This window comes from Amphiprion ocellaris, chromosome 8 (genome assembly GCF_022539595.1).
Source record: "Amphiprion ocellaris isolate individual 3 ecotype Okinawa chromosome 8, ASM2253959v1, whole genome shotgun sequence".
NCBI lineage: Eukaryota > Metazoa > Chordata > Actinopteri > Pomacentridae > Amphiprion > Amphiprion ocellaris.
The window spans coordinates 6,120,879-6,396,796 of record NC_072773.1 but is presented as its reverse complement, the minus strand read 5'-3'; the positions used below and the strand labels follow the sequence as shown (position 1 = coordinate 6,396,796).

Sequence of the window (275,918 nt, the reverse complement as noted above, 5' to 3'; positions counted from 1 at the left end):
TTTCTTTAATCTTTTTTTTCTGTCAAGATTTTAACCCCAACCTTTAAAATGAAACAAACCATTAAATCACAATGAAAATACTTCTGTTGTGACAATCATGAGTTAGTCAGTTATTCAGTTTATCAATTCAACTTTATTTGTTTAGCACCTTTCACACAGATGACAAAACTAAACAAGAGAAGAGAAAAAACTATGCTAAAACTATGATTAAAACTCAGAAACATATATATTTTTTAAAGATTTAACATGGTAATATGTTGTCCAGGGGATGGAGGGAGTTTATTGAAGTCTTCTTGGGCTCACATGGTAAATCATTTAAAATATAAACTTGATATTCAGTCTAAGGAAACTGGGAACAGAAGAACCAACAATATCTCCTGTTTTCTCCTTTAATGAGTCGACTCTTCTTGTGCTTTCAGACCAAAGAACTACAGACTCTTCACAACCTGCTCAAACTCTTGGTACAGGATCTCACCACACGGGTCAAGAAGGTTTCTGTCTCATTTCTACTCTGAAGCTCACCTTCTCCTGCTCAAACTACTGACAAATGTTTCTGCTGCTCTAAAGTCTGGTCTCCAGAACTTCCTAAAAACTCTCAAAGTCTCTTCTGCTGCAGGTTGCTTTGTAGAACTGTTCCAGAAAACCTCACTAAACCACATGGAGGGGCCTCAAGATAGTCGTCCAAATGAAACCGTACAAAAACCAAACTAGCACAACCCAAACCCTAAAGTCTCCTGCAGCCTACCAGAGAACCTCTGAGAACAGAGAATCAGGACAGGAACTCTTACCTTCTGGACAACCAACGCTGCTTCACAAACAAGAATACAGAATGTGTCTGACCAAAAACCTCTAAAGACTCACTACAGCCAAGATAAAGACACAACTCAGCTGTACCAAACCCACTAATCACTGCACACATTAGCACCATGTGCTAACTGTGGCTAAAGAACCACATTTACCAAGACAACTATCCAGTAGAAAAGCCCTAAAACACACCAAGAAACACATTAAAGACGATTTTACTGCTGGAAGCTGCAAGCCAACGCCTAAAGAACAAACTAAAGCAATGGAGCCAAACCCGGTTCAGTGGTGAAGAGAAGCAGAGGAAATGTTTGTCTGCAGCTAAATAAAGCAGGAAGACACTGAGCTGCTCAGGTGTTCCTGATAACACCAAGCAGCCACCTGGACAGCCAATAGGAACACAGCTTACTGGAAGTCCAGAGGGCTGGGTTAGTGAAGGAAATTTAGTTTAAAGTTGAAGCAGAAAGTTAACAAAGAAAGTTGAAAACCACCTTCTGATACCTGAAATCTCTGAGTTTTTACACAAAGAACACCTGAACATGTCAAACTGGTTTCATAGTAGAACCATCATTGTAAAAACGTCATAGTATGGTGTGTTGCTCAAAAAACATTAGGACCCGGCTGTCTAGGGTCGCCGAGGAGCAACACAAAAACAGGACAAACACTGGTTTCCAGGGGGTTAGGAGGATATTTATTTGAAAGAGTAAGTTTACAACAACACAACATGTGAGCAGAAAAATCACAAAGTCTGTCTTTAATTCAGCTGAAAATATTAGTTTTTGTCTTTTTTATTGACCAAACTTTTCAGAAAGTAGATGAAGAATAATTAAAGCTCTCATGTAGAAGTCCAACTTATTTTGGATCCTTGTGGAGAGTTTAATCTTAGAGTTTGTAAAGCTGTTGAGTTTTTAGAGTCACATGGATTGTATTGACATTTAATAACCAAGTCCTGAAATAAAATTACAGTTGTGGATTTCTGTTATTTAGTCTGGACTAAACAAATAACAGCAGCATAAATCTCAAACATCATTATGAGGAGTCTGGATTGAGGTTTCTCACTTGATAATGATCAAAACATGAAATTTAGGTTGGTTTAAAGGAATATTCCACCTTAAATCTTTGAATGTTGACCTAAAAGGTTGGTTTCAGGAAGTATTCCACCTACAAGGTCCTCACACATCCACCTTAAAGGAACATTCCACCAAAAATCCTTGGACATGCACCTAAAATGTTGGTTTAACCGAGTATTCCATCCAAAATCTTCAAAGAGACCTGAGGGGCTGGTTAAAAGGAATATTTCACCTAAAACCCCAAATATAGACCCGAAAGGGTGGTTTAGAAAAAATCCTTCAATGTAGACCAAAAAAGTTAGTATGGAGGAATATTCCACCTGAAATGTAGCCCTGAGAAGTTGGTTTGGAAGAATATACCATCCTAAACATCCTTAAATGTAGACTAAAAGACGATTTGGAAGAAAATTCCACCTAAAATCCTCCAATGTAGACCTAAAAGGTGAGTTTAATGGTATATTCCACCTAAAATTCACTACTGTAGACCCTGGAGGTTGGTCTGATGGTATATTCCACCCAACATCCTTGAACTTAACCTTTAAAAGTTCGTTCAAAGGAATATTCCACATAAAATCCTTCAATGTAGACCAAAAAATCTTGGTGTAAAGGAGTATTCCACCTTAAATGTAGACCTAAAGGATGGTTTGGAGTAATATTCTACTCTAAAATCTTCCAATGTAGACCTAAAAGGTTGATCTGATGGTATATTGTACCAAACATCCTGTAACATTTACCTAAAAGGTTGGTTTAATGGTGTATTCCCAGAAGAACCCTTGAACATTGGGCTTAATGGTATATTCCACCCAAAATACTTGTACATATACCAAGAAGTCAGTGTAAAGGAAATGTAGACCTAAAAGGATTGTTTAAAGGAATATTTAAATGATTATTTTCATTATTTAATAATCTGTTATCAGTCAGAACCCTGGCAAACTTGTTTTCATCAGTTTTTTTAGTGGAAGTCACAAATAAAGGAGCTCTTGGTTTTTCCCGGCGTTACTGAGTCCAAAGCTGCTGTTTCAACACAGAACGTTCACATGCATCCACAAACCTCTCAGCACTCAAACACCCACAGACAGGAGGCCGGCTGGGCCGAGGCTCGGCGGCGTCCTCAGACCCACGAGTCGGGGAGTCGCTGAACTTGTTGGTCCGGTTTGAAGGCCTCCGTGTGGTCCAGTAGAAGTCCACGTAGTCGCTGTTGGCTTTGAACCGCAGTGACTGGCCACCATCAGGTGGACCGGCTCGTCCTCGTAGGGCTCCTCCTGTAGCCTTGAGGGAACCACAGGAACATTCAGTAGCTGTTGGAGTTCTTCCTGTCAGGCTCATGGTAGAACGGCTCTGAACAATCTTGTACTTGTCTGGAACAATCTAACAGCCTAAACTGTTAACAGCGGTGTAAAGAAGCAAACACACAGGCATAGATTAGGACTCAAACTTCCTGGCTCATCTTGGAAGAGTACGTGCATCATTGACAAGGATGCAGCAACTCAGTTTTGAGTTTCAGTATTTTCATGAAAATTTACACTTTTACTGTTTCTTTCAAGACGACCCACTGTGACCCAATGCACACTTATTATTCACCCTACTTGTGTTTGTATCTAAACAAATAATACTTATCTGCTTGTATCCCTGCTTTCATGCTATTAGCATCTATATGCTCATTATATGTCAATTGTGTGTATGTCTAAGTATTTTAAATTACTTTTGTCATGCTTAATGATTCAGTTCAATGTACCTGTTTCTTGTAAATGGCAGTAAACTGTATTCTGTTCTATTCTATCTCCATGTTATATGTATATAACAGCCTATAGCTGTAGAGAGAGAGATAAATAAATATAAATTATTATTTGATTACCTTTGCAATTAAATCTTTTGATCTAAAAACATATTTTCTATATATGTATTTTTTTTATCTTTCTCTTTTTTGTTCATATAGCTATATATCTAATTATTTACAATGTAAATTTTACATTTATATATGTAATGGCTGAATGTTTTTTGAGATTGTTGCGGCCTAAAATGTGTGAATTCGTGGCAGCTTTTCTAAAAAATTGCGATGTAAGTTGTGATGTTTTAAGCGTATTTGTTGCAATGAAATTGCGGGAAACAGTGACAACTGCTAAAAAGATGCATTTTCAGCTTTTAGAACATGTTTCAACATATTGACCATATTTATTCCGAAACTAATTCTTTAAGACGTCTGTGGTCTGGTCTGTGGTCCGCTCATTTCAGCCATTCTCCTAAGATGTTTCACGGTAGAGAAGTGTTTGTCAATCGATTTTTTTTAAATTTTTTTATTTTTTTATTCCACCACAATATTGCACGGGTGCAAAACAGTTTACCTCTGCTTTCGTGAAGAACATCACGGAATTATTTTGCAGTCTTTGGCAGTAATTTTTGTTGGTAAATGAGAGAGAATCGCACGTCTGGATGTTCAAACCATAAACAAGGAAGTGAATTCGGTGATGTACGTGCATTACGTTTGAGCTGGGGAACGCTATGATTGGTGGAACTCATGGGAGGCTGGCCAAAATTGTTAAAAAGTTGCGGTGATTGGACAGAATTGCAAGGTCGTGCAGAATTCGCGGAGATTGGTTGAATTCGCGTGAATTGGTGCCATCGCAACATCGCGGATTCCTGGAGGGACTGTCTATTTGAATCATATTTGAATCATATATTTATTATTTGATCATTGCAGATATCTTCTATAATTCGAGTACATATTTAATGTTTTTTTTATTTGTCATTTGTCTAGTTTGGAGGACTTTTTGAGAGTAGTACAGCAAATAAATGTATGCACTCAGAATTCAAACAAACAATGTCAGGCTTTACATCTTTTCACTCACCTTTTTACTTTCTTTTTCTTCTTCTTTGATAAAAACTATACTGCCAGTATAATCTCTATAAAACAAATGTTCTATCCTCTGATCATTTTGCCACCAAGTGGATTCATAAACTGAAATATAATTACTTTTATTAAATTAAATCATTTTAAGTCACTGGGCCTTGAAATGTGTAAATACTGTATATTGACTTTTAATATATTTAATATTTCTGTAGAATTAGAAGTGTTTTGTTTATAGTATTGTACAGCTAATTTTTTAAAAGTGTATACTAGCATTTAATGTTAATGTTTATCTGAGTACTAACTTGCCTGTGTTGCCTTTTTGTTGTATGTAAGTTGCTAAATACTTGAATTTCCCTCGGGCTTAATAAAGTATCTATCTATCTATCTATCTATCTGTCTGTCTGTCTGTCTGTCTGTCTGTCTGTCTGTCTGTCTGTCCGTCCGTCCGTCCGTCCGTCCGTCCGTCCGTCCGTCCGTCCGTCCGTCCATCCATCCATCCATCTAATAACTGAGTATTTTTGTGACTGGATGCAACACTGAGTTCAGCCACTAGAGGTCAGTCTTTTACAGTTTTAAAATAAAGTTGCCATACTAAACAGGAAGTGCAGCTCCTCCTCTCAGTCAGGAAGTCTGTGCACTTTTGCTTGTATTTTTCAAACATTTTTTAGCTCTTTTGTTTAAAAAGTGTTTGTTTTCATACCAAAATATTCTCCTTTGCTACATTTTACCATCTTTTGTAGACAGTGACAGTAATTCTAATATGATATTTAAGATGTACTTTAGAGGTATTTCATTTCTTACAGTAAGAATAATCCTCTTGTATCCTCTTGCATTATAGAATTGATTCTATTATATACTTCAAGCAACTAAAAACTTCAATTAAAGAAAACAAAATTACAATAAGCACTTTAATTCAGAGGTTACATACAACTTTGTCAGCCTTCATATGTCAGCTTTAATTATGTTTCTTCTTAAATCTTTCCTTTTAGATTTATTATACATGAACCAATCTCAGAGTTTTGCACACAGATTTGGAACGTAAAAGACAGGGAAGTGAAAAAATTTCAAAAAATACTTTGATACTGACTTGATCTGCATGCTGATAACATTCTGCAGCCACATCAAATTTTAACCCAGAATCAGAATGATGCATCAGATGACCTGCCTGCCACAAAGCCCTGAGTCCAACCAAGGTGGTCTGGAAGAAGTCGGAGCGTAGAGCGAAGGAACAGTAGGCAACAAGTGGCATACAGGAAGTTGTCTGTCCTTGTTTTTTGGTGGTTTTGTCGATCTAAAACAAGTTGTGGAAAGAATTCGAGCGGCGAAGTTGCCAGATGCAGTATTTGAGGAAACCTCCCGCTCCTGTTGGTGCATCATTGTGGTGAGTTCAGGATCAACAGGCTCTTTACTGGTTTATTAATCAGTGTTTATCTGTATGATTTTACTTGCTACAGCTGCAGTTCCTGTGTTTAACCGTCCATGTTGGGTTTCGGTTATTATGTTTGGTCTCCTGAGAGGTTTCCAGCTTGACAACAGGTGAGGCTGTTAAAAACAGATGGACAGATGGATGGCAAACATCCCATCATGATTCTATTTGAAAAGAGCTTCGCTGGCACTAAGGTACTTACCGGTTACCTGGAGACTGAGTGAACACACACTGAGCATTTCTAATTTTAGTGCTACTAAGACCTGTTCTGACTCTGTTTTCTTTCAGTGAGGTAAGGTAGTGAGGTTTCACTTTTATTTTTGGTGTCTTCTAAGAAAGGTTAGTCATAACAAAAAGGTTCTTCTTCTGGTTGTATTTATCTCTGATTTAAAAAGCACATATATGCGTTTTTTTTCTCTTGCAGTTTGCCTCAACTGGCTTTGGTTTTTCTCAACTATCTCTATTTTACCAAAAAGCATCTGGTTTGGCTTCCTTGGATTTCTTTTACGCCATTAAGCTAGTTCATAACATGCATCATTCAAAGGCACCATGGACTGTCACTAATAATCACATCAATAACTAAAGCTAATTATTATATATTACCAGTATTTGGAACAATAACTTGTGAAAAAACAGGGTTGAAAAGCTCAATAGGCTTTGCCAGATAGATATGTCATTTATTTAATGACATATTTTTTTTTTAGTTGTCTTTTAGTCATTGTGTTTTCTTCTTTTTTTTTTACCTTTCTAACTCCTGTTGCTTTTAAATGTGCTTTATAAACAAATGTGACTGACTTGAAATACATTTATACTGAAGAAGACTGATGTCCTTCTTCTGTGATGTATCTAGTTCTGTTTGATTCAGAGAATAGAGTCCTCGCTCTCTGATTGGTTGTCAGATCTTTTGCATTCAATGAACACTTGCAACTTACATTCCATAAATATAAGCAGACATTTGGAATCTTTCTGTAGCTGGCTTCATTTCTTGTTAGTTTCGGTCTTTTCACTGTCATCTGGGTCTTCAATTAGTCAAAAACATCCATACAAGTCCTTCTCCACCTAACCAATGTGTGCAAACAAGTATAATTCAATTCAGTGTTATTGATATAGAGCTAATTTATAACATATGTCATCTTAAAGCACGACAAATAATAATGTGAAGATCTTTAAAAAATACATAAGGAGAAAACAAACAAATCCAAACAACTGTCTTTGTCAGCAGCGGGAAGAAAAACTCACCATGAATAGGAAGAAACCTCCAACCTAACCAGGCTGAGAAAAAGAACTGGTTGGGTTGAAGGTAAAAAGGAAAGGAAAAATGAAAGCACATAGAAATTAGAGATAAACTGATAACAATAAACACTGTTGAGGGTTGGTGAGGTCAGTGACTGCACATCAGAAATGTGTAGCTGCAGATTCAGAGATAACAGCAGAGAACAAACCCTAAACTACTGTAGAGAAATAAGACAAAGTTAGTCACATGCACCCACAGCATTACCAGTGCAGCAACATCTTTTAAGATAAGATAAGATAAGATAAGATAAGATAAGATAAGATAAGATAAGATAAGATAAGATAAGATAAGATAAGATAAGATAAGATAAGATAAGATAAGATAAGATAAGATAAGATAAGATAAGACAATCCTTTATTGCTTCCCACGCCAGGAGGAATTTACATTGTTAGAGCAACAACATTTTTGCAGCAGCAATAAACATACACTACCCTTCAAAAGTTTGGGGTCACCCAGAAAATTTCATGTTCTCCATGAAAACTCACACTTTTATTCAGGTGCTAACATAACTGCACAAGGGTTTTTAATCATCTATTAGCCTTTCAACACCATTAGCTAACACAGTGTAGCATTAGAACACAGGAGTGATGGTTGCTGGAAATGTTCCTCTGTACCTCTATGGAGATATTCCATTAAAAATCAGCTGTTTCCAGCTAAAATAGTCATTTACCACATTAACAATGTCTAGACTGTATTTCTGACTAATTTAATATTATCTTTATTTCAAAAATAAGGACATTTCTAAGTGACCCCAAACTTTTGTATGATATATGATATATGTAAAATAATAATAATAATAATAATAATAATAATAATAATAATAATAATAATAATAATAATAATAATAATAATAATAATAATATGTACAATATGTCCGTGGATGACAAATGAAAATGCAAAAATACAATATTAGTACACTGTAGACAGCAGCAATATGAAGTGGTTTGTAAAATAAATGGAAGATGCAGCAGTGCAAAAATATCATTTCAAATCATTACAAATTCCATGTAACACTATTTTTCTTCAGGTTTGAAAGCATCATGCCACGTTCTTCATTTCCATACAGTTCTCCCAGTGCAACAAGAAAATGTAACAAGGCCTTTTCTCTTTATAACTCTTCTAGCTCAATGACCAAATATAGCAGGATAACTACAGATGTTTCAGGGTTTCTCCAAGTAGCTCTAACTGTAAACTCTGTCAAACAGGAAAGAGGAAGTCTAAAGTTAGAAGCAGAGCAGGGTTCTGCCTTTTCAACCCAAACTGGGAGCTTATGAATGAAGAATCTGCCCCTGCGAACCTCTGCGAACCACGACTAAGCCTGCAGTTTATGAGCGAAGTTCTCTATCGGGATAATATGGCACAATAGCACAATGAGGTCTTTAAGATAAAATAGAGCTTGGTCATGAAGGCCTGTGTATATTAGCTGCAGTATATTGGATCAGGTTTTTCAGAATTGTTGGGACATTCTGTTTACAAAAGAAAGTTAGCAATGGCTAATATTACTGCATCATCCTTGTTTTAACTCACTAAAGGCAAACATTTGCATAGGCTTTGGTTATGTAAATAACATGAAGGAACTTTAAACTTAAACAGAAGTTAGAGCCACTGTATGTGATCTCAGTGAGAATGAATGTTGTGTGCAGCTGCTATAATAGTGAAGGTGACTGGCTGGTTACTGTTCTCAGCAGCTGACTGAGAGATTGTTGCAAAGCGAGACACTCCTGCCAGGATTTGAACCTGGTTCTTCCATCACACAGGACAGACGTGTTAACATCCACCACAGGAGTTCATGAACAGCTTCACCACAACACTCAGCCAAGTCAGAGAAACTCCCAAAGGATCTACTGACTTCTGCCAGATGTGGACTGCAACAGATCCTGACTGCGTAGGTTTAATTTTAATCGTTCCAATATGAAAGCTTACAGCCTTCATGTGAAGAGTAGCAATGTTTGAGTCGGATCTTCTCGTAGCCTATTTAGTGTCATTTTTCAGTGAGTCTGCAAAAGCTGGATGTTAAACCCAACATATTGACAAAAAAAATGCAGAAGAACTTTTCTTCACATCAGTTTAGCAGAAAAAAATGCAGTCTCAGAGGCAAAGTTAAGGTTCATACCTCAGTTGCTAAGTGTTGCTCAATTTCCCTATAAATGCAGCACGATGATACCATTGATGTAGATGCAGTGATACCTTCAGAAATTCCTCATTACACTGAACATCAGATCTGGGGAGGTCATTTAGTGAGCAGTCACAAACTCCTGGACTACAAGGAGCAACTGTGTTTGCAAAAGAAAACTCATTTTGGGAAACTTATCTTGTCATTCTGAGTAAATATTTGAAAATTATGACAGCTTCAGGCTATTATTCCTAAAACAGAAGTGAAGAAAAAGTGAAATTAAGTCACCATTATTTATGTAACCCATTTAAAGCAACAGATGAACCAAAGTTAAGGTGGTTATCGGCCAAGACTATTTTAGAAGCCAGATACATAATGTTGCTGCCTGATTCATTTTATGTTCTACATTCAATTTACAAAGATCCAAAAGATAACACAAGTAATGTAACTCAGAGATTACTACAGTATTGCAAGGTCAGGTAGGCTGTCTAGTAAGGAATATGAGCCTCAATATGAATATAAGAGGAAAGTATACTATAGTGCAAAAAGTATTGGGACATCTGCCTTTAGATGCACATAAACTTTAATCACATACCATTCTTAATATGGCTTATTACATTAGTTTAATATGGAGTTGTTCCACCCTTTGCAGCTGTAACAGCCTCAACTCTTATGGGGTGGCTTTCCACAAGGCATAGGAGTGTTTCCAGGAATTTCTGACCATTTTTCCAGAAGCGCATTTGCGAGGTCAGGCACTGATGTTGGATATAAGGCCTGGCTCTCAGTCTCAGCTCTGATTCATCCCAAAGGTGTCTATCGGGTTGAGGTCAGGACTCTGTGCAGGCCAGTCACGTTCCTCCACATCAAACTCACTCATTCATGTCTTTATTGACCTTCCTTTGTGCACTGGTGTACAGTCATGCTGGAAAAGGAAGGGGTCTTCCCCAAACTGTTCTGACAAAGTTGGGAGCACGAAATTGTCCAAAACATCTTGGTTTGCTGTGGGGCTGGACCCAAATATCCAAATATTTGGTCATTGTTTTGGTATCCGAATATTAATTTTGAGATCCGAATACTCAGATTTATTACTATATAATTACCGCCTGCATTCAATTATCTGGGGGGGGTGTCCTAATACTTTTCTCGATTTAGTGTATTTTGAAAAATGTCACATAGAAAGACCTTGTGTGTAAACTGATTGATATTGTTCCAAGAAATTGGTCTAGATTGTGGTCATTTCACATAATTATGAAGGAAGCAAGCTAAAACTACAGGAAAATGGCTCATAGTGTTATTTATGGTCAATACAATGAGCTTTCATTCTATTACATTGCTGAGAATGGATGTAGATCCAGAACATTTCAATAAAATGTGACTCGGTTTCAACACCCAAACATGCTTTCATTTACATTATCAGTGAGGAGTGGTGCTTCCTGAGGTCAGAGGTTTGTTATCTGGAGTCATACAGAAACAAAAACTGTTAACTGACCCACCCTGCACCTGATACAGAGTCCTGACAACAACTATCGAACAGACCCAAAGCTTCAAACTGAAATCATCCACACCTTCCATCCTCACATTCTCATTTTGTCCTGTTCTTGAGGGGATAAGTTGAAGGAGTTTGAGTTGCTCAGCAAAAAATGGATTTCATAAAGTTGAAAACTGTTCAAATATGTAGATAAAAAGACCGCTTCAGATTGAGGGTTTGGAAATTTTGTTGTTCTAAAAATTCAAGCATTTATTGTGTATTGTTGGAACAGTTCTGCACTCAGTTATCAACTTATTAGGTGCAACTACTGAAAACTAGCAGTCTAAATAATAGAACTAAGGAGGCGGTGGCACGGTGGAGAAGTGGTTAGGACTGTCGGTTCTGGGTTGGAAACTGTTGGTTGGCTGAAATTCTTCCAGTTTAGAGTTTGTATATTCTTCCTGAGATCATGTCGGTTTTCTCTGGATGCTGTGGTTTAATCCAACACTCCACATAAATGCATTGTAACTGGTGATTCCTAAACTGGCCATGGACAGCTTTAGCTTCAGCTAATGTAGCTAATGATACATAATAATACACGGTATGGTAAGTAACTCTGACGAAACAACACAAACAATAACAATCAAATAAATAATCAGTGAAAAGAAAAGCCAATCTCTTAAAAACCATGTAAATTCGGCATTGAGCCAATACAGCTGTGTTCTTTGTGGAGCCTTAGTGGTTAAAGTTTGGTTTTATCACTCAATGCAAGACAATGTAAGCACATTTTAAAATAAAACAGATTAGGAGCCTTTAAAACATCAGTAAAACTAAAGGAGATGTGGGACAAACCTGTAATTTTGCACAACTGAACAAGACATGACAGTAATTTAAGTGTAATCGTGCTGCTGAATAACAGGATTATTTTACATCCATTTATCTAATTTACTTCTTTGTGACTCTCTAAATGATGAGGGGAAACAGTGATTCTTCACAGGTTATAATGACATAAATCTTCCTCCTGTGTACTAATGGCGATACTTTCACTTGTTGCACCATTTGGAAACTGAAACTCCAATAATAACATTTACATTGCTGTGGAAAATGTCCCTTACATGTGTTTGTGTTTCCAGATACATATAAATCTGTAATCATATATTCATGAGTTTAGAAGTTGCTGTTTGTTCTTGGTGAATTTATTCATATAATCATCTACAGTTATCCATGTAGTCGTGTTTCTTTATAGATATGTGTTACATAATCACACACATGACCTCGTTACATAATGCTTTATCCTCAAGTGTTTTTTTCCCTGCTCATGGAAAGTACCAAAATTTCCCCAGCGCCTGACTGACCTGAGGTTTTGGTAGTTTGACAGGGGCAGGCGGAACAGAGATGGATTGTAATTTGTAGACGTATGCAGAGAGGGAGAACTTTGAAAGAGAAATGACACATTTTCAACACTATATAAAGTTATGTGCGCAATAAAAATTCCATTTTCTCTCTGCAGAGAAGGATATTTAGTGTAATAAAAGGTCTTATTCTTGGAACCTCTTCCTTCAATTCAACTCAATTAAATTTTATCTATATAGCGCAGATTCACAACATATGAATACAAAGTGCTTAGCATTGTGACGTACAGACCTTACGAATTACAAACAGAGAACAGAGAAAAGCCAACAATCCGAAGTTGCCTTAGGCAGCAGAGGGATGGGAGGGGAAATAAAACCTCTGACACAAACAGGCTCAAGGAAGGGAGCCATCTGTTTCAACTGGTTGGGTGACAGTGAGGATGAGGAGGGTGGGGATAGCAGGAGGTTTTGGGGTGAGGTTTTACTACAATATGTTACATACACCAAGAAAAGAGTGTCATCTTTACAGTAATTCACAGGAAAATGCAGTAAACATTATTTATTTATTTCTGTGCCCCAGAAACAAGGAAGTTTATGGATCTCAGGATCTTGTTTATGAGTGACAATGAAAGTAAAAAGTGAGTAAAATGGAAGAAGGTTTGGTGCAATGTCAGCAGTAATGCAGATGTTGTATCAGACTTTGTTGGTGAAGAAGGAGTCAGCCAGAAAGAGAAGCTCTTCATTCCAACCCTCACCTATGGCCATGAGCTCTGAGTGGTGACAGAAAGAAAAAGGCTGCAGGTGCAATCGGCTGAAATAAGCTTCCTCCAATGAGGTGGCTGGGCTCAGCTTTAGAGAAAGGATGAGGAGTGGTGGGTAGATTAGCTGCTCCTTCATGTCAAAAGGAGTCAGTTGAGGTGCCTCAGACCTCCTGGGTGTCTTACTTTGGAGGTTTTCTTGGCATGTCCAACTGGTGGTAGAACCCGGAGTGAACCCGGACCTCACTCTAGGTATGACATACTCCGATCAGGCACAACATTATGACCACCTGCCTAATGCTGTGTTGATCCCTTTTATGCTGCTAAAACTCCTCAGACCCAGTGGGGCAAGGACACAGGACCTCTGGAGATGTCCTGTGGCACCTGGATGGTGGCAGTGAACACTGTGGGTCCTGTGGGTTGCAGGGTGGGACCTACCTAGATCAGGCTTATTCTGGCACATCCCACAGATGCTCAGATTTGGATCTGAGGAGTGTGGAACCCAGGTGAACATCTTAGCTCTGTCATGTTCCCCAGACTGCTGCTGAACAGTCTTTTGCTGTGTGTCGGGGTCCATTGACCTGCTGAGGGTGGCAAGTGGCATCAAGGACTGCTGTTGCCATGGGGGAGCGGGGAGGTGAGGGGTTGCTTGACCTGCAATGTTTCGGTGGGTGGTACATGTCAAACATCCACATGAATGTCAGGACTCAAGGTTTCCCAGCAGAACGTTGCATCAGAACAAGATGATTGATGTTATTTACGTCTCCTATCAGTGGTCATAATGTTGGGTTGATCGCTGGACATCATCTAGCCTGGGAACATCTCAGGATACCCCAGAAACAGTTGGAGTAGAGGAACATCTGGAATGACCTGCTAATCTGCTAGCACTATGACCGGACCACAGATTAGCAGATGAAAATGGATGGAAGGATGGACAAAGTTCATTTAAGAGAGGAGGACTGATATAGTTTATCCAGTAATTACTCGATAATAAATACTGTATTTATCAGCTGAAATGCTCTTTGGCATCAATTCGACTCGCTGTGTTTGGAGAGAGAAGAATGCTTACAATAATCCCAATAACACCATCCCCACGGTCAAGCATGGAGGTGGAACCATGATGCTTTGGGGGTGTTTTTCTGCCACGGGTACAGAATGACTGCAATGAATGGGGCCATGAATAGAGAAATCTGAAGCAAGAACCTCCTTCCCTCAACCAGGGCACTTAAAATGGGTCTTGGGAGGATCTTCCAGCAAGATAATGACCCAAAGCATGTCGTCACAGCAACAAAGGAGAGGTTGAAGAAGAAGCACATTAAGGTGTGGTCACATGGAGAGGTCTAGCCAGCCTCCAGACCTTAACCTATCGAAAATTGATGGAGGGAGCTGAAGCTTTGTATTTCTATGCATTAACCTCAGGACCTTAAGTGTCTGGAGAGAATTCACAAAGAACAGAGGTTTAAAATACCTCCTGAGATGTGTGCAAACCTGGTGACCGACTACAAGAAACATCTGTGGTTGTGAACAAAGGTTACTCCACCAAATACGAAGTCATGTTTATCTCACAGCATTTCTTCCTTGATCAACTGGAAATTAATTTATAACTGTTTAACGGTGTGTTTTTCTGGATTTTTTGTGGACATTCTGTCTCTCACAGTTAAAATAAACCGACTATTAAAATCAGATTGATCGTTGTTTTTGAGGATTTTTTGTATGTGGCCAAAATCCTGAAATGTGCAAGGGTTCAAATACTTATTTCCCTCACTGCAGCTGCAATCCTCTGTACAGTCTTTGTGTCAAACCTACCAAAAATTCCAAAAACGGTTGAGACATGCTTGGGTTCTCAGAGTTGCCTGGTTTGCAGATTAATAGATCAGGCCACACCAGGGCGGCGTCTAATCAGCCTAAATTTATCCTGCAGCAGGACAACAGGCCCAGACACGCAACCAGAAACAAAAACTATCTGCAGAAAGCCCTGATCTCAGTATCAGGAAGAATATGGGACCTTTTACATTATTAACGTTGCATTCATGTAATCAAAAGATGCAATCAAAAATCAAAACACACTCAAAAAATGCAAAACTGCATAAATGTATTTTTACACTACTGGAAACTTGTCTAAAAATGTCATGGTTTGTCGGGATAGAATCATGTATATTTACTAAAACTGACTCAACATATATATTTTTTTAAAGTCGTTTTGTTAAAGTTCTGACTTATGTCCAATGCTTTATTACATGGCTAAAAGTGTCTTAGAGTGACAAAAAATTAGGAAAGCCTTCATCTTGTAACAAGGGAAAACCCACACTGCAGAGACAAAAGATTAGTTGCAGAAGTGTGTAACTGAACTATAAAACCAAGTAAATACATTAAATAAATGTACAAGTTGTACTTACTTAGTTGTTATTCTCTCCTTGCCTAATATTCAAAATAAGGGAGATATTTACATAAGACTGATCTTTAGTAGGCTGCTGTCATGCAATGTTAAATTATTTAAGCAAATTAGTCAGTGATGCAGAACAGGCACTAACCTTTTGTCGGCATCCCAGCAAATGTTAGTGAGAAAAGCATAAAAAAAAAAGAGGTAGAAACTGCCACAGACAGTGTTGTTGTTCAGGCTTCATTCGTTGAACTTCACTTTCGTTTGAGAGCATCTGTGGAGAAGAAAAGTGAAAGACTTCTTTGTTACAGAATTCCAGCAGAAACTCATTTGAGTAAAACACAGAAAGAAAGATCACACTGATGTCAAAATTATTCAAAATAAATGTACGTGGGAAATAAATCTAGGTTTTAAAATAAGTAGCAGGACCACAGAGGACATCGAATTTTGCAAGTTAAGCTGGTGCTAGTGTTATGAAAATGGCTGTAATTTTCACAAATAAATTAGTGTTATTTTGAGAAGAGAGTGGTATAGTTTTACAAGGGAAAGTCTTAATTTTCCAAAAATAAGCCATATTTATTTCAAGAGCAGTCATGTGACCTTATAAAGCAATAAAAAGAAGAAAAGTAAATAAACTAACTGATATTTGTTACTATATTTCAACATTACAGGTTAGACTTAAAGATTAGATTGGGTATCCTGGATGAGATCTGCAACTTTCACCTGATTGTATAAATATTAACAACTAAACCCCAAAGCACAATGTTTCCACCCCCATGCTCAACAACTTGCAAGGCATGTTTTTTTTTTCCACACACATGCTGCACCTGCTGTTTTTCTCCAAACACACTAAACATAATCTGAATCTAATCTGCCCACATCACGTTTCCAAAACCACAGTTTTTACGTGGGTGTTCAAATGCAGACGTCTGTCATGCGGTTGAAGTTAAAGGTTTTGACATTATGACACGTCAATGTGATCCAGTTTGTGCATCAGAGCTGCACAGTAAAAAGGTGAAACCACCACGAGTGTGCAAGCTAAACCTTCCTGCTGCTCGACTGCAATAACTCTGGGGTTTTGCTTTGACTCCTATCAGCAGACATGCAGTTTTATTTGTTTTGTTGATCTTCCAGACCTTGTCCTGACTGCCAACGATGCAATTACCTCACGTCGATTAAATCTCAGATCCGGGAGAATTTTAAAGCTGGAAATGTTTCTTTTTGTAGCCTTCCCTGCTTTGTAGTTTCACTTCTCTTCACATCTCACTCAGAGACCAGAGTTATTGAGTTATAACAAAAGTTTTACAGATTCAAGGGATTAATCAGCTGACAGACCAAACAAGTAATGAAGTTTTGAGACTTTACAAGTAAAAAAGTGCTGAAACTTTTGCATATGCAGGAATTACTTTGTGTTTTTTAAAGGCTAAATAAAAACAAATTGTACAGTAGCATTTGTATGCATCATAAAAGTGCAAACAGTACAGTTAACATCTAAAAGACTTGTGCTTGGACTGTAAACATTAGTCTTTGCTGTGCCAGTATCTAGCTGTCAACTCTGAATGTGACATTAACATGACACCAGCAGTTTTCAGATTCAGTCCACTGAGCTTTCTAACTTCACTGATGCCAGAAAAATCTATTATAATCACTTTGGCTCAAATATTATCTGGACACCAGACTGAAACACCATTTATGTAGCTGGTTTAATGACAATATCCTACAGTCTATGATAACACAATATATTTTGTTTGAATTTAACAAACTGCTCTCATTCTGTTAAATATAAAAATATTTTGACCACATTCTTGAAATACTTACATTTTATTTTCTACATACTACAATTTTCTTCTTCTCTTACATTTTACAACTTTTCAACTTCATTAATTTAAAGGTGAACTGAAGCTGTTGACTCTTTAATTTTGTCATGTTTGGTGATCTGAAGGCCTAAGAGGCCCTCAGTGGAGGGAAACAGACTAAACCTCACACGAACAATCCATCATTTACTGACTCAGAAAAAAATGTTTTTCTTATGTGGTTCTTTTCGGCTATGACCAGGCACACGGTGTGAATGTTTCTATGCCGAACTACATCCTCTATCATCTGACAAACTTTAGCAGAAACATCCGTTTAAAACATCACAAACTTAATGTACAGTTCTGCTCAGCAAAGAGACCTGGACTAAAAATAACATACTGTTGTCATTATTTTGAATTTAATCATAGACTTCTTTGTTAAATATAGGAATATGACAAAACATCTAACTGTACCTGAGTCACATGAAGTTCGGAGGAAGCATTTTTTCAGGCCACTGGTTAGTTGGTGAAAGTCCCCTTTCACAGGGGCTGCACCGACTCTGGTGTCTCTTTAAACAGCTTTACCTGTTCAACACAGCAGAACATTTAAGTCAATAACACCCAGATATCACCCCGTAATGCTAATGCTAATTGGTGAGGTCATCCAGTCATCTTCTTGGACAAATCATCACAAAACTCGCTCACCACTAACTTATCATTTTCTGAAATGTCAATAACAGCTGCATCTGAAGTTGATTTAATTCGCAGCAGATTCCTGACAGCACTGATGCTTTTACACTCGTATTCAGTCCTTACAGTTAGGATTAGCATGACCTTGTTACCACTGTAGCATGAATGATTTTCTTTCTTAATTAATTAATCTGCAGATTATCTTTTATTGAACCATTTTGACTCCAACACCTGCTGACTGGTGGGTTTGAAAGGCATGTTTTATGTTTTAAAAAATCCCCCAAATTACACCATTTACAATGTTAAGAAACTGTAAAAACTTGGAGAATGCTTCATGAATCATGCGTGACTTGAGTTCTGTCGGGCAAAATAACCAGTTCTAAGCTTAAAATCACTTTATTCTACATGTCTTATTTCAAATTTTCCTCAAATATAAACTGTTTGAACTCACCATATTCTGTAAAAAATAAAAATTTGACGCTCTTCAGAACAACCATGAAGTCACTGGTTACTCAGTGACAACAATTCTGGGAATTTTGAGCTGAACTGTAAGCTGTTTTTATACAGAGCAGATAGAAGACAAGTATGGAAACAAGTTAAAATGTAAAACATCCACAACAGGCTTCATTTTTTGCCAGTATTGGTGGCACCTGTGGGTATTTGGGAAAATGTTGAACATGTTGATGATGTTGCATGTTTGTTTTTATTATGAAAGCGTGGCATTATATCTATGCCATACTGCACATGAGACATTTCTGAGTTCTCTCTTCTTCTAGCCATGGTTGTTCTGTTTCCATAGAGGTACAGGACTTTAGATTTTAGTGAAAAGTGAGCACACGGTGACTAAAAATGTGACAGTAGCCAAAAAACAACGCTGAGAAACTGCTTGAGGTTCAGAAGGGGTAACTGAAGAATATTTTGTTTATAAAATAACAATATATTTAGAAAAATATCCGGTATAAGTTCTCAAACGGTGAGGTGACATTTTCAGATGTTCTGTCTGACCTACTTCCAAACAACTTGAATGCAGTTTCAGTCAACATTGAATCATCCTGTGGTTTTTGGTCTGTAATAGCCAAAATGAGAGTCTTTTGTTCTTGGTACTGCAGGGTGCAGATTGCATGATGAGTTAGTTTACGTTTCGCAAAGCAGAGGAATGGTAAGTACTGAATTTTTCTTCTTTGATTCCTTCTAATTTGAAATAGATTTTCACCATGTAGACCCATATCTACTAGGATACCAGAAGAGCAGCATGTAAAGTGGCAGCCTTTATTGGCAGGGAAAAGAAACGGACGTATGTTTACTTTTTAAAACTGAATTACAGCATCAGTCTTCTTATTTATTGCTACATCTGTACACAAACAGCACTTTATGTATTCCAGTGGTGTTAATCTGCAGACGATCTGTGTCAGCAGAGTTAACCACTGCTGCAGCGTCAGTCTGACGCACATTTAGTATGAAAAACCCACAACTTCACATGTTCGCCGAGTCATCAAATACATATAAATGAATCAATCTGCAGATGCAAAGGTAATTCTAGTGATCTATGATGAGTTTTGGAGTGGAATGCAGAGGAAATTTCTCAATCTATTACAAAACAAAGAGTTTCACATCAGTTCAGTGAGGATATTTTACTGACTGATACTACGATGATGTAAATTCAACGTGCTCCTCCTTTATTTTTTTATATATATATTTGTTTTGTCATGTCCGCTATTTGACGCTACTTCCACCAGGAACTATTAGCGCTCGGAACACATGGACATGCCACACGTGCTAGATGATTACCTAGCAACAAAGTGTTTGTTTAATATTTAATATGATTTAACCGTGGTTTCAGTATGGTTTTAACTCGAAGTGGATACTGTACAGTAAGGTAAGGAACTACAAGGTGTGTGTCTTTGAATGTGTTCGCCCACAGCTTTTGTGTGTGGTTTCTTTGCCGAGTAGGAGTTTAAATGTGGTTTGAAAATGCTATTTAAATTGATTTTGTGGACTCATGTTTGTTATTCCTTTGATTTATTTTGCTTTTGATGTTTCCCAGCTTCAATGAGTGCTTTGATTCAAACTGTAGCTCATGGTTTACTTGACTGTTATAGAAAAAAAACAGGTTGTCCTCCTCACTGCAGTTAATACAGAAAAGATAATGACTTATTAACAGTCCTTACATTAATCCTGATAGCGTTTTGAATCACCGAAACAGGTGATATCTTAAAATGTGATATGATATTAAACAGGAAGATTTCAGAAAGTTTGCCTCAGTAATCCCAACTTTATCAGAACTAAATGACAATGAAAAGCAACAGATGCTGTTTGGAGATGGACACCTAAATAAAACACAACTGAACATGACAATTATCTTGATTTGAATTGAATTGACTTGAACTTAATAGACACATGGCACAAGGACACACGGGGGAAACAGATTTAATGTTTTTCCTATTTTTTTATATTGTTTTGTTCTTCTTACCTTATTTAATATCTATGTTCCATGGAATGAATTGTATTTTTTTTCATCTGCTAGATCTTTAAAAAAAAATAAATAAAAATTTGATTAAGTGTAAAATGCTTTCAAGAACCTGAAAGAGAACTTGAGTTTATTTTTACTGGAGCCCAAAGATTTTATTTTATTTATTTATTTATTTATTTATTTACTTATTTTATTTATTTTATTTTTTTTTAAATCTTTTTAAATTTTTCCACCTGATTCCCTAAAAATTGGATCATCCTGGATGCTGTGGCAGTGCTATTAACCGGATAACCAAGCCAATAAAGCTCACTGAACACGACAGCTGCTACCGAAAGTAAAGCTTGGAATTCCGACAGCACTGAAACGCAACACAAGTTTTCTGACACGTAGACATCAAATTGCGCAGATATTTTAACGAGCCCGAAAAAAAGGAGAACTAAGGTCTCCTGTGCTTTTTTATGACATATTCGTCAACCAAGAAGCATTCATTGCTACCAGAACTGTCTGCCTGCATATGTAGTTTGTTTCCAGCAGGCATATTTGTGTTTCATAACGGCTTTCATTTCAAACATGAAGGGAGTGGCTTGTCAAAAAAACAACAAGATGTTCGGTGACAAAATGGAGGCGGGGGCGGTAGTTTTGTTTTTGCTCTGTTCAGTTTTGTTCGTACCTTCTGGGCACATCGGGCAGCACTGTCCGTCAGGTGTGGTACGGTACTCTTTTACCCGACGACACAGCCCCGGTACGGTGAAGGCAGTGACGCACCCCGCTGAAATAAATACAACAGTTCCAGTGTTTAGACGGCTCCCACAGCACACGGAGCAGAGCTAACGTTAGCTTAGCAGTAAAAGTTACGTTAGAACTGTGGTAGCTTCTATATGGAACTTACCGTAGAGGAGCCGTGTAAAAATCACAACAACACCGCCTAATACGGTGTCTGAGGGAGGTTTAAAGACGTTAGATCAGAATTTTTAAATACAAACTGAAAGAAAATAGAGACAGGAAATGACGTCACAGGTAACTGCAGTAAGTCTCACCACTTTTTCAGTTCTCTATTTTCCCAAACAATACAAGAACACTGTCTATAAAATAACTTTATATTTGAGAATAGATACTAATTTAAAATACAAATTTGTAATTGCATATTATTCACTGTCTATGAAATATTTTTCTAATTTATTTTCTATAAAATGCCATTTTAAAATACATAGTCATAATGTATATTATAAACCACACACTGCATATAAAATCATTTTCTACTTTATTTTCAATTTAAAAAAAAAAAAAAATATATAAAATTGTACATTACACTGTCTATGAAATAATTTTATATATTCTTTTCTATTAAATAATTTTTTATATGCATATTCATAATGTGTATTATACACCATGAGCTGGATATAAAATCATTGTTTTCTAATAAATACAATTCTAAAATACAAATTTATCATTGTATATTATATACCATTCACTGTCAGTAAAATGTTTTTATATTTTATTTTCAATTTTAAAGTAAACATTTATAATTGTACATTACACTGTCTAATAAATAATTTCCTATTTTATTTTCTATTATTACCATTTTAAAATACTAATTTATAATTATATATTACATACCATACACTGTCTAAAAATAATTTTTCTATTGTAATTTGTTAAATACAATTTTAAAACACAAATTTATAATCATATATTGCACCACACACTGTATGTAAACTACTTTTCAACTATTTTAATACAATTTTAATCTACAAATATGTAATTGTACATTATATATAATACATTGCCTATGTAATATTTTTTTATTTTACTTTTTGTTAAATACCATTTTAAAATACTAATTTATAATAGTGTGTGTATTCATTTTGTTAGGTATATTTGAATAAATATTATTTAAAATGTTTATTAGGCCTTTTTTTTTAAGTGTACCACAGCAATGGAATTAAAGATGTTGGTAAACAAATACAAAACTTGGACAACAATAACAATATAAAAGGCAAAGTTAGTAAAACAGTTACAAAAACACATGAACCAACTAAACAAGAGCAGCAAAACAAGAAATGAAATTAAAACTCTGACTGGCTGTAACCACAATGATGCTGCAGAAGCTTTAGAAGCTTTGCATCTTATTCTAATCGTTGGTGCACAGTGAGTAGAACTGGATCTACCAGACTCAGTAAAAACAGCCACCGCCTGCAATGTGATCCAAACATTAGAACATGTTAGGGAGGGGCCCTCATCACTATTTATTTCCTCTGGTCTAGTTAACATAGGTGTTGCTCACAAGGTTCAAGTTCCATCTCAAGCCTTCAGCAGCCTGTGATGCTAAAACGAAAGCAACAACAGCAGAAAAAACATACCAGAGAGTAAAAACCAAACCACAAAGTTCACTGCAGCAGAACTGAGAATCACAGGAAAGTAAACCTCCCACAGTCTGCCTGAAGTAGGGCTGAATAATGTTGAAGCTACACTGACTGCAGAGGCTCCAAACCAAATAAAGCGTCTCTCATGTTTCTACTTTTATTTGAAGCTGGATCTGAGCTGTGAAGTTCACTGTGGACGTCAGATATTACAGGAGAAATTCACGTTAGAGCAGCTGGACACAAATGAGGCAATAAATGCAAATGTAAATTAAAGCTAAAAATAAGGATCATACACAGGCTGCTTTCACTTTGACATGTACAGATGTGGAATGATAGATAAGACACTCAGCTGAAGGAAACACAGGTTGAAGATTCACTCTCAAACTTGTAGTTTTCTAGTTTTACTACAGATAAAGTCAAAGGAATGTGAGCATGAACCAGAAAACTCTGAATATTACACTGAGAAATGGTGACTATCTGGATGATTAGATAAAAGGTTATTAACTAATACTAGGCTACCTGCTGTCATATCTTTGTAGCTAATTTAATGATAAAATACGTCACGTTCTACATATAAGTATGTAAAAACATCCAGTTACACAAAAATAGCACTAAAATACATTTACAACTTCAGTATACAGATTAGACCTTTTTCTAACAGTAAAACTAAAATATCCAGACAGTTGTGTGATCTTGGGATGTCTGTGTTCACCACCAACAGCCAAAGATACACAAACTGTATTTTGTGTTTTCTGTGATGTTCATGGATCGATGTTGGTGCTGAAATGTGGGAAAATCCAGACGTTCAGACTTGGTCCCCTATGCAGGGGAAAACTTCTTCAACCTTTTTTTTGTGTTTTTCATAAAGGAGGAGCTTTGGTGCTTCTTCTTACTGGAATCATTTTCAGCAGATTGAGACTGAAGGAAGTTTTTCATTCCAAAACCATGAGACTCCAGTCTGGCTGGTCTTGATCTTTCCTTTCAGTTGATTTTTGGGAAGTGAAACATCGTCTCCAGGATGTTTACCAGAACCAATCATCATTAGCTGTAGCTTCACAGCAGAATTACTCTCCTCTATGGATAAATAGAGATTTTCTAAATCTGGCATCAGCAGGTTTCCTCCTCAGTTGGAAGCAGAGCAGTAAATGCAGGACAACACCAGTTTCCTGACATCTTTCTGCCTCCATCCTCCAAGTGTTGTCTTCTATGCTGCGTTAGTTTCTTATTTGTGAACTCCTCTTACAAAAAACTGAGATGATCCATGACTGTCCTCATAATGGTCCACAGTTGATCCATTACTGCATTTAGCTGCAGAGCTTCCAGAAAATCATCCTCACATAAGTAAGCAAACCGGCATTCATGGATGAAAATGCAAGAATCCAAGGACAGAAATCCTTATTTGAGTTTTTAAAATGTAGCTCCAAGCAGCAAATTTATGTTTCCTTTCAATCTGACAAAAAAATCTAATAAAACATAAAATGATTCAAATAAAAAACAAGTGTATAAAAGTAGATTGGTTCATGTAAATCTGTATAATATTTACAGAAAAAAGCAAACAGAATGTACACTCAACTGGAAAGAGACAAAATCTCACAGCATGAAACTGAGAAGAGTTTATAAAAAAGCATCATATGAAAATGATAAGTGGTTTATAAAATCTTCCACCTCATGGCAGCCATTAGTCCAACATGCTGCAGAAAAGGACACATTATCTTCTGTTCCAGCAGTTTGTCCTCATTTAAAGTCCAGTTTCAGTCTGAAGTTGCTCCAACTATTCAATTAAATTTTATCTATATAGCGCCAATTACAGTCAAATTGTCTCGAGACGCTTTACAGAACCCATATGCCTGAACCCCAGAGCAGCCCTAAGGCGACAGTGGCAAGGAAAACAACCTTTTAACAGGGAAAAAAACCTTGAGCAGAACCCGGCTCTTTATATGAGCAGAAGATCAATGGAGTCAGTGAGTCTTTAAATTTATCTTCCATCTGTTATATTCCAGAGCAACTTTGTTTTCTGTACAGTCAGATAAAGATCCAGCAGGAAACAGGAAACTGTTGTTTTACTTCAGTCCACTGCAAAGATGATGTGTCAGCATCCAGATGGATTAAAACTGGACTCTGAAGCACATTTACTCTGCAGGACACTGAGTCCTACCTGTTGTCCTGCAGGTGGTTTTAGTCTGAGGCGAGAAAAACTTTCATTTAAAGTAGAAACTTCATTGACCTCATGAACATTTCAGTGACCAACACACTGCTGTCCTACCTGATGATATTCTCATAGGAATTGCCTCCTCTGATGATTCTGTTCCATTTTCTAACGAAGGCTGAAAAAAAAAGATTAACAACATGAAAAACCAGATGTTGTCAACAGTGAACACACAAGACAGAAACAAACTTACTTGACTGAGAACGACTGAACTTCTGTTTTTTTCTGCTATGAAACAAAACCAAGAAAAACATCTTTAATCAGCAGAGTCATGACTTGGCAGAAATATTATCATCCAGCAAAACCATGTTAACATTTTTATTGTTCTGTCATCCTCACCTGGTCTGAAAGGCATTTTCTTCCTTCTGAAGTAAAAGAAAGAAACTAATCCAGCAGATATTAATAAAAAAAGTACAACAGAGATGATCACAGCTACTGTGACATTTGAACTCTTTTCTCCACATTCAGCATCAGTAGAAACAGTTCCTGCTTTTATCAGTTGAAGGTTTACTGATTCACATCTGTAAAGACAGAAGGACATTTTTAGAGGAAAATGTTCAGATACAACAGATTCTCTGCTGTTGTTAGAACTCAGGTGTCTCCATGTGTGATTTAAAGCTTCACTTACTGAAAATGTGGCTGACAAGATGTAAATGTTCCATCTGAAAATGTTCCAGTGCTGCAGTCAGAGCACACAGTGTCTGTAGAGGCTGTTCCTGCACAAACACAATCATAGATCTGTAGAAACCACTTCAGAATCACATTATGAAGGACTCAAAGTGTTACATGATGAATGATGAGCAGACAGAACAACAATCCAACATATTTAATCAGTTAATTATTCTGCTGAGGAGAAGATCAGACTGGAATCAGCAGAAGAAAAATGTTAAAGGACAAATCAGCAAACATTCATTAATAAAGTCTAGTTTTAGCTGCAAGAACCACAAAGAATCTTTGGTAAAACTGCGTTTTGTGGTTAATGTGAAGACATGGTTGAAGCTGGTTCAAGACAAAAAGACAAAGAAAAGATCAGGTGTGTAGATGATGTAGTTTTATACAGCTGTTGGTCAGATCAGAGATTATTTCATCTTCCTTTTATCTAATTCTGGTGCTTCGTTGCTCAAATCACTTCTTAATGAAACGATAATAAAGTCAGACTCCCTGAATTCTTGCTGTTCTCATTTAAAACTTTACCAGAAATACCAACCTTTTTGGTTGATGTATTGTCCTGGATGACAAATTCTGTGTTTCTGTGCTGCTACACAGTTGTTCCCTCTTGGGTCAATACAGTAGAATCCATCCAGTGGTTCACAAACTGCATCTGATGTTGTTGTACATGATGTCTTTACCTTTAGACCCAAACCTGTCAGGAAAGATTGAAGATGCATAGAGAACTTGAGAAAATGGATCATTTGGATTTGATTTAAAGCAACTTTACAAATCACCAAGAGGACATTTGATTTTCAGAAGAGGGAAGGAAAGGTTGGTCAGTTGTTACTGCAACTAACACAGCAGCTCATCATTGCTTCATATAAATACTTAAAGAATCTGAATCTGGTCCTACAGTCTTTTCATGGCTTTGTTTTTGCAGTCTGTCATTTTTGTCAATCATGTGTAATAAACTAATCAAAAGTCTCTGCACCTCTGCAATGACTCTATTGGATCAATATTCAGCAGCTACCTCAGTTATTATAGAGCAATAACAGTGGAACAAGCAGTAACCAGCCAGGTTTTCCACCAGAATATCTCTAACATATCAACAAACCTTCTGCATCACAGTTAGTGCAGTCGAAACATTTTTTCTGCCCAGTGGGTTTATCCACGAAGGTTCCATCGAGGCAGGGCAGACATGATGTCGATCTGAACTCTGTACAATCAGTTTTAACTCGACTTCCTGAATGAAAACAAAACTAACAAGTTAGATTAACACAGTCCTGCTTCCTTTTAACTAAACTGTGGTACAGTTAATGTTGCCTGCTACACTGTTATCCCAAATAGATGAAGCCACACTGTAGTAAAATCCAAATTTTACAGAAAATAACTCTTTTCTGACACTTGCAGCAGTTTTCATTGTTTGTAACTGTACTTTCGTATTTCAACTCTGTAATTCTATTTTCAAAATAAACAAACTTTGTTTTTATTATGTTGAATGCATTGGTTGATATTGTACATTTAATCGGAATAAACTGAAATAAAGTGTTTTAATTCATTCGCATACTTTGTCTTTCAAAATAAGACAGTTTTGAGCATCTGTTAACATTTAGTTAAAGATGTTTGATGGTGATAATTTTGGCCAAAACTGTGAAATTAAAATTGTTTTACTGCAGATTTTAATTACATTTATTGAATGTGTTTGATTGTAATATTTGAGGGGAAAAATGTAAAATAATAGTGTTTTTTTGCAAAATATATAATAAAAATGTCTATAAATGTAGTGGCTTTGCACTTAATTTAAATTAATATATTTTACTGTTTTGTTAACTGTCATTTGACTGTTTTTAATGTGTTGCTTTTTTTACAATGCAAAGTTCACAAAATAAACATTAAAAAATAAATAGTCTGTTTACTTTTGTTTAATCGTTTTTTATTTTTCAGATGCATGTTCTAGGACAAGACGTCACATGTGATGACCAAAACATCCAGTTGGATCTTACCTGCAGGACACATTGGACAGCATTCATTCCCTATCTGATATTCTGCTGGATGACATGTTAGAGTTTGACCAGTGAAGACATTCATCACGATGATCTGTGGAGATAAGAAAAGGTTTTTCTGTCTCAGTGAAGTCTCAGTTAAAATTGGGACAGAGAAGAAGAGCTGAGGTGAGGTGATGATGCTACAGGAAGTTACCTGATATCTGACAGAAATGCCAACTTGTTACAATCTTTTTTCCATTTTTCTTCACTTTAACTGATTTACGCAGGAGGGAGGATTTAATTTTCCCTCGATGATACCTCTGGACCAACATATTCGCCTGAATGAAACTACATTTTAAAGGATGAATCCAGTATTTTTTAAACCTTGGCTTCATTTCTCCATCTTCCCAAGTGTAAAATGATTAAAGGGGAAAAAAATGTTTGCGACTGGTCAAGTATAAAGAAAGAACATTTTGTCAGACAGCTGCCAAACAGCTGCAATGTAATCTCATGGGTCATTATGTTGGTGTCAAAGTTGAAGAGCTTGTTTTTGCCATCGACAGGCTCAGATTGTGATTATAAGAACATTACAGATTTGTTTTTCTACACAGACAAATGTGCATCTAATATGTGACAGAAGAAGACAGAGTTGGATTGATCCAGAGTCCAGAAAGTGCAGCATGATGTCTCCTAAAACATGAAAAAAAATCAACTAACTGTCTGTACCCTTTTAAAATTGGGGCAATAAAATGACTTTGCAAAGCTTTCACAGACTACATTCGGGGTGGAAACACTGAAACTGTGGTTAGTTGTTCTACAAACACATGAAAACTCTCTGTTCATACAGAGACTGTCATGTTTACAGAGACCTGCTGCAGAGAGAATGACTGTAATGGTGTCAGAAAGTTGTTCTGGTTTCAGTCCACATTAAAACATGGCAGGAAAACGGCAGAAACAATCACTGTGAGCCAGTAATGTTTAAAAATGTCCCAGATTGGATTGCAAGTGTTTGGCTTTTATCTGTCCATTTATTTCTACTCTCATGAATCATTTACATCTAAAAACATGATCCACCAGAGGACAAGTTAGGAAACACTGGTGTTATCCTTTAAGTCAACACAGACACACAGCAAGGCCAACATAGTGGTTTTACTGAGGTGAAATCAAATGATATTTAGAATACATGTTGTCTTCAGTCAGTCTGGTGGACTCAGCTGTCTGGACCTGAAAACTCCTCCTTGGTTCAATCACAACAGCTTGACAACATCATTAATCCTCCAGTGGTACAGATTAAATAAACAGCATTCGTCTTGCAGCACTAACTGAAGCTTTGGATGAACCCAAAGGTCTGAAAATAAATGTTTCATTTCCGTTTCACAAGTTTTAAGTTTGATAATTGCTCTGTCTGACAGCAGCTCTTCTCTACTATACAGCAAAGTTGTAATTATAGTTGTGTATAAACCAGCTGCAAATACACAGTGCAACAAGTCTACCATATTATACATACATGTTTATTTAAAAAAGTATAGATTCATGTTAAAAGAAAGATTATACATATATTGCACATTGCAGAGTTAGTGCAAACTGAAACTCCCCCCAGTGTGGATTTTGAGGTGTTGCAACGATACTGAGCCTTCCAGAATACAGAACAAACATAAACCACCTAAAGTATTGAAATAACATCTGTATGTGAGAAACAGAGTCTCTGCAACACATCTGTACTGCTGTCTTCCTGTTAAACCCACAAAGATACGTGATGATGCTCGATAACTAAAGCTGAATTATGCAGGTTTTAAACATGCAATAACTGCTCACACACAAGTTATACTTCATAGGAGGAGTTATAGAATGAAACTGTACAAATCAATATGTACATTTAATTGTTTGCAATAACATTGTTGAAATTCATGAACTATTTCTAGAATGTTTAGAGGAGTTTACTATAAAGTGTATAGCATGAACCAATACCACATTCACACCACATTTAATGATGACTTATTGAAACACCAGCAACAAGTGACACAGTCTGATTCATTCAGTCATATAGTTAAATCATCTGTATATGTTTTTTCTGCAACTTTTGCACTGTTTCTTTTTCTTATCTATTCCTGCACTGCCTTTATACTTTTCCTTTGGAGCTGCTGTAACGGTGAACTTTCCCCACTGTGGGATCAATAAAGTTTATCCTTATCCTTATATGAGAGTTGTTAAGGTCAAATTTGTGTGACAGTTGTCAGTGTAGCTCTGTTAGGGTGGAGTGATACCTAAGTTTACAATAACTGAACTCATCTGAACCTCAAAGGTCCAACAGGTTAAAGTCAGACGTCCTCCTACTTTACTGCTCTACCAGAGATATTTCTGGACCTCAGTCTAACATCACCTTCACCAAACTGTCTCCTCCCACCTCATATGATGAACACAACAGCTTCAGTTTCTTATTTTATTCATGTAGGTGGAAAATCAGAAAGAACAAGTCAGAAAATGAAGTAAGTTTACAGAAACGTTGGAGAGGAGATGAAACCTGATCAATAAATGACTGATTGTCAAATACAAAACTTGTTTTACCAAAAACGTTGCAGGCGTCAAAAGTTTTCTTCTCCAAATCATTTCGTAAGGCTGAAAGTTGTAGTTGTTCTTGATCTGAAGACACCACCTCACTGAGAATTGGAATTTGTTGAGTTGTAGCTGCAGGAAAATATCTGAAAGCAGAAAGAAACCAGATCAAAACTGTTCCAACCAGCAGTGAAACCTGGTTACTGTGGGGAACAGAATCATTCTACAGCTGCTTAGTACCAGATTTGTACAGGAAAAGAGTTTAAAGTGTCAACATGCAGCTGCAGAGTTGTTTAGAAGCAGCTTCATGTTTACTTCTCTTTAGTGAGAAATAATAACAGATCATTGAACCAAGACGAGTTGCTCAAAGTTCACTTTATTTCAGCTTCATCTGTTTGTTTCCTTTCAAAGTTCCTTTTATAACTGACAGATGTTCAAATGAGCCTGATTCAGGAATAAATCTGAATGTTTCTGGTCACAGAGCAGCATGTGATTATTAGACTGATCAGCTCAGACTTCTGATCTTATGATGGCAGGTTTTACAACTCTGAAGGATCAGAGGTCACAAGAGAAGTTAATCTGATTACAGTTTAACAGAATGTGAACTTCTTTCCAGTCTTCCTCCTCAACTGAACAAACCTGTTTTCCAGCATTAACAGTCTTTCTATTGTTTAGAAACAACTGGTGCCAGTGTTCAAGGTTACCAGTGTGATACATTCACTGAATCCCTGCTGTTACTAGAAGAATCTCAGAATTGTTCTGCTTCATTCCTGCAGCGTGTTACAGGCCTCAGCCGAGTTACATGTCGATAAAAGATGTGTCCTTCTTTTATGGATGAGAAAAGGGAGACAGAGACGTCAGGCGTCATTATTCAGCAGACTGCAGCCTCCAGGTCTGCAGATACACACTATTGCTGCCATAACACAACCTGTGCTCTCCTCAGTAGACTCCCCCCTTGTGGTGAAACTAGGAAACTGCACCCTAGTGACTGGTAAAACTGTGGCAACTTTATATTAAAATGTAGCCTTTCTCAAGGAAAAAATACATAAAATACTTACACAGTTATGACAATACTTTTGTAGGTGTCAGAGGCACAAGAGTTACTGGATCAGTTTTCACTCACAGTTGTGCAGCTGTTTCTCACTGAATCTGATGTTTTTCAGGTTCTAAACTAATCTTGGACATAAGGAGTTAATCAAACCAGTATAGTGTGTATATAATAATGCAATAAACATCTAAACTGGAACCAAACAGTCGGAGTCTCAGATCAGGGTGTGGTTTCTCTGTCTACCATCATTCACTGTTTATTCCTAGATAAAGATTCTTTTCTTGGTTCTTTGCTGCATTAAAATCAGTTCCACTCTGCAGGTTACAGAGTAAAACAGTCACATGCTGCAGTTTTCTCCAGTTTTTCTACAGAAACACGTTAACAGCTGCTGCGTTTCAGGAAATCATTTCTGCACTAAAGTCTGAACACAGGAAATAAATAAAACCACATTCTGCTGCAGTTTTCTGCACAAACGGAAACACTGAGAAATTCTACCGACATTATAACAATATACAGAATATACAATATACTGATTATAGATACTCTAACAAATAACATTCAGACATAAATTCAGGACTCTTACCGTCGATGTGATAAAACATTTCCGTCACGGCGCTGTGAGTAGTTCAAGGACCATTGGAAATATGACAACAATCCATCCATTATCTACACCACTTAATCCTCATTAGGGTCGTGGGGGGCTGCAGTCTATCCCAAACATTATATTCGTTTTAAAATAATAAAAATATGATGAAAGCAACACAACACGTTCAGACAGGACAAAGTGCTGAACTGAAGTGTTGAAATCCTCAACCCCTCTGCAGATCCTCCCACAAGTCTGTAAGAAACCAACCATAAGGACTGTTTCAGTTTTACCAAGTTCAATGAAGCTTTAAGCACAAATAATCCAAACCATAAAACACTTCATTTGTATCTGTTAAGACCTTTTATTTATTTATTTATTTTAATGACCTTTGACAGTTGTATTCAAAATTACAATAGTTTGCCTCAGTCTCTTTGAGATTTAACGACTTCTAATGAAATTATGTTCAACAAGGAAACTACATTAAGTTACAGGAATTAACTTTACTGCTACAATCAAATGTATTTTCTGTTTCCTGTCTGAACCACCTGAATCTGTCCAGGTTTGTTCAGATAAAGGCGGAAACTTGAGATCCTGAAGTCAAAGAGAAATGAAGTTTTGGAGACAGTTTCATTAAGTTACTACAACTGGAATTAAGTTTGAAATCAGCAGCAGTTTGAACTCATAAATCTGTGAACTACTTTTTGTTAATCTCACCACCATGTATTTAAGTAGGTTGCAGGATGAGATGTGCTTTTATTACTGTTACAGGCTGTAGTTAAAGATTCATTATCAGTTCTTGGCCTGATTCCAGAGGAATTCTGAGCTGCTCTTTTACTTTCACTTCCTCACTACAAAACTCTAAAAGCTTCAGTCTTCAGTTGATCTCAGTCTTCTCTGACTAACAGCTCAAAGTGTCTGCTGTTAATTACAGAACAAATTCAGACAACAAGAATTCAGAACTTTCACAGTTTGCTGTTAAATGGAGATAAAAATTTTAGTAGAGTATCAGGAGCAGGACCACATCTCAGTCACCTTCCTGTCCAGACAACCCACAAACCCCACATAACACCAACACTAACAGTCTAATAATGATCTAACTAATATTCATACATCTATATAAGTTAGAAAAAACATAAAAAGTTAAAAAAATATTTGCACAGCATATACCTCATAAGTTACAATATTACTGAGAATTGAAAAGCCTGATTACAGCTGGTAGGAGTGACTTTCTGCTGCAATCATACCAACACCAAGGGGGAATTTGTCTGAGGATGAAGGTTCTCTCCCCAAATACCTCCAGACTGTGTAGTGGGTGAGAAACATTGTTCTCACCTGTTGGACTAATTCCAGCTCAACACCAGTTATGGAGCTCAGCTTCTTAATCAGCTTCTTCAGTCGGTTTCTGTCCCTGGAATGAGCCCCTTCCTCTCAACACACAACCACAAAGAACTAAGCACTGGCCACCACAGTCTGGTAAAATGAGACACATGAGTACATAGAAGAGGCCTGCTGATGGTAAAAGACCTTCACCTTCACAGGAAGTAAAGTCTGCTTTGGCTCTTCTTGTAGACTGCCTCCATGTATCTGCATCAGTCCAGCTTATCATCCAGCTGCACTCCCAGGTACCTACAGCTGGAGACAACCTCCACCTCTGTGCCAACAATGGTGACCGTTCTGGTGTGGACTTCTTCCTCCTGAAGTCAATCATCATTTCCTTGGTTTTAGAGGTGTTCAGTAGAAGGTGGTTGAGGCTGCACCAGTCAGTAAAGTCCTTGATCATGTCTCTGTTCTCCTCCTCACGTCCTCCTCTGATACAGTCAACAACCACAGAGTCATCAGAATATTTCTGAAGAAAGCAGCCGTCTGAGTTGTACCTGAGGTCAGATGTATATAATGTGAAGAGGAAAGAGGACAGGAACATTCCTTGTGGGGCTCCTGTGCTGCAGAGGATTTTGTTGGACACACAGTTGTGTAGTTGAACATCCTGTGGTCTGCAGGTCAGATAGTTCATGAACCAGGAGACCAGTGCTGACTCCACCTGCATCATCCTCATCTTCTCACCAAGCAGCTCCAGCTTGATAGTATTGAAGGCACTTGGAAAATAAAAAAAACATGATGCTCACAGTCGCATCTACAGTGTCATTTTATTGCACTAAATAATTCTGGTGGACATTTGAATTTTGTGAATTTAACATGAGTAGAATTTCCACAACAGTTAATGCATGATCTAGATTGAATTGGGGGCAAAAATGTCTTATTACGCTTATTTACTCTTTTAAAAAATCCAAAAGTTTATGCATTATGTTGAAATTAAGGAAAGCAGTTAAGTTTTAATTAAAAATACACTTAAATATAAAATTTAAAAAATTTACTTTTAAATTATAAGGAAAAAGTTTTAAATTGATGTTATGGACGGAGATCTTTATATAAAGAGCTACATTTTAAATTACAGATAATTATTGCCATTTTACCTAAATTTGTCTGGAAGTTAAGAAAGCAGGAAAAAAAAATACTGTGTAAATAAAGCTGCATATAAAATAAATGAATACATTTTTTTTTTTTAAAAACAGAGAGAAATAAATGTAGTTTGGGATTATTGTAATGATACAAAAATTATTTGTTGGGTTGTTAATTTATAGATAATGTCTGTAATTTCACAGACATTTCTTTGCAACTTTAAAAACAACAGAAAACAGATGTAAAATTCAGAATAATTTTTCAGAAAAGTATAAATATATTTATCATAATGACGTATGCCGTGCTTTTCCAAATCATGCAAACATCTCTGTGATCTTCTTTTGTCCATATGAAGTTTATAATAGTACTGATTGTTTTCATGTAGTTGTAGCACATATAGACGAAATATTGTTTTGTATATCATCTGTTCAAAATCCAATAAAATACCTGCACTACTTGTTCTGTTAGCGTGAACATCTTAATAACGTTTATCAGTGATACATTAAAATAATGTTTGTATGGGAAAATTGGTGACTTTTGGTTGATTCAGTCAATGTATGTGAATAAATCAGTTCACTACACATAAAGAAATATTTACACATCAATCAAATTCTGACAGATTTTTTTTAAAGCTGCTCTGTACGAGTATGTGGGTTTCTTCGTTCTTTACTTTGACATAAATGACCAAATTATATTTAATTTCCTTATTTTTCTGTACTAACTAATGTTAAAACGTGCACCAAGCTGTGCACAATGATCAAATCCAAAATGATGTTTACAGTTAATGACAACAGATGATGCAAACTGATGCGGTTTTGGTTGCTATGGCAACTGTGCATTGATGAAGCTTAAAATAAATGTAGATGGCATCAGAAGTAACCAGTCACTTATCTGTCATGTTGACATCATTTACTTATAATACATTAGTAGTGGTAAAGGAAAGAGGAGTTATTTCCATGTTTCCTTATTATTTCTATTTTTTCTTTCGTTATTTCTGACTGTGGATGATCACATCCCCTTTAACTCTGATAGACTCCGAGAACTTGGGGAACTGCTGCCTACAAGACGGAACATGGGATCTGTTTCTGTTCATAAACATTAAAAAAAGTAAAGAGAAGTTGGTGACAACACATTGCAACATGTGACTTTAAACCAAACCACATTAGTTTAGCATTGTAACCCTGCAACATGTGTTTTTATTGTATGAAGTCTTCTGGTCAAACTCGTCCTCTACATCACCCACAATGCACTGCAACTGCCAATACTTCAGTTGGAGGTTTAGCTGTGTTTACTAGAAGCAGCCGATGGAGCCATGAAAGGAAAATTAACGTCAAGTGGCTTGACTTCAGTTTTCCACCTGCAGTATGTAAAACTGGAGAAGTTTCCCTTTGATATAAATCGCGTTCTTACTCTTTGTATGACCTTTCATTATATCAACAAAACAACACTAACCACTGTGTGCTGAGTTTTCGACATTCACCATCATGTGAGAACTGAGGAACTGAAAATTGCAAAACAGAACTTTACATCAGCTCTCATTTCTTCATTCCACCAGCTCCCTGAAACTAGCTGCTGTTTCTGGAATCTCAAAATGAATCAAGTTCTTCACTGCATTCTGAGATCCAGACTAACAACATGTGGATGACAGTGTGTTCTTCTGCACATCTGTATCCTGGTTATGATCACATTTTACTGCATCAACTGCTGCTAAAACAGATGACTTCTGTGTTTCTCTGTTGTACTGTAAAGTCTTGAGATTACTGTAGAAAGTCCCTGAGATAATTGATGTTATGGTTTGGCTCTATATAAATACACTTTAACTGAATGTCACTGAGCTTGTATACAGGGATATGGATAACCAGGTTTCACATGTTGCATGTTTTTACCATGTTATGAATGCGATTAAAGCCACGTTACTGCATGTGCATGTGATGGCACTAATATGGCTTCAATAGAATGTATTTTCATGTAGCATGGGAGAAGGTCAGAACAACTGGTGTTCTCAGAGAAGGACCTTCAGAGTTCTTCTCTATTATTGTGGTTCATTGTGTAAACAGGATGAGGGGAAACAGCAGCTGATGACCTACAGTTTAACAGAAGTCTGGAAATTTGGTTCCAACTAGCTGCCAAACACACGTACAGTGATTATAAAAAAGGATTCACCCCTTTCAGAAGTCATAGTGAAAACAGATTTCTACAAAGTAATATCAACTAATTCAAAATAAAAAATGAAGAATAACGAAATGCAGTAGTATTTATTTCCTTCAAAGTGACTTATCTGATTGAACACAGGTGCAGCCAATCAGTTCTGAAAGTCAAACAATTAATGAAACTCGTATGTCTCAGTGATTGTAGTATAAGGACAGCTGTATCTGTACGATCAAGCCACTAGTGAGTTAGTACTCCTGGATAGAACTCCACCAAGAAGACAAAAGAACACTTGAAGCACTAAGGACTAAACAATCACATATGAAGAAATGCAAAATGACTAAATGAACTAAAAACAATACAACAAATGACTGCAAAGAGCCACAAAATGACCAAAAAATAATGACAAATCATAGCAAAATTACCATAAAAACACAAAATGAACAATATTAGAGTCAAAATAGGTCCAAGGATGACCTCAAAGAGCCACAAAAGATGATGTGTCACTATATTGGATTGTGTAGAAACTAGAAAACTACTCAAATTTCAGCCCTCCCCAAGGGAGAATGTACCAGACTCCCCCCTATCTAATGACATGCAAAAGTCCTCTTTAAAAGACCACAACTGAAAGCACCACTTGGAGTCATCTTTACTAAGAGCCATCTTTCCTCAGAGTCATGTTTCCACAGTCATCTCTCCTCAGAGTCATCTTTACTCAGAGCCATCTTTCCTCAGAGTCATCTTTCCCCAGAGTCCGACCTAAATCCCTCTTAAATTCTTCAACACTGATTTGGAGACTCCACTCTGTCCATTGCATCCACAGTTCGCCCGGACCACCCATCAACAGAAGCTCCATCACGGCATCACGATGTGCATGTAAGTGACTTTCAGTCACTGAAACTTGGTGTAATTGTCTCAAATTCTTTTTTATCGCAAAGATACATTTTTACGGGTTATCAAATTGGCCCAATATTACATTGAAATGTTGTGTTCTCTTGCTTCCCTTTTCCTTCAGTCATATTCACTGCATTGTTTGCTTTGTGTTGTTGTTGTTTGTCTTAATGTATGTTATTGTTGTGTCATAGTTAGTTGTTTTTGTTGTGTTGTTAGTTTAATAAAAGTACTTAAATATAAGTTAATTGTTTTGTTGCTCATATTTCGGTCCCTAACTTGTATAGATTCCAGTTATACTGCTTTAATAAACAACCCCTGTGCTTTCTTAACAGTTTGTTGTATATGTTCTATTTAGTGTTCTATCATGTGTCTATTTATGTTTTTCTCTTGTAGATGTATTTTACTGCTTTTTTACATCATGGCCAGGGGACTACAGATGAAAACTAGCCTTTTGGCTAATTCTGGCTTTTTTAACCACGTGGGATCATGTGTTTTATGAAATTGTACCGTCCCCTTTCAAATAAACTAAATTGAAATTGAAAAAAAACCTTCAATTTAAATAATTTCACTACAGTTCTTGAAGTTCATTTTGACAGCACAATAAGAGGTGTTCCATACGCTGCATTATTATATTGATCTGTTCTAAATGTTTCACTAGTCAAATATTAGATAGGTTGTGTAATAATTCTCCATCACTATTCAAAACCCATTTGAGCAGAAACATTCACCCGACATCCATCATTTATTTTATGTTTTCAATTTTTAATCAATTGAGATTACTTTGTAGAAATATAAGAAAGGTTAGGAGAATACTTTTTTATAGGTAATATACATTATAGTTATCCTTTACTGCTCATGTTGGACTGCAAAGCTTCCCCTGTGCAAGAAAGCCTCAGCCGACTGACTCCTATTCAGACACAGCAACACCAACTTTCAAATAAATTTTCTTGATAGGTTTCCTCATCATTGTGTCTGGCAGGTGAGCAGTGGCAGCTGCAATGACCCAACTCCAGGAAGAAGTCAGCTGCAGCAAATGAATTACAATCATCTGGTGTGATTCCATCAAACTGCACAATAGAGCTTCTGTTTTCCAATGTATGAATGAGTGAATGACGAATGAACTGAGAACAAATGAACAAAGACGACAAACATCCTGCTATGTCATGTGGGAAGTCAGTTAGTCATGGGATTTTTATGGTGTGGGAGTCTGTAGGCGCCACCGAGTATGGAAATGTTTGTCAGAAAAAAAGCATGTTACGGCTTGTAAGTGCTGCTGAGATGGAAAAACTAAAGGAAGTGATGGGCGGGAAATGAGTAGAACACCTTGGTTAACAAGGACAGGATAAAATCATGAAGGAGGGCTGTTTCCTTCATGAGATTCAAAATGTTGTTTTAAAATCGAAACATCTTAATATGGGTTCAGCTTCACACTTTGTGACTCCGTTACAAAAAAAAAACGTTCCAATGTGTGAACAATGTCAGAGAAAGAACACCTCCCACATGCTATCACCTACCAGGTGAGACATTCAGTTTCATTATGCCTTAGGGCTTGCTCTGGGGTTCAGGCATATGGGTTCTGTAAAACGTCTTGAGACAATTTGACTGTAATTGGCGCCATATAAATAAAATTGAATTGAATTGAATTAAAAACTGTTTTACGCTTAGTCGAACGTGGTGGATTTCTCAGCAGCACACATCTCTTCCTCTGCCTCAGAACGGCACTATTGTTGACTTCAGTCTTTATTAGGTCTGATCTATTCATATATTATTATGTCTTCTCCACTTATGCCTACAGAGTAAACTACCCAACAGAAACACTTCATTGTGTTCTTAAACTAACAGGAGAGTAATAAAGTTACAATATCAAAACACACTTTATAAAGCTCATTCAGGTGGTTTGAAGGCTTTTATTTATGACAAACCATGAGGTTAAGGGTTATAAGTAAAAAGTACTAAACCACACTGTGGAAGTTGAATATGAGTAAAAGTCCTGTATTAAAAAACTTTACTTAAGTAAAAGTACTATCAGCTACAGATACTGAAAATAAAAGTAAAGTACTTTTTTTAAAAGGTTTTTTTTTTGCCTTTTATTGATAGGTGCAGTGGACAGACAGTAAAGGAGGGAGAAGAGTAGGGGGAAGACATGTAGCAAAGGGCTGTGAGCGGGAATCGAACCCGGGCTGCTGCGTCGGGGAAGCCTCTCTACATGGGTCGCCCACTCAACAGTACAATTACTCTTGTGAGTCTTTTACGACTATATATAATGTTTTTGGATTCCTGGATAATATCACTTCTGCACTGATGTGCAAGTTCTACTTTACAGCTGCAGATGTTTAATGTTAAGATAATTAATAAACTTTTAGGAAATTGAATCTACAGCAGTGTTTAATCAACTCACAATGAATGTTCTTACAACACTGGTGAACAATATTTGCAAGTTACAGAAAAAGGTAAATCCATTGTGTAAAGAATGTTTATAATTTTAAATAATGTTCCTATAAGGTTAAAAGTTGACTAACGTGCTATTTTAGTTTAAACATTGAGAGGATGTTTGGAGGATGTTGTCAGATATGTTACATAATAACAAAGAGGAAATAATCGCAAACCAACATTTAAAAAAATCTTTTAAGATGTTATCGAGGCCTCGCATGACAGAGGGTTCTTTTTAAAAGTTTCCTGTAATGTGATGTGTTAACAAACGTAGCACATTTTACTTGAAATGTTCTGACGATGCTGTTGAGGGAACACATTATATCTTGTACAAAACATTCCCACAATGTTGCATGATAACAAAGAAAGGTAATATTGGTCTAACAGTGTTATTGCTAAACATTTTTCAAGTCTTCAAAAGACGTTATTCTACCTTTAACATTCTTGGAACTAAAAAAAATCCAGCTGATGAAAACAGAAATTTCTCAGAATGGTTGTAGAACAAAGCCTCATTGTAGCATCTCTGTGCTGAAAAAAAAATTCAAAAATTAACTTATCACGAGATTAGAAAAACAGCCTGTTTTCACCTTTGGGACATTCATGCAATGTCCAGCTGATCCAAGAAGGTTGTTAGATCGTTCATTTTGACTAAGAAGTAGGAGAATCTTCTCAAACATTAAAAATCCCCACATGCCCAGATAAAATAAGGCCGTAAAACATGTAATGTGAGGAGTAATGAGCAATTAGACAAATATAGTGGAGTAAAAACTACAAAACCTTTCTCATGCAGTGGAGCAGAAGTATAAAGTTGCATAAAATGGAAATACTAAAGTAAAAGACAAATACTGCAAATTTATACTTAAGTCTAGTCCTTGAGTAAATGTACTCAGTTACATTCCATCACTGACAGCAAGTTTGATTCAGGGTGAAAACAGTCAAATGCTTTATCTGCTGGGAACTTCTGCAGAAAATGGTAATAATGAGACTTTATCAGTAGAACACATGATTCAGTCAAACAATGTCTTATCTGTTCTAGAAAAACAGAGATCTAAATGTCGACACCGAAACATCACATTAACTTTATAGGAACATTAATGGAAATGGAAAATATCTTTTAACATTCTTTGAAGTTTCTTTAAAAAAATGATGATTATATTCTAAGAGCTTCATCTTGTTACCTGAAGAACCTGAGATGACTTATGTTACGAACTAGTAAAAAATAAAAACTACATGCTGTCTATGGTATGCAGAAAATTAACCCACATGAGGGAAAAGTACATGACAGACAAGTTTATGGAACATGTGACATGTCCTGCTTCCACCACACCGGAGGGGTTTTTGGCTGTATTTGAAGCCTCAGAGGTGATTCAAAAGGTGCTTTTCCACTAGCACCTACTCGACTCAACTCGGTTTAGGTTGTTTTCCATTATAGTTGAGCACCACCTCATCGTGGGTGGACTCGTCATAACACGGCAGCCTGGAAGTCCCTTAACGTTATTTGTGTGTGACACAAACGCAACACAACAATGGAGGACATCGAGGTGATGGTATACCTGCTGCCCACGGTACAGGTCTCGCTGCCATATTCAAATTTTAAGTTTCATGAAGAGCAATGCGCACCATCGCTGTTGCCATTTTTTTTTTTTTTTTTTTAAATTAAATTGGCGGGTTTGGTTTACGTGTAGGAGTTGTTAGTACAGAAGGTAACTCCACGTTTAGTACAGGAAAAATTGATTTTGCCTCTAGCATGTTCAACTAACTCCTGACTACCTACTGCAACATCGTCACTCACTGGAACATGCGCCACAGGAGTAATAGAGCCCCTAGTGGAATGGCATACAACATGTGCATACAACAAAAGAGTAACAGGAGTCACTCTCGTGTGTCGTCACTCCCTGTCCAATCAGTGGCCTGCACTCTGTAGACGTCACATTATCGGCTCGACCCAGTTCCCTTGGTAGGTACTAAAATAGTACCAGGTACTATGTCCTAATGGAAAACCTCACAAACCGAGTAGAGTCGAGCCGAGTAGGTGCTAATGGAAAAGCACCAAAGACTTGTGTTTTTCCTACATGTTTCTACATGTTGATACTTATCATTAACGACATTCACATTACATGTTAAACCGGCTAAACCCAGTTTGATTCTCATCCAAGATTCTCAGGGTTTTTTTTTTTTTTTTGTTACTGTGAAGCATAACTAAACCATAGTTTTTCAAATACTCATTTATGGTTCTAGACCTGACTCATCCTGGATGTCTGGTAGCTGCTGCTGTAAGAAGGGAATTCGTGTGATTTTTTAAACCTCATTTCTCTTTCTGTTATTTAGTCTTGTCCTTTCACAGCCCAGTAAGAATAAAATTGAAAAAGAGCAGCAACAGTGATGAGAAAGTTTCTGGTTTGCTAGTTATTAGTGGAGAAACTTCTATTGAAAATACCCTAGAAACAACCAAATGCAGTTTCTAAGAAATAAATAAAACAAATGTGATTGAATTAAGAAGCCACAACTTTTATATGAACCACAGTAGAACACTGTGATAGTGAACACATCATTGAGTACACATTTCATTCCATAAGAAAGAATTATTTTTATTATATTTACACACAGAACAATAAAAGTTAAGATAAAATAAACTTCATCTGGGAAACGTACATGTTACAGCAGCTGGATACAGACGAAGCATGAAAGAAGTGAAATAAGAAAATAAAGGTACAATAAGGCTAAAAATAAAGACATAATAAAGACAATGTACAAGGTATGACTTTCTAAATTAAAATTTTAAATGATCAAACTTTGTGTCGGTTTTATTGTCTGATGTTCTGTTTGTTCTTGTCCTGTTCTTTGTTGATGCTGCTCTTTGTGCCTTTTAATTGCCCCTCGGGGATAAATAAAGTGTTTGAATTGAATTAGAATAAAATTATGTTCAACCAACAAACTGTACTGAGTTCGAGGAATTGGCTTTTCCCATGATTGGTACCAAAAATACGTAAAGTTTTTAAGTTGATTATTCATAAAAATGAAGTCGTTCTTGTTTTTAAGTTGACAAAGTTAAAAAAAAAAAAAGTTGATCTAGTTAAGTAAGTTGACTTTAGAGATGATGAAAAACTGAACTAAAAAGCCAATTTCATTAAGTTACTTCAACTTGAATTTAGTTTATGTAGGAGCAAAATTGAGATTTATTTGATCTTTACACATTCTTTTTTATTAGTATGTGGATGTAAATGGGAGAGAGAGAGAGTATGTGTGCCTCTGGGAAAATGTATGGCCATAGGTGGGTTAATCCTCACCTAGAGGAGACCAGAGAGTCTTGCTCCACCTGGCTCAGGAAGTTGTAAGTGGAGCCCAAGGGGAGGGCTAAAAAAAACAGCTGCCACAGCATCTGGATGTGGCTGAGGAAGGCAAAAAGTTTTTTGACCATGTGGCTGCATCAAGGAACTAGGCCTTCTTAAAAAAAAAAAAAAAAAAAAAAAAACTCTTTAGTTTAAAGCTTTTTTGTTTTGTTTCAACTTATCTGTAATTCATTCAACAACAATAAATGCAATAAATGGTCATTGGGACCGACTGGATTCACTTCTACTCCTCTTTATTTGCATGTGTCAAGACTAAATCCAACTCAGGCATCAGTAGTAGTCAAGCAGCAGATTAAATGGGTTTGATGAAATTGCTGCTACAGTTTATAATCAAGTAATGTGGAAATTTGAGTTTAAATTACCAACAATATTAAGCGAATGCAACATTATTATGTCAAGTCAATCCATTAAAATGTTTGCAACTTTAAAAAAATTATCTAGATCATTAGATTGGATTTTTTTTTTATCTTGCAGCCACATATTTCTTTAAGTGGTGGGAACAAGTTAATTGAAATGTTAGAGTATAGATTTATCAGCACACTAATGTTGAAAACTGTGTCAATATGAGAGTTCATAATTTTTAAACTGATATGGTTGAGGGTGCTTTCACACCTACGTCTTTTAGTCCGCTTAAAGCGGACTGGAGTCCGCAACACCTGCAAGCATGGTTCGTTTGGGCTGATGTGAAAGTATACCAGATTTTTTTGGTTCGGACTAACGAACCGCACCGAGACCACTTTCGGGAGGTGGTCTCGGTCCGCTTCTATGTGAACTCCAGTTCGGTTCGCTCCTGGTGAGAACACAAACCTGTCTCCATTCGGACCGGCTTGATGGCGCAGCAGACTTTTTGGTCTATGGGAGCTTCCGTAGCAACCTGCACAGGGAATTTTGGGAGGCGCAAAAAAAATCGCGCTAGCTAAACCACATTCTCCGCACGAGTTTGATCGAGAGCCTGCGTTTACAATGAACAGGGGCCAAAAACGACTGTATAATGTTCTCGTACCGAATGCGAGCTTCGTGCTGAAACAACAGCAGTATTTGTGCTTGCTGCATAAAGCAATAACACAAATATATGGCAACAAGAACGAACAGGAGAGCATAGTTCATTGTCTACGAATAACCCGCGGTCCATGAAATAAACACAGCCTGTTGTTTTCTTCCGGGATTTTTCCCTCTTCACATGCTGCGCCAATCAGCGTACACCTACGTCATCGTAAACGCCTTGTTTTGTAAACGGCGCCGCCAAACGACTGGGGGGAGATATAACATTAATTGGAGTAGGTTCAACTACGAAAACACTGGTGTGAATGCGAACCGACCCAGTTGAAAATAGCAACATTGTAACAAATTTTGGGTCCAAACGAACCACTCTAGCGGACTAACAGGTGTGAAAACACCCTTAGTGAAGGTCACTAATGATCTGATTAATTGAGGTTCAGTTCAAAATGTTTTGGTTATCAGGGTGAAAACAGTTAAAAATAGTCCAGGAGAAGAGATGCTGCAGAGAATCTGAGGAGAGAAAGTTCACCTACAGACAAAACACTTCTGCTTTATGTATTAAACATTAAAGTTATGTCAATGTGTGAAAATAATCTAACTACAGCAACTAATGTCACAATAAAATGTGTTTTCGTTGCTCCTTTAATTGCTACATTTTGGTAGTTACTTAAATAATTAGGTCTTTAATGCAGCTGTATGCACATTCATGTAACTGTTGTAAATATCCTGTAGTGGATAAAACAATAATAAAGAGATAAATATGCTGTTACAGAGACATTTAATTTTAGTAAACAGCTGAAACTGGACTCCTACAAACAGCTGGAAACACCAGACTAGATTTCAGTTCCTGTTAACAGTTTTTTAGATCTGTGTTTGTCAACTAAAAGGACTTTTTGAATCTGATTCGGTCACGTGGTCACTACAGCTGCATTCACTGAACCCTGGATATCAGAGTTTCACTTTACGCGTTCACTGGAGACACCTGCTGGTAAAAAACACTGACTGCAGCTTGTGTTGAGTAAATATCAGCACTTTGACCTGAACCCACAGACTCCTATTTGTTGATGCTTTTCCAGAAACTGCATCTTGAGATGTTCCTCAGCTGTCTGACAGTTTACATTTGCTTCACTCCAGCTGCCTTCATCTGCAGTTTTGACCTTCTGCCTGTTTATCAGGAAACTTTCTATTTTCCTGCCTGATTCCTGAGTCATGATTCTGTTTCAGTTTAAACTGAGTGATTATTAAAGTTACACAAACACCTCAGTTATTTACAGCTCAGTCAAAACATTTTAATCCTTCAAAAACGTGAAATAAAGGTTTGAACACAGACTTTAATATTCAGTGTGACTCTGTTTCCCTTCAGGCACAGCTGAGCAGCAAAATCTTGTTTGTTCTGGATCTGGAGCATTAAATCCTCCAATGTGACATTTGAACATGTGACTCAGTAATCTGGGATTCAAGCGTGTGATTTTTTCCAAAATAAAATGCGACATTGTTGTTGAAGAAGAAGCAGAATATGAAATAACAGAACCACTGCATTTTAAATATTCATTTTCTCTGTGAGGTAAGATTCATTATAAACCTCTGACAATAAATAAATGCAGTTATTTTCACTCCAGTTATGAAAATTGAAAGTAAGAATTACTTCACAAAGAAATGATGACAGTGAACTAAACTGTGGACAAACTGAGAAAACTGTTAAATCAGGCTTTAACCAACTCAGGAATATTAAACAAAATAACACACAAGTATATTTTCAAGATACAAAACTGGAGAATTGAAATTACAAAGTCACTGTAGTTAAATAACTAGTTAATATATTCAATATTTATCAGAAACATTAGCACAATTAGAGTTTTAAAAATCATTTATGTCCACCAGGGAGTGTCTTCCTTCAAATATAATTTTCTGACATTTTCACATATTACAGAAAAAAATGTTTTTGTTATTTTTTGTTCAAACTAATGGATAATCTCCACATGACTCTCATGTTTACAGTAAAGAATAGTTTGCATTTGTACGTTCTATTTTAAAAAAAACACAGGACTGATGTTGCTCTGTAAGAATATTACATGTAAATATCTTGAAACACTTATTTTGATTTTCTCAGTTCAGTTAAATGACTCCAGCTCTATTTTAACACTAGAAAAGGTCACTATCATCCAGGAAAAGATGTGAAATTAAAACTGACTGCGTCTGCTGGTCAGGAAGGGATATATTTTGTGCCATTTTAAACAAACAGTGCATAATTTTCACAACCATTTCAAACCTATTGTCATATTTCTGATGGTCCTTGAACTACTCCGAGTCTTGTGACGGAGATTTAGGACTTGAAAGAACAAAGAACAAAAACAAATTTCTCATGCTTTTCACATTTATGAGTTCATTACAGATTTAATTAATGATGTCATTACAATAACTGAGTGCAGAGTAAAAAACACAAGAGATACACAAACTATGCATTTATGTTCAGACAATCAGATTTAAACACTGTATGCATCGCGTTGCCACGGAAACCTACCTGCATTCAGCCGGTGATGCAGAAAAAAACGCATACATATGTTTTTATGTTTGGTCCTGAAGTCCGTTTCCAGTGCTGGTACAGCAGCTGAAAGAACACAGATCAGAAAATTCATTGTTCTGCTGGTATTTATTACAGAGAACATTCAATTTTAGTTTGAACTGGCCAAAAGTTTAGGTGATTTCCTGCATTATTGGACAGTGTCAGACCTAAATGCACTTCAATACAATATCATGTTTAAATATATAAAGTTTAACAGCTCTACATGCAGCTGTCACGTAGAAAATAGCACAATCTGCACCACTTGTTAGGTACAAGTTTGCAGTTTACAAGTTTTTCTCTCCAGATGCACCTTATTGCAGTTTATATTCATTATTTCATAGGTTCCACTGAGATTTTCTACAACTAAAACATGTAATTTTGTACTAATTACTAAGATAGATAGATAGATAGATAGATAGATATTCCATTGGGAACATGCAATTGGCGTGCAAATTGTGCTGGTTGAAGAAATAGCAATAAGGTGGCTAAAATGCTGCTATTTACAGAAAGGTGCAAATTGGTGGTTTTTACAATCATATAGTGTTATGAGAGTGCAGAATACAATAAAATAGAGTATTATAAAGTATAAATATATATTATCTATTACCACAAGTTTAACAGTTTTCTACCAGTATTTCTGTCTTGCTTTTTATCATCATAAATGTTTATATTCCTCATTGTTCTCCATGAAAACGGCCCGCAGGCTGAAGAAGAGTCACGTGACTTGCTGAATGTCCCTTTAGGTTGAAGCAGAAAGTCTGGGTTATAAAACAGAAAGTTGAAACCCACCTTCATGATATCTGCTATTTCTGACTGGGGTTTAGCTTTTGTCCAGTCGACTCACGTAAACAAACAAAAGAAGACGTTGAAGTGTCAAACTGGTGTCACTCTGCGGATCAAAACAAACATGGCGGCGAAAACGCGGACCTTTCTCCTCACTCACCACTTATCCGTCTGCCAGGAACTCTAAACTACATTTTCATTAGACTTTACCGTGCTATCATTGCTGGTGTTGGCTACACAGACTTGTGAAACTACGGTGCTTCGTGATGTTCCTTTAAACATCCGCTGTCGACATAATCTACACAAATCACTGCCGTCTCGGGACAATATTAAACGATTCACGATGCGTTGATATTCCTTTAAGACCTCAAAACGATACAAACGGCTTTTATCATACCTGTGGGGCTATTAATGAATGCTTCTTGGTAGACGAACAGGTCATAAAAAAACACAGGAAACCTCGGTTCTGTCTTGTTTCGGGCTCGTTGAAATGTCTGCGTGGGTAAAACCTGTGCTGCGTTTAAGTGCTGTCAGACTTCCCAACTGTCATCTGATCAGTGAGCTTTACTGGTTTGAATATCCGGTTAACAGTGCTGCTAGAGGTCTTCCCTCCTCCTTGGGGCTTCAGTAAACAGCAACTAAAGTTCTAGTAAAGTAAAGTGGCGTCATCTGATGTCATTAACTGTAAACATCATTTTGGATTTAATCATTGTGCACAACTTGGTGCACGTTTTAACATTAATCAGTATAGGAAAATAAGGAAACAAAATATAATTTGGTCATTTATGTCAAAATAAAGAACAAAGAAACCAACATACTCGTTCACAGCGGCTTTAAAAAATGTTTTTTTTGTCAGAATTTTATTGCTGTGTAAATATTTCTTTATATGTAGTGAACTGATTTATTCACATACATTGACTGAATTAACCAAAAGTCAGCAATTATCTCACACAAAGATTATTTTGATGTATCATTGATAAATGTTATTACGATGTTCATGCTAACAGAACAAGTAGTGCAGGTATTTTATTGGATTTTGAAAAAACAATAAAATAGTATTTCGTCTATATGTGCTACAACGACACGAAAACAATCAGTACTATTATAAACCTAATATGGACAGAATAAAATCACAGAGATGTTTGCATGATGTGGAATATATGAAATATATGCAACAGACACACACACACACACACACACACACACACACACACACACACACACACACACACACACACACACCCACACCCACACACACACACACACACACACATATAGATACAGATATTGTTTTCTGAAAAGTTATTCTGAATTTTACAGTTGTTTTCTGTTATTTTTAAAGTTGCATAGAAAAGTCTGTGAAATTACAGACATTATCTAGAAATTAACGACCCAACAAACAATTTTTGTATTATTACAATAATCCCAATCTACAACTTTTCTTTCTTTCTTTTTCTTTCTGTCTTTCTTTCTTTTGTTCTTTCTTGATAGAAATATACTACTGTATGTACACAGTAGTTTTTCTACTTTCTTACATTAAATGCAAGTTTACATAAGATTAACTGTAATTTTAAATGTAGCTCTCTATATAACAGTCTATGTCCATAATATTCACAAAAAGTAATTCACAGATTTCAACAAATCATTCTAGGTTGAAACATTATTCTGATGAACTGGATTCACATAGTCAAGCTGGTGATTGTATTAGCTTAATACAAACTAAAAACGCAGCGGCTGTTTTCTGTAGAAAAACTTGAGAAAACTGCAGCATGTGACTGTTTTACTCTGTAACCTGCAGAGTGGAACTGATTTTAATGCAGCAAAGAACCAAGAAAAGAGTCTTTAACCAGAAATAAACAGTGAATGATGGTAGACAGAGAAACTTCACCCTGATCTGAGACTCCAACTGTGTGGCTGTAGCTGAGATGTATGTTGTGTTAATATATACACATACCCAGGCACATGCGGGGGGAATGAGGGCTAAGATAAGATCTACTTTATTCATCCTGGAGGAAATTATTTTGCCAGAGTACAATACACAATAAACAGAGGTTAGTAGTAAAATAGAAATAACAAAGAATACAAAGTAAATGGGTATTGTTTCCGGTATAGTAAAGCGCTATATAAATACAGACCATTTACCATAGATCAGCAGGGCCTCCTGGCCTAGGAGAAGACAAGACGGGCGTATATTGAGGAAGGGTTGGATATTGCAGGAATGCAAATTACAGTGTTTTTATGTTGACTGAGGTGTGGTCCTGCTCCTGATACTCAGCTAAAATTTTATCTCTATTTAACAGCAAACTATGAAAGTTCTCAATTCAACATCATCAAAGTGTATAAATGTGTTCTGTAATTAACAGCAGACACTTTGAGGTGTTAGTCAGAGAAGACTGAGATCAACTGAAGACTGAAGCTTTTTGTAGTGAGAGAGTGAAAGTAAAAGAGCAGCTCAGAATTCCACTGGAATCAGGCCAAGAACTGATAATGAATCTTTAACTACAGCCTGTAACAGTAATAAAAGCACATCTTATCCTGCAACCTACTTAAATACATGGTGGTGAGATTAACAAAAAGTAGTTCACAGATTTATGAGTTCAAACTGCTGCTGATTTCAAACTTAATTCCAGTTGTAGTAACTTAATGAAACTGTCTCCAAAACTTCATTTCTCTTTGACTTCAGGATTTCAAGTTTCCTCCTTTATCTGAACAAACCTGGACAGTTTCAGGCATTTAAGACAGGAAACAGAAAATACATTTGATTGTAGCAGTAAAGTTAATTCCTGTAACTTAATGTAGTTTCCTTGTTAAACATAATTTCATTAGAAGTCGTTAAATCTCAAAGAGACTGAGGCAAACTATTGTAATTTTGAATACAACTGTCAAAGGTCATTAAAATAAATAAATAAATAAAAGGTCTTAACAGATACAAATGAAGTGTTTTATGGTTTGGATTATTTGTGCTTAAAGCTTCATTGAACTTGGTAAAACTGAAACAGTCCTTATGGTTGGTTTCTTACAGACTTGTGGGAGGATCTGCAGAGGGGTTGAGGATTTCAACACTTCAGTTCAGCACTTTGTCCTGTCTGAACGTATTGTGTTGCTGTCATCATGCTTTTATTATTTTAAAACGAATATAATGTTTGGGATAGACTGCAGCCCCCCACGACCCTAATGAGGATTAAGTGGTGTAGATAATGGATGGATTGTTGTCATATTTCCAATGGTCCTTGAACTACTCACAGCGCGGTGACGGAAATGTTTTATCACATCGACGGTAAGAGTCCTGAATTTATGTCTGAATGTTATTTGTTAATTTATCTATAATCAGTATATTGTATATTCTGTATATTGTTATAATGTCGGTAGAACTTCTCAGTGTTTCCGTTTGTGCAGAAAACTGCAGCAGAATGTGGTTTTATTTATTTCTGTGTTCAGACTTTAGTGTAGAAATGATTTCCTGAAACGCAGCAGCTGTTAACGTGTTTCTGTAGAAAAACTGGAGAAAACTGCAGCATGTGACTGTTTTACTCTGTAACCTGCAGAGTGGAGCTGATTTTAATGCAGCAAAGAACCAAGAAAAGAATCTTTATCCAGAAATAAACAGGGAAAGATGGTAGACAGAGAAACGTCACCCTGATCTGAGACTCCAACTGTTTGGTTCCAGTTTAGATGTCTGTTGTATTAATATATACACACTATACTGGTTTGATTAATCCCTTATGTCCAAGATTAGTTTAGATCTTGAAAAACATCAGATTCAGTGAGAAACAGCTGCACAAGTGTGAGAGAAAACTGATCCAATAACTCTTGTGCCTCTGACGCCTACAAATGTATTGTCATAACTGTGTAAGTATTTTATGTATTTTTTCCTTGAGAAAGGCTACATTTTAATATAAAGTTGCCACAGTTTTACCAGTCACTAGGGTGCAGTTTCCTAGTTTCACCACAAGGGGGGAGTCTACTGAGGGGAGCACAGGTTGTGTTATGGCAGCAATAGTGTGTATCTGCAGACCTGGAGGCTGCAGTCTGCTGAATAATGACGCCTGACGTCTCTGTCTCCCTTTTCTCATCCATAAAAGAAGGACACATCTTTTATCGACATGTTTCTCGGCTGAAGCCTGTAACACGCTGCAGGAATGAAACAGAACAATTCTGAGATTCTTCTAGTAACAGCAGGGATTCAGTGAATGTATCAGACTGGTAACCTTGAACACTGGCACCAGTTGTTTCTAAGCAATAGAAAGACTGTTAATGCTGGAAAACAGGTTTGTTCAGTTGAGGAGGAAGACTGGAAAGAAGTTCACATTCTGTTAAACTGTGATCAGATTAACTTCTCTTGTGACCTCTGATCCTTCAGAGTTGTAAAACCTGCCATCATAAGATCAGAAGTCTGAGCTGATCAGTCTAATAATCACATGCTGCTCTGTGACCAGAAACATTCAGATTTATTCCTGAATCAGGCTCATCTGAACATCTGTCAGTTATAAAAGGAACTTTGAAAGGAAACAAACAGATGAAGCTGAAATAAAGTGAACTTTGAGCAACTCGTCTTGGTTCAATGATCTGTTATTATTTCTCACTAAAGAGAAGTAAACATGAAGCTGCTTCTAAACAACTCTGCAGCTGCATGTTGATACTTTAAACTGTCTTTTCCTGTACAAATCTGGTACTAAGCAGCTGAAGAATGATTCTGTTCCCCACAGTAACCAGGTTTCACTGCTGGTTGGAACAGTTTTGATCTGGTTTCTTTCTGCTTTCAGATATTTTCCTGCATCTACAACTCAACAAATCCCAATTCTCAGTGAGGTGGTGTCTTCAGATCAAGAACAACTACAACTTTCAGCCTTACGAAATGATTTGGAGAAGAAAACTTTTGACGCCTGCAACGTTTTTGGTAAAACAAGTTTGTATTTGACAATCAGTCATTTATTCATTAGGTTTCATCTCCTCTCCAACGTTTCTGTAAACTTACTTCATTTTCTGACTTGTTCTTTCTGATTTTCCACATACATGAATAAAATAAGAAACTGAAGCTGTTGTGTTCATCATATGAGCTGGGAGGAGACAGTTTGGTGAAGGTGATGCTAGACTGAGGTCCAGAAATATCTCTGGTAGAGCAGTAAAGTAGGAGGACGTCTGACTTTAACCTGTTGGACCTTTGAGGTTCAGATGAGTTCAGTTATTGTAAACTTAGGTATCACTCCACCAGTCTGTCACACTGACAACTGTCAACATTTATTCATGCAGAAACTTCACTCTTTTCATTTTGATAACTATTATATCATTATATACTTATAATTACAACTTTGTTGTATAGTTGAGCAGAGCTGGTGTCAGATGGAGCAATTATCAAACTTAAAAATTCATAAAATGGTTAAAAAAAAAACATTTCTTAATTTTCTGACTGTTGAGTTCATCCACTCCACTGAGCTGATTAGTCTCTAATTGTGACAAGAAATAGCAGTTTCTGAATTAAAAAAAAGGGGCCAAATGAGTGCTGCTAGACGAGTACCGTTTTTTTGATCAACACTATTGGTGGATTAATGATGATGTCAAGCTGTTGTGATTGAACCAAGGAGGAGTTTTCAGGTCCAGACAGCTGAGTCCACCAGACTGACTGAAGACAACATGTATTCTAAATATCATTTGATTTCACCTCAGTAAAACCACTATGTTGGCCTTGCTGTGTGTCTGTGTTGACTTAAAGGATAACACCAGTGTTTCCTAACTTGTCCTCTGGTGGATCATGTTTTTAGATGAAAATGATTCATGAGAGTAGAAATAAATGGACAGATAAAAGCCAAACAGCTGCAATCCAATCTGGGACATTTTTAAACATTACTGGCTCACAGTGATTGTTTCTGTCGTTTTCCTGCCATGTTTTATGTGGACTGAAACCAGAACAACTTTCTGACACCATTACAGTCATTCTCTCTGCAGCAGGTCTCTGTAAACATGACAGTCTCTGTACGAACAGAAGAGTTTTCATGTTTTTGTAGAACAACTAACCACAGTTTCAGTGTTTCCACCCCAGAAGGAGTCTGTGAAAGCTTTGCAAAGTCATTTTATTGCCCCAATTATAAAAGGGCACAAACAGTTAGATGATTTTTTTTTATGTTTTAGGAGACATCATGTTACACTTTCTGGACTCTGGATCAATCCAACTCTCTCTTCCCATGAGATTTTAGAATGAGACTTCTGTCACATATTAGAGGCACATTTGTCTGTGAAGAAAACCTTCACTTTTTCTTTCTGTCACTTTGATGCAGTAGCTTCATTTTCCACATACATGAATAAAATAAGAAACTGAAGCTGTTGTGTTCATCATATGAGGTGGGAGGAGACAGTTTGGTGAAGGTGATGTTAGACTGAGGTCCAGAAATATCTCTGGTAGAGCAGTAAAGTAGGAGGACGTCTGACTTTAACCTGTTGGACCTTTGAGGTTCAGATGAGTTCAGTATATTGTAAACTTTGGTATCACTCCACCCTAACAGAGCCACACTGACAACTGTCAACATTTATTAATGTAATAATTTAAACTGAAGTAAAATAGAGAAGACGTGTAACAAGTTGACATTTCTGTCTGATATCAGGTAACTTTCTGTAGCATCATCTCCTCACATCAGACCTCTTTCTGTCTTACTGCCTCCATCATTATCCTCCAGTCACATTTCCTGCTCCTCTGGTTGCTGTGGTTGGACATTTTATTCCTGTGTTTCTTCTTTTGAAGATTTTAACTGAGGCTTCACTGAGACAGAACCTTTTCTTACCCCCACAGATCTTTATGATGAACATCTTCAGTGGTCAAACCCTCACATGTCATCCAACAGAATATCAGACAGAGAATGAATGCTGTCCACTGTGTCTTCCTGGTAGGATACAACTGCATTTTAAAGGGTTATTTCTCTTTAGTTGTTCTTCTATGATTCTGAAAACATCAATGATAATTACTGCACAACTTCACTTCTCTCTCTTAAGGCTGCTGCTGATTATGTTCACAAATACAAACTGGTCAAGAACCTGCATCTAACTGGAGTTTTATTTCATAGAAATAAAAATAATGTGTATTAATAGGTAGTAAAAGGAATGACAGCAGCACATGTCACCTGGCTGAGCTCACATCACGTACTTTACTGTCCAAATAATGCTACATTTGAATTTGATATAAACAAGATCACATGAAAGTATATTGTTGGTTTTCTTTCCAACAGGACGGCATGTTCAAAGAGACTGCTTCAAAGAAAGGGTTACTTCCTGCCGGCGTTGCAGAAATGGAACCTTCATGGATAAACCAACTGGACATAAAGAGTGCTATCCCTGTACAAACTGTGATGCAGGTAGATTTCTGTTAATATTTCTGCAGCTTTAGTAGAAATGTCTCTCTGTGTATAGATTTATAGTTGTAATGAGACTTGTTACTGCATGTCCAACTGATAAGGAGCCAATATGCTGCTTTTTGGGTTTTCCTGTCTCTTAGTGCATGATATGGCTTTGCTAGTCTAATAACTTACAAAGCCTTAACTCTACATCATGATTCTTTCTTCTCTCTCAAAGAAAACACAGCTCCTTACCTGCCTGAAATGATTGACTTTCCATGTGCCAAAGTGTAATAATGTGTTCTGTTTAATGCTGTAAAACAACTGAGACAGATGTTCTCACAGAGTCTTTGCATAAGAGTAGTACATAAACAGAAGATAAGTATCTTGTACATATGTGTTCACAGGTTTGGTTCTAAAGGTAAAGACATCATGTACAACAACATCAGATGCAGTTTGTGAACCATTGGATGGATTCTACTGTATTGATGTTACAGAGAACAACTGTGTAGCAGCACAGAAACACAGAATTTGTCATCCAGGACAATACATCAAACAAGCAGGTTTGTATTTTTACTAAAGTTTTAAATGAGAACAACCAAAATTGAGGGAGTCTGGCCTTATTATAGTTTCATTAAGTTGTTGATTTGAGTAAAGAAGCACCAGAATTAGATAAAAGGAAGATAAAATAATCATCTGATCTGACCACCAGTTGTATAAAACTGCATCATCTACACACCTGATCTTTTCTTTCTCTTTTTGTCTTGAACCACCTTCAACCATGTCTTCACATTACCCACAAAATACCGTTTTACCAAAGATTCTTTGTGGTTCTTGCAGCTAAAACTAGACTTTATTAATGAATGTTTGCTGATTTGTCCTTTAATATTTTTCTTCTGCTGATTCCAGTCTGATCTTCTCCTCAGCAGAATAATTAACTGATTAAATATGTTGGATTGTTGTTCTGTCTGCTCATCATTCATCATGTAACACTTTGAGTTCTTCATAATGTGATTCTGAAGTGGTTTCTACAGATCTATGATTTGTGTTTGTGCAGGAACAGCCTCCACAGACACTGTGTGCTCTGACTGCAGTGCTGGAACATTTTCAAATGGAACATTTACATCTTGTCAGCCACATTTTCAGTAAGTGAAGCTTTAAATCACACATGGAGACACCTGAGTTCTAACAACAGCAGAGAATCTGTTGTATCTGAACATTTTCCTCTAAAAATGTCCTTCTGTCTTTACAGATGTGAATCAGTAAACCTTCAGCTGATAAAAGCAGGAAATGCTTCTACTGATGCTGAATGTGGAGAAAAAAGTTCAAATGTCACAGTAGCTGTGATCATCATCTGTGTTTTACTTTTAGTTTTTTTATTCATAACTGCTGGATTAGTTTATTGGTTTTACTTCAGAAAGAAGAAAATGTGTTTAAGATCAGGTGAGGATGACAGAACAATAAAAATGTTAACATGGTTTTGATGGATGATAATATTTCTGCCAAATCATGATTCTGCTGATTAAGTTTTTCTTGGTTTTGTTTCATTGCAGAAAAAAACACAAGTTCAGTCGTTCTCAGTCAAGTAAGTTTGTTTCTGTCTTGTGTGTTCACTGTTGAAAACACTTGGTTTGTCAATGAAGTTGAACTATGTTGTTAAATTTGTTTCATATCTTAAAACAGGAAAATGCAGATGAAGAAGAATCATCAGAGCCACTGAAAACAATACCATAAGGTAGAACAGCAGTTTGTTGTTCACTGAAATGTTCATGAGGTCAATGAAGTTTCTGCTCTAAATGAAAGTTTTTCTCGCCTCAGACTAAAACCACCTGCAGGACAACAGGTAGGACTCAGTGTCCTGCAGAGTAAATGTGCTTCAGAGTCCAGTTTTAATCCATCTGGATGCTGACACATCATCTTTGCAGTGGACTGAAGTAAAACAACAGTTTCCTGTTTCCTGCTGGATCTTTATCTGACTGAACAGAAAACAAAGTTTCTCTGGAATACAACAGATGGAAGATAAATTTAAAGACTCACTGACTCCATTGATCTTCTGCTCACAGTTGGAGCAACTTCAGACTGAAACTGGACTTTAAATGAGGACAAACTGCTGGAACAGAAGATAATGTGTCCTTTTCTGCAGCATGATGGACTAATGGCTGCCATGAAGTGGAAGATTTTATAAACCACTGACCGTTTTATGAAGCTGCACAGGTGGTAAATCTAAACTGATGCAGTCCTGAATTTGACATTTTTCTTTGGAAAATTAATATGAAAAGACAATTACATACTTTCAGCTTTATTTGTCTCGGGCTGCTGTGGATCTTCAACCTGTGTTTCCTTCAGCTGAGTGTCTTATCTATCATTCCACATCTGTACACGTCAAAGTGAAAGCAGCCTGTATAGGATCTTTATTTTTTAGCTTTAATGTACATTTGCATTTATTGCCTCATTTGTGTCCAGCTGCTCTAACGTGAATTTCTCCTGTAATATCTGACGTTCATAGTGGAACTTCACAGCTCAGATCCAGCTTCAAATAAAAGTAGAAACATGAGAGACGCTTTATTTGGTTTGGAGCCTCTGCAGTCAGTGTAGCTTCAACATTATTCAGCCCTACTTCAGGCAGACTGTGGGAGGTTTACTTTCCTGTGATTCTCAGTTCTGCTGCAATGAACTTTGTGGTTTGGTTTTTACTCTCTAGTCTGCTTGTTGTTTTTTCTGCTGTTGTTGCTTTCGTTTCAGCATCACAGGCTGCTGAAGGCTTGAGATGGAACTTGAACCTTGTGAGCAACTGTTGGGTATGTAACACAAGCAGTCCTTACTTGATTTCTTTACTTTATTTCAAGCCAACGAATAGCATGGAACAAACCTGCTAGCAGGGTCCTCATTCCAGCAGCGCTCTTACCCTGCTCTCCTTCCTGCTCACTCTGTCCTCGAGCGCCCTCAGGTGGTTAGGCGAGACACCACATATCCCCCTTAATTAAGCCACCATTATATCTATATGAACATTTTAGCTGTGAAGGTGAATGAATTACAAATGTTATTCGTAACTGGCATTAGTATTTAGAAATGAACTTAACTCATGCTCTAATGTTCATAAAATCAGTGAACCCTTCTTAAAGTCTGCATAAAGAACATGAATAAAGTAACAGTAACTTTGCAGTCTATAAGTTTCTAACATTATCCTGAGCAGTTAACTATTCGTTTTGTTCAACGCACAAAGTCTTTAGTCCACTCAGGCAATCGTCTGAGCCTGACTGGTCTGGTCGAGGGTGTAGGTGTCACTGGTGGTGTTGGTGGTGTGTTCACAAAGTCCAGTGGCGGTAGTTGACCATTACTACCCTTCTCCGGACATGAAGCAGGCGCAAGGTAAGATGCGTTCCAGGATCTTCCGTCTGACAGCAGGTAAGTATACTGTCCTTTTTGCTCCATTACTCTGAGTGGTTTGGAAAACTTGCTCTGGGTTTTAGGAATAATGCCAGGTTTTCTGACCCGGACATATGATCCACATTTGAAAGCCACTGCTGTTGCTCCTCGCTTTCTATCCGTGTACTCTTTGCTCTTCTTTTGCATTTCACTCACTCTGCGAGCCACCTGTTCTGATGACTGTGTTTTATTGGTGGTCAGTGGACGTCCAGCCACGTTCAGTTTTGTGCGCATGGGTCGACCATGTAACAGTTCAGCAGGCGAACATTGGGTTGTAGAGTGAGGAGTTGCACGATAGACATGTAGAAATTCCCTCATAAACTCCTTCCAGGGTCTTCCTTCGAGCACGGCTGTCTGCAGAGTGTCTTTAAGGCTGCGATTGAAGCGCTCAATCTCACCATTAGCTCTCGGATAATAAACTAAAGATTTCCTGTGTATGATGCCTCTGTCACAGAGAAATGATTCAAACTCTTGGGACACGAACTGGGAACCATTGTCCGAGACTAGCTCCTTGGGGTCACCTTCCCTGCTGAAGACTGCAGATAAAAACTGGATAACAGTTCTTGAGGTAACCTGTGGGACAAAGGTTAGTTCTGGCCACTTACTGTAGTAGTCAATAAGTGTTATTGCAAAACGACAGTCTATAGGTGCTCTATCAAAAGGCCCCACCACATCAATGGCTACCTTTTCCCAAGCTCCATCTGGATATGGCACAGGTTGTAGAGGAGTATTGTGTGTGACTGCGGACTTGTCGTGTGACTGGCATGTAATACATGCTTTGATGGCTGCTTCGACTTGTACATCCATTTTTGGCCACCAATATGCTTCTCTGAGTCTCTGCTTAGTTCTCACAATACCCTGATGAGTGTCATGTGCCAGTGAAATCATTTTTGGTTGAAGACTGTCAGGTACCACTAGTCTGTGCGTGCCACGCACGATTAAGTCATTTTGTAGGGAAAGTTCATGTCGCAACTTGTGAAATGGTTGGATATCAGGCGTTAAGTTTTTTCCTGACTTTGGCCATTTGGAAGTAAGCAGTTCACGCAGTTTTGTCTGTACAGGACATGCAATACAAGCAGCTTTAAAAGCAGAGTCAGAAATGGCCGTCAATGTAGAGGTAAGTGCAACCTCTGTGTCCTCCTCTGAAGTTGGTTCTGAGCTTGGCAGTGGGAGTCGAGACAAACAGTCTGCAGTCACGTTTTCTCGTCCCGGTTTATACTGAATATCATAGTTGAATGATAACAGTCTAGAGGACCATCTGGCTATCCGCATACCTGCTCGTCCTTGTCCTTTTGATGCGAGAAGTGTGGTGAGAGGGCTGTGATCAGTACGTAATGTGAAATGTCTCCCCCACAAATACGTTCTCCATCTTTCCGTTGCCCACACACACCCCAGGGCCTCCTTTTCAACAGTAGAGTATTTCCTCTCCGCCTGGGTGAGTGTACGGGATGCAAAAGCAACTGATTTTTCTGATCCATCTTTATGAATCTGGGTGAGTACTGCTCCAAGTCCGTAATCTGATGCATCTGTAGTGACCAAAGTAGGTAGTTCTGGGTTAAACAGAGAAAGTGCAGGACTGTTCACTATGAGCTTTTTTACAGTCTCAAAACTCTCTTGGGCTTCTGGTGTCCATGTGAATGTGTCTGCTCCCCGTAACAGCGCTCGAAGTGGCTCGACAACAGCGGCATATCCTGGTATGAATTTAGAATACCAGGATGTGAGTCCAAGAAACGACCTCAACTTGGGCAGGTCTGTAGGAGGAGGAGCTTGAGAGACTGCAGTCACATGTGAGGCATCAGGCTGTAATCCTTTACCTGATACTGTGTGCCCTAAGAAAGATAGTTCTGTTTGCCTGAAGTTGCATTTTCTGTGATTTAGTTTAAGTCCAGCTTCATGTATACGACGAAGTACAACTGAGAGTCTTTTGTCATGCTCCTCAGTCGTTGTTCCCGAGACGATAATGTCATCAAGGTAGCATTGGACACCTGGTAAACCTTTGAGGATGGTGGACATCATCCGTTGAAAGCAGCTGGGCGCAGATGCCAGTCCGAATGGCACCCGCTTAAAACGGAATAAACCGTCATGTGTGATGAAAGTTGTTAAACTACGGCTGTCCTCGTGTAGTGGCATTTGATGGTACGCACTCTGAAGGTCCAATGTGGAAAACAGTGTTGCACTTCTCAGCTCTGCAAACATTTCCTCCATATGAGGTAATGGAAAGCCATCAATGACAACAGACTTATTTGGTTCTCTTAAGTCTACACAAAGTCTTGGCTCAGGTCTGTCTTTTCTTGTAGTGACTACTATGGGTGAAATCCATTCTGATGAGTCCACTGGTTCTATAACATCCTGGTCCACAAGTTTCTTTAGTTCTTTAGACACTGCTTCTCTCACAGAGAAAGGTAATCTGCGTAGTTTTTGTTGTACTGGTGGTACATCTGGTCGAACTTTAACTTTATGGACAAAAGCTTTGGCACATCCTATTTCTTCAGCTTTCACATTTGCTACTGTAGTTTTATTGGTATCAGTAGTGACTTTTCCTCCAGCGACTTGCATCTTTAGTACATTGAACAGGTTTCTGCCTAGGACTGCTGAACCTTTCTTAACAATGTAGAGTACAGTGTTTGCACTTAGGTCACCAAATGTCACATTAGCTTGTAGACAACCCTTCACAGGAATAGAATTTCCACCATAATCCTTCAATCTTAGTTTTGGTTCTGTGAGGGAGGATGCAGGGAAGTACTCAGTGACTATAGATTCTGGTAGGATGGATACTGCTGAGCCTGTGTCTAGTATTAGCTCAATATCCTGACTCTCAGATTCTGCAGTACTTACTTTAACTGTACACATTATGACATTAGAGCCTACACTATTCACATTCAAAATAGTCACTTCTGGGACAGCGTCAACCTCACTCACATGCTTGTTTCCTCGGCAAACTTTGGCGAAGTGCCCCTTCTTTTTGCAGGAATTGCAGTGTGCCTCTTTTGCAGCACATCCTTTGAAATTTGCAGTGTGTTGGGTTGAGCCACATCTGTAGCATGATTTCTGTAGTCCCGTTTGTGATATTTGTGGTGTAGGTTTTCCTCTTTTAAACTTTCTGTTTTGTTGTGGTCCTTGATGAACAGCTTGGACAGCGTTGTCTGTTGCTCCAGTGCACACAGTCATAGCTTTAGCTTCTGCCACCGCAGTTTCAATTTGGCGCGCAATGGTCAAAGCTTTGGCGAGTGTAAGGGGAACTTCCAGTAGTAGCCGCTCCCTGAGGCGGGCTGAATTAGTCTTTTCAATGATTTGGTCCCTTATCATCTCTTCTTCCATGTTCCCGAACTGACATGTTGTGACCAGTTCTTTCAAAGCGGCAACAAACTGATCCGTAGTTTCCCCCGGGCGCTGGCTACGTTGCCTGAAACGGTAGCGCTCCGCAACCACATTCACAGTTGGGGTGAAAAAGTCTGTGAGGGCCTGCAGTGCTGTGTCATATTTATCATCAGCTACTGTCAATGTATAAAAGAGTCTTTGTCCTTCTGCCCCCAGACAATGTATTAGTAGAGCTCTCTTACGTGCCTCCTTCAGATCAGCGTCTGACAGTGCTAGTAGGTAGTTTTCAAAAGTACGAATCCATGCTTTGAATGGGACCGGCGGTTCCCCGACATTTTGTAGAAAAGGGGCCGGCTGGCTCAGGTTCAGGGCCGTCATCCTCGTCGCCAATATGTTGGGTATGTAACACAAGCAGTCCTTACTTGATTTCTTTACTTTATTTCAAGCCAACGAATAGCATGGAACAAACCTGCTAGCAGGGTCCTCATTCCAGCAGCGCTCTTACCCTGCTCTCCTTCCTGCTCACTCTGTCCTCGAGCGCCCTCAGGTGGTTAGGCGAGACACCACAGCAACACCTATGTTAACTAGACCAGAGGAAATAAATAGTGGGCGCTGCTCGTGTAGCAACGTCAGTGTGCTTGTTGTGTGAGTCTCTTTGATCAGGTAATCGTCCTGATCTTGGTTGCGCCACTAGTTTGTCACCTGTCTTGGACAATCTCTGGACATACACACTGAAGGATAACTGGAAATGGAGCTGTTATTCGCATTCATTTGGTGGACTACAATCTCCATTTCACTGGCCGTCAATGACTTCTGTCACCACCTGCACCCTGATGTCTCCTCCAATCTACTATACACCAAGAGCATGTTGCTGCATTTGAACAAACCTCAACCTCTGTCAGATTCGCTTGTTCTGCACCTGAAAAATAACTCCATTTATAGACTCAATGAAAGTTTTAAGCACGCTAAAACACGGAAGCGGGGTAAGAGGGTGGGTGTCCCCCTGAGGCTGAGGCGTCAAAAACTGAACCGCATCCTGCTTCCAACAATGATCCTGGCTAATGTGCAGTCCCTCCGTAACACAACGGACGAGCTCCAGGCCAACGTGCACCATCTCCACCAGTACAGGAACGTGTGTGTGCTGGCCCTGACTGAAACCTGGCTCTATAACAGCGATCCTGACTCGGACCTACTCCTTGATGGCTTCGGGACTCCCTTCCGCACGGATAGAGACAGTGACGTCACGGGGAAATCCCATGGAGGCGGGGTCTGCCGCTATGTCAATCAAAGGTGGTGCAACAATATCACTATTAGGGATTGGTTGTTTTTACTAAAACTGGAACATCCAGTTCTACTCACTGTGCACCAACGATTAGAATAAGAGCAAAGCAGCCTAAAGCTTCTGTGTTGTGGCTTTATGCTTTATACTGCTACACTATACTCGTGGGTTACCAATAAGTAGCGATACACTTATATAAAGAGGCTGAGACGAGGCAGTTGGGGTCCGGTGGTAGTTTACTGTTGAGCAGCTCATTCAACAACGGTTTCCATAGCAACAGCACCAACTAGTGGTCACAGACAATTACAACATGGGTTGCTGCTGATAGCACAACACACCACATTCTGCAGTGTCATTGTGGTTACAGCCAGTCAGTTTTAATTTCATTTCTTGTTTGCTGCTCTCGTTTAGTTGGTTCATTTGTTTTTGTAACTGTTTTACTAACTTTGTCTTTTATATTGTTATTGTTGTCCAAGTTTTGTATTTGTTTGCCTGCATCTTATATTTTATTACTGTGATACACTGTAAAAAAAAAAGGCCTAATAAACATTGTAAACAATATTTATTCAATTATACCTAACAAAATGAACACACTCACTATTATAAATTAGTATTTTAAAATGGTATTTAATAGAAAATAAAATAATAAATATATAGACAATGTATGATATATAATGTACAATTAAAATTGTATAAATAGAAAATGAAATACAAATTTAGTTTACATAAAGTGTATGGTACAATATATAATATACAAGTATGAATTTGTGTTTTAAAATTCAATTTAACAGAAATTAAATAGAAAAATATTTTATAGACAGTGTATGGTTCATAATATATAAATTAATAAATGAGTTAAAGTCATCCTTGGCTGTCAGGACAAGGACTGGAGGATCATAATAACAGATAAAACTACATGTCTGCTGATAGGAGTCACAGCAAAACCCCCAAGTTATTATACCAAGTTATTATAGTGAAGCAGCAGCTGATACACTAGAGGTGGTTTCACCTTTTTACTGTGCAGCTCTGATGGACAATCTGGATCATTGACACGTCATAAATTAATGCTGAAAACAGTAACCAGCCAGTCATATTCACTGATATAGCAGCTGGACACAACATTCACTCTCACTGGGATCACAGATAGTGACTGTAGCTGAAGTTTGACCTTTGATATATTCCACATCACAAAAATCTTATATTGTAACTCCATATTATCAGGATGTCCCAATAACTTTATGAAAAATCTTGAGCTGATACAAAATGCTGCAGCCAGACTTCTGACAGGAACCTGTAACACAGATTATATTTCTCTCATATTAGCTTCCTGTGAAATCCAGGATAGAATTTAAAATCCTGCTTCTAACATACAAAACTCTTAATGACCAAACTCCATCGTATCTGAAAGACTTTATTGTATCATATCATCCTAACAGAGAACTTCACTCTCAGACTATGGTGAGGACAAATGAGGACAAAAAACTCCCTGTAATCCACTTGTTATCTGCTGTTCCTTCACTCTCAAAATAATTCTATTTTATTCAGCTTCCTTGTTCTGTTGTTTTCAAAATTGTGTGCAAACCTCTGAGAAGTGACGTATGAAGGCTGACAAACCTCTGAACTTAAGTGCTTATTGTAATTTTGTTTTCTTTTGATTAATTAATTCTTAAATAAAACTAAAATATATAATAGAATCCATTCTACAGTGCAGGAGGATACAAGAGGATTATTCTAATTGTAAGAAATTAAATACCTCTAAGCAGCATATTAAATATTATATTAGAATAACTGTTACTGTCTACAAAAGACGGTAAAACGTAGCAAAGGAGGGTATTTTGGTATGAAAACCAACACTTTCTAAAAGTTTGATACAGTGATCTTGTACCAGTGCTACACATCTGGCATTTGTAACAAGCAAAACAGCTGAACAATCTGTGAAAAATTAAAATTACAGTGTACAGACTTCCTGCTTCTCCTGTTTGTGGCACCTTTATTTTAAAACTGTATAAGACTGACCTCTAGTGGATAAACTCAGTGTTGCACCCAGTCGCAAAAATACTCAGTTATTACATTAATATCAGTTTACGAATCCACTTCGTGGCAAAATGATCAGACGAGAAAAAAAATTGCACATAGATTAACTTGATAGTACAGAATAAGTTAAGAATGAGATTAAACATGTGACTAACAAAAGAAAATGCTAAATATATCTACTGTAAATAAAGCAAATACCTACAATGATCAATTAAAACAGAGATCCACAACACAGGTGAAAACAACATATCAGGGTGGAATTTATTGTTGGTTTGTTTCTCTGCAGTATATCTGGTCATAAGAAAAGTCTAGCAAACCTATTTTCAACCATTAATGTCTCCATGATGTGATATTTGTAGGACAGATGACATCAGTTATTGGTGTGGATGATGAGTTCTTACCTCCAGTAATGCTGCAAAGGCTGCTGGGTAGCAGACATTCAGTGTAAAATGATCCAAACATCAGCAGATCAGTGTCAGACTCATAATGCATCACTGACTACTGGAGACTTTCCTGCTGCTCAGATGGAAAAGAAGCTGCTACAGAAAAGCACGAGACAAACATACAAATCTACATGAATAATGTTCTCAAAATAGCATATCTCACCAAAAAAATTCTGGAATGTGTGAATTGTTTCTCCATTCTTTGCGTATCTTGACAGACATCCATCAGCTTATCCAGTGTCTGGTCATGGTGGCAGCAGGCTGAGGAAGTCATTCCCAAAATCCTTCTTCACAATGTTTTCCAGTTCCTCCTGGTGGATTCCAAGGTCAGATGAGATATGTACTACCTCCAGCAAGTTATGGGTCCATCCTGGTGTCTACTTTCAGTTGGAGTTGCAGGTAAAACCTCCAGAGGAACCTAAATCAGAATCCCAAACCACCTCAGCTAGTTCCTATTAAAACAAAGGAGCAGCAACTTTACTCTGAGCCTCCTCTAAGATAATTAAGCTCATTTGCTGGGGGAAAACAAAAAAACATTACTTATCAGCTAAAAATATTTATCAGTTTGAGTCCAATCGATGGACCATTGAAAAAAAGATTATAGCTTTGTTTATGTAGCACCTCTTCAAAAAAGAACAGAAGGTTGATCAGGCCAAACAGAAAGAAAAGAGACCAGAGAAGCAAAAGTGAAGAAACAAGAGTTAAACATGGTAAAAGATTTACAAAATTAATCAGTACAGTAACACAAGATACAATTCCAAATAGCATCAAAACTAAAATGAAAATCAAAGAAAATGGAAGGTCAAAGAATTAAATCAAGGATACTAATGGTAACAATAAATAAGAAAATGAAAACGATAAATATATTATGTGTTGTGTTGAAGGAGACCTGAACTCACGATTGATACCATAAACTCATTTGTAAAACGTTTACTGAGGAAACAGATCACAATATAAACAGTTATTTTATAACAGATACAAGATGCAGATACTTCAAGTCCTGGAAGTTGTGAGTTGACGCCTCCATAGACTAGACTTGTTTTTCCAGAACGTCACATAGACGATAACTCGGAGGTCAAGCCAACATCTTGAACTCATCATCACGTTCCTCAAATCATTCCTGAACAAAGTGTGACAGGGTTCATGATCCTGCTGAAAGAGGTCACTGCCATCAGAGTGTATTTGTTCTGCGACAGTGTTTAGTAGTGATGATCCGCACTGATGATTGGTTTGGCCAGAGTCACTGCTTTGGTACCTGTTCGGTGGTTAATCAGGAAGTGAATCATTGGTGGGATTTGTGGTGTGTTTTGGTGGTGATTTCATGCTAGAGAACCAGTAAGCGACATCTGACAGCCAGCGAGAAAGAGAAGATGTTGTTTGCTTTTGTGTATGTGTGTTTATTTTATCTAAAAACTGTCTACATAATATTACACACACACCGATCAGGCAGAACATTATGACCACCTGCCTCGTATTGTGTTGGTCCTCCTCATGTGGTCAAAAATGCTCTAAACTATTAAGCATAAGAGGACCTCTTGGGAAGCATGTGATCTTCCTTCTCTTGGCCTTATGAGGGTCCTGCTCTTTGTAAAGAAAATAAAGAGCATGCAACTGATACAGATACAGGGCCGCTAAGCACTCTATGACTAATTGAAGTTGGTCTGGGAAATGTTACAACCAGTTAGAACCTGTTAGAACATGTTAGAACCTGTTAGAACATGTTAGAACCTGTTAGAACATATTGGAACATGTTAGAACATGTTAGAATATGTTGTTTATACAATTAGTAACAGCTGTGTTGACTTGCCTTGAAGCTGTTGTTAGATATTTCCTGCTGACGGACCACATGATAACATTACAGATTGCTGATGGAGGCAGCCATGTTTGTAGTCCTTCTTTCTCAGTCCAGACTCAATCACCTGTCAGTCACTGGTTGCTATGGTGATTCCCGCCTTGTCAGCGGAAGAGGACGGAAGGGGAGAAGACACAGAGAGCAGCAGACAGGCAGATGAAGGATTAGACCCTGGAACAAACCATCACAGCTCCAAAACTGTAAGTCATATTGAAAACATTCTTTCACCGTGTGATGTATAATCTTGTTTTGAACATTCTGATGTATTTTCATGTCCGTACTGTGTAGTATACAGATTTGGTAGAAGGTAAGAGATATCCTCAGTTTCTGCTTTTCACCTGACATGTAACAAGCGCAGATAAAATGGGAGTCACTGAGAATTTTGGTAGAAAGGCTGTGTGTTCTGAGGTGATTTCTGAAAAAACCCTAAATCCTGAAACAATGAGACTCACACTGTGTGAAAGAGGACAAAAATATCTGCATTCTCATGTAAAAATTGTTTATGTAAAGTAAAAATTGTGAAAGCAAGACAAGGTTAACTGCACGTTAAAAAAAATGTTCTGCTGAAAATTTAGAGCATATGAACTGACCAAAAAATTAGTATTTCCAAAAAATTCATCAGATTTTACCCTTTAGAACCCAGCGTAGCACCAGCGTGATGATTTGCACTGATTTTTGGTGGTAGATTTGAAACCAGACAAGATAGATCGATCATTCCTTTTGCATATAAAATCTGGGGCGTTACACTAATATTTCATACATTCACCAGGTCTCTGTCCACTGTTTGCACAGAATACGTCCCCTGTACCACAACTTACATGTGGCTTGTAAAGCTGTGTACCACCCCTGGCAGGAGCTTTCTGTCGATGAGTGAATGGTTGCCACAAAAGCAAGAATTGCTCTGAAGCAGTACATTAAGAACAAGCCACCAAAGTAGGGGATCAAACTGTTTGTGTTGTCAGACACCACAGGCTACAGAGTGGATTTAACATTTACACGGGGAGGTCCACTATGGCGACGGTGGGTAAGGGGCTTTCTTTTGATGCAGTTATGTCACTCATCAATAACAGCTACATGGAGTCTGGTTATCACATCTATTGGGATAATTTTCATTTTTAAAGCCCAGCGCTGTTCATGCACCTACACCGCCTGGGGTTTGGAGCCTGTGGGACATACTGGGATGCTGGAACTGGCATCCAGAAAACAAAAGTCAATGATCTCACACAGAAATCTCCACGGGGGGCGATCAGGTGGATCAGACAGGGGCCCCTTCTCCTCAGCAAGTGGATGGACATGAGGAAGGTGAGTGTGTTCCACTCTTCACACTGCTTTCTCTGGGGACACTGTAAAGAGGATGTGCAAGGTCAGATCACTGTAAGAATTCGTTGTGTATCCTGAGTGTTCATGTTTGTGATTATTGAGATAAAGCTTTCTTACTTGCAACAGGTTGCTGGTATGGTGTCATAATGGCAACCAGGCGCTGCAGGTATCTCCATCACCCAACAGAAAGTACCCAGCTGGGGGATACAGTGCTTCCTGGTACATGGGGGATCTACGCAGGACAAGGGCATCATGTGCACATCAATAAATCTCCCTTTGGCATCAAAAATACCCAACAATACAGTAGAGTCAAAAAATGTTCGGTTGAATTTGTGAAAAATAAAAACAGAATAACTTAAAACACAAAAACATGAATTGTATATAATGTCAATAACTATAACATATTTTAAATTACTTTCTGACCTCCTCCTCCTCCTGATTCTCCTTCTCATCACCCTCCTGCTCAGCCCTATTCCCATAAATGTGCATTTGCAGCTTCACTTTCCGCTTTCGCCAGATGCTGAGCCGCATCATAAACTATGAGTCCTCATCAACATCTGGTGGGGGTTGCATGTCAGTTTGTGATGGTGGAGTCTCCTCAATGGCACACATGTGCTGCCGTTCAAAATAAGTCATCTGTGGATCCTTGGGCTTTTCATTTTGTGCTGTCCTTCCTCTGGGGGGACAAGACCATGTATGAAGCTGCTGGAGGGAAGGGTGGAGGTAGAGGGAAAGGTGGAGGGAAGAGTGGAGGGAAGAGTGGAGGTAGAGGGAAAGGTGGAGGGAAGGGTGGAGGTAGAGGGAAAGGTGGAGGGAAGGGTGGAGGGAAGGTTGGAGGTAGAGGGAAAGGTTGGAGGTAGAGGGAAGGGTGGAGGGAAGAGTGGAGGGAAGGTTGGAGGTAGAGGGAAGGGTGGAGGGAAGAGTGGAGGGAAGGTTGGAGGTAGAGGGAAGGGTGGAGGGAAGGGTGGAGGGAAGGTTGGAGGTAGAGGGAAGGGTGGAGGGAAGGGTGGAGGGAAGGGTGGAGGTAGAGGGAAGGGTGGAGGGAAGGGTGGAGGTAGAGGGAAGGGTGGAGGGAAGGGTGGAGGGAAGGGTGGAGGTTTTGAATACAGGTCTTGTAATGAAATATCCAATCCAACCCAACTTTATTTATATAGCACTTTAAACAACCACAGATTGAACCAAAGTGCTGTACATCCAGAACAAGACAAATAAAATTAGAGATACACAATAGAGCACTAAAAACAAATAAAATACCAAAAACTAACAACAAATAACAAACCAGAAAAACACAATAAAAGCACTAAAACAATTAAAAATCACACAATAAAGGCACTAAGAAGAAATAAAATCCAGAAATGCACAATAAGGGCACTAAATACAAATAAAATCAGTGTCTCGTGCGGGATGGAAAGCCAGGCAATAAAAGTGTGTTTTAAGATGAGTTTTAAAAATGGACAGTGAAGGGGCCTGTCTATGGTGCAACAGGAATTTATTCCATAAAACTGGGGCAACCACAGACAACCTCTGAGCTTCCCCTTAGAGTTTGGTGTGTATAGGAGCAGCTGATCAGCTGACTTAAGAGACCTGGCAGGAGTATAACGGTGAAGCAGCTCAGAGACGTACTGCAGGGCAAGACCATTTAAAGATTGAAAAACAAATAAAGAATGTTAAAATGGACTCTAAAATGTACAGGCAGCCAGTGGAGAGAGGCCAGAAGACAAATATTGCTGCTGCTTTTCTGAGGTTTCATAAGGTGTTGTTTCATAGCTTGTTAGCTTACTCAGACCACTGCTGCTTGGATTTGATGTTCATATTTACCAATTTGAAAACACTAACACTAAACATTACTACTACTACTATCACTACTCACTGACCTGTTTAAAAATGGTGCTTCTGTGTTTTCACCGTTGATCTTTGGTCACTATAACTCTGCCCTCAGCCCACGATGTACTCGGTTCTTAACTTTGGCCCAGCAAAGAATTGGTGCCTGAAAAGCACCAGTTTTTGGAGCCTGGAGGCGGTGTGTAGGTGGTGGAAACACAAAGAACTGATGCTAAGTCAGGCACTGGCTCTGAACTCGCACTGGAACCAGCTTGGTCAAAAAGGTGCCAGTGACTCGACTATAGGGGGGAATAACACAGTAACGGGGTTGCAAATCCATGCAACCTTATTGTAGCATTGGTATTTTTATTAGCAACCCTGTTACTGTGATTAGAGTAGGGTTAGCAAACAACAAAAAAAACATGGAATAAAAATTACACCATTTATGTTTAAGCTGAGCCAGTCAAGCCTTTGATCCCAGAGCAGCTTTGAGGCTCTCCAGTCTCTGCCTTGTCCATCTCATCCCAACCTACAGGCAGAAACTGAAAACTGAGCACAACCATCTCCTAGGAGCTGAAATCAGAGACCCATATAGACTCTGTGGTGAAAAAGGTCCAGCAGAGGCTGTACTTCCTCCACCAGCTGAGGAAGTTCAACCTGCCACAGGAGCTGCTGATCTGGTTCTACTCAGCTGTCACTGAGTCGGTCCTGTGCTCATCTTTAACCATCTGGTTCAGTTCTGCCACCAAATCAGAGAATCATGGTGCCCCCCTGCCCTCCCTTCAGGACCTGTACTCTTTCAGGAGAAATTGGTGAAAAATTTTATGGTTTTTTTGTTAAAAGTATTATGTTGATTTAAAAAAAATCCCAGTTACAAGAGACAACAATGAAAAAATAATACCAGAAAAAGAAGATTCAAATTTCATTTTAATCTCATTTAGTTATATTTGAGATTCAATTTGGTCATCATTGGGGTGCGACAAGAGAAAAATGGCATTTTAGGGGGAACTCCAGACTTTATTTCTAAAAATGTTTTCAAATATTCTTCTCTCCTAGTATTTGGTCTCAGGACAAGTAAATTTACACAATAACTGCATTGTAACTGTCCAAAAGACTGTAATTTTGGAAGTTCTGGTTTGAAGTTGGTTGTTGTTTTTTGTTGCCATTTCATGAAAGTTTGAGTTCATAAGGTTAATTAAAACTAATTCAAAATGCAATAAATGGAATGTTAGGGAAGGTAACTTTGATGATGTATACCTTTAAAAACTGATGTTTGGCTGAATATGAAACAAATCACATGACTGTGGTTTGGTGTGGGGTCAAATGTGGGTCAGGTGCAGTACGGCTACAGAGGGAAATGCCATCATTTGTACAGAGAAAAAAACTAACTACTCTGCATATCTGAGAGATGTACACAGTAACCGTGACTTATGAGTTTTATTTGTTTCATATTTGTTGCCATTATTTGTTGAGTTGCGTTGCATAGATGGTTATTGCAGCAGTGTCACAAGCTAGCATGTGGGACCTGTCTAAAGACAGATAACTAGCTTGAAAGACCTTTTGGAATCTGTCTAATTAGCGGCATTTTTTTTTTTACTTTGTGTATTCCTGAAATGTTTGTCATTTATTTTCATAGTTGTCACGGTGTCGGCTGACTGGAGAGAGAAATAAACGTTATAAGACATCTGTATGATGCGTGGCCTTCTATACATCAGACCAGAGTAGTTACATGCATGTTTTACTATTTTGTACTTGGGTTATTGGAAATTTGGTGGGCGGGACAGAAAATGTCCTCCAATTCTGGAATGATCCATTGAAATTAAAATTAAAGATATATTTTGACTCCATTAAGACTTTAAAAAGTGTTAAAGCTGCAAAGATTGTGCTTTAACTTACAATGTTTTTTTTAAATGCTTCTAATGTCTATTTATGTTAATTTTATTTAGTTATTCTGCTCCATTATGTCTTGCTCTACTGGAACTATTTATTTGCCCAATGACAATTTTTCTCAATATTATTCAATTAGAATTTTTATTTTAAAAAATATATTCTCTCACCTTATGTGATCGCATTTAAAGCACCCGCCAAATAAATAAACAAATAAATAAACAAATAAATAAACATCCCCCACGTCTGACCGCAGAGCAGCTCCGTTCAGGAACTAGTGCGCTGACTGGCGGAAGGATACCGCCCTGATTTCTGTTGATAAGACGGAGGTGTTTAATGTCGCTGCGCCTCCTGTTACCTGGACGAGACTCAGGTGATGAAACAGTGAAAAGCAGCAGGTCGGTGCTCAGGTGAGTGAAGAAAACACCGAAGAATAACCCAGACAGAAAAGCAGCAGCTTACTGCGAAGTTAAAAGCAAACTGTGAGTCTGTGTTTACCTGAGTTCACCTGTCCGCAGGTAGCTCAGTCTGTCATGAAGCTAGCTCACTGCAGCTACAGCATATTATTAACTATGTGCCGGCGGTCATTTTGCATCTCTTCATGGATAGTTTGTCCCTTTTACGTCACTTTGCTTCTATTTATGGATATTTAATATACATTTTAGGTAGTTTTTGGCCATATTGTGGCTCTTTGTGATCATCTTTTGGGCTATTCTGACTTTAATATTGTTGATTTTGTGTTTGTGGTAATTTTGCCTCGTTTTGTGCTCGTTTTTGGTCATTTTGTGTCCGTTTTGCATGTATTTGTGTATATTTAACATTAATTTATGGTGGTCTTTGCTCATTTTGTGGCTCTCTGTGGGCATCTTTGGTGCTATTTTGCCTCTAATATTGTTAATTTTGTGTTTATGGTAATTTTGATTTGATTTTTTGTGGTTATTTTGGGTCATTTGTGGCTCTTTGCAGCTATTTGTTGTATTTTGGGGGGCATTTACCATTTCTTCATATTTGTTTATTTAATCCTGTGCATATTAATAAATTTTGTGTGTTTTGTCATTTTGCATCTCACTGTGTAATTTTTTGGTCAGTTTATGTCCATTTGTGGTAATTATTGACCTGTTTTGGTCATTTTGCATCCCTTATTGTTATAGTGTCTGTGGCCATTTTACATCTCTTTATGGTTGTAGATTTTCTAGTCATTTTGTGTCCATTTTGCATCTATTTATGGATATTTTGCATTAATTTATGGTAGTTTTTGGTCATTTTGTGGATTTTTGTTGTCATCTTTCATCCTATTCTGCCTTTTAGTTTTGTGGATTTTGTGATTTTGGGTAATTTTGCTTCATTTTGTGGTGATCTTTGGACCTATTTTGACTCTAATATTGTTGATCTTGCGTTTCTGGTAATTTTGCTTTCATTTGTGGTTAAATTTGGTCATTTTGTGGCTCTATACAGCAATTTGTTGTATTTTTTAAGTTCATTTAGTCATTTTGCATTTCTTTATATGTGTTTAGTTAGACTTGTTATTATTCTGTGTCATTTTGAACATTTTGCTTCCCTGTTTTATCACATTTTGGTCTTTTAAAAAGAATTGTGGCTGTATTGTGTCACACTTTGGTAATGTTGCATCAGTTTCTGGTTATTTTCGGTAATTTTGTGGCTCTTTGTAGTCACTTTTCACCAGTTTTTTGTCCATTTTTACCTTTGATTTCAGATGTGACATTTTTTGACGCTGTTTTATGTTGAACTTTGGTCTTCTTGCATCTCTTTATGGCATTGTTTTACTAATTTTGCATCAATTTATTGTTATTTTACGTCCCATTTTGGTAATTTTGGGTCTCATATTGTTACTGTTTTTTGTGTCCGTGATCGTTGCGCAGCTGTTCGTGGTTGTAGTTTTTGCCCTAATTTGTTCATTATGTGTCTCATTTTGGTCTCATTGCACCTATTTATGATATTTTTGGGGTAGTTTTGTAGCTTTGTGGTCATTTGTTGTAATTTTTTGTCCATTTTTCTGTCTCACATTGTTATTGTTGTGTATGGTCATTTTGCATGTCTTTATGGGTTTTTTTTAACCTTGTTTATGTTTATTTTTTGTGATTTTGTCTCATTTTTACACCTGTTTTATCACATTTTGGCCATTTCATATTTTTTGTGGGGCTGTTTTTTGTCAGATTTTCATAATTTTTGCATAGTCACCTATTTTGTGTCTCATTTTGGTTGTTTTGGGTCTGTTTTGTGTCACATTTGACCATGTCGCTGTTTCGTAGCTGTCTTGTGTCACATCATGGTTATTTTACATCTCGTTGTAACCATTCTCTGTCTCTTTATCGGGATTTACATTTCTTTTTCTGTCTCATTTTGGTTGTTTCACATCTCTCTCCAGCATAGAAGTTATAGTTCTTGGATAAAACCGGTTGCTCCCTGAATCCTGGAGCCTCTGGGTCTGTTCCATGATCTGTTTCCTGATCATTATGATGACAAATAAATTGATTTCGATGTGTAAAATCCGGAGACTCCCTCTAAGTCATATGCTGACTGTAGATATTACAACATGGACAAGGTGTTTCATAAATCTATGAATATGAGCAAAGTTTGGCTGAGAGTCTGTTTGTGTCTTCTTCTGTCTAAACTGGTTCATCTTCAGCAGTAGATTTTACTGAAGCAGAAGGAAGCTGTTTGATAAGAGATAAGAATCAGAATAAACCAAGAGAAGCAGGTTGATAAATCACGTACGTCTGTGTGTGTCGATGTCGGAAGTCTGATTCAAAGTAACTAAACCAGTTTCTGTGCTTGAGGAGACAACTGCAGTGTTTATGAATATAGCAGGACTCATCCTTTCTCCTAACGATGCTGAGTCACAACTGATCTAAGCTGATGATCTCATATTTCAGTCTGATGATTTTATCTGGAGGCTGAATGACGATGCAAAGGGATTTATGTACTGTGAGTCACAGTGGGAGATTTACAGCCACTGTATTATTTCCAATATTTATTAATCTGCAGATTGTTTTATCAGGAAATGAAATAAAACTGAAAAATCTCACATGGGAGAAGGTGGAACCAAACTATGTCCTTCCTGCAGAAACATCTCGTGTTCTTATTAAAGAAAAATGTTGTGTTGCAATAGAAGAGAATTCATTATTCATTTGTACAACAAAATTAAGCAGTAATCTTATCAGTCAGACAACATTTGTAAAAAGTACAATAAGAAAATGTGCAAATATAAAATTTAGTAGAAAGTCTATTACGAAAACATTGATATAGCTTATTGATATTATTTAAGTATTTCATGACAAATCTCAGATATTTTTCCAAGCAAAACTGCCAAATATTTGATATTTTCAACAGCTGTCATTTATTCAACTTTGATTATAATATAGTAGATTGAGTCTTTTGGTTTTGGACTGATAGTGAGAGAAAATAAGACGACACAACATCACGTTTGACTCATTTTGTTAATTTTTGAAGTTTTAAAAACCAAATGCAAAAACATCTCGTGTTCTTATTTTATTTTATTCATGAGCTAAGATAAGGCTTTATTAACCCTTTAAAACCTATTATTGTACAAGTCCACCAGGACATATTCTTACATTTTTACATACTGTAGTGCAATTTTTTGGAATATTTTTATTTGCTTTACATCAATATAACCCTTATATGTTTTAACAGTATGCATTGACTTATGTCTTAACTACTACAATAAATTGCTTAAAAGTGCAAAAAAACTAAAAAAAAAAAAAAGAAAATCATTTTTGGTTGTTTTTTTTCTCATATTTCAAAACAAAGAAATTGCATAGCTGTATCCCTCAAATTTGTAAAAAAAAAAAAAAAAGTTGCGCAACATCCCATAGTCTCATTTATAAAGATTTTTATGTGCGCTTTATTGTGTATTTTTACACACCCATCATTGCAACAAAAAAAGCACTGAGAGATATGGTGACTGTGTGAAATGTTGGTCTAACTCCCCAGATTATGTGCAAAAAGAATGATCAGTCTCTGTGATCTGGATTCAAATCTACCCTCAATTAAAAATGAATATGCAGTCGTAGTGCTGTGCAACGCTGGGCTCTATAACGTTAATCTGGAATTAAATTCTTTTGCCAGAAATTGCTCAGAAAAGCAATTACATGATGGAAGAAATGCAGTGACTGAAAAGTAGAAAAGTAATCAGATATACAGTGGGTACGGAAAGTATTCAGACCCCTTTAAATTTTTCACTCTTTGTTTCATTGCAGCCATTTGCTAAAATCAAAAAAGTTCATTTTATTTCTCATTAATGTACACTCAGCACCCTATCTTGACAGAAAAAAACAGAAATGTAGAAATTTTTGCAAATTTATTAAAAAAGAAAAACTGAAATATCACACGGTCATAAGTATTCAGACCCTTTGCTCAGTATTGAGTAGAAGCAACCTTTTGAGCTAGTACAGCCATGAGTCTTCTTGGGAATGATGCAACAAGTTTTTCACACCTGGATTTGGGGATCCTCTGCCATTCTTCCTTGCAGATCCTCTCCAGTTCTGGCAGGTTGGATGGTGAACGTTGGTGGACAGCCATTTTCAGATCTCTCCAGAGATGCTCAATTGGGTTTAGGTCAGGGCTCTGGCTGGGCCAGTCAAGAATGGTCACAGAGTTGTTCCGAAGCCACTCCTTTGTTATTTTAGCTGTGTGCTTAGGGTCATTGTCTTGTTGGAAGGTGAACCTTCGGCCCAGTCTGAGGTCCAGAGCACTCTGGAAGAGGTTTTCTTCCAGGATATCTCTGTACTTGACCGCATTCATCTTTCCTTCAATTGCAACCAGTCGTCCTGTCCCTGCAGCTGAAAAACACCCCCATAGCATGATGCTGCCACCACCATGTTTCACTGTTGGGATGGTATTGGGCAGGTGATGAGCAGTGCCTGGTTTTCTCCACACATACCGCTTAGAATTAACGCCAAAAAGTTCAATCTTGGTCTCATCAGACCAGAGAATCTTATTTCTCATAGTCTGGGAGTCCTTCATGTGTTTTTTGGCAAACTCTATGCGGGCTTTCATATGTCTTGCACTGAGGAGAGGCTTCCGTCGGGCCACTCTGCCATAAAGGCCCGACTGGTAGAGGGCTGCAGTGATAGTTGACTTTATGGAACTTTCTCCCATCTCCCTGCTGCATCTCTGGAGCTCAGCCACGGTGATCTTTGGGTTCTTCTTTACCTCTCTCACCAAGGCTCTTCTCCCACGATTGCTCAGTTTGGCTGGACGGCCAGGTCTAGGAAGAGTTCTGCTTGTCCCAAACTTCTTCCATTTAAGGATTATGGAGGCCACTGTGCTCTTAGGAACCTTGAGTGCTGCAGAAATTCTTTTGTAACCATGGCCAGATCTGTGCCTTGCCACAATTCTGTCTCTGAGCTCCTTGGGCAGTTCCTTCGACCTCGTGATTCTCATTTGCTCTGACATGCACTGTGAGCTGTAAGGTCTTATATAGACAGGTGTGTGCCTTTCCTAATCAAGTCCAATCAGTTTAATTAAACACAGCTGGACTCCAATGAAGAAGTAGAACCATCTCAAGGAGGATCAGAAGAAATGGACTGCAGGTGAGTTAAATATGAGTGTCACAGTAAAGGGTCTGAATACTTATGACTGTGTGATATTTCAGTTTTTCTTTTTTAATAAATTTGCAAAAATTTCTACATTTCTGTTTGTTTCTGTCAAGATAGGGTGCTGAGTGTACATTAATGAGAAATAAAATGAACTTTTTTGATTTTAGCAAATGGCTGCAATGAAACAAAGAGTGAAAAATTTAAAGGAGTCTGAATACTTTCCGTACCCACTGTAAAGTACAATACGTTGCTAAAAATAAAACTAAATGTACTAAAAGATGGGAATAGAAACATTACAACTGATACTGGCAATGATACTGAAATAGTAAAGTAATATCACACATGATACTGAAATATTTCACCCAAAAAATGAAATATTGCACAATAATTTGAAACTTCCCCTGGAAAAATGAAATGTTGTGCATTAAATTGAACTATTGCCCCATAACAATGAATTATTGCACATGAAATTGAAATATTTCACCTGAAAAATGTAGTATTGCATGTCAAATTGAAATATTGCACCAAAAAGGAAATCTTGCACATTAATATTGGAATATTGCACCAAAAAATTAATTATTACACATTGTTACAATATTGCACCTGGAAAAAGGAAATATTACACATTGAATTGAAATATTGTACCCAAAAAATTAAATATTGTACATTAAATGCGTTGTGTGAGGTCACCAAAGTGGAATGACATACAAATGGACAGACTTGTCACCTTTCTCCAATTGTACAACTGAGAAAACACAAATTTCCATATAAATGTAACTATTTCTTGACAGTTTTCATTCTTAAAAATGGTGCAAAAAATGGGGGAAAAAATCATTTGTGGAGCTTCAAGTCATCCTGTTAAGAAATCAGCAGATAAGTTTGAATTGGCAGCATCAGTGTTGATGTCCGTTAGAAAATACTAACCAGAGCAGTGTTGTACTATTACAGTTACTGTAGTATGGGGGATGAAGTATTCAGATTCAGTTCTTAAATCTGTTCTTCTCTTATGAAAGTGCTGCTGTTTGAGAGCAAAAGTGAAAGAAAAATGACACCAGGTCAAGTTTAGGTTGTTATTATGTCTACAGAGGAATAGTAGGTGAAAATGAAAGTAACTTTACTGTGAAATTCTCAGGAATCCTCTGTGAAGGAGTTGTCTGGGATTTCTAAAGTGAGATGAGGCGAACCAAAGAATCTCAGCCATCATGTGTTTGGGATTAAGACTCGCCGTTAAAGATGTGACACTGATGGAACTGAAAGTCTTTAAGGTCGCTCAGAGCTGCAGTTTATTCATCCTGGAGAGCCTTGATGTGATGTTCAAACCTCCAACATGGTGGTGAAAAGAGCAGAAAATTAAAAGAAATCTGTTGTTTAGAATAGAATTTGTCATTGCACAGTGGACAGTGAAATTAAGCAGGAATCTTGTCAGCGTGTTCACAAAATCCGACAAAAGCAAAGTAAGAAATGTGCAAATATAAAGTAGAAGAATCATTTGTACAAGTGTATCCACAAAAACAGTGATAAACTTACTGATTATGTTATTACTAATGGAATAATGAGGTACTGGTTAAGTATTGTGTTGTGTGAAGTGGATTTGGATTGGTAGTCACACAAAATAGGACAAGATAATGCTACTTTTGACTCATGTTGTGCTAATTTTTGAAGCTTTAGAGACCAAGTGACATCATGAATGGTGAAAATAATCAACTATGAATAGCTAATAGTTGCTAATATATTGTACATATCTGCATAATGGATCATGCAGTGTGCATAGTAGGTGCTTTTACTTCCAGACATTTCTAGTTGAATGCATAAATCTGATCTTTATGTTCATTTAAAGCAGCTTTGATCAATGTTTTAACGCTAACTATTGATCCAATAAATTTTACGCCCTCAGAATGTTGAATTTCTTTGAACTGATTGTTACCCCACCAAGGAATGGTGGAGTTATGAGACAGTCAGTGTACGTTTGTCTGTCTGTTCGCAGCATTACTCAAAAAGCGACTAATGGATTTGGATGAAATTTTCAGGGAAGGTCAGAAATGAAACAAAGACCAAGTGATTCGATTTTAGTAGTAATGCAGCTTATCGTCTGGATTCACGGATTTGTTAAAGACTTCTATATCATTGCGAGATAGCGGCCCAGCGTCACTGCAACTATGACAACAAATAAACACTACTGACGATCACGATTGCGATCCTACTGCAAATCCACTATTGTGGACTTATCCGTTGGAAATGATACAAGGAACAACTGATTAAATTGTGAGGGTGTTTCTGAGTCCCATCAATTCCTGCCGCCTGCTATATATTTAGGATTTAGGGTACATCTGTATTAAATGGCCATGTTCTACAGTGCCGTGATTTTTGCCACAAATTTTTTCAAGACTTCATCCGTTGGAAATGATACGACTGAGCAGCCTTGCCAGAGTACTGCACTCTCTAAGGGCTTTTCTTGTAGTTTAACGGCTGTTTTTTTTTTCACACTCACTGTTTCCATTATCAATGTTAAACTCAGCTAAAACCAGCTGTATTCTACCTGCTTGGCACCAAACAGAAGACGCAGTCAGACCATTCTTCTTCTGAAGAATTATCTGACTGCACCTCATTAACATTCTGCTGTTGGGGAAAAAGTGACCTGTTTAGTGTTTGTTATTAGCCCAAGATACAGTGATGGTGCCCTCTGCAGAACAGTGACATGGAAACTATTGTTTTGCTGAAGATTTGCATGCAGGAAGGTTAAACACAACAATTAAATCTTTGGCCATTTTTTAGTACGCAGGTTGCTGCTCAGAGGTTTTTGCTGCTGTTGTTTCTCATAGTAAATGAGTTTTTGAAATTGGTGGTGGAAATTGGAAGAGAAAATGGTGCAAAAATGCACAGCAGAGTCTACACCTGTTGACTCAAACTGCATCGTTGCTAACTAGCTTGTGAAAGTGGAAAAATTAGCAGCATACAGCATTTCATTTTGTGTGGTGGAGACCCAAAACTGAGCTAAAAATAGCATGAATATAAGAATTTCCATTCACCAAGTGGACACAAACACAACTGTGTAATTAAACATCTGTTTAAAAGGTGATGATATATGCAAGTTGTGTTTGCAGATTATTATAGCTTTAAAAACATGGTGAAAACTGATGTTGACAAGTGTTTTTCTGGTCCAAAAAGAAGCATTTCATCACACTGGAGCAACTGGAATAAGAGAATGTTTAGTGATTCTGCTTGAGAAAGGATTCAAACAATTTACTGATTATCAAATTAAATTAAATATTGCACCTGAAAAGTGCAAATGAAGTTAAAGTTTTTAATCCTTTCAGCTTTAATCGTGGTAAAGGGCAAAAAGCTCATAAAAAGTCACTGGAAATGAAATTTTTCCTCCGTTTTCACGTCATTTTCCATATTTCTCCTTTAAAACATTATTGTTTATTATTGTTTTTGAGTAGCTTCCCTTTGTTCTGTCCCACCGCCTCTTTTCACTGCAGTCAGCTGGTGCTGTGAGTGAGTCACATCCTCTGAAGTCTTGACCTTGTGATAAAGTGGGCAGCCAGGAGTCACTTCCAGGAATCCACTGTGGGATTCCCCCCAACCTCCCCCACCATCCTCCCTCATTAACCTCCCTCCTCTGGGCTCAGACCTCCAGGCTGGTTTCTTCTCTGCTGCCATTGGATCCCACGGAGCTGCTGCCGGTTTGTTGGTCGAAGCTCCTACCTGCCAGGTGGAGGTAGAAGCTGCTTCCTCATTGGCTGAGAGGAGTTGAATGGGAGTGGTGTGGCTCCTCCCACTTCCTGTCTGCTCTAAAAGCTCTGGTGGAAGCAGCTGAGGAGTGAAACGAGAAGGAAAATACAGAAGTAGAGTGATTCTGAAACAGAGTGAGACAGTCGCAGGTAGGTGGAGATTTAAACAAACAGAAGCTCCAGTTTGCTGATTTTTAAGTTATTCTTTATTTATTCTTGGAAAAGCAGCAGATTTCACAGGTGTGTGTCTTTAAAAGTTTAAAATCAAGCATATGTGTGTTTTAATTCATCTGTAAACTTTCTAATTTAGGCGTCCAGAGCTGCTGTTTTTGAACTTTGTGATACTTTATCTTTAAACGTAGATGGTTTTTTGGGTTTTTTTTTTTTTAGTTTTAGTCTTCCAGACAGAACTTGGAAACTTTGCATGAGCTTTACATGCTGCTTTGTTTGTTATCTCCTGCCAACTCCAGTGGCCTGAGTTGTTCTGGACTCTTTGTAATCCTTCATTTGCGTTTCACCTTTGATCACATGAGGTGACTGCAGAATATGACTGCAGGAGGACTTGATTGGAGGTTAAATATTTGATGCTTGGAGCCTCTCAGATGTGAGAGTTTGCTGAGTTTTTAAATAACTTTGAATTTTGACACACAATCAGTCTATTTGTACTATTTTATCATTAAAATGATGACCAGATGAGGTGATAATGGCCGACATTTGGCTTTGACGCATCAGATCAGACGGTTCTCATGATTGTGGAAATGAATGAATTAGTCCTAAGTTCCCAATAGATGATTATTCTTAAGCTTTTCAATAATGGTGCTTTTTTTAGTTGTTTTTATTTAATATTTTGAGTTTGTGATTCACTAAGACCTTTAAAAATAGAATAAGAATAATTTGGACTCAGTGTTTTTTTCTGTTAAGTCAAAAAATAATCAATGAATGAAGTGATAATACCCTACATTTGGTCTTCAATCATCAGATGGGAAAGTTCTTAGATTCTCACAGGTGTAGAAATTAACAAGCTGATCCCATTTTACCAACAGGTGAATATTTATTGTTCAGTTCAGGGATTTTTTGATAATAGTTCCAAACATTTGATGATTTTACCTTGTCAAATGTCACAATTTCCTGCTTTTTTAAATTGGTTTTGTCCTCATTATTTAGAGTTTTTGACTCACTAAGACCTTTAAAAATGAATTACACTCCGTGATCAGTATTTGCAGTATTTAGTCAAAAATAATCAATAGATGAAGTGATAACATCCTACATTTGGTCTTGAATCATCGGATAGGACAGTTCTCACTTTCTCATGGTTGTAGAAATTAATAAATTGGTTCTAATTTCCCTACAGGTGATGAGCAGTTTGTCATTTAAGGCAATTTTTTGGATAATAGTCAAACGTGATGGTTTTAGCTTGTTAAATGTGACGGTTTTCTGTTTCTCTGCTTTTTTGGTTGTTTTTTACTCAGTATTTTAACTTTTTGACTGATTAAGACCTTGGGAAATGATTAAAGTAGACTGTATGGTGGCTTTTTTGCTGCTCAGTCAAAAATATCAGCAGGTAAAATGATAATGCCATCATCAGATAGGAAATGGTTCTCAGTTTCTCATAGCTGTAGAAATCATAACGACTCGTCCTAATTCTCCAGCAGTTGACCATCAATTAATTATTTAAGGCATTTTCCAAAATTAATGTCAAACATTTGGTGGTTGTGGATCATCAAATGTGACAATTTCCAGTCATTCTTGCTCTTTTGTTTATCTTTTTACTTAATATTTAGAGTTTTTGACACAGTAAGACTTTTAAAACCAAATAATTTGGAGTCTGTTATGGGTGTTTTCAGTACTCAGTCATAAAAATAATCAACAGATGAAGCGATGATACGCTACATTTGTCATCAGACAATTCTGACATTCTCATGGCTGCAGAAATTAATAAGCTGGTCCCAATTCCCATCAAAGTGTCAAACATTTGATGGTTTCTGTTTGTTGCGTGTGACAGTTGAGTTGAGGGCATTTTTACAATTTAGTCAGATTTGAAACGGATGAATTGGTAATGCCCTACAGTAGACATTTCTCACATTTCCCTGGTTGTAGAAATGCGTTTTCAATAATGCAAAATATATGATGATTTTAGCTTGTTAAATGTGACATTTTCTCACATTTTTCTGCTTTTTTGTTTGTTGTTTCATCAATATTATGGTTTTTGACTCACTAAGACCTTTAAAACCAACTGAATTGGACTCTGTGAAAGGGAATTTTTTACTATGCTGTGCAGTAAAAAACAAAGTTGAGCTGATAATGCCCTGTATTTGTCATTAGACATTTCTCATATTCTCGTAGTTGGAGACATAGATCACCCAGTTGTGATTAAGCAACATCCTGCAGTATGTGATCATCACTTAGTCACTGAAGGTATTGTGCAATAATAATTCAAAGCTTCTCACATGTGAGAATTTGTGTTTTCTGTTAAGTTTTTGTGAATTGCTAAATTCCCAATAATTTAATAGAAAAAGTAATTCTCGTGTTAGAAATGCTTTTTCTATTAAATTATTGTGAATTTACTATGCAAAACATGGTAAATTCACAATAATTTAATAGAAAAAGTAAATTATCATGTGAAAATCTATCTTCATACATCATGTTTTGTCTGAACAACCATCCAAACATGCTTTTTCTATTAAATTATTGTGAACTTAATATATTTTGGATGGTTATTCTGACAACACATGACATATAAAGATGATTTTTCGCTATTTTCTGGCATTTTATAGACGAGGATAATAATCAGTACATTAATAAATAGTGAAAATAATCATCTGAACTCTACAGAAGAGGGTTTAATGCAGTTTTTCACATATCTTGACTTTCCTGGAATGCTGTTTCAGCAGCAGCACACAAAGGAGACAGTGTTGTCGTAATTAATGAATCGGTCCTAATTAGGAAACGTCCCACATCGTTCCACCTGCTGGGTGACGTGGAGCCGCTGCAGGCCTCATTGTTTAATCCATCCGGAGCATGAATAACTCAGAGATGACAGTTATGCAGTGATGCTGCTGCTGCTGCATGCGGCTGCATGTCTGCCGCCTCCAAGCTGCAGAATCAGCCAGCAGGTAGAAGTGTGTGAACAGGAGGGGTTTTGTGTGATGCCGACGTATCAGTTGTCTAGTTGCTGGTTTTCGCCCTCGGGGCTCCGTCAGAGAAACAGGGAACAGATGGTCAATGGCTGCGTGACGCTCTATTGACTTTCTGACTCAGTGAAATGTGTCGTGTCACTGAAAGTATTGACTCCTCAGTGAGGTTCTGTACTGACATGAAGAGCTGACTGGCTCCTGTGATGTTTAGCCACAGAGGAAAACATGTGAGTATGACTTTTATTCAGCTGTGAGGATGTTTTTGAAGTTCAAACGCCCAGGAAGAATGATTTATTTATGAAAGAAATGGCATTGGGTTCTTATTTGAGTAGAGAAGAACAGAAAAGGAATCTTCTTTTTGTTTAGTTTTGTTTGTCTGAGTCTTTGAGGCGACTTCATTGTTGGTTTAAATGTTAACTAAACTGCCTGCAGTATGAGGTTTAAATGCAAACACGGCTGATCATGTCTATTATCTGTTGCTAGAATTGCCTTTTCTATTAAATTCTTGTGAGTTTAACATGTTTTGGATGGTTGTTCAGACAAAACATGTTAAATTCCCACATTTTCCCCACATATTTTCACACAAAAAGACCAGTGCTATGATTAAAAATGATGGTTTGGTGGTTGTTCTGACCCAACATGATGTATGAAGAGAATCTTTTAAAATGTCTATTATCTGTTGCTAGCTGCTGCTGCTGCTCAATAAAGTCTGGATCAACCGATTATTGGTCATCAAGAAAGGCAGATGTTTGTAGCTGACACACATTAAATGTAATGTTTTAATGGCAGGTGATAGCAGAGAACCTGTCATTCATAATGAGGTTTCTCATTAATAAGGGCGACTATAACTATTTTCTTAATATTTCTCTGTTTTATCACTTTAATTGTCCACTCAGGTCCAGATTTTAAGTTAAATATTGTTTTCCAGACTCTGTTTCAGGTTAATCTGTGGCTGCGTTCTAACTTAGCTGCTAGCTGTTAGCATAGCGTTAACTACATTGAAAGAAGCTAATTTCCTGTTTGTGTTTCTTGTTCAGACATTTCTGAGACCACAGAGTGACAACAGACAGAGTAGAGCATTTAATTTACCCATTATTGGTCAATAACAACACAGATACTGATAATTGGTGAATGTCAAATAATCGGTCTATCCAAAGATCTAGATTTTGTGCAGATATTTAATGTTTTCATCTTAAAATCCTGATTCATGGATTTTTTTTTTTTAAGTTTATTAGCAGGAACTTGTTCAGTTACACTCCATGTTTAGCAAAAAAAAAGATGTAATGTATCTTATTTTTATTGCTTTAAATGCGCTCGATAAATAGCACACATTTAAAATAATACTAAATTGACCAAAGTGCTGCACAATCCTGGAGAAAATCGGAGATACATGAAATAATAAAACGTAATATTAAACTGTAAATCAGTAAAATTGGTTTTCTTTGATTTTCTTGAGTCAAAGATGTTTTAAAGTTCAGTAGTATTATTATTTTGATGCATCTTTCTTGTTGGCTTAAATGTTAACTACATCGTCTGCAGTATGTGGCGTGAATGTAGACATGTTTTGTGTATTTTCTTTAAATATCACCAATAAAAATCCTTAAAGAACACAGCTGTAGTTTCACATTCCTCTGATTTTGTGCAGATATTTAGTGTTTTTCTCTTCTCCCAGAGTGTGTTCCTGGAAATCCTGCATCAGAATAATCGATCAGACGTCCAACATGGCCTCCGTCGCCCCGTTCACCCGCCGTCAGTGGGCATCTCAGTCGCTGAGGGTCACCGCCAAGGAGCTGTCCATCGTCTCCACCCGGGGGAAAAACAATGCCATCGCCGAGCGCTTCTCCAAGTGAGTCGAGTTAAATAATTCACCTCACCTGCACTGGGATCTGAACTCAGGTCACCAGGTTTCCTCGCAGCTTCTTTCTCGCCACTCAGCTGTTTCCAGTTTCCAGTTTTTCTATAAGAACTATCTCAGCACCAGCCAGAGAACCAGTTAAACCAGTTTATCTGGAGCCTTTTTATCTGGTTTACAGACTTTACTGAGCTGAAATGGATTCTTTACCACACGGAGCTTGTTCCCCTTTACCACAGATCAAGTTACTCAGTTGTGAAATGAGGAAGTGGCTGAATGGAAGATTGTTTCCTGTATTTACTGCATCCGACCAGCAGGAGTGGATTTAGTCTTTATTGACATTATTCACCAACATGACTGTTGAGAAGCAGCTGGATTGTTAATATTATCACACAGAAAGACCAGTGCTATGGTAAAAGTGATAATTATATACAACCACAGATGCTTTTTATGCTTTTATAGCTTCAAAATAACCCAAAAAGTTTTTAAAGAAACAGAGAAAGACATTATTCTTGAAGACTGCTCTGCAAATTAAATAGGTAAAATAGGTTTTCTATGATTTTTATTTTTTCTTATTTTTTAGATAACATGTCTTTGTGGCAACTATTGTTTGATTAAATGTTATTGAATGGTCTTTTATGTGTATTTTGGATGGTTATTTGGATAAAACATGCTAAATTCCAAATAATTTAATAGAAAAAGCAAATTCTCACGTGTTTGGATGGTTGTTCAAACAAAGCATAATGCATGAAGATGGTTTTTCACATGTGAAAATTGCTTTTTCTATTAAATTATTGGGAATTTAACACATTTTGGATGGTTGTTCAGATAAAACATGTTAAATTCCGACACTTTTTTCTACATATTTTCACACAAAAGGACAAGTTCCATGACAAAAATGACAATTATATACAACCATATCTCACTGGAACAGCTGCTTTTTATGCTTTATAGCTTCAAAATAGCCAAAGAAGTTTTAAAGAAACAGTGAAAGATGTTACTCTTGATGACTGTTCTGCAAATTAAATCAGTAAAATAGGTTTTTTCTATGATTTTCTTGACCAAAAGATGTCTAAAAGATTATTATTATTTTAGATTAACATGTCTTTGTGTGAAACTTTATAGTTTGATTAAATGTTGTTAAAGTGCAAATACGGTATTTTATGTGTATTTTCTTTAAATATGGACAATAAACATCCTTGTAGAATGCAAATATGAATTCCTGTTAAGACTTTTGTGCATATATTAAGTCTTTTTCATGCTACAAACGTTTGATTTTAAGTCAGTTAAACTGATGCATGCACTTTAACATGAAGGTGTTCCATTGTCCTCACATTTAGCTTTAAAATAAAGAGAAAATTACTCTCAAACTAAATAGCAAAATGTGTTATTTAAGAGGCACATTTAAAACAATGTAAAAATGACTGAAGTGCTTCACAATCCTAGAGAAAATAAATCACCAGAGATGGATTAAATAATAAAATGTGATATTACAATATAAGTAAGGCAAAAAAATAAATAAGAGAAATGCAAATAGTAATTTGGATTGAATGTTTCTAAACAAGTTCAGAGAAGTGCTCTAATAAATTGATGAAATTTGAAAAAAAAAAATTTAAAATGTCTAACGAATGTTAGAATAACTGAAGCCGTCCTTCAGTTTTCTAGTATTTCTTTAAGAAAAAATCACCAACGATCATTGGTTGATTTTACTAATCACCATCTGATTGATAGACAAGAAAGAAAAAATAAAATAAGTGTGTGTGTGTGTGTGTGTGTGTGTGTGTGTGTGTGTGTGTGTGTGTGTGTGTGTGTGTGTGTGTGTGTGTGTGTGTGTGTGTGTGTGTGTGTGTGTGTGTGTGTGTGTGTGTGTGTGTGTGTGTGTGTGTGTGTGTGTGTGTGTGTGTGTGTGTGTGTGTGTGTGTGTGTGTGTGCGTGTAATAAAAAATATTTAAATTTTCATAAATCCAGGGTTACATATTATTAAATTTTATTAAATTATGTATTTTTTTTTACTCACTTTATGTACTTAGTTTTAAATATAAGATTAGAGTTTAAATTGATCAATCAATAGACAATCAAACTACAACTGCCAGTTTTTCTCAAGCAAAAATGATGAACATTTATTTTTATTGTCACATGAAAGGAAGCTGAATGTTTTCATAATAATTTGTCTGTGCTCTGATCAATAATAATGTGCTTTTTGATAAGTTTTTGTGACCATATAGGCGTAAATCAGCAAATTTACAAAACAATTGGCCAATTCAAGTCTTTAAGTTGTTTTTAATTTGATGATTTCTTTAAAATGGTGTCCAAACCCACTGAATTTTAATCTGAAAATAATAAATCGGGCTGGATTTTGGGGAGAAGTGCACAGTTATAGAAACACAAAGAATTTGCGTTAAAGTTGGGACAATGGGGGAAATAAATACTTTATAATCAGTCCATCTGCAGGAGTTTTAGCTGCTGTTTCACACAGAACTTTACTCTTTTGAGTCAACCATTTGACCTTCGTGGGCTGAAGATTTTCCATCCAGACTCACAGTATCTCATGAAATCATCTGCTGTTTTGGGACGTTTCGTATTAATTTCCTGGGTGTGTTCAGAAGGAGCAGCTGCTTCAGTGTCTTTCTTTGTTTGTCGTTATTTTCCATCCTCTAATTCTCGCTCTTCCTCGTCAGGTACCAGCTGGCAGCAGAGGAGGGAAACACAGAGAGGAAGAAAATGGTACGTTTCCTGTTGAATATGGATCATTCACACACAGAATCAGTCATTTTCAGTGTTTTCATACTTTAATGCAATTAAATAACCTCCTACAGTTAAAAGAGAAAAAAATATTTAACCCCAGAGACCAGATTGTGTCTTATTATTAGCAGCTGTAGCACATTGAATAAAAAAGCCTCCTGTTACTACTAAGACTAAAATAGATGCAGTGTGAAGGTGAAGTGTGGAGGCTTTATTTTTATTATGCATTAAATATGGAGGAGTTTAGTAGTTGAGTTTTTTAGGACAGTTTGAGCAACATCAAAGTTTAAAGACTCATTGCTAGAAGGTTGGGAATAACTCAAGTAGAAGTAAAAATTTGAATTCTTGGAGTTTTTCAGATCTTAAACTGGCCTCATGATGGCGACAAAGAGACTTGTGTTTTAAATTTTCCCAACGTTCTCTGATCCAGGTTTTCTATTTAAATGAGGATATTTGATTATATATATACAGTTATTAACAAATTTATTAGATCTCCTATCATTAAAGCAAGAAAACACAAATATTTTAGAAATCTGTCAATAACTAGTTTCAAAATAAAAAATGTATTGTCATTTATTAGGCAAATAATAAACTGGAACAACTAAATAGTCCTTATTCACATATATTAACCAGAAATCTTAATATTTTGTATGACCTCCTTTGGCTCTGTTAACAGCTTGTATTCCTGCTGCTGTTGTTTTTATGGACTTTTCGACGGTCTCTTTTGTTGAGTTCTAAATAGTTTCTAGCTGTTCCCAGAGACTTGCATTGGATGAAACCTTTGTGCAATCTATTTTTTAATTCAATAAATCTCAATAAATCCCAGCTCTGTTCAATAGGATTTGAATCTGGACTTTGACTTGGTCAGTGCATCACTTCCAGTTCTCCAGATTCCTTTTTCTTGGTCCAGTCATCTTTGCTAAGCTTTGAAGTTTGCTTGGAGTCATTGTCTTCTTGCTATATGAGCCCACGACCAATCAGGTTCAATCCAGAACGGATTCCATGATGCACCAAGATGTTGTGGTAGACCTTCTTGTTCATGTTACCATTGATTTGAACTAATTTGTCCATGTCGTTTCCACAAATGGAACCCCATACCATACTGGCATCTCCATCGTGTTTCACTGTGATGAATCTAGCATCAAAACATTCTCCAGCTTTTCTGCAGACATGAACACGACGATGCTGGTCAAAGAGTTCCAACTTGGACTCGTTCATTCTGAGAATCATCTTCCAGTCATCTACAGTCCAGTGTTTATGGCACATTTTAGGTGTTTTTGGATGTTTGCAGGCCTCAGTAATGGCTTCTTAGCAGCTATTTAAGCCTGTAAGCCTTGTTCCTTCAGTTGCCTGCTTCTGGTCATTCTGGAGACTTTCTCAGATTCTCATCTAGAATCATTAATCTCTGCCTGATGTTCAGCAGTGGTCTTCCTTCTGTCTGTAGTACTTCAAATCTGGAAACATCTGCTTCAGTAAGCTTTCGTTTTCGGCCTCTTCCATCGTGCATTTTCTAAGTACCAGTCTCTGCAATCGAGTACAAGGCATACTAGACCACACTGGGAGATCACTTTGTCTCAAAGACCATCCAGTATCATGAAGTGCTTTAATTCAGACTCTGCCTTTCTCATTAAGCTCCCCATTCTTCACCATGTTGAACAGGAATGGGTAATTCAAAACTGCATTCATGTTTTTAGACCTAAATTTGAGCCAGAAGTCAGAGATTAATCAAGAATAGCATACAACCACTAAAACACAGTTTTCTGTTCTGGAATGCAAGTATATGTACTTAACCGTTCAAAAGTTTGGGGTCACTCAGACAATTTCATGTTTTCCATGAAAACTCACACTTTTATCCATGTGCTAACATAATTGCACAAGGGTTTTCTAATCATCAATTAACCTTTCAACACCATTAGCTAACACAATGTAGCATTAGAACACAGGAGTGATGGTTGCTGGAAATGTTCCTCTGTACCTCTATGGAGATATTCCATTAAAAATCAGCTGTTTCCAGCTACAATAGTCATTTCAGCTGGAAACGACAAACAACAACGTCTAGACTGTATTTCTGATCAATTTAATGTTATCTTCATCTGAAAAAAATGCTATTCTTTCAAAAATAAGGACATTTCTATGAATCCAAACTTATACACACACAAATTTGCCTCAGAGCAGCTTTATATTCTGTGCAATGACACCTCCTTTATCTTTAGACCCTCGGTTCAGATAAGAATAAAGAAGAAAGCAGCATCAAAGGGGATTTCCTGTGTTAATGTTCCCGGAGGCTCAGACAGTAAAAGTCATGTGTGCAGAACAGAACAGAACATCAACGGTGTGAAGAAGCAGCATGACGGAGCAGACAGATTATTAACATACGATCCTCTCAGACCTCATTATCACAGTTTCACGTCTTGGTTTCTGTCGATCTTGTGACTCCTTTGTTTGAATAACAGCCAATGGCCTCTTATGTTTTCCATAGTGTGTTCAGCCTCTATAGCATCGACAAAATACGTTTCAAATGGAGCTTCAACAGCAGTCAGTGATTTCAGCTTAAGCAATTCATTTTTATTTATGTCAGATTGTTTCGACTGCATTCCACATTTCATCCTCTGCCTTTTTACTTTACTAGTACATAAAGTCTGCATACATCTGGGACTTTGTTGTAAAGTTACACTTTAATATTCGATTGTCATTTACAGTTGTGAACTAAAGTTTACATCCCCTTGTAATGTTTATCATGACAGTCTTCACTTTCCAGTGACTCCTAGACCTCCTAATTTTCCATAATTCAAAGAACAAGCCTGTTTTTTTGTCATTTTGGACATTTTGAGTCAATCTGAACGTATTTTGAAGTCATTTAGGACAAAATTTGATTCATTTTGGACAAATTATTGGTCTTTTAGGACGGTTTTTATGTTATTTTTGGACTTTTTTGAGTCGTTTTGGAATAGAATTTGATATTTTCAACAAATGTCAAATTATTTTGGACAGACCTTCTCTCACTTTGGACACCTGAGTATTTTTTTCCAGTTTCAAGACATTTTGAATGATTTTCTGTCATTTTGGACATTTCAAGTCATTATGAACACATTTTGAGTTACTTTGGGCAAAATATTAAACTATTTTACATGGATTATGGGTGATTTATGGGAATTTTAGGCTATTTTTGACATTATTTGTATCTATTTTTGACATGTTTTGAGTCATTTTGGAAAAGAATTTGAAAAGTTTGAATCACTTTCGCATATATTGATTCCTTTGGAAAAAAACTTGATTTATTTTGGACAAATTATGGGTCTTTTCGGACAGTTTTGAGTAATCTATTTCAGTTTTCAAGACATTTTGAATGATTTTCTGTTATGTTGGACATTTCAAGCCATTATGAACATATTTTTAAGTCATTTTGGGTCTTTTTTTTTTTTTTTAAAGATTATGTGTCATTTAGGGCAATTGTAGGTTATTTGTTTGACATTTTTTGAGTTGTTTTAGACAATATTTTGAAAAGTTTGAATCAGTTTAGACATATATTGACTCCTTTGGACAAAATTTGATTTATTTTGGACAAATTATGAGTCTTTCAGGACAATTTTTATCTTATGTTTCACATTTTTTTTGTCATTTTGGAAAAGATTTAGATATTTTCAACAAATTTTAAAACATTTTAGACGGATCTTCTGTCAGTTTGGACACTTGAGTAATTATTTTTAGAATTTTCAAGTCCTTTTGAATGATTTTCTGTCATTTTAGATAGTTCAAGTTATGAATATATTTTGAGGTCATTAAGGACAAAATTTGATTCATTTTGGACAAACTATGGGTCTTTTAGGACAATTTATCGTATTTTTGGATGTTTATGAGTCGTTTTGGAAAAGGTTTGATATTTTCAACAAATTTCATTTTAGTTAGGTCTTCTCTCACTTTTGAGTAATTTTCTTTTAGAGTTTTGAAGACATTTAGATATTTCTGTCATTTTGGACATTTTGAGTCATTATGAACATTTTTTTAAATCATTTTGAGCAGCATTTTAAACATTTTAGATGGATTATGGGTCATTTAGGACAATTTTATCTTATTTTTGACCTTTTTTGAATCATTTTGGAAAATATTTTGATATTTTACACGAATTTAAAATCATTTTGGACAGTTGGAGTCATTGTGAACATGTTTTGGGCAACATTTGAGCCATTTTAGACGGATAATGGCTCATTTAGGACAATTTTATGTCGTCTTTGACATTTTAACTGAATGTTCTGCAGCATTTTTCATTTAGATAAAGATGTTCCATCACTAAAATAAACTTTTATATGTAGATACCAGTGAAGGTTTATCGGAAGTTTCTCATTTCTGCAGGTTTAGTCCGTGTTCAGCTCTTTGGGTTAGTTTTTCGCTTCCCTCTCGCTCTCTGCTTTTACCTTTTTCTCATTTCCTGGACTTATTTTCCTTCCTTTCCCTCACTGAGCGGCTCTGTTTCTGATTTTCTGTCCTCTCCGCCCCTCACCCTTCACTCGGTTTCCTCCCCTCGCTGCTGTAGGGGGTTGAGCTGCTGCTGCTTCATTCTGATCATTTCTTCACATCTGGTTGCAGCTCATAGCGTTTCGACACACATTTAAAACCCGGACGGCGGCTCGTCTGATCTCAGGTTTTTAACTCTCGGCTTTGTTTTTCCAGGTTTTTCCACATATGCACGATGATTCGCTGACGCAGCTTCATTGTCTTTTGTTTCAGAAGTTTCCTTCCTTGTGTCTTTTCTCTTCTTACTCAGCTGAGACTTTTACCTCCAGAGCTGCTACTTTAACTTGTCTGGACTCGTGTTCACATTCAGTTTTAGCTTCATTCAGCAGTTTGAGAATCAGTCGGCATGAGTCCAACATTGATGGAATTTATTGAGCAAACTGAGAGCAGATTGAGAAACAGCCAGCATCCTTCAGTCTTTACTGCCAACGTCTTAGAAACTGTGAGTCATCGCAGTTTGTTGTGATTGTTTGTGTGGCTGGCAGTGGAAAAGAGTGTTATCTGCTCGTATGTTTTAGATCTGCACGAGAGACTTCACAGTTTGGTGGACACAAGACGAGAGAATATTGGATGAATAAGTGATTAATCAGCAAAATGTTTTACCTTGAATTCTTCTACTTTTGCTTCTACAGTTTGATTTGGACAAAACTAGTCCAACAGCAGTATTGAAATGTACATTTTCTAGTTTTTGTGATGTTTTACAGACCGACAATGGGTAAATTAATTGACTTTTGTGCCAACTTAATGTTTTTCTTCGAATCTGAAACCAAAACCGAACACTGATTCGAAAACGGTTAAAGTTTGATTTGGACAAAACGGGTCTGGCAGGGATGGACATTTTCTAGTTTTTATGACATTTAATCGACAAATAGTTAGTAAATTGATATGCCTTTGTGCTTTTTTTACTTAAGCTAATGTTTTATTCAATGCTAAAACCCCCCAAAATGACCCTGACAGACAAAATTAGTTAAAGTTACTTGAAGTTTCTTGTCTTCTTTTACTTCTCCAGTTTGATTTGGATAAAACAAGTCCAGCAGCAATATTCGAATTTACATTTTCTATTTTTTGTGTTGTTTTTTAGACAGACAATGGGTAAATTAATTTACTTTTGTGCCTAAGTTAATGTTTTTATTCAAATCTGAAACCAAAACTTAACACACTGTTTCAAAAATGGTTAGACTCTACAGCTCGATTTGGACAAACAGTCTGGCAGGGATGTTGTAAAGGACATTTTCTACTTTTTGTGACATTTTATAGATAAATAATTACTAAATTAATAGACCTTCGTACTTTTTTTACTTAAGTTGTACTTAAGCTAATGTTTTATTCAATGCTAAAACCCCCATAATGACCTCGACTGACACAAAATTAGTTAGTTGAAGTTTCTTGTCTTCTTTTACTTCTGCAGTTTGATTTTGACAAAACAAGTCCAGCAGGGATGTTGTAAATAACATTTTCTAGTTTTTGTGACATTTTTAATTACATTTTTTTTTGCATGATTATCTGTCATTTTGGACACTTCGAGTCATTATAAGCATATTTTCTGTCATTTTGGACATTTTGAGTCATCATGAGCATACTTTGAAGTCATTTAGGACAAAATTAGATTTCTTTTGGACAAATTATGGGTCTTTTAGGATAATTTTATCTTATCTTTGGACTTTTTTGTCATTTTGGAAAAGATTTTATTTTCAACAAATTTCAAATAATTTTGGAGAGATCTTACCTCACTTTAGATACTTTTGAGTGATTTATTTATTTATTTATTTTTACAGTTTTCAAGACATTGGTATGATTATCTGTCATTTTGGACACTTTGAGTCATTATAAGCATATTTTGGTTCATTTTGGACAATTTTATGTCATTTTTTGTCATTTTAAAATCAGATTAATAAAATTAAAATATCTGTGAGTTGGCTTCAGTTTAACATATTGTTTAGCCAACATCTGAACCAATCAGCTGTTTGATCAGGTGAGCGCTGTGTGTTTCCCATCATGCAACTGGGTGGTGCAGTCACTGGAGGGCAACTCCAAAAACCGCAGCCATATTGATCTCACAATTTTTGTTATTAACACATTTGCATGACGTCATAGCAAGTCTGAATCAAGTCAAACAGAAATTATGAATGAATGTTGTCTCCAGCCGACCAATCAGAGCAGAGCTTTTCAGGAGGGGCGTGTCTTAAAGAGAGATAAAACAGAATCTGCAGCGAAGTAGTAAAGTAGAGGAAAAGCATGTAAATGTATTCTAATAGGTCTCTTAACTATCATTATAAACCTGAAAATGTGCAGAATATCGACTAAGTTCAATTCAGTGTCAGTTGAGGAGTTTCATACAAACATCCAGTTGAACTTAACAAAAAACGGATCATATTTAGTTGGTTAAAGGTCACCGTTGCCTCATAAAACACATTTTTCATTGTAACTCAATAATCTGATTGTGACAAAAATTCCCACAAATGTCTAACAGGAAACACAGTTCAGAAGTTTATGTGTCATTGTTGAGTCCTGGTAAAGATTTGTTTGATCATATGATAAAGTGATGAGATTTAATATCCACAATCTCAAAAGTCAGGTTCACATAATGTTCAGCAGAAACACTTTTCTGGCTGTTATTCAACAATATAAGTCAGGAACAGATGGATGTAAACTTGACAGTATTTTAGTCTCTCTATAATGTGAGAATTTGCTGTTTTTCTTTGTCCTCTATGACTTTGATTTCATCCCCTGGTCAGACTAAACCAGACACCTGATGTTTCACTATATTTTAGAAAATGTCTGCTTCTAAGACATAATAATGTGCAACAGTAAAGGTGTTCTTTGGGTTTCTTAAAAAGTATTTTATAGCAGAATTTATCTCTACCTTGGTGTATCCGGTGCAGTAGTTTGGTTTTGACTGAACTCTGCTTTATCTTCATTATTTCGGCTGCAAACTTCATGTTATCTTCATGAGAAAAGCTCAGACTTTAACATATGAAGGACAAATGCTTCAATAAATAGTTTTGTCTTCTTTAATTCCTGGTCAGACCAGCATTTGTCCACTTTAGTATCCTTTATTTTAGTTTAATACAAATATTGTTGAACCTTGGTTGCTTTATTATGGCTCATCAACAGTAAGATATGAGATGTACAGACTGGTAGGAGTTAATATGCTGGACTTCATCCTACTTGTTTTCAGATGTTAGTTTAAGGTTTTGGTTTTCTTTTCATTTTGTGTGATCTCTTTTTTTCTTCTCTTTTTGCCTTTGTGGTATTGTGACATGTCTGAAATAAAAAACATAAAATATAAATTAAAACAACAATAATTTAAACTAGAATTTAAATTCAATAAAAATGAAATGACAATAAAATTAACCTACAATAAAATAAACAAATAAGTATGCAAAAAATATCATCCTACTTGTTTTCACATTTATTTAATGTTTATTTTATTTTCACATTTATTCAGTTTTACCTCAGAATTCAAGAAGAGTCCAAAGATCACATCCATATTTTGGAAATCAATTTATTGTCACCTATTTTAAGTTATCTGTGTGTCAGGAACATTGTGTAGCTTCTTCCTTTGGGTTTTACTGCAGCAATGATGTGTTTTTTAATAGTAAATCAAAGCTTTATTAATCTGCCTCTTAAAATCTCCACAACAAATGTCTTGCTTGTACCTTTTTGAGTAACTATTGCTAAAAACTGCAGTGAGCAGCTGTTTTATGGAATTTATTAGCATTTTCACTCCTCTGTATGTATATTTCTGAGCTGTTTTAAAAGATTTTTGTCTTCAGTTGGATCCAGTGTAACTTCATGAGACGTATTTGAATTAACAAAGCTGTAGAATGTAGAAAGTTTTAACCAGTTTTATGTATTTTATCTGTCTTTTCTCTGCAGGTTGTGGATCCTTTGCCTTCGTCGCTACGCAGCGGAAACCTGAGCGTTTTAAAGAAACGCTGGGAGCAACAACAACAATCATCCAGCTTCAGGACTGAACCTCAGGCTTCATCCTGCAGCTCCAACAACCTTCAGAGCCACATCGATCCGTCAGCAGGAGCCAAACCTACGCCAGCATCACAGATCAAGAACATATCTGATCCCACCACACAGTCGGAGAACCAGATTCACTGTGAAACCAGCCGGTCGGCTCAGGATCTGTCGGATATGGAGGCGAAGCCCAGCAGAGAGTCGGAGGTTCAGGAGGGAACCGGATCAGCTGAAGTTCCTGAATGTGAGAAGCCCAGCGTTCCTCTGAACAGCCTCAAGATGATGTTTGAGAGAGGAGAGAACCTGGAGAACCAGGTGAGTCCTGCTAATCTTCTTCCCTGTGATGGCGAAGCAGCTTTTTCCCTGATATTTTACTGTGCACATGAAATCAAACGCTGCATTCACAAACCAAAAAACAACATCTGTCCATGTTCCTTTTCAGATTAAGTTTTTAAATTCATAAACTTTTGCTTTGTTATTGGTTTTTGTGTCCAACGGCATTTAAAGCCGTTAAATTTAGCTCCACCAGCTGCAAGATTGAAGAACCCTGCTGTAAAAATCCATTTTTTTTACCTTGTCAACATGTTTTTGTATGCTAGAAGACACATCATGAGTGAAATAAGAAGTCAGCATCAAGGACAAAGACATGAAGGAACTGGAGTATCTTTAAAAATACAGATAAATACAGTAAACTTTAAAAAAAAAAAAAAAACATGCTATAGAGTTAGCTAAGATAGAAGCAATTTTTATATTGGTTTTTATATAGTTTGTTATGGGTTTTTATTAGTTTTTATCCAATCCAACTTTATTTATATAGCACTTTAAACAACCACAGTTGAAACAAAGTGCTGTACATCCAAAACAAGGCAATACAATACAATAAAAACAGTAAAACAAATAAAATCAGAAATACACAATAAAGGCACTGAAAACAAATAAAATCAGAAATACACAATAAAGGCACTAAAAACAAAATGAAAATCTCATGCTGGATGGAAAACCAAGAAATAAAAGTGTGTTTTAAGACAAGTTTTAAAAATGGACAGTGAAGGGGTCAAAGGTAAGTTATTCCATAAAATTGGAGCAACCACAGAGAAGACTATATAGATTTTTATGAGCTTTTATTTAGGTTTCTATTAGTATTTATAAATTTTTTATTAACTTTTAGATTTTTTTATTGGTTTCTATATAGTTTTTTTTAAATTAGTTTTTATATAATTTTTTATTATTTTTTATCTAGGTTTTTATTAGTTTGTACATAGGTTTTTTATTAGCTTTTTTTAAAAATGTCTTTCTAGGTTTTTTGAGTTTTTATGTAATCTTTTATTAGTCTCCCCATCTGTTTATTTTCCTGCACAATTTATGCCCTATTTTTTCTTATTTTTCTTAAAATGCAACCTGTATTAGCTGCTGGATACCTTTAATTATATCTGTCTATCCATCCAGCTAACCAACTTGTGTGCACGATTTCTGCTGATCAGCGCTTCTTGACTCATTTTAAAATCGGTGTAGTGAAAGTTTAGTGTGTCTTTAGTTTAAACTCCAACAAGACGGCTTCAAGACTCTCACTAGTTCGAGCAAAAGACAATAAAAAAGTGTCTTGTTCTCAAAGAGGTTGAATCCCTGCAGTGCTGTCATGCTGAGAGTCACATGGTGCAACACACACACACACACACACACACACACACACACACACTCACTCAGCTGACTTGCAGGAAACATCTCTGAGTTCTGCTTCACGCTCCTCAGGCAGCTAATTGTTATTTGCGGAGCATAAAAGTGGAGGAATTTAACTTCCTGTCATGCATCAGCTGGAGGCAAATGAAACTGCAGAAGTGCTGGAGGTGCAGCGATATCCGCTGAGTTTCCTCGACACAGGGAAGCTTTTAGAACGGCAGGAGAACGTTACGAGTCATTATGAGGCTCTAAGAAGCAGTTTTAACCCCCAGAATCAGCAGAAACTCAACCTTTAAAACGAAAGTCTATTTTAAACAAAGTTAAAATGTGCACCTTTAAAGTGCTAGAAAATGTCTTTCAAACAGTGAAGGATGAAATACAGTAAGCTTTTATTGATCCCACAGTGGGGAAATTTGCAAGGGATAGTGTAAATATTCATAAATATTAGTAGAAAAATAAACAATAAAATAAAAAACATGCATGTAAGTACTGGTTCTTCCATATGTGGATCATAAATATGACAGAAATGAATTAAAAACACCATAAAACAGAAAAGCACTCAGTGCAGTATTTGGCCAAAGCTGTTCATTTCCTCATATAGCGTTGTCAGAAACGCAGCGCTTTTCCTGTTAAATGTGTGCTTATTTACAAAAATGTCAGATGGAGGCAATTAAGCAACATGTAAATGTGCATTTCTGATGTTTCTTTCTATTTAAAAATCTGAAAGAAGACGTTTTGTGAAATAGCATAAAAGTACAACATTATTCCCTTATGAAGGATTTTGAGCAACAATAATGAATCTGGCATCACATTCACAGATAATACTGGTGGTTTTGGTCTTTTACAGAAAAGAATGTTTTTTGACCATTAAAGTGAGAAAACTTGCTGCACACCAACCTCCAGTTTGTGGTTTTTACCAGTGAGATGAAGCAGCTCTGTGGGGGAGTCGGGGGTCGAGTCTTTCATTACATATTTTTCCTACCAAAGCAGGGATTGTTTGGGGGAAATCCTGGAGCAGTAATAGCAGATCTATGGAGCCCAGCAGACACAGTGTCGGGCCTCGTACAATAACCTCCACTGTAGAGACGAGGACGACCTCCTGCCTCTTTGTTGGCTTCAGATGATGTCACAGTTCAGCCTCTTGGGCTCATCGCTGCAGACAGCTGATCTGAAACTCCCTCAGGCCCTCCTCCCCCTCCTCACCTCATCAATCATCCCTGTTGTCCTCCATCTGCTCCTCACCCCTTCAGTCCATCCACCATGTTTTCTCTCACATATCAGAAAAACGCCTCCCTTCATCCTCCCTCCTCCCTCCCATCTTCCCTTCATCCTCCCTCCTTCCTCCCATCTTCCCTCCATCCTCCCTCCTTCCATCTTCCCTTCATCCTCCCTCCTTCCTCCCTCCGTCCTCCTTCCATCCTCCCTCCTTACTCCCTCCGTCTTCCCTTCCCCCTCCATCCGTCCTCCCTCCATCTTCCCTCCTTCCATCCACCCTACATCCTCCCTCCTTCCCTACATCCTCCCTCCATCTTTCCTTCATCCTCCTTCCATACTCCCTTCATCCTCCCTCCGTCCTCCCTTCCTCCTTTCATCCTCCCTTACTGCCTCCTTCCTCCCTTCATCCTCCCTCCGTCCTCCCTTCCTCCTTTCATCCTCCCTTACTGCCTCCTTCCTCCCTTCATCCTCCCTCCTTTCTCCCTCCTTCCTTCCTCCATTGCCTTCCATCCTCCCTCTTTCCTCCCTCCTTCCTCCTGTCACGTTCCTCCCTTCTTCCTTCCATCCTCCTTCCATCTTTCCTCCCTCCCTCTATCTTTCCTTCATCCTCCCTCCGTCCTCCATTCTTCCTTTCATCTTCCCTCACTGCCTCCTTCCTCCGTCTTTCCTCCCTTTATCCTCCCTCCTTCCTTCCTCCATTGCCTTACATCCTCCCTCTTTCCTCCCTCCTTCCTCCCGTCATGTTCCTCCCTCCCTCCCTCCCTCCCTCCATCCTCCCTCCATCACCCTCCCTAAACCAGCTGCTCCTCCTCCCCCTCCATCACTCCCTGTTCTCCTACAGCTTTATTCTGAAGCTTGGTGGCTCCATGACACAGTAAAAAATCTGAAACCCCTCCCCTAATATCCTCCCCCTTCCCCGTCTGTAGCGCCCCGGCACACTTTACCCCCCCAGGACCACCTGCTCCCTGTCGCTGCCCCCGGTTGTCCCTCCTCCTCCCTAAAACCACCTCCGGAGGCTCTAAGCCGCCTCAGTCTGTCCTCCGGAGCTGCTTCCAGACATCAAACTGAAGCTGCTCTTCATCCACTGTGGCTTTTTATTTCTTTCACACTCCGGTCTTCTTCACCCAGAGGTAGATATGACGTTTAATTCTCAGTGTTTCTACTTTCTCTGCCTGGTCTTGTTGTCTGAATGAAGCCTTTTTTAACTGGGAAAAAAAACAAGTACCTGCAGCGAAAACAGCTTCTCAAAGGCCACTTTCTAGACTTCATCAGAGGCTCTTTGTGATTGTGTCGGCCCACTTTAAAGGGCGGTGTTGTGAGGGTGTGTTAACGTTTGTAGAGGTGCTTTTTTCCCCTCTTTGTTGAGTTAATGTAAAAACAGGGTGTTGTCTTAGACTGTAAAGTGTCTGTTTTGTCTGTGCGGGAGCTTTAACAGAATCAGGATTAGAAGCAGATTCTTTGTCTGGCTGCTCCACTGATCCAGTCTCCGGAGACTCAGCCGGGCCTCATGTGCTTGTTTACATCCTGCCGACCGCCTCCCCCAAAATGTTTACACCCCCTCCTCGTGTACACTCCTGCAGACCGGCCTCCACCCGACAAAGCTGCTCCCTGGAGGATAATCCACCCTTCTGGGAATAGAGCCGCTCTTTCTTTTGTTGGGATTCGTCTCCTCGTTCTTTAAAACCACTTACAACCGGAGTTTCTTTTCCTGCCCGCTGCTGATGAACAGATGATGATTCAGGATGTTGTGTATAATTAATGATCACTGTCCCCGTATGCTTGGCACAATTACATCACCTATTATAGTCTGGTTCCTGCCTGATTGAAGGATGGAAGTTTAAGTATTCAGTGGCAACATGCTGGGTTTTTAAGCTGCTATGATCTTTATTTTTATATTAACAAAGAACCTTGTGACTGTTTACATGTTAGAAATGTCATTGGTTTGGTTTTACAGCCTTTAACCATGTTGGTTCACTCTCACCACTTCTAGTATGTTGTTTGCAGCTACAGAAGTGAGTGAAATGCTCTAAAAGCCAACTGTACTCAACCCGCTTGGCATCAAACTGCAAAAAGACACGTTTAGCAATGAGCTGGTGAACATAATAGAGCATTTAACAGCTAAATAATCAGATATCCTAAAGAAAGTGTTAGAAAAACAGGCCTAATAAAAGTCAAATTAGACTTGTTTATATGGTGGCCATGAATTCAGTTAGTATTAATGTTCAGCACATTGGTGTTGATTAAAGCTGCAACATAAAAATGATAAAAGCAACTATTTTGATCAACGTTCAGTTCGTGATTATTGTTTATTTTTACAGAAATATTTTGTTTGCAAATCTGTGCATCAAAATGAGACTTTAAAAAGCTTATTGTTTGAATTCAGTGTATCTTGTAGAGGGAAAATGATAGAATATTCTAAATAACCACAGAAATACATCATATTTATTATAGTTATACCCCAGAACTGCTCACTTTCTGAACATCTGCCTATTGATAGACGCTAAAAAATGAGTTGGAAACTTTTTTAATTGGTGCACCGCTGACAAAGGCATTGAAAATATTTGCTTTCTTTTGCGTGTCATACAGATGTTTGTGGTGCAGATTTTAATGGTCAAACTAATTAGTTGGGTTTCCTGTTATGGTGGTAACACTTAGTTTTGGTCAACATTATTCTTTCTGTAGCTGAATTATTTCTCTACAGCTGATTTTGCGTTCCTTTTTGTAACTAAATCTTGTAGAAGAAAATTAGATGAGTATGAGTTTTAATTTGAGGTTGATGAGTTTGAGTTAATTTGTGTCACTTCATATTGTGTTTTATGTAATGAGACTCTTGTGTATGTAAACTTTGCAATGTTCAAGCTGAAACAGCATATGGTGTGGTCGTACTGTAGACCTAGTGGTACCATTAATAACCTGCCTCATAATAACTGTTGAACTTGTTGAAAGACAGCTAGGTACATCATCAATCTCATCATTTTTTGAGATTTCACCCATATTATGGGTTTGTTCTTTCTGGAACTGGTCTAAATGCTGTGTAGCGACACGAGAGTCCCGAATTTGCACCCAAAATGTTTCTCAAACCTCCTTTTGTAGTCGGCAATGCAGCCTCCATAATTCTTCTCTAGCGTCAGCTGGGTGCAACCCAGAAAAACTTAGGTTATTGGTTTGGTTTAGCAGTTTATTGCTTACAAAAGAACAGTGACAGTACGAAGAAAGCAGGGCTGGTGGATGCTGCTAAATCAAATAACCAAATAAAAACAAATGAAGGCTAACAGAGTTATAAAAGCTAGCTAAACGGAAACAAAACAGCTAACTCCTTAGCCAAATTTAAACACCAGCAACATCCACAGCCAACAAAAGAACTAAACAAACAAGTGCCTCAAAACACACGTTAACAAACAGGACAACAAGGAACTCCTAACCTGAGTTGAGAAGCTGCCAACTGAACTTACAACTTCGTAATACAAAGTTTATCATTTACACATTACAACTTACAGATCACAGTTTGTCTACAAAGCCACAAAACATTTAGCTGCAGGTATCTGGAACTGAGCAATGTAATATTTTACTTTTACAAAAGTCAGACAAAAAAAATGACAAAAAGCAACAAAAACAAGACAAAATATTACAAAAACGAGACATAAAATGACAAAAAAATGGACAAACGTCACAAATGAGACATAAAAAGACACGACAAACACGAGAATGACAAAAATAAGACAAACAAGTGAGACAAAAAGGAAACGCAAAACGACAAAAACATGAGACAAATGACAAAAGTCAGACAAAAAACAAGATAAAAAACAACAAAAGCAAGACAAAATATTACAAAAACGAGACACAAAATGACAAAAGAACAATGAGCCATATAGTATTTTGCTTTATGATCAAAACTTGTCAACGTCTAGAAATGATTTTAAATTTATAATTTTATAAATTTGCCATCTGCAGTTAATGTCATCTATAAATTTTACACTTTACAAAGTCGTCCTGTGGGCCAGATTGGACCCTCTAGTGGGCAGGTTTTGGCCCCGGGCCACATGTTTGCCACCCCTGGTGCAGATGAAACAAAAAAAACTGTAAATAATAAAACCTAAAGTCATCACCAGACCTCTGTGTTTGTCAAAACATGTGAGGTAATTTGTGTTTCGTTTACAGAAATATGGCAGATTGGCAGAGGATTAGGATCACAGATGATCTGTGGAATTATTAAATTACTAGAAGTAATCAACAGAGGCTCCAGGTTTTATAGATCCAGTGCACAGAGGGATTAAGTAGTGTGTTGGTTGTGGTTCAGAGGATAAGACATTTGGCCTTAACCCTGTTTTTCTTAATGTCAACAAACATCAGATTACCAATTAATTACCAACATCTTAGTCCATCTCTCAGTACTTTCCCACGTCACTAACTCGTCTTTTGTTTTATTCTTATTTCAATCTTTAAAATGTATCCCAAATACCTTATACTTTTTTTTAACTCATAAAATGGCTGCAGTTTCTAGCAAAAACTGTTTATAGAGATGAAAACTATGTCAGTAAAAGAGATGCCATTTTGGGTTTTAATGGAAAAAATCCACCCATAAAGTCCACAAATACAATAATACCTCAAATAAACAACAATAATCAGCCTGACTGTGTAGCTGACAACAACATTTAACTATTTTAATACTTCCTAAATATTAAAAATATTCATATGTACAGCAACATAAATATAACTCAGCTTCCTGTTGCCATATTTTGGTTGTTACTTCAATGATTATACTAATTAAAACATCTATAGTCACAGTAATCTCACTGCTTTGAGACTGTGAAATGGAAATATCTATAATAAAACAGACAATATTTTGACCTCTTACAGTAAAATAATATCCAGACATGAATTATTTAACTGAAGCCGTTACCTGATCAATCCTGTCTCCATGTCCGGAATAATTTATATATAAAAACAAAGTAATTCAGAAAGTTACTGCTGTTGTTCCACATGTGTAAGTACATTAAACTCCTTCATTTTGGAAATGCTCATGGATCTAAATGCTGCTGGTTTTTTAAAAATTTTGTCTGATAATTATTGAAGAAACCTCGTAAAACATCTGATACTTGCAAGTAACTACAGTCTAGAGTTATTTGGATGTAACAGTAACATATTTTAGTTATTGTTTGAACTATTAAAACCAAAAGTTGTTAGTATTCTAGTGAGGCTGACCACACTAAAGATTTAATTTGCCGAGGCTAAGCTTTATTTAACCTCTGTAAATAAGGTGAGTCAGGCTTTGGATACACATATAATGCTTGTTAATCAGATCAGTTCTCTGCTGGTTTTTCTCCTTTGATGGGATTTGATAACCATACTGAAAATATCACAACTCTTGTCATTTTAAATCACAAAAGAGAGCGAGAGGAATGTTATGTTTTGCTTGAGACTCTTCCCAGAGCTGAAGTGCAGAAGCATGATTCACAGATGAGCTTTAACTTGTCCGAGCTGTACTTTCACACCGTGTTTCAGTAAATCAGACCTTCGTTCACCTCGGCTTTGTTTTCTGTTGTGAAATCTCTCCCGGCTCGACTTGCTGAAGCCTGCAGACGCTCTGAGCCTGTCAGGACTCAGCGGGAAGCTCGACCGAAGCCAAAATCCTCGTCAGGTGTACGAGCCAGAAAGGGCTCAGTCTGAAGCGATTACAAGAAATACAGCGGCTATAAAAAGTTTTCACCCCCATTGAAAGACTTTTCTTGTAATCATGGTTAGAGGTTGACCGATATGGGATTTTCAAAGGCCGATGCCAATACCGATTTTAAAAAAAATTTTCAGCCGATTGTAGAAGCACAAATCGGCTTTTTATTTGTAAATATCGGCCATCGGCCGATATTGAAAAAAGTCCATATATCGGCCCAAAATATCGGCCGGCCGATATATCGGTCTACCTCTAATCATGGTCAGTCATGGTCGCTGACAAGAATTTTTAAAAGAAGACTCTTTCATGTTAAAGTGAAAACAGATTTCTACACAGTAATGTCAATTCATTAAAAATGTAAAATAAGTGATTGCATTTACTCCTTTTAAAGTGACTCAGGTAATTTAACACAGATGCTGAGAGCTGGTGTTAGAAGTCTCACAGTTAGTAAAATAAAGATCATCTGAGTGCAGTGAATGTGTCTCAGTGATTGTGGCATAAAGACATCAGTACTCCTGATCACTGTTGAAAATGTTCGCCAGAAGGCATTTGGGAGACTGAAGTAAACTGGAAGAAGGTTGTTTGGTTGGATTACACCAAAATCGAGTTTTTTTGGACATCACTGCCATCCCCACTGCGAGGCACGGTGGTGGCAGCATCATGATGTGAAGCATGGTGGTAGCAGCGTCATGACGTGAAGCATGGTGGTGGCAGCATCATGATGTGAAGCATGGTGGTGACAGCGTCATGATGTGAAGCATGGTGGTGGCAGTATCATGATGTGAAGCATGGTGGTGGCAGTATCATGATGTGAAGCATGGTGGTGGCAGTATCATGATGTGAAGCATGGTGGTGGCAGCATCATGATGTGAAGCATGGTGTTGGCAGCATCATGATGTGAAGCACGGTGGTGGCAGCATCATGATGTGAAGCACGGTGGTGACAGCGTCATGATGTGAAGCACGGTGGTGGCAGCGTCATGACGTGAAGCACGGTGGTGGCAGCGTCATGACGTGAAGCACGGTGGTGGCAGCGTCATGACGTGAAGCACGGTGGTGGCAGCGTCATGACGTGAAGCACGGTGGTGGCAGCGTCATGACGTGAAGCACGGTGGTGGCAGCGTCATGACGTGAAGCACGGTGTTGGCAGCGTCATGACGTGAAGCACGGTGTTGGCAGCGTCATGACGTGAAGCACGGTGTTGGCAGCGTCATGACGTGAAGCACGGTGGTGGCAGCGTCATGACGTGAAGCACGGTGGTGGCAGCGTCATGATGTGAAGCACGGTGGTGGCAGCGTCATGATGTGAAGCACGGTGGTGGCAGCGTCATGATGTGAAGCACGGTGGTGGCAGCATCATGATGTGAAGCACGGTGGTGGCAGCATCATGATGTGAAGCACGATGGTGGCAGCATCATGATGTGAAGCACGGTGGTGGCAGCATCATGATGTGAAGCCTGATTCAACATAGAAAAGCAATAAAAGGACAAAACCTCCAGGAGGGTGAATACCTGTAGAGGTAAATCTACTGAGCACGTGCAGACCGAAGGCTAAATGTGGATGCTGTTTGACCTGTTGTGTAATCTGTACATTAAGTGTTCTCATGTTGTAAAGAAGCTGGCAGGAATGTAGTAGGAGTGGTTTAACTGAGAATCCACGTCTCGTTTCTCTGGGCTGGTGCTCTCTTCCTGCAGGATTAAACCTCTGGTTATCTGTTTCGGCCATGTCAGGTTTGACTTTAATGAACGGATCCTGTTTGAATTATCCTTGTTTTGCAGTTTTCACGTCTGCAAATTGAAGATTTTAGCGTTGGTCTACGGTGTTTTAGCGATTTATTTTCTGGCAGATGCTGACAGTCTGTCTCCATCTCTGAGCTCATTAGTGGATTAAATGGTTTTCGCAGGACAAACACTCGCACACTTCACCTCCCGTATCTTCCGCTCATTGCTTTACGCTTTGATTTCCGTCATGGATGCTGTAACTTCCAGCCTGTTTGCTCTGAAACATGTGAGCATCAAATAACTGCAAACTACAAATTCATACATGTTTGTTTTCTACATTTCTAACCGTGTTTTTTTCCCTTGCAGGCGACGAATAACAGCGGGAACAACATGGAGCAGATACTAGGAGGTATGTCCATATTTTTTCTTTTTTTAGAGCAAAGGGATCTTGATAAAATTCTCATATTCTCAATTTCAGGCTCATATTCTGTTTAATTTCTGCTGGAAAATATTACATCACATGACTGTTTACCACTCACGAATTCTCGATTGTGCTGAGGTATGAAGAATTTCTAGTTTTTTGAGGGATCTGGTGTAAATGGTTTATTTTTGGCAATTTTTTTAAAATGAGAAGTACAATTTTAGGCTTATTTTTGACCAATTTTCCTCATAGCACTAACACAAGACATTCTAGGATGATAGGAAAGCTTAAAACCCAAAGATCCTTTCTGTTTTTGTAGTTTCTGGCTCTGATAAATGGTGGCAATTTTTTTTAAACACGACACGCTTTTTGAACCCGCTTGTCGGTTTTGGAGTTCAAAGGGGAAACGGTAAAGAATTCAATAAAAAGTACATGCTATGAAGTGCATCTGTTCATTTATTTGGTACCTTTAAACCTAATTCATACTATTTTATTGGCCACTTGAGGGCAGCAGAAACAAGCTGCAGATTCATTAATAAATCACCATCGTATTAATGTTACATTAACTTTCATTTGGTGTCTGTTTCTGGTCACTTGGTGAAGAGAAGTCCGGTATTGAGTCATTTTTTAGCTTTGTTGTGCCTGCTCCTGAGGGAACTATCTGGCATCTAGCTGACATATCTGCACTTTTTTAAGACCTTTTCTTTAAAAGTGAACCAACATCTGCAACATTATGAGAGATGAAGAAAATAACATGAGTTGATAACATGAAAAAATGGATTATAGCCACTGTAAAACCAAATAGAAAGACAAAAACACGTCACATTTACAGAGTCTTTGTTCCAGTCGGTTTATCTGCACCTCCAGCCTCGTTCTCTGATACTTCTCACAAACAAAACTCATGTCCTGCCTTCCCCTGGATGGATTACATCCTTCCCAGAAGCGAGAAGCTCAGAAGTGACGCCACCGGCTGCTCAGTAAACGTTTAGTCAGCACAACACAGGAAGAGACCGACTCACAACTCCTGACCTCGAGTTCCCGTCAGCAGCCTTCATGACCGACCAGCCGCTCTGCACTCAGAGTGAACTGGCACGGAAAAAAAAAAAAAACAGCTTGTCTCGTCATGCAGCGAACTTTCCCAACATTTAATGAACTGTACAAAAACATGAACTGAATCGATGATGCAATTGTGAGTTTTCAAGCTACGGCAAGCAGAAGAACTTTTAGTGACTCATTTAAAACTCTTCTTCAAACAAGATAAACTGTTGGGTTGCGGTTAAGACTCCTTAAAATGAATCTTTACATCTATTAGATGCCAACTTCTCTGTTTATTTTGTGTTTTTCCAGATGGAAGTCTTGCAGAGTCGACTCCTCTGCGAGACAGGATGGCCCTCTACCAAGCCGCCATCTCTAAACAGGAAGTCCCGCCCACCTCTGTGAGTATCTTCAGTGGCGTTTTTATACCTTTTTTTTCCGAAACTGCAGGAAACGCTGCTGTTCATGGTCAGTGCATGAAATCCTTCATGTTTGATCTACTAAGATGCTAAAGAAGAATCGGCCTGTGAAAACAACATGATTAAGTCGCTTTTTATACCTTAACAAGGTGCGATCAAGAAGTTCCAGGGCTGCGCCGATAAAAGTAAAAATCTGAATTATAGTTTTGTGCAGTGATGTTCGGCTCCTAGTGCTCCTGCAACGTTTGATCTACGAAGGTGTAAAAGGGACAACTGGCCTGTGAAAACATTTTCTCAGCGTGACTCTAGGTAATTTGCATTTTGCGCCTTAACAAGGTATGATCAAGAAGTTCCAGGACTGCCGATTAAACGTAAAAACCTGATTTAAATTTGTCCACCAGTCCTTCCAAAGTAGTCTTCTGATGCAGTAATGCTCTGCTCCCAGTGCTCCTACCATGCTGGGAACACTCTCTGACCATCTGCAGCTGTAATTTGAGGAATGAATTACTTGAAAACGTAGCGCATTGTTTTTCTCCAGTGATTGTCTGCACGATTTAAAATGGAGCGACACTTCCTGGATCTTGTTTTTTCTATTTCTAACTGTCTTGTCTTTGTAAGCTATTTGCTATTCAGGCCACAAGACTCTAAATTCTTAACACTAAAACTGACTACAGATGGTGCTATCATGTTGCACGATGGGAATTGTAGGACTATGCATTGCTATTTAGATCTAAGTTATTACCATCTCACCCTTGGCTGCGTCAATTTTTATTACTTATTTTAAAATCTGAATTTAAGTTTCATACTAAGTTCACATAAGTCACCTTTTTCTCCCAAAACCTAACTTTGTCTGGGCAGAGTAGGACTTTATTTTTCACCGCAGCCCAAGAAATTAAACATATAAAACTTCTAACTCATAGAATAAAAGTAGAAGAAAGAAACCAATGAGACAAAAACACAAATACTTAACGACTTCTGAAATTCAGCAGCACTCTAGAAGTTTCTTTAAATTTATGCATTACTTCTGTCACAATCAAAATAAAAATAATTGTGATTAACAATTTAATTACCTTTCTCTGATTATTTTTTGCCTCCATTAGTTTTAGATTAATGACATTACCGTCATTGAAAGCCTCTTTCTGCTGCTCTCCAAGTTAGTTTGCTCTCCTTCATTTGTGTTTAACTCTGCAACTAAATCCACAAGGTTAATGTCAGTAGATGCTCGCTGAGATTCAGATGAATATTAGAAGTTCAGGATCCCAGTGTGGGAACAGGGATCGAGGCATTTCTGTTGGTTTTACTGAGCTGATTTCATGAAGGTGGATGGAAACTATTCGAACTATTCTCCACAATGACCAATAGTATAATCAATAATTGTTGCAGCTGACATCTGTCTGGTTCCAAAGTGTTCAGAAGTGACTGTTTTGCGCAGTAGTGAAATGCAGTTACACAAAAATAACCTTACATAGAATGAAAGTATAAATTACATGTCTTGTTTCTTGTGTGTCACTCAGACTGATCAGCTGGACAGTTTCTGTGGGAAGCAGAAGGAGAATGTTCCTCCGTTTAACCTGGACATGGTGAGGTTTTCACTAAAAACACTTCCTCATATTAACACAGCGTCAGTTTCTGTTCGTCTGTGAGGTCATACATTACTCACATGATGGATGTTTTGCTGCACGGTTCGTTTGTGATGTAATGACCTCATCGTTTCAGAGTCCAGAGTCTGAGCAGAACGGCAGGAGAGTTTTTACCTCGGAGAGCAACGGTAAATATACTTCCATGTCTTCAAATTACTTACAATTAGAGTTCTTTATCCTGTAATGAGAAACTGACAAGTGGAGTTCACACTATAACAACAGCTGAAGTTCTTTAGTTTAAATAAAATATAAGGTATTTATTCTGTGCTAATAGTTATTTGAAAAAAGTAGGAGTTTCTTTTTCATTTCTAACCTCTATTCACTTCTCTATTTTGGATTCCTGAGTATCTTCATTAAAGTGAAACTCTGCTTTTGTTAAATGTGAGAATGGGTCCCTCTAGTGTTCACTTAGCATCATTGCATTTTCTAACACTTTTTTTTTTTTTTTAACCACAGGCTCTGGTCCTGGTGCTGCTGCTTCCTCCACACAGAAAGACTCTCCTCAGGCCAAGACTCCCAGAGTGAGTATCAAACAGTGCACTTTGGAGATGCACCATGGTGGATTGTTGCCAGTTTAAACTCTGATTTCGGTTTTTCTTCTCTCCTGTGGTATATTTAACACATTAATATACCTCCTCTTATTGTGACAGCTGGCATCTGCAGCTAAGCTTTTCAAATGTACACATACACTGGAGAAAGTGCTTCAACTTACATATACGAGATGTCTTATTTAGATTTATTTAACATGATGCTGCCACCACCATGCTTCATGATGGGGATGTTGTGTTTGTAGTGTTGAATCGGAATCTGAAGGTCAAAAAAAATAAAATTCAGTCTAAACAGACCAAAGAGGTTTCTTCCAGTTGACTTCAGAGTCTCCCACGTCATTTTATTTTTCATTGGAAACATAATTGTGGTGATACTGGCATCTCTAATGAATTTACTGTGGTTTGCTTGCAGAGCTTCCGCCTGCCGGTGAGGGAAACTTGTGTGTCGTGTCTGAAGACGGTTTATCCTCTGGAGAGGCTGGTGGCCAACCAGCATGTTTACCACACCTCCTGCTTCCGCTGTTCGCACTGCAACACCAAACTCAGGTGAGGAATTTGAGGCATCCCAGAAATGCCTGTTAAAAAAAACCACACATTGTTTCAACTTTGGAAGCTTTCAAGGTGGTTTAACTTCAGTCATACCAGGCAAACTGACTGGAAATCAGGGCTCTGGATTGGGACCATTTTGGCCATTTAAACACCCTATTTCAGTCTTTAAATTGTTTTTTGTTTTTTTTTGCTTCACATCTGTCTGAGTTGTGATGCAGTAACTGAATGGGGACTAGAGGCTTGTCTGTGCACAGCCTTTGGGTTTAGCCTCACTGCTAACCTCAACATCACACCACATAAACTGCCTGGAACTCATTTTTGAGACTTATTTTACTCTTTTTAAACAAATTTTGGCCACACATCTGTCAGAGTTGTGATGTTGTAACTAAGTGGGGACTGGAGCCTTCACATGCACTGGATAAAATACATTAACCTGCATATTTACATAATGTTTCCAAACAAAATTGTTAACTACAATACAATTATTTTCAATTTGGAAGCATTACACATTATTTCAAGGTGGTTTAGCCTCAATGCTAACCTCATAGCCTTACCAGATAAACTGCCTTAACTCGGGACTCTGGATTATGACCATTTTTGGTCAATAAAATGCCTTACTTCACTCTTTTCCAACAATTCTTTCCTTGCATATCTGTCTGAGTTTTGATGCAGTAACTCAGTGGGGACTTCTTCTGCTTCTTTGTGCAGCTAGCTTCAGCCGATGCATGTGATGTGTTATGGAGACATCTGTAAATTATATAAGTCTCTGTATATCCAGCATCACAAGTAAAATATCAACCTTTGAAAAACACTGAAAGATGGTAATACAGCCAAGATTATGCATTGGTTTTAGTGCAAACAGTGCAAAACGCTTTTGCCTTCAAAATGTTGAATCGAAACGTGGCAAAAAGCTAAAAAAAAAAATGCATCAGAAGCTTAGTGGAAAAGTTTTAAGAAAAGATTTAAAGGACGTCACTGACTTAGCCAACCTGATTTCTCGAGGCAACGTCTCCTCTTTTAATCAGCCTCTGCAGTAAATACAAGAAGACATCTGCCCCGAGGATCTTAAACTACCTGCAGGCTCAGATGGTACTAAAAGGTCAGAAATATAATCAGCAGAGAGGCCAAGAAGAAAAACCTCCATTAACCTTTGAAAAAAACTATAAAAATTACATTTATGCCTTTTCCTTCTGCCTCTAACAAGTTAATTTATTTTAGCTGCTGAACACGTCTGTCCTCCTGTGTCCTTCGTGCAGCTGAAAAAGTTAGAATATCCCAAATACATGTTGTTTTTCCCCCATAGTTTCATTCAAAAAGGTGAACTTTCATGCAGACTGATCACCTCCAAGCCACGTTGCAATAATTTGTATGACCAAGTACAGCATTTAAATGGACACCTTTTGTTAGAAGTTGGACATTTCTCTATTGTAAATTCTTCTTTTTGATTCATTTTAGTAAATTTTCTGATCATTTGAGATATTGGATTTCTGATTTTCAGAAGCTATAAGACAGAGTTATTAAAATTATAACAAAAATAAAAGGCTTGAAATATTTTACTTTATGTATAATCAACATAGAGTATATGAAAGTTGACCTTTTTGAATGATGTCTTTTAATGCTAGTCTAAGTTTTTGAGCTGCACCTCAATGTAGACGTGTGAAACTAAGACTGAAGGTAAAAAGAGTCGTCAGAAGTTTTCAACATCATTCTGCAAAGTGAAAATCCCTAAAGAGAAGACACAAGAGAAGGAGGTTTTATCGTCTGATTGCATGAATCTCTGTGTGTCAGTTTTCTAATAATCTGTTTTCTCGTCCAGTTTGGCGAACTACGCCTCGCTGCACAACAACGTCTACTGCAAGCCGCACTTCTGCCAGCTCTTCAAGGCCAAAGGAAACTACGACGAGGGCTTCGGCCACCGGCCTCACAAAGAGCTGTGGGAGGGTAAAGGCGAAAGCGGTGAGACTTCGCCTTCATCCAATCCCCCGACCAAACCAAAGATCCAGAGCCCAGCCTCAGACCTGGAGAGCCCCAGTGTGGAGGACTCTCCTCTGGCTAAAGTCAATGTCCTGATGGCCACCATGGAGGCTCTGGGTCAAGGATCACCAGAGAAGGCCGACAGACCTCCAGAGACCCGCCGGCTGAAGATCTCCTGGCCTCCACGGACGGAGCCGGAGGAAACATCCAGCAGTGGAGCTACACCAACCACAGATGGAGGCTCTGCAGGGAAGCCCATCAGAGCCAAGTGGCCACCAGAGGACGACTCTCCATCTTCACCTCCAGAGCAGACCAGAGGCTCCCCCTGCCTCCGCCGGAGCTCCTCCCTGAAGGAGCGCAGCCTGGCCTTCACCCTGGCAGCTCAGCCCAGCGGCCCTCCTGCTGAGGCCAGAAAACAGAGTCCTCCTCCTTCACCTCCTGCTGTGGTCGACCAGCAGCTCAGTCCTGAACCCTCCAGCATGGAGCTGCAGGACAGCGAGCCGTCGTCCAGCAGCCAAACCCCCACCGAGGACAGCTGTGTGGATGTTCACACCAGCTCAGGGGAGGAGGAGATGAAGAGCGAGGAGGCGGCAGAAGATCATCTCACCACGGAGGAAGATGATGCTGCAGGAGGAGCAGCTGAGGAGGAGCAGATGGAGGAGGAAGATCTGCTTGAGGAGGAGATGAAACTTCATGAGCCGACGGCTGTCTCCTCCCCAGAGGAGGAGGTGGAGGCCAGCCGGGCGTCTCAGGACGTCGGCTTCTGGGACAGCGAGGAGGTGGACGATAAAGAGGAGGAGCAGGAGGCGCTGACGGTGGAGGAGATGATCAAACGGAACCGACACTACGATGACGAAGAGGAGGAAGAGGACGTTTAAACTGAATTCTTGGCCAACTAGTCGGCAGCCATGGATGTTTCACTGAACTATTTCTTGCCATTCCTTCTTTTTTAGATGCTTTCTTCTTCTTTTTCTTAAAAGAAAGTTGCTGCCGTGTTTAGTGTGAACTCTACTGAACTCTTGATTCGTGCCTCTTCAGTCTGAAACACTTAAAGCCATTTCTGCAAAAATAATTTTTACAAGCCGTTTGAAAAAAATGACAGGATTTTGTTTTTTAAATGTACAGTAATTAAAATGAAACCCCGTTGGAAATATTTTTTAAAACTAAAGTCCAAAGGTTATGACTCACAGAATAGACGTTTTATTTTTGTGCACATGCCTTTTGTAATTTTCTATTTCCATTGGATGCCTCCTGATCTGAAACCAACTGTGTGGAAAGAAACTAAATCCAGCACTTCACTGTTGCATGTTTAAATAATGGGTTCAGTTAGTTTTGTGCTGTAGGATGGCAATCCTACATTTGCAAACTGAAATCATACACTTCTGATTTTTATTTTTTAATTTTGAAAAGTTAAAACTGGACATGAATACTGTTGTACTGTTTTTAAACCAGGGGACCAAATATCCTCAACTGCTACTGTTTAAATAAATTCTTATACACAAACCTTCTTGTCTGAGTAGCTCATCCAGAGTTTAACATTTGAGTATTTTAGGAGCTTATGAAAACTGTGACTTACTATATTGAACACTGATTTTTGCTTGACGCTAGGTGTCCATATTTGTTTAGGTCTGTATGATACTAATAATGATCCCAGTTTATATTGTTCTTAAAGCTACAAGTCCTTTGCAGAAATAAAAATTGAAAAGAATCAATAAAGATTAGTGCAGGATAGCATAAAAACACCAAAAAAGGTAAATCCGAGGAAAGAAACGCATGTTAAGAACAGTGATATTCAGTGCCTGTAAAAAGTAGTCAATTTAATGTGGCTTTTTTGACCAGGATTTACTACAAGACTTACATGTCAAAGTGACAGCAACCATAAAAACTCTGAACAAATCTAGTTTCACTTTGATATGAATTACATAAATATAAAATAAGTCATAGAACACCTAATTCAACACAGGTGCCGCTAATTAGTGCTCACACAATGTAGATTATCTGAGTACAGTGACTGTAGTATAAAGACACCTGTATCTCAAACGTTCAGTTAGTGGTGGATCAGTAGTCCTGGCTACTGCTAAAAGATTTGGACTAGATTCCAACAGAAGGCATGTGGGAGACTCTAAAGTCAGCTGGAAGAAGGTTCTTTGGTCTCATGAGACTAAACTTGAGTTTTTAGGACATTACCAAGCAGGGTGGTGGCAGTATCATGATGTGGGGATGTTTCTCAGCAGCAGGTCCAGGTAGGCTTAAAAAGGTAGAGGGTAAAATCAATGCAGCAAAATTTAGAGAAATCCTGGAGGACAACCTGATGCAATCTGAAGAGAACTGAGACTTGGAGAAGATTTGTTTTTCAGTAAACCGCCAAAACAACACAGAAATGGTTAAATGACAACAAGGTGAATGTTGTGGAGTGGCCAGGTCAGAGCCCAGACCGCAATCCAACGGAGAATTTGTAGCTGGACAATTCCTTCACAACCCCCACACCATCCCCACTGTGAAGCATGGTGGTGGCAGCATCATGATGTGAAGCATGGTAGTGGCAGCATCATTATGTGAAGCATGGTGGTGGCAGCATCATAATGTGAAGCATGGTAGTGGCAGCATCGTGTGAAGCATGGTAGTGGCAGCATCATGATGTGAAGCATGGTGGTGGCAGCATCATGATGTGAAGCATGGTGGTGGCAGCATCATGATGTGAAGCATGGTGGTGGCAGCATCATGATGTGAAGCATGGTAGTGGCAGCATCATTATGTGAAGCATGGTAGTGGCAGCATCATTATGTGAAGCATGGTAGTGGCAGCATCATTATGTGAAGCATGGTGGTGGCAGCATCATGATGTGAAGCATGGTAGTGGCAGCATCATTATGTGAAGCATGGTGGTGGCAGCATCATAATGTGAAGCATGGTGGTGGCAGCATCGTGTGAAGCATGGTAGTGGCAGCATCATGATGTGAAGCATGGTAGTGGCAGCATCATTATGTGAAGCAAGGTGATGGCAGCATCATGATGTGAAGCATGGTGGTAGTGGCACCATCATTATGTGAAGCATGGTGGTAGTGGCACCATCATTATGTGAAGCATGGTGGTAGTGGCAGCATCATTATGTGAAGCATGGTGGTAGTGGCAGCATCATGTGAAGCATGGTGGTGGCAGCATCATAATGTGAAGCATGGTAGTGGCAGCATCATTATGTGAAGCATGGTGGTAGTGGCAGCATCATGTGAAGCATGGTGGTGGCAGCATCATGATGTGAAGCATGGTGGTGGCAGCATATAATGTGAAGCATGGTGGTAGTGGCAGCATCATGTGAAGCATGGTAGTGGCAGCATCATGATGTGAAGCATGGTAGTGGCAGCATCATTATGTGAAGCATGGTGGTGGCAGCATCATTATGTGAAGCATGGTGGTGGCAGCATCATAATGTGAAGCATGGTGGTAGTGGCAGCATATAATGTGAAGCATGGTGGTAGTGGCAGCATCATAATGTGAAGCATGGTAGTGGCAGTGTCATGTGAAGCATGGTGGTGGTGGCAGCATCATAATGTGAAGCATGGTGGTGGCAGCATCATGATGTGAAGCATGGTAGTGGCAACATCATTATGTGAAGCATGGTGGTGGCAGCATCATAATGTGAAGCATGGTAGTGGCAGCATCGTGTGAAGCATGGTAGTGGCAGCATCATGATGTGAAGCATGGTGGTGGCAGCATCATGATGTGAAGCATGGTAGTGGCAGCATCATGATGTGAAGCATGGTGGTGGCAGCATCATGATGTGAAGCATGGTGGTGGCAGCATCATGATGTGAAGCATGGTAGTGGCAGCATCATGATGTGAAGCAAGGTGATGGCAGCATCATGATGTGAAGCATGGTGGTAGTGGCACCATCATTATGTGAAGCATGGTGGTAGTGGCACCATCATTATGTGAAGCATGGTGGTAGTGGCAGCATCATGTGAAGCATGGTGGTGGCAGCATCATAATGTGAAGCATGGTAGTGGCAGCATCATTATGTGAAGCATGGTGATGGCAGCATCATGATGTGAAGCATGGTGGTAGTGGCAGCATCATTATGTGAAGCATGGTGGTGGCAGCATCATGTGAAGCATGGTGGTGGTGGCAGCATCATAATATGAAGCATGGTAGTGGCAGCATCATGTGAAGCATGGTAGTGGCAGCATCATTATGTGAAGCATGGTGGTGGCAGCATCATGATGTGAAGCATGGTAGTGGCAGCATCATGTGAAGCATGGTGGTGGCAGCATCATGATGTGAAGCATGGTGGTGGCAGCATCATGTGAAGCATGGTAGTGGCAGCATCATGATGTGAAGCATGGTAGTGGCAGCATATAATGTGAAGCATGGTGGTAGTGGCAGCATCATGTGAAGCATGGTGGTGGCAGCATCATTATGTGAAGCAAGGTGGTCTTGCTGGAAAACAAACGTGCAAACTCAGTTCTCTCGCATTTCTCTGTACTTTGCTGCATAGTTAGATTGACACAGAGAGACAAAAATGACACAAAACGTTGCAAAAAAATCACATTAGAAGATACAAAAATTATGCTAAAAGACCCAAAATGAGTTGGGCTGCACAGTGGCGTAGTGGTTAGCACTTTCGCCTTGCAGCAAGAAGGTCCCTGGTTCGTGTCCCGGCTTTCCCGGGATCTTTCTGCATGGAGTTTGCATGTTCTCCCTGTGCATGCGTGGGTTTTCTCCGGGTACTCCGGCTTCCTCCCAGTCCAAAAATATGCTGAGGTTAATTGATCATTCTAAATTGCCCGTAGGCATGAATGTGAGAGTGATTGTTTGTCTTTGTATGTGGCCCTGCGACAGACTGGCGACCTGTCTAGGGTGTCCCCTGCCTTCACCTGAGTCAGCTGGGATAGGCTCCAGCGACCCTAGTGAGGATTAAGCGGTGTATAGATAATGGATGGATGGATGGATGGACCCAAAATGACACAAAAAGACAGAAAAATAACATTAAAAGGTGGAAAAATGACCCAAAAAGATGTAAAAGATGTAAACGACAGAAACTTGCAAAAATGCCACTAAGACATAGAAATGACACTAAAATATGCACAATTGACACTAAAACAGAGGTTCCACATACTTGTTGTGTCTATTTTCACTTTGACATGAGTCATGAAAGTACTAACTGATTACCGACACTTCTGAAAATACAACATAAGTGACAAACACCAAACCTCCCAAGCCAAACTTGTTTTACTTAAAAGACTTTAAAGAGTTTAGCTAAAAAAGCATTAGCCATTAATAAACGGTAACTAGTAAAAGATGAATAAAGGATGACTTACCAGAAAAAGGCACCAAATCCAAAATGTTGTTCCGTAAGTACAAACCAAAACAATCCATGAGTGTATCCCATTACTGAAACCTTTATTTATGATAATACATGTACTGAACAAGGCCATTATAGTGCAATTCAACAAGGCAAAGAATTATCATTATCATTATTACAGGAGTTCTTGGTGAGAACATTTGGAGACGCTACAAAACTTTAAACTGCATTTAGCTCTAATTTGGTTGAACTCTGGAACGTTTTGTAAACTGAGATTCTGAGTAAACTTTAAAACAAGCGACTTTAATACCCTGAACTGAGATGCGGCTCGTTTATTTCCACATCGGCGTCTCGTTTTGTATCTTTACGCTGTCTAGCGTTACGGTTCAGGCTGTCAAAACCTGGACTTAAGTCTCTATCCAGCCCTGCAGGAGAAGAAAAACTGATTCACATAATACATGTTTTTTGTTGGTTTTTTTACATCATTGGCTCTAAAAAGGAAACACATGACAACAGCGAAAAAAATCCCAAAAATACACTCTCCAGCAGATGTGATTTCAAAGTTCACCCTGTGTAGTAGTTTTACATCACATTCTAAGTGTAGCGTTACCGTCTCACAGACTCCTGCTGTCTGGAAGGTGCACAGGAATGTACATTATAGTTTATTTTACAGGATGTTCTAATGGGCAGATACACATGAAGGAAGGTGAAGATGTGGGTTAACTGATTTAGCCGGTACAGTATAATGACGGTTATTTGACTCCCTTTAATCGTAAATTTGGATAATTTGTGTGGAAACCAGCTCCGACTGACAAAATATTTCTTATCCGTCTGCACAGATTGTTTTAGCTCTGAAGTCTGCATCACAAAGACAATCTTAACTCAGTTCTGGTTCTCTCTGGGTCGCTGACAGCAGTGATTCTTGAAGTTTAATAAAGAAACCAAATGTAAATGTCTGTTTACGAGCTGTTGGATATCAAACTTGTGGCTCTGGAGTTGCATGAAATTTTATAAACTCCTAAAAGTTTGTTAGTCTGAAGACTTCCAATGTGAAAATGAAACTAAATTTGAGTTTAATTTGTGGCTACCTTCAAACTAAGCTGCTAGCCGTTAGCATAGCTTTAGCCCCTGTGAGAGAAGCTAATTTCCTGTTTTGTGTTTCTTGGTCAGTTTTTGCAGGTTGTGCCTCTACTAAAGAGATGCCTGTCAGAGCAGACTGTTACAGTTAATCTTACTTTAGGAAGATGTTACGAAGCTCCAGACAGGCTTACAGGAACAGGAAACCTGTTAGCGATAGCTTTAGCCTAGGCTTAAATAGCAATAATCGGAAAAAAAAAGTCAAATATCAACCTCGTGGCTGCTGTTCTTCACTGTTTTATTACTTTCATCGTTCACTGAGATTCAGATCTTAAATTAATTGTTTTCCAGACTCTGTTTCAGGTTAATCTGTGGCTGCCTTCTAATTTAGCCACTAGTCTTTAGCAACCATTAGCATAGTTTTAGCCACTGTGAGAGAAGGTTGTGCCTCTACTAAAGAGACGTGTTTGTCAGTTAGAGCAGATTGTGAAAGTTAATCGTACTTCAGGACGATGTTACGATGCTCCAGACTGGCTAAGAGGAACAGGAAACCTGTTAACGATAGCGTTAGCTGAGGTTTCAATAGCAAAAATCAAAAAAAAAAAAAAAAAAAAGTCAAATATCCGCCTCGATTCCTACTTAAAACCACAAATATCAACCTCGTGGCTGCTGTTCTTCACTTTTATTGCCCACTATGGTCCAGATGTTGAATTAAGAGTTGGTCTGAAGACTGCAAATGTGAAAATGAAACAAAATTTGGGCTTAAAATGTTAGAAAAGGTCTGATCTGACCAGACATCTAAAGCACTAAATTTTACTTAAACCTCCATTAGCGTAACGAATCTGTGGCCGAATCCATGTCTTTATGCAACTGTCAAGTAAATTTGAAGCAAGCTTTTGAAATCTTGCCAAAAATAAACAGAGCAAAATGTAAATTAGGCTTGTTTTCCATTAGCATCAGTAGGTGGCGCTGTAGGAGTTGTTCCACATAGGTAACTAAACAAAAACTAGTTGCTTGCCAACCAATAAAAAAAAAAAAAACCTTGAACAACAAAAAACTAATGAAACTTTGTCCATCTACCAGAGAAAAATGGAAAGAAGTCTTCAGGAATTGTTTTCAAAGTGGGAAATGTGAAATTATTCTTAAATGTCAGCTGATAACCACGTTTGTGTGAAAAATTTTGAGTTGTCTGTTCACAAAAGCTGCAATCAGCTTCAATGAAACAAATACAAAACAGCCTCAAGCGAGTGTAAAAATGTGTTTTTTTTGCCATTTCAAAGAACTTTTGCTTCAAAACGAAAATAAAAACATCCTATGGAAACACAGCTATTGCAGAACAATATGTGAAAAATTAGTAAAATTTGAAAAAAAAGACAGAATCTCTGGTTGTGCTGCACTAATTTGGATCTTCTTATAAAATCTGTCCTCGCATGTACAGGGTGTCCCTAAGGTCTGGACACATAGGAAATCTCTTGAACTATCATTTTTTTTTTGCCTCCACAGATTAAATATGGCTTTGTCGAAAAAAGAAAGAGTTGAACTGTTTCTTCTCAGTGGACGTGAAGGATGGACATATGGAAAGCTAGGGTTAGGGAAGTGATTTTTTGGGGCTAGCATGAATTTTAGCTATGACCAATTCTTTAGTTTCGGCTGATACATTTGGTCGTCCAGAATGGGTTTTGTCCATGACACTGCCCGTTTATTTCAACTTTTTAACCACCTTCACCACCGTAGAAAAGTGGAATCCTCCGTGAATAACATGCATTAATTTCATCTATCTTTCGATACGTCCTATGTGTCCAGACTTTAGGGACATGCTGTAGTACAAGGTTTAAGGACTGTGATGCTAATTAATGAATTCAGCTCCTGTAACAGCACAACCAAAGATGTACATTTTTAATTAATGCTGGTGATCAGGAAAAATGCTAAATATCGATATTCGATAATCAGTCGACAACAATACTGCAGCACAGAAAAATGTACAAAAAATATTTGTCCCTAATTGTGACAAATAATCGAAATCTCACTATTAATCTAAATAATTGTGGGTTTTACTTTGGCAGCCGTATTTGTAACTCCATTGATGCAGATTTCAGCGATCTCATTGGTCAATAGTCAAATTTCGGACTTGAAAATTCGCAGCTGGAAAACTCAAAAACTGATGTGACTTTGTGATGCAGACTTCAGGCTCTGCTGCTGTTTGCTGCACACAGAGCTTTTTAAATGCATCTTAAAACACAGAAACTAAACTTCATTGTCTTAATCTTAAAGAAAACATCCAGCAGTTAATTCTACATCACAGATAAAGTTACCGTTCGACTAGAAAACCGAGAAATAAAGCTGAGCGTTTCACCCACTTTTAAACTATTCAATCTTTAAGGTTAGAAATGGTGAGAAATAAACCTTCAAACGTGCACTAATATCACATTACAGTTCAGTATAAGGCAATCCGATCTAGATGTGAGGTTTGTAAAGTTTAACTTCAGATGATGGAACTCTGTGGTTTTTGTTGTGGCTGTAGTCTGTTGTATCGGACTGCGTTATACTGGAAGGTATTTCTGCTATTTTGTCCACCCACGTGTTCCTTAAAACCGGACTCTTCACGAAAATTCCTCGAGTTTTCAAAGTGCAAAAACAAAAACACGTTCCCTGAACTTCCTGACGCAGAAAGATAAGTTTCATTTCACAGATTGCTCGAAGAAAATATACCTGATGTTTGGAATCCGGCTATGAAATACTCACAAATCTGTTCGCACTCTCTTAGGAAAGGTCTGAAGTGAAGCCGCCTCCAGTTTGGTTGTTTACTGATGCGTTTCTGAAATATCGATCCACTGCTGACTTTCCAGGAGGGCAGCGACGGAGGCGGAGCGACGGCAGAACCCTGATCGGTCAGAGGAGGGCGCCATCACCCAGAGAGAGGACGAGGAGGGAAGCTAGATGGAGAAAGGGGGGAGTCTGTTCCCTGAAACTTAAACCAGCTCTGACTCCACACAACTGTTGGCCTCTTTGCTCTGCTTTGCTTGGGGTTGTGACAAATGAAATAAACCGAGCGTGCCAGACCTCATAAGAGGGATTCACAGCTCGGAGCTCCAGAGCCACGCTGCATGCAGGAGGAGGTTAGACGGGACGACGGTGCAGATTGCATAGAATTAACGGTTTAAACGTCTCCCAGGAGCCTTTTAGCAGCTTTGTAGCCTTCAGGAGCCTCCGTCTGCTCGACAACCAGACAGATGAACTGTGATATGTACAGAGTCTCATAAATAAAAAGCTGTGAGGAGGGAAGACAACGTGCACGGCCGGGAGTGAGCGTGTTCTGGTGAGTGTTAGCAGCATGCTAGGCTACCGTGGGCGAGCTCTACAGCGCAGCCAGCTGGTCGCAGGGCGTCGCGGCTCCGGTCCGGCCTCAGGTCATCCACTCAGAGGATGCAGGTCCACCTTCACCTTCTCGCCGCTGCTCAGCATCCCCACGGTGGGGTAGAGGCCTCCGGGGGGGACGGCCATCTCCCTGCGGCCCATCAGCTTCCCATTCCTGGTGAAAAACACCTGCAGGACCACAGGGGGGCGACAGTGAGTTCAAACCTGGGATGTGAGTTTCTTTAGGGCCGATAAGGATTACTGGTAATTAATAGAGGCAGATAACTGATATTTGTAGCCGATATGCACTGCTCAAAAAAATTAAAGGAACACTTTGAAAATACATCATATTTTATTGGGAAAAATAACAGGCTGGATATCTACATTGATATGGACTGGATAATGTGTTATGAATGAAAACATGCCACATCGCTTGATGGAAATGAAAATTAGCAACCTACAGAGGGCTGAATTCAAGACACCCCAAAACTCAAAGTGAAAAAATGATGTGGCAGGCTGGTCCATCTTACTGAAATTCCTTGGCAGCGACTCAAAATACTACTCAGTAGTTTGTATGGCCTCCATGTGCTTGTACTTGTATGCAGCCTGACAATGTCGGGGCGTGCTCTTAATGAGACAATGGATGGTGTCCTGAGGTATCTCCTCCCAGAACTGGACCAGGGCATCACTGAGCTCCTGGACAGTCTGAGGGGCAACCTGGTGGTGTTGGATGGACCAAAACATTTCAAAGGTGTTCTACTGGATTCAGGTCAGGCGAGCGTGGGGGCCAGTTAATGGTATCAATTCCTTCATCCTCCAGGAACTGCCTGCATACTCTTGCCACATAAGACCAGGCATTGTCATGCACCAGAAGGAACCCAGGACCACTGTACCAGCGTGGGGTCTGACAGTGGGTCCAAGGATTTCATCCTGATACCTTATGGTAGTCAGAGTGCCATTGTCCAGCCTGTAGAGGTCTGTGCATCCCTCAATGGATCTGCCTCCCCAGACCATCACTGACCCACCACCAACCCGGTCATGCTAAACCATGTTACAGGCAACATAACGTTCTCCGCGGCTTCTCCAGACCCTTTCATGTCTGTCACATGTGCTCACGATGAACCTGCTCTCATCTGTGAAAAGCACAGGGTGGCAGTGATGGACCTGCTAATTCCTGTGTTCTATGGCAAATGCCAACCGAGCTCCACAGTGTTGGACAGTGAGTACAGGGTCCACTAGAGGACATCGGGCCCTCAGACCTTCCTCATGAAGTCCGTTTCTGATTGTTTGGTCAGAGACATTCACACCAGTGGCCTGCTGGAGGTCATTTTGTTGGGCTCTGGCAGTGCTTATCCAGTTCCTCCTTGCATAAAGTAGCAGATACCTGTCCTGCTGATGGGTTGAGGACCTCCTACAGCCATGTCCAGCTCTCTTAGAGTAACTGCCTGTCTCCTGGAACCTCCTCCATGCTCTTGAGACTGTGCTCGGAGACACAGCAAACCTTCTGGCAATGGCACGTATTGATGTGGAGGAACTGGACTGCCTATGCAACCTCTGTAGGGTCCAGGCATCGCCTCATGCTACCACTAGTGACACTGACCCTAGCCAAATGCAAAACTAGTGAAAAACAGTCAGAAAACACGAGGAGGGAAAAAATGTCAGTGGCCTTCATGTGTAAATCCATTCCTGTTTTGAGGGGTGTCTCAATGTTACCCCTCTAGTGCACCTGTTTCTAATTTCATTAACACCAAAGCAGCTGAAACTGATTAAAAACCACCTCTTTTACTTACTTGACCAGATCAGTATCCCAGAAGTTTACCTGTCTTGATGCAATACTTAGATTAAAAAGTGTTCCTTTAATTTTTTTTGAGCAGTGTATATACAACCATTTAAAAGTTTGGGTCCACTTAGAAATGTTCTTATTTTTGAAAAAAAAAAAGCATTTTATTCAATGAAGATAACATTAAATTAATCAGAAATCCAGTCTACGGGTGCCTGTATGGCTCAACGTGTTGAGCGGGCGACCCATGTACAGGGGCTAGTCCCCAATGCAGCTGGCCTGGGTTCGATTCCCGCTCGCGGCCCTTTCCTGCATGTCTTCCCCCAACTCTTCTCCCCTGTTTCCTGTCTCTCTCTCACTGTGCCTATCTAATAAAGCTGACAAAAAAAATAACTTTAGAAATCCAGTCTACACATTGTTAATATGGTAAATGACTATTCTAGCTGGAATCATAATTTTTAATGGACTATCTACATAGGTGTACAGAGGAACATTTCCAGCAACCATCACTCCTGTGTTCTAATGCTACATTGTGTTAGCTAATGATGTTGAAAGGCTAATTGGTGATTAGAAAACCCTTGTGCAGTTATGTTAGCACATGAATAAAAGTGGGAGTTTTCATGGAAAACATGAAATTGTCTGCGTGACCCCAAACTTTTGAACAGTAGTGTACATTAGATGCAATGTTTTAACAGCAATTCATAACTAGCCTTCTTCATTAATAAATGTGACTATAACTAAATATGTAAATGATTAAATGATCTCCTCTGTTTATGTCTGATCAACTGATATTGATCAGTTTGTCTCCTGCTGTTCTTCTCAATTTTCTTAATATTTCTTTGTTATATCACTTTTATTTTCCATTAAGGTTCATTTCATAATTGATTATTAATTACTGTTTTCCAGACTTTGTTTCAGGTTAATCTGTGGCTGCCTTCTAACTTAGCCGCTGGCTGTTAGCTTAGCTTTAGCCACAGTTTGTGTGTCTTGGTCAGTCTTTGCAGGTTGTGGTTCTACTAAAGAGACGTGTCTGTCAGTTAGAGCAGATTGTTGAAGTCAATCGTATTTTAGGAAGATGTTATAATCCTCCAGACAGGCTAAGAGGAACAGGAAATTAATGATAGCGTTAGACTGGGCTAAAATAGCAATAATCCAAAAAAAGTCAAATATCAGCCTCAATCTATACTTAAAACCACAAATATCAACCTCATGGCTGCTGTTCTGTCACTTTTACTGCCCACTCAGGTCCAGATCTTAAATTAATTTTTGTTTTCCAGACTCTGTTTCAGGTCAATCTGTGGCTGCCTTCCAACTTAGCCGTTAGCTGTTAGCCTAGCATTAGCGACAGACTGAAAGAGGAGGCTGATTAGACCTGAAACAGAGCATTCAATTGAGCTAAGTTCAATAAAATTCAACAAAAATTATTTGGCAACACGACAAAACATGAAAACAAAACTTCTTGAGCAACGAGCCTCTGGTGTGATTTCCAGTTGAGGACAATTATTCACCGACTCTCTCTCCACCACCACTATGAAAAATGGCAAAGAAGCCCAAAAATCTAATGTTAAGAAGAAAAAAAAACAAGCATTAAGGCAACAAGAAATGCAGTAATGTGCCAAAAAAGAAGAACATCGGTAAAATCAATGCAGGTTTCAAATTGAAAAATTTAAAAAAGGCTCCGCGAATGTTTTAGGAGGAAGAAAATACATGTTTATTTGGTCTCATGTATAAAAACAGAATGTTTTTCTTAGCAAACCGAATGTCAAAAGAAATTTCCATTGTTTGCAAGAAATCTGGCACTTTTTGTTTAGGTAAACCTGTGAAATCTACTGCAATACAATCAGAATCAGATTTTTCACCAAATAGATTTTCACGTGACTTGGAGTTTGGGTGCACAATATTCAATGCAGAGGATAAAAAAATTTAAAAAGCAAATGTTGCACCACAACAGATAGTTAGTGTTGCAAGATTGGCAATAGTCAAACAATAAAAACACAGACACTGACAATCTAAAAAATGCCAAATACCAGCCATGATAATGAGTCTATCCCTAGATCTGACAGTTACTTAATTCAATTATTTGCATTTTAAAACATGAGAAACGCATTAAATATTCATTTAAATATAATTAAAGAGCCCATATTTGTTTTTTGGGTTTCTTTTTTTTTTTATAAAAGATGCAAACTTCCAAAGTTCAAAGTCGACACTAAAGGAAATGATTCTCTTCCACAGAATATTCTGCTCTTTACCCACCTGAAATGCCTCGTTTAAAGTCAAGGCTTTTCTTCCTTCACTTATCTACATCATCATGTTACACATTTGCATATCACCGATCTAGCGACTAATTTGGTCCTCAAACAAAGAATTATTTCTCTGCAAGAGGCATCTCTGCCAAAGCTACATTCTATAATCAGAGATGTGGAGTTCAGGTACGTAAACAACATGACTTCGCTTTTGTCAAAACAACAGACCAATCAGAGTAGACTGGGTATTTAAACACTGTTACTGAAGCTAATGTACTGCCTTCTAACGTAGCCGCTACCTGTTAGCAAAGCCTTAGCCACTGTGAGAGAAGCTAATCTCCTGGTTTGTGCTTCTTGTCCACACATTTCTGAAACCACAGAGTGACGACAGACAGAGAGAGGAGGCTGTTTAGACCTGAAGTAGAGGATTTAATTCGTCAATAATTGCTCATCAATTTTTTACAGGAAAAAAGACAAATATCGGCCCCGATAATCAATCTATCGCTGGTTAAACACCCACAGAGGAGCCTCTAAATGACGAAGCATCAGAGCGATCAGCTGTGAAAGGAAAGTCTTCTCGTAAAGACTGATACAAACTTCATCGGCGAGCCAGAAATTATGTGCAGTTAGGAAATATTGTTAAACAAATGGGCGACGGTGCAGCGTCTGTGTTCTGCAGGGGGAAGAAAGTCAATGTTTACAGTACATGTCTCTACTAAATCAGCCAGTGATCAAACATTATCCAGCTGTTCTCAAAAGAACATCAACAAGCTTTTCAATGCTAATACCGAGGGCTTCGTTCCAAGTCTGAGAGCAAATACCGACACACTAAAACAACAAGTCGAGTACTGTTGAGTGTGCATCTTCAATAAATCAGGCTGAGTCACATATCAAACATTTACCGTACCACCCACTCCAGAAAGAAAGACTTAACCTATTTAATTACACGAGTGCTGAGTGGCCGAGCGCTGGAACGTCGAGGAGCGGCGCGTTGAGACTAATGCATCCTGCTGAGTAAATACTGACAAATCCCCGGATTCTGTCCCGGCCGGTTTCTATTCTCACCCACTTGGGTTTCGCTCGCTCACACCCGCTCAGTGACCCTTCGGACAGCAAAACCCCAGAAGTCAAGTTAACCCTGCAGGTCAGGACAGAGTGGAAACCAGCAGCAATTAAAACAATGACAGAAAAAACAAGAAAAACACTCAGAGAGCGCAGTACTCCACCAAGGCTGCTAAGTCAACCATATGGTAACAGCTTGTCTTTAGTGCAAGAGCTCTGACCATAAGAGATTAAATGTCACAGAAGTCTTGGTGTCCCTTGTTCCCAACAACACTCTGGACTGCCCATAGTCCATTGCCTCCTCGAGTCAGTACAATAACTAGCAAAGCACTCAGAGAGCGCAATACCCCGCCAAGGCTGTTAATTTCCCCCATATGGCATTGTCAGAAATGCAGCATTTTTTTTAAAGAAATGCAGCGTTTGTTTATTAGTTACTGATGGTCAGCAATCACAGCAACATAGAATGTGGCCATTTAATATAGATGTACCCACAAAAAAAAATTACCTTCTGAGCACAGCCGTGTGTTATGTATGTGTACGTTATGTACGGATACCGAATCACGTGACCTAAATATGTAGTGGGCGGTGGGAATTGATGGGACTTGTAAACACCCTCACAATTTAATCAATTGTTCCTTGTATCATTTCCAACGGATAAGTCTCGATAAGTCTGCAGCGGTCGATCTGTACTAGGATCGCAATCATGCGATCGACAACAGGCAGCTGACGTAGTGTTCACTTGTCATAGTTGCAGTGACGCCATGACGCTATCTCGCATACAGGAACCTTTAACAAATCTGTGGATCCAGACTATAAGCCGCATCACTGCCAAAATCTAATCACTTGGTCCTTGTGTCATTTCTGAACTTCCCTGAAAAGTTCACTCAAATCCGTAAGTTTGTTTTGAGTAAAGTTGCAAACAGACAAACAGACAGATAGACCAACAGACGGGAAAAAGTACGCAAATCGTCACATAACTTTGCTGCATTCCATGCCAGAGTAGTAACCAGCATGAAGTTAAACACAACAAATGAGTTAATACACAGCTCCAATACATAGGAACCTGAGATAGCCGTAAAGTTAGCTAACAGTCCAAATACTCAACATTCAAAGTTGTTGACTGTTTTAATGCTGAACTTTGACATAGCTCCAAATGTCTACCTTTAATAATGTACCTGCCCATGTTCACATGTACAGCCGATGCAAACATTTAAAAAGCACAGCAAGGACGTTTCCAGAAGTAGAGCCAAGAAATGTTATTTATTAGTTTACGTCACACAAAATGCAGCAAACTACAGGAATCAACGAATTATCAGCCGAAGCGATTATTGAGGCTGATAGTGGGCAACTTTCAGATCGTCTGTATTGTTATTATTATTAACTATCATTAATTATCAATAAAATGAATTAAATACACTACTCTGATGCAGAATCCTCTCTCTTTGTGGTCTCTAGTAAAATCCTGCCCACAACTCCATCTGATTGGTTACTTGTAACAAGTAACAGCCAATCACTGAAAGCCATTGTTTACACAGAGAGACAGATGAGCACATTTACAGACTGTAGCAGAGCTGTGTTTGGAAGATCAGGTAGCAGATATTGCTCAAGGTATAATAAACACCATAATCTTCCACAAACGTGCCACATTTTCTTGTCACACTGAAAAGACCCCAATAATTCACTCATTTTGCTGATGGTGCTAGGCTAAGGCTATCAGAGTTATGCTGTTTTTTTTCGCCGGTAGCTAACACTATCTGGACATCTTTCTACAGTCGGATTAACTTTAACAATCTGCTCTAACTGACAGACACATCTCTTTAAACAGACACACAACATGCAAAAACTGAACAATAATGCTAAAACCATGCTAACGGCTACCATCTAGTTAGCAAGCAGACATATCACCCTGAAAAGGTGTCTGGAAAACAAAACCAAATAACTCTTTAAGATCTGGGCCTCAATAGACAATAAAATGGGCAATGAAAAAAATAGAGAAAAGCAGCGGACATAAACTGCAGGAGACAAACTTATTGACCTCAATCGCTCGAGTGTTGTAGAGTCACATGACATTAATATCATCATTTCTGTCTCTATTGCACATATTCAGTTGTAGTTATCCTTATTAAGAATTATAGTTATGAATGACCGCTATGACATGCTGTTAATATATAACATTTAATGTATACATTGAAATGTGGGTTATCGGCCTTTCATAAATACCAATAATCGATATCGGCTAGAAACTACACCTATAAACTCATCATGAAACACAACGATAGAGTTAGGATTAGTGTATTTGTCGACACTCTTGACATTCTTTCTGACAAGTTGTAAAAATTTCGTAGCATTGATATTTCTGGGTAGAAGTGCGACTGGCTGCTCAGGAAATCACAGGAACAATGATACACTTTAACACTGAAGCTCATCTGTCATCTTCATTTAGTGTTTCAAGCAGCTAAAAAAGTTCTAACAGACACACTGTATGTACAGCACCTGCCCAGCATCAAATGGCACAGAGATGAAGAAGTTTGTTATCATAATGAAGTGCGAAAGAATCTTTAGATGTCCGTCGAGGCTAAAAACGGAGCTCAAATTTACTTGCTATTCTATATGTGAGTGAAATACCTGCTGTTTGTTAACAAAACATCCTCCATAAGGTGACAAATAGTCTTGACAAACTGTTTTGGTGCCTCCAAGTGGCCAAAATTAAAATCAAAGCAGATTTAAGTCATGACATGCGGATTGATCTATAGGTCTACATACAGTTGAAACTAGAAGTTTACGTACACTGTAAAAAGACACATAACCTTTTTTTTCTCATTGTGTGACATTAAATCAGACTAACCTTTTGCTGTTTTACGCCAGTTAGGATTACCCAATGATTTCTGAATGAGAGACAGTGCTTTTTTTTTGAGAATTTTAAGATTGAACCAGTCTTGCGGAGGTTTGATTTCTTCCAATTTTTCCACGTCTGCTCAAAGGGAAACAGTGCTTATTTATTTTATAACTTTTTATGAAAGATCTTTGTATTCAATGTGTAATTTCAGTGAGAATGAAACAAAAAAAAGTACGTGGGCTATATTTGTCCATTAATTTATTGTTGTAGTTACATGTTTTACTTGTCGTTTCCCTTGATTTCAAGTGTGAAATTTTTTCTCAGTTTTGTGGCACAATTTCCTTTCAACAACAGGGAAACATATGTATTAGTGCTGACCTGTGTGTGATATACAGTACATGACAGTCTGCTGTATTTATAATTAAGTCTATCTCATGTAATGCGGCTTTGTAACACAAAAAACAAACTGGAATTACCAAGTACAACAGTTTTCCAAGTGCCCACAAGTGTTACCAATGTTGGGAGGGAAATGAAGGCTCCAAATATTTAAAATATTTACCTATTTTCATTTTTACAATCTGTACAAGCTACACATTTTTAACTCTAGAAAGATGTTTCACCATGCTCAATGTATCTTCCTGCAAGTTGCTCCTCTGTTTACCATTTATGAGCCATGCTGCATTTAAATCACACAACGTCACACAATGGAAGCAGTGTGTCTCCGGTGTGCCTCCAGTTAACTCAGATGTTATCGATTAACCTATCAAAAGCTTTCAAAGCCATGATATCATCGTCTGGGCTTTCCCAAATCGTTTGAAGGCACAGTAATCTTAGTGTATGCAAACTTCTGACTTTAAAGAAAGTAACAAAAATAAATCTCTGTCCGTATTCTGGCATATAGCAAATAGAAATAACTTTGGTAATCCTAACCAACCTAAAACAGGAAAAGTTTAGTCTGATTTAATGTCAGACAGTGGGAAAAAAAAGATTATGTGTCTTTTTATACAGTCTATGTGGGTCATTCCAGAACTAGAGGACATTTTATGCCCCACCCATCAAATTTCAAATAATTCATGTACAAAATACAAAAACATGCAATTGTTGTGTAAATGTACTTCTCCTGAGACCAAATCTAGAAAAACTAGGAGAAAAGAAAGTTTGAAAATATGTTTAAAAAATACTAAATAAGGAGTTCCCTCTAAAATGTCATTTTTCTCCTTTTCCCACCCCCTGAAGACCAAATTGACTCTCAAATAAAACAGTTAAAATTAAAATTAAATTTCCCTTTTTTTTGGTATTAGGGTCATTCCAGAATTGGAGGACATTTGGGCTTCAAAATTTTTAAAAACTAAACCTCTTTTACAATTTTCTGCTACATATTCATCAATAATATGTAATAAACTATCAAAGGCTTGATTGGCTCAGCTTACACATCAATGGTACCATTTTTATTCCATGTTTTCTGTGTTGTTTGCTAACTCTACTCTAATCACAGTAACAGGGTTGCTAATCCATGCTAATGTGATCTTTTTCTCAGCAGTAGAAGCTAGATATTTAGCTGCTGTTACTGCTGACCAAGAGGACAAACTGACTGATGGAAAACAGTCCAAAGAATTAGTCTGATCCTGATAATATGAGGTAGAGGGAGACATTCAATCAAGGCTGACAATGTTATGAAAATATGAAAAACAGAAGAGAGGACATAGCTTTGCTCTACACATTCTTTAGGAAAACTGTTTGATGATATTAATTCCAGCGTTTCATGTGATTCACTGTTTTCTTCTTTTTCTACCAGCTACAGAGGTTTTGCTAACAGGGCTGTTGTGGGACACACGTTCCATACATGATAATTATTATTTAAAATATTATGTTGACCAAAAAAAAAAAAAAAAACTCACACAATTGCAAGAGACAGCAATGAAAAATATAATACCAAAGAAAGGAGGTTTAAATTTGGTCTTCAGAGGGGTGGGACAAGAGAAAAATGGCATTTTAGGGGAAACTCCAGACTTATTTGGTATTTTAAAAAATATTTTCAAACATTCGTTTTCCTAATTTTTTTTAGATTTGGTCTCAGGACAAGTACATTTACACAACAACTGCATGTTTTAGTGTTTTGTACACGGATTATTTGAAATTTGATGAGTGGGATATAAAATTCTGGAATGACCCACATAAACTTCTGGTTTCAAACGTATGTTCTGTGTTTGAAAGTCTTCCTCACCGTGACCTTCCTGCCCTCCTGTTCCTGCTCTACCTCTTCCGCGTCCTCCTCTTCCTCCTCCTCCTCCTCTTCGTCGTTGAGGTACAGAACATTCTGGATGGCTGCGTGAGCCGGGCGGACCTCCAGCCGGTCCCAGTCGTCCACGTCGCCTGAGGACAAAGCACAGCACGGCGGTGCTGAGGAAGGGCTTTTACCTGAAAGAGCAGACTGTGCTGGAGTTGTCGCTGTGCCACGCGACTGCTCGCTGATAAAATGTCAGATCAGGTAACGCAGCAAGACGCCAAACATGTTCATTAATACCACAACCGGAGATGTTTTGTTTGTTGGCGGCCTCTTCTAAGGTTAGATAACATTCGCTCCTGTCTGAGGCCATCTGCAAACACGTCAATGCCCCAAATGTTGACTGTTTTCAACCACAAAAAGCAGGTTTAAGAGCGAAATTAATCCATTTAATGAGGCCTCACCTTCCCTGTCCAGGATGTAGTCTCGTGGGAACATGATGCCGCAGCCCATGATGTCACCTTTGAAGCAGCGAGGACCGAAAGCATCTCCAACCCCACTGCCATGAAAGATCTTCCCGTCGTCTGTTGGAGAGAAAGAGCAAGAAATGAAACCCAAGCATGAACTAAAAAAATGTCTTTTATGCAGTAGGAACAGCTAGAATTCCATAAGTCAAAGTAAAATGAAAAACGAAACCTGAATTTTTGTATTTACATTACAAAAATTTAAATAAACTGGATTTAGTCAGTACAACAGTTTTCCAAGTGGTCACAGGTGTGACCAGTGTTGGGAGGAAAATGAAGGCTCCAAATACTTCAAATATTTACCTGTTTCCATTTTTACAATCTGTGCAAACTAAACATTTTTAACTCAAGAAGGATGTTTCACCATGCTTGATGTATCGTCAAGTTGCTCCTCTGTTTACCATTTTTGAGCCATGCCACATTTAAAACACGCTTATTTGTTAGGTCAAATATGTGTTATTTTCCCCTCAGTTATAAATCATAAAAAGAAAAATTATATCCATCCATCCATTATCTATACACTGCTTAATCTTCATTAGGACTGAAGGAGGAAGCCGCAGTACCCAGAAAAAAACCCATGCATGCACAGGGAGACCATGCAAACTCCATGCAGAAAGATCCCGGGAAAACCATGACGTGAACCGGGGATCTTCTAGCTGCAAGGCTAAAGTGCTAACCCAACGCCACTGTGCAGCCCCGAAAAGTTATATATCTTTGAATATTTATCTTACAAAAAAGGAAAACAAACAAACTGAGATCAACAGATGCAACATTTTATTCAAGTGCCCCCAGATGTTTCCAATATTGGGGATAAAAATAAATCTCAAAATTACCTATTTGCATTTTTACAACCTCTATAAGCTACACATTTTTATTCTAGAAAGATGCTTCACCATGATGAATGTATCTTCCAACAACTTGTTCCTCTGTTTACTGTTTTTGAGCCTTGCCACATTTAAAACATATTTGATGCTTTGATCAAATAGGTTTTATTTCCCTCTCAGTGTCTCTAATTCGTTTCCATACTTGTTACCTCTCTGCTCTATGTATACACTGCCTGCAGTTCAGCTGAATGGTCACAGAAATTTTGTCAGCTGATTAAATCATGATCTTTTGGTTGCATTAAATAGAGCATAATCATGGCTAATAAACAAAAGTTACATTTCTTTGAGTATTTATTTTCTACAAATAATGAAAAAAAAAGAATCACCATGTATAACATTTTTCCAACACTGTAAACGTTCTACTAATTTTCCAACCTCAAACTACCCTGAACATTAACTCTGTAATGATGTTTCACTGTGTTGAATGTATCTTCCAACAGTTTGTTCCTCTGTGCTATTTTTAAACCAAACAAAAATTATTCTGTTGATCAATTTTGCTTTATTTTGCTCTAAATTGTCTTGTTTTAAACACTATCTGGCGCAAACTGCTTATTTCTGACTCATTTTTGAAACTAAACATGTAGAATAAAGTGTTTTTTGAATTAAATAACACAAAATTTTAAGCTTGGATTATTTCAAGCGTGATGCATTCAAGGACTGTCAGAAAGATGAAAATTTGACTATTCTTTGTCTTTACACTTTCCAGCTCTGATAAATGGTGGAATTTTTGGGGTTCAGACGGTCAAGGATGTACTTTTAAAATGTAAATAGGATTTCTACAGCGTTCTAAAGAACTTTTTAATTCCTAAATCACGCCAGCCAAAGTATGAAAATATGATGGAAAAGCAGCGTGGACATTAGGGCCTACAATAATTTTTTATATTTGTGTTTTGTCAGTTTTCCCAGCAGTATTTAACAAAGTAACATGACCTGAAATTGCACAGCTGACATTCAACAAATAAAAAAATACTAATTTATTTTAGTTTTTGCTGGAAAAAAAAACCACACACACATTTGCACTTGAGTTTCCTTGCAGTAGCAGTCTCTTCGACTCCACAACATACAAGCATCATGTGTCAGTAATCACGAAGACTGCAGGAATCTCAAAGTTTCCTGAAATTTGCAGGTGATTATTGTGAAACAGGAATCTCACATTTAAGAAAGATCACTGACTGAACCTGCCATAAAATAAAAGTTAAACAACTCCCTGCAGCACAGTCAGGATTCAAAATTGAAGATGCCTATTTATAGTGTCAAATAATAAAATTCAAGTTCACTGCCTAAAAACACGAAAAGAAACCACCATCTATCATACACCCTAACTCGAAACATGTTCACATAGTTTCCAACATATGTTTAAAGAAATAGCACTTGTTAAAGATACTGAACTTGTGTTAAAACTGTGCAATAAATAAATGAATAAAGATGTTGACACATTAGTGATTATAGTTCAGTTCAGTGCAATAATGAATTTTAGGATAAAAACTGTTCACGATCATAAATAATATCTCTTTTTTGGTAAGACGCGTGTATTTAGGAAGTACTTTTTATACATAAAGTCAACGGAAAGTGCTTCATAGAGAAAACAGGCATAAATTGATGGACACAAATGATAAAACAATAAAAACAGATATAAGCACAGAATGAGAAAACAAAAAAACTAATTTAACATATAAATTAGATTCATAGGTAGCAAGAAAAGCACTCAGAGTGCAGCACTCCGCCAAGGCTGTTCATTCCCCATGTAGCATTGCCAGGAATGCAGCATTTTTTAATTTTATTTTTAGAAATGCACCTTTTGAGCACAGGCGTGTGTTATGCATGTGTACATTATGGACGGATACTGAATTGCGTGACCTAAATATGTAGCGGGCGGCGGGAATTGATGGGACTCGGAAACACCCCCACAATTTAATCAATTGTTCCTTGTATCATTTCCGACAGACAAGGCCCAATAGGTTTTGTAGTAGTATCACAATCACGTGATCGTTAGCAGGCAGCTGACATAGTGTTCACTTGTTGTCATAGTTACAGTGACGCCGTGCCGCGATCTCGCAATGATACAGAAATCTTTAACAAATCCGTGGATCCAGACTATAAGCTGCATCACTGCCAAAATCTAATCACTTAGTCCTTGTGTCATTTCTGACCTTCCCCGAAAATTTCATCAGAATCTGTTAGTCCATTTTTGAGTAATGTTGCTAACAGACAAACCAATGCCAATGCTGATCATCACATAACTCTGCCATGGTCCTTGGCAGGGTAATAACCGGCATCAAGTTAAACACAACAGATGAGTTAATGCACAGCTCCAACACACAGGAAGCTGAGATAACTGTAACAGTCCAAATGCTCAATATTCAAAGTTGCTGACTGTTTTAATGCTGCACTTTGACATAGCTCCAAATGCCTACCTTTAATAATGTACCTGTTGATATACAGAAATCTTTAAGAAATCCGTAGATCCAGACTATAAGCCACATCACTCCCATACTCTAAACACTTGGTCCTTGTGTCATTTCTGACCTTCCCTGAAAATTTCATCCAAATCCATTAGTTCGTTTTTGAGTAATGTTGCTAACCGACAGACAGACAGACAGACAGACAGACAGACAGACAGACAGACAGACAGACAGACAGACAGACAGACAGACAGACAGACAGACAGACAGACAGACAGACAGACAGACAGACAGACAGACAGACAGACAGACGTACGCTGATTGTCACATAACTCTGCTGTGTTCCTTGGCGGAGTAATTAATTAAAAACAACGATGAAAAAAGTACATCTTGAGCTTCGATTTGAAAGTTTGAAGCTAAAAACTGCTTCACTGCGTTTCCTTTTACCTCTAGAAACACTAAAATATCCTTCATCAAACAACCTGAGAGGTCAGAAGAGACAGAAGAGGAGTCTATCGAGTGATTTAGGGACAACGAAGAGAATTTTGTTTCTGAGGATTGGGTAGCAGAGTTTAGATCTTTGTTGAAACCGAGGCTGCAGCATTCTGGATCAACTTAAACTCTGACCTGAGATCAGTCCACTGCAGGAGTTCAGGCTGCCAGAGATAAAAGCACATTCTAAAATTCTCAAAAAAATGTTTTGACATCAAGTCTCTGATCCTCGCACTGTTTTTAAAGTGGTGGGAGGGTGATTTTGGCATTTATTTGATGTGAAGTGGATGTTTAACGCCTGCAATCATACACAAAAACATTACTGTGCACAAGAACAAACATTTGAGATTTATGTAAATTAGATGTAAAACCACACGGCTTTCTTCTTTCTCCAGTTTTTACGGTCGAGCCTCAACTTCTGAGACGGCGGCCTGTTTTAAGGTGTTTACCGCTGAGGGCGACATGTGTATGAAGCACTAACATACAGCACATCCTGACATTCCAGGCCAAGGATGACGTGTAAAGCAGTGCCAGTAAAAACACTTGTCTCCTGAAAAAACGGCATCAACAATATCCAAAAGAAATCATCAAAACAACACGGAGACAACAATGGAAAATAAAAAAAAAGAAAAACATTGCAGAGGTAGCCTGCAGACGAGCTCTCCTGAAGCGGAGCGGCGTGGCTGCTGCCGGTAAATATTTATGGAGTTGTCATGGGACCCGTCCCCGGCTCAGGATACTGTTTAAACAATCTCTATCTGAGCACCGGGAGGCAGACACTCACACTGTATCATTACGGCTCCCATGCGGGCCCTTGTCACAACACCACACACCAGGCAAACAGTGCAGCCACGCCGGCACAGGCGGCTAAAAATAGACGTCTGTGGAGAGTGACAGGGACTGGCGCTGGAGGTTCTGGAGGTCCAGCAGCTCCGGGCCTGAAGGATGGAGCTCGCTGACTGGGACAGGAAAGGTAGGAAGAGCCTGGCGGAGCATCAAGGGACTGTGGCTGGAGGGATGTTTGCTACAGCAAATTACAGATCCGCGTACAGCTTACTGGCAGTTTGTAGATTTAGTACTACACTTCCTTAAAAGTCACAAGAAATAGAAAATAACAAAAAAAAAAAAAAAAGCTGCGGCACAGCATGCCAACACGTCCTAACTTGGAAAAATCACGGATGAGGAAAAGCCCATGTTGGGATCGGAGTGTGGATGTCCTCGCAAAACACAGCAACCAGAAATAAGAAACCAAATTCTGTCTCATCCTGCAAATTTAAAGGCTTCACTCTGACTTTAGCCACACAAATCCATCCCAGAATAACACATTTACATAAAAACTGCTGTCTTTAAAGCAAATTTCAGGTTTAAGTTAGCACCAAAATGATAACAACTGAGAATAAAAATGTCACTGTTTAACTAGGACAAGGAAAAGCCCATGTTGGGATTAAATTCTGTCTCATCCTGCAAGCTTCACTCTGACTTTAGCCACACAAATAACGCACTTCCATAAAAAATACTGCCTTTCTACCATGTTTCAGTTGTAAGCTAACACCAAAATGATAAAAACTGAGAACAAAAATGTCAATATTTTAATCAGGGCAAGGAAAAGCCCATGTTGGGATCAAATTGTCTCATCCTGCAAGTTCAGAGGCTTCACTGTGGCTTTAGCCACACAAATAACACACTTTCATAAAAAATATTGAAGACTGTAAACAACTGTTAGAAGTTTTTACGGATTGAGCAGTACCCCTAAATGTATAACATAGACAATTACTTGACTGATAATGAAAGTAAACTGCAGCTGTAACTTTACAAATGTTTGAAAAAGTCATAATTTCATTATTGTGATTAAAAAAAAAAGACATTTTTTCTATAGTACAACAAAGTTGTACAGGTTTTTTTTGTAATTTTTGAGCATAAAATAGTATGTTCTGCTCTTTCTTAGCTCCAGCAAGCTACGGTGCTGAAAAGGTTTGGAAATCAATACACAGGAAGCAGACACTGGCAGGAGGCTGAGGGGGAAAATGTTAAAATTTGCATCGGAGACAAGAGAAGCTAAAATTAGCACAGAGGTGTTGACAAAGGAGAGAGTGCAGAGCCGGCGTTAAAGTTAAAGCCAGGATGAGAGACTTTGGCTAACGGTAGCTGTCGTTGCCACCAGGTGCTGTATTTATGGAGGGCAGAAGCTGGATCCGGGCTCAGGGTTTGGACTCGGGCCCACAGGAGGAGAGGGCAGCTCTGTTAGCAAAACCTGGCCGAGGACCGACACCAGCTGGAAACAGGAAAGCAGGCTTTCTCGTAACATGAGAGTTCGTCTGGAAAAGACTGGGCTTCCCTGCCCAGGCAATAGTGACTTCACAGACTCCTAAAACATGAAAAATTTAAACTAAATATTTATACACTTAACATGATTCCACACGCAGAGGTTTGCACATACTGCTAATAACTTACGACAAATTCTGTTTGCAGAGACGCCGTGTGAGTTCATCATTAACCAAGTGTTAAAATGGTGATGTATAATCTCCAGCTGAAACATACACTACCGCTCAAAAGTTTGGGGTCACTTAGAAATGCCCTTATTTTTGAAAGAAAAGCATTTTTTTCAATGACGATAACAATAAATGAATCAGAAATACAGTCAGACATTGTTAATGTGGTAAATGACTATTGTAGCTGGAAACGGCTGATTTTTAATGGAATATCTCCATAGAGGTACAGAGGAACATTTCCAGCAACCATCACTCCTGTGTTTTAATGCTACATTGTGTTAGCTAATGCTGTTGAAAGGCTAATTGATGATTAGAAAACCTTCATGCATTTATGTTAGCACATGAATAAAAGTGTGAGTTTTCATGGAAAAACAGAGGAGATCATTTAATGACTCCTGTTTCTATTTCACATATTCAGTTAAAGTCGTGTCTTTTAATGAAGAAGTCTAGTTATGAATGACAGGCTCTCTGCTATCACACACTGTTAAAACATCACATCTATTGTATACCGGCTCTCCAATAATCCGTATCGGCCCTGAAAACCCATATTGGTCGATCCCTAGTGAGATCATTTGATGGTGTAAATAACTTCAAATAAATTCCTTCATGTGATGAAATCCAGCTTTGATCCAGATAAAGTGTGTTGACAAGACTCTCTTTGTGCCTCCAAGTGTCACTGAGGCGACGTCATCCGAATCAGATAAGAAGATGATATGATCCCCTCCATCCTACATGACATGTTGCTATTGGATAATTGTTTTTGCAGAACCTGAGCTGAGATCAGATTAGACCCTGTCGCTGATACACAAGTTAGACCAAAGCTCGAAAAAGACATGTTAATAAAAACTACTAGCGTGTTCTGGGTGTAAGTTCACACCAAAATGATAAAAACTTGAGAATAAAAATGTCAATGTTTTAACCAGGATGGGAAAAAACAAGTTGGGATCAGAGTGTGTCCACATTTGAAGATGCTCAAAAACAGTGCAACAAGAAATAAGAAATAGAATTCTGTCTCATCCTGCAAGTTTAAAGGTTTCACTATGGCTTTAGTCACACAAACTCATTCTAAAATGACACATTTTTATAAAACTTGTTGTCTTTCTAGCATGTTTCAGGTGTAAACTAGCACCAAAATGATAAAAAACTGAGAATAGAAATTTCAGTTATTTAACTAGGACGAGGAAAAACCCATGTTGGGATCAAATGCTGTCTCATCCTGCAACTTCACCTTCAAAACTGAAAGAAAAAAGGCTTTACTCTGGGTTCCTCCACATAAATGCATGCCCAAAGATCACACTTTTATAAAAACTGCTGTCTTTTGAGCATGTTTTGGGTGCAAGCTAGCACCAAAATGCTAAAAATTGAGAATATAAATCATTTTTTTTTAACCAGGACAAGGAAAAGCCATGTCGGAATCAGAGTGTGACCACATTTGGAGATGCTCACAAAACAGTGCAACAAGAAATGAGTAAAAGTAATCTGCTCTGCAAGTTAAAAGGTCAAATAACTCATCCTGCAAATTCCCCTTCAAAACTGGAAGAAAAACACACATCAGTGCTTCACTCTGGCTTTCTCCACACAGATTCATCCCAAAAATAACACACTTTTATAAAAACTTTCTATATTTCACTTAAGTTAGCACCAAAATGATAATAATTGAGAATAATAATGTCAGTGTTTTAACCAGGAAGATGAAAAAGCCATGTTGGAATCAGACTGTGACCACATTTGGAGATGCTCAAAAACAGTCCAGCAAGAAACAGGAAACCAAACTCTGTCTCATCCTGCAAGTCTAAAGGATTCACTATCTCTTTAGCCACACAAACTCATCCTGAAATGACACATTTTTATAAAACTGCAGTCTTTCTAGCATGTATCAGGTGTAAGCTAGTACCAAAATGATAAAAATTGAGAATAGATTTTTTTTTTTTTTAAACCAGGACAAGGAAAAGCCCATGTTGGGATCAAAATCTGTCTCATCCTGCAAGTCCACCTTCAAAACTGGAAGAAAAAAAGGCTTTACTCTGGGTTTCTCCACACAATTTCATCCCAGAATAACACACTTTCATAAAAAAACGCTGTCTCTCTACCATGTTTCAGGTGTAAGCTAGCACCAAAATGATACACACAGAGTAAAAATTAGATTTTTTTTAACCAGAATAAGGAAAAGTAATGTTGAGATCAGAATGTGACCACGTTTGGAGGTCATCGCAAAACAGTACAACAAGAACTAAGAAACCAAATTCTCTCACCCTGCTAATTTAAAGGCTTTACTCTGGTTTTAGCCACACAAACTCATCCTAAAATGACACATTTTTATAAAAACTGCTGTCTTTCTATGCATATTTCAGTTGTACGCTAGTTTCAAAATGCCAAAATTGAGAATAGAAATTTCATTTTTTTTAACCAAGACAAGGTAAAGCCCAAGGTGGGATCAAATTCTGTCTCATCCTACAAGTTCACCTTCAAAATTAGAAGGAAAAAGGCTTATATGCAAATAACTTCAAATAAACTCCTTCCCGTGATGAAATCCAGATGCACAGCTTTGATCCAGATAAAGTGTGTTGACAAGACTCTCTTTGTGCCTCCAAGTGTCACAGAGGCGACGTCATCCGAATCAGGTAAGAAGATGATATGATCCCCTCCATCCTACATGACATGTTGCTATTGGATAATTGTTTTTGCAGAACCTGAGCTGAGATCAGATTAGATCCCATTGCTGACACACAAGTTAGACCGAAGCCCGATAATCTGGTGGCGGGACGCAACCTCCATCTGCGGGTGTTGAGTCATAGCACGTGTGAGTCACTGATGGGGGGTTTTTAGGGGGGTGACAGGGTTAATGATGCCTGCTGAGGAGCACTAACTGGTTGGATGGCTGGTTGCTCCTGATAGGACCCCCAAGGGCCCACAGAGCCCCATGGCCCATTAACTTGCAGAGCCAACGCACAGGATGGAGGTCCACGCTGGGCTGGCTCCCAATACAAACACTCGGCCGGCCAAAGAAGTCTCAACTTATACAAGCCATACAAAGGAGCAGCGACATGGTTGGAAGGCGTTTGTGTGTGTAACTGGAATGTAGCTGGACTAAAATAACAACATAGAAAGTCAATAATGCACATCACATGTGATCCAGGTCAACACTGGTCGCGTGCCCAATACAATGCACCATCAAACACTGGGACTGAAATAGAACTCAGGAGTCAAACTGCATGTGCAAAGTATAAATAAAAGGAAGAATGCCGCCCTGAGCGATTATGTAATTTATGCATTAGCCTGCAGGCTGTACGAAATTGCTGAAAACCCATCCACTGTGCTACTGTTTTCTGGAAAGTTAATGACATTCACCCAGAGCCCAGCGATAAAAATATAACAATGAGTCTATATGAAGCCAAGACCTGCCAAGAATATCCTGGCAGATATTTGCCCTTTCAGAGATTAAATGCAAAAACTAACCATAAAAGTTAATAAACAGAGGTACCACGTGTCATAGAAACACCTCTTTACAGCTTTCTTGGCTCACACCGAGCAGGAAAACCAAGAAACAAAGTTAAAGTCAGTCCTTATTTAAGCAATTCCGCTGTGGTTATGTGACCTAGTGTATATAATACTGCGTTTACATTAAGTATTTTGTCACGCTGCCAGAGTGTGTCTGCATGCAGTGCTTGAGGCTCCCGGTGAAAATATGGGATGCGTGGAGAGACACGAAGAAGAGGCCCTGACTGTTGATTTTAAGGAGCTGGATCAGAGCCTACACCTTAACCCAAGCATGGGAAGGCAAACCTCACATGCACAGCGTGGAAAACCACATACATCATTTTAGTCTCTAACAAATAAGATTAATGGGAGCTCTGCTGGGGCGTGCACATTTCTGTGGTGTCCGAAGCACAGCAGCCAAACCAGACGGACCGCAGCGCAAGACCTCTGGGGCTGGCATGGCGAGCCTCCGTGAATGACTGGCCTCGTCTGTCACTCAGCAATGAGGCGTCATCCGCAGGACGCACAGCATCAACCGTTATTATTATCATTAATGTATTCTAAGTATAAATGGAATCTGCAAAGGGATACGGGGGATTTAGGACTGTAAACATTAACTCCAAACATGAGTGGAATGTGCGGCGTGAACAAGAAAATGTGTTTTGATAGCTGATTTGGAGGTCAAATGGAAGAGAGTGTATAAACATTCCCCCTAAAAATAAAAATTACACACATCCCGGTGGAAAAACCAGACAAAGTGGCATTTATGGCGTGTTTTGGTCGATCATTGGGAGTGAGAGCGGCTATGAGAAACAAAAAGAACAAAATGAAGCAGACAAAAGGCAGCTAGCTCGTAACTGCTTCGATCAGATAACGACTAACAAGATCTTGGCTGTGACATCGGATTGCCAGATAAAGCTGCCCACAGTAGCTTCCACAAAGTAGTAACAGCCACCTACCTAGCTGCTGCCGCTACTCTCGTATCACGGCAGCAGCGTTTGATAGCTAATCTCTTAGCGCTGATAGTGAGGGGTGCTGTGGCCATTTTGTGCAGATGCCGGTGCAGATAATGTTCACGGGCCTGTCGTCGCAAACAACCAAGACTGTGTGTGGGAGTGCAGGGAGATAGAGATAACTTTGACTAAATCTCAGAGGCCTTTTTTTCTGTCTTCTTTCACTGGTTCATCACTTTGAGAGAGAACCAAACTAGAAGAAAAGAGAGATTTCTGATGCCATCTGTTTGATCTCTGTTTGTGTTCGGCACTGGAATGAGGCTGAAGGGGGAATTGCACGAGCACGAATAAAATAACTTTCTTTCCCAGAAAACCCAAGAGACAAGAATTAAGAGAAAAGCGGGAAATCTCACCTGCATGGTAGGCCACTGACCCTCGGCTCCATCCTGGGTGTCTGTTCTTGGGGTAATCCTGCATGAAAACAAACAAAACATTAGAAAATCTACACCAGAGTTCAACATATCCAGACTTCCTCAGTAATAGTTAACAGGTATGTCGAAGGTGGTTTTCAACTTTCTTTGTCAACTCAGACTTTCTGCTTCAAACTCTGTTCACATAAAAGAGGGCGTTTAACGCATTGTGTGACTCTTCTTTGGCACAAATTAAAATGATCGTGTTCAGCTGCTTCAGTCAACAGGTTGTTTAAATAGAGAATAATGAGGAAAATAAAATGTATGATGGGGAAAAGCTGCGACTGCAAATGATGTAAGACAGGAATGGTGGTAGAAAACTGTTAAACGTGTGTAATGTATTTATTTTACAGATCAATGCAGCTGATTATTGATAACTAACAGCTGCACATTAAATATATGAAGTTTAATAACTTTAAACATGATATTGTATTGAAATGCATGTAGTTAATTAATGGTCAGATCAAGGGGAAATTAATGTTACTGATTGAATATTCTCTGTAATAAAACCAGTAGAATAATCAATGGTCTAATCAGTGTTCTATCAGCTGCAGTGTAAATGGTCTTGGCAGCAAATCAGGATCAAACTTAACATATTTACACAATTTCAGCATCACCAGGTGAACACATGTAGGTTCCCATGGCAACGTGATGCATACAGTGTGTGATACTGTAACTACACGGCTTCACTCAGTGGTTATAGTAACGTGCAGATCAACATGTTTGCAGATAAAACATTTTTCATCAGCTGAGAATCTGAGTCACTCATAAATAATAATCAGGAAACGATTTGGTTAAAGTGAGATGCTTTTTACAGCCGATTTAAATCTGAAACTCTGAACAAAATCCAACCAGGTTAGCTCCTCAGCATCAGTTACCATGGAGATCTAGCACCACAGCATCAGTTACCATGGAGGCCTAGCACCACAGCATAAGTTACCATGGAGATCTACCACCACAGCATCAGTTACCATGGAGATCTACCACCACAGCATCAGTTACCATGGAGATCTAGCTCAACAGCATCAGTTATCAAGAAGATATAGTACCACAGCATCAGTTACCATGGAGACCTAGCACCACAGCATAAGTTACCATGGAGATCTACGACCACAGCATCAGTTATCGTGGAGATATAGCACCACAGCATAAGTTACCATGGACACCTAGCACCACAGCATAAGTTACCATGGAGACCTAGCACCACAGCATCAGTTACCATGGAGGCCTAGCACCACAGCATAAGTTACCATGGAGATCTACCACCACAGCATCAGTTACCATGGAGATCTAGCTCAACAGCATCGGTTAACATGGAGATCTAGCACCACAGCATCAGTTACCATGGAGACCTAGCACCACAGCATAAGTTACCATGGAGATCTACGACCACAGCATCAGTTATCGTGGAGATATAGCACCACAGCATAAGTTACCATGGAGACCTAGCACCACAGCATCAGCTACCATAGAGATCTAGCACCACAGCATCAGTTTCTATGGACATCTAGCTCCACAGCATCAGTTACCATGATGATCTAGCTCCACAGCATCGGTTACCATGGAGATCTAGCCAGGTAAAAAGAGAGCCACTTTTGTGATACTAAAAAGTTTGACTTTTGGTTCAACACGCCTGCTAGTCCACCAATCTCACTTCGTAGTTCAGCTCTCTGGTAACGTCACCAGATACCAGAGAAGAGGAGCTAATCTTTAACACACCTTTAAAATCCTTCTCTGTTTGTTGATTAAATCCCTAAAAATCATCTAAGTTTGTCAAATTTGCATATTTAGAAGCGGTTTATATGTGATTACCTGTGATTCTGCTCAAACTACTCTGGTAAGATGTAATATTCGAGTAATTCAGGTGTAATTGTTTAAACCAGAAACTGATTCTGAAGAGGAACAATTATGAAGGTCCATCCTGTAAGTTCATGGAATTGGTTTCTTATTGTACGTGTACACAAGATTCATGCATTTATTCTTTTAATTACAAGACAGGCCAAACATTTGGAAGCAACTTCAAGTTTCTGTTCACGATGCCTTCCTTAAAAACCGGTATGAATTCTGTGGATTCTAGGATGCATTTACTGCATGATCAGACTTTGCTTTCATTGATATGCACCATTTTCTTCAATTTACTTTTGGGTATACACTATTAAAAAAGTTTGAGGTGTGATGCTCTGATTTTACCGGTCAGGCCCACTTCAGATCAAATTGGACTGCGTGTGGCCCCTGAACTAAAATGAGTTTGACACCCCAGGCCTACATGATATGTTGCATATTTGCATTTCTAAATGTACTGTTAAAAAATTTCTAATTTATTAATCGTAGGAGCTTCAGTAGAAATCAACTGGACTTCTCTTGTAGGTTCATGAAGACGTTTCAGCTGAAACATCGAACCTACAAGAGAAGCAAATGGCATTTTAGGCTAACAACTAGCATTCCTAGGCTAGTCAAAGCATTCCAAGGCTAGTCCATTGCCAGCAAGTAGCATTAACGGGATAACAACTGTCATTTTCACCTGAAACGTCTTCAAGAACCTGGTTGATTTTTTTACTGAAGCTCCTACGATTTCACCCAACTGTGAATCTACACAGACAGATTTAGTTAATGTACAATTATTGTCCTGTGTTCAATTATCAATGATATGTGTATTTTTTTTTATGTACCTGACAGTGCCTGTGACAACAAATATCCCCTTGGGGACAATATCGTCTATAAGTAAGTAAGTATGTAAGTCTGTATGTAAGTCTGTATGTATGTAAGTCTGTATGTATGTAAGTCTGTATGTCTGTATGTCTGTATGTCTGTATGTCTGTATGTATGTATGTATGTATCTATCTATCTATCTATCTATCTATGACAGGATTGCTGATTAATTTCATTGCAAAATGTGCAATGACAACAAAATGGATTCTGTTTAATTCTATGCGTCGCTTCAATGATTCCATTCATTGTCTATGTGAGCCCCTCTGCAATGCATTCTGGTAGCACTGCGTTGCATTTCCTGCTTCTCATTTGCACTAAGTTGAGGTCTTTTGGCTATTTTATGCAAATGAGGAGCATTAAGCATGATCGGGCCTCTCGCAAAACTTCTGAAAACTCTTAAAAATAACTGTTATTACACAAAGACCGATTCATCAGAAATTTTCATAAGAAGGAACCAAACAAACAACTTGAGCTAAAGTGAATCCACACAAAACTCTGCCAATACTATAATAATACCTTACGGAATTCATGAAATATCCACAAACAACAGTAGTGTTTCACAAATTCTGCTTGGAAAATGTCCCAGATAAACATAAATGTAAATAATCTCATCAGACCCACACAGCTGAATAAAATCAGCTCTTTCTTTGTTGTGGCATGATGCCTCGGCAGTGAGTGAGCAGATAAAACGTTAACTGCACCAAAATGAAAGTGAAGGTTGACATCTGAGATGCCAGAGATAACAGAGTCCATGTTTATGGTGATGAAGGAATAACTGAACCCAGAGAAACAATGAAGGTCTTTGATGCATCTGTAATAGTTCTGGGGCTCTTTGGCAGACGCACCAAACAACTGAGGTCTTGCTTTTATTAATGTGCCTCACCATATGGAAGAACCAAAAGCCTAATGTGTTAACTGTTGCTAAGCCAAGATTGGACCCAGCAAGGACTGGACAACAGCAGGTATGTTACTGCAATATTTGGCACTACCTAAAGCAAAATTACCAGCAACAAAATAATAATTTAAAGAAATATTTTTGTTGAAATCCACCTTTGTTTATCAATGTTCAATGTACTTAAGCAAAACAAACATTTTTGCGTGTCAAGTGGTGGGAAATAACAATAAAATGCATAAAGTTCTGTCAAATAAGATAAAATCTCCAATTAATGCAAGACACGAATGTAAAAAAACCAAAACTGCAATGATTAATTGATTATTTGTCAGTTTTGTAAATTAATTGCCCAAAATGTTAATAATCAAGTACTTTTTATTCATACATTTAACTTTATAACTCACAATTTTGACTTTTAATCCAATACTTTTCACTTTTAACTCACAGACTTTTTATATTTATGTCATCAAACTTAAGAATTAGAAAAGTTGAAATTATTATTTGTGAAGATACAAAGTGAGATTTTAGTTAATAACACAACTCTGAATCGTAACTCAGATTTAATTTGGACTTTTGGCATCACCCAAAGAAAATCACCAGTGCCCAAATGACAGGAATTGAGAATATTTTTAAGAATCGTGATTTTTTCAATCCAGCTCTGCTAATTTGAGTTCTTTTTACTCAAGTAAAACAGACATTTTTGATGGTCAAGTGGTCAGAAATAACATTAAAATGCATAAATTTCTGTCTAATGAGATAATACAGACTCTTTGGCTTTATTGTCTGTGCAACGATCGCACTTTTGTAGTGAGTCACACCTCCAAAGACCCGTTCTGAGCCAGGAAAAACTTACAAGAAGTCAGTCAGTTGCATCAGTAACTCGATTTAACACGACCGACTGTGTTGCATAGTGTTTCCAGTGCTGTAAGCATTGCTTTTTTTAAAATTCCTGAACCCACGTTAACACGTTAATGAGGAGGCCTTTCCGAGTCGCCGTCTGTTTTGGATACCTGTCAGTCTGCTGCTGCTCTCGGAGCTGTGGATGTGTTGTCTCTCCATCTGTCTGCATGTACAGTATGAGCGCCTCTCTCCAGGTTTCACCATGCCAACAGAAATAACCATCGGGCCAACTTTCGGATAAGATCAGAGCATGACTCAGAGGTAATTACCAGAGATTTTCATCTGTCTTTCTGGGCTGCACCTCCATTATTGTAGAGACACACTACTGAGCAAGAGAAAAGAAGAAGAGGGCAATGACATTATGGTCTACTTTTGTCTCTCAGGGGGCTACATCTTCCCACCCTGTGCCTTTTAGCTAATATTAACAGTCACAAAAGCCAACCAAGTCAAAGAAATATGACCAGGAAGAAGTCCAAAAAGCCAGTCACTGCTTTTATCCAAACAGCCGCTGATGACTGATGCAGGCAAAAGAGCGAAACAGCGCAGATGAAATTATCACCATCAGCACCTGTGTGGAGGAACAGGACAGTCTGCCGGGCAGCGTCTGAGGCCACGACATCAGGGAAACATCAGCGATCCTGTCTGCCAACCCTGCTGGGAGTTGGAGGAACAGGAAATGGAGATGGATGGGGGGGAAAGTGAGAGCAGGACAGAGTGAGACATCAGCGGAAGAAGATGAGGAGACATGGAGGAATGCAGCTACCGCTCCAAAGCCTGAAAACCCTCCTGATCCGCCAAGTCTGCTCCTCTTCCCCCCTTCGTCTCGACCACAAGCCCGAGGATTCCTCCGGCTGACTGGCATGTGGGCTGCATCTCCACCAGGAGGGGAGGAAAAGTCTGATTGATGAGCCTCAGACACTGACCTGATCAGCGATTTGGACAAACGCTCTAAAATAAGACGACATGAGGAACGGCTAAACAAATAACGGGGGTGGATTTATGGCGCTTTAATGTAAACCGCAGACTTGTGTCTGATAAATGGATCAACTGTTAAACGCCTGTTTTCATAGCTGTCTTCTTGGTAATTGTTGCATCCATCATCTCTAATTCAAAACATCTCCTCGGCGTGCTAGATCCATCAAATAAATATGTTTAGATATGTGTAGTGAGAAAACCTGAAGCAGCCTTCTCTTTTCCACACACCAAGAATACAACTTTATAACAACGCAGTAATTACATGAGCTCCTATCTTGTAAGAAACAATGGCTGGATTAGACTTCATGCTCCCCAGGGGATGAACAACTTTGGTGATAAATCCTATTGCGCCACCCAGAGAAGTGTCAGAATAAAATTTCTCTACATTCTTTGGGTCAAAATTGCAATTTGTCCAATACTTTGGTTTAGGACCAAAAACCTCCAACATTTGGGCTAATTTACGCCCACACACAAACACACATGCAGCAACCGCAACTAATGCAACCCAGGATAGTGTTCTCATCCTGGAGGGCTTTTCTCATGTAATATCAAAACATACCATTAGAACTATAAACAACTACTTTTAAAATTGTCTAAAATTAGTCGCTAAATGAACAAAGCTGTTCAGTTGTTTCTCATTTATTCAAGAATGTTCATGGTTTGTTGAGGGCATCCAAATTCAGCCTTATTTTTAATGATGGTGTCACGCATGTAGATATCAAATGCAAATTTAAACCTGCAGAAAGTTTGTCTCCCCCATCTGGAAATGACAGTATTTACACAAACACTGTCGATGTGTCCTCATAACACAGAGCTTCTTTTTCTTTACCTCGATCATCAGAAACTTCATATGGAGTGGTGCCAACTCCTCAGTAAGGAAAGTAGCTACTGGCTGTCCTAAAAGTCGCTAAATGACATCATCGCCTAATTTGCATATTTCCCGTTTGCATGTAATTGTAATCAATGCTGTAGGAGAGAGGAATAACATTGTGGGAGAGACAAAAAGTGAGTATAAAACACCCAAAATATGTTTTTGAACTAGAGGCTAAATGCAGTGATTTATTTTAGTATGACAGTAAAGAAACATTTTGATTTATATCCCGCTCTGCAAGCCAGGACGGGATCTGCAGCGACCTTGTGCATACGCGATTCATCTGCCGTCTGGCCACGGAGTGATGTGGGTCTCCTCTAATCAGACAGTGGGATGTTGTGGGGTTAAGAGACTGACCGCCTGTGCTTTGTGAAGGGGAGGATCTCACAGAAGCACCTGCTTCTTGTTGAGGACAGTAACTGCAGACCGATCCGAGCTTTCATGTCAGTCTCCAAAACACCAGAAAAAGTCACTAGATTTGTCGCTAGTCGCTTTTGACAAAAAAAAGTCGCTAGGAGGCTTTGGAAAGTCGCCAGATTTAGCGAGAAAGTCGCTAAGTGGGCAACACTGCATACAGATGCGACCTCAGCTTTTCCTCCTTTGACTTCACTAAACTCCCGCTAAAGTTCTTCAAAAAGTTCTCTGCCTCACAAGAAAATGTCACAGAAAAAAAGATTGTTCTTGTATTATTATTTTTTTTGCAAACATAGTCTCCTTTAACTTCACTGGACTTGGTTTCACTGATGTTCACGCTTCACTATTCTGGCAGAAGAAGGTCAAATCTTGAGCGTCCAGACACTCCTTAACAGCATGCACGACCTCATCATTAGTCTAAAAAAGGTGCCGATGCAGGTAAGATCATAGTTTAGGAAACAGAAGTCAGACTGTGAAGTTTTCCTTTTCTTTTTTATTTGATTGCTTCAAACATTAGAGTTTTGGTAGACAGTGATATCAGGCTTTATAGTAAACAGTTACGCATCATAATGGGAGTCACGTCGCTTGTTTCCAGTTAAGGCCGAGAAATTTTTAAAGCACCCTTGTAGTTTTCGCCATTGCAGCTGCACTTTAGCTTTGACAAACCATTTTTACATTGTTTAATGTAAAATTCATACTAGACTAGTGTAGGGATGTTCCTTCAGACTTCAGATTTAAAACTCTTGTTTACTGCAGGTACAAATAAAGAGAGATTTACTTAATCAACTTATTCGGCATCGTGTCAACTCTTTAGGGGTAAAACCATCTCAATCACAGCACACAAGACACATTTCTGCTGTCTGCCTCAGCTTACAGACAGAAATACGACAGACGTTGAATGTTTTCTTCTCCGTTCATATGAAATATTGGTCCTTTCCAGGTCGACTGGTCAGTCAAACTGTACACATCCGTCCAAATTTTCATTGATCAGGATGTCACTTTCATAAGGAGAAAAGAGCCACATGAACAGACTTCCAGCATTAATCCATTACTTTTTCTGACAAATTTCCTGTGAACATCCCACATTTTCACAACTTTAAACTTCCCCAGCTTAATGGAGACTGCAGAGTTCAACTTATTTTATGTTTCCTGAATGTTTACTCTGATTTGGGTCCAAACTCACGGACCTCATGTCATCCATGTAGCAGCTCAACAACCAACATGGCAGATCATCTAAAAACGGCTGGCAAACTTGTCTGTTTCATTCTTTAGTAGCTTTTGTGCTGGAATCACCAGTTAATGTAGTTCCAGTGTCAGAAAAAGTACACAACCATTCAAAAGTTTAGGGTCACCCAGACAAATTCTTTTGAATCCTGCAGCAGATGGTGTGACCTAAAAAGAGGTTCGATCTCAAGATCATGGAGTCAGTCTGGGTCAATCTGTGCACAAACTAACCTAAGAGAACTGGTCCTATGGTACCTCATTTTGTATGAAGCTAACTAATAAGGCAATATTTTTGAAAAAAACATCCTCATGTTACTTACGCACAGTAATCTTAGAAGTCAAAACCATGTTTTTTTCAGCAAATACTCAGTAATCTACAAAAACTATAGCAGTTAATCTGCAAACACTGTTGTTCAGTAAGTGATGATGCTACTGAATCACACCTACACTGCATCTCTATCAACAATTTGAAGAGATAACACCATGTCAAACAGCCGTCACACACTCTAAACTGTCCAAACAGGGTCGCTGCCCCTGTTTACCTACAGAAGCGCAAAGAAATGCGAGCTGCTTCTTCAAAGAACAACAAACACTGGGGTTGTGTCCGCAGCACGCCGCAGCAAAGACCTGAAATATCAGATCCACAGCTGCTGTACACCGGTGTCATTGGAGCAGCCTGCATTTCCACACTGTGGCAGAGTAAACAAGGCAGTGGGAAGGTGCGGGCAGAGAGGAAAACCATGTGGAAGCAGATACCCATCATCTAGCGCGGCTATCAAACCGACATATCGCGGAGCCGTCTAAAAATATAACTAAAGCCATGAATTACCATAGAGGTGCCTGTATGGGTGTGCGTGTGTGTGTTGAAGGTACAGTTTGCAGGGAGGGAATATTGTGTGTTTCTGTTTGTACGTGCCTCACTTATAGGGGTTGGGCAAAGACTGTGTAGGAACTAATGCAGGTCTGTTTGTTTAACCCCATGTCATCGGGCTAAAACCTCGAGCTCCCCACACGATAACAGCAACTGACATTAGCTGATGATTTGTCTGGGGATGGGAGAACAAACTATCTGTGTGCATTTGTTTGGGCATGTTCAAGAGTTTTTATGGATGCAAGTGTACATGCAAGATCCAGACAGACGGCAGCAGGAAGAGTTTGTAGGACAGAGTGCATGCAAGGCGTTTATAGCTTAGCAGTGTCATTATTTTATGAACAAACAAAACTTCACTTCGTTGTCTGTGTAGTTTCTCATTCATCCAGGTCATGGTTATCCAAAGACAACAACAACCCCCTTTGTCACTCCCTGGCTCCCAACGACCATCGTTGAGGAGCCAGATGGGCCTTGGCAATGGTCGTCGGAATGTGAATAGCACTGACCACACCTCACAGAGGTTATAAGCTGAGGCAACATCAACCACCACCAGAACTGAAGAAGCCTCTTGGATGAGAGGTGAAACGTCTTCAAGGAACTTTCTTAAAGTCCAGTTGGACTGATTTACACAACTTCGGAAAACTTCACTTCACAAAATCATTAACTTTATCTATTTGTGGAAATCTTTTAGCATAGAGCATAAAATAGCATGTGCATCTTAACTGCAAGAATTTTGGTCTAATTCTAGGGATGAGTTTACCTGTCACAAACAGAGTGCAGAATTAAGATTGTAACAATATAATACTGCAGCTAACAATCATTTTCATTGTCTAGTAATGTACTAATCACTTGTCCCACTCATTAATCAGTCGTTTTGTCTATGAAATGTCAGAAAATAGCCAAAAATGCTTGGTGTGGAATTTCCTACAACCCAAGTCCACATCTTAAAATTATCTTTTGTCATCTGACAACAATCCAAAACCCAGACAATAAAATACATCATTTATGACAAGAAAGCATTAAAAAGTTACATTTTAGCAGCTGGAAAAAGCAATTGTTTTCATAACCCCTAACCCTATCATATAAGATCTTAGACAGTTATTTTTCTGTAATTAATTAATTGAAATGAATGCGCAAAAGTCCCAATCCTAATGGAAACAATTTAAAAATATGGATAGTAAATTATCTATAGTATGTAGAGCCTCCATCTTTAGCAATAGTTCCAGTATTGCTAACATCTGTGGGCACTTTGAAAACTGTTGTACATTGTGCACATATTGTGTTTTTTATTACTCCGCCAAGAAAGTTATGTGACGATCAGTGTAGGTTTGTCCGTCTGTTTGTCTGTTAGCCACATTACTCAGAAATGGACTAACGGATTTGAATGAAATTTCCAGGGAAGGTCAGAAATCACACAAAGACCAAGAGGTTAGATTTTGGCAGTGATGTGGCTTTTAGTCTGGATCCACGGATTTGTTAGAGATTTCTGTATCATTGCGAGATAGCGGCACGGCGTCACTGTAACTATGACAACAAGTGAATGCTACGTCAGCTGCCTGCTAACGATCACATGATTGTGATGCTACTACAAATCGACCGCTGCGGACTTATCGGGACTTATCCATCGGCAATCACACAATGACTGAGCAGCCTTGGCAGAGTACTGCGCTCTCTGAGTGCTTTTCTTGTTATTTATTGCGTCATACTGCAGAGAAGACTTTTTTGAGTTGTCTCTACTTATAGCCTTGGTTGTAACTTTAAAAGATGTGGCAGGAACTATATGTTGCTTTAAAAAGAATAAACCCACAGTTAATACAAATACAACAGAAGCAAAATGGGCTGCTCGGGGTTCAGAGGGTTAAACCTCACGATACACCTCGGAGCACCTCGTACAGTGTTGTTGTACTGCTGGTGCCGTGTGTTTGCCATGGCACAGTACCTGCACCTTGTTTTATCCTAAATCAACCCCTTAGAATAAACACATTGAGAGCAGCAGCCCAGTTAGTAGGACTGCTGCATCACAGGAGGAAGAGGAAGAGCTCTGTTCCCAGGACCTGGTCCCGGGGCAAACCAGGACAGAGGAAACAAGGCCATTCCAGTCTCCTGAGCAGTTTAATTTCTTGTTTGTGTGTAAAAGTGGGTCTGCTGTGGTATGTGTGTGTGCCTTTATGACTGTGCTAATGTACATTAGGAGTGACTCAATGTAGTAATTAAAAACATGGTCTTCACTTTACTGACGAAACTACCTACCGTCACAGCCATCTCAAATTTCCCCAACCTGCCTCTTCACTTTACTGTCCACCTTTTTGTTTTGTTTTTTTTTTTGTGGGATTTTAGGGGTTTGTTTTTCAGGACATGAGGGTGTTCCTGCTTGTTCCTGTGGTTTCCAGATTCTGAACAGCTTCCCTTGATTTTTATAACTCTCAAACTTTTTACCTTGCCACCCTCCTCCCCTCTCGACGCTCTTCCACCCCATAACTAATCCTAGATCTCCCTTTGTCCCACAGCCTAGCAACCGGAGTGTGTACCGGATGAAAAACAACCACTCTACCAAGCGTATGCATGCTGTACATTCACAGGGACCCTTATCTTCAGAGGAATGAGGGAGAAAGCGAGGGTCATGCCAGGTCTAGGGTCAAAAACAAATCTCAGAACACACAAAACAAAACAACGCTTTTACCTTACGCACAAAGAATTCAAAACTTATCACACTGCACAAATTCCTCAGACTTCCTCAATGGACGGGAAACTGGCAACATAGTGGCTTGGGGGATTCAAAAATTTACTTCCATCTTTTTTTGTTTTTGGTTAATGAGATGCTTTGCTTTTAACATGATAAGCCTCAACGTCATTTGCATCAGAGCATTGGAATTCTGACCAGAACCAAAACAAAGTGCAGCGAAATGGGACTGATGAGCCGTGCAACATGTAAACAAGCCTAACATGGTGTCTGAGCATGAGCATTAAGTTAGCAGAGCATCAGCAGCAGCTGCAGCCTACACATGATGCGTTCAAGTGCAATTTTAAACTCTACACCCAACTAGGAGCATGTGTGTGCATACGGACCCATTCTTAGCTCCGTCGCAGGATATTTCAATGGTTTTCATGTCTATTTCTACAGAAAACAATTCAGGTAATATGACAGACGAAGACTGGTTGTACATTGTGATTGGTCATAATTCATTTCACGTGTTTCATGTACTTCTTTGGTCAAAAATGTAATTACCAAAATACTTTAAAATTAGACGTTTCATCATGTTTTTCATTAGCGCTCTCCAGAGAGGCATGAATTTTTGGAATCTACTCACAATGTTGGTACTGTGATTTATTTGATGTAACATCCGGGGCTGTAGACAGCGAAATGACATCTTGGTTGACTGAAATGATACCTGCTCTTAAACCAAGTGACTGGTTCATTGAGTGCAACAAGACAAGAATTCATATGATTTCTAAAATAAGAACCACATCATCATCTGGTGATCCCAGTACAAGGACTATTGAAGACTCCCAACACAGACAAATTAGCCACCGTTTTAAATGATACTTCTTTTAAAATCAACTTTTTGCCCACCCGTTTGATTAAAATGCTAACTCCAGATAGAACCCTATAGAATCCTATGTTAAAATTACAGCCTGCTACAAAAAATGTTCTGCTCTCTGTAGCTAATTTCTCTGCTCACTACTATTTGTGAGGTGAATTTTGAGCTGTAAGGTGATTTAGAAACACTCAGAAGCCAACATACAATCACTGTAATCTCACATGTTAACAGAGAAAAGTAGACTTACAGTATAAAAATACACTTAAGCTCATGTTTCTAGGTGTATGGCAAAAGCAAAATATGAACTGTGACACTACCACTTTTCCGCCAGACATGTGTGACAGAGCATGACTGAAAACAGAAGTGTACGGTCATGCAAATACCTTTCAACAATCAAGCTAACGTGTTACTGTTCAGCAATTTAATGTTTGCCACAGGCCCGGGCGATAAAACGATAGCAATGGGAGGTGGCGACAGACACGTCATCGATAGCAACGAGAAAACTTTGTTATACTTAAATGAATCAGATGCAAAACATGAAAACAGGCAATGAAAACACTCAATTCAGTTGCATGAGCAAACTTGAAGTGTGCTCCCTCCCTAAACAGCCTGTCCCATCTCTCACCAATGGAGGCCGTTTGGCCTTCATTGCTCTCCCTGTGACTTCCATGCAGGTCTTCCAAGGTGAACTACTCTGCAGCTACAGACCTCTACTGATGGAGGCTGCAACTGGTGGTGACCGGGCTCTGTCCATGCATGTGTGTGCACATGAATGGGTCATTAAAAATATCCATAACTATAGATATTGACATAAATTAAACCTTTTTCTGTGCTAATTTTTTCAGCTATATCACCCAGCCCTAGTTTACAATGTTCACCATCTTGATTTTAGCAGATTAGCATGCTAATTTTACCCAACTGGCTTTTTTGGGGCAGTGGTGGCGCAACGGTTAAGTCTCTGGACTACTGATCAGAAGGTCAGAGGTTCAAACCCCGATGTGGCCACTGTCGGGCCCTTGAGCAAGGCCCTTAACCCTTCCTGCTCCAGGGGTGCTGTACCATGGCTGACCCTGCGCTCTGACCCCCCCAATTGGGGGGGGGGTATGCAAAAACCGCAAATTGCCCCTCATGAAACTAATAAGGAGATAATAAAATTTTTTAAAAAATAAACACAGACTGAAAGTACATGTACACAGGATCTGCCAATTTCTTGCATCCAGTTCACCATCCATGTGAAATGCATCGCATGGCATGCTGGTTGCCCTGCAGCGCATTTCGAGGTGCATTCCGGTGCACCGCCCAGAGTTCATTTGCATAAAGTAGTTTCATTTTTACTTTATGCAAACGCAGCAAGGGGAGCAGACAATTTTGTTAAACATCTAAACTAGCCGTCGTTGAACTAAAACAAGGACATATTCAGTCGCTTGTTTCTCACCTCAAATGCTTTCAGAAATACTTTTTGCTGAACTGTTTTCGGAATAAAAGAGAAAGTCTGTGACTGAGCCACCATGTTGGTCCAACGCATCTACCAGACTGAAGCTCTGAAGGGCTGTCATGTAACCACCCAGTGGCCCGCTAGTGCACGCCCACCAAGTCTGCAAGTCAGTCAGTAAATCAGTAAGTCAGTAAGTCAATAAGTCAATAAGTCAGGAAATAAGTCATTAAGTCAGTAAGTAAATCGGTAAATAAGTAAGTCAGTCGGTAAGTAAGTCAGTAAGTAAATCGGTAAATACGTAAGTCAGTAAGTAAATAAGTCAGTAAGTAAATCGGTAAATAAGCAAGTTAGTAAGTCAGTAAGTCAGAAAATAACTCATTAACTCAGTAAGTAAATCGGTAAATAAGTAAGTCAGTAAGTAAATAAGTCAGTAAATCAGAAAGTAAGTCATTAAGTCAGTCAGTAAACCGTAAATAAGCAAGTTAGTCAGTGAGGAAGTCAGTAAGTACGTCAGCAAGTAAGTCAGTAAGTAAATAAGTCTGTATATAAATAAGTCAGTAAGTTAGTGTGTAAGTATATGTGCATCTATGCATTCATGAATGTCAATACAACTTTACACTACAACCCATTTAATATTCACAATATTTCAGTTGTGACCAGAGTGGTAACCATATAAACTTTGCCTCTTCCACCCATAAAGCTACACTGCAATGAATTTTCTTGAGACTTGAATGGCTGCTGTGGACGATAACAGAATAAAGTTGATATTGAGGGAAAGACAAAGTTGTCAGCAACTTCAGCAAACATAAAGATAGAGAGGCAGGCATTCAGACTCTGGCAGTCTGTGAAGCATTAACGAGTGAATCTGTGTTTATATTCAGGCCTGCTCTCCTACCGCAAGATGCTACGTGAAAAAGGCCGACATTCAAAACGTGCAACTGCTGTTGAGAAAACAGTCATTACCCCGAGACCTTCAATTTGCTGCTCTATCACCTCTCGTGGACTTAAGCTTAATGTCTTTATAATGAAACCCAGATGCAGAGAGAAAAGTTGTGCAGCACAATAAAGGAAAAGAGGGGACTGTGAGGAGATAATGGGACTGGAGTTATCACCACTCAACCTCTTCCTCACCCATGGGAGCAGCGTCTGCTTGCATTTAACTAGGAGCATGTGTGTGCATATGGACCTATTTGTAGCTCCATCACAGGATATTTTAGTGGTTTTTATGTCCATTTCTACAGAAAACTATTCAGTTAATATGACAGACGAAGACTGGGTACACATTGTGATTGATCAAAATTCATTTTGCATATTCCGTGTACTTCTGTGGTCAAAAATGTAATTACTAAAGACTGCAAACTTAGATATTTCATCAGTTTTATCATTAGCAGTCTCCAGAGGGAGTATGAATTTTTAGAACCAACTCACAATGTTGGTACTGTGATTTACTTGATTTATATCTGGGGCTGTAGTGAACTGAGGTGATACCTGCACTTAAACCAAGTGACTGGTTCACTGAGTGTAATGAGACAAGAATTCATATGATTTCTAAAATAAGAACCACATCATCTGGTGATACCAGCACAAGAACTATTGAGGACTCCAAGGCAGACAAATTAGCCTCCGTTTTAGATGATACATCATTTATACTTGACTTTTTGGCCATCTGTTTGAACAAAATGCCAACTAATCCTATAGTTATACATAGCTACTACAGATCGATTCTAAAAAAAGTTTCGTCTCTGTAGCTAATGTCTAAGTTCACGACTATGCAGGAAGAAAAGTTTGATATTAACTCACCGGAATCCCATGATTAGCTGGTTCATCTGAGGGTTCGTCCATCCTTACATACAGTCTATAGCTGTGTCGTTTAGTTTCACTGTCTACAGATAGACAGCAGCAACCCAACAACGATTGCGGGACAAAAACCATTCTCAAATTTTAATCATTTTCCAATTTCCAAGAATTACATGGCTTGAATGTGGACCACACACATATTGTACTGTGCATGTCCACTTCTTCTGACAGCTTCCCTACTGCGCACGCATCTACAGCTGTCTTTGTCTTAACGTCGTCCAGCGATCTAAGCATCCCTGTGCTCCTATTTTAAATAAATTGCCTCTGAAACCTTGAAGGATGTGGTACAAGTTTCATCTTTTATTTTTGTTATTAAAAGGAGCTGCAGTTTTGACCCTGGGAGAGACAATGTTGGCAGCTCTCCATAGGCCTTGGCTTTGGCAGTCGCTAATATTTCACATTCATAACACTTTCAAGGCTGCACTTACGGGATGTAAAAAAAACTCACAAATCATGAAGCCATACTGTCAAAGAAGTAGTTCCTGAGTCAGAATATTAGAAGCAGACATTTATACAAGTTTTATCCTGTCCCGCATAAGCTTAGTAAGCCCAAGACTAAATTATTACTGCTTGCATTTTAAGGCTTTGCAGATGTGTATTGAAATATATAAACCCTTGTTCTATTCCCTCACAGCATCTCTTAAAATCACTGGTTGTTGTCCAGATCTGGGTTGTTTCAGTGTCTGCAGCTTTAAATGTAGCTAAGTTAATGCAGTCCATGTCCCCTTCAGCAAGATTATCTCTGTTTCTGCTCTTTTCTTTCTGTTGCTTCTAAATTTGTCTCTAAAGCTATCATTTAATGTGTAAAACTGAATTCACAGCCTTCGTCCTTAACTTGATTGTTTCCTTTGGCAGATGACACTGCGGTTATAAAATTAGCAGTTCAGCAGTGCAGAGCATCAGCTTTCAGTCTATTACACTATGACTATTGCATCCTTGTTCTATTTTCTGGCAACAGAAACGGAAAAAATATGTAAATTTCAAGAGTGTTATTTGTAATTCGACTGTGTTAAAATGCAGTATATGTGAGCACAGAGAGCAGGAGAGAGGCCAAGTTTCTAAGCTAAAATTTCAGTTGGATGACATTTTCAGGGAAGGTCAGAAATGAAACAAGGACCAAGTGATTTGATTTAGGCAGCGATGCAGCTTATAGTCTAAATCCACAAATTTGTTAAAGATTTCTGCATCATTGCCAGATAGCGGCATGGTGTCACTGTAACTATGGCTACAAGTGAATATTACATCAGCTGCCTGCTGACAATCACATGATTGCGATCCTGCTACAAATCGACCGCTGCGGACTTATCGGGACTTATCCTTCGGAAATGATACAACAAACAATTGATTAAATTGTGGGGGTGTTTCCGAGTCTCATCAATTCTCGCTGCCCTCTACATATTCAGGTCACGTGATTCGGTATCCGTACATAACGTACACATGCATATCACACACCTGTGCTCAGCGCAAAGTCATTTTGTTTGTGGGTACATCTATATTAAATTATATGTTGCCGTGATTTCTAATCATCAATAACTGAAAAAAACAAATCCTGCATTTATAAAATGCTGCATTTCTGACAATGCCATATGGAGGAATGAACAGCCTAGGCAGAGTACTACGCACTCTGAGTGCTTTTCTTGTTCTTAATGTAGTAGACTGTATTTTTTTCTCATTCTGTTGTACAACAACATAAACAAGAAAATATGTAAATGAAAACAACCTTATTGCGAATTCGTCTGTATTTAATATCAATTTATGTGAGCACAGAGAGAAAGAGAGAAGCTAACAGATGTAAACAGTAACTGAGTTTAGGTTGAACTGACACACAAGAGACGGCATGAAAACACAGTAACCAATCCAATTCTTGATTATTGGGTTTCCATCTCTGAAAAATAATCCATCAGCTTTACATTTTACACCGAACACTGAAATCTGGACATTAAAATCAAAGCCAGTGGTAACTTTAACGCAACAAGCAAACAACAAAGGATTTTCCTATTGTTGTGGTGACATTACCATGAAAAATAAAATGAATCCACTGGGAGTTTAGTTCTTTAGATGCTGGGAGTGCATGAAAACATTTGTGTTAACTCTTGCAGCCAACAGTAGGGCATTTGGTGTGTTTTGTTTGTGGCTGAGACGTTTGAGAGTTAGCAGAAGCAGCTAAAGAAGGTAAATAAACCTGGTGAACTACAAGGCAGCTGCTCTGTTTCTGCATGGACACTTGATGTAATTCCTACTGGCTTGTAAAGCTAGGAGCCTATATTGTTGTGGGGGAGGGCTACAGGAACGGCAGAAGTAAATAACCTCATATCCTCACAGCTTTCATTTTTACACCTTCAAGTTTATAAAACATATAAATCATATTAAATACAGATTTCCACCAAATGGGACCTTAAATGTCCATCAGTCTTACTCCTCTTCAAAACATCTACAAGCCTGTCTGTCTACAAGTTGCGGTGCTAATGCTGAAATGGGAACCACATGTGCATTCTTTGGAAAAAGAAATAAGGGCTCAAATGAGAGTGTTAAAATTTCTCTAATTGTATTTTCCTCTTGGAGGCGTTTCATCTCCCCAAAGTAGGCCATTAGATACAAAGAGAATGGCTAAGCTGCTGGATAATGGGAATGAAAATCAGGCTTATGACTGTACCCTTGTGTTTACTACGAGAGTCTATTCCACACAGTCTTTGTCATCTGAAAAGGGATTTACTGGCTTAGCCACTCATCATATTTTCTCCATGCACAGAGATTTGCATGTATGTGGAAGGATTTATAGAAGGACAGGAGTGCTGCTACTCTTCCACTGGGCCAAGATTACAACATTCCCAAGACAGAGTCTGAGGAACATTTTGCACATGGTAATTATCTACCTAATTCCCAATTCAGGTTTTTGTCAAAGTTTTCCATCATTAGCATGTTTTTAGCTCAGCCACTTGTTGAACTGTGAGGACCAAGAGGGAAAAGTTTAAAAAAGCAGAATGCAAGAGTAAGCCAGTGAGAGACTTATTCATGCAGTCCACATCCCTTGAAATCATAGAGCTACACTTCCTGATATATGACAATGTGGAAAAATAGGGGTAGGGGCCAAACGGCAAATGCAAAACACAAAAAACTCTCTACTCTGTTGAGTGTAGGTGTGTGTGATGTTGTCCAAAGCCATTCTTTTCTTAGAAAGCTCACCCTTCTCGCCAAGCCCAGGGCAATGTAGCACTTCTCCCCGGCATCGACAATCTCCACTTCATAGTAATGGCAGCGGGTGGTGAGTGGCTGGCGGGCCTGGGCCAAACCCACATCCATAATGCTCTTTCCTTTGCCAACGTACTCCAAGAGCTGAGAAGGGAGATAAAGAGAGGTGAGAGAGAGGAAGGGGGATGGGGGTTAAAATGTAAAGAAATAAACAACAGACTTGCATTACCAGCTGAATGCTTGCAGGGCTCCACACTAAAAATGACTGACTGCATTTTGCAAATAATGTTGTTTAAGGTGTGAGTTTTTTTTTTTTTAAACTGGTGTAACGGCAAAATGAAACCATTTAGGAAAAAACTTTGGCTGTGGTTCAACATTACATTAGAAACCGTAGTCAGACATTTCGTGCAGCTGTGGATTCATATAACAGCAGTGAATACTGGAAGCCCACTGGTTCCATTTGGAAACTTAGAGTAAGTTGTAAAAGTGCTGCAACCACAGCTGATGAACCACAAGATGAGGAGACACTTATGACAGGTGATACAAGAAGGTAAAAAGGATCAGTCTGCTCTGACTGATCAGCTGATCTAATAAAAATTAGGTAGCGTTGGTAATGTACCATAACCTAAGATCTAAGAGTTTATGTTTGTGCCAAAGGCAGAAGCAGCTCCAGTGAAGAAATAATGATGGATTGAAGCAGTCAACTCTTTGCTTAAGGTCCAAACTAGATGCTAGTCAGGTATTACGCAAATACGTTACATGCCGATGTAAATAAATAACGGCAGAAAAACCTGGACTTAACATCGGAGAGAATAACTCCGTTTGGCGTGGACTTTGGGATTTGTAGGTTTGCAGGCCTTTGACATGTACAATAAACACATTTATGGAAAGAAATAAACAAAAATACAATGTAAGTTTAGAAAATTTTGGGCAAACAGCCACAGTTCTGTTGTGATGAAGCCGGCAGACTGTTGATTCTCTGATGTACATTTTTTGACTTTATAATCCAATTACCCCTGACAACTATTGCATGGTTTGCCGTGACATATGGTACAGACAGGGTAAAGTCAGCTGACAGGCATGTGTTTTGCAGGTGGCACTAAATTCAAAGTTCCCCATTCTATTAAATATCAACAGCACTGATTGGCACAATATGTAGTGTGACATGCTGACACACTTAACTATGTATAATGGTGAACAGTGGTAAAGATGAAACCTGCTAACAACCTGTGAGAATTGTCTTTGTGAGCGAATCTACATTAGTCAAAAGCATCTGTTTGTCTAGCCTCACAAAGGCAACAACGTGGCTGCAGACAACCGCTTTCACCTTGAATGCCTTCGAGGCGACGCCATCTGAAAGCGTCTCACCTCTTCCGATGAGGGCAGGGTGGAAGGGAAACACAGCTGATCAAGCTTGGGCAGGATCTTTGCCCTGGTGTATTTATAGAGGCGAGGGACTTAACCACGCAACCGGCTTTTGCAAATGTGTCCTAAGTGAGCGGGCACCATGATGGATTGACACTTCCAAGCCCTCCGTGAACCGCCCACGGCGACTCTCCTGCAAGTACCAACAGCCTCTCGAGACGGCACATACAATGCACGGCGATAATGCAATTAGTTTCAAGTCTATTTTGGTCTTAAGCATCTAAACAGGTGAAGATGGGTGGGTACAGGTGAGTAGGTGGGCAGCTAGGCAACCACAAAGCCTTTAGGCTGAGCAGTGTTTCCATGCCTTGTGAGTGCATGTGTGTGAATGTGTGAGCATGTGCAGTTTGAAAGGCTAGGATGACAGACAAGGTGGGGGTGGACAAAATTACTTCAGTATTAAGCCTTCGTGTGTGTGTGTGTGTGTGTGTGTGTGTGTGTGTGTGTGTGTGTGTGTGTGTGTGTGAGTGTGTGTGTGTGTGTGTGTGTGTGTGTGTGTGTGCGTGCGTGCGCGCGCACACACAACACCAGCTGGGTGTGCTGTGTTTCACTAGCCAGCCACTTAAAGGACACACCTGGTGGGAAAAGCTATTCAACCTCTATGTCAAAAAAAGTGAAGTGTCTCAATTAAGTTATTACCATTTTCCCTTTTTGTTATTCCCTGTTGCTTAGTGATCCGTCAAACTGGAAATAATTCAGAAATGAAGCCGGGGCAGTATTAAAAAAAAAAGTTCCTGTGTAGCTATATATTTACAAAGCTGGTTAATGAAAACCTTGGGTGAATTACAGACATAAAATCAAAAGGTTGCTTGTAAATGTGCACAGAATTTAAATTATGTTGCCCTTAAGGAAAATACAATCAATATAATAATCTTAAAATATATACAGCAAGGTACTAGTAGCACCAAATAAAACAAGCACCGTCAAATTCTAGGTTTAATATTCAAGAGCTGCTGCTTAAGTGCACCAATAATACGATATAAAACATTCTAAAACTCTAAAAAAAAAAAAAAAACGATAAAAACACAATTGCGTACATTTAAGTCCAGGTTGTTTAAATGCAATGAAGCATTGTCATTAAAAGGATGCCTCCAGATAAGAATCTCAGCTACATTCATTTTTAAGTTTTACATAATTCCGTTTAAATACTAACTTAGTTCTGTTCACAGTCAGTGTTTCTCAGTAAAATGCATTGGGTGCATCATTGAGATCTTAAAAAAATACAGTCAAAATTTATTTTTTTAAAGGGGATTTTTGCAAATCAAAATTTTACAGCCTCTATTGCTAGGGCGGCACAATGAATTGAATACTAACCAATGCTTTTGGCTTCCTAGAAGTAAATTAACATGACCGGCTGTAATACTGACCTTTGAAATGCATGCTCAGCTCATAGAAAACTTGGTTTCAACTTGGGTAAACATGGGTTGGGTACCTTATGCCACTCTGTTTAAAGTAATTTTTATTCTTTCTGAGCTGCTGTATTGCAGTAACTGAGTAGAGACTAAAGGCTTCGCTGTGCACAGCCACCTGCTGGTTTAGAACACTGGTAAACAGTAGATAAAGAAGTGTTCAATAAGTGAGGCATTCCCGGTAAAATGTTTTGGATATTTTAGGAGATGCACTGAATTCAGGTTAAGAGGAGTGTTAATGTAAGTCTTACTGTGATGCAAACCAAAGGGCAACACAACACGGAAGTGAAAGCAGAGCTCTAATTAATTAAACGTAAAAGAATAATAACATTTTGTTTTGAAGGTAAATTAATAATCGTGATCCGTTGTGCCATAATCGCCTAGCCCTATGCATCATTTACATCCAAGCTTTTTAATTTGCAGTCCTCTTCTTTACTATCTTTTCTGGAGTATGGTTCCACAAGCTACTTTTGATCAAATTAGGGAGCCAAAAAAGTCAAAAAAAGATTGTGCCGCTGCACTGTCAGTCAACAAAAATTCCACACAATACTGCTGATTAGGACAAACTGATCATGGGAGAGCAGTATAACTTAGCTGGTATCAAACTGCAGCTCTGCTGAATGTTTCTGAGGGAGTATTCACTCGAGGAGCAACTTGGCCTTACAGGATTATTAAACTGATGCCTGTGGCTACAGTTACATAATTTCATCAGCTACTAGTTGTCAGTCTGGTTGCATAAAGCTGCAGAAATATTCTGTCAGTATTCTACAGTCAAAGCCAATGTGTGAGAATTACAATAGGAATGGAAATGCTGGTAGACCTGAGTGGCAAATAATTCAAACTAGAATATAGAATTTATTTCAGAAGTCTTTTTATTGTATCACTTGAAAGTCTCTATACATTAAGGGCTCTGATAACAAAAAGGATAAAACTGTTATTTGTGGCAGTCACAAACCTGTACAAAGCCCGTTGAATCACTTCATTTAGTCCACATGAGATAATTTGAACGGCCTACTTGTGGAACTTCTGCAAATCAGTTTCGGTCTACCTCAAGTTTGGGCGAACACATTGCTAATGCTATCCAGAGTGACAGGTGAAGTGTAGCCACATTTTACAGTTCAACGTAAACCATGCAAATCTTAGCAGTGCAAATCTTACACTGCTAAACCTGCCAGATGATCAGATTCATTTTTTGTATATTTATCTTTCAGCGGCTGCCTGCTGTGTACATTGCAGTATACACAAGTGTAGTTGTATTTATCTTGTGTTAGTCTATATTAGCTTTGAACAGGAAGTTATGCAAATGTGGGGTTTTTCCTGGCCAATGGCAATATCAATTCTCACCAATCAAGAAGGCTGATGACCTTTGGAAGTGATTTACATTAATTGCTATATATTAACAGCAAGTGATGGTAAGAAACCTGTCATTCATGATTAGGCTTCTTTATTATTACGTTCTTCATTATTAGTAGTTTCTGTTTTCCAGACGCTGTTTCAGGGTAATCTGTGGCTACCTACTAACTTAGCTGCTAGTCATTAGCATAACTTTGAACACTGCAAAAGTAGCTATAGAGTTGGCTCTGCTACATGTTCAGTTTTTGTGGACTGTATCTCTGCTAGCGATCCATGTCTATTAGGTAGAACAGATAGTTAAACTTAATCTGACCATAGAAAGATGTTACGGTGCAACAGATAGCAATAGCAGCAGGCTAGAGACACAGCTAGTCCCTTAAGCTACATTTCCACAGGACTGTTTTTTCTCACATGGAAACTCACCGCATCTGAATATCAACTGCTTGGTGGGCGTGTCACTTGCGGGCCACTAGGTGGTCACATGACTGCCCTTCAGCCCTTCAGTCCGGTAGAAACGTCAGATCAACATGGCAGCTCAGCTGCAAACTTTCTCTTTTATTCTAAAAATAGTTCAGCAAAAAGTATTTTTGAAAGCATTTGAGGTGAGAAATAAGCGACTGAATCTGTTCTTGTTTCAGTTCGACGGCTAGACGTTTAACAGAAGTTTTGCTATGCATTGGACATCTGTTCGTCATGCCTCATTTGCATAAAGTAGAAGTGAAACTATCTCATGCAAAAAAGCTCTGGGGCGACACACTGAAAGCCAGCTCGAAACAAGCTGCAACGCAACCAGCATGCAATGCGGTGCGTTTCACAGAGACACTGAATGGGATGCGAAAAATTGACGAATTCTGTGGACACGTACCATTAGCCTAGCACCATCAGCAAAATACGTTCCAGCTGCACTCACACCAATTACTGAACTATTGGGCAATTTTCTGTGTTAAAGTGAAACTAGGAATGCTTGTAAAAGACTACAGAGACGTTCGGCAATATCTTTTACCTCACTTTCCAACATAGCTCCACTAACTCATCAGAGCTGTTCCGCTCTGCAAATGTGCTCGTCTGTCTCTCTGTGTAAACAACAGCTTTCAGTGATGGGCTGCTACTCGTCACCTTCAACCAATCAGGTAATCAAACATTCAGACTACAGAGTGACTACAGAGAGAAGAGAGGCTGCATCAGAGCACAGGTAGCACATTTAATGTATTCAGCAATAATCACTCAATACAAATGTCGATACAAATAATTCCCAAACATCAACCTCGATAATCAATCTATTCATACTTTGGAGGACGACATGAAGGGAGTTTTTGGGTTTTTGATTGTATGTTTTCATAATCTTGCTGTTCCTACAAACTCACATGCTCCGATTTTAACATTTAGCTAGCCTTTTCATAATGCTAAAAAGTTCCATTATTTCTATCCATTTGTTTTTGCACAATCAAACTTCCAGTAGATCAACAGCTTGACATATAATTAGCAACATTCTGCAATCAGAATTGGAAAAGAAACTTTAAAGGCAGATTGTTCTGAAACAGTTGCTCAGGATTGTGGAAGTTTTAAACCATGCAAAAAAAAAATACATTGACATTAAGCAATGCAGGAAAGCCCTCAGGTTTATAGTCTGTAGTCTTACGGTAACTGAGTGGATGACGCCACATGGTTGCCGGGTTAGTCTAGGGAGGGATGTAAACAACAACCAGGATGGCATGTGAGAACTCCCTGTGTTTGTTGCATGGACGTAGGGAAAGCTGAAAAGCCAAAACCACATGTCTTTATACAGGAGTTTCTTCTTTGTAATGCCCTGCTGATTAATTGTTCACATGGATAACATGTTTCCACATTAGCCTCCACCTTTCTGGCTGCAGACTGCCCTTTTGTGTGCACTGTTGTCTCCTTAACCTGCTGTACTTTCATGCCTGGACAACTGTGCTTTTTTTTTTTTTTGGAAAGAAGGAAAGAGTTTCGGTGTGATGAGCACTCAGTCACACCTTCTTTTTTTTATCCACTTCTTGCTGCTGAGTAATGCAAGGAGGAGAGAGACAACAGGGCAGAAAAAGAGACATAGCCTTGGGCGAAGCATGCCTCACTGAGATAGCTGACAATCTTTCTCTCTCGCTATCTCGCTCCTATAATTGTAAGTGCTGAGAATGGCGATGGTGCTGTGCAAGGCCATGTTTTGTTGAGCTGCTGCCTGGGAAACAGATGTAACGCCCAGAGAGTGGTCCTGCCAGTTTCCTGTCACAACTGACAGAGAAATCTAAAGAAAGGTGAAACTGAAATTAGGAGCCCTCTTCTTATTATGTTGTTCGCAATCGTCAATCAAACTCTCAAGTGATCAAACATCGCACACCATTTGCAATGTCAAAACAGTCCTGCAGCAGTAATTGAGCCCAAAATAACTCAGCTACTTACTGCATTTATACTATTAGTCTTTCTATTATTCTTGAATTTCCCTCAGGATTAATTATCTGTCAATCTATTAGATCTTGCTTTTTCTGGTGTTTGTTTCTTTGTGTATTTCTAACTGTTTTCCATTGCAGACCTTGTAAAAGTCTATTTTTGTCCCCAGTTTCTTTCATCTCTGGAAAGCTCCGTTATTCCCTCTCTTGAAATAAATCCTTACAGTTTGCATGCTTGAAAACTAAAATATGGACATAAAAAGCAAATGATGTAGGCCAAATGTGGCACTCTGGTTTGGAAAATATATGAGCTGGCCTTGTCCTTGGAACACAGGCTGTGATTCCCTGCTCTGATTCATCTCTCACTTGGGTTGGATGGCCTCCAGTAGCTAAATCTGACTTGTCCATCAGTCACTTTTTTGTGCATAAGGCATCCAAGATGAATATCCTGATGGACTGAAAACCATCGCCGTAATGCCACAGCTGGTCACAGCCACTCTGTCATTGCTGCTTTTTTAATGGGCTACCAGCTAACAGATTAAACACGGATCAGCCACAACATTACAACCAGGGCATGTGTGTCGATTATCTGAGGAGGAGATGGCAGCAGGATGCATTAAGGGAAGAATTCAAGCCAACAGCGGTGTGTGCTCTGGACAATATTCTGCTGGGAAACCTTGCATCCTGGATGTTACTTTGACAGATACCACTTATCTAGGCATTGTTACAGACCACACATACACCCCTCAATGCCGATGATATAAACTGATGGCCTCTTTCAGCAGAATTATGCTCCGTGACAACATGTAAACATTGTTCTGGACTGGTTTGAGGAACTTGACAAAGAGACACATTCCCCAAATCTCAATCTGAGCTAGCATCTGTTGGAAAAACAAGTCCTATCCGTGGACATCCCCCCCACCCAACAGCTTCCAGGACTATAAGGATCTGGTTTGGTGGCACAAAAAGGACCTCCACAAAATTAGCAATATGCTGTCGATGAGCATTTTATGTGCTAAATGCATCCACTGGTAGTGAACAATTTTAAAACCACTCCACCTACAAGGGTCCTTTAAAATGTTCTTTGATTGTTCTTGCATTATTTTTCCACAGTCTCCTTGAACTTCAATGTACTTGGTACTGATGTTCAAGTTTCATTTTTTCTTAATGGACGATCTTGAACCTCTAAATTCTCCTCAACAGCATGCACGACTTCATCATCACTCTGAAAATGGCGACCGCGCAAGTTTGGGAAGTAGATGGAAATCCGAGAGTGCAGGTCAGGTGAGTGAGGTTCATGGGGCAATAGTTCAAATTCACACCAGCTCCAAGCTTTCCTGTCATTATTACTTTGATTGCTTCAAACATTTGAGTGATAGGCTATAAGTCTTTATCGTATACAGTTACAGTTGGACAGTTGAGGCCAAAAACAGTTTGAAGTCCCCTTATAAAACCATGTTGTGGCTTTATTTACATTACAATCCAACACACCACATTACAAATTCTTTTTAGAAATTTCGACAAATCACTACCACATTGTCACATGTTCAAAGTCAACTCAAACACCAGGTTTCTAGCTAAATCTGAAATTTTATTTGTATGCGTGCAGAACAAATTAGGGTAATTTTCAAGCATTACAACCGAAATAAATCTGTCATTATGAAGTTTGAACAACTTTCTTGTTTGGGCCTGTGGAACGCGTCATTTGATATCACAAGTGCTTATTGTGGGACAGACCTTTCATATCCGAGTAAGGAAGTTTAAAGAGGCACTTAGTACCCAAACATTATGCAAAATCAAAACGCAACCTATAATTACCTCAAAACTGACATGGCAAGAGAGTCAGGTGAACAAGTATTTACTGTCCGAGGACAAGATGATATTTGCCTGGATGTATGAAGCATGCCTCACGGCAACCTCTCCGCTGGCTTGTTTAAAATTCTGCAAGATAGTGAAAGACTGCATTGATCCACATGAATTCACACATCAGATCAAATACTGGCAGTAACACTGCGCAACAGCCGCAAGTTATTTCATGAAATAAAGAATGAAAACAATAGATGTATGCAGCAACTTTGCAGGTTTAATCAATCAATCGTCCCTGTGAAAATTCCATTGGAACTGTTGCGAGCCAAAGACCCACATTGTTGCCCTTCACCGACACCTCATCACTCACTGGCCATGTGGCGCTTTTCAACACCTTTTAATACACTCCATTTATTATCACCATTACTACTGCTGGGAAGATGTTGTCCAAATTAACTAGAGGCTCCAGTGCCAGCAGGTATTGCCACGAGTGCTGATTTATTTGGACAAAGTCGTAAAAAGTTACAGTTTTACAGGATGGTTGCCACTGCCGGAAAAACACAACATTACTCTTGGGTAAGAACTAAATAGTACCGGAGAGAGGATGCCATGAAAATATGGCAACACATATAGGTTTAGAATAATAAATTCACAGTTATTATAGTTCCCGCTTCCAAATTGCTGCTGTATGCTCGTGCTGGTTAAAACAAGCGCACAATTCAGGGTGATGAGGAAGGTGTTTTAGAACAGGAGTAGCATCCAAGTCAACGCTATTGTCCAAAGACTACACCTTGAAAAAGGTTCCATCCGAGCCAAAGTCACAATAATTGCAGAGGGCCAGATCTTCTAACATGAATATGCAGGTCAAATCTGCACCTAAAATCTGTGAGCATTTATCAAAGGCAACAGGTTAAGTTGTAGACAGAACCTGGGACTGCCTCACATTTTGGAAGTGAGGGGGAGGCAAATGAGCACAATTTACAGGTAGGATTTATCTGATGAACTGACAATAAAGACTACTGAACCTGCGTGCAGAAGCTCAAACATTAAAGGATTTCAAAAGTTCCTATATTTACATTTGGCGCACATCGATCTAGTAACCTAACAGCAGGTTATGTGAATATAATGCAACTCCAGGAGCACAAAGAGTCAAGCACAAATTACATTTTATGCCCACACCGCCATGAGTGGCCACATGGTTTACATTTCTTCATCTACCCATGACGTTTGACACACAATGTCCTTGTACAGCCCAAAATTTACATCCGGACGGGCGCTACATGTACGAAGATGGCTGCCTAATGCAAACTACTTGGGTGCCCACTGTCTGGCCCTCCAAATATCATGCATTAAAGGCCTAAATTTGTCACTGGTCCCCTTTTCCACCCGGGCAGCTCGAGGGCTGTTTCAGAGGCAGTTCTGAACCGGTTCTTTGCATTTCGAAAGCCACATAACCAGAGTGGTACCAACACTTTATTGGTCCGGAGTGAAGAACCGCTAAAGTCTGGGGTAAGGAGTAGAATTCTTGTGACCAACAAGAACAACTACAATTTGTGACCACACAAATTTAAAAATAATTTTAAAAAAAACAAAAATAACCCACACCCAAACCCAAGGAAGAAGAAAAATCAAATCATTGGTAAAGATGTAGCTAGTCTGACTCGGGTATAAGTCTAGGTGTGCTAGCAACGTACCCGCTAAAAATTTCACAGTTTGTTGATGATTTGGACCATGCTGTAAGGAAGCCCTGCTTGGTTTTTGTCTTTGGGTTACCCCTTTTTACTCCATACATTTGTCTGTCTGTTCACAACATTATGCAAAAACGGACTAATGGATTTGGATGAAATTTTCAGGGAAGGTCAGAAGTGACACAAGGACCAAGTGAGGAGATTTTGGCAGTGATGTGGCTTATAGTCTGGATCTACAGATTTGTTAAAGATTTCCCTATCATCACTGTAACTATGACAACAAGTTAACGCCACGTCAGTTGCCTTTCTAACGATTACATGATTGCAATCCGACTATAAATCGGCCCCTGCGGACTCATAGGGACCTATCCGTCTCAAATCATACAAAGAACAACTGATTAAATCGTGGGGGTGTTTCCGAGTCCCATCAATTCCTGCTGTCCACAACATATTTAGGTCACGCGATTCAGTATCCGTACATAACGTACACACGCATAACATACGCCTGTGCTCAGCACAAGGTCATTTTGTTTGTGCATACATCTATCTTAAATGGCCAAATTCTACGGTACCATGATTTTTGCCAAAAATTGTTTCAAGATTTCATCAGTCAGAAATGATACGACGACTGACCAGCGTTGGCGGAGTACTGCGCTCTCTGAGCGCTTTTCTTGATTTTAATACCAACCTCCCTGCATGCAAATGTTCCACCAAAACAATTACAGTTGTAACATCCTGGGATTAGCATCACCCAAGATGATTGACTGGTTTAAAGAAATACAAACACAGCAGAACATTTTCCCCTCATAGCAGGATGACAATGAGGTGCAGCAACATCAATCTCCAGTGCCAATACAGAGAGAAAACACACAGGTGCTTTTTGGCATGGAGGCACTTCTTTCCTGCTCTCTGTGCTCACAAATACTGTATTTTAATACAGCCGAACCTCCAATAAAGCTGTTCTCATTTACATATTTCTCTAATTTTATTGTAAAAAGTATTAAAACAGTGACTGAAACGCAGCTTAACCAGCTGCTCTGTACTGCTAAAATCTGGATTTTAAAACAGCAACATCACTTGACAAGTTCATCAAACATGAGTTCAAAACAATGGCTGTGATGGCAATTCAACTGTATTTAAAAAGAATTCAAAGTTACTACTAAAGTCAGAGAAGTCAGAGCTTAAATTTATATTTATCATGTTGGAATTTCCAGTTTTACACTTCAATATGTAAATTTTTGTTTGCATTTTGTACTCTGCTGCGTTACATATTGACATACAGCTTGTCAAACTAAAATTTACTTTCATGAAAGTGGTCATTTAGCTTTTTTTATTGGAAGATTGATTGCTTATACAGTATATACTCAATTCTTTTTTTAATAGATTAAACTGTAAAATGCATTAATTGATAGAAAAATAGTTTTTAGTGGCAGTCCCATCAAGTAGTATTGATGTATTTAGAGCACTGTTACAACACAAAGTCAATAACAGAATATAGGAAATGGCACAATACAGCCTGTCCACCGAACAATTAAAAGCTGACACTTAACTACAAGTCACCTCCTATCTCTCTAGTTATCTACAGCAGGACTTCCATAAACCCCTTGGGGCAGCTTTATCCCAGTCATCTGGTGTGAATCAGCTACAGCGAGCCGGCCTCCACAAGTCCGACAACTTTCCCTGGATTAAGTAATTCTTAGTTTCCTCTTTTCTCACGCTGCTCAGTTCAAACACTTGGAGGCAACCGTGATGGTGGCACCATTAAGGCCTGAGAGGCTGCAGCCACAACAACTTGATGGGAACGCTGTGAACTTTCATCCAGGAGCAGTGTCATGTTGGGATCCATGACTATTGTTCCCAGAGGAAGGAAGGAAGGAAGGAAGGAAGCAGGCAACCTTAGATGGGCGTTGGTATTACAGCTGGCTCTGTCAATTGGAAAAGGTACAACGAGGAACAGAGCAACGATGGACGCCGCTATGGATCATATTAGGGATCGACTGGTATGTTTTTTTTTTTTCTTTTTTGAGTCAATATCGATGCAGATTATTGGTCATCAAGAAAGGCTGACAACCAGTATTGGTACCTGGTTGAGATCACTGATCTGCAGAGAAGAGAATCAAACAGCCTTTAATAAAGTCAGAAACTGAGTTGCAACTGGTGATTATTGTCATTTTTAATTACAGAGACGTATCATGACAACTGATGACTGAGCCTTGGGATTTGGGAAATAATGGTGGTTGTTTTTATTAGGGGTCGATATTGTAGTCAATTATTGGTGATCAGGAAAGGCTGATATTTGGAACCAATATCCATTAAATGTAATGTTTTAACAGCATGTGATAGCAGAGAACCTGTCATTCATAAAGAGGTTTCTAAACTAATAAAGGTGACTGTCAGTGAATATGTAAAATAGAAATAGGAGTGATTAAATTATCTCCTCGTTTTATGTAACTGAGATTGATCAGTTTGTCTCCTGCTGTTCTTCTCTATTTTCTTAATCTGTCACTGTTCTGTCACTTGTATTGCCGACTAAGGTCCAAATATTAAAGCATTATTAGTTATTGGTTTCCACACCCTGGTTCAGGTAAATCTGTGGCTGCCTTGTAACTTACCCACTAGCTAGTAGCATAGTATTAGCCACTGTGAGAAAAATTTCTGGTTTGTGTTTATTGCTCAGTTTTTGAGACATTTCTGAGACAACTGAGGGACTACAGACTAGGCATAGACCGATTATTGGCCTGGTCATATAGTGTAGGTGATATATAGCATTTTTCCAATTATCGTATCTGTAAATTAATAGCTGATTATTTATTAATTAAATGCTCTACTTCAGGTCTGATCAGCCTCCTCTCTCTGTTTGTCGTCACTCTGTGGTCTCAGAAATGTCTGAACAAGAAACACAAACCAGGAAATTAGCTTCTCTCACAGTGGTTAATGCTACGCTAATGGCCAGCGGCTAAGTTAGAAGGTAGCCACAGATTAACCAGAAACAGAGTCTGGCAAACAATAATCAATAATTCTTTAAGTGGGAAATAAAAATGATAAAACTGTGAAATATAAAGGAAATAGAGAAGAACAGCAGGAGACAAACTGATCAATCTCAATGGATCCTGCATGAACAAAGGAGATCAATTAATCACTCCTATTTCTTTTTTTACATATTCAGTTATAGTCACCCTTATTAGTGAAGAAGTTGAGTTATGAATGACAGGTTGTTGTCATTACATGCTGTTAAAACATTGCAATTAATGTATATTGGTTCCAAATATCAGTTAACGGCTTTTCTTGATTACCAATAAACAGCGTCCAAAAAGTCATATCGGTCAATCATTACTATAGATAGAGAGAGGTGCTGCATGAGACCTGAAGTAGCACATTTAATTTATCAATACAGATACCGATAATCAGGAAAATCCCAAATATCAGCCACGATAAGCTACCCGGTCGATAATTGGTTTATCCTTATTTCATATTCACATGAACTTTGCGCTGAGGTGATGATCTGGTGAGGATGCTGCCAAGTTTTACTGAAAAAAGGCTCAAACTTTGATGCATCTCTACGGCCCAAACGATCCATACATGTTGAAGATGGTTTATACTAATCTCCACATGTAGGGGAGCGGTAGAGGGAGATATGGGCTGCAAGGAAGCGACGGCACACTTGGGAAAACTGGTAACTGTAGATTCAGGTGCCGTCCACTTTACTTGTCGGCCCACTCATCCGCAGCTGAGGGGATTAAGTTGGTGGGCAAAGCGACTGCTGTGACAACAGGAGGCTGAGGATTGGAGGCTCGTGTTCGCACTGAGCCGCACGTACACAGTGGAAAGGCAGCCAAATGCCTCCTCTCAAGAAAAACAGAGCAGGAGCACGGTGGCAAGCAAAAATAAATAATCATTCATGTGGATCGCTATCGAACATGTCGTGTTTGCGTAAGACACCTTCCGCTGACAGTCGAGACAAAAGGCAGAAAAAATGCATGTCCATGTAGGTCTGTAATCATATAGAGATCAAGTCAGGTTATCTTTAACCCTTTGATGCATAACATGGGTCAAAAGTGACCCAAATCCAATGGAAAATGGGTATCTCCTGATGTGGTCTAAGCATCAAAGGGTTAAAAAGGCATTAAAGTGGTTCACATTCAAACCCGTAGCATACAGGTTTTACGGCGGGGGTAGGCGCTGTGGTGGTGGTAGAGGAAAAATTAGCATTACCTGACTAATGTCTATCTTTGACACCATTTTGGCCCATTATCATTACAATAATTTACAGTTGTAGGCAACTAAAGTGAATCCAGGTTAACTGAAAATGTATCTACTCTTCAACCAATCTACTGTTTTGTTGTTGTTGTTGTTGTTCTTACATACTTTATTCATCTCCTTGAGGAAAATTCCAGGCATCCGGTAGCTCACACATTTGAAGTGCTTGGAAGCAGAGTGGTCTAACCCAATTGCTGTAGTTTCTGAGAAAAATGGGTTCAAAGTTTTGTGTTTTCAAGAATGGTCTAACATTCGAAAGCGCTGTAGCACTGTAACGCTATGTTTGGGTTCTGGGTTAATATTTTTTTTATCAGCATGAATTCAAGCGCAATCCTTTGTTTACATCAGTTGTCACACAGATGTCATAAAGGGAGAGCACAATTTGGCGCAGGACATTAGGGATGCACAACTTTCTTTTCTAATAATAAATTAATTCAAAGCACAGATTCAGCAGAGTGGTAATTTGTTCTACACTCACGGTTACAAGATGTGGGCCGCAAATGTTTTTACATGTGTCACTTAGATATACACTACTGGTAGAAAGTTCTAGAATGCCCCAATTTTTCCATTTTTCTTAGTGAAATTCAAGTAGTTCGAGTCCAATGAATAGCTTGAAATGCTTGAATGTCCAATGAATAGCTTGAAATGGCACAAAGGTAAGTGGTGAAGTACCAGAGGTTAAAACAAAGGTAAGGTTACCCAAAACTGAGAAGTAATGTACGTTTCAGAATTATAGAAAAAGGCCTTTTTCAGGGAACAAGAAATGGACTAACAACAGCTGTTCTGCAGCAATGGAGGTTGATCAAGCCTTGAAAGTTGGTGCTACCAAATCCTATAGGTGTCCCAACTTTCCCTGATTACTTACAACCCCCTCTGTTTGCATGAAAATAGTGTTGGAATCTTCACAGTCAGGTAGGGGCAACAGTTAAACAATGAAATTAGGCCAAATACCAGTCATGGGAACTGAATACAAGGCAGGGCTCCAGGCTAACCTTTTAATTTGTTGCACTTCTGGGCATAACTTTTTCATTTAGGTGCACCAGCACAAAATTTAGCCATTTCCTGCTCTTCATAATGTGACAATAGGAAACTCCAAGAGCACTGAAGTTATTAAATGAAAGTGAACAGCATTACCATGATATGATAAAACCAATAAAGTGCATAAAGAGTGTTAAAAGACACTTTGCCACAAATAATTATTTAATGCCAACTGATATTCTCGTTGTAACCCCTGTTAATGCCGAAATCATGTCTGAGAAAAATCATGTGGAGTCATTTTTGGTTGGGGGAAGAGCCAGCAGATTGTTTCAACTGGGACCAGCACCGTGCAGTAACTACGAATTACACTGATGACCAGTCAGTAATAAACCGATCCCTGCTGTAAGCTCCACAGCCATTGTCCATGCACATTCTCAGACCCTTTGTACTATCTTCTTGTGGGAGAGGAGCTGGAGCAGGTAGCTTATTAAATGGTGCTTTTTCTTCTTTATTTATTGTTGTCAGCACAAATGGAGGTCACTTCGAAGAGATAATGGTGTGTCACGACATCCTCTTCACAAGAACACAGATTACACTGTGGTGAAAAATTTAGGGTACAGCTAAATGTAATATAATTAGGTTTATTAGTGCAACTAATTAAAAAAGTTAAACTGAAGCCCCGTGTTAGGAGGTTGATGATATCGGCAGCAAGTTCATGTTTCCATTTTAATTACAAAGCTATTTTCATCACATATGAAGCTTCCAGTGAATCTCTTTATAGATAAATCCAAGCCAACAAGGGCTCAGCTATTAAACTAGAATTCACTCCTTTTTACTCAAGTTTTACATTCAAACAGAACCGTACACAGAGATTATTCATTACCCTGAATAAATGGCCTTCAGACGAGTTAGTAAAAAGTTAAAAAGAAACAAAGAGCGAAGCAAAATAAAGGCTTATCAAAATAGAAAGAAGGTCAGAGCAAAAACCTCCCTTAAAAAGGATCTTCATATTTTCTAAAGTTTTATCAGAGACGTTTCAAGGACAACCAAGATGATTGATACAAGTGCAACATTCGGTGACGAGAAATATGAGAGCGTTATAATAGAGTAGATAAAACAGAGCAGGAGGGGGGAATACTTGGCAAGGTAGGCATGATGATAGTGGGCAGAAATCTAGGATCAGATACCCACCTATCTAAACAGGAGTGGCCATCCCCCCCTGCTGTAATGTAAACAGTTCACAAAGGCAAAGACTTAGCTGCAGACAAGTCACTACCATCACCATTGTGTTCTGTGAGTTCTGCGGCTTTGTGCTCCTCGGTACCGCCTCATCAAAAGCATACCAGTCAAAAAACTCATTTATCTTGGAGCAATCTTTTCCGTCACCCTGTCCGGCCCACACCTTAACAATCAGCAAGGACAGCTATCATCCGGAACAGCGATTATCTAACACTTATCAAATAGCAACATGCAAAAAACACCCCGTTGTTTTGACCAAACGTTAGCGAGGTGCTGCTGGGTGGAATCACCGAGGAGCCCGAGAGGTGCAATTCATCTATGGCAACCAAACGATGGATCCGTAAGTCACTGGAAACCACAGACAGACTGGAAATATCTGTTGTGTAGCCACACGTGAAAAATATTTCCATGCTCCTTAGAAGATACCTTCCAGCTTAGGACAAAAAATGTTACTGAAATCTTAAATAGGAGGAGGAGAGTGGAGAGTAAACACAAAGTAAAAAAAAAAAAAACAAAGCACGAGAGGAGAAGCAAACCATAAAGGACAGAGGAGAGAAGAAAGAAGAGAAGAAAACAAGGATGAAAAGAAGACAAAAGAGAGCAAACAGGAGTAGATGAAGAGGACGAGACACAGAAGGAACTAAATGAGGAAATAAAGAGGCAAGGGAAGGAAACAAAGGATCGGAAAGTAAAGAAAGGGGAAAAGGAGAGAAAAGGAATTGAGAGAAATAAGGGGGTAAGGGAGTATATATGAGAGTATATGACAAGAAATAATGATAGAAGACATTTATGGAGTGGAGGAGAGTGGATAATGATGTAAAAGAAACAATATCAATAGAGGAGAGATGACGTAAGAGAAAGGCTAGATGAGAAGTAAAAAGAGAAAAATCAAAAGTGTACATTAAGAACAGAGGGGAGATGAGGAGACAAGGGGGATAAATGAAAAGAAACCAATCAGAAACAATGAGACAAAAGGAAGCAACAAAAATAAAGAAGAGAGGAGAAGAGAAGATAGAAGGAAAGGAAACAAGGATGGGGAGAGGAAAGAGAATAAGGATAGAAGAGAGGAGACATGGGGGATATAAAAAAAGAAACCAGGATAAAAAAAAAGAAGACAAGAGGAGTTAAACAAACAATAGAAGAAACAAACATAAAGGAAAGAGGATAAGGGAAGACAGACGGAGAGGAGACAAGGATACTGGAGAGCTGGAAAGAAGAAAGAAGACAGGACAGGAAGTGAGAAAAAAGTGGGCTGGAGGTGAAACAGGATTGTAGAAAAAAAAGAGGAAACTAAGATAGGATAGGATGAGAGGAGGGCGAGGAAGAAGAATAAGGACAGAGGATGTATTTCAAAAAGTTGTCACCAGAAAACATCACAGGAGAAAGATTGTTCTTTTGTCTCCTTTAACGTCAGTGTCCACCAATATCCAAGTTTCACTATACCTTCATGGAAGAAGCTCCCTGTTTAGGGGGCCCAAGATGGGACCTTCTTCCATGAAGGTTTAGTGAAACTTGGATATTGGTGGACACTGAAGTTAAAGGAGACTAAAGAACAATCTTTCATTAGGGTTAAAGCTCACTGCCATCTTGTAAACGTCATTCAGAGTGGTTTGAGGAACCTGACTAAGGGTTTAAGGTGTTGACTTGGTCTCAGAATTCCCCAAATCTGTTGGAAAAACAAGTCCTATCCATGGACGCCCCACCCAGCAAGGTCCATGACTTAAAGGATCTGTTTTGGTGGAACAAAAAGGACCTGCACAATACTATGCTGATGGTTTTAATGTTGTAGCTGAACGTTTTATGTACCAAATTAATCTATTAGTACTGAACAGTGTTAATAATCACTCTACCTGTGAGGGTACTTCAAAAAGTTGTTGGTCTCACCAGAAAACATCACAGGAGAAGGATTGTTTTTCGAATTATTTTTCAGCATTGTCTCCCAAGTATCCTCCAAATACTTCTCAACAGCACAGATGATTTAATCCCTCACTGTCCCAGAACAAAGAAGCTATCACCTTGCTGACAGATGCTACTTGCTTGAACTTTTTGGGATACAGAGAACCAGTCTTAATTCCATTGTTTGCCTTGTTTCTTTGATTTGGGATCAAAGTGGTGAACCCAGGTCTCATCATGAGTTGTAGAAAAATATGGTATGATCGGCCTGAAAATGAGCCTAAAATGTCACCAACATTTCCATTCTCTTTAGCTTCTGATCTCGAAGTAAATGACGACAAACATTTAAGTTTTTGTGGACACTGATATAAGGCTTTACAGTATAGTTATTCCCCAAAATGGGAGTTAGACCCCTTGTTTCCAGGTAAGGCCGAGAACTTTTTGAAGTACCCTCATACAAAGGTACATACGAGTAGAAACAAGTATAGAAGAGAGAAAACATGGATGGTGAAGAGGGGGAAACCACAAGAAGAAAGAGCACACCAGGAGTTTGTTCATGAAACCAAACTCTGCGTTTTCCTTACTTGCATGTCCACAGCAGTTTGCATGTATTACATGTAAATGAAACAACTAAACACTATCAGACAATTTTCTTATGGCTATAAATGAATCACCCACACATATGAGAAAGCTTGAAAGCAACTTTTTAGACATATCAGCCATTTGGAAGAGTCACAAAACTGTCACTATACATAACAGATTTGTTTACAGTATACATAACTCTATAATTCGCTCTGAATAAAACTCTACTTAAGCCAGAATTTCAACTCCGGAACATCGTGACCAGCATTTAATGTGATAATGTGTAAAGATGTGTCATCAAGTGTAAAGAAGGATATGGAAAAGATCTAATTTAACTGTTGGTAAACTACTGATTTGTTTACTGGTGTCTACTTAAGTGCAGATGTGTGAAGTAAAAGAAAAGCAGATGAAGTCTCACAGTTGAAGCGTAGTCTAGCCAGTTTCACTCGGAAATATCTGAGTTGGGAAACATACAACATGTTTACATCGGCATCCAGAGTCTGGAATGTACTACTTGTCAGCTACAACATGATGAGAGACAAGCGAATCGTTTAATTTGTGGACGCCGCTTGGGGCAATTTTATACTACGCACTTATGCAAGGGTACACAAGAGTAAACAAAGAGTAATCAAGGAGACGATAACTGATATCTGGTGTAGAGGTACATTTGCAGTAAATATGAAAGTCTTCAGGAAAGAAAATTAAGAGTAACATCATGTCCAACACAAAACTAAACTACCTTTGTTTATGTTTTGGATGTTTTTCAATTAAAAGAGACTTTTATTCTTAAGTGCTGACAGAACATTAAGGCTACACTAACGGCTAGCGGCAAAGTTAGAAAGCAACAACAGATTAACCTGAAGAGTGTCTGAATACAAGATATCGATCTTAGTGGGAAATTAAAGTGACAAAGCAGTGAAAGATTAGGAAAACAGCAGAGATAACTGCAGGAGGCTAAACTGATCAATCTTAAACAATTGATCTGAGAAGAGCGATGTAGCGTCACATGACACTAGGGCTGGACCCGAATATCCGGTTGTGACAGTGGTATCCGAATATTTATTTTGAGATCCGAATATTCTCATTCCACCCCCCACCCCCCAAGGTCAGACATTACAAAGTGAAGCGAATATTCAGATATTCGTCATTAACCCGGGCCGAGTATCCGGAGCCCAGAAATAGCTATTCGGGCCAGCCCTACATGACACCCTCACATCTTCATTCCTATTTCTACTACACATATTTCACTATTGTAATCCTTAATTATGTAGTAACATAGGTAAGAATGACAGGTATCCTGCTATAACACTCTCTTAACAAATAGCATTAAAGTATGTAATGCTGTGTAAATGTATACAGTGTTTCCTCTACATTCATTTAGGAGTGGCGGGCCACTATTCCTAAATCCTAGCTGCCACTCCTTCAAATTTCTTTTTTTATTGTCGCAAATATACCACCGACGCATGTCTCCACCTTCACAGCAGAGTCTTGCACTGCATCAGGTACTCGCGAGTACTAAGGTAAACTACAGATAACTATCTTGCTTAGTATCTACTCTTTTGTACGTCAGATTAATACAACGTTAATTACTCACGAGCGCGCGGCCTTGAAAGTGGCACCACGTCAAGCACCCAGGCACCAGGTCAGAGTCAGAGTAGAGCCGTCTTGGAAAATAGGGCAGCGACTTACCGGAGAAAAGTTATTAGCTTTAGATAGCTCATAATGGATTTTAAAAGTTAAATAGACATTCACAAAATATTGATGACCAGGTAACTTTACGTAACATATTGGTAGCTTAAGTTAATTCGGCCTGGTGCCAACTCAGTGTCGCTAACGTGAGTAAACTAATTGATAGGAGTAAGCTAATATTTACACATCATGATGTAACTGCTTACTGTATTTTCAGATGAGCTTGTTCAAATATTTATTCATTTTTTTAAAAATTTTACATTCAGTCTTTAAAAAGCTATTTTCAACTGACCATTCAATAAACAGGTTGCACAAGTAAAATCTGCAGTCAAGTGCCATTTGTTTACGGGTCCCGGAGAGCCTGCCGCCGCTGTTGAAAAAAATCCTAGAGGAAACACTGGTATATATTTATAAATTCAATAAAAGTAATCGTTCTAAATGAAGAAGCTCAGTCATGAATGACAAGGTTTTTGCTATCACATGCTGATCATGGATAAAATGTGATGTATATCGGTTCCAAATATTGGTTATGAGCCCTTCTTGTTTACCAATAATCAATTTTGGGCCTTGAAAAAAAACCCTATTAGTCAGTTCCTACTGTTAGTGGACTAAGAAGTAGTCTCACAATGACAACACCTTAATGTCCATTGTGTCTTTGGCTGGACAGATTTGTAAGGGATTATAATAAAAGCTTAAGAGGGGGAAGAGAAAGAAAAGATGACTAGATTAGACTAGACTAGACTAAAAAGGGAGAGTAGAGTCCATCCAGAGACATTTGGAAAAGTTGATGAAAACTAAGACAGCTTCAGTGCTGGATAAAACCACACAATAAAGAGAATTAGAAGTAAAAACCAACAAAAAGATTAAGTGAGACCACCTTGTGGCTGACATATTGTACCTCTAGTCCTACTACTCAAACATCTTTATCGTTTAAGACGAAATTCTTCGCTTCTCTGCCTAGCATTTCATTTCCTCTGCCAAATATTTCTTTTGCTGTGCTTCAAACCAAACTTTCTCCTATTTTTTAAAATCCTTGTATGTGTCAGAACCCGATAGTCATATCAGTGTAAGTATTAGCACTCGCTTACAATGGTGACCACATAATGGATTTAAAGGTTAATGGTTGCTTACTCATGAGAGAACGCTGAAAAGAAGGGGGAGGAAAAAAAAAGAGAGAAATAAGTGCCGGACTGCTGAGCGGACCATGAAGCCAGGGCACCCCAGCTGTGAAAACCTCCAACCACATGAGAAAGAGTAAAAGATTCCTTAGAGTCCCGTTACTCCACTTATTGAATTTTTACAACCTGGTGGGATGCCAGGCACTTGGCTCCATCAACACATTTCATGCCATTGCCACTCCTTGGTCCAGAAAAACAGAAAGGAGAGACAGCAAGCAGGACTGCTGGTTGAATCACAGCGCTGTGTTTTTATGACCTCTGTCTGCTTTCAGAAAAGATGATGGGATTGTGTGTCTGTGTGCGTTTTGACTGCATATAGACACGTTTATCATGCAGCCACAGGACCCACACAGTTAGTCGTCTTTTTTGAGTCGATCAGAGACCTGCCTGTAGTCTTGCGGTTAGTTTTTGAAGCTGGATGAGAGGTTGGATGGAGCTCACTCCCCGACACAGAACAAAGGTGTTACAGATCACTACTGTAGAGCTCTGTGACGCCTTTGATGACACAGTTGTTGCCAACAATGAGCTCTATTCAAGCGTCCAACACCAACTGCTGAATCATAACCTTCTCCACGTCTAAGATAACACCTGTACCTGAACTCTACCTGGGAAAAGGGAGATGTGAGCAATATGCAGGCGTTATTGAAGCGCTTGATCTGTTCACTACAGTCTTCAATTAGCTTCAAAGGATCCGAAATTAGAAACACCCTAACCGTCTTCACTTGGCTAAAGTCATAAACCATGCCAGAAAGAATCAGCAAAGTTTTATGGATGGATTGTAGGTGCTGGAGTGTCCAGGTCAACTGGTCAATCAGTTGGAAGATATGCTCATTTCCGACCAAATTTGCATTGGCTGGACAATCACTGGTGTTAATGTAATGAGGAGAAAGGAGCTACATAAATGTCCTACTTGGAATAATCCATTACTTGGGCAGCAGAAGCGAGAGGCCTCCTGTGAACACCTCTGTGTTTTCACAACTTGCCCAACATAACACAGATGGCTAGGTTTGACTCAATGGTATTCAATGTTTACGAGGTTACTTCAAAAAGTTCTTGGCCTCAGCTAGCAACAAAGGGCGTAACTCACATTTTGGGACATAACTCAATGCTATAAAGCCTGATATCGCTGTTTCAAAACTGAAATCTTTCTAGTATGGTCGCCACTTTCAGAGTGCTGCTGAAGTCGTGTATGCTGTTGAGGAGGCTCAAGATGTGATCTTCTTCTGAAAGGGACGGTAAATCTTGAACATCGGCGGGCCAAATGAATTGTAGTTAAAGGAGACTATGTTGAAGAATAATGAAAGAACAATCGTTCTACCGTGATGTTCTCTGATGAGGTCAAGAACTTCTTGACATCCCTTCGTAGGTAATGTTTCCTAGATGTTTACTCAGAAACAAACTAATAGACATCGTGTCCCTGTCAAATAAATCATTGGAGTGGCTCCATTTTGTTTAAACAAACAGCCAAAAAGTCTAGTGTAAAGGGAAGGGTTTTTCTGGTTCGCTCCTTCTGTCACCAAGTGCTTGCTAAAAGGGAATCCGTTAGCGTAACTTCCATCTATCCATCTTCAACAGATTGTGGTGGCAACAGACTAAGGAGGGTCTTCAAGACGTCGTTCTCCCTAGTGATGTTTTCTAGTTCCTCCTGGGGAATCCAGAGGTGTTCCCAGGCCAGATATGATATGTAATCCCTCCAGCGACTGTTGGGTCTCGTCCCAGTTGGACATACCCTGAAAACCACCAAAGAGAGAAACCCGGGAAACATCCTAACCAAATGACGAACCACCTCAGATGGGCAGTTTGAAGCAAAGGATCATTGATTCAACTTTGAGCTCCTCTAAGGTCGAAATAAGTCGGCCTAGCGGGGAAACTCATTTCAATTGCTTGTTTCCATGGCCTCACTTGTTCGGTGAATACCCTGTCATGTCTCATCATATCCTGACAGGTGAGCTAGATCAACTGGTAAATCACCAGTTATAGCGGCAATCCCTAGTGTACCTAAAAATACCTACCTAAAATGAGTATATAGAGTTTAATATTTAAATGGAAATCTAAATGTATATTCTCTATGTGAGATCTAAATTCTGTCTGGAGAGTATAGCTATATAGTGAAATACAGGCAGATTTATGACTATACAACCCAAAAACTCCACCTCACCTGGCTACACCATCTGTACCGGATAGGTTTTGTTCATGCTACAACAGTTACGTGTTAGGCCACTGCAGACGGTTGCATTTCCCCTCATATCAAACAAAGAATAAACACGGGATTCACGTTAAAGTTTCTAAAAGGCTGTGACTTTGCACTTTTTACAGCAATGAGTTACAGATTGGACTGTAGCACTGTGTCAATGTCAATATTAATGAGGTGTGTCGAGCACAGTGGGCGGACATAGCACATGTCCGCACATTCCCATAATCCTTCACTCAGCATATGTGGGGAGCTGTGCAAACGGACACCAACGCACAACCATAAAAGTAACTTTATTCTTGTTATATTAATTCTCTTATAGCTCTGCATTTTTGAAACCTTGTTTACAGCTGCAGCAGGCAAAACCAAATGCAGACTGACACAGTCAGAGCCTCGCTGGTGAAAAGTCAAAGATCTAGCAAGTAAAAGACCCTCAGGAGACAGTCCAGATTTACCATAACAACTTTATGAGGTGAAATATCAGATGTGAGTCCATCAGCCGCTTTTGGAGAACTTCTATCCCATCCCGGACAGAATAACGCAGCCTTAACTTTCATTGGTGAGACTGTGCGTTTGCGTGACAGAATAACAAAACCAAAAGCAATGCATCTTGAGAACTCGCTTTAATTATAATTGAGTTAGTTTAATTGAAGTATAATAAGGCCGGACGGTTATGTCTGCAGATTATGATGGCAATTTAAAATGATTAGTATGTGGCAACCGTTCTTCCACATCCGGCAAGCAGGACCTGACGGGAGGTCTTGGAGGAAGATCCCGTCCTGATAGTTTTATCTGTACATAAAGTTGGTGTAATACCCTGCTTGTGTGCCTAAGCTTTGAGGGTAGATTTGCCAAATTGTTGCATAATCCCAGACTGATGCAGTGGAGAGGCAGTGAAAGACAACAGACCCCAGCCATCACTGTGAGTCAGCTGTTTATCTTGTTACTGAAAGTGATGTCTGAAGAACTCGGAGGAAAATCCCTGAACTGATGTCACAAAGCAAGCTGCGAAAACACTCCAGAGGTGACCCAAAACCAGTCAGGGTAAGATCCCACAACGGTTGAGACAAAATGACTCAAATTCAAGTGACTGCGTCGGGAGATTTCCCTGAATTTTTGGAGAACATTAAGCATAGTTGTCAACAAAGAGGGATTTGTGGAAGAACAGGCAGTTGAAGGATCTTGTACGAGCACAAAACAAACACAGACAAACGGCAGCAACCGCACAGAAGTACAAGCTACAGAAAAGCCACACTATAATCCGCCTCATTCAAAAGACATATGGAAGAAAAACACCCTTAACATATGCGATCTGTCTGTTTTCACATCCCCCAGGAACACAAAAAAGTAGTTTGGAATTATTTCAAGCACTTATATACTAGTAAACAGCACCATTAAGGTCCAAAATTAACACCCGCCAAGCAGCAAACGAGGGGATCCTTTCTGTTTGGCGGATAAATGTTGGAACACTATCTGCCACAATGGTTGGTAAATGTTTCTTTAACACCTGTTTTCTGTTAAGTCCCACCCTTCCAGGGGTTTTCCGGGACTGGGGGGCAACTAAGCATGATCAGTCTGCATACAATGAAGGCAATGAGCTGTGCAACCTTATCTGACAGATATATTTGCATTTTCATTTTATTTCGGACTATTTCATATACAGCAAAGTCTGGTTGGTTTGAATATATGAAACCCCAATTAACAACACTGGTCAAAACACAGTTTTTTGATTTTTTTTTCTTTTTTAGATGCTGGCTTTAGGGGTATCAATAATTTCTCTTTGAAGGTAAAATTCTGTCTGGTTTGTGTAAGCATCTAACCAACCACTGTAGTGCTAATCAAGCAACCAAGATTCAGCAATCAAGCTTTGAGTAGTGGGTGGACTTCACGGCGTACAAGCAAATATCACTTGCTGATAGAAAGTGACGAATCTAATGAGGATATTTAAATGAAATAAAACTATTAAGCATCTGACAAATGTGCTTTCACACTTTAAGATCAAGAATTATTGATTTATACTCAGGTTGTAATTCGCATTTTTACTTCGAAAACAATTCATTCATGTGCATTATTCATTTTCTGTCAATAAATTATTTGTTTGGTGTGGCTGCTGTTAAGAATGATGTTTTTAAAAATGCTCTTGGGCTTTATTTTTCATGGTATATTTTAAATTATTTTCCAAAATTATTGTTTTAAATCAACAGATTTTAGAATGCAAGAATTTGCAAGTTGACTCCAATTTTTCTAGGTGTTTTTTCTTCAATACGTCTCACCTGCAGCTATGAGTAATATATTATTCAGGGCCTCCTTACAGTTACAGTACAACCGTGCACAGCTGCAGAGCAGAAGCCTTTTAAGTTTGTTCATTGTCTTTACTGTGAAAAAAATTTGATTGTCACACAGTCAGAGAAACTGAAAATGGGCACCCGGGTCACTGCTTAGTGGGCCAAGGCAATTTTGGGAATATATCTATGTTGTTCATCTGACAGATACTGTACACCTGAAATATTCACTGTAAAGTAGATTGAAACCCTGTGCTGGATCTCATGAGTTACCATCTAAAGCAAAACTGTCAGTGAATTCATATAACTATTCACATGACAGTTTAAACACTGGGTCAGATCAGCTACACAATGTATATTATAAAATTGCAGTCTTTGTGATTTGCTAATTGCATTTTAATAAAGTGATTTTGATTTGAGATTGAATAGTTCAGCCATAATAAAATTCTTGCACAAAAAGAAGCATCTCATCCGGTTGGCTACTAACAATTCTGTCAACTAAATAGTCAAAATAAACAAAAACAGTTCAGTTAACTTCACCAACATTCACCACCAGAACTGACGAAGCTGACTGCATCATCTCCCTATCAGTTGCAGCTACAGTTAGTGCTGTAGACAAGTTGTTTAAAGACGGCACTTTCATCTGTGCAATAATTTGACAAAAACCTGATCTGACTCAAGGAGCTGCAAGTTGAGCAGTGATATTTAGGGGGCAGTCCTAACTGATTAAAGGTGGAATATATGCTTTGAATCCAAAACACGTTCTGTCAATGTAAGACCAATTCACACAACATTAATCCAGCATATTTTGAGAGAGGGGGAATCTAGCAAATGCCAACTACCCAAATATGCTAACTTGTTAAATGTTAACAATTTTTCTCCAGAACTGCAGACTCCACCTTTAAGAGACGATTATTATAACCGTTTCTTGCAGTCCAACTTAGAACTGCGTACGTCCACCAACCAGCTCTCATCTGCAATTGAAAACTTTTGGTACATGTCCACAGGGGTGATGTTGTCAAATGGAAACGCATTGCATCTGAATATCGCCCGCTTGGGGGGCGTGCATTAGCGGGTCACTAGGTGGTCACGTTACAGCCCTTCAGATCCTCAGTCCAGTAGAAGCATTGGACCAACATGGCGGCTCAGACGCAAATTTTATTATGAAAACAGTTCAGCAAAAAGTATTTCTGAAAGCATTTGAGGCAAGAAACAAGCTGCTGAATCTGTCCTCGTTTTAGTTCAACATTGCTCTAGACGTTTTTATGAAAGTTTCGCAATACGTCGGACCGCCACTCCCCACACCAAATTTGCCTAAAGTAGTAGAAGGCTGCACAGTGGCTTGGTGGTTAGCACTTTTGCCTTGCAACTAGAAAATCCCCGGTTCGTGTCCCAGTCTTCCCGGGATGTTTCTGCATGGAGTTTGCATGTTCTCCCTGTGCACACATGGGTTTTCTCCAGGTACTTCAGCTTCCTCCCAAAGTCCAAAAACATGCTGAGGTTAATTGGTAACCCTAAATTGTCCATACATGTGAATGCAGGCGTGCTTGTTTGTCTCTTTGTGTAGCCCTGTGACAAACTCTGGTGACCTGTCCAGGGTGTTCCCTGCCTTCAAGCTCAGTCAGAAGGGATAGACTTCAGCTCCCCTGCGACCCTAATGAGACTAAGTGATGTATACATAATGGATGGACAGAAGTCAAGCTACTTTATGCAAATGGGCATGTAGTAGCTCTGGGGCGATGCAACACAACCAGAATGCTAAGCAGTGCGTTTCACATAGACAATGAATAGGACGTAAGAAATTGGCAAATCCTGTGGACACGTACCTTTACATGGTATTGGAGTTTCTTAGTTGGGTGACTAACACAAGCCTATACTTTGACATACATTACTGTCCAAAAGTTTGGGGTCACTTAGAAATGTCCTTATTTTTGAAAAGCAGTTTTTTTCACTGATGATAACAATAATTGAATCAGAAATACAGTCCAGACATTGTTAATGTGGTAAATGACAATTCTAGCTGGAAAGTGTTGATTTTTAATGAAATATCTCCATAGGGGTACAGAGGACCATTTCCAACAACCATCACTCCTGTGTTCTAATGCTACATTGTGTTAGCTAATGGTGTTGAAAGGCTAATTGATGATTAGAAAACCCTTGTGCAGTTATGTTAGCACATGAATAAAAGTGTGAGTTTTCATGGAAAACATGAAACTGCCTGGGTGACCCCAAACTTTTTAACAGTAGTGAACATGCCATCTCTATACAAAGCTAATCTCTCTGAAAGCAAATAACACCAATCTGTTGAAAATGATAGATCATTCCTTTAAACAAACATGCAAAAGAAAAAGTAAAAAATAAGAGTTTTTCTGCTTCTTACCGTGCCGCTCACTCTGACGTCATAAAGTCGTCCCCAGTCATCTTCATGGCTGTCGACCATCATCATACTGTCATCCTCCTCCAGGAACCACTCGGCCTGCAGGTCGACCTTAACCTCCTCCCCCATCGAGTGCATCCCCACGGCGGGAAACAGACCCTCGGCCAAAACAGGAACCTCTACTGAGCCCACCTGGACAGCAGACGGACGTAAATGCGGCATGGAGTGAACCAACATCAGCAAAGACGACACCAGCTTGAAAACACTCACCTCTTTGCCATTTTTGGTGAAAAAGACTGTTGTAAAACCTGCTTCTACATTTTCAGAGTGTATTCCACAGCCGATGCGGTCACCACGAACACATTTTGGCCCAAACTGCTGCCCCACAGGGTTACCGTTGTATAACCTGAAAGGAAAGAAAAGATAAAAACAATGGTTTGGGACTGGAGTGAGATTTTAATTTCTACTTTAGCTTGTGGGTAACATTAAAGCAACAAAGAATAAGGCTTATTGGGCTGTGGAGCAACCACAGTTCAATGCGAAGACAACGCACAGTGTATCAGGTAGACAAAAAATTTGATAATTATATCCTTTTCTCATTTGTCTTACTTTGCAATCTCACACATCCTTTTCCCCTGCAAACCTCCTGCTTGCCACAACTGTCACTCTCTACCACAAAATGGGTAAAAGAATGTAAACAAGAATAATTTTGCAACCAATGATTGCACCGCAGTAGCCTCCCATTCAGCAATGTTAGCCAGACAAGGCACCGCTTCCCATTATCTCCCTTAATGACAAAAGGTATCAAAATATGTAAACACAATTACTCCGAGGTATATAATTACAGCTATTTATGGCCTGGTAATGTGCTGTTTGGAGCTGCAATTATCATATCATCAGGTGAAATCGGATGATGAAATATGCAACACTTACTAAGGTGGTGGGACTGCCGTGCACTGTGACCCAGATGTATAAATCCAGCATTAAAGATGAAGACAGAAATTTCTAGTGGAAGTCATTTCTCAAGCAAAAAAGCAGTTGTCGTTTGTTTTAGCTCCTCTTGCATGAAGAGTTGCTGCTTTTCTGCTTTTTAAAGTGCCCATACTCTGCACATTTACAGATTAAAATGTTATTTTGGGGGTCAAATGCGGGGGTCATAATGCGTTTACATGCTTTATTGTTTAAAAAAAACATTATTTTCTCACACTGTAGACAGCTTTTCTCGCTGTCTGACATGCTTCGTATTAGCTCTTGCATCTTTAAAGGACCTCTCCCTAAAAGCCCAGTCTGCTCTGATTGGTCAGCTGACCCAACAAAAGTGAGGTGAAGTGGGTCATGTACAGTAACTCCAGATGTCTGAGCATAGGGATGTAGCTGTAGCAGATGTGGCTCTAGTAAGGCTGTAAATGCTGACTGCCTATGTGTTACATGGTGATGTAAAAAATAGTAACAGAAGACAAACATGGATTCCTATTGAGGCATTTTAGGCAGATAAGGAGCAGAGTTTTCTGTGAGAAAGAAAAACTCCCTTTGCTGTGGACACTGGGTTTAATAAGTTTACAGACCTTTCACATGCACAGAAAAGTTGAAGCTATACTATATTACACACTAAAGGGAAAAAAGCCAAAAAGCATGACACTGGACTTTTAAAAACCATTATTTCAAACTCATTATCTGCGTTTTGGACATTTTGGCATTAAGCTCTGAGAAACTATCTCTATTTCTCCTTCTATAAATTTATAGCTTGAATCCAAATGAAAAAAGGAAAGAAAAACCACTGTTAATTGAAACCCTACAAATATTACAGGGTTTATATCAACAGTGCCAGAAATTCTATTTCTGTATCAAGTGTATTTTATGATGGTGAAAAAAAGCTAAGAAAAAACTGAGAAGCTTAAAGGAGAATGATGTTGGGATTTACTGGTGTAGTTATGTGTGGATGCAGCAACAAGAGGCCATAATCAATTTTCCCCAAACTGTGGAAGAAACCAAACTGCACTGTAGTGTATAGTCGACTGTGGTTTGACTTACTTGCCGTTGTCAGCGTGGTAAGCTACAGAGTATGGCAGCCAGCCAGGCTGGTGGTCCAGCCTGTAGAATTTAGGCACCAGGCCCACAGCAATGGTCCCCCTCACCCCTGTGTCCACTATTGTCACCTACAAACACACACATTTAAAAACACACAACAGTGTCACTACACCAGTTACAGCTCATGTACTCCAACTGCCACATGCAACTTTTACTTGAGTGGGTGAAATTAAGAAGGTATTTTTAAAAATAACAGCATGAATTTAAGGCTGAGAACCAAAATCAAAACACGAGTCTTAAATTTTACTGAGAAATTTCACTGAGCTGCACCTTCAGTGGAAAACTCAACGTCGGAGAGGAAGCCTCCCAGTAAATCTTAGCCTTTCATAGACCTCCGTCTGTGTGGGAGTTTGGGGAAACCCCCAGTACTGACTTCTAGTACGGTTATACAGCCGTCCAGTGTAGCGATGTGCCTACATTTAGCATTGGCTTGATTTGACTATCCAAATTAACATTATAGATATCAACAGCGGAATACTGACAAGTCAAAATGACAGTCAAAGATCTGTAATTCAGTTCCAACTGCTCAGAAAACTTGCTGCAGATATTTCAAAAGACACTGTGACTAGTCTAATTTTTGTTGCACGATGCTGCTAATGCCATACTTCCCACTAAATACTGGTCTAACAAAGGATGAACAGTATTAGCAGAAGTAATGGTGGCTGCTGTAATTAAGATCAATCAAAAATGCTGTAAAATATCACATTAGATTTAACTTGTTTGTCACTACACAGAATATTAACACAACAAAATGCATCTTAGCATCTAAGCAGCAAAAGTGGCAGTAAGGAGCATTATCTACAGTATTTTACAGTGTAAACAGAATAAATAGTATGAAGCGAGCAGTATGAATACATTAATTCATGACTATAAACACTATCATTCAAAAGTTTGGGGTCACCCAGGCAATTTCATGTTTTTCATGAAAACTCATACTTTTATCCATGTGCTAACATAACTGCACAAGAGTTTTCTAATCATCAATGAGCCTTTCAACACCATTAGCTAACACAATGTAGCATTAGAACACAGGAGTGATGGTTGCTGGAAATGTTCCTCTGTACCTCTATGGAGATATTCCATTAAAAATCAGCCGTTTCCAGCTAGAATAGTCATTTACCACATTAACAATGTCTAGACTGGATTTTTGATTAGTTTGTTATCTTCATTTTAAAAAATGCTTTTCTTTCACTAATAAGGACATTTCTAAGTGACCCGAAACTCTGTATAATCAAAAGGACAATGTAGACAACTTGGAGTGATGGGAATTAGATATTTTAATCTACTCGTTGAATCATTATTAATAATTCCAGTTTCAGAGAGCTAGAAGCAAATTCTGACTAGTCATAATTTAGCTGCAGATATTCACCATGAGAAACCCAATTAACCTGAATATAAAGGGTGATTTCATTTGTCCCAGAAAGAATGATGATGTGGCAATCTAAGAAGATAACTAGAACAATGTCATTGTGGATATTTGCAATGTCCTTTTTGACTAGGAAGAGTTTTTCCCCCCTGCAATATATATCCAGTCTAGTTTTTAAATGTCAAAACAGCTTCCCCTTTGTGCCAGTAACCTAGTTTACACTTTCTATTACCTTAAATACCGTTTTCCAAGGTTGTTGTGAACACAGCACAATCACACCCATCAGGAAGTACTTATTGTAATGTTCTTGCACAACACAAAGTCTTATTGACTGTCGGGTCGCTTCATAAACCCCCAAAATAGACCTTAAATATCCCAACCAAACAAAGAAAGTAGCTGGCAAACAGTTTAACATTTAGCTGCTAAAGACATTTGTTTTTTTTCCCCCTTCTGTGTAGTCTCAAACAAATCAGAAAGAGAGAAACAGAAAAGGAGAATGGATGTTGGATTTATATTTATCAGGTGGCCAGAAAAACAACTCAAATAAGATGGTGATGGTGCTCCATCTGTGCTAGATGGAAAAGTGTCCCTAGTGGGCCAAATTCGACGAATACAGCCCTCAATCTAACTTGGGTGGGCATGTGTGCATTGTTTATTAGGTTTAATTGGAGCATTATAACAAAAGACTATTATGCCTGCAATTAAAACAATGACAATGTGGCAAACATTATCCCACAACAGCTGATGCAGGCGCCTTGCATCAGATAAGTCTGTAGATTCCATTCAGAAAGTCTTACAACTCACAACTATTAACACACAAAAGGAATTAACATGTATGAAGATGCAGAGCTACATTTGAAATTATGTAGGGATGCAGATTTTGAACAATTTCTTTAACCAATATTCTGTGACCTTTTCAGTGATCAGTCAATTAATCAGTAACAGAAACTGAACTCAGAAGACACCATTAGATGCGATAATTATCACGTAGCTTGTGCTGCATCCTTAGCATATTTCACATGCTGCTAATCTGGCATAGACACAAACCATCCGATAGAAACACCATTGTCATAGCACATTTTAGCTTGCTAACATTATTAGAGCTCTGGTTGGTAGGCATTAAGTGTCACATGGGACTTTCTCATGGTTGCACTTTACTAACTAAAATGCACACACAGTTCTGTGCTAGTGGGTTATAAGTTCAGTTGATCTCGTGTCTTAAACACATGAGCTCTGGCCGGAGTCCATTAAGGGTCAAATAAGTCTTTGTCATGGTGGCCATTGCTGGCTAAACCCCCACAATGCTCTCTACTTGCCCACACGGAACAACCTTTAGTCGAAATGACACCTCCTCTGGTCGCTACAGTATTAAACAGTAAGAGTCTCCACCTGGTGGTGCAAACAGGTACTACAGCTGATCTACAATCCATTTTCTGACATGCATGTCGTTCGTCTTGTGCCTCATCAGTTAATATATTGTTAATCAGCACAGTTAATTGTATCGCATTACCATTAAATCATTAACATCCCTAGTTTAAAGATGTTTTTGTTCATTTGCAGTGTCCAGTACAGTCCAACTGAATCCATGGCAACTAGGGCAAATGATTTTTACTTAATAACATTAACAGTAGTATTTCAAGTTATACTTCCATAAACATAAGCTGTCGACCAAACAACTGGCTACTGATTATATTAACTATTGACTCTAGTTAAATAGTTTTGATTGAAAAATTCCAATTCACTATGTGTGTACACTTCATGATCATGACATTCTAATTTAAAAAAAACTGCAAGCATGACGATAAACGTGGCTATTTGTGTGTACCAGTCCCAACCTAACACATCCAACATGCTGCCAGATAAAGACCAAACAGTCATCCTCAGAATCTGATGAATATTAGCAAAATAACTGATGACAAACCACATTTAAAAATCCATTGAATGCAAATAAACTAAGGCCATCCTCATTAGATGGGCTTCTTTGGAAAACATCGGAGCAGAAAGTACTAAAAATTCCCTAAAACCATTGCATTCTCCATATACTACATTTTTTTCATGCATAGAGGAACCACCAAAGAGGTTTTGCCAGCACCAAAAAGAAAATATGGAAACTGATAATGTTTTTAAATGGTTTTGTTATTTGTAGTTTAATTTAGCAGCTCAGAAATACTGGTAAAATGTGCAGGTTTTCAGTCAAATAAGGTAACTCGGACTTTATTGTCCATAGACTGATCATGCCTCCAAAAGCCTCATTCTTAGCCATGAAAAAAAACTGAATACATTATATAGTATAGCTTCACATGTTTATGTTTTAAATGAATGAATTATCTTCATGTATATTGTGCTTTTTACAGCAGAAGATGACTAGAAGCTGAGTTAAATCAGTAGGTTCACATTCAGGTTTTGCTTTTTCATTTATGACATATGTTTAATTGAAAATTAATTGAATTTAAACCAATGCATTTCTAGATAAGACATCTTCCCCCTTAAATAGCTTTGTTTGTTTTCGCTGAATAAATGCACATCAGCTTTAACATTAAAACCACCTGCATAATATCATGTAGGTCCCACTCATGCCACCAAAACAGCTGGCTACTCCATATCCTCATGGGAAGCCCTAATGTTTTGGAGTTTTTTTCTTCTACTGGAGTTCTCTAAATGTTTGCATTATGCCTTTTGCTGCTGTAACAAAGCAAATTTTGCCACTGTGGAATTAATAAAAGGTTATCTTATATATGAGATTATACTTATATTATACTTCCGCCACTCAAATACAACGCCAGCCCGCGGGCTAAAAACCCAGTAGCAGCACAATAACGCACATTGCCAGGCAGAATTAGGTGAAAGGTAATGCAGCCACATAAAGGGAAATAGCCCCATCCGGTGTGTGTCTGCATTTGGTGGGTTATTTGACCTGTGACCTCTCCAAGTTATTTCTCACCTCGCTAAATTTTTGGCATTATTTGCATATTTTTTTCCTCTTCTGCCCTCACCTGCATCTCTAAATACTCGCCTCCCTCTTCATCACAGATCCTTCAAATCACTGCTTCTGCTATTTGCATGTAAAACTAAACTTACAAAAGATTTCTGCTCAAGAACAGTACTCGAAGGACAATACTTCACACCGCTGATTTGAAGAATTCTTAGCCTTTCATAGTTGAAAGATCATTTGTGCCTGAATAATATATATATTAAAAAAAAAAAAAAATATGAGATGGCTTCGATTGGGAAAGAGCTGGAATGTGCTCCTGATGTGCCATTAAGTTATGATGGTATGGCTTTTTCAAATAAATCTATAAAAACAAGAGGAATGCTGCAGATGTTCGGCTGGACCTGAGCAGCAGAGATGATGAAAAGTGGAGAAAGTGCAGCGGCGCTGACAACAGAGGCGAGATGGATTCCCAATGAAAGCAGAACAAGGAGAAACACGAGCAGAGCAGTGACGCAGATGTCAACAGAAGCCTGACCTTTATCAGAATAAATGCTCACAAACTTTCGAGATATCTGGGAAACTGACAGCGTGTGCGTCACGGAGTGGAGAATAATGCAGCGTAAACCTCTGGGTAATGACCACAGTAAAATCTGTCAGTTTAAATGTCAAAACAGACCCACCGGGCTCCAAATGCGAGTCTCATTTAAATATAAACAATATATTCCCACAGATTTTCTGACCGGGGGGAGAGAGAGAGAGCTGGAGGTGAGATGAGACTTTAACATCATCAACACACCACAACAATAAATAATCTCAAAGCACAGCATCAACCTGTAAAGAGTTTCAGTGACGTGGATCTAAAATGCTTCATCATAGAGCCAGGCAATACAGCTGAAAATCTGAATCACAACAAAACGCTTAATTTCAGTTAACATTGGTAATTAGTGATGACTTTTAATCGTCTATTTCAATGAAAGTCAGGACTAAACACGTTTAATTTGAATTTCACCTCACATAGGTAAGAATTTAAGTGCTACCACAACAATTCACACATAAACAAAGATATAAAGGATAATGGAATGACCCACTACAATCAAAAGAGGAAATCAATAAAAACTGAAGGGCAACCAGGGTGAAACCACCACAACTCGCTGACGGGGTATACTTTGGCCGAGGGGTTTATCTGGCCTGTTACACCAGCACCAGCCTCAGCACAAGCGGCTGCATCAAGACCATCTTGCAATGGCAAACAGGGAGCTTTCATGATCATCATGCACAAACACAATGCGACCACTGGAAATTTTAACCCACACACTCTCAAAAAAAGGTTGCAAATGCGGCGTTTTTGGTCATAGTCCAGAGCCCTGCCAGTACATGTCGGTGTAGCTTTATTCCCCAGGTCTACTACAACATATGTCTGAAAACATGACTTTAGTGTCGAGAAGACAAAGCTGAGGACACAAATCAGGAGGGCTTGGTAAAGCTCTGGTGTTCTGATTTGCAGCAGAATGATGCTTGTTCACTGGACAATGTACAGCCTACAGTTCCTTCCCAAAGCTTAAAAACCAAGTCAAGGAAGTTTCCCTGCATCACCTGCTGCCTCTTGATCACGTGTCACAAAGTCTGCTCCGACATATATCAAGTAAGCCGGCTAATAAATAACACACTGCAGCCCTCGGAGCCCAATTTATGACTGAACTCTTGCAACTTTCCTGTGTTAAATCAGCGAGGTTCTTCTTCCTCGCTCGGCTCTGTAAGGATGAGGACTATTAGAACAGACTGGCGCGTCGGCTTCGCTAAATAAATGTATAATACTTTCTCCTGCTGCCAGTCGCCCTGCTGGAAAACACTGTGTGTTAGACTAATCTTTGCACTCGGAGATACCACCTAACCCACACCCCATCCCTCATTCCAATGCAGCTAGGACATTTTTGAGGTAGTGGTTTTGCACTGGTGAACTGGGACTGTAGGGGGGCACTCAGAATTTAATATGAAGTTCAGAAAATTGTCAGCAATGGGATTCCAGGGGATAAAATTGCCGGCTGGATGGAAAAACAATCTTGGGCACAACCAGGGACGATGGTATGTGGTATGTGGCCTATCATATTATGAATAACTCCTCCTTCCAACATTTCTAAATAACTGTGCAAAAGACTAAAACTACACTTATTTTCTAATGATCTCCTCCCTTCTGCCGGATTCGCAGTGGAGGAAAAGCGACAGCAAACACAGTGATGTAGTTTTTAGCGATCGTGTCGACTAATAATAGACAGAAAAATCACTGGAGAGCAAACGTTCAGGTGGTGCAGCTTAGTCACAACTCAGGTACAATACGGCAAATTACAGAACCTCTATCAGTGCATCTCACCTCAAAGTAGCAGTTTCCCTTTGATAGAGGATGGCCAGCCACATAGCAACCCACTTCCTCAGAGTTCCCTTGGTAACTAAAGAGAAGAAATTACAGGTTAACAATAGGTGAGTTCTAAAACACATCTCATCTCTCAGAAACTCCTCTTGTGATCAGCAGGACGTGCATCAACATGTGCAACAGAAACGAGAGAATACAATGGACAGCATTAACAATGAAGACAGTGAAAGCAGATTCATTACTGATGTAGGCAGATATCAACATACTTGGGTTAAACCAAGTCAGGAACTAAGCAATAAGCTGGAAGTCTTTTGCATTAGAATTGAAACTACATCTCAGACAAGTGTCTCATATTTAAGGATATAATATTCGGCCACACACCCGCCTGTCAATCTTGTAATATGCGCACATTCCTGTTTCACAAAACAAAGCTGTGTTTTTTCTGCTTGGCACATTAATCTGACAGCTAAATTAAAGAATAAATTGCAGATGAATCTAAATAATTGTTAGTAAGATTATTAATATTTACTAAAAAGGAGTGCACCAACAACTGATCACTTAGATGTCAACTTCCACATTAATTGCCAACAATCTGATCAAATTATCCATTTCCGGCTTGTAAAATTTCAATATTTTCTGATTTGTTTCTATATCTACGACAGTAAAGTGAATATCTTTAGTTTGTGGATAAAACAAGGACATCATCTTAAGAGCTGGAAACACTGATGGCCATTTTCTGACATTTTATAGCCCAAACAACTAATCGATTAATCAAGAAAATTACTGACAGATTAACTCATCAATAGAAGTAAGTGTTGGTTGTAGCCCTAATTAACTGCATCTCCCATAGCCAATGTTGTTAGTGAATTTTGAAGGAATTCAGAACAACAGAAGCTACATCATATACACAATATCACTGATGGTCACTAGGGCTGAACAATTTATTGACATATTATCAAAATCGCGATTAGGTTGGGCACCCAGAAAGCTCAAATGGTTGAGCAGGCGATCCATGAACATCGGCAATAATCCTCGACCCATCAGCACGGGTTTGATACCAGCTCCAGGCCCTTAGCTTCAGGTCTCCCCCCTCATTCTTCTCCCTGCTTTCCTGTCTGCCTCTACTAACCTGTCTAAGAAAGACACCAAAAAAACAAAAAAATAAATAAAGAAATAATTTCAAAATTGCAGTAAGGTCTTGCGCAATATCCAAATTTTGCAAGGTGCAACTTTTTGATATGCTCCAGACTTACGGGAACATGCTGGTTTGGTACAGACTAAAGGCAAAAAAATAAACACATCATCTGTATTACATTTGTTTCAATGGAAAACTGTAAAAATTACCACTCAGGTTAAAATTGTGACTCATCTCACAATATCTGTATAAATAATCGCAATAAAATGTTTTTCTGTACGTCGTTTAGAAGTAATGAGCACAACTATTATATATGAGGGTGTGTATTTGTGCAAAGCGCCTCAAGTAAATAATACAGCCAGAAGCTTTGGTACCATGTTGTGAAATAATCTTCAGGTCCAGACAGGCTTTATTAAAGTCAAATCAGGCCATTTTTAATGGCACTTTATTAAAAAACATGATTTATAGTCACATTTTAAATGACATTATTACTCCATGTGTTAAAGTGTTTTGATGTGGGTGGTTCCTAACTAATGAAGATGTCATTTTTCATTTTAGGATTTTCTTGCTTTGGCTTTTCTTGGGGGAAATACAGCACCTATAATGTTTTGCTGAGCTAGAAAAAAGTTATCATAGAGAAATATTTGCAGCCTCGTAACAATACTACTCTCTTGAATGTATTAAAAGGTGTGGCCCATTACGCTACACAAGAAAATGATTACATTCTCTTCCCAAAATCACAAGAAAAACATTTAAAACTGTGTTACAAACATACAAAGCAGGTTTTGCTAGTCATTGTAAATCATAACATGGTAATTTAACTATTTGTTATGCTATATACCAATAGAGTGTATCACACTGATACCAGGCCACAGTAACAACCGACCTGACCGTCACTGGAAACTGTACAGTGAAATTAATGAATAAACTGTACTTAATATACTCTGCATCCCTGAATACAAAGGGCTGCTAAGATGCAGGGACTATCTTATAGAACAAAAGCAAATCTTTTGGGAGAAACTCTTTGTTTTCACCCAACAAAGCCACACAATCACTTCAGATGAATTTTTAAGACCAGGCTAACCTGAGTGTGTCTCCATCCTTCTGCAGCCTCATGTATCGCTCCTGTGCTGGGCGTCCATCCCCAATATCTCTGATTCGACGCCTCAAATTCAGGAGGCATCTGTGGTGTAGCACATTGATGTCATCCATCTGAATAAAGAAAACAATTCATAAATAAACACTTAAATACAAGTTCTGTGCCAAGTTTGTTGTCTCAGGAGTCATATCTCCATTAACCTGTTCATAATTTCATTTATACCTTTCAATTAACTTCAGAACAAAAATTTTCATAAAATGAATGTGTTGTAATCACATTGCTTGCTCAGTCTAAACACTGTCGATATTCTCTAGAGGTGCATTAGATTATACAGAGTATTATTGGCTTCGATAATTATGCACATTTAGTTTGTCTCCTTCATGTGGCCAGACAAGGAATGATGTTTAAAATGAGTATGCCTAATGTTTTCTTGTATTTTTGTCTAGACCATAGACCTGGACAATAAAACAATAGATACTTACTGGCAACAGACATCTCATCAACAGCAATTTCACTTAAATGCATCAGAAACAAACCGCCATAATAATGAAAACACAACAATTGGTTGCTTGACCGACCCTCAAGTGTGCTCCCTCCTTGTTTCATAGGTCTCCTGAAGCAGTCTAGTCCGGAGCTACCTGAGCCTCTCATCACCCCTAGTGCATGGTTTGTGGAAACCAGTGGTTAAACTGGCAAGACAAAAGTGGATGGACTTGACATCCAATGACACCTGGTCTTTGCCAGCCATCATCTTTAACCTGGTCACTCTTTGTGCCCCTCCAGGTATACCTGCTTTCGTTATTCAAAGTGTGTGACAGTGAAATCGTTCCTTTATCCTTATTTACTTTGTTTATATGCTATATTTTTTTTTCCAACACTGTGTTGACATTACATTTTTTTACCTGTGTATTTTTGATAAAACGGCTAAAGAGCTTAATTCAAAGTAAGGTCAATTAAACCTAAAAGTAAGTCAAAAAAAAATCAATAATTATGGCTATCGACTTGATTAATATGCTAACATTAAAAAAATTTCAGCTATACTGCCCAGTCCTGGGCTGCACAGTGGCTTGGTGGTGAGCACTTTTCGCCTTGCAGCTAGAAGATCCCCGGTTCGTGTCCCCACCTTGCTGGGATCTTCTGCATGGAGTTTGCATGTTCTCTCTGTGCATGTGTGTGTTTTCTATGGGTAACCCCATTTCCTCCCACAGTTCAAAAATGTGCTGAGGTTAACTGGTAACTCTAAAATATCCATAGGCGTGAATGCAAGAGTGCTGGTTTGTCCCTCTATGTGGCCCTGCGATAGACTGGTGTCCTGTCCAGGGTGTCCCCTGCCTTGGCCCCAACTCAGCTGGGATAGACTCCAGCCCCCCTGTGACCCTAATGAAGATGTCCATCCATTATCTTTACGCTGTACAGATAATAGATGGATGGGTGGATGCCCAGCCCTACTAGATCACAATGAACTCAACAGTAGACTGCTGTGCTGTTATGCATTGCAAGATGTGCAGAAATGTAATTGTGCAACAAAAACCACAAAGTTCCTTTCTTGGGTAGTTGACATGGTTCCTTACAAATACGATAACAGCAACTTTATTGAACCCACAGTGGGGAAAGTTCACCGTTACAGCAGCTCAAAAGACAGTGGTCTGAAAGCAATATAAGAATATATTAAAAACACAGTGAAAAAATTGCAGAGAACATTATATATACACAAATCACACCAACAAAACGTGTCTCATGCACATCTGTGTCACCATTTCACGTGAAACTCCAGTTAAAGTGGAACATTTCCACGACGAAGGGAAGGGGGCGTGCCAATGTTTACATCTAACGCTGTCAAGGGTTGCAAGCTAGCGACCCTCCAGCAGCCACCAAGCTAACTACAGAGCTAATTTACCTTAAAATAGCATACATGTCCAAACAGTTAACTGAAAACTGCACACAGGTTCGTGTTAATTAAATAACACTTCAAGATGATAACTATCTGCTCGCTAGATGATCACAGGGGGTCAGTTTAGTCCCGGAGCTAAACAGGGGTTAGCATGGGTAGCGGCTAACGTGTTAGCTTCTCTGCTGGTTCGCTGCTCAGCAGGAGGATAACAAGAGGCTGCTTCTTTAAATGAAAAACGGAACTCGGCTTCATTGTAGGTACGTTTATCGGCGGGTCAGTCGCTTACCTGTTAACTAGGCGGTCAATGAGGCAGAAACTCACTTTTGTCCGTCAGCTATCCATAGCTCCACACAGAAAACTTTAGAAACTAGAGTTCGGCGCTTCCCAGTGACGCCACACGGTCGGTTCTTAAACAGCCAATCATAGCCAGGTTTGAGAAACGGTGACAAGCGCTCAGCCAATCACGTCTCCCAGATGCATGCGTGCATCCTGATAAAGTCGCATGCGTTTAAACTGATATTCTGAAGGAATATTAATTTCAATCGGAGAAATGCTACAGTATTATTAGTAGTGATAGAGAATACAAGAGAGCAATTATATTTTCAGACTCAACCCGTTTACAGTGCAGTTATTCAGATAGAAGAGCAGATAATCTGACAGAAACACAGCAAAACATACAGAATTCAAACGGTAAGTCTTACGTAACTGTTGTTATGCGTACTGGCATATATTGATATATTATAAAGAAAATAATTGAAAGTAAAAGTCTCAAAAGAAACCGTAAAAACTAATTCCAAATTTAGCAGTTTGTACCAGCAGGAATTAAGAGAAATTAAGAGTTTTATTCAGCAGACACTGAAAGAAAATTTGCAAAAGAGAGGACAGAATGATGGTTATACTGACTTTAAGTGACAGAAAGAAATATGAAATGTGCAAGAAGAGGCAGGAGAGACGAGGAAGTAAGATCAGGAGTCAGATTTGTACACAGAGGACTACACAGTACAATATTCAAGTGGTTAAACATAATAGGAAGATATGTATATATAAATAAATAATGTGGACAGAAAAAAGGCATCTGATCCAAAACCTCAGAGAGTTAAAAGTGCTATTTAATATAACAGATATTCTGCAAAAACAAACAAACAAACAACAAGTAGTAAATCATATTTCAGTATGTTAGATAAATTGGAGTTTTGTTAAACAAATGTTATGAATAGTCTGACCAACCCTCCATGCCAGCTGGTGGCAGTAATGCACCAATTCAATGTTTTGAAGAAGAAGAAGAAGAAGATAAACACTATTGATGATGGTCTTGTGTTGATGAATCCTCCATCACACTTTATTGAGTAGCTTGTTTTACTACCTGCATTGTCTGGTGGGCATCACATTACAGTTTTCCTCCTCTCGACAGGCTGTTTCATTGTCCTATGTTGATATAACAGTTGATATGAGTCATGGTCAGCTCAGCAGAAGGTCAGAGGGTTGGTTTGACAGCAAAGGCGGCAGCAGAGAGAGTTTTCTGAACTTTAGGGGGAGCAGAGAGGGCCGACATGGTGGAGGAGAAATGAGTAATCCAGGGCAGCGTGGAAAAGAAAGAGCCCCCGTTGGTTTGGCGAGTGTGTTGGAACATTCTCCTGATGTGTGGAAACAGACCAGTGCTGTGGCTGATGGGAACACAAGACGGCAGGTGATTTCTGCCCTCCTTGCCAGGATTAATCAGAACAACATGCTGCTGATGGCGAGGCAGATTTTGGCCTCATGTAGCCCTGAATTCCTGCGAGTGGAAGGCCAGTGAGTTTGTCTGTCGTGTCTGTACTGCGAGTGGCAGGATCACGTTTTGTACCTTAACGCTTTAAGGTCGTGTGTGCTGCATGCAAACGTGTTTAAAAACCAGTGAGGTGTCAAATTATGTTAATGTTCAGGGTTTTTTTGGTTTTACGTTGCATCTGTACACAGAAGTTTTACATTTTAGGACAACAGGCCCAACCTCAACAAGTGATTTTCTTGTGCTGAATCTCCACTTTGCTTTCAATTTCTCTTTTTATTTGAACTTTAGCTTGAGCATTTCTTATTTCTATTGCTATTATTTGTTGCAGGGATGGTAGAGCATTTTTAAAATATTTTGCTCAGATAGATTTTTTGCCACCTAAAAGTTACGATGATTATAAAATAATACTTTTTAAACATTATTTAAGTAAAAGATAAAATAGTCACATAAAACTGCCAATTTTACAGAGAACAGGAGGCTTAAAGTTCCTACTTAAGTGTGCTGCAAAGTTTCTTTATGCATCCGTCTTGAACTGTGAGCCTGAAGTGATTTAAATCCACTAAATAATCTGTATCTGTCAGAAAAATTTAGTTTAGTGTTGCACATTGAAAAGAAGAAGTCTGAAGGGATCACTGTGATCATTTGAAGATGGCACCCATGTAGAAAATCCTAACTGGCTGAGTGGAGCGATGGATTGCATTATTTGTAATTCGGCTTGGCCTGGTCGATGTGCATTCCTGCAAAACGGAATCCTCCTCCTCCTCCTGCTAATTATCCAGATGATTACTCTTCCAATTCAAACAGCTGGCGAGCAACAGCAGCTCCGCCGCCGCTTGAACATCAGATGAAACGTGATCTAGAAGTTGACCGGCTTTATCAAAGACTGGATTAGATCCCAGCAGCGGTGCGATTAAACTTTACGCAGGCAGACGACTCGCTGGATTTCTTTTCGGCTTCATTAAATCAACATTCTGTAAACTTTGATATGTTCGAGGTTTGCAGGTGTGGAGCTCAGCTGGAGGTTTTTACATGTTTGCACAGGAAAGAAAAAAAGAAAGGAAAAAAAAGGCAGCAGAAAACACGCCGCAGTGGCGACGCTGATGGAAGCACATATACATGTATTTGTTACCATGGCAAATATTGTTCCAGAAAGGTCTCTGACACTGGAAAGAAAAGTGTTTGTGCACGTGTAGTGTTGAGCGTAAGTGTATGAAAGAAGAAGAGGAGGAAGAAGAAGAAGAAGGGCTGGATGGAGGTTTTAGTATTTAACAGGAAAGGGTGGGGAGATTTTGATAATTTCTGAAAAGGAACATAATCCACCCCCCCACTTGCTCTCTCTCTGCCTCCCTGCCACCTCCCTCTCTCTCTGCCTTTTCTCTCTCTGAGTCCCAGCCCCTGAAGGTGTCATAACTGTGCTCTCTCTCTCCCTCTCCCTGCCTCTCTCTCTCACTCTCTATCACCGCCTTTCAGATCTTTAAAAGCTGGTGCTTTGCTGTGTCTCTCTCGATCTCCATTTGTCTCCTCTGGCACTGCAGGGGACTCAACCGGCAAAGCACCAAAGGAGAAGCTACTGTATAGGAAGAAGGAGGAAAAAAAAGAAAGGGGGAAGAGAGACAGAGGTAGAGAGAGAAATATACATCCAGAAATAGCATCAGCCACATTTAAACTGACAGAGAGTGACAGTGTGGAGAACCTGAGACCTGGACACAAAATGCCTATCCTTTCTAACTTAACAACCGTTGTTTTGTTGCTGATTGCTCACTGCGGATCGTGGACCGGGGCGAACCGCTTGGGCCCCTTCAAGGTCTGTCCCTCCTGCAGGGATCCACTGGGGGCAGGTCGGCCCCCGAGGGACCACAACGCTGCCGGCAGCACATCGGTGTTGGCTTCCGGGGAGCCCTGTGGCGTTTACACCCTGAGCTGTGCCAAGGGGCTCCGCTGTGTCCCCCCACCCAGGGAGCACAGCCCCCTCCAGGCTCTGTTGCAGGGAAGGGGCATTTGCGCCAAGCACAGCAGGACAAGTCCCACCGAGAGGCCCCACCCCACAGGTAAGACACACACACAAACACACACACACACACACACACACACACACACACGTGCATGAATTCACACATCCACAGACTCTTGCATGCAGGTTCGTGTACAGTGTTTTATACAGTGAGTCGTCCCCTCCTCGGTGCTGCTGTAAATTGCATGTGATGCTGTGTCACTTACCATCAAAAAGAAAGGCCAATCAGTGCGTGGCATTTAAGCCTGGCTGCGTTTCGTTCAAATGAGTTCCAGCATCCGATACTCCTCCGCGGCACTCTTGGTTAAAAATGTCAATTGTCTTTACTAGTCCTGCTGTTGATAATGATGGGAGGAAAAAAAAAACACCGAAAACATGATTCAGGAATGCACTGAGGGAGTGTTGTTGCATCGGCGTGTAAGTGAACCCTGCATTTATGTGATTTATGCAGCGTTTCGATGACAGGCTGCATGACAATGATGTGTCCTACAAGTCACTGTGGAGAATTTAGACTGAATGTGAAACTGTCACAGTGTCACCTACATCCCAGTGGAGCTGCTTTTTATTGCAGTGATCTCCATCTACTGTTCAAACCGAGATACTGCGATTAACTGTGTGGAGAAAGGAAATATACTGGTGGAAATTAGGTCTCTCCAGCCTCACCTAAGATGCATTCCGAGATGTACAACTAAAGTGTGAATCCGTGACGTGCGGTGTGATCTGGATCACGCTGGATGTTGTTTGACAGAAACGATGCTTTAATGTCACATTCTCACGCTGCTGTGTCTTTTCCTCTCAGGTCCACATCCCTCGCACAGTGGTGACATTGAAAAAGTAAGTTCACGCTCTTATTTTACCGCCTTTGATGAGTGAAGCCGATCAGATGGTGCTGGTGCTTGATGAATCTGTGTTGTTCCTCCCTGTGTGCGATGGAAACAGCTGCATACGGACAGTTATTACTGTAGATGCTGTGCTGTTTGGGGTGTTGCAGTGGCATGTACACACTCGGCTTCAGAGCCATGCATTATGGTGCATGATGTGTGTGCTGCTATGCGGCAGAACTAATTGAGCATGATGTGAATCAGGAAAGTTTGGAGTCGGCTGCTGCTACAGATTCCTCACTTGGCGACTCGGCTTCATCTGCATCGCTTCAACTAATTCATGGGAACAGCAGCAACAGCCGCCTAAATGATCAGTTTAATCTGACAAAGTGACACCAAAAAAAAAAAACCGCACAGTCACTTCAAACCATCCAGTGACCTGAAAAGCCAAAGCATTGTGTAACAAAACGGTTATATAATGTTATACAATATGTGGCATCTGATATGTATATAAATATACATATTGTGTGCCTCTGGCTGTAATGCTGCATCACTGTGGCTAATCCTTGGTGATTTGCATCGACATGTGTTGTGATCAAAGAGGATTATTGCCACCACAGTCAGTCACCTGAGGTGTGGGGGGGCAGCTCTTCTTCACTATGTTCCTCTGGTGATGCCTCAAGTCTCACTCTGCTGCTTTCAGGCTCCCTGTCGCAAGCTGCTCAACAGCGTCCTGAGGGGTTTGGAGCTGACGATCTTCCAGTCCGACCGCGACATCTATATACCCAACTGTGACACCCGCGGCTTCTACAGGAAAAAGCAGGTAGGATCTTAGCCGCCGGTGAAACATGATAGTGGAACTTTGTTGGCGCTGCTGTGAAAACGTGAAAACACTGCAGCATCCAGAGGTTCTGACCACAGGGGCTGAGAATAACTGACACCTTCCTGCTCTGTGAGAATCACTGCTGCGCTATGATGACATATCATTTTCTCTCTCTGCTTCTCTCCTCCTCTCCACCTCCAAAATCTCCCTCTCTTTCCTGTAATTTCACACAGTGCCGCTCCTCCAAGGGCATGCAGCGTGGCCACTGCTGGTGCGTGGATGAGCTCGGCACGCCCGTCCCTTCACGTGCCACCGAGGATGGCACTTTACCATGCGATGGGGAGTGAGGGATGAATCCGTCCTTTTGCTCTGAGCCTGGAGGAGGAGGAGGAAGAGGAGGAAGAGGAGGAGGTGGAGGAGCAGGAGCACAGGGAGAGGGGGTGGCTTTAGCATGTGCTAGACACTGCCTGGACAGGAGGTAGCAGGGATAAACCACTTCCTATGGAAAACACACACCAGTTCACACACTCTCACAGTCCAGCAGCAGCAGCAGCAGCAGCAGCAGCAGCAGCAGCAGCAGCAACATCTGCCTGAATGTTCAACAGTTGCAGTCCTCTGTGTCGTCCGGCGGCGTGCTGCATGCTCACATCCAGCCTCGGTGATCACTCCCGATGATCTCTGTTATCCCCTGGCTCTTGTCCCGGCTTTTCTGGTAGATTTTACTTTGTTCCTTTTTTCCACTTTAGTATAGCTGACACTGCCTGTGTTTGTTCTGATCTCAGTGGGCTGAAATACTGTTACGCAGGTGATGCGACACATTACAAAAAAAAAAAAACACACAAAAAAACCCAAAAATGTGTCTCCCTCACCGTCCTCTCTCCCTCTCTCCAAAGATACACTGATATCAACTAATTGACAGAATATTTCTTTTTCTATTAATTTATTTTTGAGTCTGTATTTCCATCAAGTACTGCTTGAATCTCACAGTATCTTATATAAATGTCAAGTCAGAAAAAAAGAGAACTAGAATATGATCCTGAATGCTTCTGTTCATTTCATTTGGCGTTCTGACTGCTTATTAGTTGATTGTTTGTACATATGTTGGAATTTTGTGGTCGACTGTGTGTTCTAAAGTGGCAGACAAAAAGCTTACGGCTGTTACCCTTTTCAAAAAGTTGTAAGGCATATTTTTATACACGTCAATATAATATTTTATATATGAATTGTTGGTTTATTTAATGAACTACAGTACAATGCCATGTATTTTTATATTGTCAGCAGTTTCTTATTTAAAGACAGAGATTATTTTATTTCATGTTAGGGGAAGTGTTGTGCTTTAAAGGCACCTTTATGGCAAAACTCATCACATTCATCAGAGCTCTATTCAACTGCTGTACATCTTATGGTTATATCTCATGTTTTTAATTTCCTTTTTTAAAATTTTTTATTTATGCTTTGTTTAGTTGAGAATCAAGAATGTCCATGTTACTATTATGTTTTATTTTCCTCACATCATAACTATAAATTCTTGATTTAAACGCAGGAAAAAAATGTGGTCAAATTTGTTCTTGTTCTCGTCCGTCTTTCCCGAGTCCTTGCAAAAGTCATGAAATTGTGTGCTATTAAAAGTGTGATTAGAATTTATCTATTTCTGAACCAATCTTGTTGTGCCAATAATGTGTGTGCCGTGATGAAAGGTCCATGCACAGAGGACCTGTAAGATTTGCAAATATGAAAATAAAACATAATGATAATAAAAATGGAGAAGAATAAAACATATATTAATATAACAGCTGGTGTTGAGCGTCTTCCTTTGGTGAAATGAAGAATTTGAAAAACTTTTTCTGCAGAAAGTCCTTTCTGTTTTTTGTTTATTTACCCTGTCAAAATGTGTATGGGTCATTCCAGAATTAGAGGACATTTTGGCATTACATTTTTTGAAAAATAAACCTTCTCTTTTACAGTTTCTGCTCCATATTCATCAATAATAGGTAATAAACTATCAAAGGCTTGATTGGCTCAGCTTCCACATCAATGGTACCATTTTTATTCCATGTTTTCTGTGTTGTTTGCTAACCCTACTCTAATCACAGTAACAGGGTTGCTAATCCATGCTAATGTGATCTTTTTCTCAGCAGTAGAAGCTAGATATTTAGCTGCTGTTACTGCTGACCAAGAGGACAAACTGACTGATGGAAAACAGTCCAAAGAATTAGTCTGATCCTGATAATATGAGGTAGAGAGAGACATTCAATCAAGGCTGACAATGTGATGAAAATATGAAAAATAGAGGAGAGGACATAGCTTTGCTCTACACATTCTTTAGGAAAACTGTTTGATGATGTTAATTCCAGTGTTTCATGTGATTCACTGTTTTCTTCTTCTTCTACCAGCTACAAAGGTTTTACTAACAGGATTGCTGTGGGACACACACTCCATGCATAATAATTATTATTTAAAATATTATGCTGATTGACAAAATGTTCCCACAATTACAAGAGACATCAATGAAAAAATAATACCAAAAAAAGGAGGTAAAAATTTAATTTCAACTGTTTTATTTGAGATTCAATTTGGTCATCGGAGGGATGGAACAAGAGAAATATGACATTTTAGGGGAAACTCCAGACTTACATGGTGTTATAAAGATTTTTGAAAACGTTCTTTCCTCCTAGTTATTCAAATTTGGTCTCAGGATAAGTAAATTTGCACAACTACATGTTTCAGTATTTTGTACACGGATTATTTGAAATTTGATGGGTGGGACATAAAATGTCCTCCAATTCTAGAATGACCCTTAGATGGTGTTTTTGTTATGCTGCAAGACACATGTATGAAATAAGCTGTAAATACCACAACTGAGTATTTCCACCTTAAAGTTGCACCAATTAAAGTCTCGAAAGACTTCTACAGTTTCATATACATCAATTCTAAAGAACCAATCGTGTTTGTGTGACTGAATTGCACCAATACAGCTTAGTAAAGAGTAGTTTTAGTGTTGTAAGTGAGCTGGTGTGCTCAAGCTGTAGCTGGACTTCTTATATTTGCACAATCTAAAGTAGCAACAGTATAGATTCTAATCAAAGCCATTTTTAAGCTGAAGGTTTGTTTTCATGAAAATAACTTGCATAGCTACGTATTTTTAATGCACTGCGATGAGTTGTTATGGGTTTAATCAAAATCCAGGGAGGGCAGAAAAGATCAGATTTTTCTTTAATTTAGCAAAGAAATCCAAATTATAATCATTTTTAAGGCTGTCTTGGCAAAGATATTCAAGAATAATGCAGTCACAGGTACAAAACATATGTATATATTTGGTATGTTCACTCAAACACTGGACTTTAATATGAATTTTAAGGTACTTGCATGACTTCATTATTGCTTTGCACTCCTGGATTTACTACATTTTGTGTAACAACAACAGTTGCTTTGCAGATTGATAATTTACAGGCTTCTTATAAGACGTAATATGTAGTTTAGCATCAAACTGAGCAACAGTATAAAAAGTAGTGAGAAGTTACTCAACTTCATCAAAATGCTTCTTATTGTTTAACGTTTAAGTCGAAATATATGCAAAGTGACAAATTTAAGAGAATGAATGGGTGTAAATGCACAATAAATGCAGGTAAAATGAATCTGAGTCAAAAATGCTGAGCAGGTCCAGCTGATTCTGATTTTGTAACCAGATATCTAACGAAAACTATGTAATCCAATCCCAGTCTGTATTTTCTTGAAGTTTTGTGCATTCTCGCTAGTTGCATGACAGCTCAAAGTTGTCTTAATGTCAAATTAAATACATCCAGAGTCTGACCTTTCTTTGCCATTGTGCATTTTTTCTGTGAGTCCACACATCTGTAGACCTTCCTGAGGCTGTTCGAACAACAATATCTCAGGAACTATTAAACACCTTTGGGGTCAAAAAATTAAAGATATGTCCATATTTTAAAGAAATTGTTAATTATATTTGAAGAACCATTTTCAAACTCCAGAACTGTACTCTACTTGGGTCAGACTTTCTACCAATATGTTAACTTTTGTGGTAAAACTCATCAAACTTGCTCAATCAGTTATGAAAGTTCAACAAACACAACTTTTCTTTTCAGTTTTGTTATTCATATCAAATGTATTCTATATGTTTAGTTTTGTGTTATTGTTGTGACATAAAGCTACATTTGGTTCAGAAAACATCGTTAGTTGACTTCTGTGTTATTGGCTTTATTGTAATGTGTTCAAAAATTGGACTTTAATGATGGCTTCATTTCTTTCATATCTTTCTCATTCATATTTAGAGACTGTTAAAACAATTTGTCCACTATTACAGATTCTGAATCAATGACATGATGACACATACCAGTAAATATGTCAGGCTTTTATCTTTAATAGTTCCTGAGATATTGTTTTTTAAACACTTTCAAATTTCAATGTGAGAAAACACCTGCTGAAAGTGGGTCGATGGGCAGTTTTTGAAAAAATATCTCAGAAACTGTTTAATATATCAAGCTAAAGTTTCACACAGGCTATTTTACATATACTTATTTTATGACAAATAAAAACGTTTTAAGAAAACTGGAGATGGTTCACCATTTTTCTCCTTTTTAGATCATTACCAGGTCTCATAACTTCACAGACTTGAGCACACCAGCTCACCTACAAATCAAACACTATAAAACTACTCTGTGATGCACAACAGGAAGTTGTAATATTGAATTTAGAGCCAGAAACTAATTTTGTAGAAGACAAATGATGACTGTGGAATCTTCCACAGAAAAAAATAAAACAAGGAACCACATGAACATGTACACCACCAATCAAATGTGTGGACACACCTTCTCATTTAATGGTTTTTCTTTATTTTCATGACTATTTACATTGTAGATTCTCACTGAAGACATCAAAACTATGAATGAACAAATATGGAATTATGTAGCAGACAAAAACATGTAAAATAAGTCAAACATGTTTTATATTTTAGATTCTTCAAAACAGCCACCCTTTGCTTTGATTACTGCTTTGTACACTCTTGACATTCTCTCCATGAGCTTCATGAGGTAGAACCTGAAATGGTTTTCCAACAGTCTTGAAGGAGTTCCCAGAGATGCTGAGCACTTATTGGTCCTTTTTCCTTCACTCTGTGGTCCATCTCATCCTAAACCATCTGGACTGGGTTTAGGTCAGGTGACTGTGGAGGCCAGGTCATCTGATGCAGCACTCCATCATCTCCTTCTTGGTCTAATAGTCCTTCCACAGCCTAGAGGTGTGTTTGGGGTCATTGTCCTGTTGGAAAATAAATGATGGTCCAACTAAACGTAAACCAGATGGGATGGCATGTTGTTGCAGGATGCTGTGGTAGAACCATGCTGGTTCAGTGTGCCTTCAATTTTGAATAATTACCATCAGTGTCACCAGCAAAGCACCTCCACACCATCATACCTCCTCCTCCATGCTTCACAGTGGGAACCATATATTTAGAGACAATCCGTTCATCTTTTCAACACAGTGGGTAGAACCAAAGATCTCAAATTTGGATTCATCAGACCAAAGCACAGATTTCCACTGGTCTAATGTCCATTCCTTGTGTTTCTTGGCCAAAACAAATCTCTTCTGCTTCTTGCTTTTCCTTAGTAGTGGTTTCTTAGCAGCTATTTGACCATAAAGGCCTGATTGGTTCAGTCTCCTCTGAACAGCTGATGTAGAGATGTGTCTGCTGCTAGAATTCTTTGTGGCATTTATCAGAGTTCTAATCTGAGCTGCTGTTAACTTTCCATTTCTGAGGCTGGTGACTTGGATGAACTTATCCTCAGCAGCAGAAGCGACTCTTGGTCTTAGTTTCCTGGGGAGGTCCTCATGTGAGCCAGCTTCGTTGTAGCACTTGATGGTTTTTGCGACTGCACTTTGGGATAAATTCAGAGTTTTTGCAGTTTTCCAGACTGATCAACCTTCAGTTCTTAAGGTAATGATAGACTGTGGTTTCTCTTTACTTAGCTGATTGGTTCTAGTCATAATATGGATTTTAATAGTTGTCAAATAGGGCTGTCAGATGTGTACAACCAGTCTTCTGCACAACACAACTGATGGTCCCAACCCCATTAAGAAGGCAAGAAATTCCACTAGGCACACCTGTGAAGTGAAAACGATTTCAGGTGACTACCTCATGAAGCTCATTCCAGAGAATAAGACGGTGCAAAGCAGTAATCAAAGCAAAGGGTGGCTATTTTGAAGAATCTAAAATATAAAACATGTTTTGACTTATTTTACACTTTTTTGTTTACTACATAATTCCATATGTGTTCATTCATAGTTTTGATGTCTTCAGTGAGAATCTACAATGTAAATAGTCATGAAAATAAAGAAAAACCATTAAATGAGAAGGTGTGTCCAAACTTTTGAACAGTAGTTTATATGACAAAATTTTTAAAAAAGGATTGCATTCAATATTACAAAGGTAACTTTGTGCAAAAACATCAACGTAAAAACACATCTTAAAAGAGTATTTCCTATTTCAGTGACAGACATGTTGCACAAATATCAACCAAATTGCCAAAAGTGAGGTTATCCCTCACATTGTGACTTCATTAGCAACCCAGAGCCTTCCTTGTCTGCACCACAGAAAGAAAAGAAGAAGTTGATTTGTACTAAAGAGGCTGTGATTTTTGCAACCAATTCTCCAGCCTAATGCTAAAAAAAAACACAAAAATAAAAACTCCTGTCCTATTTTCATGAGGTTTTATTGTACATATCCAGTACCCAGTATACTGTACATGTACTGTATCCACCTGCATACTCTCAGGCTGCTGTATACTTGTACTAAGCTCATATTTCTGTTCTCAGTGAGCGAGAATCCCCCTCTGCAGTCAAACCGAAATCCCACATTAGAGCACATTAGAGTCATGCTGCTTTTAAGCCATTAGTCGGCACATAAAGGATAATTTTCTCCCGCTTCTCCACTCGGGGACCAGATACATGCCTGTTTCCAAGGTAACAGCATAGAACATCCCATCTGTAAAATGCATAATATGACTTGTGAAGGTCTTGCGGAAAATGAAGCATGAAACATGATCCTTTGTAGCATCATATGTCCTACTTCTGTGTCTGAACAGAGAGCGCTGCTGTAGATGGATCCGACTCGTTTCTGGGGGTTTTAAAGTTCAGAAAATGTCCGTTTATTCATGTAGATTATTGTTTTAAAAATTTTTTTAATGCATTTCACACAGACTTTACTGTCATGTGGAGTTTGCAGGATGCAACAGGAACATTCAGGTGTTTTATTTAAAACCCAGTGGTTTTATGGATTTTAGTTCATAATATAGACTAAAAGTGTCAAACTGAGCTGCACAGATTTTTCTTTCTTTAGCTGCTTTCCCACAGTTTTATAAAAGTGCAACATCCAACCCTCCGCAGCATCCCTTTAATCTAAAACTGTGCTGGTTCCTGTACAGCAGGTTGTTTCTGTAGAGTTTACTGCCATCTACAGGTCAAAAATGTTAATAAGTGAAAACTAGAAATGCAGGGATCAGTGTCACAAACAAATTCACTACAAAACAATGTGATAAAGTGCAAATTTTTGCAAACAACTTGATTCATAAACTGGAACAGAGAAGTGACAGATATTCTGAGTGAAATCACACAAAATTAAACACATGAAATTTAATTATTTGCTTGTGCATTTCAACATTTGTATAATCTTTACATATGGTAGTGTTGTTTTACTCATAGTATATTTTACACTTAATTGTGCATTATGTATTTCAGTATATTTTTCTTCAAAACAGTGAAGTGGACTCTGATAGGCAACAAAAACTGCTGCAATTTTTTTATATTATATTATATTATATTATATTATATTATATTATATTATATTATATTATATTATATTATATTATATTATATTATATTATATTATATTATATTATATTATATTATATTATATTATATTATATTATATTTTATTTTATGTTATATTATATTATATTATATTATATTATATTATATTATATTATATTATATTATATTATATTATATTATATTATATTATATTATATTATATTATCTGTACAACATCACAATTTGCGTCCATGTTGTCTTAAAATTAAACAGCATGTATGTCTTATTTTGACGAACCAAATGAAATGTGATGTTCTGATTGTTGCCTTTTTACAGCCAACACATCTGGTGGCTCCACTACTCGTCCTACTGTTTCATCAACTGCATGTTATTCTGCACTAATTACACTATACTGCAAAGCTTTTAAATCTGTAAATATCTACTTGCACAATAGGCACAGTAAGTCTGGAGTTCCCCATAAAATGCCATTTTTCTCTTGTCCCACCTCCCTGACAACCAGGGTGATAAAAGTTTTAAAAAACTTTTTTTGGAAATAGTGAATCACATGAAACGCTGGAATTAACATCATCAAACAGTTTTCCTAAAGAATGTGTAGAGCAAAGCTATGTCCTCTCCTCTATTTTTCATATTTTCATAACATCGTCAGCCTTGATTGAATGTCTCACTCTACCTCATATTATCAGGATCAGACTCATAGTTTTTACTGTTTTCCATCAGTCAGTTTGTCCTCTTGGTCAGCAGTAACAGCAGCTAAATATCTAGCTTCTACTGCTGAGAAAAAGATCACATTAGCATGGATTAGCAACCCTGTTACTGTGATTAGAGTAGGGTTAGCAAACAACACAGAAAACATGGAATGAAAATGTTACCATTGATGTGTAGGTTGAGCCAATCAAGCCTTTGATAGTTTATTACCTAGTATTATGGAGCAGAAAATTGTAAAAGAGAAGGTCAAATGTCCTCCAATTCTGGATTTACCCTCTTAGTCTTAGTGTCTTTTTTGTTTTTTTTTCATTCAACTCTGCCTTGCATGTTTGGGTCTGAGAGAAACAGCATTTCAATCCCGTCTATGTCCCGTACATATGGCAGAATTGACAGCAAAGTTGATTTTGTTAGGTTGTCCAAAGGAGGTTTAGCACTTAATCAGAGGATAATTTACACAAAAAACAACTTGTTTCTGTTATGGTCTTCCTCCACTTCTGGTTAAAACCTGATTTGGTTTCTCTGGAAGTTGTCTATGTCCCTGAAGGTGACGCCATCAGATTCCCTGAAACAAAGCAAACTTCTGTGATTCATGCAGGTGTGTAAGAAAACAAACAGATGTGGATGAAGAGCAGCAGGATGTGAGCTAAAGTTTATTCACCTAAATGAGGCGGTAAATCTGATGATATCTGTTGGTTCATGTCCTGTCATATCTCACCTCGAACTACTACAAGGAGGAGAAAACAAAACAAACTGGACATTAAGACCAACAGAGTCGGTTAGCTTGGCTCTTTAGGCTTTTCTCTCTGCAGATGAATGAAATATAAATTAATCTTTGTCTTTGGATCTCAGGTACTTTTCAATAAAAACTGAGCTGAATCTTTGATAGTGCAGCTACACATTTCCTGAATTCTGTCTGACATGACACAGACTTTATGTTCTTGTTATGAGTTTTAATTGTGCATTTAAGACATTTAGCACATTTTTACAAATAAAACTATTAAAAAAGTGTCTATTAGTGGTAGATTTTGCGATTGTTTTATTGCCCATTCCTAGTAAGACTTGTCTTCAGAACACCAGCTGCTATAGCTGAGAAGTCTGGGTCCATCCAACATTTTGTTTCATGGTTTAGGCTGCAGGTTTGAGGTCAGTCCTGCATTGTTCAGCAATTTGTTCAGTATTTATTGTCCATAAATATTAAAATTTCAGAAGCCTAAATTGGGATGTAGGCTTCATTCCACCAAACCAATTAACCAATTATTCTGATTAATTTAATAGACAGTCTGATGCTATCACTTCTATTGCTATCGTAAATACTCAGCTGTAGTAAGCTTAAATAATGAGGAAAGCTAGTACAATAATATTTTTAATATGGAATATTTAATGTATACCAATATCAGTGATCAATTTTTCTTGAATACCTATAATACTTATTGGCCATGAAAAAGAACCATGCTGCTCGATTCCTCCTTAAAATACCTAATTTCTCCTCATAAAAACACCACTAACCACTAACACCACTGTATACTCATAACTGTATTTATTATTCTGTATACTTATAATTTAATTAGTATTTTTTACACTGTATACATATAACATTTTTATTATTATAATTGATATTATTATTATTATTATTATTATTATTATTAATACTACTACTAATAATAATAATAAACTGTATACTTACAGCTTTTATTTCCTAGTACAATTTATGATCTTCTACCTATGTCCATATTTTTAGTAGATATTTTTATACTCATGTTTATGCTATATTTTTTCTACTGCCTAAATTTCTAATATAATAATAATAATAATAATAATAATAATAATAATAATAATAATAATAATAATAATAATAATAGCAAGAATTATTATTATTATTATTATTATTATTATTATTATTATTATTATTATTATTATTATTATTATTATTATTATTATTATTATTATTATTATATAGCCCTTTCCAAGACCTTAAAGACACTTTTTGTTAGAGTTGAGACCATTCAAAATTTAAGCAGTAGAAACAAATTATAGAAAAGAATAGAAAAATACCCCCCACCAAAAAAAAAGCAGGAGCATAAGCATACAATACAAAAATGCACATTGTACTGGGGAAATAAAATTTTAAAAAGTCCAAGTACACAACGCAATAAATAATAATAACAATGCCTTAAGTATACAATGTGGTAAATAAAAATAATGATGTTATAAATATAAAGTGTAATAAATAAATGAATAAATAAATAATAAAAATTGTTATAAGTATACAGTGTAATAAATAATAATATTCTTATAATCAATATACCTTCTGGGATCCATAAAGTATTTCTGATTCTGATTCTTATAATTCCAACTGTCGACGACTTGAATGCACCACGTGACCAGGATATTCCCATCTACTAAGCGATCACCTGACACCACGGTCTGAAATCATCTATGTCTGAAATGTTGATTGGCTGTTGTCGGCTGTCACTCATAAACTGCCCTCGTGGTTGATGATAACATGTGCGGGCTGGAGGGGGCGGTGGAGGACTGTTATCCGGAGACAGGATTTCACGCCCGGCTGAAGTTAGGAAGTAATGATTCATCCCGCCGGGTTACTCGTTAAATCGTGCTCCGGAGAAACTGCGTCAGTGTAACAGAAACCGTAGCGGGCCGGTGGACTTTGGCTGCGGTCGTCGGCGTGATCGAGCCGCGTGAGAAACGGCCGCCGTCAAGGAGAAGAAGTGTCACCGCCGCTCCAGCGCTCCGCACAGGGGGACGAGGGGAGACAGTCCGCGGCCATGGCTGCCCACGGTAGCTCGGGGACCACCTCCAGCCCCATGGTGATCCTGGCGCCCAAGACCAAGACGAAAAAGAAGCATTTCGTGCAGCAGAAGGTGAAGGTGTTCCGAGCCAGCGACCCGGTCCTGAGCGTCTTCATGTGGGGCGTCAATCACTCGGTGAGTCGGTGGGAGCTAACATTCCGGTAAATGCTAATGATTAGCTGGCTCACCTAGCATCGTTAGCGGCTAAAGGTGAGGAGGGTGTTAGCAGACGGAGCTGGCTGGGACCACTGTAGAATGATATAACATATCCTTAATGTTATTATGGTGTTGTTTTTGTTGTTTTTTTTTTAGCTCATCACAGTCTATTGGCCTCACAATTTTATAATTTGTTTATGCAGAAAAAAACTTACTTAGAAGGACATCACAGCTCATATACTCATATACTACTCATATGTGATTAACTCCATTTATGTCATGTACTTGATTAAAATATGGAACAATTGCTAAAGTTATGTTTTTTTTTTAATATGTTCATAAATTATATATTTCCCCTCCTGACTGCTCGATATAGCCAGTAGTTTTATTTTTAGGTCTTTTCTCAGCTGTCAGTAATATTAATCTATAAATGGTTTTTAATTCATTTTACTGGTCTGAGAAAATCAGAATAGGTGGTTTGGAGGTCAGATGATGCAATATTTTGACTCAATAAAATAGGCCTCTGTGTTGTTTTTGTAATAATGTACATTATAGATTTCTTGAGAGCCATGTAGAAGATTATTCATTAGTTTTAACAAAAATTAAATAATGTTTCATTAATATGTGTAAATGTCAAAGAATGACCTTTGATGGGAGAAGCTCCCCCATTGACATCAATGATTTTCAAACCTCCAGCCTTGGTAATGTTAAATTTATAATCTGTCATCTCACACAGCAACATACAGGCTAACCAGCAGTAAAAAAAACAAACAAAAAAAAAAACAACTGTATTATTAACTGTCTAAAAGGCTAACTAGCTGACTTAAAGTTAAACTAATAATGTTATGTTATATTAGCTTGCTTTAGCACTACCTAGCTAGCTAACTATGTTAGGCTACTAATGCTGTGCTGTGTTATCTTTCTGGCGCACTAGCTAACCAGCTGGCGTTATATAAATTTAATTAATTTAAATAATGCTATCCTATATTATCTTGCTGTTGTATCAGCTAACTAGCTGACTTAGTGTTAGACTAACAATGTTGTGCTATATTAACTTGCTGTAGGACTAGCTAGCTAGCTGACCTTATGTTAAACTCAAACTGTTATCTTGCTGTAGCTTTAGCTAGCTAGTTTGAGTTCTTTGCTCCAGTCGGCTAAACATCCCTCTTGATTTGATGTTACTTTTATGTCATTAATGTGTGTAAATGATAATAAAGTTATCACTTTTGGCCTGCAGGCTGTATATTATTTAGTCCAGAAATTTTAAATAGAAAATGTATTTTTTTAGTGTTATCTAATATTCATGCTGTTGTTAAATACACAACAATATTTAATTTGAGAATATAATTAATTTTATGAATCAATAACAAATTTGTATTGATCAAAGTGAATTGTGAGGTTAAGTTACTCTCTTTTTAATGTTTAACAGATGTCACATTTAGTTTTATAATAAGAAAGCTGTTGTCTGATATGATTTATTTATTCTCAAACTTTCTTTACTTAAGCGCACTTGTTGTGTTCGTACTACAGAGGTGTCAAACATACTGCCCGTGGGCCAAAACTGGCCCGCCATAGTGTCCAGTCTGACCCATGGGACAACTTCACAAAGGATAAAAATTACATGGAAGACACTATTTAATTTGTAAATAATTTCCAGATCTTGACAAGTTGTTTTGATCATAAAGTAAAATACTGTATTGTTCAATTCCAGATACCTGTGACTAAATGTTTTGTTCCTTTGTACACCCTCTGTGATCTGTAAGTTGTAATGTATAAATGATAAACTGAGGCATAACACTGTTGAAATTGCACTCATTTAAAAAAAAAAAAAAAAAAAATTCAAGTTGTTCATAATGTTTTGTAAAAACATTTTCAGAATGTACTTGCACAAAAACAAAGGGGACATTTTTAAGTTGTTGTTATGTAGAGATTATTATGCTCTGATTTTACTGGTCACTTGAGATCAAATTGGGCTGTATGTGACTCCTGAAATAAAATGAGTTTGACACCCCTGATATACTACATTGATCTTCAAAAAATAATGCAGAAATGGCTGTTTAAGTGTTACAGATATCAATCAGACCATTAAGTGCTGGGCCTTTTGTAAATATGACCCAGAATATCTGCAAAGATTATGTAAGAATGTGGCAGAGTAACTGGTAACTCTGGGTCATAAATCATCATATGTGAGTATACAGGTAGTTATAATGAAGGACTAACTGTGAAGGAATACTGTATTTTTTTTTTTTTTTTTGCCCAATATGTTGCTTCAGAACTTTTAATTGACAATAGCAAGATTAGGAGAATATAAACATTAGATCCCTGGTTTATTCTCATTTCAATGAGGGACTGAATGATGTAGGTAAACGCCTGGATAACCTCAGTCTTCCACCCCTGCCTTTCCTCAAACCTTCCCCACAACTATTTGACCTTCCATCCCTACAAGCCAGTAATGATTTGGCCCAGGAGCACCTAAACAACACCTGACAAACCTATAGTTGTCCATCTTTGGTTGGTTTTCAGAGTAAAACAATCGATTTATACCAGATCTCAAACCAGGTCTTATACAGTCATGGCAATTTAGGTTTTATTTCACAAACCCAAAACAGTTAACTGATCAAGTTTAAAAAGTTATTAAAAGTTCACAAACAGCTGCTGCAGCCTTGATATTTACCTACTTAGTTATATTTTGATTTGTCTGTATTTATTCATCTATCTATTTTCTACCCAGATAATTAATGATTATTATCTGTGCAGTATTTTGAGCTGAAAACATAGAAGACACATTTACTTTTATTAATTTGCTGAAGAGTAACACATTTTGTCTTTTAAAGTTAACACAATAATGAAAAAGACTCACAAATACATGAATTAATACTTAAAATATAATGAACAAGGACAAAAGAATGATCTCACCTCGATGTACTTTAAATAAAGAGTGTGAGGTGGTGGTTCTTACTTGGGCTACGATGCAGACTAGCATGCTTGAGGAGACCTGGAACTGAAGTCTGTGTTTTTGTTGTGTGTTTTCATGGCGGTTTACATCTAATACATTCAAGTTAATTATTCTGTCGAGCGGTTTTCTTATTGCTGCTGATGAAGTGTCTGTTGCTGGTACATGCTGCTATGGTTTTATTACTCAGCCTCAGTAAGACTCTTGTGGAGAAAGTGTCCTTATTCTGCTAATTACACACCTACTGTATCTGAGTCCATTCATCCTTTTGTTTTGCCTTTTGGCTGCAGGTTCTGGTTCCATCTTGCATTGTTTGTTGTTGTTTCCAGAGCTGTTCCAATAAGGTTTCCTCCCTACAGTCTGTAAGAATTTGTACGAGAGCTTCAACTAAACCTAAATCATACACACTTTAGGTAATAAGAACTTGTACATACAGATTCTTAATTGACATATAAAAAACAGATGCAGTTCATGCTCTCTGTCTATAAACTTTTTCAAAAATACAATAATAGTTAATCTTTTAATTCTGCAAAATCCACATTTAATGACTGTGCTAGGGCTGCGGCTATTGACTATTTTAGTCATTGAGTATTCAATCCATTATGGTGGCGATTAATCGAGTAATCGGATTCCATGCTTGGCATTACAGCATCAAAAGAGGAAGGAGTATTGTACATATATAGTGTAGTACAGGGGTATAGTACATATATAGTGTGTACAGGAGTATAGTACATCTATAATTAGTAGCTAAATACGTCTTTACACATATCTGCTACCAGTTCCTGCTGCACACATGGTATCTGCACATCTTGAAAAGTCTTATATTTGATATATAAATGCATAAAAAGTTATTTCTGGCCTGCTGAAGGCAGCAATATTAGAATAACACTATTACAAAATAATTCCCAACAAAAACTGTCTGATAAATTCCCAGTTGAGTTTTTCTAAACCTCTGAACTTGCGTGAAAATTCATGAATGACCCAACATTTAATACGGCTGCAGCTAATGATTATTTTCATTGTTGAATGATTTGTTGATGATTTACTCGATTAGTTGTTTGATCTATAAAATCTAAGAAAATAGTGCAAAATATAAATGTAAGCCAGTGTTTCCTAAAATCCAAGATGAGAAATTGTTTTATCCACCACCCCAAAGACATTCAGTTTACTGTCATAATATAGAAAAGAAACCAGACAAAATACATTTACGAAGCTGAAATTTAGGCTTTATTTCGCAAAACCAAACTAGTTAACTTATCTAGTAAAAGAGTTGCAGACTATTATTTGATAGTTGACAACCAGCATTTACGTATTTAGTTATATTTCTGATTGTTTCTATGTTGTCATCCATATATTTTTTCTATCACTTAGCCAGATCCAGGTCTTGTTTAATGATTAAACTCTGAAAAATATAAGTAAATATTGTTATCAGGGCTGCAGTTAATGATTCTTTTTATTATCAGTTAATTGTTTAGTCAAGTGGCATAATTGGAGACACATTAAAAAAATGTTCAACACGACTTCAGATGCCTTTGAATGTCAGAAAAATCCTCAAATATTCAACCTACCATAATGTGGTACAAGATAAGAGGACAAATTCTCACATTAGAGAAGCTGGAATCGTTAAATGTTTACTTGAACAATGAATAGTCGATCATGAAAATGTTTTGAACGGCTAATAGATGAACTAACCTCAAACTGTAGCACAGTACCATCAAAAGTGTGGACACACCTTCTCATTCAATGGTTTTTATTAATTTAAATGATTTTCTACGTTGTGGATTAATATTGAAGACATCAGAACTATGAAAGAACATACATGGAATTATGTTGTAAACAAAAAAGTGTTAAACAAATCAGAATATGTTTTATATATTTCCTTTTGCTTTGATGACAACTTAGCACACTCTTGGCGTTGTCTCAGTCAGTTCAAGTACTGACAGAAATATACAACGGAGTATGAAAATACATAAAATGTCATTAAGTTCTTGCACCTACTTTCCATTTCATTTATGCTGGATGGTCTAATTGTAAAGTCCTAATTTAACTCTCTAAACATGATCACATTTGAACATTATGCTTCACAGTTTTTGTTATTGACTGTTAAACAGCCACTAAAATACTTTGGACTCCCCTTATTTAGTACCACAGTAGGAGCACTGAATGGTTGTATCTAATATTTATTTACAACCGAGGAGCTGTGTTGCGTTCTCGTCCTGTATTTCCTCTCTGCCTTTGTATTTGACTGTCCAACAAAGGAAAAGCAAAACTGTTCCTATCGTTTCATTGAATCTGAAAGGAGAAAGAATGCCGCCTAGCAAGTGTGGAGTTATCTAACACATGTCACACACACACAGTCAAACGTTTGGACACACCTTCTCATTGCATGTTTTTTCTTTATTTTCATGACTATCATGGAAAAAATCTGGACCTTTTGTAGACAAGAAAAGTGACAGAATGGCAGTCACAAGGTTGATATTTGTAGTTTTAAGTAGGGATCAAGGCTGATATTTAACTTTTTTTCTGATTATTGCCATTTAAGCCTAGGCTAACGCTTTCGCTACGAGGTTTCCTGTTCCTCTTAGCCTGTCTGGAGCACCGTAGCATCTTCCTGAAGTAAGATTAATTTTAACAATCTGCTCTAACTGACAGACACGCCGCTTTAGTAGAGGCACAACCTGTAAAAACTGACCAAGAAACACAAACCAGGATATTAGCTTCTCTCACAGTGGCTAACGTTATGCTAACAGCTAGCAGCTAAGTTAGAAGCCAGCCACAGATTAACCTCAAACACAGTCTGGAAAACAGTAATTAATTTAAGATGTGGAGCTCAGTGGACAATAAAAGTGACAAAATAGTGAAGAACAGCACCCACGACATTGATGTTTGTTGTTGTAAGTAGAGGTCGACCGATATGGGATTTCCAAAGGCCGATACAGATTTTTAAAAAAATTTTCAGCCGATGGCCGATATCTAAAGCCGATTGTAGAAGCCGATTTTTAAGGCCGATATCCTTTTTTTTTTTAAAGCACATCGATTACAAAAGGCAATTTAAACACTAAAAGTATATATATGTATATATTACAAATTAAATACACTGCATTTTCTCTCTTACCAAGAAACAAATCTCTTACCTGTTTTTTTTTACCAAATAAGCAGGTGTGGAGCGAGGCTTGTTGTTGCCTGGCTCACTCGCTCCGCTCATGCTCCGCTCTCTGAGTGCCGGGGGTCCTTCTAAGGGAAAAGCGGTCGCGGCAGCTGCCCGTACAGGTGCCTGATCACAAATCGGCTTTTTATTTGTAAATATCGGCCGATGGCCGATATTGAAAAAAGTCCATATATCAGCCCAAAATATCGGCCGGCCGATATATCGGTCGACCTCTAGTTGTAAGTATAGATTGAAGCCAATATTTGACTTTTTTTCCCCGATTATTGCTATTTAAGCCTAGGCTAATGCTTTTGCTATGAGGTTTCCTGTTCCTCTTAGCCTGTCTGGAGCATCATAACATCTCCCTAAAGTAAGATTAACTTTAACAATCTGCCCTAATTGACAGACACGTCTCTGTAGTAGAGGCACAATCTGCAAAAACTGATCACCAGGACTTTAGCTTCTCTCACAGTGGCTAATGCTGTGCTAATGGCTAGCAGCTAAATTAGAAGGCAGCATAAAGGTTTACCTGAAACAGAGTCTGGAAAACAATGATTAATTTAAGCCCTGGACCTTAGTGGACAATGAAAGTGATAAAACGGTGAAATCTTAAGAAAATAGAGAAGAACAGCAGGAAACAAAATGAACAATCTCAGTCGATCAAACATAAACAGAGGAGATAATATAATCACTCCTATTTCTGTTTTACATGTTCAGTCATAGTCACCTTTACTAATCAAGAAGTCTAGTTATGAATGACAGGTTCTCTGCTATCACGTGCTGTTAAAACATTACATTTTACGGATATCACCAATAATTAATTACAGTATTGATCCCTAGCAATTTTTCACATTTATTTATTTATTTATTTGACCTTTTATTTTACCAGGTAAAAATGTTTGAGAACCAGTTCTCATTTGCAAACATGACCTGGCTCAGTCATTAGTTGTCATGTTTGTCTCTGTAATTAAAACTGACGATAATCATCAGTTACAGCTCAGTTTTGAATTTATTAACGGCTGTTTGATTGTCTTCTCTGCAGATCAATGATCTCAACCAGGTGCCCGTTCCCGTCATGCTGCTGCCCGACGACTTCAAAGCCAACACTAAGATCAAAGTCAACAACCACCTCTTCAACAAGTGAGAACCACACAAGCTCATTCAAGCAGCATATAAATAAACTCATGTGAGACTTGTAAATATGTAACTTCTTGGCTTTTCATGAAACTTCTCCACATGAAAAAGCGTCACATAGAATATTAATCAGTGACAAACTCCTGAAGTCTGTTGGACTGTAGGTTTGGTCAAAGATAAATGACTTGTTTGTGTGTGTTTTTGCTCGAGAAATAATTTTTCTGCGTCGTCTCCTTTCACAGAGAAAACCTCCCGGGACATTTCAAGTTCAAAGAATATTGTCCTCAGGTCTTCAGAAATCTGAGGGAACGTTTTGGTATCGAGGATCTGGATTATCAGGTGTGTGTTGATAATAATCAGATTTTTTTGGCTGGAATCTGATCTTTCTTTTGGTTTTGTTTTTATAAAACTGATTATATTACGAACGTCTCCAGGTGTCACTGACTCGCAGCTCCCCGATGAGAAGCGTCGATGATCAGGGTGAAGGTTTGCTCCTCAACTCCTACGACCGAGCGCTGGTCGTCAAGCAGATCTCCAGCGAGGATGTTGCCGACATGCACAGCATCCTGTCGGAGTATCACCAGGTAACTTCTGGACCCTAAAAGCAGTCTTCTTACTGTCATTAAAACAGCAACAATATGTTCGTTTGTCTCTTCTGGATTCCACTATTTGCAATGAAAATCAACTAAAACCTTTTTGAAAAGTAGCTAGATGTCACTAGATTGTATCCCACTAATTAGCATTTTGTGATGTCAAGAGGTGACAGTTGACATACAAGATGTAGCATCTTTAAAAATGATCTCAAGCTCAGTTATTTATTATTGGTTGTTATTCTTAAGCTGAATATCATCATGTTTTTGGTGCATGTGAACTCTGTGTAAATTCCAGCAGAATGAAAATAGCACAAATACGGATGATCCACACCTTGTTTTAAGAAAAAAGTATACTTATATAGTCAAGTTAATCATTAAAAAGAAAAAAAAAAGAACTGACCGACCTCGTCAGAAATCAAGATAATCCTTCCAGAGTGACATTAGCTCCTTTTAGACACTCCTTACTGTTAATCTATGAGCAACTGACTGTTCCGTGGGCTTTATGTTTGAATTAGCATCCTGCTAACATAGATAGATAGATAGATAGATAGATTATTTTATTGTCATTGTATATTCCTATACAAAGAAACTTTGCTTGCTAATTCTCTCCATTACAGCAGCATACAAAACAGTGCAAAACAACGCAGCGTGTAAAGTGTAAACATATCTATCAAGTTTTAAAGTTTAATTGTGAGTTTGATCAATTCATTGGTTTTTGCCATTTTATAGGATTTTGCGGTGACTTTCAGACCTCCTACATCGTACTGCACCAATTGGTTAAATCATAATTTTGACTGCGGCCTGCTCAGAGCTGCAGGAAAAGCGGCGTAATAAATAGGTGACATGAAATTTGGAGTAATTCCCAGTCGCTCCTGTTTAATCCTGCAGTGAAGCTCTGGCTATAAATAAATGTCCCCACGAGCATCTTCAGTCCTTTTTCTCTTTGTCTGACTTCAGTGAGTCTTTCATCCAGAGTTTGTCTCCCACAGACTGAATGTAATAGATGGATGTCGCCTCCAGGTCTGAAAATGTGAAGTGACCTAAACCTGTATTCTTTATGACAGCCAGCAGGGGAGCAACTCCTCAGAAATGTGATTATATTGAAGCCTACAAGAAAATTACACTAAGCTACATTACACTACACTCTCACTTGATTGGTTCCATCAATGATCATTTTACTAATGAGTTTATGGTCTTAATTCCTAGTTTTAAGTCTCCTTCAATACGCCACGGTATTTAATTTGTAAATTATGTTCCAATTTAGAGGAAAATAGACCACAAAGCAGGATGTGTTTTAGAGTGGAGCTAGTTTGTAATTGAGAATTTACCACCACAGTACCCAGGCCATTTTGGATAGATGCTAGCAATGTGCAGCCATGGCACATGACTGGTAAAGGTGCACCGTGATAGAAACTTTTCGGAGTGAAGCGAGTAAAGAAGCACAATGATAGACTTCTCTGAATTTAGCTAGTAAAAGAACACTGTGGTAGAGATGTCTCTGAGTGAAGCTACTAAAGCAACACTGTGATAGAGACTTCTCAGTGTAGCTAGAAAAGGAGCACTGTGATAAAGACTTTTCTGGGTTTAGCGAGAAAGGAGCACTATGATAAAGACTTCTCTGTGTTTAGCTAGTTAAAAAGCACTGTCATGGAGACTTCGCTGAGTGAAGCTAGTAAAGGAGCACTGTGATAAAGACTTCTCTGAATGAAGCTAGTAAAGCAAGACTGTGATGGAGACTTCTTTGAGTGAAGCTAGTAAAGGAGCACTGTGACAAAGACTTCTCTGTGTTTAGCTAGTTAAAAAGCACTGTCATGGAGACTTCTTTGAGTGAAGCTAGTAAAGGAGCACTGTGATAAAGGCTTCTCTGAGTTTAGCTAGTAAAGGGGCACTATGGTGAAGACTTCCCTGTGTTTAGCTAGTAAAGCAACATTGTGATGAAGATGTCTTTGAATGGAGCTAATGAAGGAGCAGTGTGATAAAGACTTCTCTGACTTTAGCTGGTGAAGAAGCATTGTGATAGAGTTCTCTGAGTTTTGCTATTAAAGGAGCATTGTGATGAAGACTTCTCTTGAGGCTTACTGATTGCAGGCTTACATGTAAGTGTTGAATTAAGCTGAGATACTAGGGTAGTGCTTCTTTATTGTACTAAAACACTCCCCAACGTAAATAAACACTGTAGATCCACTTTTATCTCCAAATATAACCATTCCAGGCTCCAAAACACAAAGATAGATGGCTTCAAAATGGTAATCCACAAACCACCGGTGGCTACATCCATTTTTATGTACTGTTTATGATCTGTTGTCTGCTTTTCTGAACTGCAAGTTGACCTTCACATCTGTAGTGCTATGTGTCCTACTTATAGTATTTTTCTATGTAACCATTGTTTGGACTTTTTTTTTTTTTTTTTTTTTTTTAGCTATAAAAGAAAAAACCCTACAAGCGTTTGTCGTGGAGTCCATGTAATGAGCAATCCCTGTAGGGTTTTAGAAGCAATGTTTGCACCAGGTTAGGGAAGTTGACCCAAATATGACTATTTATAGATTTGGCAGCAGAGTGGTGCAGTTATTAGCAAAACAGCTGCGTGTTGCTTTGAATTGTCCTTGATCAAGACCTGAAATTTTGTTGCTTCTGTGTAACCTGGGAGATGAAATCCTCATGCAGAGGAAACACAGCAGCTTTTCTAATCATCAAGGTTAGCCGAGGTTAGTTTTCTGTTTCAGAAGACGGAACAAATACCCTCATGACTGTTGGTTTATTAAAGATATTCAAATATTCATATCAATACATCATGTAAACAGTAGAGCACATTTGTAGGGGAGATAAGAGCGACACTTTCACCTCTGTTTTGTTTGTTTCTTATTTCTCAGTTTGCCGGCTGAATCACTTCAGAAACTGGGTCTCACTTCAGGCTAAACGAGCCGCTGAGCAAACTTTTGGCTGCTTTGAGCCATTGGTGGAATGTGTAGCCTGTGGTTAGGCAGCCTACATAAAACTGGGACGGAGATGAGGAAAATGGCAGCTCTGTTTCGGATTGTTTTTTGTTTTTTTTTAAATTCGCTTGGCCCTGAATGAACTCATTGTTTATCAGAGCTCCTGCAGTGCAGCTTCTCTCAGGGATCGGGACAGTTTGGAGGTTGCAATGTGTGATATTCGGTGTCTGTGATGCATGTTTGTCACGCTGTAAAAAGCGTTTTCCATTAACATGATTGTTTAGTGAGGATTCTCATGAGCAATACAGATTCTCTGTTCAGTTACAGTACTGTTTGCATTGTGTTGCCATGAGAACCAACATAAATTCAGCTGGTGATGCACAAAAAACGGAAATGTGTTTTACACTATTTGTGTTGCAGCATACAGATTATAAAATAGATTATTCTGTCGGTATTTATTACAGAGAATATGCAGTGAAAAACATTAATTTAGCTTTGATTTGGCCAAAAATGTAAATAATATCTCACTTTAAGGGTAAATAGCTGACTTCAGATGAACTATATATATTTCTGAATGTCCAATTCAATGTCAGACATACAGATGACTTTGCAAAGTGTGTTTTTTGTTTTTTTTAAAAAGAAATTTCAGGTTCATAATGTTTTGTAAAATGATTGTTCATTAAATGTGAACATTTTCAGAATGTACTTTATAGCACTATAACAAGGAGAAAAAAAATGCAGTTGTGGTTCTTTATAGGTTATTATGCTCTGATTTTACTGCTCTGGTCCACTTGAGATCAAACTGGGCTTAATGTGGCCCCTGAACTAAAATGACTTTGATGCTCGTTATGTCTAAACGAGGCCTGACTATCGTGATACAGCTCTAAATTCTCAGACGAGATCCTCAACAGCTGCCTGAAGCACATTTCCAAACACAAAAACGTGCTTTGATGCCACATCCAACTAGTATGGCTGTTTCTTTTAACAAGAACGTGTTAATTGATGATAGGGCTGGGTGATAAATCGATTTTATCGATTAATTCGACTTTGTACTTAATGTCGATTTGTTTTAATGAAAATCGATTTTCTCATCAACATCTGCCACCAACGCCTTCCTGCTGGGCTCCCGTAGTTCAGAGTTTGGCCGTTAGGAGTGATGTCTTTTTAGCATTCTGCTCGTCCAGTGTTTATCAGGGGACACTTAACGAGGTCAGTCGAACGCGTCTATTTTAACGAACTGCTACGGGGGAGTTGCTGAGCGCAGCTAAAAGCCTGACCTGGATTCACAGAGTAATTGGTTCGCCTTCAAAGCGACCTTTGAGATGCGATGTCAGGGGTGCGGACCTTGGACGATCTCGTGATTTAAATCAAGTCTGACTCTCAGAACTCATTGTCGATTCCAAACGATTGTTGGTTCGTTAAAAATTAAGGAGGCACCATCGACTCTGGTGCTTCATTTGTCCTGTAGGGGAAAGTGGGGTGAAATGATCCAGCTTTTACTTGAGGTGTTGTTATAGTGGAGGCAGGACAGTGATGTCTGAAAATAAAACATATACATATATTTCAGGATGTGGGGCATCCCTGGGAATAATTGGTTTGGATCTAAAAAAAGCACTCTGCCAAGTCTGTTCATCCCTCCATATGGAATTGTCAGAAATGCAGCATTAAAAAAAAAAAAAAAAAAAGCAGCATTTGTTTATTAGTTATTGATGATCAGAAATCACAGCAACATAGAATGTGGCCATTTAATGCAGGTGTAGCCACAAACAAGAGCAAACACAGGCGTGTTTTATGCATGTGTACGTTATGTACAGATACTGAATCACGTGACCCAAATATGTAGCAGCCAGCAGGAATTGATGGGACTCGGAAACACCCCCACAATTTAATCAATTGTTCGTTGTATCATTTCTGATGAATATGTCCCAATAAGTCCTCAGCGGTCGGTTTGTAGGATCGCAATCATCTGATTGTCAACAGGCAGCTGACGTAATGTTCACTTGTTGTCATAGTTACAGTGACGCCGTGCCGCTATCTTGCAATGATACAGAAATCTGTAACAAATCTGTGGATCCAGACTATAAGCAGCATCACTGCCAAAATCTAATCTCTTGGTCCTTGTATCATTTCTGACCTTCCTTGAAAATTCCATTCAAATCAGTTTGTCTGTTTTTAAGTAATGGTTGCTAACAGATGACAAATGTACGCCGATCATCACATACCTCCACCGCGTTCCTTGGTAGAATAATAAACAGTTTTTGAAATAAGGCTTTCCAAAAAAAAAAAATGTTTTCTTGTCTTTTCTTGCCCCCAGCAAGGGTAAATTGAGCCTTTGGAAAAAATATGTCGGGGTATTATGTCTGTAGATTCTCAGTCATCCAGGTCATGGTAATTGTAGGAGCTTCAGTAGAAACCAACTGGACTTCTCTTGTAGGTTTTTGAACCTACAATAGAAGTCGAGTTGGTTTCTACTAAAGCATCTGTGATGTCAGAGTAAATTGTGCCATCAATTATGTTGAAGTAAAACTGAAAATTTTATACCTCATATAATGCAAGATCTGTCTCCATTTGTTCATCCAAGACCTGGTGTGCAGATCCTGTTCTCTTGAACCCTGTGGTTACTTATCAGTTTTGTTTTGTTTTTTTAGCCTATGAATCTCTTTAAAGTCTTTCTGTAGATCTTCATCTGCCACCTGATGTATGGACTTCCTATTCTTTACTTCTGCTACAGCTCTCTCCAAACCCTTCACTTCTTGCTGGGAGGGTAGAATGGAAAAATTTGGTCACATGGCTGATTGGGGGGTTTGAAACAGAATGGTCTAACCCACAAAAATAATTTACATAATTTCCGCCATATCTTAGTTATCTAACCCACAACCCAAATATAGTCTTACAGTGAATGTTAGACCATTCTTCAAAACACAAAACTCTGAACCCATTTTTCTCAAAAACTACAGAAAGTGGGTTCGACCACTCCAAAACCCTTCAGTTTCCTCAAGAAACAAACGGTGGCTTAACTAACCCATAGACTCATCTTACCCCACTGTCCTCGAAGTACAAATAAGCTGATCAGTTGTTGAATGTGCAATTATTTTCCAAGTATAAAGGATTGAGAAAGATAGGAATGGGAAGTATTATCACTACTTGCTGCACCGGAGTTATTTCATTACGTGTTGTCAGCTGGTCTTGTTTGTTATTGCTGGAGTTTGGTGCTTCAATAACGTCAGTCTGTTGGTAGGTTGTTCCTGTATAGAGGACTTTCTGCAGCTCCCACTGAGGTTTTATCCAGTTCTGAAGGAAAATCACCAGCAGCAAAATGATGAAAATCCAGATAAAACCAATTTTTTTTCACCAGTTTTCTAACTTGGGATTTCATTTACTTGAGCACAATAGACACTTTTGTGTATTTTCCTGCCCTGGTGAGAAATAACAGGAAAATGCACAGATTTCCGTTAAATAAAGTAACACAGGCTCATTGTTTTACTGTATGTGGACCGATCATGCTGACTGTCATGAGTAGTCGCTTCTTAAAGGCCAATTCTGAGCAAAAACAAACCCTGAGTGAAGTTAGAAATGTTCACAAAATATAAACTGAAAAAATTAAATCCATAGCAGATGGTAATTTTAAGAAATGTTTTTAGTATCAGTTTGGCTTCAGATTTCATTCTTTAATGACAGAAAATACATTTTTCCATCTGTGGCTCAATTAGATATAAACTAACTTTTCTTCAGTGTTACCATGAGAGTCATGTTTAGGATTTTCCATTAATTTGAGCAAAAAGTAATGAAAACCTTTTCTGTAATGAGCGACAATATCTGCACAGGACTTTTGAGAGAAGACGTCCAAGTTTTTAAAATTTTTTTTTAAAAAAGTGAATGTTAGATTTATGATAATTTAATTATTATCAAATACAGTAACAAACAAACTAACCAGCAATACAAAAATAGTTATCTGTCTAATGGGCTAACTAGCTGACTTCAGTTTAACCCTCCTGTTGTCCTCATTTACAGGCACCAAAAAATATTGTTTCCTTGTCTGAAAAAAATCCAAAAATTCAGCAAAAAAAATTCCCCAAATTTCTGAAAATTTGTAAAACCTTCAGGAAGAAAATTCCAATAATTTCTTAAGTTTCCCTTAAAAATTAAAAAAAAAAAATCCCACAAATTTGACAACAAAATTCTTGTAAATATTTTCAAAAAATGAGTAAAAATCTTTTTAAAAAATCCTAAAAATATCTAAAATGATTCCATATATATCAATAAAACTTCTAATATTTTCTTTAAGAACATTCACATAAAAATCAACCAAAATCCAGTGAAATTCGCTGGATTTTGGTTTCTTGATTTTTTTTTTTTTGATTTCTTTTCAAAAAATGTTCCAAAATTTCCCTAAAATGTTGAAAATTAGGACATCAGCAGTTTTCACTGTGAAAATATATATTTTTTCCACATTTCCAAATTTTAAAACGGGTCAATTTTGACCTGCAGGACGACACGAGGGTTAAAAAGAAAAATTAGAAGTAATTTCTATATGTTAGGTAATGTTCATGTTGCAGTCAAAGAGATTATAGTAATTTTTTTTTACATGAACAACAAATTTGTATTTATCATAGTGACTTGTGAGGTTAAATTACCACCTTTTAAAGATTTCACATTTAGTTTTATAATAACAATGCTGTAGTCTGGTTTATTTAATTAAAATCTAAATGCTTGTTCTGTACATATTATATTGATATTAAAAAATATATATATTTTCAAACAGAGTAGACATTGTTCTTTATCCTATGTACGGCTGTTATTCATCACCCGGTACTAACTACTACAGTTGGTCTCTGAGAATGTTTTTCTGCCCTTCACAATAAAGCTCTTTCTGCAGCTTCCATGCAAATTGACGGTTAATTTCCTCCCTGCAGCACATCGTGAAGTGTCACGGCAGCACGCTGCTGCCTCAGTTCCTGGGAATGTACCGGGTGAGCGTGGACAGCGAGGAGACCTACCTGATCGTCATGAGGAACATGTTCAGCCACAGACTGGTGGTGCACAGGAAGTACGACCTGAAGGTGAGGAGGAAGTGACACGGCGGCCAACAGTCCTACCTTTATTCACACAATTCCACTTCTCAAAACGGGGAGGAAGTCATTCAGATAACAGGTTTTTCCAACGCAACAATAATAAAAAGGAGAACTTCATTTGCACGACACCTTTTAAACACAAAGATAGAAACTTTAAAAATAAATTAGAGAAATAATTAAATCATATTCAAACAAATAGGATCTCAGACATGCGATATCAACGAAACAGTGAAGTCAATATTCGTTATACAGCAACATTTGTCACATCAAAGTCCTTTTTAGTTAAAAAAAATAAAAAGTTTGATGTTACAAAATTAACAGGTTTATATATTGGGGTTCATACCTTGTAATGTTATTTATGGTGTGATTTTACCTGATTGATTTACATTTTAGCTATGAAAACCTGCAAAAATATTAATAAAATACCTGTTTTATTAATTGACTATAATACATATTAAGGCTGATATCATACCTCATTATTATTTACAGATAGTTATTATATTTATACACATATTATTATTTATCCAGATACTATTACAGATATTATGTACATTCCTCTTAAGTTTGATAATAATATAGCTAAGACCCTACATTATCATAAATTACAGACATTAATAAATAATATTAAAGCTGAGAATATTAATTATGACTAATTTAAAGCTTTGACACGACAAAAATACACATAAAAACTTAACAAATGTGGGAATTCTTTATAAGCAAGTCTGTTTTTATTTTTAGTAATATGACATTGCACTTTGAGATACAGGACAGAAAGCAACTTTAAACTGTTGATTTTTCTAACTATTGCGGTAATTTATAAGATTTTTTGATTATTTCTTCAAGCGAAAAAGTGTTAAATCTAAGGTTTTTCTGTAAACAAGCTTTGTTTTTATTTTTATTGTTTTTAATATGACATTGCACTCTGAGATTCAAGAAAGAAAACAACCTGAAACTGTTGATTTTTCAAACTATTTTGGTAATTTATGACATTTTTTGTGTATTTCTTCAAGCCAATAGAATTACACTCTAAGGTTTTTCTATAAAGAAGATTTGTTATTTTAAAAATGTTTTTTAATGGCTTTAAGATATGGGAAAGAAGACAATCTACAACTGATTATTTTTGAACTCTTATCTAATATAAATGTAAAATATTTGTGTTCTTTCCATAAGAATGGTCGTAAAACTAAAACAAGAAGTAGAAATACGATGTAAGATAGTAGCTAAAGTTCTATTAACAATTTCTGTGGTCAGATTCTGTTTTTTGTAACTAAAAATACAAATTCATCCAATTTTTGTATCCAAAATGGCATGAAGAGGAAGTACTTTTATTTTGAAAGGTGTCCATCCAATAGCATCAATTATATAATAATTTACTAAAAATTTTGTAAAATTTGCTTTAATCTTGATCAAAAATGTATGAATACCCATTAATTAACCTAATATATGACAGCTGCTGTGCTAGGATCTATTTACTTGTATTTATTAATAAAAGAGTGTTTACAGAAAATAGTTGTTGCAGTTTTAAAATAAACCACAGTGTGTTTCCTTTATCAGGGCAATTTATGACTTTAAATAATGGTTATTTTCAAGAAAAACCATCAAAACAAAAATAAAAAGTAGAAATAATGTGAAAAGTAGTAGGTGAAATTATAATCAGAGTTTCTGTGGTCTAATGAAGTTTGTTTTAACTAAAAATACAAATATGTCAATTTTTTTCAGTCCAGAAAAACATGCAGAGAAGATTGTTCTTTTCTTACTTTAAAAAGTGTCCATTCAACATCCTCCAATCTCTAGTAATATCAATTATGTAATAATTTGATCAAAAATGTGTTAAAACTTAATTTTTGTGGGCTGCTGGACCTGTTTATTTGACATTTTACACAATTTTTGTAATATTTTAGATGTTTATTTTTTAATATTTGCAAATACTAGATTTATTGCTGAAGTAAGTATTTTTTGACTGCCACCCTGATTCACTTTTTCTGCTTTTCCAGACTTTTTGTTGAATATATGTGATAATATTCAGAATATTTCTTCTTGCAGGGCTCTCTGGTGGCTCGTGAAGCAAGTGACAAAGAAAGGGTAAAAACAAAAACTTTCTCGCCCTTTTACATACACTACCAGTCAAAAGTTTGGACACACCTTCTCATTTAATGGTCTTTCTTTATTTTCATGACTATTTACATTGTAGATTCTCAAAACTATGAATGAACAAATATGGAATTATGTAGTAAACAAAAAAGTGTGAAATAAGTCAAACATGTTTTATATTTTAGATTCTTCAAAATAGCCACCCTTTGCTTTGATTACTGCTTTGTACACTCTTGACATTCTCTCCATGAGCTTCATGAGGTAGAACCTGAAATGGTTTTCCAACATTCTTGAAGGAGTTCCCAGAGATGCTGAGCACTTATTGGTCCTTTTGCCTTCACTCTGTGGTCCATCTCATCCAAACCATCTGGATTGGGTTTAGGTCAGGTGACTGTAGAGGTCAGATCACCTGATCCAGCACTTCATCATCTCCTTCTTGGTCTAATAGTCCTTCCACAGCCTAGAGGTGTGTTTGGGGTCATTGTCCTGTTGGAAAATAAATGATGGTCCAACTAAACACAAACCAGATGGAATGACATGTTGCTGCAGGATGCTGTGGTAGAACCATGCTGGTTCAGAGTTCCTTCAGTTTGGAATAAATCCCCAACAGTGTCACCAGCAAAGCACCTCCACACCATCATACCTCCTCCTCCATGCTTCACAGTGGGAACCATATATGTAGAGACCATCCATTCACCATTTCTGTGTCTCACAAAGATACAGCAGGTGGAACCAAAGATCTCAAATCTGGACTCATCAGACCAAAGCACAGATTTCCACTGGTCTAATGTCCATTCTTGGTGTTTCTTGGCCCAAACAAATCTCTTCTGCTTGTTGCTTTTCCTTAGTAGTGGTTTCTTAGCAGCTATTTGACCATAAAGGCCTGATTGGTTCAGTCTCCTCTGAACAGTTGATGTAGAGATGTATCTGCTGCTGGAATTCTTTGTGGCATTTATCAGAGTTCTAATCTGAGCTGCTGTTAACTTTCCATTTCTGAGGCTGGTGACTTGGATGAACTTATCCTCAGCAGCAGAAGCGACTCTTGGTCTTAGTTTCCTGGGGAGGTCCTCATGTGAGCCAGCTTCGTTGTAGCACTTGATGGTTTTTGCGACTGCACTTTGGGATAAATTCAGAGTTTTTGCAGTTTTCCAGACTGATCAACCTTCAGTTCTTAAGCTAATTATAGACTGTGGTTTCTCTTTACTTAGCTGATTGGTTCTAGTCATAATATGGATTTTAACAGTTGTCAAATAGGGCTGTCAGATGTGTACAACCAGTCTTCTGCACAACACAACTGATGGTCCCAACCCCATTAAGAAGTCAAGAAATTCCACAAATGAACCTTGATAAGGCACACCTGTGAAGTGAAAACCATTTCAGGTTCTACCTCATGAAGCTCATGAGAGAATGCCAAGAGTGTACAAAGCAGTAATCAAAGCAAAGGGTGGCTATTTTGAGGAATCTAAAATATTAAACATGTTTTGACTTATTTCACACTTTTTGTTTACTACGTAATTCCATATGTGTTCATTCATAGTTTTGAATGAACACATGGAATGTGTTCATTCAAAACTGTGAGAATCTACAATATAAATGGTCATGGATTTTTTATTTTTATTTTTTTTAAAGCCATTAAATGAGAAGGTGTGTCCACACTTCTGACTGGTAGTGTATTTTATCTCATTATTTTACGCCTGTCTTGTCCTTTAATCAAGGATTTTTTTTTTTTTAATCCTGAAGGGAAAAGAGCTCCCCACCTTCAAGGACATGGACTTCAGGAACAACATGCAGAAGGTTTACGTGACAGAGGAGCAGAAGGAGAAGTTCATGGAGAAGCTGAACAGAGATGTGGAGGTTTGTGAAACGTTTTTAAAATGTTGTTGCTGTTGTTGCTCGGCTTCACCACACAGCGGCAGCATCGGCACACTGAGACACACCAACGCTGGGATGGATGTGAAATAGTTGACCAGTGAAGAGGGAAACTTAAATATTAAAACCAGAGCCGATGAGAAGAATAATCTGCTATTTGGATATTTGGTTGAGAAGCTGGTCCTGTTTTAAAGGTTCCATTTTTGGAGGCGTCTATAATTACATCTGATAAGTGTTTCAGCCTCTTACATAATACAAATCAATTCAAGAAAAGCATCAAATTCTTACCTTTCCCTCTAAAGAAAGAAAGAAAAGACAGAGAGAACCAAGGGTATATATATATCTAAAAAAATAAACGTGTACATAAATTTTAAATATCACATCCTTTCCATATGTGAGAAACGAGACACGAAACAACACCAACAAGACACAAAATGACAAAAACGAGACACAAAATCACAGAAAGGAGACACAAAATGACAAAAACTAGAACAAAATGGCAAAAATGAGACACAGAATGACAAAAACTAGACACCAAAATGACAAAAATGAGACACAAAATGACAAAAACTAGGCACCAAAATGACAAAAATGAGACACAAAATGACAAAAACTAGACACAAAATGGCAAAGACAGGACCTAAAATGACGGAAATGAGATGCAATATGACAAAAGCGAGAAGTAAAACAACACAAACAAGACACAAAATTTTGTGTAAGTGGTAAAGCATAAATGGAAAGTAGAAATATTATGCAAGGTAGGAGGTGAAGTTAAATTAAAAATTTATTTTTTGCAACTCAAAAATGCAAATTAATTACATTTTTTAAATATCTATAAAAAAAAACATACAGCAGATACTTTTTCTTACGTTGAAAGGCTCCGTCCAACAACCTCCAGCCTCCAGTAGGACCAGCAATTCAATAATTTACTGAAAATGTAGTAAAATTTGCTTTTAACTTGATCAAATATGTATTTAAAGCAAATTTTTGTGGGCTGCATGATCTATTTACTTGTGTTTATTAGTAAAACACTCAGAGTAAATAATTGCTGCATCCTTTTAAATAAATCACAGCATATTTCATTTAACATGTACATGTTTTTTACTTCAACTAATGATTACTTTCAGGAAAAGCATCAAATTCTTACATTGGCCTTTACCTGGAAATAAATAAACCCTTTTAATGATGGTAGTATAACAAAAATAAAAAGTAGAAATATCATGTAAGATAGTAGGTGAAGTTGTATTAACAAGTTCTGTGGTTTAATTACCTTTTTTTGTAATGAAAAATGCAAATGAATCCACATTTATTTTTGTACCTTTAAAGACATGTAAAGAAGATGAAGTGCTTTTATTTTGAAGGGTGTCCATTCAACAACCTCCAATAACACCAATAATGTAATGATTTATTGAAAATGTAGTCAAATTTAATTTTAAATTGATCAATACTGTATTTAAACATAATTTTTGTAGGCTACAGGATCTGTTTACTTGTGTTTATTAGTAAAACACTCATTAGAGAAAATAATTGTTGCAGCCTTTGACATAGATCACAGCATGTTTCATTAAACAAGTTAATTTTCTGACTTTAAATAAGGGTTACTTTCAGGAAAAGAATCAAATTCTAACATTTGCCTTCACCTCTCAAAAATAATTAAAGAGAGACTTGTGCTACTGAGGGCCTGCAGAGCATAAATATCTAAAAAATAAATGTGTAAATTGATTGAAAATACATACGTCCTAGCAAAAAATAGCAAAACTAAATTTAAAAAGTGGAATAAATAATAGTAAATTTAAATTAGTCAAAATATGAAAAAAATGCAACAACGATCAAATGCTTTTACTTTGAAAAATGTTAATTTAACAACCTCCAATTGCACCAATAATGTCATGTTTTCCCCAAAATAGAATATAATTTTCTTTTAACTTTTTTGCTTGTATTTATTAATTAAACAGAGATTACAGAAAATAATTCTTACAGCCTCTTAAATAAATCACAACGTGTTTCCTTTATCATGTTAATTTTATGACTTTAAATAATGATTATTCTCAAGAAATGCTTAAAATTCTTACATTTTTCTTTTACCTAGAAGCAGAAAATCAAGAATGACTTGATGCTGAAATATTTCTTTATTAACTTTGTGGATTCAAGAATAGGAAAAGTGACCTAAGCTGCAACCAACTACATTTATTCCCTGTTTTTTTTGCTGTTTTATAAATGTTACTGCTGCAGCTAATGATTTAATTATTGTTTATTTATGGATGAATAGATCAGCTGTTTGGTCTCTAAAATGTCAGAAAATGGTGAAAACTATGGATAAATATTTTTTCAAATGTCTTGTTTTGTCCAAAGTTATTCAGTTTAGATGTTCAGTGTTCTCGTTAAGCTGCTAACTTTTCCATCCATCAGTTCCTAGTGAGGCTGAAAATCATGGACTACAGCCTGCTGCTCGGCATCCATGACGTCGGCCGGGCGGAGCGTGAGGATGAGGAGGTCGAGGAGGTGTCCAACGAGGAGGAGCCGGAGGCGGAGAACGGCCTGGCGGGGGCCACGGTGGGTTCTTACGGAACGTCTCCGGAAGGAATCGCCGGCTACATGTCGTCCTGCAAACCTCTGGGACCCGGAGAGTTCGACCCCTACGTGGACGTGTACGCTGTCGGGAGCTGCCCAGGTGAAAACCACGCTTTTAATTCTGACTCTCCAGAAAATAAATACGAGTCCACAAGATCCTCCAACCTCTTTTACACCACAGACCGGTTTCAAGTCTGACAGTTTTCTACAGATCGGTCATCACGCACAAAATGAGTAATAATCTTTTTTTTTTTTTTTTTTTTTTTTAAAGTCTCCTAAACAAAGTTAATTAGTTTATTTTGGGGCTGGGACTTCAAGGCGTTCATTTCTATTAATTAACTACAGAAAAAATTACACATAAAAAAAACGCATTTAATCGCACCTTTCTCAGTTCCCTAATTTCTAGCACACTGGTAACACTGATGAACACTCCAGCCCAGTAGGTGGCAGTAATGAACCTAAAGTCTGTTTGCCAGCCGCAAAAAAGATGCACTGAGTGATGTCAGCGCACAAGAAAGTTTGGTGAACAGTGATGGAAGACGAGGCCACATTGAGGTTGTTGGGTGGAAAATTTCCTTTTAAAAATCTTCCTGATGGCAGCTTGGATAAAAGCCTGGTTGTGTGCAAATTGTACAACAAAGAGTTTTCTGATCACTGCGTCACTTCAAGCTGACAGAATCACCTTAATGTACAACATGTTGCTGTTAGCACCAGAGCTAACGTTAGCTACGACAGCCCTGCTACCGGCTAACAGTGGAGCCATCCCATAATAGACCACTTTTCAAGACACTGAAAGTGCTGGAGTTTACAAAAATACTTAAAATGTTGAATCTAATCACTATAGTTGGACTTTGAGTTTGCAGTAATCTGTGAATGTAGCAGAGAGATGAAAAATGCACAAAAACATAAATGAAGCTAACATTTTTTGTTATTGAAGTTCACGATATGTCTATTCATCGATTCCGTCAACCAAAATTTAACTGAAAAACTTTGCTTATTGTGTCAAATATTGCTATTTGACAAAAATACAATTAATCGTTATCGATTAATTACAAAGCCTCTAATTAATTAGATAATTTTTTTAAATCACGTCCTACCACTAGTTTGATTATATTAATATTTAAGTTGAGATTTACTAGAAATGTATTAACAGCTACTGTGTAAGGAGAATACTACTGTTAAAAAGCACTTTCTTTGTTTAAAGTGTTTGCAAACCAAATGTTATTGCATTTATGTTCATATAGCAGTACTTTTAAAATAAAAGTGCGCAATACACTATTTTAAATTCATTATTTAATTTTGCGCATAACATTGCATAGCATTGACTGAAGAGTGGGAAATGAGCACAATACGGGAGACAATGACATCAAAGTGACATTGTGCTCGCTCTGTTATGCTCGACGTGGATTTTCCTTTCTAAACTTTTTAGAAAAATATGGCTTGTGCTTGGAACAGAGAACTTTTCGCTTTTCATGTAAAGTGCTAAAGCTGCAACGCCGCAACAAAATACAGCGTATTTCATAATAGTAGACAAACAATAAGTATAAGATAAATGTGATACATGACAGAAAATAGAATAATTAAGCTGACATAAGGATATAGAATAGAAAGTAGTACTGAGAGTGATACTGAGGTATTAAAGTAATATCACACTGTACATTATCATGAGATATTGCACCTGAAGTTGGAGTAGTACACATACCATCAGCATAGAAAAATGTCTGAAACCATATTGTTCTACTGAGAATAAACCGTTAAGCTTGGGTGAATGTATAGAGTGCAGAAAAGGTAAAATGAAGAAGTTTAATCGACAAAAACTAGAATTAATTGAGAGAATAATCAGCAGATTTATGATATATTGTGCTTGCTACAGCCTCAGTGTGCTCCATTTAGCTAACTGTAGATCCAAAACATGTTTTCCGGAAGTCTTTTCCATGTTTTTACCAGATAAGGCCTGTGATCCAGTAAATTAACCCAATTGTGCTTCTTTAATTCCAGGAGCTCCTCAGAGGGAGGTTTACTTCATGGGCCTGATCGACGTCCTCACTCAGTACGACACCAAGAAGAAAGCAGCTCATGCAGCAAAAACCGTCAAGCACGGGGTGAGTAGCTGCTGCCGGTTTAAAGCTCTCACCTGAGGGAGCAGGTTAGACATAGTCAGGCTTTCTTTGTGTGAAACGACTCGATGAAAACTCAAACCTCAGTCAGAGTAAACAGGTATCGTGAAGGTGGTTTTTAAGTTTTTTTGTTAATCAGACTTAATCCTTCAAACTCTAAAAGTGAGCATTGAAAGCTGCACATTAGAGCTGTTAGACTTCATATATTTATACATGATATTGTATTGAAGTGCATGTAGGTCTGACATTGTCCTATAATGCAGGAAATCACTTTAATTTGTGGCCAAATCAAAGTGAAACTGAAGTTACTGATTGAATATTCTCTGTAATAAATACCAGTAGAATAATCAGTCTTCTAGCTGCAGTACCAACAGAGTAAATGGACCAAACATAAAAACACATTTATAGGATTTCTGCATCAACAACTAAATACATGTAGGTTCCCATGGCAACAGGATGCATACAGTGTGTGATACTGTAACGGCACAGCTTCATTCAGTGGTGTTGGTAACGTACAGATCAACACGTCTGCAGATAAAAAAAATTTCCTTCATCTGAGAATCTGAATCACTTAAAGAATCATCAGGAAATGATTTGGTTACCACCGCTTTAAATCTGAAACTCTAAACATCACCTGCTCCTGACCAGGTATATCCACAGCATCAGCTACCATAGAGATCTAGCTCCCCAGCATCAGTTACCATGGAGAACTAGCTCCAGAGCATCAGTTACCATGGAGATTTAGCTCCACAGCATCAGTTACCATGGAGAACTAGCTCCAGAGCATCAGTTACCATGGAGATTTAGCTCCACAGCATCGTTTACCATGGAGAACTACCTCCACAGCATCAGTTACCATGGAGATCTAGCTCCACAGCATAAATTTCCAAGGAAAACTAGCTCCACGGCATTGGTTACCATGGAGATCTAGCTCTACAGCATCAGTTACCATGGAGATCTAGCTCTACAGCATCAGTTACCATGGAGATCTAGCTCCACAGCATCTGTTACCATGGAGATCTAGCTCCACAGCATAAATTTCCAAGGAAAACTAGCTCCACAGCATTGGTTACCATGGAGATCTAGCTCCACAGCATTGGTTACCATGGAGATCTAGCTCTACAGCATCAGTTACCATGGAGAACTAGCTCCAGAGCATCAGTTACCATGGAGGTCTAGCTCCCCAGCATCAGTTACCATGGAGAACTAGCTCCAGAGCATCAGTTACCATGGAGATTTAGCTCCACAGCATCGTTTACCATGGAGAACTAGCTCCAGAGCATCAGTTACCATGGAGATTTAGCTCCACAGCATCGTTTACCATGGAGAACTACCTCCACAGCATGGGTTACCATAGAGAACTAGCTCAACAGCATCAGTTACCATGGAGATCTAGCTCCACAGCATAAATTTCCAAGGAAAACTAGCTCCACAGCATTGGTTACCATGGAGATCTAGCTCTACAGCATCAGTTACCATGGAGATCTAGCTCCACAGCATCTGTTACCATGGAGATCTAGCTCCACAGCATAAATTTCCAAGGAAAACTAGCTCCACAGCATTGGTTACCATGGAGATCTAGCTCCACAGCATTGGTTACCATGGAGATCTAGCTCTACAGCGTCAGTTACCATGGAGATCTAGCTCCACAGCATCTGTTACCATGGAGATCTAGCTCCACAGCATCTGTTACCATGGAGGTCTAGCTCCACAGCATTGGTTACCGTGGAGATCTGGCTCCACATCATCGGTAAACTTGGAGATCTGGCTCCACATCATCGGTAACCTTGGAGATCTAGCTCCACAGCATCAGTTACCATGGAGATCTAGCTCCACAGCATTGGTTACCATGGAGATCTAGCAGGTTAAAAGCCTTCGTGACACTACAAACCCAGATTTAAGCTCAACATACCTAATAACCCACTAATCTCACTTCATAGTTCAGCTCTCTGTTCCTCTTTAGCTACAAAACAAACAAGTGACTTTTTCTTTGCTCTTTGTCTCCGTCTCTTCTGTTTCTGATGCAGGCCGGAGCTGAAATCTCCACAGTCCACCCCGAGCAGTACGCCAAACGATTCCGCGACTTCATCTCCAACATCTTTGCGTGAAGCTCGAATCTTTCCAGCTGGGAGCTAAAAGTCTTAGAACCAAAACATAGAGTGCACACACGGATCATTATTTAAAATGTGGTGATCTGAAGCGAGACTTTACGTTGTAGCAATATCATGTACTACTTCTGATGCATATATTTATTTTTAAGATTTAAGATGTATTTCTATAGATATTAAACACTCTTAACAGAATAACTCTGCAAACAAACTGCTGTTGATCAGTGTTGAAAGTGTTAAACTATATCAGACATCGTCTTTTTTCCACGTGGCTCTGGTTTTTCCAGGCATTAACTGAAAGGATTTGTTTCTATTTTTGGCTTTTTACAGAGAGTTAGATGAGAACAGAGGCTCATGTCTGTACAGTGTTAATATAAAAGACAGTTAGCTTAGCTTAGCACGAAGCCTGAGCCAAACAAACTCGGCCTGCTAGCGCCTTTAGGTGAAGTTATATTAAGAGGTTCTGGTGGTTTAGTTAAGCTTTTTTTTTTTTTTTTTTTTTTTTTTTTAAAAACTAAAATTACAAATTCATATAGATTTTTTTTAATTAATCTACAAAAACCTGCAGAGAAGATGCACTGCTTTTACTTTAACAACCTCCAATAGCACCAATAATGTAATAATTTACTGAAAATGCAGTAAAATTTTCTCTTAACGTGATCAAAAATGTATTAAAACCCAATAATTATCCTGATCTTTGTGGACGCTAGGCTCTGTTTGCTTGTATTTGCCTTGAACTCTAAAAATAATTAAAGATGAACTTGAGCTACTGAGCCCAACTGAGGGTATATATCTAAAAAATAAATGTGTAAATAAATTAGAAATATAAATAAATCCTTTTCATAATAATTGTAGCATAATTAAAAGTAAAAAGTAGAAATACTATGTAAAATAATAGGTGAAGTTCGATGTTCTGTTCAGGTATTTTGCAAATAAAAATACAAATAAATCCAAATATTTACTAGTTATTTTAAGAAGTTCTGTCGTTTAATTATGTTTTTTGTTTTTAACTAAAAATACAATTTAATTTTTTATCTACATGGACTTTTACTTTGAAAGGTGTCCATGATGCCTTCAGGTTCCATCCAACAACCTCCGGTAGCACCAATAATCTAATAATTCACTAAAAATGTAGTAAGATTTGGTTTTTTTTAACTTGATCAGAACTGTAATAAAACGTCCTGACTGAAATTCTAGGAACACATTTACTAGTAATACTTTGAAAACCGGTCATTTTTTCACTAAAGACTTTTTACAAATATTGTAATATTTTTGTTTTTCAGTCCAAACTGTGTTGAAAGAATTTAATTTATTCTAAATGCATTGGATTTTGAATAAAATAAGCACAGTTAAAGTGGAGACAAGCGTTCTGGGCTTATTGATTAGACACTGAACCACTACGGAAAATTCCAAATAATTGATCCCTAAACGTTTCTCTTGACTTCACCAAAAGCTGCCTAATGAAACTTTACATTTACAAGAATAAAAGCTCACTTATTTTGACATTATTACATTATCTGTCTGAATTATTGCATCAAATATGGCCCTCATAGAAGGTGTCACATGACCAGAAAAGCATATTTTGACAGTATTGATGAGGATATTTCAGTAGATTATTGGGTTTTTATTACATTTTTTGTTCAAATTTTAAGTAAGCATTATTGGGAGCTGCAGTAGTGTTCAGGACTGAAGAAGGGATAAAATATCGCTTAATAATTGAAGGTGAAGAGAAGAGAAAGTGAACATTTTTATCAGTTTCTTATGTGAATAGTCAGGGCTGGACAGAACCCAGATAAAACCCTCAATTTTGATTTTCCAAGTTGTTAAATTAGTGAACTTTCGAGCTGTTTTTATTCTCTTGTAGACAGAGGTAAGCTAAGCTAACAGATGCTAGCTGTAGCTTCATATTCACTGTACAAATATGACTCATCAAACTCTCTGCAAGAAAGCAGCACATTTCCCTAAAAGCTTCTCCTTCAACTCTTATTTAATGAGGATTAAAATATAATGCTAGTCTAGATGGTACACTTGGAAAATAATATTATTTGTCGATAGAAGTGAATGTTTGGTGCCAAACGTGTGTTTATCAAAGCTTTAATCGAAGCCGGATTTGCACTTTGCACACAGTTAATTAGACTTTTTTGGCAGAGCAGTTCAACAAAACCCAATTTCAATGGATCAAATACTGTTTTCTACCAAAGTTTCTGCTACATTTCCTCAAAAAATCATGCAGAACAGCCAAATCACAATTTAAGTTTAAGTACAAAAATATATAAACATATCAAGTAATTTAGCCTGTAAACCTCCCATCCAACGCGATTCGACTCCTTTCGTAGTGTTTTGTGTGTTAGACAGGCTGATATGTGGATCATTGTGGTAGGTTAGGACGTAGAAACATTAGCAGCAGGAACTACAGTGTGTGTGTGTGTGTGTTGTTAGATTTAGTGATAACCGTGGTAGATGTCTGACAGTAACTCTACATTTCAGTAGCTTAGCCTTAACACCGTGAGATGACGCAGCAGAAACACACCTCAATGACTGCACATGTTGTATTTTTGCAAATCAGCTTTTGGACCAAAATATATTTTACAAACAATTTCTGGGAAAGTGTTTTTCTTCTTGGGTAAATGACTGTGTGGGAGTGTGGAAGGATTTAATCTGGAGGTAAATCAGATACAGCTGTTGGTGGTGTCTTCATTTATTATTTTTATTTATTTTTGCACAGTCTGGCAACACAAACTTATTCATCAGTAACTTTTTAGATGAACAATCTGAACAGAAGTGAAAAAGAACAAAAAGACAAACATAAATAATAATGCTAATTGTTATGCTATTTAAAGATACTTACAAAAAACAATAATGGCCCTACATTAAACTATTGCACTTGATGAGGACTCGTGTAAGAGTAATTCTATTCATTTCTGCAATGTATGAAGTCACAATCACATCGTCATGTCAACAATTTAGCTTCATATCATGATGCTGCCACCACCATGCTTCATGTGATGCTGCCACCACCGTGCTTCATGTGATGCTGCCACCACCATGCTTCATGTGATGCTGCCACCACCATGCTTCACATCATGTTGCTGCCACCACTGTACTTCATATCATGATGTTGCCACCACCGTACTTCACATCGTGATGTTGCCACCACCTTGCTTTGAATAATGTTGCCACCACCATACTTCATGTTATAATGCTGCCACCATCATGCTTCACATCATGATGCTGCCACCACCGTGCTTCATATGACGCTGCCACCACCGTGTTTCATATCATGATGCTGCCACCACCATGCTTCATGTGATGCTGCCACCACCGTGCTTCACATCATGATGCTGCCACCACCATGCTTCACATCATGATGCTGCCACCACCGTGCTTCACATCATGATGCTACCACCACCGTGCTTCATATGATGCTGCCACCACCGTGTTTCATATCATGATGCTGCCACCACCATGCTTCATGTGATGCTGCCACCACCGTGCTTCACAGTGGGGATGGTGTGTTTGTGATGATGTGCAGTATTTAGTGTCCATCAAAGCAGTGTCTAGTCTGATGACCAAAAAGCTCAATTTTGGAAACTTCTTCCAGGTGACTTCAGAGTCTCCATATGTCTTCTGGTGAACTCTAGTCCAGATTTCAATATGAGGTTTTTCCAAGTGTCTTTCTCTTTGTCTCCATAAAACTTTGACTGGTGAAGAACAGACTCTACCATCTCAGCTGCGCAAGCTTGGAGCTCCTCCAGAGGAGTCATGGATGTCTTGGTGGCTTCCATCACTAGTCTTCAGTTGCCCAGTTGTTCATTTTTCGAGGTAGATTTACATGTTATATGTTCTATCCATTTCTTAATGATGAATTTAACTTAGTCTCCCAACTGATGCTTTTCATTAACTTTTTCTCAGAGTTTCTTGGAGTGTTCCTTAGTCCTCATGGTGTTATTCTGTCCAGGAGTTCTGATCCACCAGTGACTGGACCTTCCAGATACAGGAGTCTTTATACTGAGACAATTTCACTGCATTCAGATTATCTCCATTTCACTAATTTAGTCATCAGTTGGCTGCACTTGTGTTGAATTAGGTGAGCCAGTCACTGATTTTGCATTTCATACTTTTCTCGAATTGAAATCTGCTTTTACTTTGACATGAAAGAGTCTTTTGAATACTTTTCCTGTGCTTTGTAACTGTTTGGTTTTGCAAATTTACTTCCCTTAGGTTTCTCCACATCAAACAAAGGTAATAAATGATAACTTTAGAGGTGCTAAATGGCGTTTTACAGGTCACAACATCAGGTAAACTATAGGTTCTGACATAGCTGCTGTTAGATAACATGTTGAGGGTCAGGGGCTGCTTTTTGTCTCACTCATCCCCAAAGATGAGTTTCTGCTGACCGGTTCCTTCCTGTTTCATCAGAGGGGACCAGATTTGCTGACCGGTTCCTCCTTGTTCACCAGAAAACTGAGGCTACTCGGACAATAGCGTTCAGACAGGATGAGCAGCAAGACGAGAAGGAGGGAGCAGGTGAAGGGGTCAGCGAGCGACAAACTGCTGACGGTCCAGAGAAGCAGTAGGAACACCAGGTCCGGAGAGCAGATCCCATTAATCAGGGTGAATCACAGCCAACACAAATGTTCCTGTGTTCCCTCCGTGTGACGCTGACCTCAGTTTTAACCTCACATGTCCCTGAAGCGAGGATGCATCTGGGCTCCGTCAGCTGCTGCAGGTTCCCCGATAGCATCATTTTATCAGAGGGATGCTCTTGTTACCTGTGATGCACCTGTCCTCACATAAAACGCCACTTATCTGCTCACGTTTAGAGACTGTTGAGATGATGTGAAGATGAGGATGTCTGTGGTAAAGAGCCCTCTTCCTCAGTGGGTTTGATGTGCCACAGGCCTCCCACCTCCCACTATACCCATCACAGCTCAGAGGGGGTGCTTCCTAGCATTGTTCTCAGCTATGTGGGGCCTGTTTTTACTGCTTTCACACCATTCCTACCAGCTGAACACATGCAGGATCATGTAAGGTCATTCACAAAAAGCAGCTCACATGTCAGAGTTGAGGTAAACCACAAACATGCTTGTTTTTCTAGTGAAATCAAAATTACCTGGGGTCCAGGACAGGTGGATGATGTTACTGTGAGGAAAAAAAAAACCCTAATTAATGGGTTTTTTACCCGCATTTGTCACATGGCTTTAGAGATGCAGCAAAGGAAGTATTCAGATCTGTTACTACACTATAAAAATGCTCCATTACAAGTCCTGCATTGTAAAAGTATGTAAGTATAATCAGGTACATGCAGAAAAAAATGCTTTCTGTCATAGATATCCTGTTGTATATTGTATAGTATTAGATTGTTTTTGCTCGTATAAACTTAGAAACAGCATTTTACTGTTGTAGCTGGCTGAGGTGAAGCTATTTTAAAAATTATTTCGTATATTACAGCCACTAATGATCATCTTCATGGTTCTCCTACTTTATTCCTTGTAATTAATTAGTTGAATATTTGGTTTGTAAGTAAAAGTAAGTTTGGATTGGTTACAGTACAAACCTCAAAATGATAAACAATAAATTAAAATAATTCCAAAGAAAGATTTATGAATTATCAGGAAAGTTTTCTTTACTGTCAAATGACTAATCTTTTTAGCTGTGCTCTCACTATTGGGTAGTTTAATATGTTTGGTACAGAAAGGTGTCATAAAATGATTATGATGAAGTAAAAACTAAAAAAAAAATCCCTCTGAAAAGTAATTGAGTAAAAGTAGAATGCAAACAAAATTCTTAAGTACACTACAATCTCAAAACTGCACGTAAGTCAAAAGTTAAATTTGTAAAACAGTCAGTGCTAATTAGCAACTTGTAGCATCTAAGTAGCCAAATAAAGATGGTTAAATTGTAAACATTACACTTGGCTAATATTAACATGTTAGCAATGTCCTTGTAAGGTGTGTTAGCAAGACATTAGCATTTTCTTACTTCAAGTGTGTTCACAATATGTTAATAATTAGCTCACAACAAGCGTGTTTACTTGTGTTAGCATGACTTTAGTATTTAGCTCACTTAGAGTGTGTTAGCATGACTTTAATATTTACCTCATAGTAAGTACGTTAGCATGACTTTAACATTTAGCTCACTGTGCCTGCATTAGCGTGACTTTAACGTTTACCCAACAGCAAGTATGTTAATATGACTGACTGACTTTAACAGTTACTATTAGTGTGTTAGCATGGCTTTAGAATTTAGCTCACTGTTGGTGTGTTAGTATGACTAATATGTAGCAGCTTATAGCGAGTGTGTTAGCATGACTTTAGCATTTAGCTCACTGTCAGTGTGTTAGCATGACTTTAGCCTGTAGCTTCCTGTTAGTGTGTTAGCATGACTTTAGAATGTAGCTCATTGTTAATGTGTTAGCATGACTAATATGTAGCAGCTTATAGCGAATGTGTTAGCATTACTTTAGCCTGTAGCTTCCTGTTAGTGAGTTAGCATGACTTTAAGAGTTAGCATACCTTGAGTGTGTTGGCATATACCGTGAGTGTGTTAGCATAACTTTAAAATTTAGCTCACTGTTAGTGTGTTAGCATGACTAATATGTAGCAGCTTCTAGCGAGTCTGTTTGCATGACTTTTAGCTGTTAGCATTTAACTTACTGTGAGTTTGCAAACATGAGTTTAATGTTTAGCCCACTGTGAAAATGTTAGCATGTCTTCATAAATATTAAAGCCATGAGTGTTAGCATAACATTTATCACTCTGTTAATTCATTAGCATGACCTTAACATTTAGTGAGAATAACAGCATTACTTTGATATATAGCATCTCATCACGTGATTCTAACATTTAGCTCACAGCTAGTGTGTTAGCATAACTTTAAATCACATTTAGCTAACTGTGGACATTAGCGCTCCATTAGCCTACCAGGGTGGACTGATGCACTAACTGGTTTATTACAAATCCCAGAAATATAGCAAAGATACAAGACTCTTGGTTAATTTAAAAAAGCAGTTTTTCACACCAAAATATTACCAGCAAAATACAGCATTAATTAAGACATTGTAATTAAATTAAACCTTCATTAATATCATTAGTTCATACATATTCTGGGTTGCAGAAGGCTGGAGCTAATTCCAGCTGACACTGGGCAAAACACAGAGTAAAATGGTGTTTAGCCTGGAGTCGTTAGATATAAAATCCTAGCTTTTAGGATATTTACTGTAGTTGTACATCCTCTGTAGCTGAGTGGGAAGTCTCTGGGCTGAGCTCCACTCCCAGTCCTCTGAGGACGTCCTGTTGGACCTGTCTGAGTTCTGGGAAGTGGGAGGGCTGGTGATCCTCAGATAGTCTTGAGAAGCAGAGTTGCAAGGATTCATCGTCTGTCTGCAAACTGCAAACTGCAAACTATCCAGAAGACAGCGAGGCCTCAGACCTGCTCTCTTCACCTGCAGCAGTCAGAACACAGCGAGGTACGAAAACATCCTTCAGCTCTGTATTCCTGAATGTGTTGAAACCTGAGTTTACCTTAAATGTGGATCTTTGTCGATACAGGTTAAAGGACGATTGCATGAGTGAAAATAGGTTGTGTGAAGGTTTTTGTGGCTCCACATGAAGCTGCATAAAATCTGATAAATGTCCTTAAATTGTAGCTGAACACAACAACCTGAACTGCCTCTGGTGCATTAGTAAGAAGAGAGGTTTCCAGGCCTGCTCTTTCTTTAATAAATTTTACTTATTATCATTTTGAAAACTCTGCATTTTTATTATATCATGGTTCTTTTTTAAATTTATTTAGATTTTTATTTCATTCTGTATTAATGTTGTTAATTTACATTTTTTAGATTTTTTGTTAGTCTATTTTTCATTTTGAAAAATGTTTTATACTGTAAATATATTAGTTTTTCTTTTATGTTTCATTAATTCAGTATTTTTAAATGTTAATACTTTTTATTTTAACTTTTCTAATTACATACTTTAAATTTAGCATTTTTGTCAAGGTTTATTTTTATTTAAAATTTCAATTTATCTTATATATAAAGTCCTATTTTTTTGTTAAAATGCAATCTAAAAAAGATTTAATATTTTTATTTATTTTAAAGCTGCTGACATCACACACAACCTTTCAGTGGTCATGTGGATAATGTGGGGATTTTTTTCTATCTAACTTTGCTTTTCACTTTTTTTCAAGGTTTATTGTTTATTTTTTTTATTTCCGCTTGTATTAAATTTTAAATCAAAATAGTTTTTTAAGACTTTAAATGTATTATTATTCTTTTATATTTTATTATTTCAGTATTTTAAATGCTAATGTTTTTTATTTTAACTTTTTGCATTTTTTTTCAATTTCAATTTTAAATCAAAACAGATTTTTTATTTAGATTTTATTTCAAAGAATGTAAGTTTTTTTTTTTCCTTAAATGTTGTTCAAGCTGCCAGTATAACACGTATTTATTCAACCCTTCACTGGTCATGTGGATGATGCAGGAACTTTCTCTTTTTAATTTTGCTTTGAAAGTGTTGTAAATTTGTATTTTTTAATTTAGAAAATTCTGTTTATTTTACACTTAAAATCTTCATTTTAATTAATATCTATTTTTTTGTTAAAAGCAATTCGACTTTTTTTCTTTAATATATTTTTCAAAATTTAGATTTTATTATATTTACATATTTTTTCATTTGAATCTCTTATAAGCCTTTCTGCAATCGTGGATAATGTAGGGACTTTATTTTAAATTTGATTTAATATTTTCTTCAAAGTTTATTTCTCTTTTTTTATTAAACATTTTCGTTTTAGGGTTAAATTCTATTTTTGCTAAAACAAGTGTATTTTTTTTAGATTTTATTATTGAAGTTGAATTTTTTTCATAACATTTTTATCTGCTAACACACCTGAATCTCATACCAACCTTTCTGTGATCATGAGGATAATGTACAGACTTCATTTTCAGTTTGCTTTGATATTTTTTTCGAGTTAAAATTTGAGCTTATCTTAATTTTTGTTAAAATGCAATTCCATTTTTTTCTTTTTGTTAGATGTCTTCATTCAGATTTGATTACATTAAAACTACAACATTTTAACTTTTTTTTCAAGTTTTGTTTTTTATTTAAAATTTCACTTTATCTTAAATTTAAAATCTTAATTTCAGAATAGTTTTTTTCGTTAAAATGCAATAAAAATAATTTAAAAAAAAAAACAAATTATATTATTTAGATTTTATTTTTTTTAATTTTTTATAGATGTTAGCAAAACACACGTGAATCTCTGACCAACCCTTCAGTTGATCATTTGGAAACTTTCTCATCAGAATGCATAGAATAAAACCCTCCACATCTGATTCTGCTGCATCACTTTTCATGTTTATTTCTAAAAACCACTGAATCCAAGAGTGTTATTGAACTGCAAAGTTGAATGAGAGAAATAATGAAGAGCGTTAAAAAGTTTGCAGCATGACTTTAAACTAATCCAGGCCTGAACTCAGCACCTCAAACTTCTGAATTCCTCGCTGCAGGTTGTGAAATGGATTTTCTGTGGTTTTAGCATCCACCTCTCCAAAACATTTGAGTAACGTTGAGCTCAGCACGTCTGCCGCCCTCCTCCTCCTGCTGCTGCTGCTGCTGCTGTTATGCAACGTCTGAAAACATAATCAGATTAACCCCAAAGTAAATCTAAACTCTGTCCAGATATCAAACACTTTTCTTTTTCTTCTCGTTGCAGAACATGAGCGCCGACCTGCACAACCACTCGCTGGACTTCCTGAACGGGACGCCGTGGTACATCTTCGAGTGCACCATCCAGCTGGACACCAAGTACCGCCGCATCGCCCTCTTCCTCATCTACCTTTTCATCTTCATGGTGGGGCTGCTGGAGAACCTGCTGGTCGTCTGGGTCAACTGGCGCCGGCGCCACTCGGCCAATGGCGTCCTGTTCTGCATCATCAACGTGAGCCTGTCGGACCTGATGGTGATCGTGATCCTGCCGTTCTTCATGATGGAGGTGACCATGGACAAGGTGTGGCTGTGGGGCCGCTTCCTCTGCAAGGTCACCAACCTCATCTACGTGGTCAACTTCTACAGCAGCTCCTTCTTCCTGGCCTTCATGACGCTGGAGCGCTACCTGGCACTGACCCGGCCGTCGTCTCCGGCCTTCTTCCCGGTGGCGGGTCGGCAGCGCTGGGTTCTCTGCGGGGGCCTGTGGCTTCTGTCCTTGTTCCTGGCACTGATGGAGAACGTCCACGTGGACCTGCTGGAGTGGGAGGAGCCGGGCTGCTACATGCTGCCCGAGTACCACTTCACCGAGTGGTTCGTGACGGTGGCCTTCCTCTGCCTGCTCTTCCAGTTCCTCGGACCCGCCGCCGTCATCATCACCTGCAACGTCCTGATCGCCCGGGCGGCTCAGACGGCGCCGGATGTCCAGGGCCGCCGGGACGTCTGGCTCGTCCACGTCTACTCGCTGGTGTTTGTGGTGTGCTGGCTGCCCTACCACGTGGTGATGTTCATGATGATCATCGAGGACCTTGACCCCTTCATCTTGAGCTGCGACACCGTGGAGGTGCTTTACTTCTCCTTCAGCGTGGTCCAGAGCCTCTCGCTGTTCCACTGCGTCGCCAACCCCTTGCTCTACAACTTCCTCAGCAAGAGCTTCAGGAACAACCTGATCAACACCGTGGTGAACTGCATCCCCAGAGAGGCGGCGCTGGAGGGAGCCGCCTCCAAACCCAACAGTCCCAACGGAGGAGGAGATCCGGGGAAGCAGCGCAAGATCAGCAACGCCAGCACCAGCCAGTCCGACATCGTATCGTAAGGAAGAAGCTCCGAATGAAATCGGCTTCCAGAGGTTTTTGGGTTCTTTTAAAGTGAAAATTTGACAGAACTGAGTGCATCGACTGGGACACCTTCCCCTCATAATCCTCTTCCTGTTTTTTAAAAGCATGTATCTGATGGCAATTTTAAACGGACGAGGGCAGGAAATGTTTGATGATTTTCCGCAAAGCTGCTCAACTCCCACAGGAACCCGCGGCACTGTCTGAAATTTGACCAAGAATAGTGCCGCACCAAGAATGTGTGTAAACAAATGTGCTGCGGAGTCAAAACCATATAAACATCATGCAAATGTGAAAGTTTAACAGTTTCGCTCACACTACTCAATGCTTATTTATCTGTCTCTGTCGTCTGTTCAATAAAACTGCCTCCAACACTGTTTCTCTGCATCCCAAGCTGGAAAGGCTAACTTGAGTTTTGTGCTCTGTTATCATCGTGGAAAGGTAGTGCAGAGAAAAACGCAAACATTTGGAAGCTTGGTGTTTATTTTCCGAGCCACTCTGCTGCCCTTGCACTCGGCTATCTCCCCGCCGCCGAGCTTTATTACATTCACTTCCATTTCTGGAATGTGTTCAACAGTTTACGTGATAAGAAGGCAGAGGGGAAAAAAAGTGGGGGAAAAACGCGGGTTTCAGTCCACAGATGGCACAATAGCAGGAAGAGTCGAGGCTCTGGGAGGTTAAAGGTCACGAGGACTGGAAGCAGATTTCTGCAAGTTCATCACTGAAATTCTGATGATAGATGAGTTTTGCATCTTAAAAAATAACCCAGGGGTGATAACAGTCTTCCTCGAGGCTTTTATTTTGTACTATTCAAAAACAGTACTTATAAAAACATTCACGGATAGCTTCAGAAACAGATAATGACACACATAAAGGCACAACAATACTAATAAATACTCGTCATAAATATGAGGTAAGACACAAATGTGTAGATGGGCTCTTAAACATCACGTTTCTACAACACGGCATCTGAACTGGCATCTTTTGAAGGCCGCTGAACACGTTTTCATGTCTCAGAGACAGATTAAATTCATGAAACTTCAAGGACACATAAAAACTAGTGTGTGAAAAAAGTGACTGCAAATATAAGAAAATAGTCTCTATGCTACAATGAGGTGCTACATTAATAACAGCGTAAATATCGAGCACTGAAACTATCCTGATACATAAAGATACAGACTTATTCGGATTAGATAATAGCTGCTTCCCTTCTTTCAGGAAACGCTGCCGCCGACTGGATTCTTCTCTGACAGCAGATAAAACGTCCGCTACATTCTAACGTCTAAACTTGACGCAGGGCTGCGAGATCAACAGAAAACTCCCCAGGAAGTGTTTCTACAAACAATACAGTCATTAAAGTAGATGCAGAAAGCACATTTTCTTCAGTTTGAGCATCTAAAATGGAAGAATTTTCAGATTTTCTGTGTTTTGTAGGATTGTAAAGGTAATATTTGTGTGTTTTGGAAGAAAATAACCAATTTCAAAATGTGACTTTGGACACCTTTTTTTTTTGTATTTTACAGACTAAACAATCAAAAAATAGTAATAAACGTAATCTTCAGTCAGAAACAGAAACAAACTGTTGGAAGTAAATTGATAAAAAATTGATTCCAGCTTCTAAAATGTTAGAATTTGTAGATATTTTTGTGTTTTGGAAGCATTTTGTTCACGGCACTTTGGATGATAACATGCAGAAATGCCAAATATTCTCTGATTCAGGCTTTGAAAATGCAAACCGTTTTATTTTTGTGTGTTGGAAGCAATTAGTGGATGCTACTTAAATATTTAAAGAAAAATCTGACAATTTAAAACTAGAAATAAAAAGTCATCAAAAAAATAGTAATAAATGTAACCTTAAGTCAGAAACTACTCTGATAATCAGTATAACTGTTGAAGTAAATTGATTAATAATTGATTCCAGCTTCTAAAATGAGAGAATTTGCAGGTATTGGTTTTATATCGTGTAACATGAATATTTCTGTTTGGGAAACAATTTTTAAGAGTCTTTTGTAAGTATAATCAATTATATTTAATTATCTCTCATCAGAAACGGTTTGGCAAAAATGCCAAATATTCTTCTAAAATGTGAGAATTTATAGATTTTTTTATGTTTTGGAAGCAGTTTGTCAATGCCACTTTGGTAAAAAAAAAATAAAAATTTAAAAATGAAATAGTTAATAACATAATCAATAATAAAATTATTTTGCAGAAATGCCAAATACTCTCTGGTTCAGCCTTTGAAAATGCACAATTTTTACTTTTTTGTGTTTTGCAAGGTATTAGTGGATGCTGCTTTAGATATTTAAAGAAAAAAATCTGACTATTTAAAACAAAATAATTAATCAAAAAATATAATGAATAACAAAAATAAGCTTTAGTGAGAAATTATTTTTGCAAAAATGCCAAATATTGTCAGTTGCAGTTTCTAAAATGTGAGAATTTGTTTTTTTTGTCTTTTCATGTTTTGGAAGTAGTTTGTCATTGCCACTTTGATTATTTAAAAAAAAAAAAAAAGAAAATTTAAAAATTAAACAGTTAAATAAAAAATATAATCATAATGTTTTGTCAGAAATTATTTTTGAAAAATGCCAAATATTCTCTGGTTCAGGCTTTGAAAATGCAATTAGTGGATGCCACACTGGATATTTATACTTTTAAATCTAACAATTTAAAACTAAATAATGAATCGAAAATTATAATGAATAATAAAAAATAAGCTTTAGTCAGAAATTATTTTTGCAAAATTGCCAAATATTCTTGGTTGCAGCTTCTAAAAATCTGAGCATTTATGAGTGTTTTAAGTCATGTAAAGTCAATGTTTTTGTAAGATTTTGGGGGAAATGTGTACATTTTAAAGATTTAACAATAAAATAAAAATATAATCAACAACTAAAATAATGTTCAAATTATTTTTTTTTTGCAAAAATGCCAATTGTTTCCAGCTTTTAAAATGCAGTAAATTTAAGACTTATATATGTGTGTGTTCTTTCTTAACTAATAATAAATAAAATGACCCAAAAAAATTATTTCCTGATTCCAGTTTATAAAATGCAAGAATTTTTAGATTTTCATTGTTTTGGAGGCAATTTGGAGACGCCACTTTGAATGTATCTCAACATTTTCTAAAAATGTAAAAACGTAACAATAAATTAAATATATAATTAATAATACAATAATATTTAGTCAGAAATTAATTTGCAAAAATGCCAAATCTCTCTCTGGTTTCAGCGTCTAACATGAGAATTTGTACATTTTTGTGTTTTGGAAGTACTCTGAAGATGCAACGTTGGATATATATTAGTGGTGGGACGCGATTAAAAAATTTAAATCTAATTAATTACAGGCTTTGTAATTAATTAATCGCAATTAATTGCAGTTTTGTCAAATAGCAATATTTGACACAATAAGCGAAGTTTTTCCAATTCAAATAAAATTGTGGTTGACAATTGAATAATGAATAGACATATACATGTTTATAATTTAAAATTTATTTAAAAAAAGGAAAATGGGACATACAGAAAAAAGTGATTTTGATGACTTAAAGCCTGAATTTAGTTATTTTTTCCACTGTATGGCACATAAAATCAGCATAAGTAGTTCAAGGAGCTTCAGAAAGTTGAAAATCCAGAGATTCATTCTGTTTTCATCTTTTCTGGGTCTGATAAATGGTGTAATTTTGATGGTTCTTTTTATAGGAATATCAATTTTTATTTATGTAATTTTTTATAAACAAAAAGTTTATAATTAAGTTATTAAAAGAGATATTTTTGTTTTTTAGGTTATTCCTCCTCCAAGGAGGCAGAGCCTCGACAGAGTAAAAACTTAAACCACAAAAATGTTTCATTTCTATTTATCTGCATTTTTCATCTGTCTGCTACATTCACAGATTACTGCAAATCTAAGTGCAATTATAGCGATTTTATTCAACATTTTAAGACTTTCTGTAAACTCAAGCACTGTCTAGAAAAGTGGTCTATTATGGGATGGCTACACCGTTAGCCGTTAGCATGACTCGTAGCTAACGTTAGCTCTGGTGCTAACAGCAACATGTTTTACATTGAGGTGATACCGTCAGCTTGAAGTGACGCAGTGATCAGAAAATTCTTTGTTGTACAATTTACACACAACCAGGCTTTTATCCAAGCTGCCATCGGGAAGATTTTTTTAAAAGAAAAATTTCTGTCCAACAAGCTCAACCTTGTCTTCCTTCACTGTTCACCAGTGCCTGACTTTACTCAGTACTTCCTGTGCTTCTTCTTCATGGCTACAAACAGACTTTAGGTTCATTACCGCCACCTACTGGGCTGGAGTGTTCATCAGCGTTACTGGTGTGCCAGAAATGAGGGAACTGAGGAGGGTGCAATTAGTTGCGTTATTATTTTTAACGCCTTATTTTCGCCGTAATTAATTAATCGAAATTAACGTGTTAAAGTCCCAGCCCTAATATATATATAGTTTTTTATTTCTGAAAATGAAATAAAAATCTAAACTTACTTTGCAAAAATGACAAATATTCTCTGGTTCCAGTCTTTAAACTTAAAGTAAAAGTTTGTGGTCTTTCATTGAAAAGAAATTTGAGCATCTCATTTTTAAAAAAAAAATTTTTAATTTCTAAAAATTAAAAAAATATTTTATTATTATTATTTCTCTGGTTCCAGCTATTAAATGTGAAAATTTCCTCATTTCTGTATTGTGGAAGCAATTTGAAGATGCAACATTGGACATATATTTGTTTCATTTTATTTTTTTTCTGAATATTAAAAAAAAACAAAAGATAAAAAAGGGTTAAGGTGAGAATTTTCAGATAGTTTTGGCAGGAACTTGAAGATGCCACTTTCAAATTTAAAATAAATTTTTCTGACAATTTAAAAATTAAAAGATCAATAAAAAATCTAATCAATAATAAGTCATCTCTAGCTGCAGCCCTGGTCTCTATGGACAGTTTGTGGTCCTCAGGCGTCCACGGCGGCCAGCGGCTCCTTGGAGTGGTCGTTGTACATGAAGGTCTGCTCGATGTTGAAGTCCGGAGGCAGGTGGTCTTTGTGCAGCTCCATGTGGGACGACACCAGCTTCAGCGTGGAGAAGAAAAGTCCGCAGACGGTACAGCGGTACATGAGGGCGCCGGCGTGCGTCTTCAGGTGGCAGATCATGGTGGACCGACCTCGGAAGAAGCGCAGACACACTTTGCACTGGTAGGGTTTCTCCCCGGTGTGGATGCGGAGGTGGTAGGTGAACTCCCCTGAGTGGGCGAAGTGTTTCCCGCAGTAGCGACACCGGTACCACTTCACTCGGACCCCCGCCGGCCCGGCCGCCCCGTCCGGCCCCGTGCTCCCATTGGTTCGGACCCCTGAGAACAGGTTGGGAGCCGGGCCCTGGAAGAACTTCTCCGGTAAGCCAAAGCCTCCTAAACCCAGACTGCTCATTCTGACGACGTCCCGCGGAGGCGAGGGGGGCGGCGGTCCCTCCAGAGGCTGGTCGGCTTTACGTTTCCCCGACCAACCCTGACCCCCGACGCCTCCGATGGCGCCTCCAGTACCCGGCGACTCGGCGGAGTGCAGGCTGAGGTGGTACTGGAAGGCCGAGGAGGACCTGAACGTCTGCGGACACAGGAAGCAGTGCAGCTCCTCCACCTCGCCTCCGATTCCGTCCGACCCAACTCTGAAGGCCCTCAGCGCCCAGCGCTCCCTCTCCTTCGCTGCCGCCTCCTCAGCGTGCACAGCCATGTGTCGGTCCAGCAGGGGGCGCTCCACGAAGCAGCGGGCGCAGTGGGGGCAGGTGAAGACGGGTAAGGACAGGTGGGTGAGGGCGTGGTACAGCAGGGAGCAGAGGGAGGGCTGGGGGAGGTGGCAGACCGAACAGGTGAGGCTCTGAGGACAGACGTGACCCAGCAGGTGGTTCCTGACGCTCTGAGGGACAGGAAGCAAACATCAGAGGGTTAACACTAGAACCACTATTTTCAAAGTAAAAGCCCTACTTCCTTAACTGTATTAGCTGATTAGGTTTGATTAGGAATAGGTTTTTTAACACTCTTGTTTTTACTGTTAAATACCAGCAAGATTCTGCAGCTTATTTCTTTTTCCAGCACCATCTCAAAGTCAAAGTCGGGAGAGAGAGAAGCCGCTGCGTCTACACGCGCCGCCATCTTGCTGCCCGTTATTTTCCTTATTTTTCGTAAATGTAACGTAGGAGCTACTGGACACCTTGAATTTCCCCAATTTAAGTTCTGAAATGCCCAAATATATTAATAAAATTTTTTTTAAAAATAAACTGATACAAAATATAATTATTCATCTGTTATTGTGAATAACCATAATTTATTTATATTTTTTAATTTTAAACTGGCTTTTTTTTTTTTACACAAAGTGACTAACCCTAATCCACAATTATTATTTTTTTAATTTTACAGATATATTATACAGATTAAACGTTTACTGACTTTACTGATTTGTTAAATGAGACAGAATTTGTTAATTCCAGTTGGACTTAAGGCCCTACCATATTATATTTAATTTAAATTGACTTGCCTAATTTAGTTACTGAGAAAAAAACCTAGAATTTTATCTATAATTTAAATTTACCTGACTAATTTAAATACGGTTAAATAAAACCTACAATTTAAATCTAATTTAAATGTAGCTAATTTAAATATTGTAAATAAAACCCTACAATTTTAAATGTTTAAATGTACTTGACTAATTTAAACATTGTACACAAAAGCTACAATTTTATATATAATTTAAATATACCTGATTAATTTAAATATTGTAAATACACCACACAATTTTATATATAACTTAATATATGACTAATACAAATATTGTAAAAAAATCACAATTTTATATATAATTTAAATATACCTGACTAATTTAAATATTGTAAATAAAACCCTACAATTTTAGATATAATTTAAATTTACCTAATTTAAATATTGTTTAAAAACATTTTAAAAATGAAAGAAAATACGAACACGTTCAGAATATATTACATACATACATATCTACACATGTGTACAAATTGTAGATTCTCCGTCATACAGGTCATTTTAATCATAGGACCATCAGTGAAAAACAACTGAACTTTTCTTTTAGGTTTCTGAAGACGTCAGAACCAGAAGTCCAGCTGCTTTTCACTGAAGCTCCACTGCAGAGCACCACAGATTCCAACATCCAGAGGAACTTATGCATCAAGTTGCGTAAGTTGCGTCTTTAAAAGTGTCTGATTTAGTCCAGAACCCCTTTTTAAACTGACCTGGAAGTCCTTGCTGAGGGTCTTGGTGCACACGGAGCACTGCAGCTCAGAATCGGGGCTGCTGCTCGTCAGCGCCCCCTGTGGGAGGCTGTACCTGGAGACCGAGTGTCGGTGGTGTCGCAGCAGCTTGCTCTGGCTGCAGAACTGCAGCTGACACATGTCGCAGGTGAACAGCTGCACGCCAACATGCGAGAGGCAGTGGGAGACGGCGGCGGCTCGGTCCGGAAACGAAGCTCCACAGAGTCTGCAGAGGCCCAGGTCGGTCAGGTGGGACTCCGAGTGTCTCCTGATGGCGGCCGGGTCGGCGGGTAGAGGAACCAAACAGGATTTACAGGACAGAACAGGTCCTGGAACCTGGAGGAGAGGAGAACATTAAACCCACATTTAGCAGAAATACACGATGCCTGTCCAAATTTAAAATAAAAAAAAATCTCCACTTGGATTTAACTAAGCAAATAGGTAGTAGTCTTCTATTGGATAATTACTGCAGTGATGAATATGTTTCAACTGCAACAACTTATTTAACTGATGCAGTGAGAAGGTTCTAATCTCTTAAACAACCATGATGGAAGACATATCCTGTGGTCATGGAAAGGATGTTAATCTGTCTCAGAAGGGTTAAATTATTGGCCTGCATCAAGCAAAGAAAACAACCAAGGAGATTTCAGAAACTACTAAAATCAGGTTAAGAACCGTCCAACACCTCATGAAAACCTGAAGGATACATAAAATAAATAAAATACAAATTTACCGGACTAATTAAAGTCCCTATAATACTATTTATAATTTAAATTGACTTGACCAATTTAAATATTATGGTAAAAACCCTGCAGCAGCCTATAAAATACATAAAATAGCAATTTAAATATTAAGGTAAAGGTCCAAAAATATTATATAAAATATACAAAATACAAATTAATTTGCTTGATTTAAGTATGGAGAAAAATAAAACTACTGATTTTGGTACTTTAGGACAAATGTATGTAATAATCTAATGACAAATGTTTTATTTTGAAGTGATTTTAAAGTCAAAAGTAAAACTTCTAACAAAGATTATTGTTATTAGCAATTAATTTGGTATAATTTTCTTAACTTTGTGATCGGTTTTATAGAAATTAATTTAAAACATTTAGTTTGTTGATATCAAACAGATAAATTTGGGAAATTTGAGAAGCTGTAACGAAAATTATTATTTGTTGACTTAATTAATGTGTTAATTAGCTGCTAGTTTTAGCTCTAACAGCAGTTTTAAGCCGCTGTTCAGATATTGTAAAATTGACATTAATTTAGCTATTTTAATTGCCATTGTGACTCAACTATCAAATCAAGTATGTAAGACCTTCGGGACAAATGCTTGTTTTATTTTAAATATACAGACTAACAAAATTGACAATATTTTGTCAACTGACCAAGTAAGACTTGTAACAAACATTATTTTCCTTATCAATTAATCTTCAATAATTTTCTTCATTGTGTAAAAACATTCAGTTTACTGATGTCAAATAGAGATTTGACATCTGGTTGAGAAACTGTAACCAGAATTAGATTTATCTATATTATTAATCAGTTAATTAGCTGCTAGTTTCAGCTCTGACAGCAGTCCAACGTTACCTGGCTGCTTGTGTTTCCTCCGTTCTCCACACACACCAGGTCGTCTTCATCGTCCTCCTCCTCTGCCTCCTCCAGGAAGTTCTCGTCGTCGCTCAGCTCGATGATTTCTCCGGCCAGCTGCCTCCACTGCTCCTCCTCTGTCGCCTCCATCGCCCCGTTGGCCTCCCTCTCCTCCTCAGCCCCGCCCTCCTCCACCTCCCCAAACATCAGCCTGCCGTCTCTCTGGACGTCCTCCACCGGCGCCACCTGCAGGCCGCTGAGAGCTTCACCTGAGGACGACGTTGGGGTGCAGGAATCCCCTCCGAGCTGAGCTGAGGAGTCCGGCAGAGAGCAGGAAGAGGAAGGTGCCGGATCGCTGACGCCCTCAGATACCGTGCGACCATCTGCGACCTCACAGCTGCCTCCGGCCTCCCGGACCTCCAGGACCTGCTCGGTCTTCAGCTGCAGCACCGGAGCCGGAGGCAGCATCCCTTCACTCTGACCGGTCAACAGAACTGGGAGCTGATGATCCGCCATCTGTCCATAGCCGATGTGAGACTGGACGTCTTCTGCCTTCAGGTCCAGAGTCAGAGTTCCAGTTTGAGTTTCTCGGCCCGGTCTGGCTGTTCTGGGCTGGAAGACCGGCGAGGGAGGAGCAGCAGGAGTCGGAGCAGCAGACAGACCGGCTGATGAGGACAGGGAGGAGCAGGAGGTGGCCGACGAACACATGGAGGAGGTGGGAACGAAGGCTGCAGCCACTCTGGACGCTGCAGTCACCATGCTGGAGTCCAGACTGAGATCTCCAGGACTGTTGGATTTACACTTGGCAGTGACAGAAGCCTGCAGGTCGGGGAAGGTGGCGTGACAAGCCCTGACCAGCTCCCCGACGCCGAGCATCTCAGCCAGCTCATACAGAACCCCGACATCGATCAGGTCGGTCAGGATCTCCCCTGTGTAGACGAACGTCAGCACCTTCTCGAAGTTGGCCGGAGAGATGAACTCCAGAGAGAAGGCTGCCGTGGACGAGGCCGGAGTTCTGGTGAAGAGGTTACGGAAGTACGTCCCGGCGCAGGCGAGCACCGCACGGTGGGCGGCAAACGTCCGGTTCCCAACTTGAAGGAAAACATCACAGTACTGACGGTTCTGACGGCAGCGGTTGAGCTCAGCGAGAAGGCTGGCAGCGTGACCGGGACCCTGCAGCCGGATCCTCATCCCTGCTGCTGCAGCTCCGGTTCACTGACGTCCAACTGCAGGATCAGACAACACAACAATCACACATTTATATATGCTACCGTTCAAAAGTTTGGGGTCACCCAGGCAATTTCATGTTTTCCATGAATGAAAACTTCCACTTTTATCCATGTGCTAACATAATTGCACAAGGGTTTTCTAATCATCAATTAGCCTTTCAACACCATTAGCTAACACAATGTAGCATTAGAACACAGGAGTGATGGTTGCTGGAAATGTTCCTCTGTACCTCTATGGAGATATTCCATTAAAAATCAGCTGTTTCCAGCTAGAATAGTCATTTACCACATTAACAATGTCTACACTGGATTTCTGATTAATGTTATCTTCACTGAAAAAAAACTGCTTTTCTTTCAAAAATACGGACATTTCTAAGTGACCCCAAACTTTTGAACAGTAGTGTATATATGTGGAAATAATAAACAGACTTTGTAAACCTCGAAGATACAGTATCTATTGGTTGTTTTCATTACTGATCCATCTATTGTCTACATAACATCAAAAAATAGTGACAACTGCCTTTTACAACTTCCAAAAAAATATGGTGACATCTTTAAAACACCTGTTTTTTCCAGTCAGCAGGACAAACGTCAAAGAAATTCTGCTCACAATGAAATAAAATAAAGAAAGCTGACAGTTTTCCTTGACAAATTATTTCTGGATTCATTTTCTGCAGTTCAAAAGTTCAATTAATATAGAATAGAATAGAATAGAATAGAATAGAATAGAATAGAATAGAATAGAATAGAATAGAATAGAATAGAATAGAATAGAATAGAATAGAATAGAATAGAAGATTTTTATTGTCAGTTTCTCTATATATCCGGGACATACAGAGGAACTGAAAAGTCAACTTTGTATCAGCGCCATACATTTAAAAAAAGGATCAAAATACAATATATAAAAATAAAATAAAGTAAAATAAATAAAATATATAAAAGTCAACCCATGATCTGGTGGCTGTGCCATGCAGGACAGCTTATTGAAGTGATTGTTATGTTTATTTGCTGATGTAACAATGAGGATTTCCCCTGACATGGGAGCAATAAAGGATCACCTTATCGTTTATTAATGTATGCTATAATATTGTAGCACCTTGTTGAGATGTACAGTAGTGCAAAAGCTTATATGAGTTCTTTATGTCAAAAACAGCAGAGTCCTAATGTAAATGAGTGTGTTACGGTCAGTCGACTTAATAATTTCTGCGTTGTCACAAACATTCCTCATATAACTGTTATGTATTAGTTCAGATTAATCGGGGAAATCTCATCCAAATAAAGCTATTATGAATCATTTTTTGACATTATTGAACTTTCTGTTCATATTTTCTTTTAATTAATTGGCCAGTTAAATGCAAATTAGTTAAAACATATAGTGGTAGTTTCCAGAGGCCCAAACTAAGCTCTTCATATCATCAACATTGTCCAACTTACAGTCTAAAATGTTAAAAGTATTGTTTTTACTGATATATAGCAAAGATTATTGCAAAGATTGTTGTCATTGTCAATTTATCTGTTGTACTTTTCTTTATTAAGTGGTCACCTAAGTAAACATTAAAAATCCTGTATTATTTTACAGAATCCCACAAGATGTTTTCAAACAGATTACCTACAGACTAAAACCCTAAAACATTCAGCTAACTGATATGAAACAGACAAATGTAATCAATTTGAGAAACTGGAACCAAAATTATGATTTGTTAACTTAATTAATCAATTAATTAACTGATAGTTTTAGCTCTAACACCAGTTTAAGGCTGCTGTTCAGACTGGGTCAGATTAATTCATATTAATTTAGGTACTTTAATTCCTAACTTGACTAAACTATTAAGGATGAAGTATTTATAACATTTGTTTTTTAACACTTTGAGACAAAAAAAAAATCCTATTTTTCCTGAACATAAAATAAATAAACTACAGACTGGGTAACTATCAAACATTTATATTTCATTTGAACCTGCTTTTGTTGCTGTTTGTAGTTTTAAAATCTGAATTTACATTTAACTATCCGTTTTTTGCAACAGTTTTAATTAGGTATCGGAACTCAGACAGTTTTTTTTTGGTACCAGACAGTCCAGACATCACAGCAACTCTGTTCACCAGCAGCTAAAACACACAATTTAAACATTTATTCCTTTAAATAACTACCTTATTTTAAATGCAGACGCTTAGTTTAAATCGTTATAATCACTCACCCATTTAGAGTCGTATGTAGGCGGTGAAAAATCGTCTCTCTTCTTTAGTTCTCACTCGGACTCCGCTGGTTTTCCACAGATCCTACATTTTACAATTACAGGCTTTTTCATTGTCCGTCGCATGTTGGTGACGTATGTCAACAAAGTGGCGTGACGTCGCCCCCTGCAGGCTGGAGGCAGAAGTGCAGCGAACAGGTTTAACCATAGATATATCTATGAGTTTAACTCTCAGCACAACCTTTACCTATATCTATATATAGATTTTAGTTGAGGGTTTTTTCCCCAAACACAGAAATATTCATATATTAACATTTTAACTTATTAGTTGTATAAGATTTCAGTTTCTTTCACAATGAAATTCAAGGCAAAGCTAAGTCATCCCACTGTCTTCAGGAAGAGGATAGGGAACATCATCATCAGAGAGCCCACTCACCCTGGATATAAACTGTTCTCCCCCCTCCACTCTGGCAGGCACTAAAAAGCCATGTTCACTAAAACCACCAAGAACACAAGAAAAGCTTCTGCCCCACTGCCATCACCCTAATAAACAGCTGAGCCATTCCTCTACACCTGTACAATAGACAGTATTCCAATGGATATGTACATTGCTTTTAGCACTAAGAACAGCATTCTCTGCTTTTTGCACTGTATCGCCAACTAGCAACTGTCATTTTGCACTACTATGTTTATATATTTCTTTCTAGCTTGTAGATATCTGTATATATTGTGTTATATTTATTTTTACCATGATTATTTTTTCCCTGTTCTTCTTTCTATCGTTTCTTTTTTTTGGATTATTCTCTTTCCTTATTCTTCAGGTGACACCAGCAGTCGAAGCCACATTCCTTGCATGTTGTGTACGTTTTTGGCCATTAAAACTGATTCAGATTCAGATTCATGTGTTTAGTCCACATTAATATCACACTGAGTGCAGGATGGTTACACCAGTGATTCTCAAACTGTTTGCAAACTAGGATATTACAAATGATGATAAATTATAACAAGTGTTACAGAATTTGTGCAATGCCAAGAGAGGATGAGGAGGCAGACACAGAGGCATTCTCAGATGGCTTAGATTGAGAATAAGGTTTACTGAATTCAGGAGAAATGATAAAACAAAGCAGCACATTCATGTGAACATTGCCAGCATCAATTCTCAGGATTCTCTTCGACTTTCGGATATATATTGGGTTAGGAGGAAAGACATATTTAGATCACAACCTAGCATGGGGACAACTGATCCGCTCAGGCACATCAGACTAGACAATATCTAATCTTGAGCAGGTCTTGGAGTCCTGACATATCTTCCTCCTACAGCAGGTGTCTCTCTCATGTACCTTCTTCTGCAGCATCTGCCTTCCTCAGGGCCACATTAGAGGCAGAGTAGGCCTGAACATGCTCACAGGTTCACAGTAGGACAACCTGAGGTGACCTCTTATGATGTACAAGATGATTTCAGGTGACTGCAGTTGACAAATGCAACCTGCATGATATTCTGGGATGTCTTAAGCTAATAGCTGCAAGCAAACATCTTAGTAAGGGGAAAGAGAGCATTTTTTCCTTCACAATAAGAAGAAATATAATTAGCTATAATCATATGGAAAACTTGCGATTAAAATAAACACTGAACTGGACCAGAATTACCAACTTTTAGCTACAAGCTTGAGTGTTTTCTTATAGACAACTAAAACTAATTTGTATTTTTAGTGTTTTTATTTATAAGTAATGTAGGTGACCCTTTAAATAGTGCAGGGGAATCCTTAAAGTATTAGATAAAAAGGTTGATCATTACAGCGATATCCTAAAAAACAAAACACAATTTGCTCAGTGTAGGAAATTTCAACTTTCACTCTGTTGTAAAAAATTTAAATTGAAAGCTGCTTAAAGGTTTGGCTGAAGTCACCACCAATGATTACCTTTTAATTATTGAATTTACTAATTCTATTTATCACCTCACACTGGACTTTTAAGTTATGTATTGTTTTATGTTATGTACTTTTATTTTTTGCTTTTGTGTACCTCTTCAGGGACAACGGATGCAAACTGGCTGCTAGCTAACTCTGGTTTCTTTTACCAAATTTCAAATATATATATATATACCAGCAGCCAGCAGGGGGCGACTCTTCTTGCTACAATGAGAAGTCCAATTGTATAGAAGTCTACGAGAAAATGACCAACTTGTCACTTGATTTACTACCTCAGGAAACATTTTTCTAACAGATTTGTGGTCTCAGTCAGCAGTTTTAAGCCTCTTTTAATACAGCATGATGTTGTTTTTGAAATTTATGGTTCCATTTAAAATAATAAGATGATAAAGCAGGGTATGTTTTAAAGTTGCTTTTATCATTATGGAACAGGGTCAGCTGACCTACTGAAATTCTTGTGCCAATTTTAAGGTAAATTTTGAAATATTTCTCTTAATAAATGGAAACTTTGATTTTCTAGAGGTATATTGACACTGGAAGCAAATTTTAAACATATTTTGGACCTTGCATTTTTTCCAGCAGCCAGCAGGGGGCGAGACCTCTAGTTGTATAGAAGTCAATGAGAGAGTTAACCTACTTCTCACTTGATTTACTACCTCAGTAAACATTTTTCTGATGAGTTTATGCGCTCAATCAGTAGTTTTTTAAGCCTCCTTTAATATAGCACAATGCTGT

General features: G+C 38.3%; 8 protein-coding genes and 4 long non-coding RNA genes across 22 annotated transcripts; 8 read left to right on the top strand and 4 right to left on the bottom strand.

The window, feature by feature from the left end:
* Positions 1-1,469: 1,469 nt before the first annotated feature.
* Positions 1,470-21,734, bottom strand: LOC129349509 (uncharacterized). The gene is made up of 5 exons (XR_008602542.1): positions 21,353-21,734; positions 21,134-21,232; positions 17,778-17,888; positions 4,214-15,784; positions 1,470-3,252 (listed from the first exon to the last, which is right to left on the bottom strand). It is a non-coding gene; the product is annotated as an uncharacterized LOC129349509 (long non-coding RNA).
* On the top strand, positions 19,044-28,434 carry LOC118469317 (uncharacterized). The gene is made up of 2 exons (XR_008602543.1): positions 19,044-19,869; positions 27,628-28,434. It is a non-coding gene; the product is annotated as an uncharacterized LOC118469317 (long non-coding RNA).
* Positions 22,351-48,015, bottom strand: LOC111586298 (tumor necrosis factor receptor superfamily member 14-like). Of its 4 annotated transcripts, XM_055012886.1 has the most exons (11): positions 47,877-48,015; positions 46,655-46,741; positions 31,853-32,107; positions 30,234-30,367; positions 27,687-27,780; positions 26,798-26,926; positions 26,240-26,395; positions 25,661-25,748; positions 25,372-25,553; positions 25,226-25,260; positions 22,351-25,150 (listed from the first exon to the last, which is right to left on the bottom strand). In XM_055012886.1, the coding sequence occupies exons 3-11, from the start codon at positions 31,869-31,871 to the stop codon at positions 25,052-25,054; spliced, it is 936 nt and encodes a 311-aa protein (XP_054868861.1). In that variant the 5' UTR covers positions 31,872-32,107; positions 46,655-46,741; positions 47,877-48,015; the 3' UTR covers positions 22,351-25,051. The 4 variants fall into 4 exon arrangements, with proteins under 4 accessions (XP_054868861.1, XP_054868860.1, XP_054868859.1 ...); XM_055012885.1 differs by lacking the exon at positions 31,853-32,107 and having other exon boundaries at positions 47,486-48,015; XM_055012884.1 differs by lacking the exon at positions 31,853-32,107.
* A 1,712-nt stretch (positions 48,016-49,727) lies between these two features.
* LOC118469318 (tumor necrosis factor receptor superfamily member 14-like) lies at positions 49,728-57,352 on the top strand. Its single transcript, XM_055013249.1, has 10 exons — positions 49,728-50,756; positions 52,243-52,376; positions 54,261-54,354; positions 54,694-54,819; positions 55,206-55,361; positions 55,856-55,943; positions 56,051-56,241; positions 56,352-56,383; positions 56,482-56,533; positions 56,617-57,352. Exons 1-9 carry the CDS (start codon positions 50,738-50,740, stop codon positions 56,530-56,532), a joined length of 891 nt encoding a protein of 296 aa, XP_054869224.1. The 5' UTR covers positions 49,728-50,737; the 3' UTR covers position 56,533; positions 56,617-57,352.
* A 10,574-nt stretch (positions 57,353-67,926) lies between these two features.
* Positions 67,927-68,756, top strand: LOC129349449 (uncharacterized). The gene is made up of 3 exons (XR_008602458.1): positions 67,927-68,174; positions 68,272-68,452; positions 68,597-68,756. It is a non-coding gene; the product is annotated as an uncharacterized LOC129349449 (long non-coding RNA).
* Positions 68,757-72,484: 3,728 nt separating this feature from the next.
* lima1a (LIM domain and actin binding 1a) lies at positions 72,485-116,065 on the top strand. 6 transcript variants are annotated; one of them, XM_055013121.1, is made up of 11 exons: positions 72,485-72,588; positions 86,295-86,468; positions 89,153-89,198; positions 97,608-98,012; positions 108,343-108,385; positions 109,745-109,833; positions 111,366-111,431; positions 111,568-111,619; positions 111,948-112,012; positions 112,452-112,585; positions 114,405-116,065. In XM_055013121.1, the coding sequence occupies exons 1-11, from the start codon at positions 72,515-72,517 to the stop codon at positions 115,438-115,440; spliced, it is 2,184 nt and encodes a 727-aa protein (XP_054869096.1). In that variant the 5' UTR covers positions 72,485-72,514; the 3' UTR covers positions 115,441-116,065. The 6 variants fall into 6 exon arrangements, with proteins under 6 accessions (XP_054869096.1, XP_054869099.1, XP_054869097.1 ...); XM_055013124.1 differs by lacking the exon at positions 72,485-72,588 and adding an exon at positions 72,641-72,660; XM_055013122.1 differs by lacking the exon at positions 72,485-72,588 and adding an exon at positions 81,484-81,638.
* Positions 116,066-119,941: 3,876 nt separating this feature from the next.
* On the bottom strand, positions 119,942-207,062 carry spryd3 (SPRY domain containing 3). 3 transcript variants are annotated; one of them, XR_008602516.1, is made up of 12 exons: positions 206,921-207,062; positions 204,729-204,856; positions 202,510-202,585; positions 195,787-195,911; positions 194,026-194,161; positions 193,759-193,947; positions 164,998-165,147; positions 146,071-146,128; positions 134,901-135,020; positions 134,437-134,585; positions 123,907-124,480; positions 119,942-123,870 (listed from the first exon to the last, which is right to left on the bottom strand). XR_008602516.1 is itself a non-coding variant. In XM_023261242.3 (11 exons), exons 2-11 carry the CDS (start codon positions 204,854-204,856, stop codon positions 124,346-124,348), a joined length of 1,266 nt encoding a protein of 421 aa, XP_023117010.2. In that variant the 5' UTR covers positions 206,921-207,062; the 3' UTR covers positions 119,942-124,345. The 3 variants fall into 3 exon arrangements, 2 of the variants coding, with proteins under 2 accessions (XP_023117010.2, XP_023117011.2); XM_023261242.3 differs by having other exon boundaries at positions 119,942-124,480; XM_023261243.3 differs by having other exon boundaries at positions 119,942-124,480; positions 134,470-134,585.
* On the top strand, positions 124,366-136,467 carry LOC129349491 (uncharacterized). The gene is made up of 3 exons (XR_008602517.1): positions 124,366-124,504; positions 134,427-134,700; positions 134,914-136,467. It is a non-coding gene; the product is annotated as an uncharacterized LOC129349491 (long non-coding RNA).
* A 2,772-nt stretch (positions 207,063-209,834) lies between the features above and the next one.
* Positions 209,835-213,847, top strand: igfbp6b (insulin-like growth factor binding protein 6b). The gene is made up of 4 exons (XM_023261239.3): positions 209,835-210,450; positions 211,213-211,247; positions 211,938-212,057; positions 212,291-213,847. Exons 1-4 carry the CDS (start codon positions 210,114-210,116, stop codon positions 212,402-212,404), a joined length of 606 nt encoding a protein of 201 aa, XP_023117007.1. The 5' UTR covers positions 209,835-210,113; the 3' UTR covers positions 212,405-213,847.
* Positions 213,848-223,116: 9,269 nt separating this feature from the next.
* Positions 223,117-252,752, top strand: pip4k2ca (phosphatidylinositol-5-phosphate 4-kinase, type II, gamma a). Its single transcript, XM_023261245.3, has 10 exons — positions 223,117-223,546; positions 230,711-230,808; positions 231,045-231,141; positions 231,237-231,386; positions 239,242-239,388; positions 241,444-241,482; positions 243,232-243,345; positions 245,770-246,031; positions 247,930-248,033; positions 250,076-252,752. The coding sequence occupies exons 1-10, from the start codon at positions 223,388-223,390 to the stop codon at positions 250,154-250,156; spliced, it is 1,251 nt and encodes a 416-aa protein (XP_023117013.1). The 5' UTR covers positions 223,117-223,387; the 3' UTR covers positions 250,157-252,752.
* A 4,712-nt stretch (positions 252,753-257,464) lies between these two features.
* gpr182 (G protein-coupled receptor 182) lies at positions 257,465-261,352 on the top strand. The gene is made up of 2 exons (XM_023261246.3): positions 257,465-257,624; positions 259,871-261,352. Exon 2 carries the CDS (start codon positions 259,874-259,876, stop codon positions 260,954-260,956), a length of 1,083 nt encoding a protein of 360 aa, XP_023117014.1. The 5' UTR covers positions 257,465-257,624; positions 259,871-259,873; the 3' UTR covers positions 260,957-261,352.
* A 2,085-nt stretch (positions 261,353-263,437) lies between these two features.
* LOC111586955 (zinc finger and BTB domain-containing protein 39) lies at positions 263,438-273,388 on the bottom strand. Its single transcript, XM_023296798.3, has 4 exons — positions 273,259-273,388; positions 269,835-271,060; positions 268,224-268,577; positions 263,438-266,881 (listed from the first exon to the last, which is right to left on the bottom strand). Exons 2-4 carry the CDS (start codon positions 271,023-271,025, stop codon positions 265,928-265,930), a joined length of 2,499 nt encoding a protein of 832 aa, XP_023152566.2. The 5' UTR covers positions 271,026-271,060; positions 273,259-273,388; the 3' UTR covers positions 263,438-265,927.
* Positions 273,389-275,918: the final 2,530 nt, after the last annotated feature.

Bases quoted from the DNA above. Each gene is read 5' to 3' on its own strand.
- gpr182 (XM_023261246.3), top strand. From the start codon at position 259,874: ATGAGCGCCGACCTGCACAACCACTCGCTGGACTTCCTGAACGGGACG.
- pip4k2ca (XM_023261245.3), top strand. From the start codon at position 223,388: ATGGCTGCCCACGGTAGCTCGGGGACCACCTCCAGCCCCATGGTGATC. The intron at 241,483-243,231 runs GTAAAAACAAAA...TTAATCCTGAAG, and splicing joins AAGCAAGTGACAAAGAAAGG to GGAAAAGAGCTCCCCACCTT. The intron at 243,346-245,769 runs GTTTGTGAAACG...TCCATCCATCAG, and splicing joins AGCTGAACAGAGATGTGGAG to TTCCTAGTGAGGCTGAAAAT.
- lima1a (XM_055013121.1), top strand. From the start codon at position 72,515: ATGTCGCTGCGCCTCCTGTTACCTGGACGAGACTCAGGTGATGAAACA. The intron at 111,620-111,947 runs GTAAATATACTT...TTTTAACCACAG, and splicing joins TTTTACCTCGGAGAGCAACG to GCTCTGGTCCTGGTGCTGCT. The intron at 112,013-112,451 runs GTGAGTATCAAA...GTTTGCTTGCAG, and splicing joins CTCAGGCCAAGACTCCCAGA to AGCTTCCGCCTGCCGGTGAG.
- LOC118469318 (XM_055013249.1), top strand. The intron at 55,362-55,855 runs GTTTGTATTTTT...GTGTTTGTGCAG, and splicing joins ACAATACATCAAACAAGCAG to GAACAGCCTCCACAGACACT. The intron at 55,944-56,050 runs GTAAGTGAAGCT...CTGTCTTTACAG, and splicing joins TCTTGTCAGCCACATTTTCA to ATGTGAATCAGTAAACCTTC.
- LOC111586298 (XM_055012883.1), bottom strand. From the start codon at position 46,799: ATGTTCTCTGTAATAAATACCAGCAGAACAATGAATTTTCTGATCTGT. The intron at 30,368-46,654 runs GTAGGTTTCCGT...TTCTGCTTTCAG, and splicing joins GCATCACCGGCTGAATGCAG to ATATTTTCCTGCAGCTACAA. The intron at 25,151-25,225 runs GTAAGTTTGTTT...TTTTTTTTTCAG, and splicing joins GTTCAGTCGTTCTCAGTCAA to CCTTCGTTAGAAAATGGAAC.
- spryd3 (XM_023261242.3), bottom strand. From the start codon at position 204,856: ATGGATGACATCAATGTGCTACACCACAGATGCCTCCTGAATTTGAGG. The intron at 194,162-195,786 runs GTAAGTCAAACC...CTTTCCTTTCAG, and splicing joins TACCACGCTGACAACGGCAA to GTTATACAACGGTAACCCTG. The intron at 134,586-134,900 runs GTGAGGCCTCAT...CTTTGTCCTCAG, and splicing joins CTACATCCTGGACAGGGAAG to GCGACGTGGACGACTGGGAC.
- LOC111586955 (XM_023296798.3), bottom strand. From the start codon at position 271,025: ATGAGGATCCGGCTGCAGGGTCCCGGTCACGCTGCCAGCCTTCTCGCT. The intron at 268,578-269,834 runs GTAACGTTGGAC...CCTCTCCTCCAG, and splicing joins GAGGAAACACAAGCAGCCAG to GTTCCAGGACCTGTTCTGTC. The intron at 266,882-268,223 runs GTCAGTTTAAAA...CCTGTCCCTCAG, and splicing joins CCCTCAGCAAGGACTTCCAG to AGCGTCAGGAACCACCTGCT.
- igfbp6b (XM_023261239.3), top strand. From the start codon at position 210,114: ATGCCTATCCTTTCTAACTTAACAACCGTTGTTTTGTTGCTGATTGCT. The intron at 210,451-211,212 runs GTAAGACACACA...TTTTCCTCTCAG, and splicing joins CGAGAGGCCCCACCCCACAG to GTCCACATCCCTCGCACAGT. The intron at 211,248-211,937 runs GTAAGTTCACGC...TGCTGCTTTCAG, and splicing joins ACAGTGGTGACATTGAAAAA to GCTCCCTGTCGCAAGCTGCT.